This window comes from Lethenteron reissneri, chromosome 12, assembly GCF_015708825.2.
Source record: "Lethenteron reissneri isolate LAM-NWPU_2019-01 chromosome 12, ASM1570882v1, whole genome shotgun sequence".
Classification (NCBI taxonomy): domain Eukaryota; kingdom Metazoa; phylum Chordata; class Hyperoartia; order Petromyzontiformes; family Petromyzontidae; genus Lethenteron; species Lethenteron reissneri.
This window is the reverse complement of record NC_083790.1, coordinates 2,294,075-2,582,432: the sequence shown is the minus strand read 5'-3', so window position 1 is coordinate 2,582,432 and position 288,358 is coordinate 2,294,075. Positions and strand designations below refer to the sequence as shown.

The following is a 288,358-nucleotide window of genomic DNA, read 5'->3' as shown; positions in this document are numbered from 1 at the left end:
TGTATTCTGACAATTGCACGTGTGTGTGTAAGAGTGTGTGTGTGTGTTAGATTGTGTCTGCGTGTGTGTGTGTGAAAGTGGGGGGCGGTAGTGTCGTGGTTAGCGCGCTGCGCTACGAACCCGGCGACCCGAGTTCGATTCCCTCTCACGGCTGATACCAGTGACGATTATCTGAACCGGTCCTGGGCTTTCCTTAAGTCGACTCAGCCTCAAATGAGTACCTGTGTGTAAACATCGCCACTGGGGAGACAAAGGCGACCAGGCGTGGTGCTGGCCACCCACCCCCTCGTGTACTGTGCCGGCCTTAATAGGTGCTCGCTAACAGCACTTGCCCCAAAAGTCTAATAATGCTATGCAGGGGATCTTAGTTTTCTGAGTGTGAGTGCAAAGACAAAGGCAAATCCGGCCAACATTGTAGCACATACTGCACTGGCTGTTCGGGAGAATGGTGTTAGCGAGCACTATTAATATTGGCATTACACGCGAAGCGGTGGTTTAGTCACCGTCATTATCACCATCATCATCGCTCATTGTTGTCATCGGTGTTAAAGTTTACACAGCGCACTAGGGGGTCGTGTGGCCATAACCACACCCCCGGCCGCCTTTGTCTTCCCACTAGTGATGTTTTATAAACCACACCCACCAGGTACTAATTTTACGCTGAGTCGACCGAGGGGGTGTCCTGGCTCCTGGTTCAGATATTCGCCACCGATGTTAGCCGTGAGCTGAGTGAACAACACACATTCCACTGCCTCCATCGTTGTCATTTTCACCATTGTCTTGACTTAAACAGTTTGCACGGTGCGCAAGATACACGCTTATGGTTGAGTCAACCTCCTGGTGGTAATTCCAGTTTACCAGGAAAAGTCTAAGATGCCGGTTGCCAACATTATCTTATCAAGGGTTTGGAATGGAAGCCAGGTTGCCAGCAACGCAATTGTGCCAACCACATCGCCACCTAAACACACACATATGCTCTTCAAATATTTGCACCTTTTAATAATTAAAACAATTTCAACTTGTATTCGCTCGCTCAAAGAGAGAGCTACAGTACTCAGAGACGCGAGCAGTAACCCACAGACAAGCGGCAAGGCAGCAGAGGCAGCAGCCGGTGCCAACAATCCCCCAAGATCTGCGGTCCTCTACATAATAAGATGTCATCGGCCAATTCATGATGAGTGTTTACGCGTGGGAAGGAATCCGGAGAAACCCGGAGCAGACACGCATGTGCGAGGGGGCAACACTCAATCCCGTACGGATGGAGCGCACACTTTTCGCTCTGCCGCCTTCTCCTGACGAGCTAGGGTACAGCTCCGCCTCGACGCCCACGGGAAAGGGAGTTTCAGAGCCCATCTGTGCGGTGACCCACCAACCCTCCGCTGCTGCCTCCACAGTGTTGGGTCACAGGCCGCGTGCAGCAGCGTAGCCACCACCTCCAGGCTCACAAGGCTGGTGTGTTTTTTTGACTCCACACAACCAATCAACCAATCAAGGAGGTACCAATATTTTACGAACTATATTCTTAAGTTTTTTCGGTAAAGACACGTAGGTAAAAAATTAAATTAATAAAAGTAAAATAAAAAAATAAAAAATCACGACGTTTCGGAGGCAACACAAGCTTCCGTCTTCAGGAGGAACAGTCACAGCACGATAGCTGTATCAAGTAAGAGAAATTCCAAGAAAACAGTCCTTGTATATATACTGGTTGAGGGTGGGAGGAGCCAAGGTAGGCCTTAAGACGGAAGCTTGTGTTGCCTCTGAAACGTCGTGATTTTTATTTTATTTTACTTTTATTAATTTTAATTTTAACTTTTTTACCTACGTGACTTTACCGAAAAAAACTAAGAATATGAATCCTTGCAGTCACGAAAGCTTCAAATCTAGAATTTTACGAACTAAGCTAATGTTCGATCTCTCTCTCCTCCCTGGCTCCTCCCACCTCTCTTACCTATATAGCCTCTTGTTACAGCAGCCCTTTTGCCCACTTCAGCAATTGTTTCTTGCTGTGGTTGTCCCACCTGATGACGGAGACTTGTGTTGTGCCCGAAACGTCGTGATTTAATTTATTTTATTTTATACCTAGGTGACTTTACCGAAAGAACCAAAGAGTATTGAGTCTAGATTAAGCTAATGTTATCATGTTTTATTGTAAGGCTTGATTAGCCAGGAAAAACTCACAGAGTCTCGGGACTTCTTTCGGGAAGGTCCTACCAAGTTATTTGCAGTCAGGGGGCGATGTTGCTACCGCTGCTGCTGCTGTGTGATCCCAATTCGAACGCATTTCCACTTGAAATCAGGCAATCGGAGCGGGCCTTCCCACTTTAGTTTGGTCAGTTGCCCTGGTGCAGTTGTTGTTACCTGCTTTTCATGACATGCGCATTGGGATCTTAGGATGGAATGCGCATTATAAATTTGAATTAGTACACTGTGTAACAAACTAAAAATGTGTTCCTGGGTAGTAAGTGTAATTTCCTAATTGTTTATGCCTCAAAAATACTGTAAAGAAAATGGCTATTATTCCCCACAAACTTTGTTTTTGTGACCAGGACAGTGATATTTCGAAATTTACCTTTTTTCAATGAGAAAAGTGTGCATTTGTGTCCTTCGTTGACATAAAGTCCTTGTCACAAAAGCAAAGTGTGTGGGGAATAATAGTCATTTTCTATACTTTCTAGGCGTAAGCAATTAAAAACTAACACTTCGTACCCAGGAACAAAAGGTGTGTTACATAGTGTTGTTATTTACAGGTAATTTGTCAGCATTGGGGTGTTTTATGGCCAATACGAGTTGTGTACATCGGTTTCATTTTCGACCTTTGACAGGAAACCCGAGAAAATGGAGGAAAACCACGTCGAGCCAGTGAGTAGGATCATGCACAATCCACACAGAGTGAGAATTCCGAGCCGGAAATTGAACACGCGACGCAAAATAATCACGAGCGTGGCGCTGGAGAATTACAGTATAACCAAATATATAAGCGATGTCTCTTATGCACATAAACCCAAAAGTGTATTTGTTTACAAAACCATCACGTTCTTCTGGGGGTGCACCAACACAGCAGCATCGATCCAACCGCAAGACGATTCAATCAGAATCTGAATTTGATCTGCATAAATCCGATGAGCTATAAAGATATTTTTATCTTCTTGGTTCTTTCGGCAAAGTCACGTAGAAGGGAAGTAATAAAATAATAAAAATAAAACATAATAAAATTATTCTCACGACGTTTCGGCCACAACGCAAGTAGCCGTCCTCAGGTGAAAACCTGACTTTACCGAAAGAACCAAGAAGATGAATCCCTGCAGTCACGAAAGCTTTAAATCGAAAGATATTTTTAATCGATGTCCATCCAGTAGGGGGCGGGTCAATTCCAATCGCCACTTTGCTTTGTGCGTCGAGACCAGGGAACGAACCTGGTCCGTTGAGACTTCGAGCAATTCAAGACAAAGGTCCCCCGTATAGCCTGCATTGGCAATAGCAAGTGCTGTTCGGGCTGTAAATTAAGATCGGAACGACGCAACGAGGAGGAGTCGGTGTGGCCAGCGCCACGCCCTGCCACCTTTGTCTCCCCAGTGCTACACTGATCGTTGTACACACTGCACCAGTGTGCTTGCATCATATAAGCCTGAGTCAACTTTGGCGAATCCCAGAATCCGGTGGATATATTCGTCACTGGTGTTGGCCTTCAGCGGGAATCAAACTCGGGTGGACACCGGGATCGTACCGCAGTGCGCTAACCACTACACCACGGCTCCCCAGACAGACACACAAGAGACAAAGATCCCCCGATAGCCTTAACAGGCTGTTGGGGCAAGTGCTGTTAGCTAGCACCGATGAAGGCCGACACGGTACAACTAGGGGGGGTGGTGTCGCCAGAACGACGCTCGGCCGCTTTTGTCTCCCCACGTTTACACACCGTGATCAGGTACCACCTTTAAGGCTGAGTCGACTTAGGGGAGGCTCCGGGACCGGTTACAATATTTCCCCGCTTATTGTTTTGTGTGTTTGCGAGCTGGAATTGAACCGAGGCGGGCGGGTTCGTAGCGCAGAGCGCGCCGACCACTGCGCCACCGCTCCCCAGACACACGCTCACACACACACGGACACACACGCACGCACACAGACAGATACACACGCTCACACACATACGCTCACACACACACACACACAGACACACACGCTCACACACACAGACACACACGTTCACACACAGACACACACGCTCACACACACAGACACACACAGACACACACGCTCACACACACAGACACACACACACGCTCACACACACAGACACACACGCTCACACACACAGACACACACGCTCACACACACAGACACACACACACAGACACACACGCTCACACACACAGACACACACACACGCTCACACACACAGACACACACACACAGACACACACGCTCACACACACACACACAGACACACACGCTCACACACACGCTCACACACAAAGACACGCTCACACACACACACAGACACACACGCTCACACACAGACAGACACACACGCACACACACAGACACATACGCTCACACACACACAGACAGAGGCAGGGACGCTTGCTTCAGCCATTTTATATGAGATTCCCCTGAACAGTTCAGGCAATGGTTAATGGTAGACGTTGGGGAGACGTGGGGGATGGGGCAAGGGGAGGATGGAGCAGGAGGGAGGGGATGAGGGGGAGGCTTTGGGGGGGGGAGGGGAGGGGCCGGGGGGCGGGGTGGTGGGGGGGTTCGTTTTGAACAAGAAAATTCGCTAGCACAGACAGCCCCACAGTCTGCAATGAATACAAATTTTTTTTCCTACATTTCTCGTTAATATTGTTGTAATTGTCTGTAATTTCCTATCAACCGATTAATGAATGAATTGCGCGACTTCTCGTGTATTTTTTTAATCGAAATTGTAATTGCGTGCGAGTGTCGTTCACGCACGCACATATTGTCTGACATTGTGTTCGTTATCGCCAGCGTCAGCAGTCATGGCAAATCCACTGCTGGATGAAGGCCATCTAACAACAACAAAATAAACCTGCTGCCACGTTAAATCCACCCGTGCCACCCCTTTGCCTCAGCTGATCGGATTCACCTCTCCGTTACAATTGCAATGCACAAAGAATGCATTGCAATTGCTTAAGCAATAAAATCGAGCAATTGCAACAACAATAATAATAATAATTGGATGTATGTGCAAGTATACATAAATGACCGTTCTAGACGCAATTTTTTTTTCTGTGTGCAAAATGTATGCCACACACTCTGCCCCTGCTGGTCTGGGTATGGCAGCAGCAGCAGCCAAAATTGGCACAATAACAGACACGGCAAACGATGCCAGACTGCGTATCGCAAGCCCTAATGAACAAAGACCTCCATGCACACGGCCCGTACACGCGCCTAGTGCGAATAATGGAAAGCGCCGATCCATCCGAAAGACAAAAGCAAAGGTCCACCCGTGTAGCCGTGGACAGACTTGCGGCAAGTGCTGTTAGCGAGCACCTATGAAGGCCAACAATGACACGGCGAGGGGGTGGGTGGCCAGCACCACGCCCGGCACACACACACACAAACGCTCAAACGAAAAGACAAAGATGCCCCTCCCCTCAACCCCATTGCGTGTAGACATAGAGACTCCTGGGGGAAAGTACGTGCTGTTAGCGAGCACCTATTATAATATCAGTGACGTGGTTGATGTGGCCAGAACATACGTGCATACACATTTGCACGTACACACACACACACGTGCACCTTTAACACGTACACGTCGTTACGCATGTTTTACAATTTGATGGAAGGATGCAGTTATGGGAGAGATGTGAGGTAATTTTTGGGGGGGGGGAGGGGTAGAGTTTTAGCGACCGATGTAACGTGTCGAAAATGCTCAGAAAAATAACAACATCGATATTACACGCATAGTAAAATAAATTAACGACATTATCGTCGTCTTCTTCTTCTTTAGGTCTGTCGGTAAAGTCACGTAGATAGGTTAAAAAAAAAGAACCCAAAAAAAACTACGACGTTTCGATCTTAACGCAAGCGGTCAGGCTGAAAAAAATATTTTATCGTCATCGGCCATGATCACTCCACCGCTGGATGATGGACTTCAAGCCGAAGTCGTCGCCATCTCTCGCTCACCGCCCTGCGAATGCAATCGATTCCTGCCTAGCAAACATCGATACCCCCTCCCCCCCCCCCCCCCTTGCACGCGTGACGATTTCATCGCTCCATTTCCAGCTTGGACGTCCGCTAGCGGGTCCGGACGCGTGACAAATTAACACAAAAAACTAAATGCGATCACGGATCCGCGCGAGTGATATAACGAGTGGGAAAAAAGAAGGGGGAGGGGGGGCAGGGGAGGGGAGGGAATGAAGAATAATAATAAGAATAAGAAGAAGTCACGTTCTGCAGACACGATCGCGTGCCGCCACTTTCACATCCCGTTTGGCTGCGTGGGGGAGCGGTGGGGGTAGTGGTTAGCGCACTGCGCTACAAAGCCGGCGAGTTGCATGGCTTCCCGCACACGGAGGTCAATGACAGCGGTGAATATTTTTTTGCTTTGCCGCCTAGGTCGACTCGTCCTCAAATGAGCACGTGGTGCTGTGTCTGTGTGTAAAACATCAGCACCGGGGAGACAAAGGAGGCCGGGCGTGGTGCTGGCTACCCACTCCCTCGTGTGCCGTGCCGGCCTTCAGTGGTGCTCGCAAACAGCAACTCGCTCCCGACAATGCGTAATGGCTAAAACGGGGGGACCTTCTTTGTCTTTGAGTCAATGCAAAAAAATATTTTTTTTTATTTTCATCCAAATAAAAAAAAACAGGCGACGTTTCGGGCAATGCCCCTTCTTCATTTGTTAGTGCCGACGCAGAACTGCCAACGCAATATTACAAAAAAAATAAAGCCACAAATACATACATACACGCTTGCGCGCGTCTGTGAATGGTTACATGTATGTGGTGTGTGTATGTGGCGCCGGCCGGCTACAGTGCAATGCCGAGACAGCACGGATGCTATGGAAAAGTGTGAAAATCTGCCGACCTGCACGAAAAGCAAGCCAGCCACTAGGGCTAATTTATATTTATTTCGTGACACTGCTGCAATGTGCCGCAGTCATTGACAGCTTGACCAGGAACTCACTCTCTCGCTCTCTGTAAACCGGCCGGGGGCCAGACAATCAATATGGCCAGACACGTACCGTGGCGGGACCGAACACAAAGCTACACAGCTGGGCCAACAGGCTTCGCAGAAAGCCAGACACACGGAGCAGACAATGACACGAATCAGAATTAAATACATTCTAGTCAAACAAAGAGGGGGGGGGGGGGGGCTGTGGGGAGGGGTATACCATGGGGGGAGGGGGCTGGGGAGGAGACATGCCAGTCAATTGTACCAGTAGCGGTTCTTAATCGATGCCGTCCACGTCTATATATAGCGATGTACAAGCGCCGTAAATGCTTGCCGAGATTTGCATAAAACGAGCCTTGCGCAAATATGCTCAGACGTACAGAAGGCCCGAGACAGACAGACAATCGTCTATTAACAAACTCATTATCCTGTCTGAAACGCACAAGCCCGTCTCAACACACACACACACGTACATTGCTTTAGTTCGGTCTGCACTCCCCCCCCCAGCCCCCCCCCCTAACTCCGCTCCACCCAACCCCTACTTCACCCAACCAACCCCACTCCAACCCCCCCCCCCCCCCCACAAAATCCATCGCTCCCCACTTTTCAGGCGAGCGCACCCAATAGCAGCCCCAGCGAGTGTGTGCCGTGGGGGGCCCTCCGAGCGCCATCCAATGGGAGACGGAGCGTCAATGACCCCCCCCCCCCATCTCTCTTTTTTTTTGTTAACTCCGCCAATGGCGAGAGGGTCGAGATTTGTGGGGTCCGCCCTGTCTCCTCGGTTTATCCAGACCAGCAGCCCCACCAACCACCACTGCGATACCGCCGCTGCTTACAAGCAGCATCAGCAGCGGGCTGCAACCCAACCCACTCAAACCCAACCCCACAGCATAGCTCCACCCCAGCACCCAGCCCTGGTTGTTGTAGCCCAACCCAAAGTGTCTCCCCTCTCAGACTCGACACTGCAGCCAGACGGAACAGCAGCAGCAGCTGAAGCAGCTGAAGCAGCGGCAGCAGCAGCAGCGACGGCGGCGGCGACAATAATGGTAGAGAGAGGGGCCGAGGCGTTCGAAGATACGAGACGGGGAGGTAAGAGTGGCGTCAACGCTGGCGAGAAACTTTTTTTTGGTTTAGTCGCTTAGAAAATATGTATGGGAGGGGAGGGGGGTTTGTAAAATAAGAATTTGGCAGCAGAGGGGTGTTGAGAGAGAGGTTGGGGGGACGCGCACACAAAGATTGCAGCCTGAACACACACACACACAACACACACACACCACACACACACCACACACACACACAATCCAAACGAGAGGCGGCGGTTCGCCGGGGGCCGTGACGTCACAAAGAAATCGCCAAAGCCGCTTCTGCTAGAACCGCATTCGAAAGAGAGAAAAGGGGAGGGGGAGAGAGAGAGACAGCCGCTGATTAATTACCGTCGATTTGTTTATCGCGTTCGCCGAGTGACTTCTATGCAGCGGCTCGTCGCTAATTATCGCCACTGTTGTTTTATTTTCTTTCTCCGTTACTTATTTCTTCACCCCCCCCCCCCCCTTCGTCTCTCGCTCTCTTTCTCCCCCTTTGCGTAGAGTCGCAGAGGAGGAGGAGCCGTTTCAACTCTTTTCGCCGGTTTTCCCGTCGCTTGAGCGGCCGGCACACAAAAAAAAATTCAAATCGTCAGGGCGAGGCGACTTTGGGGGGTTGGGGGCAGGAGGTGAGTGAACGAGTGGATTTGTTGCGTTTGTAGCAATCCTCCTTGCACGCTTTTGTGTGGGTCCCGCGATCATTTGCTCCAACAATCACTGCAGGCTATATGGTGGAGAGGAGGGAGGGGGGGATATATTTGTCTTTGTGAGCGAGACACGCACAGAGTTGTACACAAACAACACCACACACACGTACATACTCGCCGCCTACGTTAGCGTTACATAATATTTAAATAATGAATTACCACGCCGCACTCTTGTTATCTCGTACGTAGTAGGTATGTCGTGAGTGTGTGCGTACGTTTCTTTTGTACGCGTGTGTGTCTGCGTTGGTTTGTGATTTTTTTAAAACAAAGGCGGTGATAATGGTGGTGGTGGTGGTCCCAATAAATAATTTAGTGGATAATTCTAAAATGTAAAAAAAAAATCAATCATCATAACGTATGAAGCGATTAGATTATAGGAGACAACTTGTCAGTGCGGAGGTTCGGTTCTGTATATTTATGAACAAAAAAAAACCCGATATTTAATGTTCACAGCAGTAGCCAAACCGATAATAATGCAACAACGAAATATCCTTTCTGCTCCGTGCGACATCCAGGAATTACTTATTACACGTGCGCGTTGTCCTCGTCCCGCACCTCCGATTAAGCGTGGGCCGGCTACGTACGGAGCGAAAGAAGTTCGCCGTAGAAACGCAGTCAGCCAAAACGTAGCGTGAATTTACGTGCGCGAAATGCAACGAAGACGAAGAAGACGACGACTACGTGACGAGCGTCATCGCTCGTTAGCTTCCAATGGGTTCCAATGGGTTCATTTGCCTAATGGGCAGAGGTGTGTCCACAGACACTTTAAGTGCAGTCTTCGATGTTGTTGTTGTTTTGCTTTCGTAAAACAATCGGTCCCGATAAATAATGTAACAAAAAAAATCTACCCCGCCGGAAAGCGTGGGGTTGCGTTCTGGATGGTTTTTTTGTTGTTGTTGTTAGCGATTCGTATTTAACGCTGCAGGGATAATTAATGAACGCGTGTCGCCTTATCGCTTGAAATAACCGGCACCCGCTACTTGCCATCCTGTAAAGGAGACAGAACTACAGTATTGCTTTCCAACAACGACTAAATAATGGTAATGATGGGTGAGCGGCAATTTGTTGTTGTGAATTCACACCTGAATTAATATTCCATCTTCCGCGGAATAAAACGTAATTATATTAATTAATAATTAAAAAAATACTCGATCGGGAGTGCCGCAACAAAGGAATTAAACCGATACGCTCTGGAATAAACTACCGACATTCGATGGAAAATGATATCCAGGAATCGTTTGTGTCTCGGTGACAACAATAACAATACTTTAGTGGACGCTGTTTGATGTTTTTTTTTATGTGTGTGTGTGTCCATTGGGTGAACTGACTCCACCTCTTGTTAAATAAAAGTCAACCCCGTGCTCAAACAAAGAACGGCCGTGCAAAATCACGAGCCGTTTAAATGTGCCCCAGTTATATTTTGCGGGGCCACTATATGCTGTTGAAGGCCTGTCTGGGAGGGAGGGGAAGGGAAGGGAGGGGGTGGGTTGGAGGGTTTGGCAGCATGCGGGCATCATGGAACGCACGCGCTCGTTAACCCAAGTGGGAGATGGAGGTGCATCGCACATCGTATAATTGTAAACGTTTTTTTTCTTCCAATGCGGCGAAGGTTCCGCCGACAACAACAGCGATGTTATGTAAAATTACATAAATTACATAAATTGTGGTGCTGGGGAGTTTTTTTTGTTGGTTAGGAGGAAGGTGCCGGTGTTGTAAGTAAAGCAAGCAAGGTAGCGGACACAAGCTTTCGGGTTTTTTTTTAAACAAAAATATAAATAAGAAAAATAATATAACTATGGCGTGAAATTTGAAATAAAAACATTTTCATTCGTGGGCTGAAAATTTATCAAATTAGTAATTTACGACAAAATAGAGGGGGGGGGGAGGTGGGGTGTTGGTGGGGGGGGCACCCACATCTCAGAATTCTGAGAAATCATAATGACGCTCGGCTCCGTCTGCATCCCTCCGCAAGACACCCATTGGCTGAGCTCGCTAGACAAAGCAATCAAAAAAATGTCTGCAAATCCGCTATATATAATATTTTATTTTTTAAACAATTAACATTGAACAATGAAAAAGAAACAAAGCATCTTCCATGCATACGAAAAATTCTTCCGCTCGAAAAATAATTACGAAAAACGCAGGGCGGCAATATTTTTTGGCCAGGTTATGGATTCGACAGATGCACACCCACCCAAAGAAGCGCCACCTATTCCTGAAGGGTGTGTATGTGGGGGGGGGGGTTGGGGGTTTGTTGTTTTTATCCCCTCGTTGAAGGGCACACAAATGGCTATTGGGAGTGTGTTTGCTGGGCCAGGAAGGGGTTAAGGCCGGGACGTCGTCTGGCTGTCTGGCGAAAAGCGAAACCAGACGGCGGCGGCGGCGCGTTTCTCCGCCTCCCGAATAGCCGCACCGGCGACTGCTAGCGGCGGGAATTCTAGACTCTTGTCTGCAGCAGTCGATTTCCTAATCCCCCCCTCCCCCACCGCTTCCCCCACCCTCCTCTCCCCCCTTTTTTTCTGCCCCCTCCCCCACTGCCCCTCTTCCCTCCCCCCAACCCAACTCCAGCCCCGCACCGCCGCCACCCCCACACCCTTCCACCGCTCCCAAATCCCATCACACCACCCCCTCCCCTCGTCTCCTAGAGCCCCAACACTCCCTCCCCAGCACAGGGCAGACAATGAAAACGGCTTCCGCAGACGACGGACGGAGAGAGAGGGGGGGGGGCATTTTGCACACATACACACACACAAACACACACGTACACGCAACAAAATTACTAGGTTCTGCTCGTTACAAAAAGCTGCAATAATATTTTTTTCTCAGCGCAGTCTTCTTGTACAAAACAAAAAAAATGTGGTCTTTTTGTTAAAATTTTCTCCCCACCCCCCCCCCCCCTCGAAAAAAAATGTTGCAATTCGAACATTGCGCCGGCAAAAATGTGTTGCAGCCAAAACGAATAGGTGCCCAGAATTAGTCGTCTCGTTCCCAGAATTTTTTTTTCCTGGAAATCCGCTCCGTTTTGGTAGTTTTTTTTCTATTTCCCCCCCCCCCTGCCAGCCACCTACCACACCACCACCACTCCCCTCCCCCAGTCACGTAATTAGTTGCTCGTTAACGGCGGGTTTTTAGAGAAAAGAAGCAAAAAAAATTCAACTTAACGAGGGCATTTATTTAATTTTTTCATTTATTTCTTCCACCCCCTTCTCCTTCCGTCCTTCTCAACACACAAAGGGGGGGGGGGGGGGCGTGGGTTTGGGAGAGGATGGAGGGGGAGGCGGTGGCAGGGCTTGGGAGAGGGTTTGAGCTCAGGGCACAAAGACCCGCCCGGCGATTTCATTCGCCGGGAGAGAGCAGGAGGAGCGATACTCCGCGCGGCGGTGACGGGGAATTGGTCACAGATTTTTTTTTTGGGAGGGGGGGGGAGGCGCGGAGGGGATTTTCATTTTATGTGTGTGCACCAAAAAAATAACCACGCGCATTTAAGAAATGCCTCAAACCCCCGTTGTCCCTCTGTCTCTTGCAGATGTCTCCATACGGCGGTCACTGGGTGGGCGAGCTTTCGATCAATGTACGTTGACTTACAAACGCTCTGAATAAACCATACGGTGTGCGTTTCTGATTAATGATATTGCATCGGATGCACGCGTAGTTAGTTCTCCGTTAGTGGTGTATATATATTGTATATATTCCTTTAAAATAAATGTTCTTGCAATATAAATCGACGCAATGTGGTATTAGCCAGCGTCTTAAACGCAGCAGCGTCCCAAAGGCTCCGCGTGGAAACAGCAGGCGTATTTATTTCTGTTTAAGATTGCGAGCCGTGATCACTAAACCGCTAAGCGATGGCACACGTAGTATGCTTTTATTTACATACATATAGTCACTAACAATTCAACAACAAAAAATCCACACATTCGCCAATTACGCTTCCCCCACAGAGGACACAATTATATTATAGGTGACGTTTCGGGAAATGGCCCCTTCTGCAGAAAGATCTGCTAATGAAGAATGTCCATTGCCCAACACGTCACTTCTTGTATATTTATTCCACTGCAGGGCAGCGCAATTGGCAAACGTGTCGAGTTCTTTGTTGTCTGTGCTTGTGCACCGCCGGCCGACGATGCAGCATCACCAAAATAAAATAAAAACGTGTCGCTGACAAACGACAGGTCTCATCACCCCGCGCTGTGAACGTTTTCTCATCTTCGTCATCTCCCCTGCGAAAATCATTTTTTGGGAAGCGTCATTCCCCCCCCACCACCACCACCAACCACACGATTCCGATATTTCACCCACTGTCAAATTTGCAATTAAAAAAAGACAAAGAAAAATCCCACGACCGTACGAACGAGCAACAAAGTGGCGGCGTCCTTTAGGGGATGGCGTTACAACTGAGACGCAGATAAAGCCACGGGCTTGCGACACAGACTAGGCTGCCTATTCCGGCGAAAACACGCAGGCTGCGTAATGTACCGCTCATCGCCACTGAGCCACGCTCCCTGGCTCGGCTGTCGGCTTTTAAAAAAATATCCGGGGGGGAGCGCGGGAGGGGATCCGGGGGGGTCGGGGAGGGCGATGATGGGACGGTGGAAGAGTGCAGACATTTGCTTGTTTAAAAGTCTGCCACCAAAATCTCGCCCTGCACCAGGGTTCAGAGAGAGCGGAGGGGCTCAAGTCTGCATTCCAGGCGACATGCTTTCGGCACAGGTGAGACGTCCAAATATAACCCCTAACCTCTCATGCTCACGGTCTCACAGCACCGTGCATACCTCCTCTCCCCGGCACTCCTGCCGTCCGGTCTGGCCACAACCACGGTAACTGTGCTAATCCCGAAAAGAAACAACAACGCGTTTTCTATTGACCCCACCCCACCTTCGTAACCGCCATCGAATGAGGCTGGATATATTTTAGCAGGGGGATTGTCCTTTCCGCCACAAATGCAATTTGTCTGCGGGATTCGCTGTAGTGGGATCGTCGGTCTGGTTGCGTTTGCGTAATAGCACTCTGTCGAGCGGGCGGGCGGGCGGGCGAGCGAGCGAGAGGGGAGGCCGATGTCTTAAGGTGAGGGCTACCCAGCGAGAACATGAACGCTCGCATTACGGGGTGACCCGCTTTTTGTCAAAAGGTTAATGCGGTTTATTAATAAAAGTGGGAACAACAACATGCTATTTTAGTTATTTATAATGAATTGGACAGTGACAAATGAACGCCGACGTGAAAGAGGGGGAGAAACGTTTGCTTTATAAAAATAAAAATAAAACATTGAAATCTGCAAACAGTGCTCCATGTGACTCGGAGAACAGGGCCGTGGTTTTATTTTAGGCACGGTCCAACCATACGACGTGTTAGAATTTTAAGCGGGCGGTTACATAATTTAAAAAATGAAATTGTAAATGTTTAATCACTAAATGCATAACGGCGATTAAAGCAACATTGTGTGTGTATCGTATATAAATAATGGCGGATGGGCTGGTGGTGCAGGTTGGTTAGCGAGCACGCAGGGCTGCGAACCCAGTGAGTTGGATTCCCTTGACACGGCTAACATCAGTGGCGACTCGTAATCAACACCGTTCCTTGCCATTCCCCCTCCACTACACCATCACCAGCCTGCACTATAACCAGCGTGGTGAAGTATGGTCAAAACAAACCCCTCATGACCGCCTTGGCATTGTGGGGGGGGGGGGGGGCCTTGATCCACTGGAGGATTGAGAATGACTGGATGAGTAACAAAAATTATTGGCCACAAACTGTCTGGAACAGCACAAATCGCAGCAGACTCGAATACCGACTTCACAGACAGTGACTCAACACAGGAGGGGCGTGTGTCATCAACCCACTAGCCACGTGAGTCCTCCTGCCTCACTCCAGCGGCGAGAAGAGTATTGTCCACTTTTTATCTCGCGTTCCTTTGATCGCCGACCGCTTAAAAAAAAGCGTCCAACAGAGCGCTGTCACAACAAAGCCACAAGCACAATCACCCGCTCCTTGCTAAAGAGGTTTATGTTTAGATGAAGACAAATGGAACAACAAAAAAAGAGGAAAGTCGGTGATCGCTATAACATATTTACACATTGTACAATGTTCCTTTATTCGATGTCTCATTTCCTTTGGGAAAGGAGGGGGGTGTGGGTGTCCTGGCAGGATGGCTGTGGATGAATCAGTTTCCACATAAACTGTCCACATCTTAAGTTCGGTCGCTCGCATTGTAAAGCCACTCGCAAGCGTCAACCAGCCAGCTGCGTGCGTCTCGCCACACGCCACATCTGCCTTGGTCGATCATCAGAGCCGCACACTCCCTGACAGTCGATTTAAATTAACTTAAACTAATAAAGTGTGAACTGGGGGGGGGCGGCACATGTGAGTATCGCACCGCCGCCGAGTCGTCCGTGGGGCGCATGCACCTCGACGTTGTTATGCTGACGCACAATCGTCTTCATTGTTTTTCCCAGCTGCGCGTCTAATCGGGGAGAAACACACACGGTGAGTAACCCTGGCAGGGGCTTGCAGCGGCGGTAGGCACCGCGGCACGGGGGGCCCACGCTCGCGCCTCCAGCCATCGCTCCGCCGTCGTCGAGCGAGAGAGCCGAGAGTCCCACGCTGGCGGCCGGTGCCGTCGTGCGCGCAGCTGCTGCTGCTCGCGGACTCCTGTGGGCGCGTGAGTGACTCATGGCCGGCTGGCCGATGATGGAGACTCGTGAAGTCAACCGACACCTTCCCCCCCCCCCCCCAAAAAAAAAAAATACCGAGCGCTACCTTCGCGGTTTTTGTTCGCTATAAAGAAGGGCTTACGAGCCTCGGCGCGAATTCGCACGGCTTTTTAAAAGGGGGGGGGGGTGGAGGGTTTGGAACGGGAACGCAAATGCGAATGGATTTCCTACTAATGCCACGAATTGTTCTTTATCTCATCAGCGTTGGCATTCATGTTACGGCACGTGACGTTTGTGTGTTTGTTTTCTCTCTCTCTCTCTCTGCTAAATTCCACGAACAGCCAGGCTGAGGGTGGGTGGAGGGTAAACGCTTGTTTACAAAGTGTGGAAAATGCCAGCCCAGTGGGGGGAGAGCGGCGGGCAGCGCTGACTAAATTTTCTGTCTCGACAGCAGCCGGGGCGCGGGACAGGTGGAGAGGTTTTTAGGGTTAGGGGTGAGCCCTTTCAGAGCTCGAGGCATCGTCTCGTCCCCCTCCTCCTCCTCCTTTACGAGCCAGGGAGATCCCAGGGGGGGGAATGAGGGACGAAGGGCGGGCGGGTGGACGGTTAGCGTTTTTGAAAAATTCTAAACAGTGGCACAAAACAATCATCCCCCCCCCCACCTACCTACCATTGCCCGCGCTCGCATTTCATCCTTCGGCCCCACGTCTGGATGCCCGTGACGGGGCATGCCATCGGCAAAGAACGATGCGTCGATGCGTCGCTAGAGAAATCGATTGTCACGCCCGCAGCGAGGGTGGTAATTGATCGCGTTTACGATGACATGACAGGTTACTCAAAACTGCACGTGTAGTTGCATTGCTCGCGTTCCGTTTGGGCGCAGCAAACTCGCAAAATGAAAGCGCGCAAAGAGAGTAACTCGAAACAATCCGAGAGTTTAATTATATTTCAATAGATTATTGAATTGCATCGTAATCAATCGTGATTTATGACGAGTCATTTAATTGCTAGCGGGGGGGGGGGGGGCTGACTTGCGACTGGCATTGCTTTCAATCATCAAGCAAGGGTCCACAGCAGCAGCAGCTGATTTCCTGACAGTGTGGCAGTGTTAGCGTTAAACATAAGTAAGCGATTATGCCAGCCTCATTAACATAACGAGGGAAACACCGGGTCTAGGCTGAGCGGTGGATTCTGTAGTGGGGCTTTGAGACTCTGGTCAAGTCCTGGATCAAGACCCCTTCCAGTTTAACACGTAGTAGTAGTAGGCTTTCACGACCCATATTATCCATAATAGAGGTTTTTAGGTTAGATCGTATAATATAAATGTGTCGTTAAACCCGCCACCACCCGACACAGATAATTAATAATGTTTGTCACGTAAACAACGCATGCCAATTCGTTACTAGTACAGCACACCTGTATGTTGGAGAGTAGACCCACATTCTTGAATTGTAAATGTTGTGTTTACGCAATCTAACCCAAAAACCTCTACGATGAATAAAACCCCCTTCAAGTTAAGATTTTTTTCTGCTGCCTACAACCGACAGTCTCCGTGACCTCACTACGTGCTGTGAAGACAGGGCCAATGCAGCACTAACATCACCAAACAATTTGTTCGACATAAAATAAATATCGCGTGGCGTTCCTGCACTACACCTTGGGATGCAGTCGATCACACTTTAGACGCTTTGTAAATACGAGAACCACTGAGGTGTTCAAAAGCAGTGCATTTCAGGGGCGGTCAAACCGACTTTGCCAATTCAGGATTGTAAAGTCAAACTGACTTAAATGTGAGTGTCTAACTCAGCCTGTTGGTGATACTGTTGCACACTAAATAAAGTGCATTGCCGTGAGTGGGAAGTCGTATATTTCTAAAAGTAAAAAAAACGCATACACTCATAACCCTAGAGTAAAATCTTTTTTTTTCTTTACCAACCCCCTATTTATATGTATCTGTGCTACACACAGATACATATTCACACACACATATCACGCACGCTGCTGCGCTTTGAATAATTTAAGTAGTAGCGGGTAAGTGGATGGCAAGAATGTCAGCCAGTATGCGTATTTAACAGCAAAAAAACAAGGCAGACGCACAGTGGCCAATGTCCGTAAGGACCTTTGTTTATTTGCCCATTCAGTAAGATTTATGGAGGGCAACGTCTTATAAACCACTTTTTATTCATGTTCATGATTCATTTTCCTTTATTTAAGACCAGTTGCAGGCCCAATGAGACCAGAATTCTCTTTTTAAGGAGAGATCCTGAGGCCTGTAAATGGATTCCAACAGCGACGAATCCAGTGCGACTGAAACGTGGCATTATTCGCCATGAACAGCAAACAGGTTCCGCAAGAACCAAGTAACCACAGGGTTGAGCGTCTTACCGGTGAGCATCAAAACAGTGGAAGGTGCCAGAGTGCAATACAAGTTAGGCGGCCGAGTATATTATAATTATTTGTGTTAATTTGCTTGTTTAACCCAAGAAAGCTGGCACTGAGTGTCAATACTCTTTTGTTCGATCCCTGCCAGGGTGTCACAGTAATGGGGGGCAAATAACTCACGGTTGGCTACGGACGGTGCGATAGAAGTTCAAACGTGCATATACATACGTCAGAAATACTAAACATCGCCACGGTAATGAAGGGCTTCGACAGCGCGACAGATTTAAAACGCAGGGTCGAAGGAAATGAGAGAAAGAATAGAATGCAAATAAAATGCTAAAAAAACTTTACACCCAAGTTGGCGGGTAACCGTGTAAGCAGCCATTTAAAAACCCATAAAGTAAATCTGAACAAAGGTTAAGCACCACAAATTGCATATTACTTGGCTGCTGGTACTCCCGTTATGATTTTTTATTCTACGGCGTACGATTAATTGGAATAGTTTTCCCGCGCACGCCAGCCCTGTGGTGTGATCTTGCTTAAATGGGGATGGGGAGGGGGTGTATGGTGTGGGGAGGCATACACAAATCCAGGGAGGGGGTGGCAAGATTCATGTTAACCAAACTTTAAACAAATGTTAACCGTCGGACAGAATGAGTAACGATGTGAACGGCATTCGTCTGCCGTGCATTCTGCCCTGGCGTTCTTTATCGAACCAACCCTCCCCCCCCAGTGGGTGCGTGCACAAAGGAATAGAGGCTGAAGAGAAAAACCTCCACCGGTGTTAAATATAATGCACGAGGATTTTTTTCTCGGCGGCTATAGGAAGTTAGAAGGGGGGCGGCTGACCCAGTGAACATAGAACGTTGGGCCAACGTTGGTCCCCAACGCTGCATGTTTACTGGTTACTGGAAGGGAGCCCACCACCACCAAATGCTACGGGGGAGTTGGATCACGCTCGAGCAGGCGGCTCTGTACGTTGAACTTTTTTCGCACCGTACTACGTAGCTAACCGCGCTGGCTAGAAGAGCATCCTTCCTCCCGGCCTCTCGCGTTCATTCTACGTGGCCACCATCGCCGCGGTGATGATGGACAACAGTTCTCTGGAGGGCCTCCCGCGGCCGACAGCTTTGGATTCCCTGCGTTTCCTCAAGAACCGGGCAGAAACAAAACAAAACCGAAACGTCCGTGGTTTTTCTTCTTTTTTTCCAACCATTCCGTCAAAAAAAAAGAAAGAGGAAAAAAATCTTTGTACCCTCAAGGAACGAAAAAAATCGTAAAAACAGTAACACCTCCCCCCCTCACCACCACCACCACCGCCGCCCCCCCCAACCCCTAGTGAAACGTACAAGAGTTAAAAAGTGAGCTTTGCCAAAAGATTTCCTAAACAAAGCAGGCGCCCATGAAAGAAGCGTTATTTGGTTTCATTTTTTTTCTTCCGTACAATAGACAGCGTCGACACTGGCGAAGACACTCGCAGTTTTGGGTCAAGCTGCGTGCGGGCGGGCAGAACTTAGGGCTTTTTGTGACGCGCGGCGACAGCAGCCAGCAAAAAAAAGGAGCAACGGCAACCCCTTCCATAGCCCTTTCCTTGACACTGCCGGCAGAGCCGACGAGATAGACCCGATTCTTATTCTTGAAAAAAAAAATCACCGTGAACTGTACAGTCAAACAGCCCCCTTTGTCTGCGAGAGAGTGAGAGCTCTGTTTTTCTACTCGACTTTCAGATTCCACGCAGAGAGAGAGGGAGAGAGATCTTGCGAGGGGCAACAGGTCCCGTGGTTTGAGGGCGAGAACGGGCTACGAGAGAGAGAGAGCGAGAGAGGAATTGGTCAACTATCCCAAAATGCAAAACTTAGGTCCACGGTGCATTGGGGCAGGCGGGTTCAGGTGGGGGGGGGGCAGGTGGGGGGGCAGGTGAGGGGGGGCGGCCTCCCCCCGACCCCTCTCTCCCCGCCCTTCCTCCAGTCTCCTCCAGGCGGTGTTACCGAAACGACCGTTTGTGAAAGCAGCACGGCCGCATATCTGGCTGCACGTGAATCGTGACTTCCTCGAGACGGCTCGCTGGGGGGCCCTCCCCCCCCCCCCCCCCCCCCCGCTTGGAAGCCGGCCAGCGTCCTCGCCGAGATCCAGGCGCTCCAAAATTCCTGTCCGCTTCCCCGGGCGGCAGGAAACCGCTTTTTTTTTTACAGCGCCTAGCCACGGGACATCGGGCGCGAAAGCGCTGACTCTTCACTTTGGGGAAACGCTGCCCCGGGGGAAGCTGGTGTGACGTGAGAACTTGCCGCGGGCACGTGCCAACATGTGCAGCGAGCTCCGGCTTCAATGCTATACCGAGTTGTGGACATTTCTGCGCGCGCTTAGGTATTAAATTAAAGACACGGAGCGGTGGCGGCAGCGGTGGCAAAACAACGCTTCGTTTGTGAGAGAAAAAAAATGCCGTTCACGTAGCCATTTTATTTGGAAGCCAGGCACTAACCCGCAGTTGAGCCGTGCGTTTTAGAACGACAAAAAAGTGCAACTGCCCGAGAGATGAAATTAGGCACTTGACTTGAGTCTCAGAGCATAAATGCGTCATGTTGAGCCAGCAAAGCCACGGCCGATAAGATGTAATCTGCCGGTAAGGCTTAATCTGGGGGCTGCCACTTGTGGATTCAAAACCGCAGAGAAGTTAACATTGTGCGTTAACAAACGCTTCAACAGACGAAATTCGTTGACGGTCTTATCACCCTGCCGCCTGAACCGTCTTTTTTAGGGCGGCACTGCAGCATTGCCAAAATAAGTAGGTGTGTGAAAATATTTCCTCCACTGGTTACAATGCCTGCTTGCAAATTCAATTCCCCTGCCTCGAGGCATAGAAACCGCTAAAGCCTATCATTTGGCCGGCGCTATCTCACCTGCGTCTTCTTTTTTTTTCTTTTGTTGCGTGACGTTGCTGGCGCTGCGCGCATCTTCGACCTAATTTAGTCCAAATTCGGCATTGGGGTGCGATCATCGTTTATTTATTATTTATATACTACTATTATTATTTTACGCTTCCTAGACTATGAGTGTTGAGCGGTCCCGGAGCTTTTTTAATGGATTTCGGGGTCCCCACTGGGAGCCACTGATGAGGGCCCCATGGCCACCTTTGAACTGCGCTAATGCAGCCCTGAGTGTCATGGAGGGCCTCTCCTGGTCGCGGTGGCCCCCTGCGGCCGCCAAGGCTTTGCTGAGAGACAGGACTTGGGTGGGAGGGGTGCGGTGGAGCGGGGGGGTATGTCCTTGCGCATGACTGCCTCTCTTAGCAGTAATACCTCGTGGTGCATTGCAGAGAGCCGGGTCATGGGGGATGCATGCCCGGAGCCTCATTCATCCAACTTCGCACGAGGGAGGGCACAGGTTTGTGGAAGAGCGCTGTCTGAGCAAGGTGAGTGCAGAGTGTCGCATGACAAAAGGGTAAGTATATAGTTCGATTGTCAGTGTGGGGTATTTTTATCCTTAGCCCAAACAGCCAATGCATTTTGCAGACCAAGGCTATATATTAATAGTTGACAGCCTTTTGTCAAACCACCTTTGTATATGAAAGCCTTGCTACGAACGCTGTGTTGGCCGCGAGGATTGTTTGGCCATATGTCACTGCGCTGGTCAGTGCAAGTCAGTGAAATGGGGGCCAAGGTCCATTTTGGATATTTGATGTTAGCCGTGGCCGAGAATCGAACTCAGGTTTGCCGGGTTTGACAGTGCAGTTAGATAACCACTGAGTCACCTCTTCACCCGAGACCAATTTTATCCAGTTTGTTTAAACAAGGAAATGCTGCCACTGGTTTTAACCACTTGGATCTCATCAGCAGGCTCGGACTTGTTAAACAAATATACTCTACTGCCGGGATACCAGATGTTCTTGGCAAAGCATTCCACCTATAGGATAGGCCTATTTTTATTCCACAATTGCGAACTGGGTTTAACCACACTGGGCTAAAGTAGAATTTCTAAAGTTTATGTTATTCTTTTTTTACTTTACTCCAGCGAATAGAGGATTTTAAAAGGGTTAGGCGTTTTTTTTTTGCTTTCGATTATTTGTAAACACTGGCTACCGACATCCCAATCCTGCTTTTGTTGGCTTGGAGACTCGGCTCAGGCGACGCCCCTACACACGCTTCTGAAACACGACGCTCGAAAAATCGCCAACCTGGCACGGGGAGCGACCCTCAAACACCGCGGCCGTAACTCACAGACGCTGCTCGGCCTTACACGTGGGTACGTGCCCATGGTTAAATTATCGTGCTGTCCTCTCAGTCCAGTAGTGTGGTCAGTGGGTAAAGATATTATAAAGCCAGGCATTGAAAACTGTGGCGGGGATAGGGCGGGGGGGATTATGCAGTTTATCGTCTTCATAATGAGCAGGTAAGTATTGTTCAGGATTAGTTTCCTCTTTTCTGCTTTTTCTTGTGTCGCTAGACAAATCCCACCGATCTCGATTCGCTCATTGTTTGCTCACTGCCGCAGCCCGCGTTGCACATAGCAACACGGGCAGCATTGTTTTCAGAAACAATATTGCAGTTGTTTTGCATCGTCTGAGCTCAGCCTCGGGCATGTCCGAGGACGTGTTTCTTGGGCTACAGAGCTGGCCTCATCGACGAGGCAACTCTGTAAAGCCCACAAATTAATTCTTCATTATAACCCTCCCCGTAATGTTTCACCACCGCCACCTTTGCATTTTCACCTCCATCCACAAACCACCGCTCCTCCCACTCTTTCCCCAGTTGCACGCATCGGAGGTGTCGATGCCGCCTCAATCATTGAACGTGACAGTACAAGTTACTTTGCTCCATGCTTCTTAAGTCTCCACCAGCGCCTCTGTTCCACCCAGCGGTTGATGGTGAAGTGGCGTGCGGTGGGGGTAAAGTGTGGGTACTCTCACCTCTTCCAAGACGTCTGACCAGCGTGGAAGAATAGGCCAAATACCCTCGAGTATTGTAGGGCGCCCTCTAGTTGACGCCCTTCTGCCAGCAGTGGCGTGAGAATGTGAATTGCAGGGCTGCACCTTTACCTTTGTATATCTGCTTGGGGTCAGGGTGGTTGAGAAGGCCGTGTGCAATGTCACGTCTCTGGGTTGTTTCCCGTTTAAATTGTTTGAGTGCACTGCTTGCGTGTATACGTTTGGCCTGCACAGCGTATCGATACACTTCGAGCATTTAGTCTACTTTAATTCTAATGTATCAATATTCATAATGAAGGTCGAAGATTTCTAGTTCATTTGTTAATCACTCTCAAACATTCACACATTGCAAAATGTAGAAAGTACAACGATCGTTATTTTCTTTTATGGATAAATATTTAAAGTCTCAACATGTGAAGCTAACGTTTTTGTTATTATGTTTCTGCAGCTAAAATCAACGCGTGTAAAAAAGAGTTTGTTCCGATATAATTATTTGATCAAGGGAAACACAATAATGCCACCCGCTGCAGCAATAAACGGCATTGCTCCACTGCAAATCACGGCATAGCTTGTAAACGCGCTCTCAATCCATTCCAGGAGGTGCATCGCTTGCGGCCTTGACAATAGCGCTAGCATATGCTGGATTGGCACAGCGCAATCACAAATCCCCCCCCCCCCCCCCGTAATCTGACCCTTTCTCACAGGAGCATGCGAGAGGTCTCATCTGCAAGAACGCTTATTTTTTTTTACGTGACGGGGGTGTTTCTCACACACACGTGGACAAAGGTAACGCAACATGGTGACATCACAGTCTCTCGGCATGGCACAAGTTTATTCAATCCCTGCCCCCCACCCACCCCGCCTCTGTCCACGCAGCCATATCAATGAGTTTGACGACAGTTAAATCGGCATGTCACGTGTGGTGGGATAAAGTGTGGGTACTCCCACCTCCTCCAAGACCTCTGGCCAGCGTCGAAGAGAGGGCCTCAAAATATGTTCTCGGAGGGGTTCAGTTCTCGAGAGGCACTTCTGCCAGCAGTGCCGTGAGCAAGATATTTCAGGGATGCACATTTACCATGTATCCAAAAAACACAATTTTACGGAATGTACAATAATCAGTCGTAACTAACTGACCACTTTGCATTCAACATTGAAACATTACAGAAAACGTGTATAGGAGTCTGTCGGTTATGGATTTATTAATTTTTTGTTGATCAATTATATTTTTTTAATCAAAATCTTCCTTCGAGAGGTAAGTTTTAATTCTTGAAAGGTTGAAAGAAATTCGCATGCTCTTCAAACGATTCTGCCATGCCCGCCTGCAGTAATGCACGTGAAGACAATCCAGATAATGTGCTTAAGGGCCCTATCGAGCGGAAAGGGCTCTTTCGCGATGAATTAACAAATGGCTCTGCTTCAAAAGGCATAGAGATGACATCCCCCCCCCCTTTCCACCTGCCGGGAGCCGGGCCATTGGCCACGACGCGGACCTTTGAAGGCAACTCGAGGCTGTGAAACCTGGGCCTGCGAACGGGTCGGTTCGTCCAATTCACACCAAAAAACGAGAAAAACACGTGCGCAAAATACTTACAGCACAAACCGCGCGAATATCGAACCAACTCGCCACCAGTTCACGCCGGTGTAGGACTTATATATTATTGTTGCCAAACAAAAAAAAAACCCCACTAGTGGTTGTTGTTATAATAATCGGATTGCAGTGAAAGAGAAAGGGGGGGGGGGGGGGCTGGCGATGCAGCTGTGGCCCCCGTGGGTTTTTTTGTGAAGCCACGGCTGCTTGTTATCACGCTTCTCTGCCCTCAAGAGAGAGAGAGAGAGAAAAAAAAAAGAAACCCTCCGGTTCAGTTGCTTCGCACAAACGGGGGTCTCGATGAACATTCAACGCTGTCGGTGAGTTTTGTTCTTCCCGACCTTAAACCATCGACCGTTGACTGTACCTCGCCACCTGCCACACTCCGCCAAGTCTGACCACCCCCCCACCAGCCCCTGCCGTCGTGACAATCCAGTGATGTGAGCCAGGGCCAACGCTTCTTGGAGCTGGCTTCTAAACCTCTCCCACCCATCGTGAAACGTAACTACCCGGTCGCCCCCATAGTGTTTGGCCAACGTCGCAGCGATGACTTACAGTGGACTCTCTGCACTCTCCGTTACCCCCCTCCCCACTACCCCACCCTGCTCAAGGATCCCACCACCAGAAATACCGGAGATTGGGCCGCATCGCCACCACCCGCAGATACATGATTTATGCGTACTGTATTTCTATTGCAACGGCGGTGTTTTCTCCTCCCACCAAACCCCCCTTCGATATAATCCACTCCTGCTGCTGCCTGCTGCATGCACCGTATCTGGATGCTTCGTGTGGCCGGCCCTGGCTAAGTTTCAGCCGCAGCGAGCAAGGGCAGCACAGTTGTGAACTTCATGCGGTGTCGTGCAGTGGGATGTTCACGGTGAATTTGATGCGCAGGAGAAATTCCTCCAGCCCGTGATGATATGCAGTTACCGACACCGCCGAAGCTGTTGTGTGTGGGGTTATCCGCTATTTTTGGCTCTGCTCATCCACGTGGAAAACCTTTATTTTTCAGACATTGCGATGCATTTGCTGCTCTTATCTATATGAAAAACAAAATATAATTGGGGGGTAAAAATAGGGCTGCCAATAGTTTTCGTGGACCCAATGGCTCCTGCTGATAAAAGAACTCGTGGGTAATAGGGGTAACGGGTGAGAGGCGTTTTCGTGCATAATGCAGCATGCAGACGTTCAACGCGGCCACAGAACTTGGTTGCGTTAGGCCAGAAACAGCTTTACAATAACACACGCACGCCTCTGCGTTGCATCACCGTGCCGTCGTGAAGCGGAGGTGGCTAAGAGAGACAGATGCATGCTGAGCAGGGGGATGGAAAAGAGAAGGGAGCAGGACAAGGGTCACGGTGGATTGGGGGAGGGAGTAGGGGAGAGCAAAGATGGAGAGGGGGAGAAGGACACGGCGGAAGGCAGGGTTCAGAGGGCAGACGTATGCACCGATAGCCACAACATGGCAACTGGAACGTCTGCACTCGCAGGCTGGCCAAGGCATTGCATTGCTTTGTAAGTGGCGCGGGTTGCCTCGACAACCCTGATATTGTGGGATGCTTGTCCTTTTAGAAGTGCCTCTACACACATACACACAAAAATTGGATTTGAATTGCTGTAAATCCCCTTGCTGTAATATCGTGCATTTTTTTGTTATGGACTCACAATTGAAATTCTGCTAGCGAAATGAAGCGTTTGGGTATGGATGGGGTACGAAGGCAGCCGATCACTACCCACAACCTACCACTATCATCCACCAACATCGCCAGCACCCTTCACGACCACTACCACCACCCACCACGACCACGATCATCACGAACACCATCACTACAACCACCACCACACACCATCAGCCACCCACCACAACTACCACTATCATGATTACTACTACCACCACCATCACCAACAATATCAACAGCTTGCCATGCACCACTAAGCGGTGGTAACATCACCACAGTGCTTGTGCCAGGCTAGATGCAGCTTGACGCCATATGAGGAAAGCTTTCTGGCAGGAGGTCAAGGAACAGACCCCAGGTGTTACGGGTTAACCGACTTAGGCGACTGACAGATGCACCATCTGTGCTCCCCACTGCGCCAAACTTGCCGCGCTTTAGCCACCCGGCACTCCGCTTGTTGTTGTGGGCATCGCTGTCACCATCACTCAAACCACCACCACTATCATCACCAACACCACAATCACCTCCACCACCACAGACTGTAGAGTGAGCTCCGCAGTCAGAACTATGCATCATCCCCGCCCCCGTAGCATAGCCATTCTTTCGTCCAATAACTCACTCTTGGTTCATGCCGCAGCTCTGCACCTTCAAATTAGTTAAGTCGAAGCTAGTGACTCATCTGGGCTGTGCGAGCTGACCTTCGAAGGCAGCAACTAAAAAAAAACTCTCGGCTAAATCAGTCAAAGGTCCCTAGACGGAGGAATGTTTTTTTCCGATAGGAGTGGTCGCGTGTGTTTTTTTGGGTGGGTGGGTAAAACATTTTTTTTCCTGTGGATGTAGGCAAAAACTGCTGGTTTAGTTAGATGCAAATGAAGAAAATAATAGCAGGGTATGCCTTTACAAATTGTAGCTAAAGTCTACCTTTGTTTACCAGGCACACTTTTGAGTTGGACGGATTTAGTTTAGTTTTGTTGCACTGGTCTTGTGGAAGCACGAAGGGTTACAAATGAAGAATTCCGCCCCTATTGATCCCAACGGTTAGAGGGGACTTCAACTGCTTGTTACTGACTGGCCCCTCGGTTCTTGGAGGCCCTATAGGCACTTCTGTTTCGTAGGCCTGTAGTGATAACTTTACACAGTTGCTGCTGCTGCTGCCCCATATCACTACTACCGCTGTTGTCACTTCGCTTGGTTCACGCGAACTTCGCCCAGCCGCTGGACAGATGTCGTTCCTGACACGTTCATTATGTAGTCTGTGCCCTAATTCGATGCGAGCGCGCTGTGTGCCGCAGATAAGCAGATTTAATTTGAAATACTGTTCCCATCCTTGCCGTATACATATATTTATTTAAGAATATATTTTGGTGAATTTTTTTTCATACAATCGAAAAACTTGTTAATATTTTTTGTCCGTAGGCCCTTTCGTTTTCGTGGGCCCTATGCACAGTACGTGCTTTGCCTGATAGATTATACTGCCCTTGCCTCTCGGCCTGGATAATGGTGCTATTGAACACCACAGATCCGTGTGATCTTGCCATACCCCCGGAATACTGCGTTTCGCTGGCAGGTACACCTCAGCAAAAAATCGCACCTAGCCTGTGAACGAAAATGGGTTGGTTGGTACAACTTGGGGTGGCGAATGCTGCCAGCATCCATCATAGGCAGTGCCATTCCTCGGCAGTACACACCATCGGTTAGAATGCTTAGTGTACATACTGTCTCTAGATTTGAAGCTTTAGTGACTGCAAGGATTCATATTCTTAGGTTGTTTTCGGTAAAGTCACGTAGGTAAAACATCAAAATTAATAAAAATAAAATAAATTAAAGATCACGACGTTTCAGAGGCAACACAAGTCTTCGTCATCAGGTGGGACTGGCTGTGACGGTCCCACCTGATGACGGAGACTTGTGTTGCCTCCGAAACGTCGTGATCTTTATTTTATTTTTATTAATTTTGATGTTGTACCTACGTGACTTTACCGAAAAAACCTAAGAATATACATACTGTCTGTTTTATCGACGCCTTACCTATTTTTATATATTCTTTAGCTTTTTCAACTTACAGTTATTGAAAAAAAAATGTCACCGTCGATCGAGCAAACTATAATACCCTTAAAAATAACAGATCTCGAACAAAAAAACTATCAACGGGACACATTTGCGATCGAGAGATTAAATTCTCCAAAAACAAAAATCACTGTTATCATTCGCCGCCCTGGTTGTTACCGATTTAAAAAAAAACGTCTTAAGAGCCGATGACTCAAGGGCTCTCTCAGTCAGCCCGAGATGTTCCTGCACTTGCAGCACCACATTCGAATGGCACCACGACACAAACGCTCATTCCACGTCGCACGAGCACAACACACGCACCCGCGAGCACTTGTCACGGTTATCGTGGCATATCCCTTGACGTAAATATAGACCGTTTCACCATAACTCCTCAGACGAGCCTGGTAGGTATTTATAGCCAGCTACTTTTGGCAAATTGCAGGCATAAGGATGTGAGGATATATGACCAGTGGCCCAGACAACACGTCATGTGGCGGGGGCTCGAGAGGGAGGCGACGGGGGTTTGGTGTTCATTTGCACAGCAGAGGCAGCAGCAGCAGCAATGATATCAACAACAACTTCAACCCCACGACGCGTGCGAGCCGTCTGACATCCTTCTTAGCAACCCGTGGAGTATTTTCCGGAGTGTGGACCGCAGCGGCCTCGCAAGCAATCGGCAGGATCTCGCTTGACATTCAGTGCTGTCGGTGGGTGTTGCGCGTGCCTGCCTCGAACACATAACCCAGGGAGCACTGAATGCACACCGTGATCTGAGAGAGACTTCCCAGCTTCGTCCAAACGCCAACAACGACCCTCGACTTCAGCGAACGTGGACCAGACATCTGGTGAAAACAAAGGAACCCCCCCCCCCCCCCAATTACCCTGTGGCCAGACGAGATGAATGGCAAAGTCCACTTGAAGTCAATCACCTTGTATTGGCTAGAGCAGGGGCGGTATTTAATCACGGATAATTACACGCAAAGTTCATTGTCGTCAGTGTTGCTGTTTGTGCCATTTTTTTGTGTGTGTCCGCGACATTCGGGTTGCTGGCTTATCAGACGAGTTGCATGTAATTAAGTTGCTCAGCTTAATTACACGTAATGAGTTTGCCTTTAAGGTGATTAATAGTACGCACTTCTTGTTTGCGTTGTTGTGCAGTAAACATGTTTAACTAGCGTGTTGCGTTTGCAAAATGTTGCAAGGTGTGTACCGCGCTATAATATAAAATGGACTGTGCTGATGTAAAATGGAATAATGGACGCAAATAAAATGTTAAAGCCAATCAAATGTAATCCTGCGTAATGTTGTTTCTTATTCATGTATGTAATTTCGCGGCAAACTGGTGAAAAATAGGGCTCAGATTTGGCTGTGATTTAAAATACCACACCTTAAAATCTAGTTAAATTGGTGTTCACGAACATGTATTTTTGTGTAAATATAGCTTTTCCTTTGCAAATACTTCTTTTTAAGTATATGCACTAAAACGTGTTCGATGACTGCAGTGGCAAGATATTTAGCCTTGGATTCACGCCTGTAAGTTTGCTGGTGATCGTTGGTTAATAATAGTTGGAGGGAAGGGGTTGAGATTACTGTTCAAATGCTGCCTTGTTGTAGATTTGAAGTTTTCGTGACTGCAAGGATTCATATTCTTAGGTTTTTTCGGTAAAGTCAAGTAGATAAAAAAAAATATGCTGCCTTGTTAAGAGTTACAAATGAGAGCCCGGGTTATCAAGATCGTGCCCCGTCATATAATCGCCATCTGTCACCCTTAATAACAGACACTGACCTGTTTGGCCCCCAACCACCAAGACCTTCGGAGGGGGGGGGGGGGGGCAACTCGCAACGCACACGAGAGAGACCGAGCCACATTCGCTGCGGTGTATTTATTGAAAAACAACGAGAGCAGCGCTTGTGGCGTTGCTTCGGCGTGTCACCATTCATTTGTGCCCGCTGCAAAAAAAATAGACGAGACTGAAATAAAACACACGTGGAAGACAACAGCAATTATGAACATTTTTAATATGTAGTTTTACCAAGTAAACAGTCGACCTTTGCAAGAAAGAATCCTTCAAAATATAAAATGCATAACGCCAAATAAAAGCCTGCTCATTAAGATAATATATAATTATCCATTAAATAAATGGACACTTTGAATCTCCATTTGTATTTTTATTCCAGATCGCATTTGCACCAAGGATCATGTTTAAATTGGTTCCCACTGGGTTTAAGGACATTCTGAATTTTTTTCACAATCTTATTTTACTCTGTGTGTTTTTAGCGCAGCAGGGGCACGTGTCGCTAGCGATTGCCGTCCTCTCAGAGGGGATGTTTAAAGAGCAACATTTCATTGTGCCTGTCTGCTCAACAATAAATCTCTTGGACAAAGGGATTTTCGAAACGAATGTAGTGGCCATGCTGCCCTCTATTGGCAGAGTGAGAACGTGAAACTTCCAATCCATATACTGGGATTACCTCGAATTTTACGGACGAATTTTCGACTTACGAACTTTCAGAGATACGTATATCCAATTGCCTGTTCAGATCGAGAGTCGTAAGTTCAACCGCCGAGCAATAGATGACGGTGGTAGCATTTACATCTGCAGAACATGAAGAACCAGTGGCATCTATGCCTACAGTAGATTATCTTCTTGGTTCTTTCGGTAAAGTCACGTAGAAGGGAAGTAATACAATAATACAAATAAAATAATACAAATAAAATAATTGTCACGACGTTTCGGCCACAACGCAAGCAGCCGTCCTCAGGTGAAGAACAGGTCTGTCGATAAGACAGAGTCTGAATGACACGTCCTGGGCTTGGATCGTCTATTTAAGCTGGGAGGGAGGAGGAAGAGCGCCTTGACAAAATAATTTGCATATGAGGAGATAAGAGCTAAGCTAGTTCTAGACAGAATTCGTTTAGCATTAGAAGAAGTTACAGCAGCAGATGTTAATGTAAATGCGTTTGGTATTACCTTAGAGTCGCGGCATCTCTTCAGAAAGGTGAGAGACTCGATTAGCTGAGCCTTCTTATCACGGAGCTTGTTGAAGGATCTCAAAGTTATGTGGAATCCCTCCCCGTAGAGGCGGTTAAATTTCGATTTAAAGCTTTCGTGACTGCAGGGATTCATCTTAAAAGTCACTCCCCGTGTTTAGTGTACATGCCGTGCAACATGTTTGGAATCGACGGGAAAAAATTTGGACTTACGAACAAATCGACTTACGAACGGATCTCTGGAACTGTCTCGTTCGTAAGTAGAGTAGTCCCCTCTAACAACTATCGAATGGCAAAACGATCTCAATGTACAATGAAATGAAATATGTCAAGCGTCTCAAACGGGGCGCATGCATTATTGGTTGAAAGACAAGGGTTTCATGGGTACATAAAGGATTTATACAAAGTAAGAAAAAACGCGTTAAAGTTACAAGGACCGTTGATTTCATCACGCGCTCATCATTTTACAGCTAATCCTAATTGCTGCGCCAATTATAAACCTGAGTGCAATAGATGACGAGTTGCAAATTGAAAAGAGAAGCATTGCTTGGTCATCATTTTTTCTGGCACTGTTATTTATTTTAAGTAGCTTTTATTGCCAATTAGTGCCTTTAGTTTTGGTGGCGTTTTTCATGAACATGCAGTAGGTTTATGTCAGTATTTTTCGACACGTGTTAATGTTCTTGTATGAATCAATGTAAGGTTGTTATGCTAATGATAAACATAAAAACATGTTTTGTGTGCAAATAAACAATTATAGTACGTAGTTTAAGTAGACATTCGCGACCACATCAACACACCACAACCAAATCAATTTGGCTTTTGTGTACCAACAGGTACAAAGATAAATATTACATGTAATTATAACAATTACATTTCTGCTCACACACTTAAAACGGATAATTAAATGTTGTAGATGTGGTTTTATTTACATATATACTGGCATGTGATATCTCAACTGGCCCTGGCCATGCATCCCCTCTTCAATAACCCGCACTGATCAGGGTGGTGATTTTTATATATGTCCCTTTGTGCTATGAATAAATGGGTCATTGCCTGAAACATCACCTAAATATATTGTGTATATTTTCATCATCACCACGATCCATGGGCAAATAGCCCTTAGGTGTCCACTGCAAATGTCATTTGTTTGCACTTTCCTCTGTCTTGTGCCAATATGCTCAAGAAGTAGTGCAAATCTTTATGGGAAACAATCTCTTATGTTGCCGTCAAGCTATTATTAGATCTTCTTCTTGTTCCGGTTCTTTCCATTTTTCTAAACAACACGTTTAATGTTCCTGTTGTTGTCCATCCTACATATGTGTCCATCTAGTGCCAGTTTCCTTCTCATCACTGCATCATCAGGTCACTGTGGGTCCAGTTTAGGCGCAGTATCCGTCTGCAGCAATACATTTAGAATGCCAATATCGTATCTTGTTCTCAAGGCTGTGTAATTGACGAATTTTGCCGAGAGTAGTGAAGTATGGTCAAACAGGTGCAACATGGCGTAGGGGAGGCCTTCATCTAGCAGTGGATAGACACGAGTTTCAATTATTTTGGTTACTAAACACCAGACGCAAAATTTAAATATGCATCAGCAGTTGTGCATTTGCATAATGCATCTTGGCAAGTTATAATTTTTTTTGACATATCTACTCCAGAAAGCTCTGACAAGGTTTGCTACCCAAAGGCTATATGGAAAGATCTTACACGTTGTGAAAAGGGTAAAGTTATTCCCGTGGATTGAATAAATGAAGGGCTGTTGCCAATGGACTTGCATGTGTGGACCAGTAAAGCAATGTGAATTCAGAAAAAAATGCCCCAGTAAACTTGCAATATTGGGCCAACGTGCCATGGTTACTGGGAAAAGATGGGCCCAAGTTGGGCACATTTTTTAGACAATTATAGCCAACATTTCCCATTGCCAATACCATGCTTGATCTTATTTCCAATACTAGAATCAACAGAAATACTCATCCACTGCTGGATAAAGACCACTCCAAGCCATCCCCATTCCTCACGATCGGACAATGTAATAAATATAATCCACCAAGGACATGCACAGGGGCCGATTCATAGCTCATGCAAATTCTCATTTATTCCACTAAGTTACGGAGTTTCGCAACAACAACAATTCTCACATTAACCGTTTAAAAAGTTTTGTATATCCCATTAAATGGGTGAAAACTTCCACATCATTTAACTTAAATGAGTGGAGTGAATTATCATCGAATGTTACAATACACTTTCAAATTCTACGGTATCTCTCCAGGGCGGTCCAGATGTCTTGTGACCCCCAATTAATTGATCCCTAAGGTTGTTTCCATTGCATATTCATTTATAATTTAAATAAGCCTTCCTTAAAAAATATTACATTTTAGATCATTTAAGGTCACAAGACATCTGGACCACCCTGTAGATCGTGCAACTTGCATCTGGTACAGTCATCAATAAAGTTTGAATATAGCAAATTTTATTATTAAACGAGGCGATAAAAATGCAGTGTCCCGTTCAGTAAAACACAACGTGCCACATCATCGGTAAATGTGAACAAAAACAACGCTGACGTTACTATATTATGCGCCGCCATCTTGGTAAACACATCCCGCCGCCATCTTGGTACACACATCCCCCGCCGCCATCTTGGTACACACATCCCCGCCGCCATCTTGGTACACACATCCCCGCCGCCATCTTGGTACACACATATCCTCGCCGCCATCTTGGTACACACATCCTGCCGCCATCTTGGTACACACATCCCCGCCACAATCTTGGTACACACATCCCCGCCGCCATATTGGTACACACATCCCCGCCGCCATCTTGGTACACACATCCCCGCCGCCATCTTGGTACACACATCCTGCCGCCATCTTGGTACAGACATATCCCCGCCGCCATCTTGGTACACACATATCCCCGCCGCCATCTTGGTACACACATATCCCCGCCGCCATCTTGGTACACACATCCGCGCCGCCATCTTGGTACACACATCCTGCCGCCATCTTGGTACACACATCCCGCCGCCATCTTGGTACACACATATCCCCGCCGCCATCTTGGTGCCACCAAAGCCCTGCAGGACAATCTTCGGGTAAGGGTGCGAATAATTTTCCAACGCCTTTAAAAAAAAAATTACAAACGATTATCATTACAAATATATAAAAAATACAAAGCGATTACAAACGTTCGTATAAACAAACTATAAACATTTGAATATATACACACGTTAAATGGGCACAAAAAAATAAAAATAATAAAGAACCACCCTCGCATCTAATTAACCCTTGACACGGAAGCGCTCTCGGTGTGACCGTCACCGGGTGCTGTGGCGATGGCGTCCGTGCGAGTGCAAGTGCCGCCCGGCGGAGGCTTCAACTTCGACAACTGCAAGAGGTGAGGATGCCGTCCCTACTCTCACTCAAGCGTGCCCCGCCAGGTTGTTGCAAGGTGGTTATAGATTCCACCACCCAAACCCGCCGCCCTTGGGAGTCAGAAGCCGGAGAGAGAGAGAGGAGATGCGGGGGATGACTGCGCATGATGGATGTTGAGGCCTGGCTGCTTAGGCCGCAGTCGTTTTGTGTGCGTTTGAGTGTCGTTTGCCGAGTTGGTTTCTGTGGCTTTTGTTGAGTTTGGGCGTTGTCGTTATTGAAGCAGTGGTGTATGGGATGTGATTGTGTTAGTTGTGTGTGTTACCGCGCGGGGCTGTCTGCGTGAGTGAATGAATGGGCGATTGTTGTGTGGACGGGAGATGCATTGGGGCACATACAGTAGATTTAATAAATCGTACTTGTCAACCCATACGATTTACCCGTGTTCTTGTACATGGGAATTTAGTTAGTTTTCAGGTCCATACGGCGGACAGCCGTTTAAATATGGACAAATGTGGGGTTTTTTTGGTTGATTTGTTTGTGTTTCTCCCTTGTGATGGGACTTTGTCGGATGAACGTTGAGATTTGTAAGGGCACGGAGTGACCAATAATGTATTAATTGGTCTGTGTAATAAGGTAGGTGGGCACTAATAAGGGGTTGACAGGTATGACACGTTAACATTTTAGATTTACGAGACACGCAAACACGTGAGAGAGACCCAAAGAGAGGCAAACACAAAGAGACACTGATCCATACACGGGTAGACATAGCCATGGTGAAGGCAAGAGACTGCATAGAGAGACAGAATCACAAAATCAGGGACATTTTTGCCAGTATCAAAGTGTGAAAAATAAGAATAGATTTTACTCTTTCTGGCAATAAAACAAGTGTTTAGATTCGATTCGAAGCTTTCGTGACTTTGGTTCTTTCGGTAAAGTCACGTAGAAAATTAAATAATAGAATACGACGTTTCGTTTGTAACACAAGCAACCATCATCAGGTGTGTGTGTCTCTCTGCATGTGTGTCTGCCTATGTTGTTTCCGTGTTTGATCATTCATTCTTACCTGATGATGGTTGCTTGTGTTACAATCGAAACGCCGTATTCTATTATTATTTGATTTTATTTTCTACGTGGCTTTACCGAAAGAACCAAAGAGTAAGTGTTTAGATGTTCAAACACCAATCAGTTTCAAAGACAATGCGAATATTGTCAGAGCATGTTTTTTTGCATGTACTCACCACAAGTACGTGTGGTTAATGCAGACTTGATTCCTTGCAAACGGTCTCCATTTGGTGTTTGAACACATTAACACGTATGTTAAACTGCATTTACGTAGCCAAATGTGACCACATCTGACAAAACCTTAACCCTGTCAACACCTGTGTTACGCTGTTGTTATTCGAGTTAATTTTGCTACACCGTACCTCGCGTTTAAGTTGGATTTAATCTTGCATCCCTTTCATCCAGGAATGCTTTCCTCGAGTTGGAGTTTGCCAAGCAAGGTGTCCCACCGCCAAAGGCGAGAAAGACCGGCACCACCATCGCTGGCATCATCTTTAAGGTAAACGCTGAGAGTACTACGGGGTGATATCTGGCTCATCTTCTCGGGAATTTAAAAGACACGAATTTCAGTTTTTGATAGGACATGCTTTTCGGTTTAATGGTTGACAATTTTAACGATGATGGCAACAATGTACAGTATGTGGTTATGTAAAAATTAAAGATCTCGACCATTATTGGCCTGTAGATAATCGCATTTATTGTAATTTGAATATTGTATTTAACGTAGGATGGGGTTGTTCTCGGAGCTGACACTCGTGCAACAGAAGACACCATTGTTGCCGACAAAAACTGCGAGAAGATCCACTACTTGGCACCAAACATGTAGTAAGTAACACTCGTCTGCAAGTGATCAAATGTAGCTTGTACGTGATCATTTCCACGCTACAAGATTTCCAGCATGGGGCACAGCACCTGATAATCCCACATTTTGGCATCATTTGGGCTGTTGTTTACAAAATGTTCTTACACAACCGACTAGTTTGACGCGCAAATTTCACTAAACTCACGAACTAGACGTGTGCGTTTTTAAATAAAGGCAGGAGTGCAATTTTAAATACCTGCTGTTTGTTACCACCACCACCAGCTGCTGTGGGGCAGGCACCGCTGCTGACACCGAGATGACAACGCAGCTCATCTCGTCCAACCTGGAGCTGCACTCGCTCTCCACGGGGCGGCAGGGACGTGTCGTCACCGCCAACCGCATGCTCAAGCAGATGCTGTTCCGGTGAGCATGGTAGCAAGATGTTAACTACCTCGCCTGCTATGCAGGAGGGGTGGGTTCGATCCCAACCCTGACACCTGTAGATTTGGAGTTTGCGTGTCTCTCTCCCCCTCGTCACGTGGATTTTTCTCCAGGTTCTACGGGTTTTCCTTCCACATTTAGAAACGTGCATTTAGAGTATTTAGCTGCTATAAATCTCCACGTGATAATCTACTTTGTTGAGCTATCATTTGTGGCCAAGTCACTTCTGCAAAAGAGCTACATAGCTCTTGTGGGCCTTACCTGGTAATATACAAAGTTTAGTTTTAGTTTAGAGCCATTGACTTTGAGGGTAGAGTTACCACGATATTGCAACACTACGATAAATACCCACTTCCCAATGGATAATTGGGTTACGTGTTCTGAAAAGGCTTCTGGAGATCCACCCACGTGCAGTGAAATGTCAGACATGCGAAGAGCATGCAGTTACAACTTGATAACACATTGGAGAGCAGGACAACAAAATTACCTATGCAGTTGTATTACCTCAACAATGTCGTATAATATAAGAACTACAATCTGTCATGTTTTGAAAAATATTATTTTTTAGATATCTTGTTTCCTGGCCAAAGATTTAAGTCATGGAAAAAATAATGGAAGTTCTCATATATTTGCCATTAAACACTCAATATAAGCCGTAGACGATTGTAGACGTTTATTTAATTATTTAGGTTCTAGTTGACAGCACGTGCATTATAAGTAAAATATTTGATAAAGTTGCAATCATTCAATGATTTTGTGGAGGGGACTGCAGTTGAATAAGTTTTAAATAATATTTTCATACTGGAAGTAAAGGAAAGCGCAGAACAATATACTCAACATTCAAAATATAATTATAACTTGTAGAAAACTAATATTGCAGTAATGATTACCCTAGCTTTTAGGTTAATTCATTAGCATGTCCTGGTACCAATGTTTGTTGAACTTCTTTTGCACCATACGTAGACAACTACTAATCAGAGGTGCAAAATGGTTCTGATGGTGGGAGGCATGAATCGGTAATTAATTTGTGTGCACAGGTACCAGGGTCATATCGGTGCTTCGCTGGTGCTGGGTGGAGTGGACATCACCGGCCCTCAGCTGTACAGCATCCACCCGCACGGCTCCACAGACAAGCTACCCTACGTGACGATGGGTAAATGCTCGTCGTGTACCACTAAGTCGATTAATATAGTTAGCATTGATCACGATTAATAGTAATAATGTCTGATTTATAACACGCACAAAAGTCGTGCAATGAGTCGCTAACATAAGTCAGGCGCAGATACATTCATTGGATCACTTGTGTTCAAATTTATTTTTTATTCAAACATGCTGCTGCATTTAGGCTAATGGAGCAACTAAACATAAACTAGACGGAACAAATTATGCACACGAGATGGTTAAAATGAGATAAACGGATTCTGGAATCAAATCACATCCTCGACACAGCACCTGATAATCCCACATTTCATTGAATTGCTGCGGGGGTGAAATTTTACATGGCCAGTAAGCACTGCTCCACCCACTTGTACACTTGTGTAATGGGTTCTGGAGACACTTGTAGAGGTAACTTCTTTATTATAATACAACACTCCAACATTCCTGATACTCTGTTACAGCCTAGGTACACAGCCTAGGTACACAGCCTAGATACACTACTCTGGCTACGCTCTGGAGTCCTCCGGTTACAATTACCCTAGGGGAGGCTAATCTGACCCGACCCAGCCAAGGTGCGGGTCTGGACTCTGGCTTCTTCGGAACTCGCCCTTACAAGGACGTAGAGCCGGGAGTCCCAGAGTCCCACCACTGGCCCTCACAGCGTCCCGGCCCTTACAAGGACAAGCGGGACGAGGGGGTCCAGGGTCCTACTGTGGCTGGTCTTGGGTCTTGAGCTACAACTGGCCTCGATCGGCCAGGGAGCTGCCCTTTTATGCCTCGTCCCCAAAGAGGGGTGGGGTTGTGTGCACCCCCAGGTATCCCACAGAGCACACACAGCCCCCCCCCGTTGGTGGCGCCAAGGGGCTTAAGCGTCTGGGTTGCCTGGAATTCTAGCGCCTGGCGCCGAGGCTTATCTGTCTAGAGTCCCAGAGCCCCCAGCAGCCCCTCCCCTCTTATGGCACTACATTTGTATTGTCCACTGCCGTGGTGAAGTGTGTCTGGTGGGTGGAGAGTTCAAGGGACAGACATAGGGACTCCTGGCTGCAGTAGATGTCATTTACTCTGTGGAGTTGTGAATGGGGAAGGAGATGGGGTATTGTCAGGGGACCTCTGTTTGACGTTGGTGGGTTGGATGTTGTGCACTGTCTGATCGTGGATTACAATATTCGTAAGACCGTATACTCGTAGTTAAGGTCTTTATACATTTTTTGACCAAAATGAAATTACATTTTAACGTATTTCTTAACTATAAATGCAAATTTTGTTTTCCTTTCACAGGATCTGGATCCTTGGCTGCTATGGCTGTTTTTGAGGATCGATTCAAGCCCAATATGGAGGTTTGAAATCAAAGCATAAACTACATCATGAAATGTTGGCTCCATGTAAATGTATTTTATTTGAGCTGATCATTGTTATCTATCACAATCTGTTATTATTTATACCACACCTCCCATTCTGTAGACCTGAGCTCCAAAACAAAGGTTAATTTGAGCTCTTTACTGAGAAAGTAACTTCAAACCTATACAATTTTTTTTATATATATAATATACAGAATGAGACTAAACATTTTAGAAGTGCTTGAGACCACACTCTTGTCCACTGCACTTGAGTTACTCATGCACAATCTGAAAATGTCTTTAACTTAGTTTTAAATTAATACACCGGTGCATCAATGTTTTCCTGTTAAACTGTTTCACAACTTTGGTTCCAAAATACTATTTGTCGTGCGGTAATTCTTAATTCTTCCCCACCAGTGTTATAATAAAAGCTCCACTATATAACAAGTGTCGTCCTCCCTACAGGAGGAAGAAGCCAAGAAATTGGTGAGGGATGCCATTGCTGCTGGGATCTTCAATGACTTGGGCTCTGGTAGCAACATTGACCTGTGTGTGATCACAAAGGAGAAGGTGGACTACCTGAGACCCTATGAGGTGGCCAACAAGAAGGGAGTCCGGTGAGCACTGCATTTGCTTGTTGGTAATTTAAGTGCAGGTGCCTCAGGTTGCGTTGTCAGTAGTTTTTTTTTCATCATAATTGCATACAAAATGAACTATTAAATAAACTGATTGGTTTACCAACCCAACGTGAAGTTATGGTAAAAATCCCATCATTGACATGGTGAGGCCTTCATGAAGAGTGGCTTAATAAAGGGCTGTCAAGTGTTTTTATGTATATATTTTATGTAACTATTAGAATGCGTTGTGCGGTTTGAATATTCTCGCATGCCAATCGGTTTGACCGTTAATAACATTAATCTGGATTTGATTACCGATTTCGTGACTTTTGGGATTGACTAATCAATTCTGTGATCGGATCTCAAAAAATATCAATAAACAGCCTTAGTTTTGACTCGACTCTAATTCGTAATGTTGTTCCCGCAGGCAAAACAGTTACCGCTACAAGCGCGGCACAACAGCAGTGATCTCGGAGAAAATCACCCCCATCAAGTTTGATGTGGTGGAGGAAGTGGTTCAGACCATGGATACCTCTTAATGCTCATGCCAGCTGAGAAGATAGCAACAAGAAAGTGTTTTTCCATGTGATTCTGTCCAATTGAGCGTTGTTCATTTTTATGTTTGAGCTCATTACCAAGGGAGAGAACACAATCTAAATTTGGCGGTGACACTACGTAAATCACTGATGTCCTGACTGAAGTAATATTTTCCGTAATCAATGGGGGTGTATGTAAAATGGGCCTACAGTGAGCAACATCACCACCTATGCATGGCTCACGACTGTGCATTACAGCTTACCACACCTTGCAATAGCACTTCATCTGACCATAGCAACTATAACAGTTACACACTGTAGGTTTTTTTTAGTATGGGGCATCCAGTTTGGCTGTTGTAGCTTGGACTACTTGTCTAAAATGTTAGTTTTGAAGCTCAAATAAAAATTACTCAACAGAATTGCATGTGTTGTATTTGCAGGAGTGGGAATGTGCTTCTGGTGAAATTGACTTTTCTTTTGAATGCTATTTCCAGTTAGAATTTAAGCTAGGCTTACGTGTTCCATTACAACGGGGTTACACTTAAATAAAGGTGTCTGTTTTGTAAAGGTCTGTATAGTCGTTTTTGTCACCAATTTAAATTGATTAACACAATTTAACACTTCACAATACATTTCCGAATGGCATTTTTCTATATTTCAAACGACCTTATGTCTTAACTAAAAACGAACACTGAAATGCATGACAACAGTACAGAAATGAGGCATTCACATTTCAGTCTAAATCATAGGCGATGCTGTGAGTGCACCAAGACAAACTCCTCAACAAGATGCTTAGTCAAGCATGCTTTTGTATTAAGTGTAGCCATTGTGGCACCGCAGTTGTCATTAAATTGATGTTGCAGTGTGTAAGGAAAACTTTATTATATAGAACAGTTTAAAACAATGTAAGGCACAAACAGTTGAGGCATGCCAAGCAAGATGCAACATTTAACTTGTATAAACACTTAAAAGCTGAAGTTAATCATCCCAAATGCCACTTAATATTAATTTACATGGGCATTTAAAATAATACTTTTATGTTGTAACTTTTGCAAACAATGTTTTGAGGATGCTGTTAAAACTTAATTGTGTAAATTAAACGAAAAATATTGAGTTTAAATGCTCTTCCCCACCCCGCCCAATTTTGCACCACCTACATTTTTATACGTCCCCAGACTTTATAACCAGGCTTTTTGTTAGTTTAGTAGCTGTATCCAACATTTTTCTTTTATTTGGTGTTTTCAGGAGGCAAATACTCTACTAAACTGTCATAAATTAAAACTGCACAGGGACAACCAACTTGGCAAATTTCATGTGGTAACCAAACCTATGAATTCGGTCTGTATAATATAGTCCATGAGCCAGAGCAGAAATCGGTACCACTCGTGGTCAAAAAAACTTTAGTCGTACTCATGTATGAATATGGCTAATAAGTCATTTGGTAATCCACTAATTTCAGATGGTTATCACAATCCGCTTTTTATTGGCCACAGAAATTGGAACCACAAGTTATGCGCGTGGTTCTGACAAGTGGCCTTATGGATGAATGTATTCAGTCTACTACCAGGTCTGAGGCATGAATGCAGTCGAAGTTGGATATCAGCACACTGCTTGCAGGAGCGAGTCAAATGGACTCATGCAACGTTCTTGTATCAGCTGTTTCCCTAAAATTTCCCACCACAAGTAAAATGCAAGAATGTGTTGCAAATATAGTATGCTTATATCTAAACTTATTAAAATAGCTACCATCCGTCAACATAAAAACAATCCCTACGGTCCTTATTACGTGGCAGAATTGTTTTATATACATTACTTGCTAATAGGGTTACAAATACAAATGATACAGGGTGGACAATTTATCAAGACATTAAAATATTCCATAATACAAAGACTTGTATAGTTAACACAACCATTCTGCACGAAGTGTTGAAAATTTACAAAGTCAAAACGCACTTCACAGGTTAAAACGACCTGAGAATGTAATTATCCTTTTAAAATAATTCTATATCAGACCTGCACGATGAAATAGGAAAACTCCCCACACGTTCGCTTATAACGGATGGCCTTGGCACACGCTGCCTCTGTGCCTGTCGGTGAACGATTTATAAACGGTGAACAAACTTGTTCCCCTGTGTGAGCAGGCACCCTCCGCCAATGATGGGAGTGGCACTGTCGTTCTAGAAAGCTGGGCTCTGCCATCTGATGTTGCTTCCTCGTTCGTGTTGCGCATGCATGCCACGCAAAAAAAATGAAGGTCCTCGTCGAAAGTGCAGATGCTCAAAAGCGGTCTATGCCACGTATCCGTCGTGCGAGCTGCATGTCGCGTGGGAAGAGTGTCACTCGCTTGCCGTGGATGGTGCACAGGTTTGAGTCTTCAAACAGCTTCACGAGGAATGCCTCTGTGGCCTTAATGAGTGGGCAAGGCAGATGTGAAAAGGGAGACAAAATTACTGTGAGCGGCACAGCTCAAATGCGAGGTTTGTAACGTTACTCAGGAAAGCCTCGATGAGCTGAGACTTCTTTTCAGGAGGGTTCCTGCAGGTAAATATATGGTCAATACCATTTCATTATAGAGTACTTGACCTCATGTGGGAGGAAACCAGTACTCAAAGAAAACATACAAGAGAGTGACAGTTGCCATCTGATAATACTGCAACACCGTTCCTACAACACCTGGAAAGCCTTGATAGTCACCTATCCAATTACTAACTAGGCTAAATCCCTCATAACTTGAGATCTTTCGATTTAAAGCTTTCGTGACTGCAGGGATTCATCTTCTTGGTTCTTTTGGTAAAGTCACGTAGAAGGAAAAATATAAAATAATAAAAATAAAACAAAATAATACGACGTTTCGGCCACAACGCAAGCAGCCGTCTTCAGGTGGAGAACAGGTCGGTCAAGTAGTTTTATTTTATTAATTTTATTATTTTCCTTCTACGTGACTTTACCGAAAGAACCAAGAAGATGAACTTGAGATCTAATGGGATCAGCTGCATTTAGGGTGATTTAGCCACAGGCCCCTTTATGGTAGAGGCTGACCGAAACTGAATTTCTGGTTTCGGCCAAAACCGAAACCAGACCGAAAGTAAAAAAATAAACTTTCGGCCGAAACCGAAAGTTTAACTACACTTTTGACCGAAACCGAAAGTAAAAAAATACACTTGCGGCCGAAACCGAAAGTTTAACTACACTTTTGACCGAAACCGAAAGTAAAAAAATACACTTTCGGCCGAAACCGAAAGTTTAACTACACTTTCGACCGAGACAGAAAGGTATATAACCGAAGTTACCGAACACAAGATTTAAGAAATATGTCATGATGCAAGGCTACTTTAATTAAAAATAAATCTACAACTAATCATTCAGAGCCTGCAGTAAGAGTTGCTAAATATCAAATCTTTAGGTGTTACTTAGTAATTATATCCAAACAAACGAATGTTGTAGTAAAGAAACAACAATAATAATAGGTGTCAGTTTTGTTGCCAGATAAAAGGGTAAAACAACAGTTATATTTTGCTACTGGCAAATGAGGTTCGAATGGTGAAAGAAACAGTATTTCCGCATTCAGCCTGACAGGCTGCCGTCTGTTGACCGATCATATATACATTAGCAGACCATGGTTGCGGCTGTAACCTCGCTCCCAAGCTACTGCTGCTGACGTGTGTGTTTGCAGCCTATCGCATAGGATTGCCTCGCGCCGACTGACCGGTCGATAGGCAGTGATAGACGTAGCACTCGCGTTATATTCAAAAAATAGATCTTCGGTTGACGACCCAAAGTCAATATCAGTTTCGGCCGAAACCGAAACCAGACCGAAAGTAAAAAATTGACTTTCGGCCGAAACCGAAAGTATGCCGAAAGAGGCCATTTGCCAACTTTCGGTCGGCCTCTACTTTATGGGTTTTGTATTTTGTTAGATCGTGTGTATTATAAACCTTACAGCAGTGACTGGCAGGAGAGCCCCACTCAAATGTTTGAAAAAGTTCAATGTATCAATATTATGTGTATGTAAGATGATACAGGATAAGTCACTTACCTCCTGCAGAGCCAATAATGCAAACGATTGCCAATTCAACGGATGCACTGTAAGACGACAAGTCAGCTCCCTCACCTGCGCACAATGCACGTAACACAAAGCACAACAGCCAGACAACTCCATAATTTAAATCCAGAATGTAGCTGTAAAGATGTAGCAAAATAGCAGTTAATTTAACGTGAAATCTGCAGCTATAAAAGTTGAGGCCCAACTTGTTCCAGGTCTAGCCCTCCCGTGTTCACAATGCCCACACAATTTGTTTTAAATGCTATTAAGTGGTGTCTTGGTGTAGAGGTTAGCACATTGAGCTATACATCTGGCAAGTTTAGCTCGGTTAATGGCAGCAGTAAATGTCAGTGGCAAGTAATATCTGAAATGCTTCTGCCCCCCAACCAACTTCACTAACCTGCAATGACCAGCGTGGTGGTGTATGGTCAAACAACCTCCATGACTGGCATGGAGATGGGAGGCCTTCATTCAGCAGCCAAATGACAAAGGTATGTAAATTATTACTCAAGTGCTATAAATTACCAACAGTTTATATATTGCTATAGGGCATCCATTCTCCTTGGTTGTGTTGAAAAGAAGACTGGAGCTGGGTTTATAATCCTGGTGAAAGGAAATGGTGCAGGCAAAAGTTTGCTGTCTCAGGTCAAGATTCACGTGCTTTCGGAGGACAGGATTCTGCTTTTGAGGACAAGATACATTACCCATATTGATCCTATTCCATTCGTAGATGTGTAACGAACCAGACGTGAAAATGGAAGCTTGCGGAGGAGCAGATCTGTGGATTTCTGATACTTGCGGATCTCGAGTAGTGCCCTGGAGCCTGGCCGAAAACGATGCTTCCTTTTCGTTGGAGAACGTTCTACACAGCCAAACAATTCAGCCAAACAATTCAACCACATATCTGGAGTCCAATGTGTTCGCACACACCCGCACTGCTTTAAATGCGTCAGACGAGTATACACAGCACAAATCTTGTCAAAGTTGGGATGATTTGAAGCTTTCGTGACTGCAAGGATTCATATTCTTAGGTTTTTTCGGTAAAGTCACGTAGGTAAAAAATGAAAATTAATAAAAGTAAAATAAAATAAAAATCACGACGTTTCGGATTCTTCGGCCGTTGCCGATCATTGCTACAACTCTGTGGGCTCTCATGAAATTGTCTTTTCCGAGACCAAGGTGCTCTGCAAACCTCCTGGCTACCATCAAAGGTTTGTACACGAAGCCATACAAATATACAAACACAGACATAATTTCAACCGTGATGATGGTTACAAACTGAGTAATCATTGGAAAGATGTGATTAACCATGCAAAAAAGATTTAACTACACTTATTTGGACCATCTTATTTGACAGACTACTATTACAGGTTATTGATAGACAGCCAGTTTGTTTTACCAGGTTTATTTTTTTATTTTTTCACACTTTTGTTATGTAGGCTAGTCGTAGTCACAAACCGCACCTCTCCATAACAAAGGCTCAGTCTTTTGTTATGCAGTCTATTCTTAGTCTTAAGCCTCACCTTACCATATTAATAAAAACGTGTGCCGTACTTGGCCCTTCCCCTCTTCAACCATTATATATACGGAGTGGTAGCTCTTGTAATCTCTCATTTACTTGATACAGCTGTCGTGGCTGTGACGGTTCCACCTGAAGACGGAAGCTTGTGTTGCCTCCGAAACGTCGTGATTTTTATTTTATTTACTTTATTAATTTTAATTTTTTACCTACGTGACTTTACCGAAAAAAATCTAAGAATATGATGCACCTAGTTCTTACCTCACTGTACTGGATCGGTTTCAACTTAAAGCAGGCGGGTTGATTTATCCAGCACTCCCTGATTCGGTCCAGCCATTTGCTCACAGGCAGTCAGTCACCTATTCTTCTATCGTTTCGACCATGGTTACAATTCACTCATTACAGTATTTTCTCCACCCATACTGAGGACTCGGTCAACTAAACGGACTGTTTCGTCTCATCCACACTAAGTTCAACTTCCGCAATGCAGGTCAAGATACTTCTCTTTCTGCTTGCATCACACTGCTCCCCACTTTGGAATTCCCTCCCATCATCTATTTTTCCAAATTCTTACAACATTGCTCATTTCAAGAAACACATCAACTCTTTTCTATTAGACATTCCATAGTAATGTTTGTTTACTGACCTGCTTCTTTGAGCCTGTGCTCACCAACTTGTGATTTAAAAAAAAAAACATGTGATGAGTAAAATCACATCTCTCCTTTAAACATAATTAATCTAATAACTGAATGTGGCGGTGGTCACCAGACCCATACATATATTGCACCACAAAGCAGCAAGTCGTCATACACATTCCCCTATCTCCAAAGGAAAACAAGCACATCTTGACCAGACTATTCACCTGGTGATTCCTTATAAGGGATCCTTAGGGTGGCCCAAGTTCCCCCAATGAACAGCCGTGGTCCTCATTTATAATCAGCTAAACACAGTGGTAAAAACATTGTCCTATAAACCTGGTGACCTGAGTTGAATTCCGGGTCGTGAATTAGACCGGCGGTAAAATTTGAGCATAGCGTAAAGTATGGTAAAAAAAATCATCACCGACACAATACGGGGAGACCTTCATCCAGCAGTGGACTGACCACCAATTGTACGTTATTAATATTACGATCTCATCGAGAAACCAGCAGAGCATGTCCCCATTTCAGAGGCAGTTTTCTACTGTGGCCCGTTATCGGTGTCACCGCACCTCGCCAGTACTGTACATCCTTCTTCCGGATCCAGAAGCAAGTGCAGACACCCGACCTCCAATAAATACGATTACTGTATTAATATCAATTCTGCCACTCACGAATATAGCTACCAAATAGACCTATCGCCGTACGCTCTCAACAGTCTCGAGCCTGGCGAGCACTTTGATAGATGACCAAACACGATTTGCCGGGTGCTGTAGACGTCTGCGAGGTAAGTGCTGTCACCCCCTCGAATGCGTAGTGGGTTTCCACCGGCTTCCCCGATTTTCTCATACTAACTTAAAGCCAAACATCTAGCAATGGAATCGGCTAAACCAGGGGTCGGCAACCTACGGCTCCGGAGCCGCATGCGGCTCTTTACGGGCTGCTTCTTGACGATATGTACAGTATGTACTCAGATGCATTGCGGCTCTTGAAAAACTGAATTTTGTACCGAATTGGAAAGAAATGGCTCTTCTTGTTATTTTGGTTGCCGACCCCTGGGCTAAACAATCCATATGTTGCAGGACCAGCCTTAAAAAATCTTAAGGAATAACCATTTTTAATATTGTTAACGTCACCATTATCATCATCGATCGAATGATCGATGGCGTTCCCAATCAAATTACTGTATTTAGCGATGCTGCGTTGGCGGCGGTGCTTGAGTACGATTAACAAACAAAAACACCCTCAACGCATTCGTCAATAATACCGTGGCCTTTAAAGAAAAAATGCATATAGTAGGCGACGTTTCGGGCAATGGCCCTTCTTCATAGCACATCATTTGGCTACCACCGCTGTGTTAACCGTACCCTAGAATCTGCGTTTGAGGACAAGATACATGTATCTGCTGCTGTTGACAACGTAAGCAGCTATTGCTTTGCCCGTGAACCTTGCGCCTTGATATTACCTCCCGCAGGGCGCGGGGCGCTAGCAGTCGAGGTGCTGGCCCGCGCACTCCGCTCGGGGGACTCCGCGACAGACAGCGGCTGCCTCCGCTTTGGCGCCGGAGGTTTCCTCTTGGAGGCGCCGCCGCCGGTCGAGCCACTCTTACGAGGCATTGCGGTTTGTAATTACTCAGCGCAACAAACAAAACAAAAAAAAATACCCCGGTCGTAAAATAAACGTCAAAATGCCCCGAATTGAACACGAGAAAACGATCTACGGAGAAGCTGGTGAATGATAAGGGATGCGTTCTACAACAAAGAAAAACAACCACACACACACTAGTTTGTCGCGAGTTCTATTGCCTATTAGATTGCGGGTTAAAGGGGCGACGCTGCTGTGCGGCGAGTGGGCTGAGGACATCCACGTGGAGCCGCTTCCGCCAAATTCAAATCCCGCGACCGTTGCGGTTGCCCCGGCAACGGACCGGAACCGGAAACACGCAACCGCACAGCTGTTTAATTAATTATTAACGTTGCCTATATTTATCTACTCAATTTATTAATTATTGTTTATCTAACCTATATTTATATGCTATATTTATATAACATATTAATTATTAACGTCGACTATATTTATATGCCATATTAATGATTAATGTCGACTGTATTTTTTATACTATATTAATTATAAAGGTTTCCTATGAATACCAAATTACTTATTAACGTAAACTTTATTTATATACAATGTTACTTAATGATTCACGTTCACTGTATTTATATTACGGATTTATACTGGTTTAACACGTAGACTTTCGCGATTAATATCATCAATAATATAGTTTTTGGGGGGTTAGATCGCGTAAAATATATAAATGTGTCGCTAAACCCGCCACCACCCGACACAGCAAATGCAAATTCGTTACGAGCACAGCACACCGGTGTGTTGGAGAGCAAATCCACAACATTTACAATCTAAGTGATATCGAGAGGATTTATCTATCTGTGTACCCCGCGTGCGAATAGAATGACCACAAGTCTGAACGACTGCTGTATAAAGTTGAACATTGAAGTATCCAATAAACAATTTTTAATAGTTTGGAAGTACAAAGCATTTTGGGAACGTCGGCCCAGTTTTAAACAAGAGTAGCGGTATTCATCTTCTTGGTTATTTCGGTAAAGTCACGTAGAATGGAAATAAAAAAATAATAAAAATAAAACATTAAATAATTCTCACGACGTTTCGGCCACAACGCAAGCAGCCGTCCTCAGGTGAAGAACAGGTCTGTCTGTATTATTATTATTGCAACATCAACAGCCACTGAGTGGCGGTGACGTCACCACGACGCTTGTGCCAGGCTAGGTGCACCCACGCCAAGTCACCGTTCACGTGACCGTCACTCCAAACCGAAGCCCGCTCTGTAACGCTGGCCAACCAGCGTTGACGTGATGACGCCATCACGTAAGGGGCGTGATGCCGTCATCGCGTAATATACGTGATGACGTCATCACGTAATGTACGTAAGCGAGGACACCAAATAACGTGTACGATGACGTCAAGACGCAGACGCGGGGTAAATCTTGTGGGGGGGGGGGAAATGACGTCACCACGCAGATGTGTGCGCGATGACATTGTCACGTGGACGTCGGCACGTGATGACGCGTGAGTGATGACGTTGAAAACTGTCGGGAGGTCAAGGGTTAACGTTTCGATTGCTGTTGAAAGTCTGTTTATTTTAATTGTGCAATTGTAGTTTATGGTAACGTAACGATCGTTATAATTAAGTAAGATTTTTATTACGCAACGACAACTTTCCGGTGCATGTATACGACGATTGTTTTACTGCAGGCGGCGCTTGCATGCTTTGTTTACTAAATGCGTTGTATGTACACTATGTTAAAAGTGTTAATCTCGCGTTCCACGTATCGGAGGTTATCGCCAATTTATTTTTTGTATTGTGATAACGCTTGGCCAGTGGTGTGCAAGCAACCAACGATGGCCCTGTTATCTACTACCTCTCTGTGAAGAAGGGCTATTGCCTGAAACGTCGCCTATTACACGCTCGTTTCTTCTTAAAGTCCCACTGTTATTGACAAATGTGTTGCGTTGGTTGACTTAACGTGGGATGATTCGGGTTAAATGCCTTCACTGTTACCGTATTGTCCGGATTATAAGACGCTCTGGAAAGTAAGTCTCGTCAGGTCTCAATAAATGTCCACAGATCTGGGGGCATATTTGATTTGTTCCAAGGGTGATCCCGTTTAGCCAGCTTTTCGGCTATGTGGTGCATGAGCACAGCAATAACAAAAAGACAAAAACATGAATATTGCAGAGGAGTTAAGGAATTGCAAACGTGGGAGCAAGATGCCCCAGAAACAGAGTTAGGTACAGGTGCTGGTAACCTCTGTGTGTTGGTCTGATAGGGAAGTAAATAAGTGGAGTGAAGGTAGGGAACTAAGCTGTAGATTAGAGGCAAGGGTATTCCAGATCTGGTCTCATGCCGGATCTTAAGACGCACCTCCCAACTTTTCTTTAAAATGCGGAAAAGTGCGTCTTATAACCCGGATAATCGGGTATTTGGGATTCAGTATGGTTCATTTGTGGATTGTTACGGGTTGGAGATGGAGCAATGAAATCAGTTCGTGTGTAGATGCTAGGTGGATTGTCACATCGCAAGATTGAGGAGGCCTTCATTCAGCAGTGGATTGACCGTGGCTGATGAGAGGGTTCACTGTGAGATGCATATTTGTTTTTTACACAGTTGCTGAGTACAAGCCAATTTGCACTAAACGTATATATTGTTCAGCAACAAACAACTCTTTTAATTGTTGCCCCCAATACGGTATATGCATGTTTAAGCTACGTCGTGTGTGGCAACAGAGGGCAGAGCAGCGCAATCAATTGTTGTACTGCATGTAGTTGTATGCTCTCACGTCTTCAACTCGCAATGACCAACGTGAAGTATGATCAAGTAAATTCCACAATCTTAACGGCAAGGGGAGGCATTCTTCCAGCAGCTATAATCTGTTTATGCAAGGTGGTCAGCCCTCCTAACACTATCCAAGCTCAACCCTGCAAAGCTTCTCACATCTGACGAGATCAGATGAAGTGTACATAAACATGTGTTGTAATGCTTATCTCAAAAATTTACTTTGGATTGTTGTGTTTTTGTGTGCACCATTGCTTGCATGCAGTTGACTTAAATGGGGAAGACGAAACAAAAGCGACCGAAGGAGGTGCAGTCGTTAACTATGGAAGCCTTCTGCACTCGCAAACGTAGCAAAGCGGTGCCCTCAGAGGCCCTGGCTCAGGTGGCACCCGCGAAATCGCCAGACCATTCTCAGAACCTCAACAATAAAGACACCGGCGCACCCAGCTCAGAGAACCATGGCCCAGACAGAAAGGCCAACGACCCCAGCAGCAGCGACAGTGGCAGCAGGCGCACCTCAGGGCCATCCAGAAAGCGCTTGGGTGACCGGCGAAAGCATATATGGCGGAAGACACACAGGGAACGAAACCACTCCTCCCGCACGTTCCTTCAGCGCGGTGCTAGCAAGGTGACGGGCATGGTGGCCGGGGAGGAGACCGGCAGTAAACGCTGCCAGGCAACATTGCACAAGCCCAGCAGGAAAGAGATAAATGAGAGAGGAAATCAAGCAGAGCCCATGGTCGTCAATCCAATGCAGAGGACAGTCCTGTGTGACATGCAGAACACGTGCCAGCTGATCACGCAGAACACGTGCCAGCTGATCACGCAGAACCGGCTCACGCAGCGCTTGGGACTTTTCAGCCAGATGGTGGAGTCAAAAGATATCAACAATTTGCAGGCCCAAGCAGCAGTTAAACCGTCCAAGACAAGAGGTGCTAAGAGTGATATGTGCCACAGAAAGATACGGAAAGCGAAGCGGGATGAATCTCTCAGGTCGACTGCGCTTCAGTCCAAGGTTGTATTTACGTATTTATTTTAGTGACTTACTTAACTGTTCTCTATTTTGCACTCCTATCGTTTTTTTGTATTGTTATAACTTGCTGACCGACCCCTGTGAAAAATAGCTTCATAGGTCATCAGCTTCCTCCAGAATAAATACAGATGCTGATTCTATTTAAAGATGATACACGTATCACTTTATTTTGAGTATTACAATGTTTATTCCTTGTAAGAGTGTTGAATGTTGTAATTTGATAATGGGGATTTTTTTTTCATGCGATTACAATAACCGTTAAATTATATTTTTTTACGCAGGTGATCGTTGAATTGATCAAATCTCCTTCAGAATTTTTACAAATGGAGTCTGTGAGCCACAGCACGCCTCTTAGCTCGGCACGAGACAGAGCCTCTTTGTGTTCTTCTCTGCAAGGTTCACAGCTCGCAGCCGGCCATGCGGAACGTGCTCACAGAAATTCCAAAGCTTGCGAGGAGCCTGGCACAGATGAAAGGGCTACAAAGACCCGCTCCACAGCAGAAAGCCTCAGGTCGCACACTGGTGTGGGCAGAAAGAAAAAGAAGAATAAAAGGCACAAACACCAGGAGAAGCCAGAGTTAACCAGAGACAAAGAGAAAATGAGTTGTTGCCCAAAAGAGACAGGCGGGGCTGACAACGAATGCATTGACTCTGGATACTGGGACACAGATACAGGCAAGGATGATGCACAGGACTTTACCGAAAAACCTAAGAGTATAAAAATTATGTTCACTTCGGTGTACAACTGTCAATTTACTGGTGGTTGAGGACCATCTCACAACGTACAAATCATTTGGCCATACTTTGCCACGCTAGTCAGTGCAGGTTGGTGAAGGCCAGGAGCATAGATGTTGGGGCATAGTAGAGTATAAGTGTATTTTACTGCACAGGCCTCTGCTGACAATGTAGTTCCTGGAGCAGGCTATAACACCTGTTTCATATACTGTGGTCACTCATCAAAGCATAAACCTGCTTTGATTTCGGGTTTTAATGAGAAATGGCAAATTACTCGTGGTTTAATAAAAGACACGCTTTTAATGTTTTAAAAATATGTTTGCAATGCAAAGCCTAACGACTGTCTTTGATGTGTTTGGTTCTATGCAGTGAGTTTGATATTTAAAGCTGCAAAAACCGTGCAGCACTTCTTGGAATCTCGCACTTACTTCCCAGGTAACTCACCGCACACTCCAGTTAATAATATAGATACATAATAGTCTTTCATGCTACTGTCATGTTTTTGTTGTATGTACATGTCCATATAAGTCATTTGTCAGTCCTCTGATGGGTAAGGGCCTTCCCACGCTGTTTGGGTAATTTGGCAATAAGTTTAAGAAGTTTGTATGATACAATTAGCTCACTACCATGCATCACAGGTGTTAAATAAAGATTCTGATTATAGCCTATGAATGGCTAATGTCATGTACCAACTTTAAACGACATGTCGAGCAAAACTATCGCACACATACTTAAGCTGTCTTAACGAAGAGGAGGGTGACATGATAATCATCATACGGAGGATCCAATGTGAACGAAACTCTCCTATAAAGTTGTGTTGCTACTGGTGGCTTGCCAAAAATACGAAGACAAAAAAAACAGTGCTGAAAAGCACCCGCCTTGGCACCCCAGCCCTGCCGACCGAGGCTTGCCATCCTTGGTGGAGCCGCTATCCCTGCGCCATTGTCTCATGCACGCCTATTGTGTTTTTATATTTATAGCTCTTCAGATTCCTCCAGTATAAATAAATATTCTGATTCATCGTGACCTGTGGACGCACTGCTTGCTGCACACCTGGCACGAGCGCTCTCATTATAAATATATGAATACTTCCGAGGAACAAAACGCACGTGAAAGGCATTACACTCGAATGGCGAATGCATAATTTTGTTCCGTTGTTTAAATCTATTTTTGATAGTTGAATATTGTCATCAGCGGTCGAATGAAGTCTGTCCACTTTGCATCGCCACTCGTTTTCAGATCGGCGCTTGGCGTTGGAGCACCGGCGCGTCCTCGTTTCATGTATAAAATCATCGCAACATCTTGAAGGTCCAAGCCTTGGACGGATGTCCTTTCCCGGGGTGGCGCCACCACCTACTCAGGTGATAAAGGGACCCGACGCTCCGAATGGTGCACCCCCGCCTATGGTTCAGTCGCAGAGAGGTGAGTTTCCTCTGCACACGAGATTGAAAACTCATTCTCGATTTGAAAACTCACTTCGAGATTGAAAACTCATTTATGTAGAACTTAGCTTGTTGTCATTTCCCGCACCTCCAATTAGCATGGTTGGCTATGTACTGTGCAAACGAAGTTCAATGTAACATAACAGACCCCTGTGGGGGTGTATGCACAACGATGTGTGATTATGTAGAGCAACCGATTGAGATTAAGTCGTAAGCAATTTAGCCATTCACTTACTTTTTCAGCATTGGTGAATTGCAGATTGCCTTCAGGTGTATATTTCGGGTAATAGGAAGTGATATGGTTCACGATTTAGTTCATGACTTAGATACCCAACTTTTAAAATTGTCATACTTAACAGCTGATTTATAGTAATTGACTTTTAAGTTAGGCCGCGTAATGATATGATTAAATGTCATCAAGACCCCCCCCCGACCCCACAGCCAAATAATACACAATGAGATGACAAATATGTTGTTATGAGCTCATAAAGGAAAACTTGGCATTATTTTAAAGTGCAATGGGAAATTAGAGAGAGTGGAGGGTATGAGCATTAATATATTTAAATGGTGTATCCTAGACAAATTATAAGAGGAAGATCTTAATTCTGGACTTCTACAGAGGGATGGGGTCAACCGTGCAGTTGTGGGGTGGGGGAGTTCCAGACTACGAGGAACTGCAACGGAGGAGTGACTTCCCATTGTGTGGAGTGCTGAGCTGCGGAGGGGAAAGAGAGCGCGTGGGGGAGTGTAGAGTGAGATGGTAGTTAGGCTGGGTGGGGTAAGTCCATAGGGGATCTTGAAAACTGTGAGGATCACCTTGAATGTTGATGCGGGAACAGATTGGTTAGCCAACTCTTGTTGCCGAGATTAACCATTATGGTTGTGTAAACAATTGTATTGGACGTGTATCCAAGCGTTTATTCTCTCCTTTGCAGGGTTCTTTGAAAGGGGGCGAGAAACCAGTGCTTGCTACCAAATGTCTGTAAGTGAAGTCAAATGATTGTCTGTTTTATAACTCCCACCATCACTGTTGATTATAGATTGTTCTTTTGAATCCAATGCCATAGCATACAACCCACTTTAAAAACGTCACATTTTTTGGTCAAATGTTTTATATTAGCCTTTTTTCGATTCATGTAAGTGAAAATGTGTAATTAAGATTAAGGGAAAACGTGATGAATGGCAAAGAATTTATATTCACTGTTTTGAGCAGAATATGTGTTTCCAGACCTCGCTTCACAAGCAGGAGCAGGCCAAGTCCTTTCTGCATGACCATGCAGCAGCCCTGTGTCCACTCCCCACAATGTTCCATCCAGCAGCTGTCAGCCACCCCACTGTGATGGCAACCCGTCTCCCGAACTTCCAACCTGCTGATGTTGCCGCTGGAGGTGGCTGTTTTGAAAATGTCTCTCAAATCTGCCAGTTCCTGCCTCCAGCTGGGGTTACTGGCTTCACTCCAAAAGCATGCGACCGACCTACTCTGAAGCCTTACAGGGGCCACCAGTCGGAGGTGGTGAGATGTGAGAATTTTTCACGGCGGTCAAGGGCAGCGGCTCATAGCCCAGAAGATGCGTTTGTGCGTGATCACCAACCCTGCACGAGCAACGGCCACTTCTCTGCCTTTGTAGACAGCTGCCCAGTGCATGTCGCCAGGCAGCCTGACCAGGCTAGGCCACGTGAGCAGTTTCCTTCGAATGGCGAATTTGCCTTTAAACAACACGATATGTGTAAGTTTCATCGCGGTTTGTCGCATCACCTACGTTAGCACGGAGTCGGCCCATAACAAGGAGAGGTTCGACCATCGGGCTAACACTCACCAGAAGTCTTTGTGTCACCCGGAGCCAGCAAAGGTTCCCACACGTCCCCAGCCCTCTTTTTCTGCCTCGGATTACAGTCCGGAGGAGTGGCAGTATCCCCGAATGTGCATGTTTTGAACGGTATTTGACAAGTGCGTAATTGTTGCTAGCCAAACACTGCATATTGGCACACATTCATAACTGGCGGGAAGCAGTTGTTTTGTGATGTGGCTAAGAAGTGTTCGTATTTTGTAAAGTTGTATGAACATTGGATTAATTCACTTTACAGTAATTTGTGAAAAGGTTGTGGATCAATTTATTTAGCCGTATGACCAATTGTAGCAATTGCGTGAAGATGTGTCATTACGATTCCAAATGTGTGCAGCTTATGTAATCTCAAACGTGAAGGGAGTCACATTTTTAAACAAGCATCCATCTTTCAGTGAAGCTTATACTTTATATTTGCCTAAAACTAAGGTATTTATATACATTTTTCGAGGAATTTATAAAAGAACTGATTTAACTCGTACATGAATAAATGGGTTAACAGATTACCCAGGTTGCACCTGATTTAGTTTGATCTTAGAAACTAAGCAGGTTTGAGGCTGGATGTGCTTGGATGGGCAACCACCATGCATAAACCAAAGGCTGTTGTGGGGCTGTATTGCCACCAGAGATAAGTGCAGAAATAGCCATTGTGATAATGTACCATGCTCCACCTTCAAGTTGTTCTGACCAGTGTGATGAAGTTGGGTCAAATATCCCCATGATCCACACAGCATGGGGAAGAGGCCCTCGTTAGCAGTGGTTTGACAAAAGGGCTGCACATGTACATTACAAGAGTACCAATTGAACAAACTGTTGAGATATAAGATATACAATGTAATATATATTGTCTTTTGTTACATTTTACAATCTAATGCATGAAGGTAAACTTGTTCTTATAAGTTACTTTTACTATTCGAAACATTTATGTGGCTGAAACCAATGCAACATCGCTAGCACTATGTAATTTGTTGAATTTGTTTAATGTATATGACAATATTTTTGTCGATTTTTATAATATATTTAAAAGTGGAAGGAAATAACATAAATCTTGAGAGTTTTGCTTATGTTTAAAATTATTTATTTTTGAAACCACATGCTTTGATGTTTTGCGGCTTTTGCCCATGCATTCCTGCCTGATTTGCATTCAACTGTCTTGTTATTTCAGGAAGCAATGCATTGCTTGGCAGTGTGTTTGATTTTAACTTGCTGTACGACCTTGGTGGAATCTGAGTGGAGAATGTACGCTTTGGCCAATCAAAATAGGAAGTCGACGCATGGCCAAGACCAAAAGGCTTCGTTTAACTAGACAGAATCCTCTTCTTGGTTCTTTTGGTAAAGTCACGTAGAAGGGAAATAATAAAATAAAACATAATATAATTCTCACGACGTTTCGGCCACAACGCAAGCAGCCGTCCTCAGGTGAATAACAGGGCTGCTTGCGTTGTGGCCGAAACGTCGTGAGAATTGTATTTTATTATGTTTTATTTTTATTATTTTATTATTTCCCTTCTACGTGACTTTACTGAAAGAACCAAGAAGATGAATCCCTGCAGTCACGAAAGCTTTAAATCGAAATTTAGACAGAATCCTCTTAATCTTTTTTTTTGCATCAGATATCCTTTTTGCGGATATAAAAAAAACTAATTTTGTCACATTAATTGAACTTAATTCACGTGCAAAAATTATGGTTATCCATTCATCATATGTAAAAAAAAATGTGCGTGGTTGTACCGATCAACATCGCGAAAGTGCGTCTGAAATGGGTTTTGACTCGCAAATACCACTTTGTTAATACACCGATTGGTGTATTTTGATGGGTTTAACCAAATTATATTAGCCGAAAATGTAGGTTTTCCTAGCCAACATCATTAACGTAACTGACCTGATATTATTGCGAGGTGGCAGAGGATTGTGCACCCGTTGCCAACATTTAATAACTAAGAGTGGACTAGGTATTTGATTTCGTCGACTAGACTAGAATTCCTGAGATAATCTTTAACAGAAATCCACTGGCTAAGACTTGACTCACGATCTGCAATTTGTTGTGAATTTTCTTAAGACCATGACTAAGAATGCGCACTGTCGCCAGTTTAGAGAGAGATCTGTGGCTCATTTCATTGACGTAGTAAAAAGGAAGTTGGCTATAATTGCATCACGTTCCAAAGTAAAGGTGTCGGAACCACCACACCTCTTCGTCATTACCAAGGCCGGAGGAAATGTTTACTGAGATTTAAGAGTTATGTTCGTTGTGCTAAAACATCATGCATTACAACCCCCTGTCTGTATTACATAACATCGTGGGTAAAATAAAAACAGGGTGATTAAATTCAGGGAATGTATAAGTATGAGCAAGCCAGTATATTTCGAGCCTGTAAATGAGTAAATACACTGCTGCCGTTATGTAATCATTGTGAGTCATGTTTGAGTGGAACGCGTGTCGTGTATTTCATTTGAGATTATTCAACGCAGACTTTGCCGATTCATCGGTTACGGAGAAGTTTAACTTTTACACAATTTTTCCATAAACTTTCACCGTAGTATTGAGATGAATTTCGAAACAGGTTTGAAAGCGAGGTGTGAATTCGTGTCAAAGCATGCAATTATATTCTTTGGATCTTTCGGTAAAGTCACATAGATAGGTTCAAAGAAAATACAAAAACTACGACGTTTCGATCACAACACAAACGGTCTTCAGGAAAAGGGGGGTGGGGGGGGTGAGCTTCCATAGGCAAATCAAGTTTTTATCTATAAGGGTTTGAAATGGGAGTAGCCCAAATGTCAGCAGCCAATGGTTGGTTTTCCACCAAAGGGCTGCCAGGTGAAAATTAGCATGTTCATGAGAGATTAGCATGTTAATTGGGGATTAGCATGTTAATTGGGGATTAGCATGTTCATGGGGAAATCGCAGAGCCGCAACCGAGGGGTAGTCGGCGCGCGAAGTGGCTGTGTGAGTGTGAATCCTGTGAAAGTGCAAGTTTGAAATGGGCGTAAAGCAATTATCATTACATTTTGTTTATGAAGATGGTTCTGTTACGACCCGTACAATTATTTTCATATCGGAAGGTGAAAACTCCTTTTTATCGTAAAAAAACAATAGCAACCGATATTCTCGATATTAACCTGGCTCCCAACGTTTGATTGCCACGCGTGCCTAAAAGCACTGGGGAGTGGACATCTAAACCAGTCAAGTAAGTTCCAAATGCATAATAATTACGTATTTATTCAAGAAAGCCACACTCATTCCAATGACTCTTTTTCAGTAGGGTCCTGCATTGAATTTTTCTTATTTTAAAATAGCCACCACCGCCTCGCTAAATGAAATTTGTTTCACAAAGTCAGACGTAAAGAGACCCGGATGAGTCTCGTTTTGCAAGAGTGACCTGGGTAAGCGAAATTATAAAAGTAAAAACAACAAACAAAAGTAGAGCAATGGAGTATGGAAACAGCAATCAGAACAAAAACATTCACGCGAGGAGTCAAAAAATTGCAAACAGCAATGGTTAACCAAGGCTTAATATTACATTCTCTGCAGGGCAAAGCGGTTAGCAGATTGCCTTTATCAAACAACCCTCCAGCCACATTCACTTGACCAGCGTTATTTATAAAGTACAGAGTATGCTCAAACAACCCCTATTCTTAACACAGCATGGGAGGGTCCTTCATCCAGCAGTGGATTTACAATCGTCTAAATGATGTATTTACTACATATGCCAATTTTTTATTAACACATTCCTGCGGAGACAGCTGGTAGGAACGTTGGGTTGCTCGGTCAATGGCCAGGGTCAACGGCGGCGTGGTGTATTCCGCAAATATGCCCAACTGAGGGCGGGCACAAGCTGGCGTGAGTAGGTTAAACGTTGAGTTTTATAAGGGCACCACGGGGTGACCAGCCCCACCCCACCCAGCCCCTCCCTGCACGACGGACGGACACAATAATCCCCTGTGGGCTGGCGTAACCAGGAGGTTCCTACCAGTATAATCCAGAGAATACGGTGAGTGAATCAGACACATGGGATACGTTACACGGTGAATGGGCGACGGAGCAATACCCCACCTATTGCTTTAAAATACGGTGGATAGGGACGGGGGTGGAAAGTGCTTCTTATAATCCAGTAAATCAGAGACATGGGGATACGTTACACGATGAATGGGCATGGGAAGCAATGCCTCGGAGTAAGCCAGCCCCTGCTGCTCGCTACACCCACGTGCTCACGACTCACGCCCTATGTAAACAGTTACCCACTTGCCGGAAGCCGCGACGCTTTACCCTTATATGGCATTAACCACGCCCCCTCGAGGGAGCACGCCCTCTGATTGGCTCGCGAAAGGAAGGGGGGCGTGACCAACCCCACCGGGCCCATTGACCACGCCTCCCTTATAGCCCTTCCCTCTCCTCGGCCCGACAGCCCTGCCCTTGCCTTGCCCCCTCGGCCCATGCTCAGCACCCCCAGCCCCCTCGCCCATTGACGACGAGCGGCTTTGGCTCTCGGGGAAGAAGCACGAGAAGGAAGTGGCTTGCTCCAGGCACGCACCTCGCAGACTCGAGCCTCCGCCGCACTCTCCTGCACATCCGGTACCTCCTCCCCCCCCTCCTCCTTGCGACCCACGTGGTGGAACCTGCCGCTTCCTCACTCTGCCTCATCAGCAATGTGTCGCACTCTCCGCTGCTCGTCTGGTGCTGCTGCTGCTGCTGGTGGCGTTGGGTGCAGTGGACACTGAGCCCCTCCACCTGCTTTGCTTTCGCCCCTTCGCTCCCTTGCCTTCGCCCGACGTCTGTAGGTTGAGTCCCGACTGTGGGTCACCTCCGCTACAGTCAGAGCCCGGGGGCTGTCTTGCTCACCCCGACTTACTCGCCGCCCTTCCTGCCTTCCGCTTATCTCTCACCTCGTTCCACTTATCCGCCGCACCGCTCCTCCTTATCCACTCAACCGACCTCCTGGCCTGCTGTCCACAACAACAACCACCACCAGCAGCATCAGCATCATGTCTGCTGTCACTGCCTGCGGCCGGGGTTCCCGTGGCTCTGCGCTGACCGCCGCCCGCGCCCTCACCGTGCACACGGGCAACGTGGTGAACCGGGGCGCGCTCAGGAACAAGTACGGCTCTTCCCCCAGCGAGGAGGTGAGTCTGCAACGGGTCTGCACGCATTCGAGTCGCTTTTCTGAGACCGGCAAAGCCCTAGCCATGGAGTCAACATTGGCGGGGGGCAAATCTTCCAGGGGTTTGGGGGTCCCAACCCAGAAAAAAAAAATCTAAATTTGAAAACTCATTTTCTGCCATTTCCTGCCTAAAATATTAAAATATTCACTAACACATGGGATGGACTTTTTATTTATTTATTACAATAATGTCTAATAGTGTATTGTATTACATCGCTATGTTTTTACTTCTTTACCATTTCTTGTTTCATTGTATGGAATGTTTGAGATTAGGGATTAAAAAAGTACACTCATAAAACCACAACCATATGAACATAAATCTATGCATTGATTTATATGAAAAAAGTCCAGATATTTTAGGGGGGACATTTTTTGCATATTTGAATATTGGGGGGGGGGGGTGTGTGTCCCCCCCCCCCCCCCCCCCAATATATATTATAATTACGGCCTTGGTTCTGGGTCTGGTCTCGTCTGGTCTTCATCTAGGTCTGAGTCTAGGTGTGTGGTCTGTGCAAGGTTTGGGTATATGCATTGGTCTGGTTTCGATGTGAGTGATCTAAAGACGGAGTTGGTTTTATCCGTTGGTCTTATTGTGTTTCGAATTAAGAAGTCTACTTTTGGATCTGTGTGAAGTCTGGTGTTTTTCTTGGTTTGGGGTTCGTTTGGTTCTAAGTCTGATTAAGATTGAGTCTAGTTGGGGTGTGAGTCAAGTGTGTCAGGAACATATCAGAGCTCTGGTCTGGGTCTGTCTCAATCTGGTCTGCGTTTATGTTGGCTTATGATCTGCAAACAGTGTCTCAATCCGAAATGCTTATGGAGTACAGGTCGTGTGCTTGGTTATAGTGGCCAGGCGATGTGTGATGGCTCATGCTGACAATCATAGAGAGGACTCCCGGTTCATTTACGGTGAATCTTGGCCATCCATAGTAAAGAGGTAATGGTCTCGTGGGAAGTCTTTCGTGACTGATTGTGCCATGGTCATTTATGGTAATTGATGCTCACTTAATCACACGCAGAGCTTCATTTATTTACGGTGACCCCGGAGTAGGTCACATGGCAAGTAGCCGAAGCCATAGCGTCAGGTATACTGGATGTGGTGTGCTGGGCTCTGACATATGGGTTCCTCACCTGGCAAGACTCGGGTGAATTAAGCCCTCCGAACACGATATTGTTACTCATTGTTTTCCGGCAATGTTATACATTAAAACAAATAGGACACTGAGAAGCATGGGGGAAAAAATGTCATGTTAGCAGCTGCATGTAAGTAACCAAAAAATTATTTTATGGCCATTCGTGACTATAGACAGCCCTGTTGAACCAGTGTTGATCTCCTGCACTGTTAATCAGACTTGTCTGGCCTCATAAGCAGAGCTAGTTATGCCGTCAGTCCGAAATATAATCGGGTTACGCTTTTGAATTTTTCGTTGGATTTCTGACGGTTGACTTCTGCCCTCCAATGTGCCCCGATTTTTGTTGCCTCGCAAGCGATGTTTTGTTACTTATTTAAATACGAAACCACTTGCACTGCATGCGCCTGCATTCGTTGCATCATCCTCCGCATCTGTCAGCTTGGCAAACTGCTTAGTCATGGAAGGCGTAGGTTCACTGAAAGCTACTTGTCATGCTGAGTCACCTCAATGATGCACAATGCAACTTGGTGGGTGGGTCAGGTAGAACGCTTTCGAGGGAAGCCGGACCTGGGGATTTTAATCAACAGTGGCAAGTACGGGCAGCGCTTGCTAAAGGGCGGCGTTTTCAAGCTTGGGAAGCTCAAGATTAATTTCGAATTACTGTACAGTGAATAAAAAAAATACTTTTAACGACCACAGTGATCAATACTCCTCCACATTACTGTGTGTGTGTAATATGCTCGCTTCGCTTGTCTGCATTGAACAGAGAGAAATACATGGCATACACGCTGCTTTTTGTGTTTAGTTTCTTGTCCTTAGCTCCGATTAGTACGGTTGGTTACGTATGGGACGAAAGAAGTTCAACATGCGTAGATATATACACATCTGCCCTACACCCAATGCATACTGATGGTCATGAGTGAAGTGAGTCATTGTCCGTGGATTTTATTCATATGTCACAATAATAACGATAGTAATTTTCAGTCCTTTGTCAAGCCACCGCTGGACAGAGGCCTCCAAACAGCGGTGTCAATCATGGGATTTGTTTGAGCATACTGCACCACGCTGGTCATATACCAGCCGCCACTGATGGTAGCCGTAGCAGGGGATCGAACTCTGACAACCACATTTGCGGCCCATTGTGCTAACCACTAACCACTGCTCCTCACCCATACGACAAAAGGTGTATACGCACCAATTGAACACTTGCCTTTGGGCACATCGGTACGTTCCTTTCGTGGAACAAAAACTGAAATGTGCGTTAAGAAGTAGGGAGAGGTGCTTGCTTGGAATTACACCGAGAGACAAAAAGAGGAAGGCAGGGATCGCAGAACAAATGCAAGTTCTAGACATCATATTGACAGCTGAACAGGTAAAGCCCACGCAGCTCTTTTTCAGAGGCGACCTAGCCACACATGACGGCTCATAGAAGTCACTTATATCGTATGTCGGAATTTATAGTCGTAACCAAATAATCCCAAAATGTGTTTCTAAATATGGAGGTCAAAATTGGAAGACCTGGATTTAAAAAAACACCGTCCGTCGGGAGGGAGAGACATGCAAACTCCAAATATACAGCAGGCATCAGGGTCAGGATCGAACCCATGACTTCCTGTGTACCAGGCGAGGTAGTTAACATCTCACCACCGTGGTGCCCATCTCACAAGCTTTAAGTCAAGATTTTTTATTGAAAGTTAAGAAAAGTGAGTGGGCTTTGGCAGGACACGTCATCGCGAGAAGGGACGATGAGCTGGTGGTCGAGACTAATGACAGAGTGGCAGCCAATGGAGCCAAGACACCCCAGAGGGCATCCGCTGTGGAGACAAAGGGATGAGATGGAGTCGGATGGATTGTCGCACTGCGGAACCATGATAGAGGGGCAATGGCTTGCTGAGACCTTCATCCAGCAGTGGATAGGTCAAGTAAACCCATAGCTTACAACATAAAGGACTTGGAAATTCTCCATTCCCATGCGTGATTCGCTGCATGTGATGTGAGCGTGAAGATCCAATGTAATCGATTAAGTGATGCATCAATGCAACCCTTTGAGCAGCTTGTTAATATCCTGCCCTACCATTACACCATCTTTGTTAAAATGTGAAATTGGCTTCCGATGTCGGAAAACGTAACGGCCCTCAACTTACGTCCAGCTTTCTACCAAACTTACGATAAACTGAATTATCAGACGCACGCCTGGATGCCTTATAGTATTGAATGAATGCAGCTGGTCTCCGCTTGAATAAATGAATGAATGCAAGGGATTGGCTGATTCATAAGGCAAGGATGTATCGGAGTCCCCAAGGCCAGCAATGGAAACCCTTGTTACAAATCCCAGACTCGTGTCCTCCTTTTGTGTAAATGTTTGCGTTAACGATATCCTCCCCCTCTCCTTCTGCAGCTGGTGGACTGTGTGAGGAGCACATTATCCGATTGGGCTTCAAAGCTCGACGGGGGAGAGGTAAGCACCCCAAGACATCCATCACGACACGGTCTCCAGTCTGTAGTTAGTTGTGCTTATTTACTAATTCCAGTGTTTCAGCTGGAATTTACATTCAGACAGAATCCTCTCATTTGCAAGGGTTGCTCAGGGTGTCAGCCGACACATGCTTAGCAAGCACATTAATGGCACGTTTTAAATCTATGACATTTTGTCCATCGTCTCTCGTCAGTTCTCTTGATGCACACCCTGCCCCTATTCCGCTCCATGTTTTGTTTTGCGACCCCCGACGCATGTGCGCGTGTCTCTTTATCCTTTCGCTCGCGATCAGTCGCCTTCGTACCTGGCCCAGGATGTTTGCGTATGCCCGGGCACGGAGAAGATCAGTGCGGAGGATCGTGACGATTTGAAAATAACCGGTACGGCCACGTCGGTGTTAATGGAGGGGTGGGGTCCCTCCTTTGGGGGATATATCAGCCCAGGAATGTCGAGGCGGGGCGGGGGTGGTGCTGAGCCCCCTGCTGCTGAAGGTTCAGCCCCCCCCCCCCCCTTCCTAAATTCATAAAGTGAAGTCATTTTTTTATACAGAGTGCATTTGTTATCATGTACTCTGTTCTAGCTCATCTCCTATTTGGAGTCGTGAGCCAGTGGTGGAAATTACAATTTCCTATTCTGGGAGCGAGTCGATCCATATGACAACCGCTGTTGACCAGCCTCACGTTATAGTACAAATTTTATCGACCCAGAGGGATGATAGACTGAGTCAACCCCTAGCGAGGATTGCAACTCGCAACCTTCCGATTGCTAGCCGCTTGCTGTACCGCTGAGCCACCTGGTCAGACTCATAATTTCCAGGGAATCGTTTAACGTTTTTTAAATATTGTTGTTTTTTTGGCTTAAAGTCACTTGTCAATCCTGGTTTCTAGGCGACTCAGACCACTGAGTAGTTAGCCTCCCGTTTTTAAACCTTCTCATCGGGTGTAATTAATTGGTGTGCTCAGCTCATTTTCCAATTAATTATTGCATGATTCATTTGTTTGATTTTTCAATTAACTTGGCTCAATCCCAGCTCTAAGAATGGTAATATATGGTTATAACTGTTATGCAATAAGCATTTCTCTGTAGCAGAGCGTGTGAAAAATCTGTTCACTACTGTGTGTGAAGAAGGAGAAAAATAGTCGGTCACCGATCATCGAGAATGCATGTTCTGTGATATCTTCTTCAACGGGTTATTCTCCAACACTAGCAGCGGAATAAAAAACAAAGAGGGTTACAATACTAATGTAACGTGGAATTCTTTATTTGCTTTGTTGCTAAGTAGACTAAGGCATTTTTGGACCGGCGAATTGGGTGGGGCATGATAAGCGGAAGGGAATTTTTTTTTCATGCATTCCTGACCTCGTGCGCAAGGTTTGTGTTGGCACCAGGGCAATTTTTCGTCCAGCTGTATTTGGAGGCTGACAAGTGGTAACTTCTAATTCTTTTGGCGAGCACTTAGGTGTCCTGGATTGTCTGAATTAATTTATCTTGGTAAACCTCCAGTTACTCTTGTTTCCGCTGACTCCCCTGTTCATTCTCTCTCTGGCAGCCAAGATATTTTTGCTGGGAGGCGATGCGCAAGTCATTAAGCCGGCCGTGGAGAAAGGTACAGCGGAAAAGCCCTCTCTTCCCATCCATTCAAATTTATGTGCTCTCGTGCAGCTCGCCAGCCACCTGCGGCTGAACAATACAAATGATGTGGGTCATTGCGGAGCCGTGGCGCAGTAGTTGGCACACTGCGCTTTGAATCTGATTCCCAGCCATTGGCTAACATCAGTGGCGAGTGACATCTCAGCCGGTCATGTTCCACCACTTCACCATCCCACACTGACCAGCGTGGTGAAGTATGGTCAAGCAACACCTGCAACTGGCATGGTGAGAGCCCTTTATCCAGGAGTGGATTTACAAAAGGCGTGATCACTATTTGTTTTTCATTATTATAAGCCATGGCTCAAGCCACAGCTTGGCGAAAGCCTCCTTAAGCCACTACCACGGTTTTGGGATTTAATAATCCACCTGGTGCCTGCACATGAAAAATTTAATTGTATGGAAATCAAAGTACATCAGCACAGAAAATCTACACAACCACAGTGATACTTCAATTTTGGTGGCTTAAATCTCAGAGACAGGAGATCAGACGACAGCGTTTTAGGCCATAATTGCCGCTGACCAGGAATTTGACTTATGTTGATATAACCCAGAGGCTTTTCTCACTTATCGGTCAAGATTCCGGGATTAATTGGCTCGTCCATCCTGGTGGAAGACAATGGCATCTGAGGAGTGTCATGGGAGTGGCACAGTCCATTCAACTTTAATTACATCTGTGCCTAGTATTTTTCCATAAGACTAAATTCCATCCTGTGCCTTAGTTCCAGATGCTTTTATTGCTTTAACAGAAAAATCGGTAACAAGTGAGGCATCCAGAGATGTTGGTTAAAACCCATTGATGTGAAAAACACATTTGTTGCTGGTGTATATCCTGGAGCAAACCAGAGGAGCTAATTCCTTCTTCATACTGCAAAGTGAGCTTCCGTGGTATCATCATCATCATCATCGGCCATGGTCAATCCACAGCTGGATTGAGGCCACCACAAAGTTCCCGCCACCTCGTTATCCTGTGGTGTATTAAGCCATCAAGCATCTGGACGTGAGCTTGTTTCTTCACTGCTCCATCACCTTGGTGGACGTGATCTCAGATCCGGAATAGAGGTTTTTGGGGAAGATCACGTAAATGTGTCGTTAAGCCCGCCACCACCCGACACGGCAAATTAGTTGGAATTGTAAATATTGTCGGTTTACTCTCCAACGCGCCGGTGTGCTGAACTAGTAACTAATATTTACGTGATCTAACCCAAAAACCTTTTGTGGATAATATTGGGCGCGACAGCCTACGTGTTAAAGTGTGCTCAGACTCGTTCCATTCGTTGGCCGACACTCCGTCCGTTACACTAGACCACTTGCCAATGTCCCTACTTGTGTCATTATCCTGCCTTACCTTCTCGAATCCACGCATGCCTCTCCCTGTCTCTCGGTGCACTGGCAAGCATGCACGTCCGCTATGCTTCTTTGCACACTTGCGTTTTTAGTTCTATAATTTTCGATACGATCAAAACAACCTTCACGACCTGCACGGCGTGGGGAGGCCCTCACCCAGCAGTGGATTGGACAGACGGTGACGACGATCCGGCGATGACGACGATTGTGATGAGGATGGATGATGTGCGATGGCCCCGCAGCGTGCATGGCTCTGGGCGTGTCGCTGCTGGACGCCGTGGTCCTGGCGCCGCCGCCACTGCCTGAGGAGGAGAAGCTGACGGCGGACCGGCTGTCCCCCTACTGGGCCGAGCTGGAGAGCCTCATCGCCGCACACAAGGTGGCGACCATCGGCACCTCCGACCTGGACAGCCAACTTCTAGAGGAGCTCTACCACTGGGCACAGGTGGGTGGCTGGGTGGATGGATGGGTGGGTGGATGGGTGGGTGGATGGGTGGATGGGTGGATGGGTGGATGGGTGGATGGGTGGATGGGTGGGTGGGTGGATGGGTGGGTGGGTGGCGCTATTGGGCAGTTTGAGGCGGTCAACAACAACAGAGGCCTGGCGAGCGATGCTCACAACAAAAGCCAGAGCAACGGGTGGATAAAACACAGCAAGTTGGCACAGTGGAGCATCTGCTGGTCATCTCAGTCAGTTAACTCATAACACCTGGGCCTGTCCCATGACCTCCTGCTAGTGAGCTTTTGACACCTCACGTGGCCTTCGCGCAGAGCAGCTAGTCCGACATCATTCCCTAATGCTCAACAAGTCTCATCAGCGAAGGACCGTTGCGCCAAACGTGTTACCTCTTGCGGAAGCATTCGCATGAACTGCTCTAGCTGCCATACACCATTGTCTCGAGTAAGTCGTTTGATCTACGGATACGGGGGCGACCACGGGGGTGGCGCCATTCCTTTGAGCGTCTGTTGAAATTATTTAAGTTGGGTGTCCTGCCGTCGCACACGGCTCCGGTAACACGTTTCCTTGGTGCCACCTGCCCTGCGCCGCACGCAGGTGAAGCCGGCTAGCAACCAGGTGAACCTGGCCTCCTGCTGCGTCATGCCGCCCGAGCTGACGGCCTTCGCCAAGGAGTACGACATCCAGCTGCTGACGCACAACGACCCCACAGGTGCCTCGTCGCTCTCTCTCTCGCTGCCGGCGCGCACAAACCGGAGCGGCCGCGTCAGTCCGCTCCGGCGGTGCCAGTGAATGGTCGCGATTCGATTCAGAGTCGTGCATCGATTTGAGGATTTATCGGTTGTACAGATTTGTCGCCTCGATGTAAACTGCGAGGGAGGCGCTGTGTGAGTAATTGATGATGTTGATCATCACTTTGGTGTTTCGTTGCTATTATCCATTGGCGTTGTCTTCTTCAGTTGTGTTTTCTCCATCATGCTAAATGTAAGAGAATGTCTTTTTGTTTTCTACTTTTGTATAAATTGTACAGAATGTATTATCGCCTGCATGTTTTATGTGTGTATTGTGAGGGTGGCAATCAATTTTAATACTATCATTGATGCATCATTATATAAATAAAAATATATATTTATTTATACGTGTGTGTGTGTGTGCGCGTTGAACATATTCCAGAAATTCTACCGACAAAGTCTTTCCAGGACATGGTGGCTACTGTGGCGCCTGAACAGGCAGAGGTGTGGACGCCTCTGTGGGTCCTGCGCTACTCGGTGATAATCAAGTGTCGCGGGGTCCTCAAGTCCAAGGGTTATTTCCTGCAGGCACGGAGGGACGCCTGAGTGAGGAGCAGTGACACCGCAACTCCAACTCTCCGCCAAGCTTCGCCAAAACAGGCGACGGCAAACCTTGCCGTAACGATTCGCTGCTTGGGGTCGTTGCGTACGAAGATTTACGAAAAAAGAAAAACATGCATAAAATGTTCCCCATGCCTGCTTTAGCTGCTGCTGTCACCAGCCCTCTGCAATGAACGATCGCTACTGGAGAAATTAACAAAATGAGTTTCGCATCGTTTTAAACTATACAAATTTTTTTTTCAAATCTTCTTCCCATTATTTACACTTTTTTCTACAAAATAACTTTGTATTGCCTTTTTACCTGCACCCTTTGCTTCCCTCCTGTGATTAAACCATTGTTATTTAATCATGTGAGATTCCAGTGCAAGTCATTATTACTGGTCATCAGTAACCGGAATGATTTTTTTTTATCAATATACATTTCACAGATAATTTTCGGGTTTTGGTTTGTGGATGGGGGGCTGCGACACCTGCGCCAAATTATACATCCGTTTGTGAAAGCTATCACAACGTCTTAAAAAGCCACTTGCTTTGGCAATTGCTGTTGTGAAACCACGTGGATCTACGTCCGCGATAGATCCCTGCCTCTTATTTGGAAAGGTACGCGTGGCATACACATTTTTTCGGAAGGTGACAGGCCGTGGTGGCAATGGCACGCCTGTAATCCAGCACTGGAGGCAGTGCTTGGTAATTGCACAAATGTTGTGAAACGCCTTTTCCCATGAGTGTCGAGGTGCCATAGCCTGGCTTGCCAGGAGAAGGCTGTACAGCATATGTGGACTCCACTTGTACCGTTTAACACGTAGCCTTTGGCGACCAATATGGTGCATAATAAAGGTTATTTGTGTTAGATCGCGTGGATATACATTTGTCGTAAAATCCGCCACCACCTAACAGCCAGTTAGTAAGATTTGTCACGTAAACACAACATGCCAATTAGTTATTCGTTAAGCACACCGGTGTGCTTTGAGAGTGAACCCACGACATTTACGACGTTTCGCTGATGATTAGAACCAGCATCATCAGGCGATAGCAGGACTCACGGCAATATTGTTCTCGACTGAAATCTCTGGTTTCCAGCATTCGTGGAGAGGTCTTGCTCGGTTCGCTCCATAGCACGTGCCCTTTCCCACTGGCGCATCCGAGCCAAGCTAGCATGGTATCCACATGATTACGGTGCATTTTTTTCCACTGGATATTTGCTATGCTGAGCCGGAACCAAACCCTGGTAAGCTGGCCTCGCATGACATCACGATCGGCTACCCGAGTTCAGATCCCGGTCATGACAAACATCAGTGGCGAGTGACATCAGAACGGGTCCGAGGTGGCCCCCTTCATCAACCTGCGCTGACCAGGGTGGTGAAGTATGGTCGCTCACGTTCCATGCCCGGCCACGGCGTGCCGAGACCTTAAGCAGTGGATTGACAGAGGAATGTCCAAATGTAAGCCAGTGAGAGCCATATTGAGACCCGTTCCTTCGCAATTAAGTTTAGCCCATGGACTGTATCAAATTGAATACAGGCTTTAACACGGATATCTTGATATGGACTTTAATTCATGAAAATGCTATTGCTGTACGCCTTTTGGCGTCCTCTGGTCTTACACCGTTTGAGACGAGGCTCAAGAGAAAGCTGTCTCTGGTGTGGCCCAATCAGTTTCAAAGACAAGGCATATATTATCAGTGTGTTTTTTGTTTGAATTTTGACCACAAGTATGGTGGTTAATGCAGATATAATTCCTTGTAAAAGGTTTCAGTTTGGTTTTTAAGAACTTAACACCTGTTTTGTTGTTAGAAGGGGGAAAAACTTATTCTCACGCTATTGCATTCTTGAAATGCTCCTACCACATACTTTTGAGTAGAATAAAATTTACCCGATTTCAAACTATTCATGTGTGCTGTATATATACTGTATAGCACATTGTTCGTTGGAGCATAAATGCATTGTATTGTAATTGATCCAGCAGTGGACAGAGACTGTCCAAATTAGACCATTCAAATGCACGTGCACAGTCCTCTCATTTAACATTGGATGTCTGCATATTATATTCGTGTGTTATTGTTGTGTCACAAGATTTTCGTCTTTTGTCAATCCACTGCTGGATGAGTGCCCTCCCCACGCTGCGCTGGTCATGTAGCCATACTTCGCCACGCCGGTCCAGTGCCGGTTGATTGAAAGGCAAACTTCCATATAGGGCCAGCATATACGCGTGGCAGCTGATCGACAGCAGCGCATTGCATTGCCGCAATGATGTGTGATGGCCAGGGATGCGCGTGCAGAATGACGTGCGGCAGTTAATCAATAAATCAACGATGCAATTAATGGCCGACCAATCACAATGGCACAATCTCCGCAAAGATCCCTCCGCCAGTGTCATCTGGCTGCGGTACTGCGGCAAAAAAAAACATAGTGCCCCCTTGCGCCCAGCAGAAGCAGCCATCTGTACACGTGATGAAACTAATAATGGTTCCGTGGCGCATTTACACCTCTTGGTTTTTACGAATCACAGTCTCATTACTTGTTTTACATTGACCGTGATAACGGGGGGTCGTTAATCAATTAATTCACAGTCAGTAAATCCACTGCTGGATGAAGGACTCTCCACGCAAGTGTCGCTGGTCAGGGAGGTGGTGGTATTTGACCATACTTCACCACGCTGGTCAGTGCGGGTTGGTGAACGGGAGGGTGGTGGTGGTCAGGTCCGGTTCAGATATCGCTCGTCACCGATGGAAGCCGTGGCCGGGATTCGAACTCAGGTCTCCGGGTTCACGTCTTGATGCGCTAACCGCAGCGCCACCTCTCCCTGCACGTTGGTGTTCAGAGAGGGCCAAAGGGGAACACATCTGAGCGTTGGGCAACGTGCCGAGCAGCTTGCTGCTGCTGCATTCGCTGTGAACACCCCAGGGGCAGTGTGAAGTGGGATCACAGCAGGTGGAGGTGGCCAGCATTTAGTTAATCTGCGCAACAGGTACACGTATCGATCTATCGATCGGCTGGTTGGTTCGTCGATTGCCTAATTGCGATGGGGTGTGCTCTCAATGTGGATGACTGGGTCACAGCAAGTGGAGATGGAGGTGCCTGCGTTTGGCCAGGTGAGTGACTAAGGTGAGTGTGGGTGATGGAGGTGAGTTACATAACTGTGTGGGTAATTGATCTTGCGTCATCATCATCAGCTATGATATAATCCGCTGCGATATGAAGACCTCCCCCAAACTTTCGCCATGCCTCCGGACCCTGCGATGTAAATAACGCACCTAGTGTCTGTAATGCCAGCTGATTCCATCGCTCCGTCTCTTCTCGTTCGGCGGGCGACCTCTGGGGCGCTTGGCATCTGCGTAAAAGCCATAGGACTGTCGTCTCAGTGGTAGCTGCAATGCCTCTGTGTGATATAGCTGTACCGGTAAAGGCAAGGGATGGACTGATGTGGTACAGGATGTGAAGCTGATTGGAATTGCCGATGATCAGCGGTGTCAAGATCGGCCTCTCTGGAGGAGGCTCGTGAAGGACGCTACTGGGCAGTTGGAGGCAGTCGCCCTCCAACAACAACAACGGAGGGCAGAGGAGCGACGCTCACAACAACGAGCGGAGCGCCCGGAGGCTAAAACGTAGCAAGCTTGGCACAGATGGTGCATCTGTGAGTCAACTCAAACTGAAAAGTGTGCTTGGGCAGGGTAGGTGACTGGAAGGAACGCTGGCGGATTGCCAAGAATAAATACCGCGTGGTAGCCAAAATACTGAACGTGTCCGTCGAGGAACTGGAAAGATGAAACCATCTCGGGCGAAGGTATTTAGCGGATTATTTACAACGCAGGGTCGCGAGATGCTGGTGACATGGTGAGGGTTTTTTTTTTTTATCCCTGATGATGAGCTGGCGAGTAACTGCTGCTGCTGCTGATGATGATAGTGGTGGTGTTTTATGACGATGTTGATGTTGAGGGTTTTATGATAACGATATAATTTGGTACTAAAGTGAAATATATAATGACTGATTAATAGAATGAATAATGAGGATGAATTAACGGTGGTATTGGTGGGAAGTAACAATGCCGGATTCACGATGACAATACATCTTGGATTCATCAAACGTCGATGTCAATGGAGTGATGATGATGGAGTGATGAGAGTGTTGACATTGGTGCGTGATGATACAAAAACTATTTGGATACTACCTAACGGTGACATTGGAGGACTATGGTAATGACAGATTGTTTTTGATAGTGGTAGCATTGGTCACGGATGACGATTATACAATTTGGATGTATATAATTGTTATGATGATGATAGCATTAGTAAACTTATTTTTTGGGTGGCATGGTGGTGCTGTGGCAACGCTTGTGCCTCAGAGCAGGAGTGTCTTTCCGTGTGTAATTTGAATGTTCTCCCCATTGTATGTTCTGGTCCAATTCAACTTGGGTTTTCTTCCGGGCACTCAGATATCCTCCGAGTTCTCGGTTTTCTTTTCGTAAGCCAAGAAAAAGCCAAATTAACATACAACGTAACTGGAACTATATTGGCAAAACATCCCAATGATAAAATACTGGATCTGCAAATGACTAAATTGGGATTAGACGTGGCACTATAACTGCGAAAACTTAGCAAGACCCTCCTGGGTAAACCAGCTGAGTTAATAATAACTAGGATGGGGGACGATGATTGATTCTAACTCGGGACTAATAACTGCTGCCGACTCCACCAAATATACTTTGGCGCCTCTCGTCCTCAATCTTGCCGCACACAGTCCACTCAAAACCCGCTCACGCTCACCCACTCGTCGATATTTGGGGGATTATTCAAACAGACTAAGCAGCAGATTGACGCGTGTTCTGGCTAATCGCCCGATGAAGCCAGTCGTAATCATCAGCGAAACGTCGTAGCACTCGAATTGTAAATGGCTCGTGGCTTTTACTCTCCGACACACAACCGGTGTGCTGAAGTAAACACTACAAAACGTGCCAATTTGTGTGAACACACGAATTGGCACGTTTTGTTTAAGCGACGAACCTTACTAATTGGATGTGTCGGGTGGTGGCGGGTTTAACGAAACACATTTACGCAATCTAACTCCTCCCCCCAAAAAACCCACATTGATTCATATCATCGACCAAGCAGCAGCAGCAGCATCAGCACGACTCTCCAGACCCCGAGACCACGTGGCGCCGACTATCGGCGTGCGTGCGTTACGGCAACAACCCAGCCGAGAATAACTCTCGGGGCGGGGTGCCCCTTGCCGAACACGTGGGGGCCCTCCTCCTCCCTCCCTCGCCCTCTCTTTCACAGCACGGGAAACATAAAACACCGGTCAGAGTCCACACAAGTGGAACGGAGACGAGACACGAACGCCTGAGCCCTCACCTCGCCACCCGGGGCGTATCACAAACGCAGCGGGCGTCTCGCAGCGCTTGGGGAAGCGCGTTTTGTTTGTTTGGATCGCGAAAGCGTTGAGAATAAAATAATAAAATACAAGCAACGACTCCGGCGGGACTCGAACCCGCAACCTTTGAATGTCTGCCTTCCAAACCTAGAAGTCCAATGCGCTATCCATTGCGCCACGGAGCCGTATGGTCTCACGACCGCGGCCGGTGTCTATTTGTGCTCGGACTGGCGGATTGCGTAATCGCGGGCATTGTGGAGTTAAAGAGTCGATGTAGTAAACAAGACAGGGGGGGGAGGGGGGGCAGCTCAGTGACACTGCGCTAGGGATTGTAAAGTCGAGGCCTCCTGGGGGGACACGTCATCGCCCCCCCCCCCCCTGATTCTTTCACTTCTTCACCCAATAAACGTGGAAGGTTGAGACGCTTTGATGGGATGGGCGGCAATTGTTAGGGGAACGGCGTGGGACGTGGTAGGGGAGAGCACCTCCGCCGAGGAGATGGAGCGATCAAATGAGCGCGTGTTTGTTGGATCGTGCGAGATGGGGAAGGCCTTCATCCAGCAGTGGATTGACAAAGGGCTAGAGAGTTATTGAAGTGCAGTGTACGTCTTCTTGGTTCTTTCGGTAAAGTCACGTAGAAGGGAAGTAATAAAATAATAAAAATAAAACATAATAAAAATAATTCTCACGACGTTTCGGCCACAACGCAAGCAGCCGTCCTCTGGTGAAGACCAGGTCTGCCGGGGAGACAGCGTCTGAATGTGTACGTGTCTAACAAGTAAACCTATACCGCATAAGGTACAACGTGCGAATCGAAATAAGCGATTCGTCCACTGCCGATTGGATGCATGTAACACGGGAATTAAGAATCGATGTATCGATCTATCGATGCACAGCTAAGGAACACGTGGCCACCACGTGAGATGAGCGCGCCGCGGTGACGGGATGTTAGCGACCTCGCCTGGTATGCAGGAGGTCGTGGGTTCAATTCTCTACCCTGACGCCTGCTGCTGTAGATTTGGAGTTTGCGTGTCTCTCTCTCTCTCCCCGTGGTCGCGTGGATTTTTTTCTGCGGGTCCACCGGTTTTCCCCTCCACATTTAGAATCAACATCACGCGTTGAGAGTATTTGGCTGCTATACAGTTCCACATGATGATGATAAGCAACTTCGTTGGGCCATCATTTGTGATAGCTAAGCCCTAGCTTGGTTCAAGTTCATTTATTTGGTATAGCCCTGTGAGTCATTCGGCTCTTGAATTGGATGCAACCGCAACAAACAAAAACATGAACAAGAAAACAATAGTAAAAAAGAAAATTGTAGTCTTTGGTTTAGAGATTGTGATGTCTTTTGTTTCGAGAACGCACGCAAGTTAGAGACACCATCATCAATCACATTGACTCCATAATACAAGAGTTTTTTTTGGGGTTAGATCGCGTAAATACATAAATGTGTCGTTAAACCCGCCACCACCCGACACAGCCAACTAGTGAGGGTTGTCACCTAAACAGAACGTTGCCAATTCGTCACTGGTACAGCACTAGTGTATAGTGTAGTGTATAGTAGTGTATTGTATAGTGTAGTATACTAGTACAGCACTAGTGTGTGGTGTATAGTGTAGTGTATAGTGTAGTATACTAGTACAGCACACCGGTGATTTGTAATGCGGCAATTACAAATCACGGCGCGTGTGTCGCTCTTAAAATAATTACATAAAAATTGTTTGACATTTTTCATGAAGTACCGTAGACGTCTTCACAGAAAATCTGCCTCTTCTTGCTGTTATAGTTGTCGAGCCCTGGTCATCATGGTCGATGGTGGTGGTGGTTATGGACGCGTGTTTGTTTCAGTGCAAGGTGTCAGGTGGTGTCTTCTCGGTCTCGGCGTGTGCCGGCAGGAGGCGCACTGAGCGCGGTGCTCGCCGAAGCGATGGAGAACCCCGTGAGCGAGCCGGCGTCTCGACCACGGTCGTTATTGACGGCAGGTTCTGGATCAAAGTGACGGGACGAACAAGAGGCGAGAACGGGTGGAAGAGCTGACGTTGGTGATGAGAAATCAAAGCTGTCGACCCAGATGGTTTACCCCGTATTCCTGTTGCAGGGAAATTGAGTTTTCAGGTCCATACGTCGCCACAGCCGTTTTAATAGGGCAACAACAACAACAAAATAAGTTACCTGGAGTATGGAAGGCGAGGACATGAAATGAAGGGGTCTACAAACATTACATTGGTGACATACTGAGATAGTAACAGGCACGCGCTTATTGCCCGCGCTTCATCCAGTTACTGAGGGGTTGCGCAATCAGAGGGGAGGCTGAGCTCGTCGCTGCCTCACCTCTCGTCTCTTCCTGTATTTGCAGCGGAGCTTCGCAAATTTGGCGATTTTGACTATAAAAATGATTGGAATCGTACAGAAATGACATTTATAACACAGATCAGTGGGAAAATCTTTATATTTATTTGATTTGATTATTCTTTTTTTTTACTTTTTGTAACAGCTATTTTCATTGGAGTATGACAGATGAGGCTCTGCCTCCCCTGACCTCACGCCCCTGCTTTGTAGGATGAACGTTGGCATTTATAAGGTCTGAATTGGTCTGTAATAAGGTAGGGCACTGATAAGGGGTTGTCAGGTATGTAGTGGTGAGTGTAATAGTGGTGAGTGTAATAGTGGTGAGTGTACTAGTGCTACTCCTGAAAATGGGTTGACAGGGATGAGAAATCAACGTAGCAGCGTGCCTGACGAAGAGCGTTTTTAATCAGAAACATTTCATGATTTAACTTTATAATGTAAATGAGTTTATTTCGTATCACTAAATGAATGTTGAAGGGTGTGTTGTTACTCAACGGTTTACATTAAGTAACTATTCATACGGCAATGTGCAAACTTTGTATTTAATAATTTGATGCAAACGTCACGTATCTAAATTAGTTGCATGAAGTCGACATTGTGTGTGTTGTGTTATTACATCATTGGGCAGTAAATTGCCTTCAACCTGTGTTTACTCTGCACAATTCAAAGTTCACCCACTCCGTGCCGTGCACGCGATGTTTCCCAGGTCACAGAGCGCACCGTCTTCCTCTGCATGTCGCCGCCGTTTCTCCACACACCGTCTTGAGATGTGGTCGCCCTTTATAAATACTACATCGAAATTGCGCCGCGTCTCTTTACTCGGCCATCAGTCATTACTCTGTGCTTCTGTCAGGCAATAAAGTCTTTCTTATGGGCATCACAGTGACTTGTTTTGTCTGTCCAGTCTGTGCCGCCACTTGCCAGTTTCTAATAAATCCCAGGTACTCGCCAAACTGCCAATGCGGCGATGAGGTTCAAAGCATCCGGGGTGATCGGGCTTCTACTAGTGCAGCTCCCAAGCGTCGGAACGCTTTGCCTTTGCTAATAAGACGATCAGAATCGTTAGATCTGTTTGAGATGTCTTGAAAACTGACCTCTTTCAACTGACCCATTTGCCCTGCAGGTTCTGTTTATTTCCTGCTTTCCATACACAGAGGCGCATTGTGATCTACAGATGAAATCCACCACTTTACAGAAGAAAATTATTTGAGCACTGCATGCGTACCCTGGTAGAACCAGTGGACAACTCCACACTGCTACCAGCCCGGGATGCCGTGGAATGGCGTACAACATTAAACGGACAATCGTATCCACGTTGCTTTCTTTGTTCAAACGCCAAACAAAATAAGAACAACACCCCATAACCCTTATTGAAGTCAACGAGACGCCACTTACTTTTACTTTCAAATAAAGTCATCGACACAAGGGCATCATTGTTTGCTGCTAATACTTTTACAGAGCGAGCGGTGGCAGAGTGATCAGGGCATTGCACTATTAACCTGACCTCAAGTGAGTTTCATTCCTGGTCACGGGTAAACACCAGTGATATCTGAACCGGTCCTGAGAATCCACTTCACCAACCAGCAATGGCCAGCGTGGTCTAAGTCTGGTCAAACAGCCTCCATGGTCCATGTGCAACACGGTGTGGCAAGGCCTTCATCCAGCAGTGGGCTCACAAACATTTTAACACTGTACAGTACTCAAAGAATAAAATAACTCATGAGAAAATATGTAATTTTAGTCAATGTTAAAATATGTTTTTCACGCAGTCTTTCAATTTCACATCTATGTGGATTAGTGCTTAATGAACTGTTTGGAAAATGTGAATATAATTGGATGCCCTGTTAATCGCATCGTGCTGAAATGCCAAGTTCCGTTATTAACTTTATACTGCTTGGTTTAATTTCAATTCAGACCCTTTGTCAATCCACTGCTATTCCAGCAGCCTGTTTTTTTATACTATCAACATTTTACCAATACCAGTCACAGGAGCGTCTGTATAAGCAGGCTGCCTCTGGATCGGTTTTAACACTGCTGGGTCTCAGTCGGACTTTGGAAGAAAAAACACGTCCTGCAATAGTGAATTTTCTGCTGAGATTGTTATTAATGAAGTCCCCCTTTGTCAGACACGTGGCAGGGAAGCTCATTGTCCATTAGCACCGGGACATAAGATAAAGGTGTTTGCTTTTTTTGTGCACAGATAATGCAAATTGAGTCTGCCCCACTGCTCCCACGCAAAGTGCGTGCCCTGAAATTCAAGATTATATTCAGGGACTCATCGACTTATCAACGTTAGACTTAGAAACTTTAAGAGATACGAACAAACCTGTCCGTATGTCCAGTTGCCTGTTCGGACCGAGTCATAAGTTCAACTGCCGCGCAATAGATGGCGTTGGTGGCACCTACATCTGCAGAACGTGAAGAACCAGTGACATCTACATCTGGAGGAGTTCATACAACTTTTAAAACCATTCCCCGTGTTTATTGTACATGCCATACAACATGTTTGGAATCGACAGGAGTAAAGTTGGATTTCGAAAAAATCGACTTACGAGCACACCTCTGGGAAGATAACTTGTTCGTAAGTACAGGAGTTCCTGTATATATGTACTTGACCTGTTTTCAATTCCCACGAGTTCCATTAATTCAAACTCGAGTACTTTGTGTAATATATCGGACACACATGTGCATCGTACTCCCCGAAAACCTATCCTGCTTTGAAACAGGATGGAAGTGTTATTCATCGTTTATGTTGCGTCAAAGTCATTTCATTTAGGACACGGAGAATGAGAATTGTGTGTAAATAAGCTACATGTGACACGTTTCATCCAACCACAGTTAGAATCGGCACGGTACTGTAAAAACATTGTGTAAATTGCAGCACACGGTGCACTAAGTGTAAATAAAAAGATAAATCATTCTACTTTGGAAAACGCTTATTTGATGGAATACATATGTAGCCATGTAAGCCGAGTTATCCATCCTGCTTTTCATTGGAACCCTGGTAATATACAATAACTGTGTGCATATCTTACATACCATCACCCGATTTAGTCTTTATCGATTTCCTTCAGATAATGATGCACTATATAATGATATATGATACACTATATACACGATATAATGATACACTATGCCACATGGCCCTTTGTTAATCTGCTGCTGGATGAAGGCCTCCCCATACCACGCAAGGCATGGGGGTTATTTGACCATACTTCACCACGCTTGTCAGGGCAGGTTGGTGAATGCGGGGAACATAGACGGAACATACTACACGTGGAACAACGGATGTTGCAGCACTATCCTCTGCTAGCAACATAGCCTGGCAGCCTATAACACCTATTTTACATGATGGTCACCCATCTGAGCACTATCCAGGCTCAACCCTACCCTGCTTCACACATCTAATGATATTTGATGCAACCCAGGTGCAATATGGTCTATCATCTGCTGCATCGCTGAACCAACCACTGGAACAAGGTCCATGTTAAAGAGGAATCACACAAGAGTTACCTTGCCGTCATCGGCTCATAAACGAGTGACAGTTGGCAAATGACAGGAGCAGTCGCTAGTCTTGATATTGATCTGGAGGTTTGCTTTAGTATTGGATCACGAGGTCTTGTTCGAGCCCAAAGTGGCTGAGTGTTCTGGCCACTAGACCAGAACTAACTCCGAAATAATCGCAGCATGCGTCAATTCCCACGGCTCGCCGGGATAAATTATTTACTCTGCAGATGCGCTGCATGACGTGTCTATGTGCATATAATTCTACTCCCCAGTGAACACAAGACGCTCATATGGAACTTTATAGCATCTGAGTAACACGTGTCCCTGTGCCCCCAAATGCAGATTGCTCACTAAATTCGCGTAACTTATGAATAGTGAGTAGAAGTAATACACTTACTGTGTACATGTATGGCCAAGTCACCATCAACGTGCCCAATGTCCTCGGATCTCGGAGGCTAAGCAACATTGAGCCTGGCAAGTACTTTGCTGGGCAACCACCAAGGCTTGTCAGGTGATGCGTGCCACCTCTCTTGTGTACCTGATGGGGTTTCTCCAGCTTCTCCAGTTTCCTTCCACACAAAGTCAAACATTTTTTTTCTTTTTTCAAAATGACCATTGGACAAACATCTCAATGTATGCGGGACCCTCCTGAGAAAAAAAGGGTCCTGGAGACTCGGCGGGTAATTCCTGGGTTAAATGGGAACTGGGATTTGCATGAGTTGTGTGGTTAAAATGTTGCGACACAAAACTGAAAACCACGAAAATTTTACACATCAGAAGTGTGAGAATGAGAGGGGGGGGGGGAGTAACCCCATGCCGTGAAAAATAAGAAGACCAAATGGGGGATGTCACTGCCGCATGCGGCCACCTGGGCATGCCACACATTTTCATAATTTATTATTGACGCTGCACCTCCTCCTCCCAGAGAGTACGTCTCGAGGTGACTGAGCAAAAGGGGATATTGTTTGAGATACTTCCCGAGTAAGGAAGCCATTGCAGACCCAATAAGTAAGACGTTCAAAAACAATATAGTACTGTGAAGACAATATACACGACACATTGAGAATAGACAAAATTGAAAAGGCTATAATTTTTCTAACTATTTTGCCCTGGGTGCTTCGCATCCGAGGTCCGAGGGCCCCCCTCACATCAGAAAGGTCATCTGGCGCTTTGACCCGGGTTTCCAGAAACTGTGCCTTTTCAGCACGCTTGGAGGTCGCCGGTTCGATTCAATCTCCCGGTGTGGAAAAAAAAAATTGCCAATGTTTTTAATTATCTGTCCACCCAGCAGTATAAAGGGATGCACCACAGACCAGCGGCAGGGTGAGTTGTGTGCTGGGGTCAAGTGTGGGTACTTACACCTCTTTGAAGACGTCCACGAATTGTGTAGGCCAATGTCCTGTACCCTCTAGATCGGGGTTGTCAAACTCAATCTGACAGCGGGCCGGTTTGGATTCAAATTCACCTCCCGTGGGCCACACAGTTAGTCTTATGAAAACGAAAAGCACAATTCGGTCTTAATTTACCGATTCAAAATCCGAAAGCGCGGGAAAAGAGAGTTGATTATTTTTTTTGCGGCAGGGCGTGCCAAATCCCCTCCTCCGTTTCAATGTTCGGTTTAAATGAAGGTTGCATTTCGGTAAAAACTTTAAAAAAAGAACGTAAAAAATTAAACTAAGTCGTACAAAATTATAACATGCGGTGGGTCGGAGGAAAAGGTTGGGTGACCGGGTTTGGCCAGCGGGCCGTGTGTTTGACACCCCCTGCTTTCGAGAGTGGCTCTCTAAGGCTGTCCTTCTATTTACACTCTGCACGAGAATTGCAGGGCGACACTTTAACATTTCTACCTTTGTACCGTGTCCGTCAAAGCTCCCCAGAGGGAACTCCCCCCATTCTCCTCTGCTTATCGATTGCCTCCCGCTATAAGATGAAATGCATCCACTTTATCTGCACAGCAGCTTGAGATGCGGTCACATTTAGAGGCGATGTTAACACAATGCGTATCCTGTGGTGATCCCTGTTAACACGCTGAAACAAAGATGTGCATTTGAAGAGATTCTGGATATAGTACAGGGTAATTGTGCTGACATGAAGTCCCAGTCCATCAAAAACACCCTCTCACGACCGTAACTGCCACAACCAAAAAAAAATAATCTTTAACAGGAAACGTAGCTCAGCCAAGTGTATGTTTCACACTGTATCAACGTGGCGTTTTGGGTTCCTCAAAATCAAAACAAAAATGCCCTCGCTTTGCCGACAAGTGTCCACCGAGCTCTGCGAGTTGGACAAACTTCGCACGGAGCACAAAACGTCACGTGTCCTATTCGCCGGCGCGCGGGGCCTGTGGCACATGCGGATTGTGTGAGCGAGATCGGTGGTGATCGCACAACAGTTGAATGCCGCGCACAAAAGATTGCAACGGGGTGCGTGTTGGTGGTCAATTACTCGGGGCGGATGCGTGATGGTCGTATATGCGACGTTGTACCGTACACAATGTTTACGAGGACTACCCATTGTGTCAGAAAGGAGGCAATTACCAATAGCCGATGGTAACCAGGCAGCTAGCGGGGTGCAAGGTGTTATCCCGCAGTGGTTAGCGCACTGCGCTGGGAACTGGCACGCTGATTTCGATTCTCGTGTCACGGTCAACATCAGTGGCGAGTGCTGTCTGACCCGGTCCTGACCCCCACCCGCCCGCCCCCTCTACACTGCTCTTTCACTAATCTGCACTGAGCATCTGACCATAGCGTGGTGAAGTATGGCCAAACAACGACGTGACCGACATGGCGAGGCCTTCATCCAGCGGCGTATCGACGAAAGGGCTGTAAATTCCTACTTTTATTATTTGCTTGCTGCAGGAAGTCGTGGTTCAGATTTCCTCTGGGCCAAGACTCTAAGGTGGGATAAATCAAGTACACCAGGTTGACAAAGGCGGTGGCCGTGTGTGGGCCTCATCCACACTACCCCATCCTGTGGCAACAGTCTGTCCACGTGAATCTGTGTGCGTGTGTGTGTTAGGGTGGCAGCATTGATCAGGTCACAGCCACACCAATTCCGGTCAATCTAAGTTCGATTTTCGGGATCAGTGTCGCGTACAAGGGCCTGCTCAGAACCTCCCCGAGGTCTAACCCCGTATCAATCGAGCATTTTGCAGGTAAATATCAGTAAAAGGGATGCAAAGGTGGCCGCGGTGGTGGTGCCCACGTGAATAATGTACTGTAGATTCATAAACTAAGCAGGTTTGAGCCTAGATCGTGCTTTTAGACGGGTGACCGCCATGCACACACAGGTTGCTATCGGCTGCGACGTGATAAACAGCAAAGAGAGGCAGTGCACCAACATTGTTGTACGGTATTTGTATGCGCCTATACGTCTGTGTTGCCCCCCGTCGCTTTCTCCAACCCGCGCGCACTCACTGACCAGCGTGGTGAAGTATGGTCAAAGTAGATTATAACCCCCTGGGGCGAGGGAGATGCCCTCATCCAGCAGTGGATTAGCACGAGTGCTGTACATGTGCAATGAATGCGCAAAGGGGAAATAGTGAGTGGTGACTTCCTAGTTGTAACAAACGCCAGATAGAACCCCAGCCACCCACCCGGGCCCCCCAAAGCTCACTTCCCCAATTCACCCGCTCTGTCCCTGGCACCACCCAAAGTGGACACCACAGCGCTACCGGTTACTTCTTTCGGATAATAAAACGTTCTGGAAAATAAGACTCACCTCAAAATGCGTTCCCAACCACACCACACCACCCTCCCCTCCCCATGGTGTCAAAAAGGTTTTGAAACATTTTCCCCATACACACACAGACCGACTCAACGTTTGCTTTTGGTTATAATAAGTTGTGGCGAGTAAGAGACATCTCGCAGCCGTGTGGCCCGGTGTCTCTCAAAGTTCATACGAATTCTTCCCACATACACAAAGACACACACGCGAATCGGATTATTAGAAGCACCAGTCCACCCCCCTCCCCCTCCATATTTTAATTTCAAAATACAGAGGTTGGGGTTGGCAAAACAGTGCGTCTTATAATCTTGCAAATATACAGATTGCTCAGCTAAATCTAGGGCACGTCTTTGGGCTGCCAATGGTGGGGGGGGGGGAGGTTTGTGGGTGGGTGGTGGGTGCGTGGTAGTAGTGGTGGTGGTGGTCAACCCTCGTTATTTATTTAATTGCCTTACTTTGAGGAAGTTGCAATTCACCAACGCGCGTCTTCCTCTTTACATACAGCAGGAGGAGCTGGGAGGGGTGGGGGTCCCACGTTAACACGAGCCATAGTCAGAGAGAGATTAACCCACGTAAACTACTTTATCTCTCTCCCTATACACCACCCTTCTCTCCCCTCTCTCTCCCGCTGCGCCTCCTTTCACGTTGACCTTCGACCGCACCGACGAGCTGAAGCTTTTCTCTTTGGGTCAGAACCTCACGAAGACCGCCCGGATTGTTCATCGAGACGCGTCTCCTCTCCGACTCAACGTTTTGCCGGCCTGGTAACAATTTTTTTGTTTCATTGCCATTGTCGCAAATGTTTCGCACGCGATTGCGTGAACGGTACGTTGTGTAGCATTTATTTGTTCGACGATGCTGCCACTTATTTAGCGCGTCGCGCACCGAGGGGCCATACGTGACTTCGTGTCTTCTCGTTGCTGGTCAGATGTTAAGGTGGCTCGGCTCTCTTCTGTTCATTTTATTATCAGAAGAAACAAAATCTAGCCCCGAACATGATCACAATTGTCATATCTATGTGACTCAATTATCTTGTTAACAATTGCTACTCTATGTTTGCTGTTACGTGCATAATTGTTGTTGTTCTTTTGACGACTGCATACAGTGCGTGTGTTTATCCTGAATACTTCCCGCATTGACCTGCGTGGTGAAGTATGGTCAAATGACCCACCATGGTCCGCACGGTGCAGGGCAGGCCCTCATCCAGCAGTGGATTGTCATCCAGCATTGGATTGTCAAACGGCCTTCGTAGTCTGTGATTGCCCCTATCAAAGACCATCAACACCAACAATGTGTAAAGTGTATGTAACTGCTTGCAAGATTGTCGCACGCATGTTGAACTTCTTTCGCACCGTACGTAGCCAACCGAGCTCATCAGAGATACGGCGGGGGAGTAATTTGACGGAGATAATTTTGATCGCGTGCTATTTAACGTGCGCTCGTAAAGCGGTTGGCGCTGCACTGCGATACGAACTCGACGAACTTCAGTTCTATTTATTCTCGGCCACGGCCAGGATCAGTAGCGAGTGATATCTGAACCGGTTCTACTCCCATCTCCTTAACCCACTGACCAGCCCCCGTCGAACGACCTCTAATTATGACCCACACCGCGTGGTGGAGGAGGGAGCCCTTTAATGTTGATATAGAAAGGGCCGTGGATTGATATTGTTAAGGAGTCGGGCGCATCGCCGTGGTGTGCGCGTGGCATGCTGTTACCAACGTGTGTTAAATAACCAAATAGATGGCCCAATTGTTTGGGCTTGATGTGTCTTCAATCTGCTTTGTTTTATTAATTGAACTGCTGGAACTGCTATTGGTGGCGTCCGAATGTGACAAGATATGATCTCAGACATTCTCCTGATAAGCGTGGGGTTGAATAAAGTATTTTCCAAATGTTAGCTTTCTAGGACTTCTGCCTCATTAGAAAATGCATTGCTTGCTCAATAACAACAGCTTATATGCGTTAGACACCGTACACTACTGTATATTGCATTACTAATATATAAAGTACGTAATAATGTAGCACTATATAATGGTAACGTAATTACCGTAATCTCTGAACATTGCACCTCACTGAGACTCAATAGTATATCTTGATCGGGTACCACGTGGGGATAGATATATGTCCAGTTCCTAGAAGTACTGTACCGAATAGCTTAGCTAGGAGATGGTTTGCCCTCTCTGGCGATGTTATAATGACGGCTTATTGTTGAAAACGTCAGTCAAGTACACATTGCTATCATGCGGAGTTAATGAATAATGAACTGAAGTTCGTCGAGTTCGAGTTGATGAGTTAATGATGACGTCACCCTGCTGCTGCTCTATATAAGAACGGGAGACACAGGAGAGCCTCACCATTCTGGCGAATTGCCCGATGATGCTGATTGCAATTACCAGCGAAACGTCGTACTCAAATTGTAAATGTTGTTGCTTCAACACACCGGTGGGCTAAAGCAGTGAACTATTTGTCTTTGTCAACGTGACACATTTTTACTGATTGGCCGTGTCGGGTGGTGGAGGGTTACGACACATTTATAAATAAACGCGATCTAAACCCAAAAATCGTTGATTATGAATTAATGAATAGTGTTTGTATTGATTGTACTTCTGCTTGCTTATCATTCACAACACATTCCCTATTTTATTTAATCTATTTTATTAGGCTGTGGTTTTTTTTCTAACGTACGTTTAATGTGTACAGTGTTTATGTGTATATTAGCCTTAATTTCTTACTTATGAGGCTCATTAGACCACGTTATTACAAAGCACAGTTGCTGAGCACAGACTCAAAGTCCAAAAGAGCCAAATGGCCAGAAACAAACAGCCCAATTGAAGGTGTCATTTCAAAAGTGACAACAATTTAGCGAGGTTATACGAATACGGGAAACAAGACCATGTGAGGCAGAGCATGGAAAGAAGCAGAGAGATAAGTCAGTTTATTATGAAGCAGAGATAAGTGTTGTGACTTGCCGTGTGGTGGTCGAACACAGTGTGGCCTGGTGGATCGAGTGATCAACATGGGTGGAGGAATCAATAAAGTGGAAAACATAGGAACAGTAAAAAAAAATTATTTTGTTCCTGGATTATTACTTGAATATGGGACACCTGATTTGGAACGGCATCCATGGTATGGGGTAACCGTGGTAGCAGCGCTAAAAGAGTGAAACGGAGATGACAGACCGCCTGTGAGCAAGTGACAGGAGCGAATCAGTGAGCGCTGTAACATCGGTCAAATGTTGAAATCTTATCAAGATGGCACGGGGCGCTCCGTCCCAAATATGACAACTTTGCCCAAATGTACACTCGGTCTAGGAGCCGTCCGAATGTTCAACTCTGCCTAGGAGTCGATGATCGTTCATCGGAGTTAACGAAACCTTGTGGTGGGGGGGACCACTCCTGTCGTATCCTCTCTCCCCACCGGCCGTGCAGAAGCCATGGAGGAAGAGGGCAGGTTGTGGCGGCAGTGTGCCGCGTGGCTGGTGGCCTGCAGGGTTCTACCCCCCAGCCACCGTGCCGTGCAGGATGACTCGCAGGTGTTCGAGCTCGCCCAGGTGCTGCGGGACGGGGTCCTCCTCTGCCAGCTGCTCAACAACGTCGAGCCGGGCAGCCTGCCCCTCAAGGAGATCAACCTCCGTCCGCAGATGTCCCAGGTGAAGGGCGCGACCAGGTCACGTGGCGAAGGGAATCTATAATAGAGGGGAGGGGAGGTTTGGGGGGGTTAGAGCGCGTAAATATATAAATGTGTCGTTAAACCTGCCACCACCCGACACGGCTAATTAGTAAGGTTTGTCACGTGAACAGAACGTGGTAATGAGTTACTAGTACAGCAACACTGGTGTGTTGGAGAGCAACGACACGTTTGTATTTACGCGGAGCTAACCAACAACAAAATGTGATGATAATGGTCGCGAAAGCCTACGTGTTAAACAGAAGGGAATCCGTTCGTAGACTTTCCGTACGGGGGGTGCAGGTTAATCTCAACCACTTTGGGTTGCCACCTTTGAGGTGGTGCATAAACCGGGCACAGGTCGCGAGAAGGAGAGTGTCTCGCGGTAGCAGAAGAGGAGAGAGCTACGCGGTAATGCGTCGGCTAGAGTGGTGTATCATTACGCAACTGTGCAAAAAAACGGGGGACTTTTAATGTCCTGGGAAGGTTTTTCAGATTTCCCACGACAAAGAGGATGATGCTGGGAAAAAGCAGGATAGGTAGCGACTCCGGTGGCTACATGAGGCCTAACTACTTGGAAATGGCCCGCACACGATATTTAATCGTCACTGCAAACATTGTAAGCTGCACTAATCTGGTACTGGAGGTGAATATTGTCAATCTGACAACAAGCCTGAGTTGAAAATGTTCACGTGCTGAGTCACTGCAGTTACGGAAGTGACTGCAGTGTGTGTTGCTGTGTGGTTGCCTGCCAAAGGTAATTGATTGAAAGTCCAATCCGACCCACAGGAAGAAAATGGCTCCACTCATTTTGCATCCTAATTTGGTGGAGCAGCGTGGGGTTGTGGGTGGTTGGTGGCGGTGGTTGATGGTGATTGAGTGGATGCTGTGTGGTGGCGGTGGATGGTGTTGGTGGGTAGTGGTGGTGGATCGGGGTGCCGTGGTGGCGAGATGTCAACTACCTCGCCTGCTATGCAGGAGGTCGTGGGCTCGATCCCGACCCTGACCCCTGCTGTATATTTGGAGTTTGCGTGTCTCTCTCCCCGTGGTCGTGTGGATTTTTATCCGGGTTTCCCCTCCGCATTTAGAAACGTGCGTTTAGAGTGTTTGGTTACTATAAACTTCTACGTGATAAGCAACTTTTTTGAGCTATCATTTGTGGCCAGGTCGTTTCTGAAAAAAAGAGCTACATAGCTCAGTGGGCATTGCCTGGTAAAATTTAATTTAAAAAATTCACATAGTTTAATAGTAGCGCTGGGTGTAGGTTGCGAGTGGGCCGTGGTAGTTGTATCGGGGCAGCGACATGGCCCAGCGGTCGAGCGTTCGCCACTTGCTGGAGAGGTTCGCGGTTCGAACCCGACAGGCCACCCCGGTTACTACGGCGGGTGCGTTGACCGTGAAATACCGCGCGTCGCCCGCTTCACGGAGAATGTTCAAGATCACCTGACATCATTCGAAATGTGGCGCGTGTGCCAGAATCGCGGACCCAAATTTGACAAGTTCGAAGAGTGACCCCACAAATTACCCTCAGCAACTTCGACCGCCCCCCCCCACCACCACCGTGAAACTCCTGCAGACCGCAGTCCGTGAAACGCAGCGCCTTCGCGACAGCCTCGCGCTATTAAATATGGCGCGAATGCACAAGTGTACAAAATAATGATCGCGTTGGTAGCGGTGGTGGTTGGGGAGGGTTGTGGTTGGTTGGTAGCGGCGGTGGGTTGTGCTTGATGCCGGCGAGTGGTGGTGGTCGTGTGGGCTGTTGGCTTCGTGGCCTGGGGGAGGGGGGGGGCCCGCGGGCTTTTTTGGTTCTGTTGCGTTTTCTGGATTTCCCTGGGGCCCTGCTGGTGCTGAGACTCTTTGCTGACTGTTGGCTGAACACGCCGCTGTGTTCCCGCTTTGGTGGTGTTCATCCCACGTTGATACCATTGCTCCCTCTATTCTTCCCCCCTTGATCTCTTCTGAGAGATTATTACAAACACGTGTGTATTCTTGGTTCTTTTGGTAAAGTCACGTAGAAGGGAATAATAAAATAAAAAAATGTTTATATATTTAAATAAAAATATTTATATAACTTTATTGCATTATTTTATTATTTCCCTTCTACGTGACTTTACCGAAAGAACCAAGAATATGAATCCCTGCAGTCACGAAAGCTTTAAATCAAAATGTAACACGTGTGTGTTTAGTTTGTTCAACACGTAGGCTTTCGCGACGAATATTATCCATAGTAGAGGTTTTGTTGGGTTAAATCGCGTAAAAAAACCTCGATTATGGATGTCTTTAGTTTGTTGTCCTTTCCCCCGCAACTCTGATTAGCATGGTTGGCTACGTACGGTGTGAAAGAAGTTCAACATACATACCTATTTATGTGCATGTTTGAATTTCCTGGATATTCTCAAGTCCATTTGAGATGTCGCAGCATTTTAACAACAAATAAGTGCACGCACATCCTCATTCTTGTGACCAAGCGAGCCTGAATATTTTAATTTTTTCAAGGGAGACCTCAGATACAAACAACAACGATGGGAGAAAATATCGATAAACAGTGCAGTACATGGGTATCATGGGTACAAGGCAAATTCAGTGTGGATGAAAAAAAAGCGTTGCATTAAATTTGATTACGGAAGTAATAAGACCTATTTTTTGTATTTAGAACATATGGGCCTTCACATCATACAGGATTTAAAAAGCACTTGCATTAATTTTACCAAAATTATGAATCTCAATGCTTCTTCAGGATTGACGGACACAGTGTAGAGTCTAAGTGTAACAATAATATAATTGATTCTCAAATTGAATGCCTATCCTTAATCATGACAATTCGTTGAGTTCGTGTGCTAGGGTAGGTGAATTGTTAAATGCTTTATATTAAATAAGGATTACTTAAAGTGCTCTGTCAATCCATTGGTGGATGAAGCCTTCTCGACACCGTATCAGTCATAGGGATTTTTAGACGATACGTCGCGATCCTGGTGGGTGTGGGTTAAGTGAGGGGGGCAGAAGGGGGCCGATTTAGACATTGCTCACCACTTATGTTCGCCATGGCAGGGAATTAAACTCTGAACGCCGGGTTCATAGCATCGTGCGCTAACCACGAACCAACACGCCAATGCACCACTCCATATACGGCACGGGGTTTCAAAAGTGGTGAAATGCCCACGACTTGTAATGCGTAAGAGTACTTCAATGTTAAGCATGTCCTTAGCATTCCGTATGCTTTGCGTATCACTGTGCGCGTCCAGTACATTGTATGGATGATTGTGGTTTCAGTGATTGTTGTTGAATTCTAGTGAAACAGCAGTTGCCTTTTTTTACGCTCACAACTCGAAAAGTCCGAAAAAAATTATAAGCAATTTTGAACCCTCATACATTATGGTGTGGCAGTACATTTGGTTCATTCCTCGGGCATGGTTAGCCCCAAGTTTCACATTGTTCTACTCTTTAACGTTGAATGCTTACACATAACGACATCCCCTTCGTCAGTGAACCAAGTAATTCACCCCTCGTGGAGTGTGGTGCTAAAGCCTACCGGGTTTTGCCGAAGTATCAGTGCCAGATTATTTTAGTAGCAAAAGTAGCTACAGATGTAGCTACAGGCTCCGCACTTTAAAATGCCCCGCGCTAAATGCTTTCAAGCTATCAATTCTGGTTCAGTGATTCTGCACTTGCTCTATTACTATAGTACTATACTGCCTTTAAGGTTAGCGATTTTTCGTATTATCTGGCTGTATACGAAATGAAAAAATACAATAACTTTACAATGCAAGTAAAACATCTGTGTTTTAAGTATTTATGTGTTTTTATATAGGGCCCCTTTATAACATATGCTACAGGCCATGCACTAGCTTAGTCCTGGCACTGCGAAGTACTGCATGGCCCACACCACGCAGGCCAACATCCACGTTGTGTTGTTGTTTTATTGTGCTCGTACACCACTGCCAACACTGTATCATCAAATGCACTGAATGTTTATACTGTGCTGGGCATTGACCACACACTTACATAGATCATTTTACTGACACGCACGGTTCGTATAAATACGAAATGTTTACTGATATCAGGTCAGAGTCAAAATGTATCAACCAATGTGTTCTCTTTTTTTACATCACCATTTCACGAGGCAGTCACAAGGAGTGCGTTGTGTGAATCCTTTGTCGCATTGAAGAACAATGAACAAAACACTCAGGCATTGCGATGCATTGTTGCTAATCCAGGCTTAGCACGAAATTAAAGACCCATTAACTTCATACGCACAGAATCCATTGCAGAAATTGCTTCATTTGCTAGGTAGACCCGTGGCTAAGTGTGCGTGTAATTTACGTCTCGGCAGCGGTCATTACATTTTCTGGAAATAACTCGTTAGCACGACGCAGTTAAAACCGATTCTTGTACGAAATGCCTCTGTCGTTTCACTCGCGCGAATCTTCTCAGGGAGATGGATGTTTTGATTTGAGCTGGGAGAACCCAAAGTGCTGTGAAGCTGTCATACCCAAGTCTCCAGCCCCAGCTGTGGGTCGGCAAAAGCGGAAAATAACGGAGGACGTTTGTCTCCACAATGTGCATCTGACAGGCTACTTGAAAGCTTGCTTTTGGCTAATTCACTGTGATAGCTGCCGTGTGGATCAATACACGCCGGGTATTGATCTACGCCCATGTACATCGTCAGCCGTGCTCTATGCACTGCTGGATGAGGGCCTCTCCGAGCCGTCGCCATCTCTCGCGGCCTCACGAATGCAACACGCCGCACGAGTTGATCTTGTCGCTCCAATTGTGCGGGTAAATTGCTGTACTCGTGATACCCGGTGACCTAATGTGAATCCCAGCCACGGCTCACATCAGTGGCGAGTGATGTCCGCGCTGGTTCTGGACACACCGCCCACCTTCACCAACCCAGGCACTGACCAGCGTGGTGAAGTAGGGTCAAACAAACCCCCGTGACTGATGCTGCTGTGCAACAGTGGATTGATACACGGGCTGTAAATGATCATTGTCACTTGTTTTTTGGCTAACCATCAAACAAAGACAGTCGCCACATCGCGCAGTTTCTGGAACGTTCTTCCTTCGGATATTCGGAAGTCACTGGGAGCTAATGCACATTTACATTTAGATTGAAAACTAGTTTCTATAGAACTGCTTTGTGTGTTTAGTTTGTTGTCCTCCCCCGCATGTCCGGTTAGCACGGTTGGCTAAGTACGGTGCAAAAGAAGTTCACCATACATACATTATGACTATAATTGTTCTTATGTTGCATGCACATCACCCTTTGTCGATTCCATTGCTGTGTGAGGGCCTCCCTCTCCGCCGTGTGTTCCTGTCTCTAATTTCGTAGAGGTCATAAGACATTGACATCAATTCACTGACGGCACGACCTTTTTGCCTCGGCAGAAGGGGTCGCGTGTACCGATCAGGATCTTTGGTACATATTTATATTGAACTTTTTTCGCACCGTACGTAGCCAACCGTGCCAACCGGAAGTGCATGTGGAAGGACAAACAAATCCAACGCAAAAAGCAGGATCTGTAAGTGTCGTGCAACACTAAAGGGTCACCAGTGTGCCTGTGTGACGGCTGCAACTCGCAGTGAAAAGAAACGAAGAGGCTTTCTCAGCCCGTAATCTGAATTAAATGAGTCAGAATCGCACTCACGAGCATGTGGGTGGGTGCGTGTGTGTGTGTGTTGGGGAGCAGTGGCACGGTGGTTAGCGCGCTGGTGATTATCTGAACCGGTCCTGGGCCTCCCCTAGGTCGACTCAGCCTCAAATGAGTAACCTGGTGCGATGTGTATAGTGCCGGCCACCCACCCCCTCGTGTGCCGTGCCGGTCTTCATAGGTGCTGCTCGCTGACAGCAGTTGAACGAAAAGCCTGTTCAGGCTATACGGGGGATTTGCATCTTGTGCGAGGGCGTGCGTGTATTTTTCTGTTCGCGGGCACCGATGTGTTTGGTTGTTATGAAGTAACGTGCCAAGTGGGCGACAAGAGAGATAAGGCGGTGAGGTGGTCAAGTTAGCGATGAAAATTCTGCCGGCGGTCCAGGTCGCATGCGGAGAGGGATAGGGTTTGCTATCTGCAGCTAACGTGATCTGCAACAGTGGAAAACATGCCCCCCACCTCATTACTCTCTACACAATGCATCTCTTAACAATGTCTGAATGCATATGTATGTATATCTAATATTATACTGTAACAAAAGTTATCGGTAAAGACAGATCTGAATGTCCTGTAAGTTTTAACTTCCGTATTTTAGTTATAATAAATATTAATTCAAATTTTCTAATAAATAACACGAATTTGATGCCTCCTTGCTGAGCTGCTTTGGAATTCTCTGCACCGAACTGCTACCATCCAATAATTGACAAAGGCATGAGGCCATCGCTACGACCACGGCTATTGCTCCCATTAACGTCACTCATGGATTCTTCCATTCATGTTGAATACTCCGAATATATAGGCATCGTCAGGGTAGTTGTCGGCGAGGGAGATAAACATCTCCTCGCTACCGTGAGATAGTATCTCTGTGTAGATGTTTGAAAGAGTCTGTGTGGATGTATGTATGTGTGGGGAGTGGTCATGTAGTGGTTAGCGGAACTGCGCTACAAACCCTGCAACAGGGGATCAATTCCCACTCACAGCCACCAGTGACGATTATCTGAACTGGGCCTTGGACCTCCCCTAGGTAGACTCAGCCTCAAATGAGAACCTCGTGCGGTGTGTAAACATCGCCACTTTGGAGACAAAGGTGGCCGGGTGTGGGGCCGCAAGTTGCCCCAATAGTCTGCGAAGGCTATACGGGGGATCTTTGGCTTAGTATACGCATGTGCGGGTCGTGGAGGTTATTTCACCATACTCTACCGTACCGGTCAACGCAGGTTGGTGTATACGGGGAACATGCACGGGCTGCAAATGATTATTTTGCACTGCGACCATTTAAGTTAAATATTATTCGTGTATGTGCATTTATATATATGTGTGTGTGTGTGTAATGTACGTAGCAATATTCACGCATTGCGTTTTTATGAACTTGACGTCCGAGCGTGCGGCTGTTCTTCCCCACCATTCTCCCAACCGCTCCTCCCACAGTTCCTGTGCTTGAGGAACATCCGCATGTTCATCAACACCTGCGTCAACAGATTCGGGATGCACCACGCTGAGCTCTTTGACCCGTTCGACCTCTTCGAAGTGCGGGATTTCGCAAAGGTAAGACGAGCACCTTTGGTTGCCGACCCCTGATCATGGTCAATTCACCACCGGATAAAAAAAATCTTACGATGTAGCAGACCACCTGGACACATGGACGCGAGTTGATTTAACCCACCTCTCGGGTGCGATTCCTCTCGTTTGGCTGCCATTCCGTCGTTAGACTCGACCACCGTCGTTCTAGCCATGGATGTGTCCTGCCAAAGGCACGATTCTCTTTAAAAGTCAATGTGATTGATGATGGTGTCTCAAACTTGCGTGCATTCTTTAAACAAAGACCTCAAATATCAATAAAATAAAAATAAAATAAAATTTCTACCAAGTAAGGTCTACTGAGCTCCATAGCTCTTTTTCATAAGTGACCTGGCCGCCACAAGTTATAGCTCAGTGAAGTGGCTTATCTTAATGTGGAAATTTATAGCAGTCAAATACTCTGAACGCATGTTGATTCTAAATTTGAATGGGAAAAAACGGGGGACCCCTTAAACTGGTCCCAGGTTTAATCCTGGTCCCAGCTGCCAGTAGCTGGATGAATTAGTGCCACCCTTTGACATGGCTTCGATAGTGATGCCAGTAATGACTCAAGTTCAGCACCAGTGTATGGGTGCCCACATTCCATGAGTCACAATAGTCTCGAGGGTTGGCCTCAAATTCCATTCTGTGCCCTCCCCTCCCCCATCCATCTCCCCTTCCTCCCCTCTTAAAATATTTTAGAATTAATTTTAATGCAGGCATGGCTCAACGTGGACCATTTAAAACAAACGTCTGTTATATGTATCGCATTACACAGTGTGCTTCTTCTTAACACTAACACGGCTGGAAAGCTGAGCCAAGTGAGGGAAGTCACGTCTGGTAACGCTGCTAAAAGCATGCTGCGCGATTTATTTATGCATTCTAGCCAAATACTGATCTTGCTTGCGATCTCCCATGGGGGACACGGTCTCATTGGTGCAACTGAGCCAGCCCACTTGAATTGAATGTGGAAACTTGTCATTCATGCATGGCCTTTTTGCTTGCACAAAAACACCTGGAAAATCCCTGACATGTGAAGTTGTGATTGCTCAGACAAACTTTTCTTCTTGTTCCATCACCGATAAGACACCACCACTGGGGGTTCTAAAACAGTTACGTCGTCTCTTGCCATTCGGCAGCTGAGACATGTTTGTAATGATAAATGCACTGGCATTTAGGAAGCTAAATTGAGTTGTATGACCGTACTTCACCGTGCTGGGTTGGAGAAATGGGCGAGGGTCCAAGGCCGGTTGAGATGTTACTCGTCGCTGAAGTTAGCCCTGGCTGGGAATTGAACTCAGGTCTCCGGCACCATAGGGCAACGCGCTAACCACTCCACTACCACTTCACCCCTCCACTCGCTGAGACTGTAACACCCTAAATGTAGGAGGAAGAAACGAGACACGCGTGTGCTTGCACACATTCCCCATGTAGCCTTAACAGACTGTTGGGGCACGTGCTGTTGACATACCGCATCAGGTACTCATATGAGGCTGAGTTGACCTAGGGGAGGAGGCCCATGAGTGGGAATCGAACTGGGGTGGCTGGGTTCATAGCGTAGTGTGCTAACCGCTGCACCATCACTCCCCACGTGCTTGCACACAAAGACAAATGTCCCATGTTTAGCCATGCCGACTGTTGTGGCGAGCACCTATTATGGCTGAACAGCCACACAGAGGGGTCATCTGGCCTGCGTTGTGCACAGGCATCATCATTAGTCTCCCCGTTGCTGCTGTTTACACGCAGCACCAAGTTCTATTTTATGGCAAAATCAACCGAGAGGAAGGCCCCGGAAAGTTCAGATACCAATTGCCACTCATGTTATTCGGGTTTTGCGCGAAACACTTCACCACTAACACGCGCGCGCATCACACAATTTGTATGACTCGTGTTATCTCTGAGTTAAATCGGCAACAATTACTTAGAAAATAAAAAAAATATTGGCCCGCATTAAATATCCCTGAATGCACCCAATCTCATCGGATCTTGGAAGCTAAGTAGAATTGAGCCCGATTAGCAAGTTGGAAGGGCACCCAGCAGCGCTTGCCAGGTGTTATAGGCGTGGGGCCGCAAGTTGTGCGTTAGGAGGTGGCAGCGCCGTACGCCACGGTGCTGGGCTGTTCTCTGGGTCATCGGGTTTCCTCCCTCTTGCAAGCGATCGCACTGGGTGAGGTATTCAATTAAAAATAAAATGCAAATTAATAATGTTTCATTTACCAGCCTTTGGGCGTTCAAGATGAAAGCTTCTGAGTAGCATATCGGGTTTAAAAAAATTCAGGCAAGATTAGACTGGTTTTGATTTTATTTACATCATATCAGCAAGGTGTGTCCCATTGAAACCGTTGTCATAGTCCAACCTTATCCTTTCCTGGGAAAATACTCGGTATTTTTGCCAACGTTTAGGCAGCTGAACCATGCAAGATTGTTTAAACACGTCAGCAAAATGCATACGTCTTGTCTTTGCAGGTATTCAATTAGAGGTATAGAAGCTGATGGGTAACTGCCAAGACAAATGCCATTTTGTTCTTTGCTAATTCCGTAGTCTCCTTTGCTCTGGTTTGTGAGTTTAAGTTTTGGGCGGTGCCTTTGATCAGTTTGGCTGGTTTTCTATCGAGTAAGTCCCTAATAGCAACACAACCATATTCTAAAGTTCAGCTCATATTGGGTCAGCTTTACGAGCGTTACCCCCCCACCCATCCCTTTGCAGAAACAGACAGAAGGAGTGATTGCATTGATGCTTTCATCCCTATTTGGAACGTGTGATGAAAGGAATGAAAAATGCCCATCTGCCAGAATTCCAGCTGGAGCGTTTGCATTGGCCCCATACATTTCGCGGCCCACAAACTTCGCCGTAATTCAAGTTTCCCTTATTTTAAATGACTTTCACGAATCAGGAAGCCTGCCGGGCCTTGGCGAGAGACTGATAAGAGAGCAACACAGAAAAAAAAACCCAGGATCAACTTCCGCTGCCGCCTCGCCTCCGCGGGCTCACTGCGGTTTTTAAAGCGGCAGCATACGCACCGCCCTCACGGCTGTTTTTTTTTGTTTCATCGAGTCACAGATCCTTTATTTGCTTCGTACTTAGTCATCGGCTCTTGCCGCTTGCTGCTGAAAAGGCAAATGCAAAAAAATAATTTATATACATCGGGGGAGCGTGGAAACGTAGCCTATTAAACGGTCGCATCCTGCATTGGGAGATTGCATTGAGGACACCCCTAAGGGGACATAAAATAAATAATAGTGCAAGTTGAAGACAATAATTTCGCTGATGATGTGCGTTGCAATCGAAACCCAACTTGTGATGTTCTTAAAATAAAGTATAAGCACAACTCCGCACTATCTCCACATATAGATAACATTCATACATATGCAGTATTATTTCTTAGTCCATTAGCCTACTGGCTTTCCCAACTAATATTATTCAGCAGACTTGTTTTACGAAGCACAATGTGGACCGATTTTGACCTTCTGGTTCTAATCAGGGGAGGTGGCGGGGGGCGAGAGGGGGTGAGAAGAGAGGTCACCCAGCCCATCATCATCATCCCTGCTGCTTGATTAAATTAGTACCACTTTAGGGAAATCAACTATGGCATTGAAAATTAGACACTGGTCCCCACCGGATGGGATGTGAAATTTCCACCGTCGATGCACCGAACTGCCACTACCCAACCCGCGCACGACAGAGCGGGGAGCCGCTGACTCGGCTCTGTCAGGAGTTGCAGCCTTGAGGGAGGCGTTGAGAGGAAATGTCATTGGGCAACTCGACGTCTGCTCCTAACTGGCCCTGCTGGGGGCAAGGAAGGGAAGCTGGTTTCTGGGAAGAGCCTCATTCCTCCAGCTCGCCGCTGCACTAATCATAGATGTGCATGAAACCCGTGACCCATTCTCACATTTACTGCAGGCGCGTGCGTGCGTGTCACAGCTCATGTCCAGCCGCATGTTTTTTTCCACAGATGTATACAGAGAGGAACCAAGCTGGAACTCTTTATTATTTTTATTTATTAAAACCGATTCAAAGAATGTTATTCTTTTCAGCCATTCGTCAATCCACTTTCGAATGAAGTGTTCTCCGCCCCATGTTGGTCACGTGGATTTATTTGACCATACTTCACCCCGCTGGCCAGTGTGACTTGGTGATGGCAAGCGCCATGCGCTTGCATGGCGCGATGCTTCCAATCGCGCGTTGGCGAATTGACCACTTACCGCGCACGCAAATGATATGCAAACGAGATGCTGATTTTACATCCAGTTGAACGGAGCGATGGGAAAAGCTAAATAAGTGGGAAAAAGTGCAATCTGGTCGATAAACATATAATTGCAGCTCCCAAATCACAACAATCCATAGAACCGCTGCGAGTGTGGTGATTGTTCCAGACGGAACAACGGGCGGCTCATTTTTTGTGTGGAACGAGGTGATTGCGCAGCCGGTTAGCGCGCCCTTCGCAACGAACGTGGCAGTTCATTTCCCTCCTCGGCTCGCATCGGTGGCGATTGATATCCGAACCGGTGCATTGGCGCCCCTTCAGCACCGGCCGTGGCACAATCCTCGCGGCCGATGCCGAACGGGAGGAGGCCTTAACTTGGCGGTGCGATCGACAAATGTGGGTCATTTTAGAATGAACAGATAGCTCTGACCGGAGGTCCTCAAATTCCCTTTCCCTTCCAAGCGCCGCCACCACAGCAGAATTGTTTCGAGGTGGATGGGAGAGATGGCGGGCGATGGGGGTAGGGGGGCATTAAATAATACAGAGGGGGGCACGGCACAACGTCAAACCTTGAACGGATGCCGTCTGCTTTTGTCCAACGTGCGTTCTGCTCCGGCTCTCTTCCGCTATGTAGATATTGTACCAGTAAGAATTTAGAACGTGGGGGGGGGGGGGGGGGGACTGACCTGTCAGGAGGCGGGCTCTGCCCTCCCAGCCCCCCCCCCCATGCTATTAGGCTGCCCCTTCCCATACCCCTCAAATGATCTCAAGCTGTATTGAGATAATTTATCACTGAGCAGAAATGAATGTGGACTTTATGATTCAATTGACTAAGTGGGAATTGCTAACTCTGTGTACCCCGTATCTACCCCGTATTTACCCTGTGTGTACACTGCGTGTTCCACGTGTGTTCCACGTGTGTGCTCGTATATGTACCCTGTGCGTACCCCATGTGTGCCCCGTGTGTTGACAGGTGATCAACGCACTCTCCAAGCTCTCGTACTCTGCTGTGGTGCAGAAAAAAGGCATCGGGTAGGAATGGCTATCGCAACCTCGAACCCGAACAGTACCACGAACCCTGACCTGAATCATCAGCATCATCATCATCATAATCGATTTCTCATTTATTAAGTCGGACCGAATGCTGATGCAGCGTTTAGCGAACTGGGCTAAGAACCCAGCAGCCTGAACAATTTTCTCAGCTACAGCTGACATCAGTGGCACATTATATCTCATGAAACAGATTCTGGACAAAGGCGACTTGTTTATAGAAAACCCGTGTGCCACAGCTGTTACAGGCCGTTAATACAAACATTGAGGAACACGTAACAGCTAAACGGAGACGGGCATTAAGAACGCAGTAACGTTATAATTGGACGGTGAGTCGGATGGGAGATGCGCACTCACCGAAGTTATTCGAAGTGACGTTTGGAGACGTCCCCCCCTCCCTCTCACCCCCCTCCCCTCCAAAAAAAATTACCAAAAATGGTATTCAAACGATAAACAACAAACGGAGGAAATATTTCACTATCTCGGATTTACGTTCCGCGACACACGCTACCTCTCTCGCCCCAAATGGGGCAAAAATTGTCACGGGGCGATTGCACAGCTCTGAGAAGCGTCACGGTTGACGATGACCGTGAGAAGCCCGCGTCACCCCCAGCTTTCCCCTGCGTCGTCACGAACGCGTGCGCTCACGCGGCAACCCGCCAGTCTCGGGTCTCTCGTCGTTATTCCGGCGGCACAGGGGACGGGGGTCCGTTGCGCAAAAAAGACCGAGCGGGAAAAAAAGACGCCGCCGCGATTTTGAAATTGTCTCTGTCTCGTCGCCCACGCTCCCTTCCGCAGTGGATTTCCCAGCCAGGACCTGGAAGATGACGAAGACATCTATCACAGCCTGGAGGAGATGGCCGAGTGAGTAATTTGCCACGCTCTCGGCTTCTCAGAACCCGTCCTCCTCTTTCTCGTCCTTCTCACTTCTAAAACTGCAACAGGAGCCTCGTGATCGGGGAGACGTTTGACGTGGTTGTCGCGAGACGTGGACTCCGAGTCATTTCCCCCAACTGTCAGTTGCGGGTTTTTTTTTGCGTGACAACACGCGAGGGCATTCGAGGGACGTGTGCGATGTTTTATTCCTCTTTCATCCGTAATAGATTTTTTTTAAATCACCTATGACCTAATGACCTCTTGCCGAAGCTAAGCAGGTTTGACTCTGGATTGTGCTTGGATGGGCGACCACCGTGCACAAATAGGTTGTTGTAGGCGGATTCCTCTGCGTGGCCCAGCAGAGGTCAGTGCAGCAATATACGTAGTTGTCAAGGCCGTAGCCATGGAGTCAACATTGGGGGGGACCACATTTTCCAGGGGGTCTTGGGGTTCCCCTCCAGAAAAAATATGTAAATTTGAAAACTCATTTCCTGCCATCTTCTGCCTGAAATATTACAAAATTAACTAACACATGGGATGGACTTTTTTTTACAATAATGTCTGATAGTGTATTGTATTACATTGCTCTGTTTTTTTCTTTTTTACCTTTTCTTGTTTCATTGTATGTAATGGCAGAGATTAGGGATTAATAAAGTACAACCATAACCACAATCATATAAACAGAAATCTATTTTATAGCAATATATTGAGGGGGGGACATTTTGAGCATATTTGAATATTATAATTTCGACCTTGGGAGTTGTACTGGACCATGCACCCACGTCTACGCTGACCGGCGTGGTGTGGCCCAATGACCCCCCCCCCCCCCCGGTCGTTACGATTGATGGCAGCGGTAACAACATCACAGCCAGCGCCTATTTGTGGAAACCAAAAAGTGAGTTGAAACACGACGCAGCGTCATGAATCACAGGGACTCTGGAGGGACTTTGTATAAAAGTGAAAATAACAAAGTTCCGAAATAAATTAAATAATGAATCAATGTCATTTCGGAGCGCAATGCTCTACCTGGGCTGCCAAATGTGTCATCTGAGTTCACCATGAGTTTGTCTGACGTTTGTATGTACGTTGAACTTCTTTCACACCATACGTAGACAACCGTGCTTATCGGAGGTGTGGGAGTAGGAAAATAAACTAAACAGTTGTTTAGAAATGTGCTTTCAATCTAGATTTAAAAGTCCACAGCTCAAGTGATTTCCTATTATCGGAAGGAAGAGCTTTCCAGATAGCTGCGGAAGAGCATCTGAAAGAGCTCGATGTACTGACCGTCTTTTTGCTATACCAGCCAAAAGCCGCCGCTGCAAGTATGACCGGAGTTTGCGTGATGGTGGTTTATGTTCCTTTACGAGACCATAATTCCCCACTGTCTCTGTGCAGGGCAACTAAACTGGGTTCATGATCACTAAACGTTCATCTCCACAATCTACAGGTGAACGAGTCCACGGTCAGGCAGGCTCGTCTCACGTTTTACCCCACAGCGGTGATTGGGATGGCCAAGATTTGGGCTCGCGATTCAAGATTCAACAATTTATCTTTTGTCTAGTTTCTAAAGTCTCTTGGTTTTTTAAATTTTCTCCTCGTTCAAATTTCCACCCGTTGTTTGTGGATTTTTTTCTTTGCACCATTTCGCTGTATTTGTCACGTCCGCAAAAATATTGCATGAATGTGAGTGGTAGTGGGAGTGCCGACCAAAGCTGAGTTTAAAAAGAGAATGATGAATAGACTTGACAAGAACCTTTGTGAATGTTTAGGATGAAACCAGTTGTTTCAATGGTGTCCCTTTTCCTTGCACCAACTTGGTTACATTTCGTGCAGTCGTCTGCATGGCCTCTACTTGCCTCATGCGGTCACTTTCCTTCCCAGAGGTTCGGCGATGTTTCTTGTATCTTTAAGGTGTCAAAAGTGCAATTCACCTTATTCAAAAGGGCACTAAATGATCGTTAAACTTATCGTCGAGGTCTGTAAAATTGTTAATGTTTTTTAGGGTCTTTTTTGCATTTGGTACGCGGCATTCTTTTTAAAACTCGATCATCAGATTTAGTTGTCATTCGCTTGGAGAGTTTCTATCTCTAAGATAATTTAAGGAGTTAATTTTTGATGAGTGATATTTTACCATTTTCGTTGTGGTATCTATATTTGTTTATCTGATATTCCATCCCAGTTCTCCCTAAAAAAATAGACACAGTCTCTCTCGCCTCTTTCCATCCCAGATCTCCTTTAAAAAAAATAGAGACGCGGTCTCTCTCACCTCCTATGGTCGTGAATAAGATGCTCGCTTACTAGCTTGTTGCTATACGAAATCCTTTCTGATCACACTGAGCTGACATTTATCGGTGCATTGCATATGTAAAGCCATCAGCTGCGTATGTAAAATGGTCACCGTGGCTTCTCCCAGAAGGGTTAATGCACGTGTCAAGCGTTCTTGCGGTTTGCTTTTTCAATTCTGGCCAGTTTACCCCACGTGTGTGCGTATGCGTGTACACGTGTGTACATGTGGGAGCGGTTAGCGCCACGCTGCGCTACGAACGCGGCAAACCGAGTTCGATTCCCGCTCGCGGCCAAGACCGGTGACAATGATCTAAACCGGCCATGGGCCTCCCCTAGGTCGATTCAGCCTCAAATGAGTACCTGGTGTGGCGTCAAAAAAATCACCACTGGGGAGACAAAGTCGGCCGGGCGTGGTGCTGGCCACCCACCCCATCGTGTGCCGTTCTGGCCTTTATAGGTGCTCGCTAACAGCACTTGCCCCAACAGTCTGTTAAGGCTATACGGGGGATATTTGTCTTTGTACTGTACATGTGTGCGTATGTGGGTGGAGCGGTGGCCGTAGTGGTTAGTGCACCGCGTTACAATCCCGGTGGTCTTGAGTTGCGATTCCCGGCGAATATCTGAACTGGTCCTGGGCCTCCCCTAGACCGACTCAGCCTTAAATGAGTTACCGTGTGTAACACATCAGCGCTGGGAAGAGAAAGGCAGCCGGGCGTAGTGCTCGTCAAGTCAAAGCACCACCTCGTGACTTGCTGTCCTTCATAAGTGCTCGCTAAGCAGCACTTGCCCCGACAGATTATTGGAGGCTAGCGGGGAAGATCAAAGTCGTGGTGTGTGTACGTGTGGTTTTTTTTTCTGCACCTACTCCAGCTTGTAATTATTACTAAGGGGGGGGGGCAGTGTTGGTGACGAGACGAGGACGCTAAGTCCAAAGGTGCAAAGAACTCCCGAGGCAGCTTGGCAAATAAAAAAAACAATCACACGAATAACTCGTGGCGACATCCTCCGTTCATTTCCGAAGGAACGTTTCTGTTCCCATACGATAATCGTACGGAAACGTTGGTTCGTCAAGTCAGTTTGCCTACACACCCAGCAAAAACCTCTTTGACCACATTCAGAATCAGAATATTTATTCATTCTGGAGGAATCCGATTAGCTACGGAGCTCTGTGTCACAGATGTCCAGTCGGGGCACGGCATAAGAACGTTACAGCAACAAACAGTGCACAGACATGTTGGGAGTGCAAAGTATAAGAAAGGCCAACACATCACTCAAACACATTGAAATAAAACTAAACCACCCCCTATCCTACCAGGAAAAGCCCACTGAGGGATTAACCTATTTTTCCAGAAGCGACCTGCCCACAAGTGATAGCCGCTCAACAAAGTTGCCCATCACGTGGACACTTATAGCCCCACAAGAGCGCAAAAAAACCTCAACGCGTGTTTCTAAATGTGGATTTGGAGAGACTCTGGAGATCGTAGTGGGTGACACTTCAAGAATCTGTCCTTTCATCTTGGAGAGTTGTGGTGCCCCCATGCTGTGGCTGAGGATGTTACGGCAACCGATGGCATTGCAACGAATACCACCACTATTTTTTCGCCGCTCGAAACAATTCATTGGCGACGCTGCTAACGCGTGTTGGCAGTGCTTGTACAAGGATGCCTGTCAACCCATACTGTTTAACCGTGTTCTTGTATGGGCAAAACATTATTTGTTTGTCTGTTTGTTGTTTCTCCGTTGTGACGGGACTTTGTAGGTCTGAATTGGTCTGTAATAAGTTAGGCACTGTTAAGGGGTTGTTGACAGGTACGTACAAGCACCAACTAAATAACAACCAAAAAACCATAAACATATTCGTCAGTAACCCTTACAGCTTTAAAGGGAAAAAATATAAAATATGCTCTAAAAAACAAGAAAATATAAACTTTTTTAAAATTTTACCAGGTAAGGCCCACTGAGCGATACAGTTCTTTTTCAGAAGTGACCTGGCCACAAACGATGGCTCAGCGACGTGGCTTATCATTTGTACATTGATAGAAGCAACCAAACATCCTTAAACGCACGTTTCCAAACGTGGAGGGAAAAACCCGGAAGACCCGGAGAAAAATCTAAGCGGCCACAGGGAGACACACGCAAACTCCAAATATACAGCAGGCGTCAAAGTTGGGATCGAACCCACGACCTCCTGCATACCAGGCAAGGGAGTTAACATCTCAGCACCGCGGCGCCCGAATAGCAAGCAGACCATGGGGCCTGATGACATTGATTTTTAACAAATGAAATTCAGCACGTGTATAGTGCACTTGCTTGTTAGTCAATCTAGATTTGAAGCTTTTGTGACTGCAGGAATCCACACTCTTTGGTTCTTTCGGTAAAGTCACGTAGGTAGAAAATAAAATAAATCACGACGTTTCGGGCGCAAACCAAGCGTCCGTCATCAGGTGGGAAAGGTGGGAAAGCATGGTCTGCTGCTGAGGCAGCAGATCTGATGACGGACGCTTGTGTTGCGCCCGAGACGTCGTGATTTGTTAGTCAATGTTACAGCAATCGATGCATTGTTGCACACTGAAGCTCAATAACTACAGATCATCGTCGTCAGCCACGATCAGTACTGCTGGATTGGGCTGTGGAGCTGTGCTGTGTTTGTTGCGTGACATTGTTGAGCGATGTCGTTGTGTTGTTGCGCGCACTGTGCCTCAACGTGTCTTTGTAACCCGCATCTCGGATGGTCATCCCTTGAGTCCGACGTAAGTTTATAGGTCCTGTGTGAGTCTATGGGTCTCTGTGTGAGTCTATGGATCTCTGTGTGAGTCTATGGGTCTCTGTGTGAGTCTATGAGTCCTGTGTGAGTCTATGGGTCTCTGTGTGAGTCTATGGGTCCTGTGTGAGTCTATGAGTCCTGTGTGAGTCTATGGATATCTGTGTGAGTCTATGGGTCTCTGTGTGAGTCTATGGGTCCTGTGTGAGTCTATGAGTCCTGTGTGAGTCTATGGGTCTCTGTGTGAGTCTATGGGTCTCTGTGTGAGTCTATGGGTCTCTGTGTGGGTCTATGGGTCTCTGTGTGAGTCTATGGGTCTCTGTGTGAGTCTATGGGTCTCTGTGTGAGTCTATGGGTCCTGTGTGAGTCGATGGGTCCTGTGTGAGTCTATGGATCTCTGTGTGAGTCTATGGATCTCTGTGTGGGTCTTTGGGTTCTGTGTGAGTCGATGGGTCCTGTGTGAGTCGATGGGTCTCTGTGTAACTCAATGGGTCCTGTGTAAGTCGATGGGTCTTGTGTAAGTCTATGGATCTCTGTGTGAGTCCATGGGTCCTGTGTGAGTCTATGGGTCTCTGTGTGAGTCTATGGATCTCTGTGTGAGTCTATGGATCTCTGTATAAGTCTATGGGTCCTGTGTGAGTCGATGGGTCCCTGTGTGAGTCTATGGGTCCAGTGTGAGTCTATGGGTTCTGTGTGAGTCTATGTGTCTCTGTGTAACTCAATGGGTCCTGTGTGAGTCTATGTGTCTCTGTGTAAGTCAATGGGTTTCTGTGTGAGCCAATGTGTCTCTGTATGAGTCAATGGGTCCTGTGTGATTCTATGGATCTCTGTGTGAGTATATGGGTCTCTGTGTGAGTCTATGGGTCTTGTGTGAGTCTATGGGTCCTGTGTGAGTCTATGGGTCTCTGTGTGAGTCTATGGGTCTCTGTGTGATTCTATGGATCTCTGTGTGAGTATATGGGTCTCTGTGTGAGTCTATGGGTCCTGTGTGAGTCTATGGGTCCTGTGTGAGTCTATGGATCTCTGTGTGAGTATATGGGTCTCTGTGTGAGTCTATGGGTCTCTATGTGAGTCTATGTGTCTCCGTGTGAGTCTACGGGTCTCTGTGTGAGTCTATAGTTCCTATGTAGGTATATGGGCCCTGTGTGAGTGTACGGACGACTCTCTGCCTGCAGTGAGTACGACTTGGATGAAGAAGATGACATTTACGACTTGCCGGGCGACGAGGAGTGCGACGAGCTGTATGAGGACATCATGAAGTCGGAGGTGATGAGGCCGATCCTTCCGGTAAGGGCAGCAGAGTGCTGACTTCTCCTGACATCATCATCGTCATCGCCCCATGTACCATGGCTGAGCACTGTTGGCTTTGTACGGTGCTAAAGAAGTTCAAGGAACATACATATTTGGCAAAGTTTCCCTAATAAATGTGTGGGTTCATGTGTTCGTTTATGGGTCCATTGTAAGACTATGGGGTCTGATGTAAGTCTATGGGCCCAGTGTTTTTATATGGGTCCGATGTAAATATGTGGGTCCAGTTTAAGAACATTCTAAATTGAAAAATAGTTTCTTTAGAACTGATTTTTGTATTTAGTTTGTTGTCCTTCCCCCGCACCTCCGATTAGCATAGCTAGCTACGTACGGTGCAAAGAAAGTTCAATATGCATGCATACTGTACATACTGTGTAAGTCTACGGGTACAATTTTATTCAATGGGTCTACGAGTCATTTTTTGACCTATTGATTCAACGTCTACGAGCCCAACTTTAAACGCTTACGCCACTGACAACGGAGAACGTTTCCGTAAGGCGTTAATTCCAGTCCAGAAAACGAATTAAAAGGAAACGTCTTTGAGACTCAATGAGGCTATCCCAAAGAATAAACAAATCATTGTATGAATGCATGCATAGATGACATTACGGGATTCATATAAATCTCTGTCAACGGAGAGGAAATAGCGCAGCGGGGGGGGGGGGGGGGGGGTGCGGGAATCTCTCGCGTTGACGTTCCCCGCTCGCGCGTGTAGCCAGGCCAGATGAGGGACGAGGACCGGAGGAACTGCTGCCTGAACGAAATCAGCGAGACGGAGCGGCGCTACACGGACACGCTGGAGACCATCGAGAAGGTGAGCGATGGCGTTCGCCCACCGACACCGCACCGTGCGCTCGCCGCATCACGCACGCTCCGCGCTCCATGCCGCGGGGTAGGGGACCGGTTTCCATACTTCTCACTCTACAAGCGGTACTTTATCCCGTGCCTGTGCGTAATTTCACGTAGAGTACAATGGTAAGCGCACGGTGCTACGAACCCGAGTTCAGAATCAGAATCTTAATTTATCCTGGAGGAATCCGATGAGCCTATGAAGCGCTTTTTCACAGGTGTCCAGGAGTTCGATTTCCGATCACGGCCAACATCAGCGACGGTTATCTGAGTCGTTCCTGAGCCTCCCCTAAGCCACCCACCCCGTCGTGTGCCGTGTCGGCCTTCATAGGTGCTACTCACTTACAGCACTTGCCCCTACAGTCTGTTAAGGCTAGGGGGATCTTCGTCTTATGCATTATTTTGTTCGACCGGTGAACACTCGCTCGTGCTCCGGTACCTGCATTCAACGGGTGACTTGTCCCACGGCTCAATCAGCCATCGAGTCTTTACCGCACCTCCGATTAACACGGTCGGCCACGTGCGGTGGGCAAGAAGTTGAACACGCGTACATACGTTACCATGCACTCTCTCCCCGATGCAGCACTTCATGCAGCCGCTGAAGAGATTGCTCACGAGCAAGGATATCGATGCCATCTTCAGCAACATGGAGGTAGGAAGGCATGGTCTCTTTTGCGTGCATTCATTCGGTCACCATTCATTCGTTCGCCGGCAGATGGGGCGTTCCGTGCGCACGAACGCGGCGTTCCCACGACACGTAGGAGATGAGATGCGAGCCGCGCCGGCCTGTTCCTAGGACGGCCCGGCGCCGTTTCGTTCCTCCTCAACGGTCGCGCGGCCCCGTTGGTAACGAGCGGCCGTGGGAACGCGGCATGCGCAAAACCCGTCCCGACGACGGGAAACCGATTGTCTGGCTTTCGGCAGGAGCTGCTGAGGCTGCACCGGTCGTTCTGCACCGAAATTCAGCACAACATCTTGCAGCGCGGAGGACAGAACCTGCACCAGATCTTCATCAACTACAAGGAGAAGTACGTGGGCGGGGAGACATCGGGACACGCGACTCTCAACCCCCACCCACCTACATCCTGTTCCCGTACTTTCGAGATAATTGGAATTTCATTTTTCAATTACATCGAAGGCTGAAGCTGGGGGTGTGTCTCATAGTCCGATTCGTGGCTTGAAACTTGACACCTGACCACGTAGATCAGAGTCTGATCTTCGTGGCCCACACGCCACTCGGTCTACACGCCACTCCACCCACACGCCACTCCACCCACACGTCACTCAACCCACACTCCACCCACACGCCACTCCACCCACACGTCACTCAACCCACACTCCACCCACACGCCACTCCACCCACACGCCACTCCACCCTCACGCCACTCCACCCACACGCCACTCCACCCACACGTTACTCAACCCACACTCCACCCTCACGCCACTCCACCCACACGCCACTCCACCCACACGTTACTCAACCCACACTCCACCCACACGCCACTCCACCCACACGCCACTCCACCCTCACGCCACTCCACCCACACGCCACTCCACCCTCACACCACTCCACCCACACTCCACCCACACGCCACTCCACCCTCACGCCACTCCACCCACACGCCACTCCACCCACGCGCCACTCAACCCACACGCCACTCAACCCACACGCCACTCCACCCACACTCCACCCACACGCCACTCCACCCACACGCCACTCCACCCACACGCCACTCCACCCACACGCCACTCAACCCACACGCCACTCCACCCACACGCCACTCCACCCTCACGCCACTCCACCCACACTCCACCCACACGCCACTCCACCCACGCGTCACTCCACCCACACGCCACTCCACCCACACTCCACCCACACGCCACTCCACCCACACGCCACTCCACCCACACGCCACTCCACCCACACGCCACTCCACCCACGCGCCACTCCACCCACGCGCCACTCCACCCACACTCCACTCCACCCACACGCCACTCCACCCACGCGCCACTCCACCCACACGCCATTCCACCCACACGCCACTCCACCCACACGCCACTCCACCCACGCGTCACTCCACCCACACACCACTCCACCCACACTCCACCCACACGCCACTCCACCCACACGCCACTCCACCCACACGCCACTCCACCCACACGCCACTCCACCCACGCGCCACTCCACCCACACTCCACTCCACCCACACGCCACTCCACCCACGCGCCACTCCACCCACACGCCACTCCACCCACGCGCCACTCCACCCACGCGCCACTCCACCCACACTCCACTCCACCCACACGCCACTCCACCCACACTCCACCCACACTCCACCCACGCGCCACTCCACCCACACGCCACTCCACCCACACGCCACTCCACCCACACGCTACTCCACCCACACGCCACTCCACCCACACTCCACTCCACCCACACGCCACTCCACCCACACTCCACCCACACGCTACTCCACCCACGCGCCACTCCACCCACACGCCACTCAACCCACACGCTACTCCACCCACACTCCACCCACACGCCACTCCACCCACACTCCACCCACACGCCACTCCACCCACGCGCCACTCCACCCACACGCCACACCACCCACACTCCACTCCACCCACACTCCACCCACGCGCCACTCCACCCACACGCCACTCCACCCACACTCCACCCACACGCCACTCCACCCACACGCCACTCGGCCCACGTGCCACAGAGGCGATGTGCTACACAGTCTCCATGCCGGTCGGTCTACGCAGGCTGTCGCAAGCTCATTCCTGAGTCGGGTCTTCAAATTAGTTGCTCGTTCTATAGGCCACTCAGCTTTCGCATCACCGATCTCTGACATCCTTTGCGGCTATCAGAAGAGTCTAACTAATGAACGATGATGACGATGGAGCCAGCTGACCGCCCCGTAACCCCTGTGGTGTGTGGTTCTCGGCGTGCGCGTCGCGTGCCGCTCGCTCCACGCTCCTTCCCCTCCTCCTGTTCCCCCCGCTCCGTCCCAGGTTTGTCCTCTACGGCCTCTACTGCAGCAAGATGACGGACGCATCGGCGTACATAGACACGCTGACTGCCCGGGAGGAATACCGCCAAAAGATAGAGGTAAGATCCGGGGCGAGCCCACAAGTTTCTTCTTTGGCGCATATTGTGCGCAATCGTATGTAACGCGTGCGCACGGAGAGGTGATCGCTAAATGTTTCCGAGTATGCATGTTGTATGTGTCTATGTTGAACTTCTGTTACATTGTACGTAGCCAACTGTGCTCATGGGAGATGGGGGAAGGGGAACCGGGGATGTTACCCGGTGTCACCCGGTGTCACTGGGGGCAGCAAGTCCCCTTGGGTGGACGACTTCTCCACCGCATAACCCTCCTTTAGCTGCCACTCCGTTGTTCGTCTCGACCGCCGGCCATCGTCCCCACTGACAACGTGCATTGCCCAAACCCAGTAGGAAAAACTACGTGAGGCCGAGGGTCACCCTCGATGGAAGGCCTCGCCTAGCCGCTATCCTAAGCCGACGCCAACCACTGTCCCGTGACTTAAGAGCGTTCCTGGCGTCGGATCGAGCGGCTGGGCTCAGAATCAGGGTCCTTCTCGTTCCGCGGTCACGCAAGTCAACGGAGACGTTTGGACGGTGACTTCTCGACCAAACGTCTCCCGGCTCTCCAAACAACCACCCAAGCCCAACTCTACAGGGTGGTTTGGGACGCGAACCTCCTCCGTATTTTATTAACCGCGGAGCAAGCGACCGAGCGCCGGATCGGGGGCGTCACCACGGCCTAGTTTCGAACCATGGACCCTCGCTCCGGTTGCGGGGGTTTTATGCGTACCGACCACAGGGCCGCACGAGCGACCGCTCGGCCCGCGCGTGGCCCGCGTGCGCTCCATTCCGTCGCGAACTATTCTCCCTTTCCTCGTCACGCGTGTCAGGAGTGCAGCCACCGCGCGAACCAAGGCCGCCACTCGCTCCGGGACCTGCTCGTGTTCCCCATGCAGCGTGTGCTCAAGTACCCGCTGCTGCTCAAGGTAGGGATCGTGACGGGGCCCCACGGAAGCCCCTCTGGTCGATCGAAACGCACACGCGGCGTGACAAGCACGTGTATTCACATTCATAATGATAATGCTCGATACGGAATGCGCACAGTTTTAGTTCACTGTCAGAGAGAGAGAGAACTATAAAAGCAAGGGGGAAGGAAGACAGAAACCGGTACCAACTATTGCCCAAGCTCTGTGGTTTTATATTTGGACCTTTTGGCCAACTCCGTGAACGAGTGTGGCATGCACGCGGGATGGAAACAGGAGTGCCTGGAGAAACCCCACGCACGCTACGATGGGTGATGCTCAGCCCCCGTACGGATGGATTACAGATGGTAATTAACCCACTTGCTGTGCTGTCGTACCTTGGCGGGCCAGGGGATGGCGACCGCAACGCGCACGAGTCGGGAGGTAGTTTGACAAAATGTGTGTGTGTGTAATCCACCAATCCTCGCGACCTCCACAGTGCTGGGCTGCAGGCGTGCGCCACCAACACCCGGTACTAGGGGTGGAGCGGAAACGCAATTAGATCGGTCGATTCAAATCCATTCTCAAGATCGCTAATATTTATGCAATTTGTTTGCTAACGTGGTGAATTAGCGGCGTAACGGAGCATCTCTTGATGTAATATCGATTCCTAATCTCACGATACATTCGATGCGAACATCCAATCAGCGTCTCTCCAGTGATCGTCCTCTTACAATATGCAAATGTTAACACATTTAGCAGGATGTAGCGATGCGTCAATGAGTATCAGTTCCTCTGGCTCTACACAGGGGATCTTTGTCGTGTAGATTTAGTCGCCAGTCTCACATGGAGGCTGTGTCCCCGTGTGAGCAAGGCGCGTCACGGTGGCGAGACGTTAACTACCCCGTCCTGGTATACAGAAGGGTCGTGGGTTCGATCCCGACTCTGACGCCTGTATATTTGCACAATCTCCCCGTAGTTGCATGGATTATTCTCCGGGTCCTCCAGTTTGCTCCTCCGCATTTAGACTCAAGAACATGCGTTTAGGGTATTTGGCTACAATATCATTTACACGTGATAAGCCACTTGCTTGAGCTATCATTTGTGTTGGCCAGGTCGCTGGCTCAGTGGGCCTTACCTGGTAAAATAAAAAAAAATATGTGAGACTCTCAGTCACCGTGTGTGAGCTCGGCTCTGCACATCTCACGGTCGCTTTGCTCCGTGCAGGAGCTGCTCACCTTCACGACGAACGCAACGGAACGGGAGAACCTCAAGAGAGCCCTCGATGCCATGAAGGTCAGAATTGCACACAGCGCATCAACATCGACAAACAACAACAAACAACAACAACAAAAGACTATGACCGCAATGTGGGGTCACTCGTGGAAGATTTATTCAGCCTCAAATGAGAGACTCGCTGCGATGTGTAAAATATCGCCACTAGGGAAACAAAAGTGGCCGGGCGTGGTGCTGGCCACCCACCCCTTCGAGTGCCGCGCCGGCCTTCATAGGTGCTACTCGCTAAAAGCGTTTGCCCCAAGATTCTGTTAGAGGCTATACGGGGGATCTTTGTCTTGTTCGAGTGAGCGAGTGAGTTGTTGGGGCGGTGCTTTAACACGGCGTGGATGAGACAAAACAGTCAGCCTGGTGGCCCTTAATCCTGGGCCAAAGACTCAAGAAGTCACACTCTTGTTAATAATTGGAGTTATTATTAATATAATTCTTATTTTTTTTTAAGAGCAGAGGTAAAACACCGCTTGGATGGATCTCTGACCTTTCCTGCTGCCCTTGAGTTGACACGGCCAGTTCGCTGACCGTGCAATCGGTGGTCAGGATGTTGGGGCTTTTTCTGCTAACGTCTAATCAACATAACTGTTGCCCTTCCGACCCCTCCACCATGACCACCGCCACCACTACCACCGCTACTACCACCGCCACCGCTACCTCCACCACCGCTACCACCACCACCACCACCGCCACCACCGCTACTACCACCGCCACCGCTACCTCCACCACCGCTACCACCACCACCACCACCGCCACCACTACCACCGCTACTACCACCGCCACCGCTACTACCACCGCCACCGCTACCTCCACCACCGCTACCACCACCACCACCGCCACCACCGCCACCACTACCACCACGACCACCGCTACCTCCACCACTGCCACCACCACCACCGCCACCAATGCCGCCACCACCACTACCACCACCGCCACCGCCACCACCGCCACCGCCACCACTGCCACCGCCACCACCACCGTGTTCCTGTGCAGGACGTGGGGCAGTATGTGAACGAGGTGAAACGCGACATGGAGACCCTTAAGACCATAACCAAGATGCAGAACTCCATCGAAAATCTGGTAGGAGGCGTCGGCGTTCACCGTTGTGATTCCCGCATTTTTTGAAAACCGTTCGTGAATAACCACAACCCGTCTCAGCCTCACCTTGACTCAAGAAATCATTAAACATTTGTAATCTCTCCATGGCCTTGCGTCCACCTTACCTCGGCTGTCTCATCTCTTTCCATGCCCCCTCCTCTTGTCCTCGTCGTTCCCATTCTTCTCTCTCTCTGTCTCCCTCTCTCCGTTCCTCCTTTTCCCTCCTTGCACCCCTCCACTGGAATCAACTTCCCCTGTACGTTGAGCAACACTGCTCATAGACTCAACATTGCCCATAGAATCAACACTGCCCATAGACTCAACACTGCTCATAAACTCAACACTGCTCATAGACTCAACACTGCCCATAGACTCAACACTGCCCATAACCTCAACATTACCCATAAGGACTCAACACTGCCCTCATAGACTCAACACTGCCCATAGACTCAACACTGCCCATAGACTCAACACTGCCCATAGACTCAACACTGCCCATAGACTCAACATTACCCATAGACTCAACACTGCCCATAGACTCAACACTACCCATAGACTCAACACTGCCCATAGACTCAACACTGCCCATAGACTCAACACTACCATAGACTCAACATACCCATAGACTCAACACTGCCCATAGACTCAACACTGCCCATAGACTCAACACTACCATAGATCAACACTGCCCATAGACTCAACACTGCCCATAGACTCAACACTGCCATAGACTCAACACTACCCATAGACTCAACACTGCCCATAGACTCAACACTACCATAGACTCAACACTGCCCATAGACTCAACACTGCCCATAGACTCAACACTACCATAGACATACCATAGACTCAACACTGCCCATAGACTCAACACTGCCCATAGACTCAACACTGCCCATAGACTCAACACTACCCATAGACTCAACACTGCCCATAGACTCAACACTGCCCATAGACTCAACACTGCCCATAGACTCAACACTGCCCATAGACTCAACACTGCCATAGACTCAACACTGCCCATAGACTCAACACTGCCCATAGACTCAACACTGCCATAGACTCAACATGCCCATAGACTCAACACTGCCCATAGACTCAACATGCCATAGACTCAACACTGCCCATAGACTCAACACTGCCCATAGACTCAACACTGCCCATAGACTAACAACCCATAGACTCAACACTGCCCATAGACTCAACACTGCCCATAGACTCAACATACCCATAGACTCAACACTGCCCATAGACTCAACACTGCCCATAGACTCAACACTGCCCATAGACTCAACACTGCCATAGACTCAACATACCCATAGACTCAACACTGCCCATAGACTCAACAACCATAGACTCAACACTACCCATAGACTCAACACTGCCCATAGACTCAACACTGCCCATAGACTCAACACTGTCATAGACTCAACACTGCCATAGACTCAACACTACCCATAGACTCAACACTACCCATAGACTCAACACTGCCCATAGACTCAACACTGCCCATAGATCAACACTGCCCATAGACTCAACATACCATAGACTCAACACTACCCATAGACTCAACACTGCCCATAGACTCAACACTGCCCATAGACTCAACACTGCCCATAGACTCAACACTACCCATAGACTCAACATACCCATAGACTCAACACTGCCCATAGACTCAACACTGCCCATAGACTCAACACTGCCCATAGACTCAACACTGCCATAGACTCAACATACCCATAGACTCAACACTACCATAGACTCAACACTGCCCATAGACTCAACACTGCCCATAGATCAACACTGCCCATAGACTCAACACCATAGACTCAACACTACCCATAGACTCAACACTGCCCATAGACTCAACACTGCCCATAGACTCAACACTGCCATAGACTCAACTACCCATAGACTCAACACCCATAGACTCAACACTGCCCATAGACTCAACACTGCTCATAGACTCAACATTACCCATAGACTCAACACTGCTCATAGACTCAACATTACCCATAGACTCAACACTGCCCATAGACTCAACACTGCCCATAGACTCAACACTGCTCATAGACTCAACATTACCCATAGACTCAACACTGCTCATAGACTCAACATTACCCATAGACTCAACACTGCCCATAGACTCAACACTGCCCATAGACTCAACACTGCCCATAGACTCAACATTACCCATAGACTCAACACTGCTCATAGACTCAACATTACCCATAGACTCAACACTGCTCATAGACTCAACATTACCCATAGACTCAACACTGCCCATAGACTCAACACTGCCCATAGACTCAACACTGCCCATAGACTCAACACTACCCATAGACTCAACACTGCCCATAGACTCAACACTGCCCATAGACTCAACACTGCCCATAGACTCAACACTACCCATAGACTCAACACTGCCCATAGACTCAACACTGCCCATAGACTCAACACTGCCCATAGACTCAACACTGCCCATAGACTCAACACTGCTCCGTTCCTCTCTCAAAGCCACACTTCTTCATCGCCCATTCCCATCCTCTTCCCTCGCCCCTCCACTCCTTCCCGTCCCTCCCCTGCTGCCCTTTCGTAGCCCCTATGCACCTTCTATCGCGGTCACTCATTCCTCATCCCTGCCATCTTAATCATTCTTTTATCATACTGATTTTTTATTTTTTTACTGCGCTAAGGACCTTGAAGCAAAGGCCTCTCTATATAAAAAAAGATAAAATGTATCAGCTCAGTGTGCTGTTTGTGACGTTCATTTGCTGCCCCGCTGGTGACAAAGGTCCAGGGGCATGAGTGGGCGCCGATCGTTGCCCTCGCCGCGTGCAGCGTCCGCCGAGCTTGCGTGCGACTCTTAGCACCGTGGAGAATTCTGTGAATTGGCGATTGGATTTGTATTTGTATTTTTATTTTTGGTCCGTCACCTGCATTTGGGCCGAGCGTTGCATGTCCGCAGCGGCACGAGCGATTTTTTTGTCACCGGTTGACACGCACGTGGCCGTGTATGGCAACCGTGTTGCTGTACTGCCCCGAGTGTTTAGGGTGGGCTTTTGCCTCCTGACCCGAGGGCAACCCGGCAGCATTTGTCTAACGGGCTATAACCCTGCTGATGAGATCCAGAGAAGTGGAAATCAGTCCGGGTTTGTTTGCCGCGTAAACAAATTCTGCCAGAACACGTTGGTCGAAAAAAGACCAATCGGCTCTTGAGCCTTACAAGTTCGTTCTCTGTTAGTGAAAGAAACCCTTGGCGGACACTGGCGCGTGGAATTGCTATTGGTGGTTGGGTGTTGTGGTGGCAGTGGGTGGTGGTGGTGGCGGTGGATGGTGGTGGTTGGATGGGTTGTGGTGGTGGTGGGGTGTTGGTATTGCGGGTGCTCTGCTAAAGCCATTTGAAATCCACGTTCGGTCCCTCCGTGAGCCAGGCGTCTCCCCACCCGTGCTTCAGTGGGGACACACACGGCTCATCGCCGTGCGTGTGCGTTTGTGTCTCGATGGCAGAACCAGGCACTGTCCATGTACGGGCGACCCAAGATCGACGACGAACTGAAGGTGTTGTCGGTAACGGAGCGTCGGAGCAAGCAAGACCGGTGAGTCTGCGCAACGACAGAAACCTTCGAGCGACGCGATTCTCGCACTTGTCACGGCGCGAGTTCAAATACCAGCCGGAAGTCAACTCAGACCTTCGCTCCTCTGAGATCGATAATAAAACAAGAGTCCAGCTTCGTGAGAGGTCAGCAGCAGTTCTTGTCACTTCTGCCGTGGTAATGTTTGGAATTGGCACCCGATGGCTCGGGGCTTTGGAAAGGTAAACAATCGCCTCTCACCTCCAGCTGGAGGCCTTTGTAGACGAAGGTTTATTTCGATTACAAACTCACGATTATTACATTCCACCGCACTGGTCAGCCCGGGTTGGTCAAAGACCAGCTCGTTGTGACAGGTTCTAACACTTTGATGCATAATGTACAACCCTCTGTCACTGCCCTGCTGGCTGAAGGCCTCCCACATTCCGCCACGGATGGTCGCTTGACCATCTTTCACCAACGCATGTGGATTGATGAAGGGAGAGTACGAGAGCGGTTAAGGATACTGCTCGCAACTCGTGTTGGCCACGACCGGGGAATCAAACTCAGCGCGCCGGGGGGGGGGGGGGGGGGGTGGTTCACATCTCCGTGCCACTAGCCCGCTGCGCCGCCGCTCCCATCCCCGTCGACGACACGTCAATATCTGAGTCGTGAACGGCGTCATCAACGTTGTCGCCATCCCCCCCTCGCCCCTCCCGCGCGCAGCAACATCTTCCTGTTCGATCTCGCCGTCATCATCTGCAAGCGGCGAGGGGACACGTTCGAGATGAAGGAGATCCTGGACCTGAAGGAGTATAAGGTGACGGACGACCCCACTCCCAACAAGGATAACAAAAAGGTAAAACGCGCCCGCCCGCCCGTGCGCGTGCGACGCCACGGGCGGTGACCTCTCGACCTCGGCGTGGGCTGAGCCCCGTAGAGCCAGAATCAGAGTGAGAATGTTCGTTCATACGGCAGGAATCCGATGAGCTATGAAGCTCGTTTTTCACCGATGTCCAGTAAATGAGCCGCCGTGGTCTCCCCCGTGCGCCGGGGGAGCTTCTGCAGGAACGCAATTGAGTTGGTGAGCCATGCTGGCGAGTTGTTAACTACCTCGCCTGGTACACAGGAGGTCGTGGGTTCGATCCGAACCCTGACGCCTGCTGCTGTATATTTGGACGTAAATGTGTCGTTAAACCCGACACCACCTGACACAGCCAATTAGTAAAGATTATCACGTAAACAAAACGTACCAATTAGTTACTACTTTTAGCAAACCGGGGGTCTTGCAACATTTACAATTTAAGTACGATGTTTCGATGGTGATTACAACCAGCTTCATCAGGCGATAGCCATAAGTGTTAAGAAATGTTCCTGTTTCGGCCTTAAATAGGCCATTAAAGGTGATGTCATAACTGTGGGAAGACCAGAGGAGGATGAATGTAGTCACATAAGTTACAATGGATCATGTTAACCTGAGAATATGGCCGAACCTTGTATTGGTTGGGTGATTCCCAGTTAATCAACATGCACAATGTATGTACAACTACGTTGTTCTAAGAGTATGCAGAGAATATGCAGAACCTATTATTGGCTGCTCGGTGACTCGCTGCTACTACCGGGAACCTCACCAGCGCTCCGTTACCCCCTGCCGCACCCCCTCAGTGGTCGTTTGGCTTCTTCCTGGCTCACCTGCATGGCCAGAACGGGTTCCAGTTCCACTGCAAGACCGTGGAGCAGAAGAAGAAGTGGATGGAGCAGTTCGAGATGGCGCAGTGAGTGGCTCGCACGGGGGTGGATGGGGTGGGTGGGTTTGGCTCCCGTGGTTTCACGGTGCCGTCACGTTTCCACTGCGGTCTCGGTGTACATGTCCTGCGAGTCAGAGCTGTAACGTAATACACTTAACTAACTCGCCTGGTATACAGGAGGTCGTGGGCTCGTGGGTTCGATCCCGACCCTCACGCCCGCTGTTGTATATTTGGAGTTTGCGTGTCTCCTCGTGGTCGTGTGGATTTTGCTACAGGGTCCACCGGTTTTTCCCTCCACATTTAGCGATGCGCATTGAGAGTGTTTGTCTGCCGTACATTTACAGAGCCACTCCGTTGAGCTGTCATTTGCGGCCAGGTAAGGTCACTTCTGAATAAGAGTTACATAGCTCAGTGGGCGTTACCTGGTAAATAATACAAATATATATATTTTTTAAAGTACAAATACCCTTTTGGTGTTCATAAAAGCGTTTACGTTTACCCGCGTCTCGAGACGCTGCACAAACGTGGTGACGCACAAATTGAGACGATTCTAATAATCCATTCGAGGTGCCACTGTAATTCGTGATAGCTCAACAACTCAAAAGACATTTAATTCAAGATTCTTGGAGAGGCCTTGAGGAGGCCTGTGGCGAGGCCTCGGTTGGATACCAAGAATGGGTTGACCATGGGGGATGATGATGATGGTGATGATGATGCTGTTAAACTATTGCCATTTGCAAACACGTGCTCAAAAAGCACGCTTCACCTTCTACAATACATTTTTTCGGCAGATCAAACATCAAGCCGGAGAAATGGAATGGGCAGAACCACGAGTTTGAGATGCACACGTTCGACCGCTGCACTGAGTGCCGCTCCTGCCACATGCTGCTGAGGTGGGGGGGGGGCACGTGGGGCCACTGGGGGGAGGGGGACACGGGGGGCAACTGGAGGGGGGCACAGGGGGGCACTGGGGGTAGGGGTACATGGGGGGGGGGCACTGGGGGGTAGGGGGCAATGGGGGTAGGAGGACACGGGGGGCACTGTGTGGGGGGGGGGGGGGCACTGGGTGGGGGGGGATTTTCCCACGATGCATCGTAGCTTTTGGCCATTGTACATTTTGAGTTTGCTCAACCATTCATTCTGTTGATGATGCCATTCGCTGTAATGAAGATGCTCGTGATGATTGGTTGTGGTGATGATGATGATGTACGCCATGCGTGGTGCGACGTGCAGGGGAGTGTTCTTCCAGGGCTACCATTGCCTGCGCTGCGGGGCGAGTGCCCACAAGGAGTGCCTGGGGAACATGGATGCCTGCCGCCAACCGCGGCTCACAGGTGAGACCCCCGTAACTCCAAATCGCAAATCCTATTTAACGCCTTCCAGCCGCGGTTGCGAGCGTCAATGCCTTAGCCGTGTCCCTCCGTCCGCCTGTCCGTCCTCATTTGTGTTGTTTCTCGTGCGTTTTGTCTCACCGTGTGTACGGTTCTGTTCCCTCCCTTCGCCGAAGTGGAACATTGACGGACAACTTGCATGAAACCGTGATTAATAATTTCTCACGAACCCACGCACTCGATCTTTGTGGACGAATCGATGCGTCGTTACGTACCTCGTGGACTTTATATGATGCCAGAAGTCACGAAACCTCTATACGTTCAGCTGTAGGTGAATAATCTCTGTGATTTTTCCTTGCAGATTCACCTCTCAACACAATGGACAAGGTATGTATGAGTTATATTCTGTTCCAGGGATGACTGATATGGTTTACGTACACGATCATCGTCACACTGCAATTTAATTGTATATTTTTTACGCTTGTTTGACACTTGTTCTGATTATAACTCAAGAATCAAATGTAGCACAAGAATGAGACGATTTCACACGAAGGCTTTCGAGACCAATGTTACGATTCATAATACCTTTTTTTAATTCAGTTCGGGTAGGTATAATGTGTGTCGTAAACCCTCCTCCACCCGACAGCCAAACAACAAAGTTGTCAGTTGGACAAATGTGCCAATTGACTACGACTTCAGCATCACCAGTGCAATCCACGCAGTATTTAACCTACTGGGTACAACGTTTTGCTGGTAGTTAAGAGCCGGCGTCATCAGGCGGCTGCCGGAATTGCCCGGCAGTTCCACGACGATCATATAAATCACAAGGATGAGCAATTCACCGAAAGTCTGCCCAAACAAATCCCCTTTCCCGGTGAGAACGACCCTCGCTGCTGAGTTTCGCTGAGAAAGAAGTGATCATCGTCCCATCTTGCCCTCCCGTTTTCAGAATTTCAACGGACCCAGGAGCGCCGCTGCCAGCCCCATCCCAGACTTGGGTGAGCATCAACTTCTAGATTTGAAGCTTTCATGACTGCAAGGATTCATACTCTTAGTTCCTTCGGTAAAGTCACGTAGGTAAAAAATGAATTTAAAATGAATAAAAATAAAACAATAAAATCACGACGTTTCGGAGGCAACACAAGTCTCCGTCATGCAGCAAATCTGGCTGTGACGGTCCCACCTGATGACGGAGACTTGTGTTGCCTCCGAAACGTCGTGATTTTATTGTTTTATTTGTATTAATTTGAATTTAATTTTTTACCTACGTGACTTTACCGAAAAAACTAAGAGTATGAGCATCAACTTCACGCAGAGAAAGAGAGCGGGGGGAGGGAGCTGGGGAAGGTGTTGGCATAGAGGGGTGTCGGCAGAGGGGTTCGGAGGCAGTTATGTCCAGGCCTCCGTTCCGAGTGGTGAATGAGCGGCGAGTGATCCGCGCGTGTGGCCCGCGACGATGCCGTGTGCGCCTGCCAGGTCTGCCCAAGATGTCGGCGATCAGCGGCTACTTTGGGATCCCGTCTCCCCCGGCCGCATATCTTCCCGCACTCACGTTCGAGAAGAACGAAATCATCGAGCTCATGAGAGGAGACCCCAAGTCCAACTGGTGGCAGGTGACGTGGAGAGCACACTGTCCCCAGCCTCGCCGCTCCATCTCCTCCTCGGTGGCGTCAGTGTACCGGAATAACAAATCAAACAAGAGGTTTACATAACCAAGAATATGAATCCCTGCAGTCACGAAATCTTTAAATCGAAATAGGTTTACACTCTTATCTACGTAAGATTACGTTTGGGCCACCCTGGTGTGCATGTCATGCGGGCAAAAATTCGTCCTAATTGGTTAAATATCGTGTGGTTTTTTTCCTTCCACATTTAGAAACATGCATTTAGATTACTTGGCTGCTGTAAATTTCCACACGTGATACGCCACTTCCTTGAGCAATCATTTGTGGCCAGGTCGCTTCGGAAAAAAAGAGTTATATAGTTCAGTGGGCCTTACCTGGTTACATTTAAAATAGTTTCGTTTATAGTTTCTTAGATTGCACTCAAGTGTCTATGAATTTGGTTCCACCCTAAACTCTTCCTCCTTGCCCTTTCCTCACCACTCCTTCACCGCACTGCTCACCCTCCCGACCCGGCGCGCTTCCTCCCATACCTTCCCGCTGTGGTTTCCTCTAACCCGAGCGTCCTCCTGCTCCACCGCAGTCCTCGCCACGTCCGCGTCGATCACGACGGAGACGAAATGCAGTGCTTAGCAAACCCTGGGTGTTGTGTCTCGTGTAGTTTGTGTGAATTTTATTGCGTGTGGCACTTGCCCCAAAAGTTATGTTGAGCCTATACGGGACATCTTTGTCGTTGTGTGTTTACATAAGACAAAGGCTCCCCGTGTAGCCTTAACATACTGTTGGAGCAAGTGCTATGGCGAATATTGGGGAGCGATGGTGTAGCGGTTAGCGCGCTGTGCTACGAACCCGGCAACCAAAGTTCGATTCCCGCTCACGGCCAACATCAGTGATGATTATTTGAAACGGTCCTGGGCCTCTCCTAGGTCGACTTAGCCTCAAATGAGTACCTGGTGCAGTGCATAAAAAAAACATCTCCACTGGGGAGACAAAGGCGGCCAGGCGTGGTGCTGGCCACCCACCCCCTCGTGTGCCGTGCCGGCCTTCATTGGTGCTCGCTGACATCACTTGTCCCAACAGTCTGTTAAGGCTATACGGGGGATCTTTGTCTTTGGTGTGCATGGGTGTGCTCATGTCTGTGTGGGGGTGTGTGTGTGGGTGGGGGGATGTGTGTGTGTGGGGGTGTGTGTGTGGGGGGGATGTGTGTGTGTGGGGGTGTGTGGTGTACGTAGGTGTGTTTCCTAATGTCTGTGTGTGTGTGTTTTCTCTTGGGTTGCTGCAGGGTCGCAGTGTGGTTTCTGGGAAGGTTGGGTATTTCCCTTGCACCTTTGTGGAGCCAGTGCGGGTAAGTGCGCCACGGGTTTCTTTCTTACTTTTTTTGCAATCTTTTCGTATTTTTTGTTTTCACGTCTTTCTGCCACCCGCTATCGTGCCTACGATTAGCTACGCGCCGCGCGAAAGAAGTTCAACATACTTACATAACATCTCTCGCGCCAACCCAAGGCGATGGCCAATGACAACGCTGTCGTACTATTTGTAACATCATTATGGCAATGCACACGTCTGGACGAGAACGTGACAGGCACTTCATTTAGATACGTTCCAGATTTCGGAGTAAAAAAAAAACCCCGTCCTTTTCACCGTCATGCGAGTAACATTGCGGTAAGTTGCGGAGGAATGGGATAGTGCTGCCACCTACTGCAAGAGAAAGGGATTTCAGAGGCAGCTCTGTAATATCCGCTTCCGTGGTCCATTCTCTTAACATGAAGGGATCCGAATGCATACTTTGTCTCATGATGACTTAACACAATGGGGACAAACATATTTTTACCCAAATAAAAAACGCCGCCTTAATAACAGACACGTTTCTAATACGCTGTTGAAGCACCAATTCCTCTTCAGAAAGCAGAAATATCGACACGCATTATCAAACTCGACACTGCGGTGCCTCAGAAAGTCACTGGGCGTTGACCATAGCCCAGCGGTAGCGCATTTGCCGCTTGTTTCAAAGATTCACGGTTCGAATCCATCGGCCTCCCCGGTTATTACTGCGGCGGTGTGTATGAACCTTCGTAGTAGTAGTAATAATACTACAATGCGCCGTCTGCTTCAGAGTGGACGTTCAAAATCCCCTGTTGGCGTTCGGAAAAGGAGGCCGTCATGTGCCAGGGTCAGGGTGCAAATTTGCCAAATTCATTCTTCTCAGCTGGGATTACACGTTGCAAACATCACCCACACCCCCCCCCCCCCCTCCTGACAAATAATTCCACAGGTCTCTTGAGTTCTCACCTGGTTAAACAACATTAAATTCAAACTTTCAAAAAAGTTGACATGAACAGTTTTGATTTGAAATGTGAACACTTTTATTATGTTCACATATTTTTCTCATGCGCCTTAGCAACTTACCGATTGAATATACGTAGATCTGTCCATCATCAAAACGAACAAAAAGACACACACACACGCATATATACACACACACGCATGCACAGGTCAGCTCAGTCCAGAGGAGATCAGATGAGAACCATCGAGTTTATAGCCCAATGGCACGTTGTACATGTTCGTAAACGCCACTTTTCGTCAGGTTTTTGGTCAAAACGGGCCGACGTTTTTATACTAGCAATTGGGGGGGGGGGGGGTGGTCACGAAGGGGATGTTTTAACGGCCATTTTGTCAATAATCCACTCCAAATGGGTGTGGTGCAGCGCCCATCTCCATTAGTGACCCTGAGTTGGTACTTAACATTCCACATACCTATGACAGGGACAAAGTCCAACTTTGCACCACGTGGGCCACGACGATTCCATGCACCGACATGAATAACATTTATCTTTTTTTATAAAGCACGTGGCCATGTTATCGCCTGCTCGGTGAGATTTACAAATGCAAAATCACCGCGGATGTGAGGTTGTGGCTATGGCCGGTGACCTTTGCTCGCTGCCGGCGATGTTGGCCACGGCGGTGGTGGCCAACGTTTTCCGGTCCGGATGCCGAATGTTGGTTCGTCCTCACCCCGTGGCAGAAACGCCGCTGTGGTCGTGGTCCGTAGCGCGGTTCGTTCGATAAAACGTAGCGCAAGGGGAAAAAAAAGCAAGCGCCGTTTACAGAACTTTGGTCAAAACAACGGTAGCAGGGCAATTACACAAATTTGACAACCGCTCCACCCCAGTAAGCATTTCAAAATCACCCGAATAATGCGTGCGCACGCACGGCAACATTTGCCAGCCAGATTTGATGAAGCTGATGAAGCTAGTTGTAATTACTGGCGAAACGTCGTACGCAGATTGCAAATGTTGTGGCTTGGCTCTGCAACACACCGGTGTGCTGTACTAGTAACGAATTGTCCACTTTCTTTTTACTAGTTGGCTGTGTCGGGTGGTGACACATATTCATCGATTTAAAGCTTTCGTGACTGCAGGGATTCATCTTCTTGGTTTTTTCGGTAAAGTCACATAGAAGGGAAATAATAAAATAATAAAAATAAAACATAATAAAATACAATTCTCACGACGTTTCGGCCACGTGGCCGAAACGTGGCCGAAACGTGGCCGATGTGGCCGAAACGTCGTGAGAATTGTATTTTATTATGTTTTATTATTTTATTATTTCCCTTCTACGTGACTTTACCGAAAGAACCAAGAAGACACATATTTACGCGATCGAACCCAAAAAAACTCTATCATGGATGATATTGGTCGCGAAAGCCTGCGAGCTAAACTAAGTATTTGGCTGCTATACATTACCACATGATAAGCCACTTCACTGATCTATCATTTGTGGCCAGGTCGCTTCTGAAAAATTGCTTTATAGCTCAGTGGGCCTTACCTGGTACAAATACAACATAGTTTAGTTTTTAGTTTCCGAGATCTGATGAGGACAAGTGCATCCTGGGTAATTTGGGCAAAGGCTTGGAAGAGAAGCACCACTGAGAATGTGGTGAAGCAAGACCACCTTCAATTGACGTAATATATTATTTCAGGCTGAGCAGCTGAGTAATAGCTAATTGTATGCCTGGTGTATGACACATACAGGTAACTGATCCGTAATATTTGTTGTCTTCTGTCCTTTATTTCCTGTGAAGCCAAAGAAAGTAGAAAACCACGACTATGGCGGATACCCATGGTGAGCAGATGATTATGTTTCCGTTACTTATTTGAAAAGGATGGTGTTGATGACTGTCTAATATATGTTGCTAATGCAGCGATGATGATGATGATGATCAGTGACGATGATAATTATGATAACACCGGCCAGGCGGCATGAGCGGGTGGCGGGCAGTCGGATGGCCGTGACGTAAAATCCTGGTTTGGGGTTGACTCAGCCCATTATCACTTGAGGGTCGATACAATAGGTACCACGGTGTGGGGCAAGTCAACAGTGGTTGTTGCCCCGTGGATACACTCTCCCCCGCCACAGGGAAGTGTAATGTCCAGCTCTAACTCGGGGGCCCGTGAACGGGAGTCGAACACCGCCTCCGCGACGCTCATTCATATGTACGGTGCGAAAGAAGTTCAACGAACACACGTGCACTTGCGCGGGAACTCGCTCTGACTCGACAATGACAACGCTCGGCTCCGGGGGGCAGGTTCGCGGAGGTGCTGGAGAGGAGCGCGGCGGGGGACATCCTCATGAGCTGTCCGCATGGGACCTACCTGGTGCGCGGTCGCGTCAGGGACCAGCGCGAGTACGCCATCAGCATCCGGTACGCTTCTCCCCCCCCGCCCTGCCCCCCACCCCAGTGCCGGCAAAGACGCAGCCACGCCAGACACTTGTGTTCCCAGCACTCGACGGCAGTATCGTCGTCATCATCGCCATTGTCATCATCGTCGTCGTCATTGTCATCATTGTCGTCGTCATTGTCATCATTGTCGTCATCGTCATCATCATTGTCTTCATCATCGTCATCATCGTCATCATCATCCGTGATTTTCGGGTGAGATTGTGTTGCGATCAGGCCAAATTATTGTCATGTAACCGCCCAACACAGCCACACAAATTCAATTGTCGCGCGGTGTATACAAGCATTTAACAACGCGTTAAATACTATAGTTTGAGACCACTCAGCGACGATGATTTGAAGGACAATTCTCAAAACGCAATCAAGCTATTTTTAGATGCAAAATGTTCGCTTGAAACTGCATCAAGCATTCTCTCAGGTCATCTGAGGTTGCTGCCAAGATATATTGGCCGGATCAGTACGTGCCCTAACTGAAATAACTTGCGGTAAAGCCCAAAAACACATCGAGGTGATTTGGTAACTTCTCCTGCTGCTGACAAAAGCGTTCAGCCGCCCTGGGTCTCTTTTCGCCAAATGGGAATTTCCCCGTGCGGAGGTTTCTCCCGCGAGTGAAATTCGCGCTTCGCCTGTGTCTGTGCTTTCCCAGGCACAACGAGGAGGTGAAGCACATCAAGATAGTGGCCAAGGAAGGAAAGTTCCACATTACCGAGACCAAGCGCTTCAAGAGCCTCGTGGTGAGTCTCAGCCCCTGCTGGGAGCCGCCAACCGCGACGTTTGACTTCGACAGGTCGCGACGCTGAACCCCCTCTCACCCCAACCCCGGGACGGTGACGCTCGTTGCAGAGGTTTCGCGGTTCGAATTCCAGCGACCGACCCGGTGTGTGTGTAGCTTAACGGTGCTACGTGCCGTCTGCTTTACATCGCAGCCGATGTTAAATAGCCGTTTGCAAAGGCGGCCATTGTTTGCTGCCGTCACGGTCCAAAATTAGCAAAATGTTCCGCAAATTACTCAATTGGGTTGTGGCAGGACCCTCCTGAAAAAAAGTGTCATGAGACTCGGCGAGGCTTTCCTGGGCAAACAATAATAATGGGAATGATGCAACGGTTTATTTTCCTTTTTTATTATTGCTATTAATGCAACAATTGGGCAATATCCGTCCATCTCTAATGTCGCGCGATCCATAGCATAGTGTGCTAACCACTGTGCCACCGCTCTCCATTTTTACACAAAGACCCATATAGCTTTCATAGACTAATGAGGCAAGTGTTGCACTATGCCATGTACTCGGTGATCTAAGTTCGCCTCCAGCTCACGGCCAACACCAGAAGCGAGTGATATATAGCTGGGGACAACACAGTTAAGTCGATCGGCAGGCCACATATTGTGTGCTAAAACTATTGTACTATAACAAAAAAATATTGAAACAATTTTTATTTTATTTTACCAGGTAAGGGCCACTGAGCAGTATAGCTCTTTTTCAGAAGCGACCTGGCCACAAATGATAGCTCAACGAAGCGGCTTATCACGTGGAAATTTATAGCAGCCAAATACTCTAAACGCATTTGTATTAATGTGGAGGGAAAAACCGGAGGACGTGGAGAAAAATCCACGCGGCCACGAGGAGAGAGACACGCAAACTCCAAATATACAGGCATCAGGGTCGGGATCGAACCCACGAACTCTGTATACCAGGCGAGGTAGTTACCATCTCGTCACCATGGTGCCCCAAGTGTGGGTACCCCACCCCCTACCTCTTCCTAGGATGTCTGGCCAGCGTGGAAGGATAGGCCATCTAGTGGAGGCCCTTCCTGCCAGCAGTGGCACGAGCAGACAAATGCAAGGGCTGCTCCTTCACCTGTACGCGTGCGTGCGTGACTTTCCTCGCGTGCGTTTCGTCTGCTTCTCTCCAGCAACTGGTCGAGTACTACCAGGTGCACTCGCTCAAGGAGGGCTTCAGCGCGCTGGACACGAACCTCAAGTACCCGTACAAGGGCTCCATGCAGTCCGTCTTGCCGCTTCGCCGGATGCGAGGGCCGGCAGACAGTGAGTGATGCCCCTTTACCACCGCGCAACCGAGGCCGTGTCGAGCCAGCCCGGTTGCATTTTTTTTCCTTCCACTGCAGAAGCCGAGCCGTGCCGCTGAGATGTATATTTTCTTTACTCATACAGTCGCTGAATGCAGACCCACAGCGTCGTAAACCAAGTGTGGATGAGATTAAACAGTGTGCACCGAGTCTTCCACAAGGGTGGAGGAATCCATGAGAGAAGTTTGCAAGAACAGTAACCATGGCAGTAACGATAGCAGAGTGATAGCGGGGCAAGTCAGGGTTATAAATTTGGCAGCCGCCTGCGCTTAAACTGCGTATGCTGAGTTCATGGTCTCAGTCCAGTCACCAAAGAATGTTCAAAAACATTATAATTCACAACTGATATATAACCATTTTATTTACATTAAAATATTTTTTCTTTGTATCGTAACAGCTTCTTTATTCAACATAAATCACTCCGTTAGAACAACACGCAAATATATATACGTATATACATGCACACACACAAAAGTTCCAAGTGTCCCATCAGCCCTGGTTTAACAGACCGGACCCCCTCGACGCAGGCAACCACACTCTGTTTCTCCCCTCTGCCTTCGGCGCTCAGAGCCTCAGCCCATCGGCGTCGGCATCGCGCGCTACGACTACGTGGCGCGGGACCGCGCCGAGCTCTCCTTCCGCGAGGGAGACGTCGTCAAGATCTACAGCAAGGGCGTCAACGGCTGGTGGAAGGGAGAGAGCTGCGGACGGGTAGGATGGACACGCGTGCGCACTCGCAACGCGCGCAAGCATTGACGTTACAGAAATATTTATTGTTGTCATTAAAGAACCCAGAATGCAATAGTGGATTTCAAAAAGAGAGAGAGAAAAAAAACCAACGACAGATAACGTGTGTAACAAGCTCGATGTAACGCGCCCTCCACATGAGGGAACGAACGAGGGTGTTTCGGGCTCGCTGCCCTACCACGGCAGGGGTGTCGATCGGGAGCCACGATTGCCAGGCATTAACGACGCATTAAAATGTTTAACGCACATGCACCCAGTGGTTTATTCAGGAGAAAAACCCTCGAAATACGTAGATGTCCCAAAAAAGTGAAAGTGCGTATCACTGAGGACAAAAAACAATTCACATTCTCTGATAATGCCCTAACATCCCTGGCGTTCCATTGCTTCCAAAATGTCCTTGCTTACTCTCCCATCTAAACCAGAATGTGATGCCGAGCTGTCGATTCTGTACGACAACTTTGCTTGCATTGTATTTGGCACACATCCCTGTCCACATACTCGTGCAGGAATCGCCTTGCATCTATTTTGATCTGTCCGTACCTTAGGCTTGCTACGAATTTTATTTTAAAGTAATTCGTCCGAGTCAACGTTCGTCGCTGACAATTAATTTTATTTAAAAAAATTTCGTAACATATTTCTTTTGTCTTCTTGGTTTTTCGGTAAAGTCACGTAGAAGGGAAGTAATAAAATAATAAAAATAAAACATAATAAAATTATTCTCACGACGTTTCGGCCACAACGCAAGCAGCCGTCCTCAGGTGAAAACCAGGTCCGTCGAGGCGACAGAGTCTGAATGAAACAGCACACGAGCTTGGAGCATATATATAAGCTGGGCGCCTTGACAAAGGAATTTGCATATCAAGAGGAATTTAGCATATTTATGGGAAATGCAGGAATGTGATTAGTACTACATATGCATGTGCATTATGCAGGATTAACAGCATCAAAGGGAGCTGCAGTTGCTGCTGCTGCAGTTGCTGCTGCAGTTGCTGCTGCTGCAGTTGCTGCTGCTGCTGCTGCAGTTTCTGCTGCTGCAGCAGTTTCTGCTGCTGCTGCAGTTGCTGCTGCTGCAGTTGCTGCTACTGTTGCAGTTGCTACCTTATCCATTTTAATATAACACTATGTATTATTCTACCCACCCTAATGTGTATCACACTGCTATATATTTACTATACAATTACAACACCATACATTACTCTGCACACTGCACCATGCCAGTGAGTGGAACGCGGTCTGAAAGTCACCGTAAACGTGAACACAATCAGTTAAGATCCGAAATGGTTTATTACGTCCTTCCAATGATTGCTAAGCCAGAATCCATCTTCTCGGTTAAAATTGTCTCTGTGTTTGTATATGTGGATCGCCTCATGAACGAATCTCTCATGATAGCCAGATGGCTTGCAGGGAACCTCTGTCTTGGAGAAGTCAATGTCATGTGAGCCCACTGAATTGTAACAGTGATCTGCCACGGCTGAGGTGTTTGTCCTACCGAGTTTCAGGTCTGCTTTATGTTCACGAATGCGGTCCGAGACATGTCGTTTGGTTTCTCCAATGTAACTGCTACCACAGAGGCAACTTAGTTTGTAGACGCCAGGGTACTGTATGTCTGGAACCACATCTTTTACAGACGGGACCAGATCACGGATTTTATGTACTGTGTTGAATCGGACCTGGATCTTGTGTTTAATCAGGATTTTGGAGATCTTTTTTGTGACCCCAGCAATGTAGGGTAAGGTGATGGTCTTGAAAGGCTCCTCAACAGGATCCTTCTTGATGGTTGGAGTGATGGCCTTGCGGATTGTGTAGTCGGAGTAACCATTAGCCTTAAGAGCTTGGCGTACGTGTTTGAGTTCACTGCCAATGTGTTCCTGGTCGGAAATGCATTGGGCTCTATGGTATAGAGTCTTGATGAGGGAATTCTTCTGGGATGGATGGTGGTGGGAATCCGGTTTTAGGTAAGCATCCGTATGGGTGGCTTTCCTGTAGACAGAGTGGCTCATTGAACCATCAGGTCTCCTTTTAATTAGGACATCCAAAAAGGGTAGCTTGCCATCTTTTTCGACTTCCATGGTGAATCTGATGGCTGTGTGTATGGAATTGATGTGGTCGAGAAATTGGTCTAGAGCAGGCCTGATGGTTCAATGAGCCACTCTGTCTACAGGAAAGCCACCCATACGGATGCTTACCTAAAACCGGATTCCCACCACCATCCATCCCAGAAGAATTCCCTCATCAAGACTCTATACCATAGAGCCCAATGCATTTCCGACCAGGAACACATTGGCAGTGAACTCAAACACGTACGCCAAGCTCTTAAGGATAATGGTTACTCCGACTACACAATCCGCAAGGCCATCACTCCAACCATCAAGAAGGATCCTGTTGAGGAGCCTTTCAAGACCATCACCTTACCCTACATTGCTGGGGTCACAAAAAAGATCTCCAAAATCCTGATTAAACACAAGATCCAGGTCCGATTCAACACAGTACATAAAATCCGTGATCTGGTCCCGTCTGTAAAAGATGTGGTTCCAGACATACAGTACCCTGGCGTCTACAAACTAAGTTTCCTCTGTGGTAGCAGTTACATTGGAGAAACCAAACGACATGTCTCGGACCGCATTCGTGAACATAAAGCAGACCTGAAACTCGGTAGGACAAACACCTCAGCCGTGGCAGATCACTGTTACAATTCAGTGGGCTCACATGACATTGACTTCTCCAAGACAGAGGTTCTCTGCAAGCCATCTGGCTATCATGAGAGATTCGTTCATGAGGCGATCCACATATACAAACACAGAGACAATTTCAACCGAGAAGATGGATTCTGGCTTAGCAATCATTGGAAGGACGTAATAAACCATTTCGGATCTTAACTGATTGTGTTCACGTTTACGGTGACTTTCAGACCGCGTTCCACTCACTGGCATGGTGCAGTGTGCAGAGTAATGTATGGTGTCGTAATTGTATAGTAAATATGTAGGGGTGTTAAAGAGAGGGCCCGTTATGCATGGCAGCCTATGGAAAACAAACACAGTGGGCGGGGCTACGTAAGTGCACGAGCAAGTGCCCTCTACGACGTCCGAGCCAGACACCCTGGGGGGGGGCTGGTTCGAACGTTATGATCCCCCGGGGCCCCACCCCTCAGGGAGGGGTTGGGTATAAAAGGGGATGTTTCAAAGGGCTCGGCAGTTATGTTATGTTTAAGCTAAGGGAAGAAGATTGAAGACGTCTTAGATAGAGCCCTGGACTCCCCTGGTTCGATGTCCTTTTCAGGGCCGGACAGGATTGAGCCAGCGGCGTGGTCCCGAAAGCCAGAGCCGGTGCTCTTGTAAGAGCTGGTCTGGAACTCCGGGTACCGGGCCCGACTTACCAGTGTCGGGCCAGTTAGCCTCCCCTAGCCCATTAGTGGAGGATTCGGGGCTAGGACAGAGTTAGCTAGGGGTGTATCCCGAGTTATACGGGTGAGGGGGCCGATACCCCCTCGAGTGTGTATATGCCCACTGTCATATTGTGAATAAACATACGTGTGCCTCAACCTCGGCGTCAAGCGTCCTCACCGGTACTTCAAATATATAGCAGTGTGATACACATTAGGGTGGGTAGAATAATACATAGTGTTATATTAAAAGGGATAAGGCAGCAACTGCAACAGTAGCAGCAACTGTAGCAGCAACTGCAGCAGCAGCAGAAACTGCTGCAGCAGCAGAAACTGCAGCAGCAGCAGCAGCAACTGCAGCAGCAACTGCAGCAGCAGCAACTGCAGCTCCCTTTGATGCTGTTAATCCTGCATAATGCACATGCATATGTAGTACTAATCACATTCCTGCATTTCCCATAAAAATGCTAAATTCCTTTTGATATGCAAATTCCTTTGTCAATGCGCCCAGCTTATATATATGCTCCAAGCTCGTGTGCTGTTTCATTCAGACTCTGTCGCCTCGACGGACCTGGTTTTCACCTGAGGACGGCTGCTTGCGTTGTGGCCGAAACGTCGTGAGAATAATTTTATCATGTTTTATTTTTATTATTTTATTACTTCCCTTCTACGTGACTTTACCGAAAGAACCAAGAAGATGAATCCCTGCAGTCACGAAAGCTTTAAATCGAAATATTTCTTTTGCTCTAATTTACATGTTTCATTGTTTTACTCCCGATTTTATTTTATTGATTTTGTCACGTTGGTGACCCTGGTCACTCTTGCAAATTGAGACTACCATGGTCTCTTGAGTTTTCATCTGGTTATACTAAAAGTGGAACACTCGTGCAGTGGCGCGCCAGGCAAAATATTTCCGACGCGAATCGTTTCCACCGTGAAAGTCACTAATATTCATTTTTTTAAAAGTTGACTGCTTGTAAATAAGTTTCGCAGAATATAGCCAGTTGGCTCGGAGGTGGAGTGAGAGGCTCGCAATCGTATGGCTGCGAGTTCAAATTCTAGTTGGGGGTTGACTCGGCTCATAGTTTTTTTCGGGAAATGACAAAATGACTTTGTGGGCAGGCAACATTCGTTGTCACGTGGGAAGACTCGCCACTACCATCGGAACGAGGAATTTCCACCACTGGCTCAGGGCTATGAACATAAGATGAACGCTGCCCCCAACGCTCACTTGAGCAAGGAAATAAAATTGGCTTTTGTTTAATGTATCTCAAATTAAATATGCATCGTATGTATAATTTTACATTTATGACCACATCTCAAAAATGTTGTGAGATACTCCCCCCCCCCCCGCCACTGGGGGGCCTCTACACTCAAATTCAGACTAAATGGTCGCTACGCACACTGGACGTTAATCCCTCCGTGTAATAGCGTCATCATAATCATTGTCATCGCCATCATTGGTGTTGTCAAATTTATTTCACACCTGTCACTTGCAAACACATCAAGACCGACACCAGGTAAGGTCTGGTGGGAATATATAGATCAATTGTCGCATATAATTATCCATTAATTAGTTGTAATGCCTAATGTATTTGCACGTCAGTTATACGTTGTCTTTGCTTTACGACATTTTCAGTGGTGTATCTCAAGTAAGCCTATGACCAAATCACCTGTAACGTGCCCGATCTTGCCAGACTTCTAATGCTAAGCAGGCGGGGAGCCGAGCATATTGCTTGGATGGGTTAGCACCATGCACAAGTTATATGGTCAGCAGTAGAGGGCAGTGCAGAAAAATCCATTGCTGTACTGCACTATGCTCAAACGTCTATGCTCCCCACCTTCGCCATCCCGTACTGACCAGCACGGTGAATTATGGTCAAATAGCCCCATGATCTGCCCAGCGCTGGGATATCCCTCATCAAGCAACGGGGCTGTACGTGTATATCTCTGCCGGAATTATTTTAACCTTGTGTTCATTTCCAAGAGGCAGCCCCCCGCACCCCCCCAAGTTGTACTAACATTAAACACTGCCCCCTCTTTTCTTTCAGTTTGGACTTTTTCCCTTCTCCTACGTGGAAGAAGAAATGCTCTGATGTGTGGCGGCCGATTCTGGGAAAGCAAATGTAGCTATCGTGCGGTGTCCCACGAGGCCGCTCCCCTCCAATTTTTTCTACTTTTTCCCCCGTTGATGTCGTCCCCTCGTTACGTTTCAAGACCAGCATTCAACGAGCACCTCCGGCCCGGGTGCGTGGCCGACGTGCCGGTCTCAAGCTAAACGCACTCCGAGATGCTGTTTTTATGTACATTGGTTGTGCACATTGCGCCGCGGCCCTGCGTGGGTGCAGAGGTGCTCATCGGCCAATGAGTATCGCCGCCCGGGGAGTCGGTGGCGAAGATGATCGCCGGCGTCGGAGCGGCGCGCCCTCCGCGGCCACGTACGGCCCGTGTTACTCGGCGGACGCCGAGACGCTCGCGGGGATTGGACGCGCGGCACGGGATCGGAGTCGATCCTTTGCCCCTGACGACCTTCGACAAATCACACAGACGCGTGCGTCGTACGCGAAACATGATCTATATATGAGCGGCGGAAAGGACGAGAACTCTACGTGAAGACTTTTTTTTTCTGCGTGCGTAAATATGTATATGCCCGTTTTGTAAATAGCACGAGGGCGCGAGGGAAAGGTGGCGATGCAAGGGTGGACATTGTGGTCTGGAAAATCTGCTAATTGGAGACATTTTGCCATGATCGGTTCGCGTGATCCCTGAAAACACTCGTGGCCATGACTTTCGATGCAGTGTCAGACACGGAATTTGATTCGACAATTGAATTGCGACTCGGTTCCTTGCATCTCAAGGAGGGGGGGAAATTTAATAATGTCACGAGTGGCTTGTAAGTGACGTTAAGCCATCATGATGGTGACAATTTTGACATGTTAATTGTAAAATTCGCAGGTGAGGTGCGGAGAAAAAAAACATTAATTTACAGAACGGTCACGGATATGAAGATCTACTGGCACTGTAGGTTTAGAAGAAACATTGGCTGTGTCTACACCTGGTTTCATCTCTTAAGGTGTTTCTACAGGCATAAGACTTGTTTGGATTTAATTCAGGTTCACTATTTCTGACACACTGCCTTCGACCGTCACCTGTTTCGAGTGTCTAGACTCTTGGTCTTTACAAACTGCACGTAAGTGCCCATGGAAATGTCTCCCTTGGCAATTTTCTCAATCAGTTTTCCCCTCATCAGAACACCCCATCCGGTTTAGAGCCAACTGCAATCCCATGACATTGTGCACACTGCAGCAAAACATTTCATGTTGTTAACGTCCCTGGTTGTAAAAAAATAAAATAAAATATCCACTAATGGTTTTTGTGTTACTAATAATGCATGAAGCCGAATGTATTAATTTTAACTTTAACTGTTCCTTTTTTAAAATTGCTACCATGAAATTTAAGTATTAAATTATAACACAGACGTTTTGTTTACGTGCGATTTTACGAATGTTGTCCCTTTTGCTTAAAGTGTACATAGTTTCGCGTCTCACAAAGCGACGCTTCTTGTTTTCCTGAATAATGTGAGAAGTGCATTACAGAGAAATAAATGTTAACATAAACGTTTTTTTAATTTATAAATTCTACCATTTTGTTCCGTAATCGTTTAAAGTAACGTGTATAAAGGTATGCCAGTGTGTTGTTTTAAGGGAATTCCTTTAAAATGTCTTGGTTTTTTTTGTTTAAATGACTCCGTTTTTACAAAGCCCTCTGCCAACTCGCAGTTGTTCACGGATGTACAATGGGAACTCCCCCATCGCTGCCTTCTGCTGGCTGACCACAGCATGCATGGGTATAATCAGGGCCCAATTACGTTTGATGGGGGCCTTTGGCTGGTACAGCTTGGAGAGAGGGTGGAGGGCCCTGTTTTTATACTCGGTTCATACCCTCAACTGCTTCACTGCCACCAACGCATGGGGGCAGCACACAAACCTTTGCTATTTATCTCCGTTCTTACGAATTGTAAGGTATAGTTCAATGTTAAAGTGAACAAAACCCTTGGCTTTTGCCCACATAACTGGTAGTAACATAGCCATGCTACTGTGACGGTATTGCATTTCACCCGTTATAAATCTAACTTTGTGCATGGAGGCCCCGAGTCTCAGACCCTGGGTAGCAATCCCTAAAACCCCTGCATTAAACCAGCTCTGGGTATCATGCGAATATGATTTTTTTTAAATTGTCTACTTCATTAATCGCTAACAGCTTTTAGAATCGCTTCACCTGCCTTCGAATGTAACTCATCGGCGTTCAACTGAAGCCCATGTTTGTACTGATGCACATCGAGATGGAATGAACTGTACTTTGTACAAACAAAATTAAAATGTTTTGTTAAAAGCCACCAAGACGTTGAATGTGTGTTCATGTTAGGCAATCTCAGTTACCCTTGTCACACAGTCGGTCTAAATGTTTCTAATACCAGTGTATTGGATTCAATTATCGTGAGTTTTGTTTTCTCAGAATCCTCTCTACGCTATCTCCTACAATCTCCCCTCTCATCTCACTACACCCCTCCACGCACTCTCCTACCTCTCCACTCTCATTTCACTCTACTCCCCTCCACGCACTCTCCTACCTCCCCCCTCTCATCTCACTCTACTCCCCTCCCCCGACTCTCCTACCCCCCATTCTCCTACCACCCCCTCTCACTCCCCCCACTCTCCCACCACTCCCCTCACTCCCCCACTCTCCTATCCCTCCTCTCACCCCTCTCACTCTCCCACCCCTCCCCTCACTCTCCTGTCCCTCCTCTCACTCCACCTACTCTCCTACCCCTCCTCTCACTCCCCCCATTCTCCTACCCCTCCTCTCACCCCCCCCCACTCTCCTACCCCTCCTCTCACTCCCCCCCACTCTCCAACCCCTCCTCTCACTCCCCCCCACTCTCCTACCCCTCCTCTCACTCCCCCCCACTCTCCTACCCCTCCTCTCACTCCCCCCCCACTCTCCTACCCCTCCTCTCACTCCCCCCACTCTCCTACCCCTCCTCTCACTCCCCCCTCCACCCTCCTACCCCTCCTCTCCCCCACTCTCCTACCCCTCCTCTCACTCCCCCCTCCACTCTCCTACCCCTCCTCTCCCCCACTCTCCTACCTCTCCTCTCCCCCACTCTCCTACCCCTCCTCTCCCCCACTCCCCTACCCCTCCTCTCACCCCCCCCCCACTCTCCTACCCCTCCTCTCACCCCCCCCCACTCCCCTACCCCTCCTCTCACTCCCCCCACTCCTCTCACTCCCCCCATTCTCCTACCCCTCCTCTCACCCCCCCCCCCACTCTCCTACCCCTCCTCTCACTCCCCCCTCCACCCTCCTACCCCTCCTCTCCCCCACTCCCCTACCCCTCCTCTCACTCCCCCCACTCTCCTACCCCTCCTCTCACTCCCCCCTCCACCCTCCTACCCCTCCTCTCCCCCACTCTCCTACCCCTCCTCTCACTCCCCCCTCCACTCTCCTACCTCTCCTCTCCCCCACTCTCCTACCCCTCCTCTCCCCCACTCCCCTACCCCTCCTCTCACCCCCCCCCCACTCTCCTACCCCTCCTCTCACCCCCCCCCCCACTCTCCTACCCCTCCTCTCACTCCCCCCACTCTCCTACCCCTCCTCTCACTCCCCCCATTCTCCTACCCCTCCTCTCACCCCCCCCCCACTCTCCTACCCCTCCTCTCACTCCCCCCCACTCCCCTACCCCTCCTCTCACTCCCCCCACTCTCCTACCCCTCCTCTCACTCCCCCCCACTCTCCTACCCCTCCTCTCACTCCCCCCCACTCTCCTACCCCTCCTCTCACTCCCCCCACTCTCCTACCCCTCCTCTCACTCCCCCCTCCACCCTCCTACCCCTCCTCTCCCCCACTCTCCTACCCCTCCTCTCACTCCCCCCTCCACTCTCCTACCCCTCCTCTCCCCCACTCTCCTACCTCTCCTCTCCCCCACTCTCCTACCCCTCCTCTCCCCCACTCCCCTACCCCTCCTCTCACCCCCCCCCACTCTCCTACCCCTCCTCTCACCCTACTTCCCCGCTACAGAGTGGGAGGTCACTCATTCCTCCGTGCTCTTGATTCCCTTGCCCCTATCCAGGGCTCAAGACATTCATCGTTTTTCCTATAGCCCATTGAACGTCTCTCGCCATAAATAAAATGCCCCAAATTGTCAAGCGGCCAGCAACAAACAGCAGTCTCATATTTGTAATATCAAGGCGTCCACACGTTTCTTGAATTGACAAAGGTTTAAAGAGCTTGGGGGGGGGGGAGACAATGGGAGAGGGGTGGATATATAACTGGGGAGCCCTTCATCCAGCAGCGGATCGATCACACGTGATGGTGTGTGTACTGTTATTGTACAGTGCGTAAACCAGTGAACACTACTGTGTGATTCTACGAAGCTGTGCAGGGTGGTCCAGATGTCTTGTGACTCCCCCCCCCCCCCCCCCCCATTTAATTCTCTAAAACTTTATATTTTTTAAGTTAGGTTTATTTAAAACAAGTAAATATGAATAGAGAAAAAAAAGTTGGGTGGGTACAATTTGACTTGACGGTCACAAGACATTTAGACCACCCCTGTAGAATCGAGACTAAATCGATAACTAAACTCGTTGAATCGAACGCGGCTCGAATCGATAATTAATCGATTAACCCACGTGAGCTTACCGACTCCGGCGGGAGGTATCGTCAACGTCACCACCGAGCAGACCCAACGTGGCGTAAATCTGAAAACACCCCTGTAGAATCGAGAGTAATCGATCATTAAACTCGTTGAAACGAACGATAATTAATCGATTACCCCTCGGAAGCTCGTCGATTCGGCGGGAGGGGGGGGGGCATCGTGACGTCACCGCGCGAGACCCAATTAGAGTCGGCGGTCGCCATCTTAGGCATGAGTCAACTCGACACAAATTCGATGTTGTACTTTTATTTCTTATTAATTACGGATTTGTCCGTCGCTCAAAAGCCACCAGGGGACCACTGCTATTAACGCAAAATTTTTAACTGTTTAATCGGGAGAGGATTAAAAACAAACAATAAAAAAATCGATTTATCCGGCCCCATGGCGTTCAGTGCAGCCTCCAACTCTTAAGTGGCACGTGCGACACCGCAAATCGACAAAATTCTCTACAACACGTGGATCCTTCCCCGTCATTCAGCTCAGAAGGATATTTTGTTGCGTTTCATTCAAGGCAATTTTAGCATGAGGGTAAATATGAAACTTTGCCTAGCTTCGTTTTCGAACCGCGTGCCGCCAGTGCCGTCGACGATTGTGTGATCTCGGTTCTTTGTTGTGTTATTTAATTGTGGGTTTTTTTTGTTGGCAACGCGACGAAAGCAAAAACAGTGATGACAAATTAATTGGTACCGAATTTGCCAGGAAAAAAACATATGATAATTGGTTTTTTACCCTTTAATAGAGGTCGCAAATGGGTTTTGATTCCTTACCCGTACCCGGCCGGGTATCGGGTAGGGTACGGGTAGCCGGGTATCGGGTACCCGATTGCGACCTCTGGGATGAAGCCATGTTGCAGGCGCGGGTGGGTTGATTCTAGGAACTTGAATTGTGAGAAGAGACAAGACGTTGGGAAATGAGTGACAATCACGGTGACTCACCAGTGACTCACGGCCTACCCGTACCCGGCCGCACCAGGGTCGCAAACGGGTATGGGGTAGGGTATCGGGTACCCGATTGCGACCTCTGCCCTTTAATCTGGCAACAAAACATTTGAACTCTGGTTTTTTCGGTAAAGTCGCGTAGGTTAAAATAAAGTGAATTAAATCACGACGTTTCGGAGGCAACACAAGCTTCCGTCTTCAGGTGAAACCGTCACAGCAAAACTGCTGTATCGAGTGACTTTGCCGAAAAAAACAAAGAGTATTATGAATCCTTGCAGTCACGAAAGCTTCAAATCTAGAATTATCTCCACTACAGTTATTTTGCTGTGCCTTTTTACACCTGATGAAGGAAGCTTGTGTTGCCTCCGAAACGTCGTGATTTATTATTCTATTTCTATTATTATTTATATTATTTTTATCATTTATTTTTACCTACGTGACTTTACCGAAAAAACCCTAAGAGTCTAGAATGATCATTTGAACTTAAAAAAAGTGCTGCCGCTTGAGATTGTGACGTCATCGGCTCGCCCCTAAGCCAATCGGATCGCTCAGAAGTCTCGGCGGCCTCGCGCGCCAGTCACGTGGTCCCCCCGCTCGGACGAGTCCATTTTGTTCTCGACGCGGGGGGGGGGGGATCCACGCCAGGGCCTCGACCGAGTCGCCTCTCGCGTGGTGTGGGGACGTTTGCCTCTTCTCCTTAACGACGTTTAAATTACAATAACAATGTATTACTGTTATTATTGACGTCTCGCATGCATCTCTGACAGACCTCGGCGATGTCGACGGCGTCGGTGACGGGGTCCGGCTCTTCGTCGGGCCCCGGCTCGAATCGTCAAGCCTCGGCCGGCTCTTCGGCCGGAGCCTCGGGCTCGCCTAGCGGGGCTGCCGGGAGAGGCACGCCTCGAGGCGGCCAACGCAAGCGGCCGCAAGCGCCCATCTACAACGGCCTCGTGAACTCGTACGAAGACAAGAATAACGACTTCGTGTGGTGGGTTTAAAGCACGCGGGCGGCGTGACGTTTGTTAATTTGTAATGCGACATAACCCCTTGGCCAATACACTCCTGGATGAAGGCCTCCAAACTACGCAGTGGCGCTCTCCATGCGAATTTTTGCCCATACTTCACCACGCTGGTCACTGCGTGTTTGGGAAGTACTTAGTGGGTGGAGGGGTGCTGGACAGGACTGGTTCAGGCATCGCTTGCCATCGATGTAAGCCGTCGCCGAGATTCTATCCGAGGTACAGGGAGTCATAGCAACAATTGTAGTTTTATATCGTTTAAGTGCTGCACTGCCATGGATTGATGGGACCGCACGCGCAGTGGTTATGTTGCTGCTGCTCTGTGAGCCCGGTTTTTTCCCCCCGAATTCGATTCCAGACAACGGCTCAACCTCAGTGCCGAGAGAGAGAAAGATTCCTCGAACCGGTTCTGGAACTTGGCTTCTGTACAAAGCCACCAATGAGCTGGGAAGATGATCACACAAACATCGTGGCCGGCAGGCAGGGAGGGTGTGAGTGTGGTGGGGAGGCACTCGGCCACCAGTTGATCATCGGCATGGCTTTTGGTAATTTAAAGGACCCTTGTACGAACTCGGTGAGACACTTTACTTAACAACGATTTACGTTATTGTTTTAATGCAGTATTGACTGCACTTCGTTTTGTTTACGTTCGGTGGGTAAATGACAATAACGACGTTAATTGCTTGTGTTTATCTAGGGATGCTTAATTGAGTTTCAAGGATATGTTTAGATGTTTGGCAAATTTGGCCCGAAACAATGCATGTGCACAAGACGGGACTAACATCGCAATTAGACTCGTTCCGTCACTCCAGTCTACCTTTACAGTGACATTATTCGACAAATTTTGCAAAAGTTATAATGTTAGCGATTGTCCTGCGTTTGCATTGTTTTCAAAATAATTGTTGGCGCTTTACAGGACAGACTGGACTTAGTTTCCAAGGAACATTTCATAGGGTATTACTACACTGGGACATTTGAGCTCTGTAGCGTTCTAAAACATCATTACTATAATCGCTATAGCTGTGTAATTGCTTTAGTGGGTGCTCTATTTGTCCTAAAAGCTAAAGCTGTTTGATGTCTCGGTGTGCTGAAGTTGCCGCAGCTTTGTTCTCGAAGTGGTTCTTAACCTTTACTGCAACCTTACACCACCCCTTCGGTTTTCAATTGTATTTTTATAATGTTAATGAATACATCAGCTTAATTATGTGATTCAACGATTTACCTTTAAAAAAGTCTGGCCACGTCTCGCACCCCCAGAAAGGGCATCTCGCACCCTAGGGGATGCGTGCAAAGCCCAGGTTAAGAACCACTGTTCTAGAGCATGTTCTGTGTAGAGTACTTTATTGGCAAATCATAGCTATAGAATCTTAATTTTCCGACTGTCAGCTGTTTAGTCTGTTCGTAATGTTCTTCATCTGTTAAAGCCTAACTGAGCGACAAGACTACATAGCATATATTATGTCTGTATATACATAAAATATTTTTTTGTATGAAAGAAGGAATCTTGCATGAGGATATTTGACCAAATCCATAATATAGTTTTTTTTTGGGTGAGATTGCATAAATATAAATGTGGTGTTAAACCCACCACCACCCGACAGCCGATTATTACTAAGAGTTGTCACGTAAACAGAACATGCCAATTCGTCACTGGTACAGCACACCGGTGTCTTGGAGAGCCAAGCCACAACATTTACAATTGGAGTACGACGTTTTCCCAGTAATTACAACAATCTTCATTAGGTGAAATGCTCCTGTTTCGTTTGTGTTAAATTTACCAAATCCGTTTTAATAATTATTTGGCGTGTGCCAGGAAATGAGAGTACCTGAAAAAAAAAGCAAAGGTTTTTTTATATCGTGATAAACATGAAAGTGCCTGTGAAATTAGCCCTAACCTCCCCCCTCCCTAAAATCCCTGTTGGCCCACACGCACACACTGCAGTGAGCAGACGGTGATTGCTAGAGGTGACTCACGTATATGACATACTAATGCGTCCGGACAGACTAGAAAAGCACACATGCAGACTAAATGCAGCCACACACAGACCCAGAGACCACACACACATGCAGATTGCATGCAGACACGCAGAGTTTACACAGACGCGTAAAAACAAGATGCAAAACACGTACTTGCAGACTAAATTAGACACGCACACCCATACACAAATACATGTCGACACAATTTGTATGTGCACATGTATTTGTGTATGTGGGTGGGGAGCGGTAGCGTAGCTGTTAGCGCGCTGCGCTACGAACCTGGCGACCCGAGTTCGATTCCCGCTTGCGGCCAACACCAGTGACGATTATTTGAACCAATCCTGGGCCTCCCCTAGGTCGACTCAGCCTTAAATGAGCACCTGGCGCAGTGTGTAAACATCACCACTAGGGATACAAAGGCGGCCGGGCGTGGTGTTGGCCACCCACCCCCTCGTGTGCCGTGCCGGCCTTCATAGGTGCTCGCAAACAGCACTTGCCCAACAGTCTGTACTGGCTGTACAGGGGATATTTGTTCATGTGTATGTGCACACATACACAAAACAAGATGCGTCTCCCACCATAGCCCTTTTTAGTTTGTTGGGGAAAGTGCTGTTTGGGAGCATCTATGAAGGCTGGTTGGGCTGTAAGATTTATATGGATTGGTACCCAAGAGTTGGCCTGGAAAAAACTCAAGTAACTGGATCACCTGAATAAGAAGAGTAGTGCGTTGATATTGAGATATGGTTCCATTATGTTTCATACTAATCCAAACATTTTTTTAAAGCGTTATGGATGAAGGCAGGGAATTACTTTAAATGAATGGCAGCAAACGACATGTAATGATTGATGTTGCCAGATGTGGCGTCAGTTATATCAACAAATGTACATCAGCATTGAGAGCTGAAATTCCCATGACATTGTGATGCAAGGGCTGTGTTAGAAAACTCTTCCTTTGTTGCCAATGTCTGTTTGTCTCGCTTGTGCTGTTGCATTTTCAGCCCCATCTGTTTCGACATGATAGAAGAGGCGTACATTACCAAGTGTGGTCACAGCTTCTGGTATGTGCTTCTGCTCGGAGGAGAATTGCTTGTGTTCACTCGCTCGAGCTGCACGCTCGAGATTAAATCGTATGCGGCAGGCAGCAGTGATTGCTTCAGTGGTCGTACATGTATGTTGATAAATAAAGGATATTGTGTAATGCACCTCGTGGCACTGGATAGTTGTATTTGTAAGAAAAGAAATGGCATCGCGCAATGTTATATTACATTTCGGCACCTCATACATACTTAGTACCCTATGCATTGTCTGTGAAGGGATGCGGTAGTGTAGTGGTTAGCGTACTGGGCTATGAACCTGGCGACCAGAGTTCGATTCACGCTCATGGCTAATGCCCGTGATGAATATCTGAACCAGACTTGGGCCACCCACCCCCTCATGTACAACAGTACCGGCCTTCATATGTGCTTGCTAACAACACTTGCCCCAACAGTCCTTTAAGGCTAAATAGGGAATCTTTGTATTTGTATTCTTAGGACTGTCGAGGATAGTAATGGCTGGGTGGCTCAGGTAGCTAAGGTTGGGTCAGAGTTCTAAGCCATCACTGCTGAGATATCCTGGGTTTGTACCTGGCCATGCATCCATGTTTTTAATGGTCAAATCCTGATTGTCAGTGACAGCACTATATCAATCCTTCATATTAAATTAGTTTTTTAACTAAATTATGCTTAACACGTAGGCTTTCGCGACAAATATCATCCATTGGTTTTTGGGTTAGATCGCGTAAATATATAAATGTGTCGCTAAAACCCACCACCACCCGACACAGCCAACTAGTAAGGGCTGTCGCGTAAACAGAACGTGCCAATTCGTCACTAGTACAGCACACCGGTGTGTTGGAGAGCAAAGCCACAACATTTACAATCTTGAGTACGACGTTTCGCCAGTAATTACAACTAGCTTCATCAGGCGACAGACAGATTTGTGCAGAAGTCCACCTGTTTCGTTCCTTATATAGAGGCGAAGATGTGGTGACCACGCTTTTCCGCTCTTGCACAATGTGGGGGGGGGGGGGGGTTTACTGAGGCAACGTACATTATTATTATGCATGTGCATTATGCAGGCCCTTTGAACTTGTCCTTCCTGTCTATTGTGCTTATTACCAACGGTAATCCCTATTAAAGTACGCTGCCCTTTGTAGGCATGCATTTAAATAATGTATTATTTGATGATTCGCTTCCACGCAGCACTAAGGCGGTAGCTATCCGAACGGTTAAAGTTATTTTGATTTCTTTCAATTTCGATAGATTCTCTAATTAGTCTTGGCCAGTAGTAGCTCGTTTTGCACAAGATTTCAATATTATCAAAATCAATTGAGTGTCCTTGTTGGCATGCGTGTTTTGCTACTGCTGACAGTTGTATTTGGGAGAATTTAATATTTCTCTGATGTTATTTTAGTCTCGTGCTGATCATTCGTCATGTTTGCCCAACATAACATTTACCACGTGCAGTTAATCCTGTACACACTTCTGTTGATAGCTTCGGTAATACATCTTTTTCAATGCTCTTGCTATTGAAACTCCCCAAGTAATTAAAACGATTAAAATACCGTACATTACGGGAGGAACTGTTAAACTAGCCAGATGTTTGGAAAAACAAAACATCCGAGTCAGATTTGGCACGGTGCATAAAATACAGAAATTAATATCTGGTACAGAAGATGTATTGCCGAAGCTATCAACAGAAGGTGTGTACAGGATTAACTGCACGTGTGGTAAATGTTATGTTGGGCAAACAGGACGAATGATCAGCACGAGACTTAAAGAACGTCGGAGAAATATAAAATTCTCCCAAATACAACTGTCAGCAGTAGCAGAACACGCGTGCCAACAAGGACACTCAATTGATTTTGATAATATTGAAATATTGTGCAAAACTAGCTACTACTGGCCAAGACTTATTAGAGAATCTATCGAATTTGAACAGAAATCAAAATAACTTTAACCGGATAGCTACCGCCTTAGTGCTGTGTGGAAGCTAATCATCAAATAATACATTATTTAAATGCAAGCCTACAAAGGGCAGCGTACTTCAATAGGGATTACCGTTGGTACGGCTATTTTAACAAACATAATAGACAGGAAGGACAAGTTCAAAGGGCTCGCATAATGCACATGCATAATGTACGTTGCCTCAGTAATCCCCCCCCACGTTGCGCAAGAGCACAGAAGCGTGGTCACCACATCGTCGCCTCGATATAAGGAACGAAACAGGTGGACTTCTCCACAAATCTGGCTGGCGCCTGATGAAGCTAGTTGTAATTACTGGCGAAACGTCGTACTCAGATTGTAAATGTTGTGGCTTGGCTTTCCAACACACCGGTGTGCTGTACTAGTGACGAATTGGCATGTTATGTTTATGTGACACCCTTACTAGTTGGCTGTGTTGGGTGGTGGCGGGTTTTAACGACACATATATTTACGCGATCTAACCCAAAAACCTCTATTATGGATAAATTCTGCTTATTTCAGCGAAGAGAATTAAAAGCACAAGTTTGATTGACATGTTGCATAAATATGTTGAAGACGATTGCTTGTGTTGCGATCGAAACGTCGTGATATTGTTATTATTTTGATTATTTTTTCTATCTACTTTGCTTTACCTAAAGACCCAAAGAATATGATATAAATATGTTGTGCCCCTAGTATGGATAAAGAGGCTGATTGAAGTGACTTCAGAAGTTATTCCATCTTATCCCCTTTCACTGCCATTTTCTAAACGGAGGTCCAAATTTAATTGTTGTCATCTCATAACATGATGCACCATCTGATATGTATATAAGATGGTGTATTTTACATTGTCATCAACGTAATTTTGAAAAATATAAACCCGAGTGATATAGTCCCCACAGTGAGATTTATTTACGTGGTTCCAAATGTAAGCGTTTGATAGGAAATATTGGATCTTAAGGAGAGGCTGCGTAATAAAGTTGTGCGAAGTGATGTTGCCGACAATTGGCACTGCAAAATAGAGCGCTCACAATTTTCAGTGTGATTAATGATTCATCAAGCCTTGCAAACACTGTTTGTTGTGAGTTGTTTACGAAAATGCAGTGTTATCAGTGCATTCTAAGATGAAGCCAATCGTTCTGTTAATAAGGAACTACCCCAGGTGTTTTATTAGTATGTTTATAGCCAAAGTCTGAGTCCTAAAATGCTTTTAGCTGAAATTGTGCCCATTAACTCTTACTGATAAGCTTTCTTTTCAAAGTACTTCTTGCTGAGCAGTAGTCCACACACACACACATTTTATTTTGAATGGACCCCATAATTTAGATGGAGTGCATTTGCCAATAATATATTGCAACCACAGCAGCATTTGTCTAGAAAGCCCGAACTGCTGATGAGACCTTGAAAGTGTAAACTGGTCCATAGTTGGTTGAACATGCATCTGGAAAGCCAGTGGGCATATGTGTGGAAACAGATATGTGCATAGTTGTTCTCTACATTTCAAGAGGAATGTATAGTGATGTATCATGATTCCTTGGTGTATTGTTATTTAATATTGAACGTTGCTTGGTTTGCTGGCAGGCACCTTTAAACACTTAGCATTCGCGTGATCGTAATAATGGCCACTTTTTTAAATTGTAATTTTGTGTTAATGAATTAACAGCTGTGGCATTCTTGCAGGCTACATCATAGGTAATTGAATACGTAAGCCATACGCATCGAAGCCAGATGTTTTTTTTTACTCCCATTTTTAAAAGAGCCCAGTATTCGGTGACTCCAATGCCCGACGTTGTATTTTTTCCAGTTTTGTCAGAAAGCAGATATGGTTTGCAGGAAACCTATTAAAACTAACGAACTCACAGCCCTTTTCAATTCACTGCTGGATGGAGGCCTCACCATATGTTGTCGGGGTTGAGGGTTGTTTGACTGTCCATTGCCACGCTGGACAGAGTGCTTATTGAAGTGAGTTCTGAGGTCCCAGGACCGGTTTGGATATGGCGTGCCACTGATGTTAGCTGTGGCCAAGAATCGAAGTCGGGCTGCCGGGTTCATCGCATAGTTGCCTAACCACTGCTTCCCACGCTCCTTCCCGTGTTGCCTGGCAACAATTGCGGGTGCGCTGACTTCGAGGGGTGTGGCACGGTTTGTTTTCGCTCATCCGATAATTGTCGGGAAATTTTTTTTTTCAAGCCGAATGAACGCACGCAGCCCTTTAATTTGGCTTTTGTGCCAGAGTCTCGCCCAGTTAGAGCTAACGCAACACGATGCTGAAGTGGTTTGTTATTGTATTCCATTTTTTTCTACCGTCTGATGAATGCGCGACAATATTCGGTGATTGGTAAATTTTCCAATGATGCTAATAACGATGATTGCCAATTACTCGCCGTTGCATTTTGTCTGTTTCAGTTGCAAATGCATCCGTCGGAGTCTGGAGGAGAACAATCGTTGCCCAAAGTGCAATTACGTCATTGAGAATCCAAACCAGATATTTCCCAACTTCCTCTGTGAGTTGTTTTAACTTACTTTCTACCCACCTGCATTTTTTGCATATATTTGTTGCACCACAATGCAACACAGGCCTACAATGATTGATGCTCGCATTATTGTATATTTAACATCTTTTTTCCCATACGCGTTTGTTCGCAGTGAATGAGCTGATCCTGAAGCAGCGTCAGCGGATTGAGGAGAAGAGAATGAAGATGGAACAACCGGTAAGTGTCCCACGTGCCTCGGTTGGAGATGTGCAGGGAAAAACATAACTGGCGCATTTTGTTGCATTATCTTTACTTTAAAATATCCCCAAGTTTTATTCCCATTGTGCAATGGGCAGGATGTCCTTGGACAACTAATCTGATCGGAACATTCACAGAATAAGTGCAACCCTTTGTCCTAGACAGTTATTTTATTGTTGTTGCACTTTCTTATCCATGAAAGCTTGACCGAGTTACACATCTTTTCCAGGAGGGTCCTGATAAGTGGTTTAGTTTGTAGTCGCGGGCTCAGGGTTGCTGTGTGTAGAAGTCGCCTTGTGAATATCCGAATCCCACAGCGAATGATCGACGTGGCAAGCAGTGGTTCGCATACTTTACGAGTATTTGGCTTTTATAAATTTCCACACGAGCCATTTGTGGCCAGATCGCTACTGAAAAACAGGTATATAGCTCAGTGGACCTTACCTGGTAAAATAAAAATAACAGTTTTAAAATAGTTCCTCTACGTGGTCCATGGTTGGAGTTTGCTGACCGAAGACGCACCCGTGTGTCGTCGATAGCTGCACCTGCCTCGACGTGGACACGCAATGAACTTTGCTTAAATAATGAGAAGACTCCCGGCAGTGCTTTTCGCACTTCACAAAGGTGACCGGCCACGTCTCTTGATCCCCGTGTTGTGTGACCCTTCCACCCTTCCACCCTGCCCCACCCCCCACCCCCCCTCTTCCTCACAGAGCGGCCAGCACTGGCATACTATCCAGGAGTTGCTGGCGCTGGACCAAGATGGCTTGGAGCTCGCTGACGTGAACCGCATGCTGGAGCTGCTCACGCAGAAGAAGATGCAGCTGGAAGCGGTGAGTTGGCCCCTGGAGGAATGCGGTGGCGTTTGCACAGGTTTGGCCACCGTCGGCCGCGGGAATGTGGCGCGGTGGCATTTGTGATGGTGGCGTCAGGAGGAATGTGGTGCCGGAGAGGTCGGGTGTTGTCATGTGGTGCGACATCGCTGCGATATTTCGCAGCGATGGGGCGCCGGTATAGTTCTGTTCCGCAGAGGTGTTCGCAAGTGCGGCCACAGCTTCTGCCACGAGCTTCCGCTCACAGGGCAATTTGCTTGTTTTGCATCCCCGTCTTCCGCACGCTGACGTAAGTTGCTTGCGACAAGGAGCAACGGTCCCCCGTGCGCACGTGTAAACGCAGCGTGCGATTGCACGCACCCATATAGCGCCGCTTGACTGTACGCATCAAATAAAAGTCATCGCACACGGTGTTGTAGTGCAAGCAGGCTCCAGTCCCTGCTTAGCACCCGATGTGTACGAAGGGTGATGGAATGTATGGAATTCTCTGACCAATTCTCGGCAGTCATTTAATCCGTGCCTCAAGACATTGTTGGAATCGACTTTACAAAACATTAAACTTGATGTCAGTAATCTTGTGTTGCATTTAGTTGATTTTAGTGTCTCGGTTTGTTGTGTTTTGTATTAACTGTGCATTGCACGTGAATTGTTAAGTGCTTTGCACAATCTTGATCCTGAAATTGCCTTTGAAATCGAATGTTGTTGTAGTTACTTGCTGGGCATATGCATGATTACATAATGGTACAATCCAATTAGGATTATAAAGCACCTGTGTGTGACCACATCTAAAGATGCTCTACACAGTGGTGGGCATGAATGGCTGGAAGATTCCGCAAATCCCCATGATAGAAGGACCCTGTGTTGCAATCTTCACTGTTTAGTCCTGCAATGGATAAATATTTTTTTTATCACATTGCGATAGAGTTGAGCAGCAACCAAAGGTACTGCCTTTGTGCCTGCGAGTGTAATTAAGAGGTCTCCTCTACGCCTAGAGACGCATCATTGTATTTGTACACGTAGTGCGGTGTATTGGTTTACGCACTGCGCTATGAACCCAGCAAGCCTGTGTTTCGTTCCCAGTCAGTTTCAGTTTTTCAGTTTCATTAATTAGGTATAGCCCTGTGAGCCATTCGGCTCTTGAATCGGGTGCAACCGCAACAAACAAAAGATAAAAAAATGAACAAGAAAACATCTTAAGGTGACTGTGTGACTATGCGCAAACAGAAAATCCAGGAAAGCATCAGCGGTGAGTGATATCTGGGCTCATCCCTTCGGCAACCCACACTGACGCAGCATGATGAAAGATGGTCAAACAACCCCCGTGACCGGCACATCGTGGTGAAGCCTTTATTCATTAGTGTATTAACAAAGGACCCTACATTATTTTACAACATCTACGTCTTAAGTGAAGATGCAAAGTATTTTATTTGACCTTGTCACGTGTTGTGTTTTTTTTATTTTTCCAGGAGTCGACAGTGGCACAACACCAGCTGCTGATTGAATTCCTGCAGCAGGCTCACCGCAACAAGCAGGGGGTGCGTTGTCTCTCATCTCGTCACTCGCTGTTCCACATCACAAGCTCCGAACACTGCGTGGCGTATTGGCGTCTCGCACAAACACAGTTAATGGAATGTGTATTTCCTCTGAAGCGTTTTTTTTTTGCGATCCTGGAATGGAATAAAAGCTTAGGAACTGATCGCAGTGGGTTCAATAATTAATTTTTGTACCGACAGCCTTGCAGCACCAAGCCTCTACTGTACACTCCTATCGTGTTCTTTGTTGTAACATTCTCACCCACCCCTACTGGACAGCTGTGAAAAAGAGCTTAATAGCTCATCGGATTCCTCCAGTGTAAACTAATATTCTGATTCTCATATGCATATTTAGCAAGATTCATCCTGCTTAGCTTCTAAGATCTCGATAACATTTGATGCATTAAACATGCTTTGGTCAAAGGCAGTGTTAATAATGGAGGTACATTTTTTTTTTGTGCTGTACTACCAACCGTACTTTTTAAAATGTTTTAGCATTTATAGTTTCGAGACTGTTCCCCCCCCCTCACCTTGTGGTCATCAGAGATGTTCTCATTGACTACCACCATTTACATTTGTAGTGGGTTCAATTGAGGCGCACACTCAACTTGGAGGCAACACTATTAATGCATAACAACCAACGTGAACATTATATACAGGGTGGTGACCACCGTTCCTAACCTCACACACTCGGGGAGTACTACACAGCGTCACCAAGGCAGGTGACGGATTGCCTGGTCACGAACGACGATCAGAGACTCGAGGTTCTGCTGATGACGTCTTCATGCCGGGGTTGAACAGCCCAGCTCTGTTCACGCCCCCCGCTTATAACTCCCGTGGCGTGGCCGGCTCCACCCCAGGCCACACCCCCCTTCTCGACCCTTCAGGAAGGTCCGGGCCCCCAAACACTTGACCCCCAAGCTCCCCCCTGGGGTCCCTATCCCCCCTTTGTCCGGTCACGTGTCCTGTTGGGTTCACGCAGAGTGTCACGGCCTGACATGACCTCCGTGACACCTGCCTACAGCATCCATACTGAGCCAACACAGTAGTGACGTCAAAAGTCCCAACGCTGGTACAGTCCCGACAGTAGTGACGTCGTAGGTCACTCCACATTTATATTGTCCTCTGGTAATCCTTCGGGCTTTTGTTTAACAAGCCTGACTCTGCTGATGAGAGGCAGTTTGTCTTTGAGTGCTTCAACAAATGCTGCTGAATAATATTAGCCTGGAAAGCCAGGCGGCTGGTGGATGAAATAATATTGGTTTGTGGAGGCACAGAATAGAGTCCCGATTATATTTGCATTTCCGTGTTGTATATATTCACTCACTGTATTGTTTTAAAGTTGATCGTGAAATAAATGCGTGATTGGCATCTATTGCAATATAACGGCAACTGCAAATTATTTATCATTGTGTTTTATACACAAATAAAATTGTGGTTACTGGTGCCGACAAGCAAACAGTTTTTGTGTGATGCAGCCTAAGGCCGATTGTTTTTTCTCCCTCTCCGCAGCAACTGGATCAGCTGACGAAGGAGCTGAGCGTCCTGCACGGCGATATGCGGCACGTGGAGGTGCGAGACTGTACCTCGGACGTCGGCGCGCGGTCACCCATTGCAAATAGGCCCTGCGCGCAAGCGGTTCCACGCTCGTGTGTAAATGAGCACGAGAGCCCCAGCCTCGCGATACTAAAGTAAACTATTTATTTTACCAGGTAAGGCCCACTGAGCTATATAGCTCTTTTTCGAAAGCCACCTTGGCCACAAATGATAGCTCAACGAAGTGGGATTCTCTGCATTGGTCTCGACGATTAAGAAGGGTGGGCCGTTGTCCAAAGCATTTGCTTATATATTATTCCTTTCAAGGCAGGGTTTTTAACAGCTATTTAAGAGTTTTTGTGAGATGTGCATTATTTGAGCATTGTGTTAAGTTAATTTATTTTCATTTAACACGTAGGTTTTTGAGGACGGGTGAGAATCTGTTCAGTTTTGGTAAATGTGTAGTGACCATTTTTTTCGTTCAAATTCTTTTTTTTAGCTTTTTATTGCCTTTCTTTCCTCGTGCTACTTTATTAATATTAATGTGCATGTCTGATGTCTTGACTTACGTCATAGCATCGTTCATATTGGATCATCTTCAGGGTGGATTCGAGTGCCTTCCCTGTTACAGGCGGATAGAGCGATTGCATAAATTATTTTCACCTTGGTTTGGAAAGCGTTACAAAGCCGGAGACGTTGCTTGTAAAGTGTTCCAATGATGTCGGTGTGGCTTATATGTAAAATCACATGTATTGGCAAGTTTTTTTTCCCAGGATACTTTGCCCCACAATTTAATCCCCCACCATAATGTGCCATCTAGGAGCTGATGCAGAAACACCACGAAGCCTTGGTGCCCCAAGTGCCCCAGTTGCTGGAGACCCCATCCACCAGGTGAACAACCACCATGGCTTTAGTGAACTGTGGCCCTTGGTGTGTTTTAGAATTGGGAGAATGCGATTTCTTTGGAAAGCCCAAAAGATGGTTTAAAATGCGCCGCTGGAAAATTGGGAAGAGAGTTGTCTTTCGCAGTGTTGGTTCTCGACAACGATATGAAAACACGTCTTCCAGAAGATGATTTATAAACGCGCTGCTTTAAATTGTGCAAATATGTCTTAGGGAAGGTTATCCTGAACAACTGGTTTAACAAATAAATTAAAATCTTCTGAAAGACGGCGCATTCTCCGGATAATAAGACGCACCCGCCCCCATTCCTTTTAAATTACATGGAAAAAAGTGCACCTTATTATCCGGATAATATGGTCATTGCGGAAGGAGGAATAGCCCCACCGTGTGCGTCGCGAGAACCTGAGAGTACGAAACCCCGCGCTGGGAAACAGACGCTGTTTTCTCTTAGTTGATGCAGGCGGACTTCTGACATTGTTGCAACGTTGCTTGCGTGGTTTCTTTCCAGCAGTTTGGTCGACTCGGATTACCCCTTCCCTGCGTTTACGGACAGCGCTCAGGTGAGCCGGCATGCTCGCGTCCCCTACGCATGACATTTACCTGGAACCCGAGCGTCATTGTAACGTCGTAATATGTAATGTACGGCTCTATCGGCTCATTTTGTCATGTTTACGAGCAGTAAAGCCCCCCCTCCCCCCATACGTCGTGGAGGTTTTTTGACCACAGTGCAGGTTGAAGGCAAGGATTGTGGGAGAATAGGCGTACGGCGTAGCGTAGTGGTTAGCGCCCTGCGCTACAAACCCCGCTACCAGAGTTCGATTCCCGCTCACGGCCAACACTATTGGTCCCCTCCCCTAGGTCGACTCGGTCTCAAATTAGTACCTGTTGCGGTGTGTAACCATGGGCACTGGGGAGACACAGGCGGCCGTGCATGGTGCTGGCCACACCCCCCCCCCCCGTGTGGGTGGCCCTGCGCTGTCCTACACGTAGCTCCGTGTCCTATAACACCCGTTATGCATGGCGGTCTCCCATCCAAGAACTATTCTACTTGGCTTCTAAGATCTGACAAGATCGGGAGAATTGCCGGCAATTTTGTTTATCGGCAATTAGAGAATGTAAACCCCCCCCCCCCCACCGCCGATGACAAGCACGTCTTTTCTCTCCATGCTGGCTTGCAGGCAAAGCGGTTACCGTGCCACGGGAACAACTCGATGGCAGCAAGGAGGAAGAAGCTGTCGGCACATTTCGACGACCTGGAGCAGTGCTACTTCACCTGCCGCCTGTCGTCGCCCTCGGGTCGGTACATTCCCTCCGTGGCAGCCGGCCAACGCCGTGCACCCGTAGCGTATATTATGTATGTTGGACTTCTTACGCACCTACGTGGCGTGTTAATCGGAGGTGCGGGGGAAGGACAACAAACGAAACGGTGCTATAGAACAGCAAGTCCTCCTTTAACGCGGTAGATGCGTTCCTTTAAAAAATAAATCCCCGTAAAGAATGTAACGATAAAGTTTGGCGAGATACAATGTACGCACACACAGATGGCGGGACAAATAACTTGCGGTACGCCGCCACGTGTTTGTATTATTTCGCGTACTGTATTGTACCACTCGACCACGCAGCTCGAGAAAGTCGTTCATTGTGAATCTCTCAAAAACTGCGTGATAATGGTGTGCATTCCACGTTATAACGGGCGCGTTCCCCTTTTCAACGGTGTACGTTACGCAAAAAGTCTTCCCTAATGGAATAACTGCATTTAAAGCAAAAACGCGTTTATGTGAACACAGCGCATTAAGCGATGACTTACCGCAGTGCAGAGGTCGCAAACGGGTACCCGATACCCGTACCCTACCCGATACCCGGCTACCCGTACCCGGCCGGGTACGGGTAGCCGTTTGCGACCCTGGTGCGGCCGGGTACGAGTACGGGTAGACCGTGAGGCAGTGGTTGAGTAACCGTTTGTCACTCATTTCGGGTAGGGTACGGGTAGGGAACGGGTACCCTGGTGCGGCGGGGTACGGGTAAGGAATCAAAACCCGTTCGCGACCTCTGCCGCAGTGGGTCTGAACCGTGCCTGGTGTGATATCATCCAGTCACCAGCAGAGGGCTCTGCTCTTGAGCCAGTCTGAAATGACTGTTACCACGGCAGTGCCTGCTGATCAACGCGGTTCGTAAGCCCATTGGGGAACTGCAGACCATGGTGTGAAATGACGCCAGTGAGGCTTAACGTTGCCTTTCGCTAAACTTGCGCGGCTTATTCCGAGAAAGTGGCCGTTTGTGGAGAATACAAAAATGAAGACAAGGATTCGTTTGACCGAGTGAAATAATTTGATTTAGCCCTATAATCTCATTAGCCTTTTGGACCTCAGTGTGGCAGCAGCAGCAGCATCAGTTTAAGCAGGCGGACTCTGGATTTGTCTTGACTTGCGCAGACTGTTTCAGGGCAGTTCTATAATTTCAGATGGACATGTCACAGACTATGTATGCATGTATATAAAATTTCTATTTCACCGTACATAGCCAAACGTTCTAATCGGAGGTGGGTAATCATTGGGGTTAGGCACAATGCAAAAATACATCATGGAGGTCTTACAGCGTGGTCGAGAAGACCCACGCATTCACGTTTGCCGTGCTGGTGGCAGTGATTCACAGGTCTAAGACCCAACACGTCAAGCAACTAGCAACCGACGCACTATCGGAGTTGTAATAGAGTTAACACTTGTCTGGAGTTGAGCAGGAGCTTGGGAAAGAGACGTTTGGAGGGAATTCCAAAGTCGAGCAGTGCGAGGAGAGTAACATAAGATGTGCGAGTTTACCACGTAGGCTTTCGCGACCAATATCGCAATCTAACCCAAAAGTCTCTTATGGGGAAGTTTTGTGACCTGCATTGTGGTGATTGAACACAGTATGGGTGACACAAAACAGTGGTGGACCGAGTCCTCGGCGTGGGCGGAGGAATCAACGAGTGAAGTTCACGTGAACAGTAACTCTAGTCGTAGCAATTGAAGAGTCGCAAGGAGGCAACTGTGAATACCAGCGAGCAAGTGACGAGGGTGAATTGGCGGGGACTGAAGCGTTCAACCCTATTCCGTGTGTGTGTGTGTGCCTGCTTTGCCGTCGGGGCTCAGATGAGAACAAGTGCGGACAGCTGGAGGAGTTCCAGGACTGCCTGGCAAAGTTCACGCGCTACAGCTCTGTGCGCCCGCTCGCCACGCTTTCCTACGCCAGCGACATCTACAATGGCTCCAGCATCGTATCCAGGTGACCTGTCTCCTCGCGTCCCCCGTACTTTTTAATCATAAGAAGGGGAAGAATTACGACATTTTATAAAGTCTCCCCAATTTACATTTACCCTTGGAGAGAGAGAATAATTCAGGGGTGTGGGAAAGCACAGAGAAGGCAGCCTGAATGGGTGGCAACAATTGCCCAAGCTTTGTGATCCTATATTTGGATCATCTCCATGAATGTGGTTCGTAATGATGTCCCTCTGTCTCGCCCCCCCCCCCTGACCGAATGTTTTTTCTTCTCTATATTCAGGAATATCTTAACCTTGTAGTTCAGGACTCTGAAGAGTGCCATTTTGTTGCAATTTGATGTGTAACAGACATATGTAACTCTTAACTACGTGTTAACAAAACGGAACTTGTAATTACGGCAAATTAGTACTGGTGTGTAATGATGCACAGATTTAATGTTGATTCTTGAGCTCGTGATGCATGCATTGAACGACTTGCGTCGGAGCCAGTGGGTTTAGATTTGTGCGTTGTATGTCATGCCGCCCCCAGCCACTAGTGTTTATTGCATTTGACACTTTGTGAAACAAAAAATCTGGTTTTGAATGGCATTGGGATTATTCATCAAATCTGTATGGGGGCAGGGGGGATTAACCATTACACCCCTGATATTCTAAATTTGTCGAGAAATATTAGCAACATAAACTTGTCATTAGTATGTAGACTGATGACATTCAGTGAGACCGTTTAATGTCTTGCTAAATGTTGCATTGATTGCCCTTAAAATCGTCTCTGATGTCTGAAAAGACATTGGTTCAAAGAACTTAATTGAGCTTCTCTCAAACTGGCCTTTGAAGGGCAACTATTATAGACTCGGTTGTAAGTGATTTAGCAATTCAGTTGTTTTGTCTGAGTTGGTGAATTGATGCTGCCACCCGCCGACTTTATGCATACGTTTATTAGGGCCTTGTGAGGTTAAGCGGGTCCATTGTTCGGAGTTTGTAGTCGCGGACGTGCACAGACAGAGGGGGAGACTCTTTTTTTATTTTCCAAAGAGTTAATTTAAATCGACTCGGGCCGTATTCTACGGTCGTATCGCAAAAGCTGTGTCGACAAAGCGATGCTAAGTGCGAGTTTGGGATGAAACCTAATGCACAAGACCTCTGAGATACACAAGCGCAATTGAGAAACGTTTTAACACCTAATTCAGAAGCCTGAAAGTTACGTGAAGGAACAATGGTTGGTTCCAAGTGGCACCTGATGGCGGGGACGCGGCTTCTGTTTTTGCCACGCTCCGTCACGCGTTCATGGCATCCCATTTGTGTTAAAGTCGGCACGTTGACTCGGCCCGACAGGGGAAATGTCAGAGCTGTGGTTCTGCTTCCCAGTTGTCTCCGGAAAGCTCGGCAGTGCAAAGAAGAAGAAATTACTTCTTGTAAATACAGGTAGTCCCCGACTTACGATGGAGATGCGTTACGACGACCCCATCGTAAGTCTAAAATATCGTAAGTCGAAAATGGCCTAGCCTACCCAGGAGTCTTAAAGAATGGTGATAATTTAGCAAAACAGAGCAATTTACAGTAGCGTACTGTATAAACTATATGCGTACAGTACATCCCGGCAGTGTCCCAACGTACAGTATCGTACCTCGTACGCTGCTGCGTTTGCCTGCCGCGTGAAATGTAAAATATTTTACAATTTTGTCATATCGCTATCGCCATCGTAAGATCGAAATATCGTAAGTCGGACCATCGTAAGTCGGGGACTACCTGTATACAAATGCATTTTTGCCCTGACAGTTATCTGTCGGCTTCCATACTGCTAATTGTATATTTGTATTTTGTGTAACTTCTTTTGCACCGTACGTAGAGAACCGTGATAATCGAAGGTGAAGCACATTTACCTCCGAAGGCAAACGTACTTCGGTGTGGCGTTAAATAATCCGTGTGTGCGCACGATTTTTTCCCCCCTAACTTTTAAGTAATAATAATGACGATGCCTTTTATCGCGGCAGTATCGAGTTTGATCGGGACTGCGATTACTTCGCCATCGCTGGAGTGACCAAGAAGATCAAGGTGTTTGAGTACGGCACGGTGATCCGAGATGCGGTGGACATTCACTACCCCGTGATCGAGATGACCTGCAACTCCAAGATCAGGTGCGCTTCCACCACTCCGCAATCCACCGCCAGTCCACCCACGCTGCCTACGCCTTGGCACCGATCTACAGGGGCACTACGATCGGCGGGACTCCATGCTCTCACGGTCGTCATCATCACCAGGGTAGTTCTCGTATAAGCAACGCATGCTGACGTAACACAGTAGAGGGGGAAAGTGGAGGCAACCTTGTATTACAAGCATACTACTTCGGATATTATAATAATTTACATGTAAGGCGCCTTCCGCTAATGTCTCAGGGCACCTAAGCACACACAGCCTTACCCCCAAGGGGTGTGTGCTTGTATCCAGATTAAACTGCCTCTGAAACGGTCCTGGCAAAAAGCGCCCCTTCAAACCCGCATTGACCTGGCGATCGATACGGCATGGAGGAGGACTTCATCCAACAGTGGACTGACAAAACAGCTATATCAACTGATGTACATTTGTGAAAAAATTAACTTGTTGATTATTAATGTATTTCCTTATTTTTTATTAAACATTGCTTCCGTGCCCGGTGCTGCAGCTGCATCAGCTGGAGCAACTACCACAAGGGCATCCTGGCCAGCAGTGACTACGAGGGAACCGTGATCCTCTGGGATGGCTTCACGGGACAGAGGACAAAGGTTTTCCAGGTGTGGAGCGTCGCCCTTTTAAACATTGACAATGGCTTGGGTCAGAGTGCTGGGCTGGCATCGCTGAGATCCTGGGGTTCAAATCCAGGTTTTAACCACCTGTGATTAAAACTGGGCATTCAAGCGTAGCAAGTTGATAGTCTCAACCTGGTCACCAGCGACTGCACACAAAAAAACAGTCACATTAAAGTTGGTCCTGAAACTAATTTGGCAAAATTCCAGCTCTTGAGAAGTCCATATCGGTTTGACTTGCTGCGTGTCGAACATTACTCTCTCGGTGGCAGAGAGGCTTGGGGAAGTGTTGCCCCTTTTTCCTTGTGTGCATTAGAGGTCACCTGAAGGGATTTCAGAGGTAGCTCTGTAACATCCGCTTCCCTGGGCCGTTGTCGAACACGTGGTGGGTTGCATCATTGCCCTGGGACAGATGTGAATGGGCACCTTGTCGCATGACACGGATGCCGTCATGAAAAGAAGAAACATTTCCACGAAAAAAAAACATTGGTGGGGAAATAAAAAAAATCGTGTGCCTTTTGCGGGACACCCAAGAAAAGTTTAATCTGTCGTTAATTTCAGAGTTCCGGGAAGGTAATCTATCGGTCAGTGCCCTTGCCACTAGGTAACTTTACACAGAGTTTGTTTCAAGTCTCACAGTTTGTGATGTTTATGGTAGTAGTAATAATACCGTTATTTATTTATCCAGGAAAACCTCACTTCTGCATTGAGATATTTGCATTTTCCTTTTAAGGAGTGCTGAGCATGTGGAAGGAAACTTGAATGCCCAGAAAAAAAAAAAACAGATATAGCAGCAGGGGATAACAATTGGAAGGTTTGGACAAATGGATTAATGCCCTGAGTTTGATTCCCCAGCTATGGGCATCATCAGTAACATATCTCAACCGGTTCTGGGTCAGCTTTTAATAAATTTGAACATGAGTACCAGAGAGACAAAGGTGGCTGTGCATGGTGCTAGCCACACCACGCCCTCGTGCACAGTTTCGGCCTTCGTAGATGTACTCTCTTATGGTACTTGTCCCAACAGTCTGTATGCCTTTGGAAGGTGGGGGGGGGAGCTTTGTCTTTGTCCATATGCAGTGTTGTTATGATCAGCAATGCGATGATCGCATGGTGAAATTGTATTCTTTTGGAATGTTCACTCCCTTAGGAACACGAGAAGCGATGTTGGAGCGTAGACTTCAACCTGATGGACCCCAAGATCCTAGCGTCTGGGTCCGACGACGCCAAAGGTAAAATGGCAAGGCCACACTCTGTTGGGATGATGTCATCAGGGATGACCAGCGTTCCTTCTGGGCCAAGGGCTCTTTAAAAGTAATTATTTTTCTCAGTATGGTTTCCAGCTGTTCGGACAGACTCTTTCCTTTTGAAGTCGATTGCACAGATTTGGGGTTCCCCCCCCCCGCCCGCTCGCCGTAATTTGATTTGGATAACCAGGCTTGCTCTGGTAGAGATATCGTAGTGCTGATGAGGCTGAACCCCTGTGGCTAAGCCGCTTAGCTTTTGAAATTCCGCAAACCTGGACAATAATTAAGCCAGAGAGAGTTGTGGGCATCTGGAAGCTCTTATCTCTTGCCTCAACCTCTCTTTTCTTCCTGGCAACTGTGTTTTATCTCGTGGTGGTGGTGGCGACAGGGGTGTGCGATGTCATGCTCCTAAATTGACCCCACTTTCCCCGGGGTCTTGCAACTCAATTTTGTGTCCTGTTAATCACACTCCGTGCCAACTTCCCACAACCCCTCAGTGCTTTGTTATTGCTGGCCTGTAACTTCCTGCTCATCGACAAAGGACTCCATTGCTGGTCTTTCTCAGTTGCTGCTCTTTATCTCCATCTCGCCTGCGCCGTCTCTTCCTTCCGCTGTGTTCCTCCACTTCTTTTACGTTCCTTCATCATCAACTCTGCAGTTGGTTTTCACATGACGTGTCCCGCCCATTTCTGCTCAATTCCTTTTGCTTTAACTGCAGCACGTGACCCCTGTCTGTTCCTTATACCTCCATTCCTTAACCTACCCCCCCCCCCCCATCCAGTCAAGCTGTGGTCCACGCACTTGGACAATTCCGTTGCGTGCATCGAAGCAAAGGCCAACGTCTGCTGCGTCAAGTTCAGCCCCACGTCGCGCTACCACCTGGCGTTCGGTTGTGCAGGTAGCCACTCACCTCTGCACCGCACATTTTACCTGTGACTGCTCGCTCGCCGAATCACGCGTTTGTTTTGGGGAGCGGCGATACGGTGGGGGTACGGTGGGGGTATTTTGGGTGGTACAGTTTGGGGGTACGGCGTGGGGGCGGCCCTCACTTGCGGCCCGTGGCGTTGCCGTGCCTGGTGTTGCCCAGTGCCGCCCCCAACAGCAATCGTTGGGAGATCTCTGGCCGGATGTCGCGAGAGATCATGCGGTCCGGCTCGTTCCCCTCCCCACATTTGTAAATCGAAATCGAGTCCCACACCTGCGAAAAATGCATGTGTTAAGAATATATTTGCAATCCATGCACGCCGGGACCTCTTGAACCATTAGGCTAATTGATTTAATGATGTGGAACAAGACAGAACATGAGATAGACGATGCTAATAAGAAAGAAGAGAACATTTTTTTTAATCGAATTGTTGTCCTGAATTGTCTCTGTTCATTGAAGTGTTGCGGTGGGGATGAGGAATGGCGGTGAATCGTTATGTGCCGAGTACTCGCTGCGGTTAAAAATCCATCACCGTAGAGGTTATGCAGACAGATCTCGATGTACACGACTACACGCTTCAAATAAATCGGCGGCAGTTGTGTTTTACAACAAGGAGGGCACTGTAAATCATCAGTGGAGGATTATTTCTTTTTTATTCTTCTTTGGACAAGCATTAATGTGTACTCGCTGAAGAGTGTCGAGCTGTCCTTGCTACCCTCCGTGACATTGTCACGGGCGTAGTAAGCTTTTATACCCTTACATTTAATTGGGGAAAACAAGATTTGGTGAATAAAGAACTAAGACTGTGAGAATGGTAAGCAGATGAACCCGCTGACGACCTCGGGACGGTAATGGACCTCCTTTTGGGGGCATTATTCCACTTCTTTTCTGGCTACCGTTTCACAAAAGCCCTCGTTGGGTGTGATTTTCCACCGCACGGTTGATTGGGCCAGCTTAATCGGAGCGGGTGATTCGTTTGCCAGTCTTTGAAAGGTGGGGAGGGCTCGCGCGAGCGTGAAATGACCCCTCCGATTGCGCTCCGCAGACCACTGCGTCCACTATTACGACCTGCGCAACACCAAGCTGCCCGTCATGGTGTTCAAGGGCCACCGGAAAGCCGTGTCGTACGCCAAGTTCGTGAGCGGCGAGGAGATCGTCTCTGCGTGAGTAGCGCCCATTGAAGCGCCGGGCGTTTAAAGTGGCAGGGGGCCAGATTAACTCAGAATACGCACCCTTCATGCGCAGCTCGCCAGTTATGAAAGTTGTGCTTAAAGAGAAAGTTTTTTATTTCTGTAAAATAAAATCTAAAATGATTCACTAAGAATTTTCTGTTCAAATTAATTTACCTGCAGAGTCAAGAAACCGTAAAGGCCGATGAATTGAGCTTGTGCCGGGCCTTTTGCTGCTTCTGTGTACGCCCCTGCGACACTGGCTCCGTTTCATCGCCGGTGCTAGCATCTACTTACAAAATCAAGGGCTTCATTCATTCACGTTGTTTTGTTTGGGCAGCTCGACAGACAGCCAGCTGAAGCTGTGGAGTGTGAATAAGCCCCACTGCTTGCGCTCCTTCAAAGGCCACATCAACGAAAAGAACTTTGTGGGGCTGGCCACCAACGGAGACTACATTGCTTGCGGTGAGCGCAGCCTCCGCACGCTGCTCCCCCCCACCTCGCCTGCACCCCCACGCCCCGCTTATTGTGTGCACAGACACACACGCGCGTGCGATCATGTTTTAATCGTGACAATCTCCGATTTACCTCCGTTCTTTTTTTGGCCGAGCGGTGGAGGCGCTCGCCGCGGAGGTTGTCGCCGTCGTATCGAAGACGGCGTTTTCCGTCGTTCGTTTCGCATGTCAGCGTCGTCGCACGGTTCCCCCGAAAGTATTCGGGAAAGCAGTAGCTGGGTCACTTGTGCGGTTGAGATGTACCAAATTAGAAAATTGCCCACAAATTGCCAGTTAAATACTTGCGATGACAAATACAGCGTGCTGGAAAGCGTTAGCTAATCGTTGCGTACGGATGATTTTCCGGAATACATTTGGCTCGCGTCTTGTTAGTTGCGCATTGCGTGTGTGGTGGAGGCGGGCGGCGGGGGGGGACGGCATCGCTCGTTTTAAAGCGATCGTACGTCACCGGTCTGTCACGCCCTCCACCAAACCCCCCTTCTGACCGTGCCACTGGTCGCTCCGCTCTCTCCACCTTCTCTCGGCCACAGGAAGTGAGAACAACTCGCTGTACGTCTACTACAAGGGCCTCTCCAAGATGTTGCTCACGTTCAAGTTTGACATGGTGAAGAGCGTGCTGGAGAAGGAGAAGAAGGAGGACGACGGGAGCGAGTTTGTGAGCGCCGTTTGCTGGCGGGTGCTGCCGGACGGGGTGAGCACGCACGCATGCAGCCTGGCCCACAGGCTCGGCCGTTTGCTCGCCACCCTTCACACTCGCTCGCTCACCCGCTCACTCCCTCACATGCAGATGCTCGCTCATCCATTCACTTGCTCGCCCAGAGTTACTCAGCCACAAAATTCCCCTCGCCCTGGCTCACTCACCCACAAAATGTATGTACGTATGTATGTTGAACTTCTTTCGTACCGTACGTAGCCAACCGTGCTAATTGAAGGTGCGGAATCCACTCGCCGAAGGTTACTCGCCCACAAAATCCTCTCAACCAAAGAGCTATATAACTCGGTGGGCCTTACCTGGTAAAATAAAAAATAGTTTTACTTATACTACTCTTTTTTTTTTCTAAGAGTAAGCGTGGAACCCTCACGGCTTCCTATATTCAGTTTCCTCGAGCAACCCGGCGTTATTGCGGGCGCGTGCACAACGGCATCGACCTGTTCGCTCTCGTACGTGGATCCCGCGATGCCAAAATTTCTACGAATGAGAGACACCCGCGGCCTCCTCCAGGAAGGACAGACAGACATTGCCCGGGGCTGTTTACCCATTATCTTCGTATCATCCGGGTCTCGCTTGCGCTGCACGCATCCATCGGGAGTTGGCACGTGACCCGTCGCGATGGTGCGGTTGCGTGCTGACAATCGCCCTCTTTGATTTTTCCATCGCGCCGCTGTTGCTTTCACTCAGGCTTGGGGTGGCAGTGGGGGGAGAGGGTTTGTTGGGGGGGTGGGGGGGGGGCTTTGTTATATAGGCAGTGGGGTTTGGTGGTGATTTAATTTGGGGGGGTACGGTGAGGGTGGGGGGGGTGGCTCTTGCTTTGCGGACTGTGGCGTTGCCGTGCCCGGCGCTGCCCGATGCCCACCCCCCACAGCAATCGCCGGGAGATCTCTGGCCGGGCGTCACGAGAGGTCACGTGGTCTGGCTCGTTCCTCTCCCCACAAGCACCTGGCCGGTGCAAATAAATGTGAAGATCGGGTCCCCCCGGCCCCCTCCTCAGAATGTTTGTTCATACCACTGAACGTATGTCCCCCCACCCCCGCCTATTTGTATGACCTGGCCACATCGATATATTATATTAATTGGCTCGAAGCCTATATAAATTAAGCCGTTAAGGACGAAATGTTTTATATGTTGAACTTCTTTCGCACCGTGCTAATGGGAGGTGCGGGGGAAGGCCAACAAACAAAATGTCTTGTATACGCATGGATTATGTAACGCTTTAAACTTCCACTTGTTTTCAGGAGTATCTAATTAGCGGTAAAATTATCAGCGCTCATGCCAGACGCGCAGCAGCAAGCCGTACGTACGTCCCTAAAGCGCGATGAGACAATGGGAACTCAGCTCGCCATTCTGCCAGCCTTTTATCAATGATTTGGAGACACATTTTGGCCAATCCTTCATCAATTTGGCCAGTTTTCGGTAGAGTAATTGCCTCACAGCCACGTGGCTTTATAATAAAAGTTTTTTCATATCGGATGTTCTTCGCTAAGTGTTATCATATCCCCTTTTTACGGATGGGTAGAGCCTTGCGCAACAAGGCTTTCAACCTCAGTTTTGTGAGGCGGAAAGAACAAATGCGATGTCGTAATTTCCACCCACGGTTATTTTAGAGCTCCATATGTACATTCTAATTGAGTAACGAAGAATGTTTTTTTTCTTTCTTTCATCACCACCTCGGAGAAAGACAACACCTTAACGATTGGGAATATTAATCGTCCTCGCGTAAAAGCCGGCCTCGTGTTTCCGCTGGCGTTGAAATCAGAAAGGTCACGGGCGCTTTTCTCGGGCGACGGAAATCGATGCAAGCGGAGGGGGGTGCCCAATTAACCAAACGTCACGTAGGCGGCACGGTGGGTGGGGTACGTGCCAGCCGCGTGGGCTCCGCGCTCCGCGGTGCTACGAGCGACGTGGGGGCGCGTTGGAGGCGAATCTCGGTCCTGCTGAGAAGGACAGAGAGGGGGCGGGGGGTGGGATTCTCGCGTAATTGAACGTTTAATGTGCCAAGGTGGCATTGACCCACCTGCTGGTTGTGTGTCTCCGAGCTGCCCGCTGCGTTTTGTTGGCTTGCTCCTGGCACGATTTCAGTGCCCACGCGTCTGTCCCCGTGGAGTTAAGATTTAATGACGGTTTATGTTGCTGCTGCTGCGCTGTAAATGAGTAGCTCACCGGTTCCATTGGATCTCCCGGCGTGACCATTTGGAATGTGGCAGCTTTCTTGAATTTCCCCACCACCGCTGTCCACACAACGGTGTGAATGGGTGCGCCAAAGTTGATCTACGATTGGCACGATGGGTGTGGTGGGGAAAAGTGTGGGTATTCCCACCTCTTCGAAGACATCTGGCCAGTGTGGAAGAGTCGGCCCAAATATTGTATCCTCTAGTGGGGGCTGCCTGCAACCTGCTAGTTGCAGCCCCTTGTCAGCAGTGGCACGGCTGGCTACGTACGGAGCGAAATAAGTTCAACATGCATACGTGTGCTAGCAATTGCCAAACTTCACCTTTAAATGTTAATTGTACAGAAAAGAAAATGTTTACGTTGGTTTGCATCAGCCGTTGTGTGGTGGGATTAGTGTGGAAAAAGTTGAATTCGTGATGTTGCTATCGCTTTGCTTAAAGTGAATCTCGCCCCTGCAGGACTCCAATGTACTTGTAGCAGCCAACAGTCAAGGAACCATCAAGGTAAGGGCACTGTGGCACTGACTGTAATTGCTTTTTTGAAGGGAAGGCGATGCACCATGCACCTTTGTAAGATTGGTTGTGTTGGAGTGGTGGAATCATTACTTGGTATAACCGCGGGGAACTTTGTTCATTGCCTATTACTGCTGATGAGATGTGCAGTGACCCGCTGCTGTTTTTTTTTTGCTCAATTGCGATCGCTCGTCCGGGTGTGTGTGTGTATGGGTGGAATGGTGGTGCGGTGATGTGTGCATTGTGCTGTGAGCCCATTGAGGTTCACTTTCCTGCCACGGCTCACGTCATAGACGAGTGATGTGTCAAACGGTAGTGGGCATCCCCTAGGTCAAACTACGCCTTAAATAAGTATGTAGTGTGGTGCGTAAACACCAGCATCGGGGAGACAAAATCTGCCGATCTTTGTGGTGGTCATATTTGCCTTTGATGTGTCTTGTTGGCTTTAATAGGTGCTTGTAAACACTTGCCGCTACAATGACTAAAGGGTGGGATTTTCTTGTGCATGTGGTTACTTGGGTAGCGGTGGTGCAGTTGTGCTCTGAACACCACAGGAGCCCCGGTTCGATTTCCGGCCACGGCTAACATAAGGGACGAGTAACATTGAACCGATTCGCTCACTGGAGCTGAAATGAGTGCCTCTTGCGGTGTGTAAACATCAGCACTGGGAAGACAAAAGCAGGCCAGGGGTGGGGCCCCCGGGCCACGTCGCCACCACTGCGTGGCGTAGCGGTCTCAATAGGCGCTCGCCAATCGCACTTCACTTGTCTGTTGCTTGTTCCCATCATTGCCGTCTTCTTACCCCCCCCCCCCACCCACTCTCTTTGGCCTCAGGTGTTGGAGCTGGTGTGAGGGGCTGCCCACTACAACCGCACTTTGCGCGGGACCAACCTGCGGCACCGCTCTCGTACGACGCACAACCCCCTCCGTGGTCGAGCGGTGGACACTGCCCGACCAGCCCGCTTCGCCCACCGGCACAAACCAAGCCCCCCCCCCTCCCCCCCATCACACGAAGACGTTTCCATGAAACATAGCGGATCTCGCCCTAGACATTGTGACATTGGTTTCTTTGTGTGTGTGTCTACACAGCTGACATTTACAAGGCGTCAAGATGGACATTTTTATTATAAACCAAGGGTAGCGGAAATGCGGATGGCAGCGATGTACCGAGCGCTTTACGCTGCGACGCGGCGAGCCCGTCGGCAGCCGGGATGGGACGATCGCCCGGCAAAGACTACGCAGGCGGCACACCGCGCGTGGCTTTCGGGGCAGAGGATTCGAATGTTTGCCGTCGAGCCGCGACTGGAGTTGTGCGCGACAGTTGGACACGATGGGGGAGGAATGGGAATAATTTTGAGGAGTGGATACACGAGTTTTGCGCGTGAATGCTTTTGTTTGCGACTGCGCGTGCAATGTTTCTCTCTCGTGCGCGCGTGTATGCCTGGGGTGGCCCAAAGCTGTTGCAAGACAGCAGTCTCGTTTTAAAATACAGGAATGCAGAGGCTTATTCAGTGGCTATGTGATAAAAGGCATGGCCTCGTTTCACTTGAATGAAAAGACCTTCTTTGTGCGGCACGGTTTTTGCTCTCATCCTCTGGCCCCCGCTGGGTGTCGGCGGTTTTACTAATTTGAGTTTACAGTATTTAAAGAAGAAGGTTATGCTTGCAGATTCATTAGGAAACAAAAGAACGCTAAAACAACGATGCAGTTGGCGTAAATGGTGTGCGGTGATGAAATGCTACAGAAATGGATTTAGCTTCCTTAAATAGGTTTAAAAAAAACACAAATGTACAGTATTTTGGCACTTTCTTCACAAAAGTCTCAAATATAATTTTCTATTAAAATCTACAAGGGTGTAAGGAAGCATATTAAGAATCTTGGGTTCACTTAATTTTGTATCGTAACGGAAGTAAAAAAAGAAAATGTACGTGTTGGGATTCATCAATCTTGTGATCTTTGTGAAGTCGCAGCACACGGAGAGTAAAGTGTGTTGTCTGCCGTTCGTGCGGCTACAACTGGTGGGTTGGCCATGTCAGTGTGACACGGACGTTTGGTCTGGGCTAATAATTATATTTTTTTCACAATTCCACAAAGGGGGCAATGAAACAGCCAGCAAAAGTCCCTTCCCCTGGTTGATTATTATTTTGTATTATTATTATTGCCATTTAAGATCATAATTCGTGTTGCACTGAAATGAAATGTTCGTTTTCAGTCTTCGGTGTCTTCCGCTTTTGATCCTGCTGTGTTCCTGCGGTGTTCCGATGGATGTTTGTGTTCGTCCCCGTTTTGTTGCTCGCTGTATGCAGACAATGCAAAGTTTCGTTTTTTTGTTTAAAGATGAGAGGCTCCAGGCCTGACTTATGCTCTGCTGGGTAGATGTGATGATTTAATGAATGGGTTCACGTAGTTTGAGGATCGAGGTATTTTTTTCCAAATCCAGGCCATTGCGGGACTCGTCAAGTTTCCTGCTTTTTACGCCAAATAATTAACAATGACTGACAAAGTTAATTGTCAAATTGACTTGCTGTTTGAGAAGTGCTCGTGCACAGAGAGAAGCTTGCCTTTTAGAGCCGCGGTAAGTGTAACGCCACGTAATAAACAAGGAGTATAACCTGATGAAAACATACATTCTCATGGGTTCCGTGATGATGTCCATGGGTGTGTAATCCGGAACTTGTGTTCTCAGAGAATGTTAAGAAATCTTGAATTCGTTTGTGCAAATGCTAGAGATGTTGGTCGTTGCACGAGGAGAGCTTGACACTCAACTTGTCCATCCTCGTCCACCCTTCGTGCTCCTTTGTCCGTACCGAGTGTCCCACTGGTGTTGGCGGCCCTAACACGTGGCGTGTAATCTACACAAGTATCCCGAGTAACATATCACTTGCTAATAACGGGTCTGCACGCGGATGGAATAAGACTTGTCTTCGTGGAAAGGGTGGACCTTGAGGGAAATCAATAGAGGACTGCATTTGAAGATTGCCCTTTGCTGCAACCACACTAATCTGATGGCCACACTGTTTGCTAAGCACGCAACGATTTGTCCTCCGCAATGCGATGAAATAATCCCAAAAAATTACATCAAGGTCACGATTTGATTTTTGGAGATGGGTTTTTTTTACCATTGTGAGATGTAGCAGCCTCCATTGGCTCCAAGGTTCGGGAACCGATTACAGCGTATATGAATAATGACAATTATTTATTTGATATGTCACATGTATAAGATTGGATTTAAATCCAAAAGCCATACATTTTGCTGTGTGCATTAATCCAGAATCACCTGGGTTCACAATTCGTGCGTAAGAATTGTTTATTAATTCGTATATGTTGTATGTCATGGGTTCACTTCACCCCTACGGCCGTGTAAAGGGGCTCCATTATCCCAAATGTCTATTGTCGCCAATAATAGATTCTTACATCAAACGAATCGCGATCCTATATAACGACCATGGGTGAGTGGGTGAACCCTTTCACCCCTAAATTGTAACATGCCTGTTTCTTGCCTTCAGAGCACCAAGGCACCACATTCGGTAAAACCATCAACGGGTGAGGCAGTGTTGTTTCTTTTAATGAAAATTTTCTATGGACGTATTCATGCGTTTTTTTTAATTGTAAGACCCATGATATCAGTGGGCGAAAATCCCGAAGCTTGATGACCACAACCACCCACCCAGAGACCAAAGCGTGACCGACCTTGACGGGGCAAAATTAATTCACTAATTGGCCAACTAATACCACATTCGATAATTAAGAGTGGGTTCAATGTTTTACGGCTTTAGTCTGCTGAGGCTAAGACAATAACTTAAGTGAAATCCACAGACTTGAGAGCCGTTCTATATCTCGGCCACTATGCTCGCCTCGGGGCTTGAGCTTGCTGGCTTGCTGTGTAAGACGCCTGAAGTGGCTCAGCCGTTGCTCGGCTCCGAGCCGGCTCAAGTTAAGCATGGCTCTGAGCTGGCTCACTTGAGGTCGGGCCTAAGCCGCGGCCGTGACTAAGAATACGGGCCTACGACTTGCCTAAAGCTTTTATCATCAACTAAATTAAACCCACGACTAAAATAACGCGTCGACTATTAACACTGCTGGCTAGGCCATATCTGTCGGCCGCTTGGAGTCTTTCGAGATGACCTGACCCTCTACGTTGACTTCCCCCTTGGCCACAAGGGTTTCTGGAAGAGCCGAGTGTGTTCTAGAGTTAAATGTGGGGACCGGCTCGTGTGTATGTGTGCAGTGCGATTGTGGGAGTTGGTACCTTGTGCTCATTTTGTACTTTCTGTCCGTGAAAAATAAAGACAGGGTTTTACACTGCAGTACTTAATGCATTTGTTTATGATTTCCATGCGCTGCGATTATGGGCCATTTTCACGGTAACGGTATTTCCACATTGCACAGAGTTTCAACAGCAGCATTTGCCCCGCAGCAGTTTCTAACAACCTGTTTGTTTGGCTGGCGGTCCAAACGATTCAGGCTAAAAATCTTGCTTTGCGTCGGAGATCTCACGAGATTCGAGTGCATTCCGGATGATTTGGGAATAGGCGAAGTATTGGTATCGCCCTCCCCCTTCCCCCCAAAGAAACCAGCTGGGACAAGATGGAAAAAAAAAACCTTTCGGGGGAAACAAAGATTTGTTTGATTTTTTTTGTGTACCGTAATTGTGCTTATGGAATTCGAATTTGGAAACTTTGCGAATCAGGCTTAATAAGGCTCCTTTTACGGTGAATTAACTGTTTGTGGTGACCTGGGTTCAATTCCTGGCCATGGGAAAACGTCATTTGCAAGTGGTATCTGAAAGTGTCCTGAGTTGGCTCGGTTGTGAAGAGGTATTGTGTGCGGTGTATAAATGAGCACTGAGAAGACGTCTGGAATGGTGACACCCCCCCCCCCCCCATCATATGCAATTCTTGTCTAAATAAGGTACTCTCATGGCACGTCCCAGAAATCTATGCGGCTTCGTCTTTGTGCAGTACACAATGCAATTTAGATGTATGTAGAGTGCATGCAACCGTCTTCTTGGTTCTTTCGGTAAAGTCACGTAGAAGGGAAGTAATACAATAATAAAAATAACACATAAAATAATTCTCACGACGTTTCGGCCACAACGCAAGCAGCCGTCCTCAGGTGGAGAGCAGGTCTGTCGAGAAGACCGTTTGAATGACACACTCCAGGCTTGGAGCGACTATTTAAGCTGGGATGGAGGGGGGAAGGGCGCCTTGACAAAAACAATTGCATATCAAGAGGAATTTAGCATATTTATGCATGCAACCGCCTATGAAGACGTCTGCATATAACGCCTTGCCCAAAATCGAAACGTGTATCCACTTTAATCACGCTCGGGCTCTATCGTATCTCAAATCTTCCTCGTCGATGTAGAACATTAAAACGTATATTTTTAAAATCCATTTTCAAAAGAGTAATAGGCCGGCTATGATTCCTATACTCGATCAATGCTCCCGTTATTAAAGATAGCGACACACTTTGTGATCGATACTCACATTTAAGATAATGACTCAGTGGCAAGATCGATCCGTAGGTAACGTTGATTTTTATTTTTCGCGGAATCTTTTTTTTTGTTGCCCTAATCGTAGGGCCCATCCAAAGGGTGTGAGAACGTGAGAGACATTGATGGCAGCTGCCCCAACCTTGGTAAAGTTGAGATGCAGAACATATGCCGGGGCTGGGGAATCTCGTTCCTACCGAGATCAAATAGAACTTTCAAATATCTTTGGTGGGCCGCACATTAAAGCCCACATTAGAAGTAGATGCAGCGATTGATAGATTTTGTTTTAAAGCTGTCTCGGGAGTGGTAAGGCCTATTTTAACCACAAGGAGCATTACGTTAAATCTCGGGCTGCGTCCGGTCCGCGGGCTCTCAGTTTCCCTCTTTCTACCATGTTCCATGCTTCCTCCATGCCCTTCACGGGCCCATGATAGCCAATGTCGGAGCTCCTGGGACCAACTTTTCCGTGTAAGACCTCGGATCGCAATGGATTGACGTCCCGTTAGATCAGAGACGTTATTGAAACGAGGATGCGATGCAATTGCGGACGACACGGTGGATGGGGTGGGTGCCGACTCAGATTTCGGTCGCCTTGCTTCTCCCCATTCATTTGCTCCCACGATAGGATAGACAATACAATTGTACCCTTTACCATTGACGTTGCCACTAAATGCAACCACGGATCAAGACACTGCACAGAAACAGGTCGGAATATTTATTTTACACCGAGAGAGTGAGGCGAGTCATGGAGCCAACAAAGATTGAAGTTTCTTATGAGCTGAGGCTGGCAGTCGACAGCTCGGATGGCTGGGGGGAGTTCCTAGACAATGCCAGCAACAATGGGAAATAAGCGAACTCCCACTGAGCGGACAATAGAACAAAATCTCCGTTGAACAAGACAGTTGGACACAATCTCAGTTAAACAAGACAGTAGGTCAATATCTCAAATTGAACAAAATAGTCGAACAATATCTCCCCTTGCCTGTTTGAATCCCTCACTTGAGTTGAACATTCTTGAGGTTCCCCACCAACACCTGCACGTTTAGTGGGTTGTTTTTTTTTGCTCGTGAAATTAATTATTATAATTATAATATTTAAACCGAACCGCACACATTCCGCGGCGGAATTACACTGAGCCGTTGAGCAATGCCCGTGCTGTTTTTGGGGGTTGAGGTGACTCACGCAGCCGGGCAGGTGTTAGCGAATCGTTTTGTTAATGCGTCATTAATTACGCAGCAGGACGCGTGGACTTGCTTGTCGCCACGTGAAGTGCTTCACCCGGCGGGCGATGGGGGAGCCCTTAATTGGACCTCGCTGCAGGGGAGATCCGCGCGCGCGCGCGCACGTGTCGCGCGCTTATCGATTTATCCTTTTTGTTAAGTATCTCATTAAAGGACAGAAGCTTCGATTGCGCCTGGGTTCGAGTCCGGTGATGGCACCTCAGTCAGCGATGTGTTGTTGTACGCAGACATTCCATTGTTGCTGTATTACATTTGGTTTTTCGCGTCGGCTTTCGCGACCAAATATATTCATAATAAAGGTTTGTGGGTTAGATCGCGTAAGTATAAATGTGTCGTCACCCTCCACCACCCGACACAGCCAATTAGTATGGGATTTGTCACGTAAACAAAACGCCAATTAGTTTACTACTTCAACCCATCGGTGTGTTGGAGTGTAAATCCACAACATTTACAATCTGAGTAGTACGATATTTCGCTGGTAATTACATCAACCAGCATCATTGGGCGATTTGCCACAATAGTGAAGCCATCCACCTGCTTCCGGTCTTAAATAGAGCAGCATCAGGACGACGACGTCACTGAACCCAATCAGGTGCAGAGATCAGAGGCGGGGGGGGGGGGGCTATTGTAATTATATAACACGACGCATTTATACTTACGCGATCTAAGCCAAAACCCGTTATTATGTATTATATTTGGCTTAAATTTCGATTTAAAGCTTTCGTGACTGCATAATAAAATACAATTCTCACAAGAGAATTGTATTTTAGTTATGTTTTAGTTTTATTATTTTATTATTTCCCTTCTACGTGACTTTACCGAAAGAACCAAGAAGATATATTTGGCTTGTCGCTTAATATGGGGGGAGGGATTGGAGGGGGCATTTCCAGCTCTGCGTTGTCGGTTTGATTGGCATGCGGGAATATGCCCGCCACCACCCTGTCGGTCCATGGGCTAAAATCCGACATTTGTACCACCTCAGGGAGCGCAACTTTCGGAGTACCAATGTATTTACATGGCTGAAGAAGTGAATACATTTATGACCAAACTAACGTCACATGGCGATCGCATAATCCACTGTTATTGGTCACCGAAATTGAGACCACTAAAGTTATGCCACCTTAGGTGGCACCAACAAATGAAAATAATCTGGTCTCCACTCATGGACTAAATGTGGATGCGAGGCAATTTAAAGGCCCTCAGAAGTAGTTATGCGATGCCATCTTCCGCAGGCGGTGTTGTAACATTCGCTGCTTTCTGCCGGAGTTCCAAATGTTACATTCTTGCGCCAAGACTCGACAGTCCAAGTGGAATACAAGCCATGGCCCAGCGGGGTCCTATTATTCGTATTCCCTGTGTTCATGATAATATATAACTACGACTTTAATCGCATTAACGAAAACCAATTAACTAAGAATGCACGCTAGAAAATTAAGAACAATAAACATTTCAGCTTTAGAAGCCCCCTTCCGTCTGCCCTCGCCTTTGCGTGCAACCCTTCGGAGAATTTACGAATTTAAATGTCAGCATCCCTACATTGACAATAAGTAGCTCGTGCGTTGCTTCTCTAGGCAATGCACGAACAATATCTAGTACAACAGGAACAATTAGTATAACCAAATAACCAGTTTGCGTCTGCGTTTTGGGTGACACTGATTTTGGCCAAACGTGTATTTGACGAAGCATCTTTGGCATCCACACAATTACCCTCTAGTCTCTGCATATGCCACGAAGAAGGGCCATTGCCTGAAACGTCGCCCGTTATATACTCTTCCGTTTAAAGCCACAGTGTTGTTTATTGAGGCACGTTTTGAGATCTGACGGGATTGGCCACTTTCTGAGTGGTTGGTCAATTGATGTCAAACTGTAATAATTTCAAATGTAATATCACCTCCACTCGAGGGGGCTATCAAAACATTGGACCATTAAAATAAAATGCAAAGACAATGAAATAATGCTTTCGCTAAAAGCCACGAGGTAAATAGCGAGTCTTGCAACTGCCTCCTAAAAACACACCGAGGCTCGTAGCGTGCCGGATCACCGCCGCCAAGGCGTTCCAGATCCTCCTTGGGGCAACGTTTGAGAAGGCACGACCCCCCCCCCCCATCCAGCGTCGAGAGCAAGAGCCGCCGAGGCTGGGAGAGAAGTCGCAGCTCCTGCTCTGAAGAGCGTCGTTGGGTATCATCAACCCCAGCCGCGTGGCAGCCCAGTCGGGCCCGCAGGCACACTGGTCCAATACCGTGCGTAGCTTAATAGACCAGAATGGCCAACTTATAGTGGATGCGAACGCTGGTTGGAGGGGGGGGTTATTCTCTGTCGTTAAACTGACAACACGACCCTTCTCCCCCCCCACACCCATCGACCTCGGTGGGCGCTAATTGAATTATGCGAGTCGGGGGAGGGAACGAGCAGCACACAATTAACGCGCCGCGACTAATTGCCGTTTGCATTTAAGGGCAAGTGGATGAATGAGTTTAACCTGGGCTGCCCTCTATATATAGCCTAACCTCTTCGTTAGCGCTGCCTTTCGAACGCTGCTGGCCCGTTGTATACACACGGTCGTCCAGATGTCTTATGATCCCCATTTAATTCTGAAAGACCTCATATTTTAAAACTAAGGCTTATTTAAAACATAAATGGGTATGCAAAGGAAAACAATGTTAGGGGTCAATAATTGGAGGGGGGGGGGGGGTCCCTAAGACATCTGGACCACCATGTACAGGTTTCTCCTAGCTCTATGCGGGTTCGGTTTGTGCGATTTTGCCTGGATATGTGGCTAACCTATTTCTACACAAAATTCGCTATTTGCGGTTAGAATTCACTCATATGCGGCTATGCAGTCGTACGCGAGACAACGCTGTTCCTGTCACGTGTACGTTACTCGGCAGCTGTCAACATTTTTTGGAACGCCCTTTAAACTAGGGAAATCTGAAAAAAGCACATAAAGACGCATATCCCCCTGTATAACATTAACGTGTCTGTTGGGGCAAGTGGTTTGAGCGAGCACCACAAGACAAAGATCCCCCGTATAGCTTTGAATAGACTGTTGGGGCAAGTGATGTTAGCGAGCACCTATCAAAGGCCATTACAGCACACAACAACAACAACAACAACCGCCATTCGCCACTAAGTGGCGGTGACGTCACCACGACGCTTGTGCCAGGCCAAGTGCACCTTGAGGCCACGTGAAGTGTCGAACGCCCGCTGGCAGGAGGTCACGGGGCAGACCCAGCAGGTGCCACGGGTCGACTGACCGAGATGACCGAGATGACTGGCTGATGCACCACCTGTGCCCCCTACCAACTCGCTGTGCTTTAGCCACCCGGCGCTCCGCTCGTTGTTGTGAGCGTCGCTCCTCCGCCCTCCGTTGTTGTTGGAGGGCGACTGCCTCCAACTGCCCAGTAGAGTCCTTCACGAGCCTCCTCCACTGAGGCCGATCTTGACACAACTGGTACCAGTCATCGGCAAGTCCACTCAGCTCCACGTCCTCCTGTACCACATCACTCCATCTCTTCTCTAGCCCGTGCCGCGCCCGTTTAGCCCCTTCGATCCGGCCGAACAAAAGCTGTTTAGGCATGCGGTAGCTGAACACACGCACACACACAAATAAGACACGCGTGTACACAGAGCATTTGGAGGGTGGGTTTCGGCGTACTGAGCTGTCCACTTAGACATAATGGGAATTTCACTGCAAGACAGGGATGGCTTTTTAAGCTCACCATTAATTCTATTTGATTTTGTTGTCACCCTCTCGTCGTTACTCACGCCGGGCACGCGGTTGAGAGGCAGGCGAGGAGGGTTGGGGTGGGGGGGTAACCTTGGGCCAGGGCTCGAGATGCTGGGGTCTTTAGGGTATCATGGGTTACGGCTATTGCCGTAGTTGTGGATACTGGTGGGGGAGGGGGGTATTTAGTGTACGATTTTATGTTTTTGGTAGACTACCTATATCTATATCAGGGGATGTTGGCCGTATCAGTCTGCTACGTGATTCGGGGGTAATAGAGGTGTTTATCAGGTGTGCTGTGGTATTTATGAGAAGTGCTGCAATACGAGCCCATGATTATCTCAGCAGCTAGGGCAGCGTTGAGACCTCCACGCACAACGTTGCCATTGGCTGCTGCAGAGCGACACGCTGGGCAGCAGAGGGCAGCGCAGAAACGTCAATTGCTGTACTCCACTTCTATGAGCCCACGTCCATGCTCCCCCCCGCCCCGCCACGCATCCATCCAAGCCGCACTGAGCAGCGTGGTGAAGTATGGTCAAGTAACCCCCACGATCCACATGCCGTGGGGAAAGCCCTCATCCAGCAGTGGCTTGCCTAACGGGCTATGCAGGGGTAAGGTCGAGAGGGTGACTCCGATGTATTGTCGATAGCTGCGGGCGTTATTATGGATTCTGCAGTGTTAATTAGGGGTGCTTGGGGATGCTGTGGTTCTGGGGGGGGGGGGTTAAGAGGGGCTGTGGGGGTCTGTGGTGGGAGGCGGCCGGGTGGGGGGGGGACATTTACGAGTCTTAATTCAGACCCCCACCATGAGATTTAAGAGCCCGTAGTTTCGGGGTCCCTCTACACTGTGTCCTAAGATGACCCCTCCACCCCCACCCCACCCCTTTATCGTGGCACTGATGATGGTCGCTCATGCTTCTATTTCATTCGGCCTCCTGCCCCAAGCTGATGGAGGAAGACGGCTACACGCGGAGAGGAATAATACCATCGCCGTCATCTCGCGCCGTGACACCCACCGACATCGTTGTACTGTACTATACTATCCTCCAAACGCCTATGCTGCCGACCGTCGTCCGCCCGCACAGAGACCAGCGTGGTGAAGTATGGTCAGACATCCCACTAGGGTCCCACACGCCTGCAAAGGCCCTCATCCAGCAGTGGATTGACAAAAGGGGCTGCGAGTGTACAGGTGCACGTTTTAGAAGCTCTGTCAACGTCACATTGTCACACACTAAAAATAACAAACAAAAGAAACCTTCTTCTTGGTTCTTTCGGTAAAGTCACGTAGAAGGGAAGTAATAAAATAATAAAAATAAAACATAATAAAATAATTTTTATTTAAAATAATAAAAATAAAACATAATAAAATAAATTTATTTTTATTATGTTTTATTTTTATTATTTTATTACTTCCCTTCTACGTGACTTTACCGAAAGAACCAAGAATATGAATCCCTGCAGTCACGAAAGCTTTAAATCGAAAAGAAACCTTACCACATCTCTCCTCTTTGCTCTGCAAAAGGGCCAAGACCCTAAACGTCGGTCCCGTATATACAGTAGATGTAAAACTGGTGAAGAATGTTGTGAGCGTTTTCGTTGTGCGCTCGGAGAGCACACGATCCGATGTCGTCTTGGCTAGGTGTAGAATGCAATACCTCTGTTTTGGGATAATTATCTGAAGATTGCCCCCTCCCCCCTCGCTTTATCTCGGAGCACTGAAGCTCGTCCAATTGCCGCTCGGAGTCAGCTGGAATTTATTTTAATTGAATATCGATTTTGTTTGTTGTTGGTTTTATTTTATGAGTTGTACGTTTGAATAGATGCCGACGTCCCTGTGAATTGATTATCGCGCACTCGGCGTGCCCGTCCAGAAGTCGCCAATTCGATCTCAGGGCGCGGCACCGACAGCCGTTTCTTAAATCACTTTGCCTCTGTCCACTCGGCGGTCGGTTAGGAATGGGTCCACCCACGCTCCATTGGCAGGGGGGTCGTGTGTTGGGTGTGCGTGCATGTGCTCAACTTCTATCGCACCGTACGTAGCCATCCGTGCTCCCGCGTGGGGTAAAGCGTGGCTGCTCCCGCCTCTTCCGAGGCCTCGGCGTGGAAGAGTAGGCCAAAACACTGTACCATTTAGAAGTGCTCTCGAAAAGCTCCCTCCCGTGTAGGCCCTTCCGCAAGCGGTGGCGAGAACGAGCAATTGCAGGGCTGTGCCTTTATCACCTTTTTAAATGCATTCGCATTCGATTCGACAAAATGCACCTATCGCATTCAAGGAGCTATCACACGAATCATCGTTTACGACTCCAACGTTGTTTGTGACACGGTGGCGTGGCGGCGGAGATACAAAGGCGGTTGTGTGCTGGCAGCGCGCGTTTTCACAGCTGTCCAAGGGGACACCCCCCCACCCCTTCCACTGCACCCCGACATTTTTCCGAGATTCACTCATTTTCTCGGGAAGGTAAAAGAGGCGAGTCTTTGATGGGTTGTCGCATGCCCTTGAGAGATGACTAAGATGCAACAAGAAGGGGCTTTGGAGATACGAGACCCATAGACTCACGCAAAGACCCATACGTCGTACAGAGATCCATAGACTCACATATAGACTCACAGACTCACACGTTGGCCCATAGACTCACGCAGAGATCCATACTCACACAGAGACCCATAAACTCACACAGAGACCCATAGTCACACAGAAATCCATAGACTAACGCATTGACTCACAGACTCACAGACTCACACGTTGATCCACAGACTCACGCAGAGATCCATACTCACACAGAGACTCATAAACTCACACAGAGACCCATAGTCACACAGAAATCCATAGACTAGCGCATTGACTCACAGACTCACACGTTGATCCACAGACTCACGCAGAGATCCATACTCACACAGAGACCCATAAACTCACACAGAGACCCATAGTCACACAGAAATCCATAGACTAGCGCATTGACTCACAGACTCACACGTTGATCCACAGACTCACGCAGAGATCCATACTCACACAGAGACCCATAAACTCACACAGAGACCCATAGTCACACAGAAATTCATAGACTAGCGCATTGACTCACAGACTCACACGTTGATCCACAGACTCACGCAGAGATCCATACTCACACAGAGACCCATAAACTCACACAGAGACCCATAGTCACACAGAAATCCATAGACTAACGCATTGACTCACAGACTCACACGTTGATCCACAGACTCACGCAGAGATCCGTAGAATCACGCAGAGACCCGCAAACTCAACATAAATCTGGGGAAGGGCTTTGGGTATGCCACCCATGCGGAGCAAAAGAAGGAGGGAGAGGGGAGGATGCGGTGCAAGGAGATACGAGGGCAGTCGCTGTGACGAGAGGAGAGTCAGCGTAGTAACTCAAGGAGAGAAGCAATACTCGACGCGACAGCAGATCTTCTGGCTCAGAAGAGGCTACAGGAGAGCAATTGGTCAAATGTGGGACGGGGTACATTATACAACATAAATCGTGGACATGTGAGAATCAAAGCGCATTCAAAAATAAAATACAAATTACAATAAAACGTCTCCAAGTTAATTTCAAAATGCGCCCTTGGCGTTGTGTCCAATTGCATCTCTCGAAGAGGAATTCCTCACTCGGTGTTTTTGAGAACGACCCGCGGAAAGTGATATCAAAGAACCACTTCCGGCATCCAATAAATGGACCTTGTTATCCACAAATTCACACGTTTCATTCTGGGTCCTCTGGAGTGAGACGGTGCAGTCATCGGTGACCGGTCTGACAACATCTCGTCGCTCCACTTGAGAATCCGTTTTTTTTGGTGTAAATTATTTTTATTGATCCAACCACGTGGGGGTGGAGGGGGGAAAATGTTTAACTTCCGCGACAGGTGAGTGGTGCATAGCGGGATAGGCGGCTCGGACAGACAACGGACGCGCACGTGGAGGACGGTGGCGTGGTACGGTACGTGGTGCGTCTCGTCGGGGAAGGAAGGGGGGAAGAAGAGGGGGGGAGGGGGGAAAGAAGGGGGGAGGGGGGGGAGATGGGGGGAGGGGGGGAAAGAGGGAGGGAGAGGGGGAGAGGGGGGGAAAGAGGGGGGGAAAGAGGGGGGGAAAGAGGGGGGGGAGGGGGGAAAGAGGGGGGGGGAAGGGGGGGAAAGAGGGGGGGGGAGGGGGGAAAGAGGGGGGGAGGGGGGAAAGAGGGGGGGAAGGGGGGAAAGAGGGGGGAGGGGGGGAAAGAGGGGGGGAAAGAGGGGGGGAAAGAGGGGGGGGAAAGAGGGGGGGAAAGAGGGGGGGAAAGAGGGGGGGAAAGAGGGGGGGAAAGAGGGGGGGAAAGAGGGGGGGAAAGAGGGGGGGAAAGAGGGGGGGAAAGAGGGGGGGAAAGAGGGGGGGAAAGAGGGGGGGAAAGAGGGGGGGGAGGGGGGAAAGAGGGGGGGGGAAGGGGGGGAAAGAGGGGGGGGGAAGGGGGGGAAAGAGGGGGGGAGGGGGGAAAGAGGGGGGGAAGGGGGGGAAAGAGGGGGGAGGGGGGGAAAGAGGGGGGGAAAGAGGGGGGGGAAAGAGGGGGGGGAAAGAGGGGGGGAAAGAGGGGGGGAAAGAGGGGGGGAAAGAGGGGGGGAAAGAGGGGGGGAAAGAGGGGGGGAAAGAGGGGGGGAAAGAGGGGGGGAAAGAGGGGGGGAAAGAGGGGGGGAAAGAGGGGGGGAGAGGGGGAAGGGAGGGGGAGAAAGAGGGGGGAGGGGGGACGAGGGGGGGAAAAGAGGGGGGGAAAGAGGGGGGGAGGGGAGGAAAGAGGGGGGGAGGGGGGGAAAAAAAGGGGGGGGGGAGGGGAACAGGGGGGGGTGTGGGGAGATTCGGGGTGGGTGGGTAGCTGAGCGGTAGGGTGAGTAGGATAATGAGTGAGTGGGTAGAAGGGTGAGCAGGAGGATGAGTGGGTGGGAGGGTTGAATTGGTGTGATGGTGAGCGGGCGTGTGGGTGGTGAGCGGGTGTCAGGCCACGCGAGGGAGTGCGAGGCGGGGTGAGCGTTGAGGGAGGAGCCCGCAGTGCTGGATATCGAGTCGGACTCGCTGACCCAACTGCATCGTCTGCTGCTGCTGCACGGAGCTGGTAGCAGCAACATAAGTGGGGAGAGAGAGAGAGCGAGGGAGAGGGAGATAGCGAGAGGGAGGGAAAGAGCTTGAACGGAGGAGGGAGAGGGCGGGAGAAGCGGCAGCAGCAGCAGGCGGGAGATCACTCATCGCCTCGTCGCCGCGTGAGCCGCTCATTACAAGACCGCGCAGGTGTAAAGGTGAGACTCACTCGCTCACTCACCTGTCTCCTTGACTCACCTGGGTGCCATTTGATTAAGCGGATTAAGTGCAAAGTTTTGCTGGCGAGTATTGCAGATGTGTGCGTGTGTGTGTGCTCGCTGACAGAGCACTTGGACTCAAAAGTCTGCCAAGGCTATACAGGGGATCTTTGTTTTTGCCTTGTGTGCAGTGGTTTGCGCACTGCGCTACGGATCCGGAGAGCCCAGTTCGATTCCCAATCAGGGACAAGATCAGGGGGTTATTTTCACCTGTCCTCAGACGCTTTCCCTCGGCTAACCCAGCCTTAAAAGTAATACTTATAATCACAATAACCGTGTAATTTAGGGATCCCCAAAAAAGCGTCCCTGAATTTCGGTACGTAGTTTCAGGAAGGGTGCATTATCGAGATGGACGTAAATTTTATTTAAGATCGGCACCTTTGTGTGTGGGAAGAAACAAACACTACCCCAAGTGAACCCATGGACAGAACGCGCACAGGGCCGCACAGATGGGGTCGACGATGACCCAGTGCGGTGTGCGAGCATCAGGGAGACAAAGGCGGCCCTGCGTGGCGCAGTGCTGGCCAGGCCAGCCCCTGATATGCCGCACTTGCCTTATCATTGCTGTTCGCGAACAGTCCTTGCCCCTGCAGTCTGTTCGCGAACAGCAATGATAAAGCAAGTGCGGCATAGCAGGGGCTGTGGGATAGCGTGTATGTAATGCTGTGTGTCTCGATGCCATTAGCGTGTTATTACAATACATCACATCGGTCGTGATTAATCCACTGCTGGAAGACGTCGAGTTACGTGACGATCGTGCGTAAATACGAGGTGAAGTTTTGTTTAGACCGGGTGTGCACGTGTGTGTGTGTGTGTATCTGTGTGTCCCAGTGTGTGTGTGTAAGTGTGTCTGTGTGTGGGGAGCGGTAGTGTAGCGGTTAGCGCGCTGCGCTAAGAACCTGGCGACCCGGGTTTGATTCCCGCTCACGGTCAACGTCAGGACGATTATCTGAACCGGTCCTGGGCCTCCCCTAGGTCGACTCAGCTTCAAATAAATACTTGGTGCGATGTGTAAACATCGCCACCGGGGAGACAAAGGCGGCCGGGCGTGGTGTTGGCCACCCACCCCCTCGTGTGCCGTGCCGGCCTTTATAGGTGCTCGCTAACAGCACTTACCCCTACAGTTTGTTAAGGCTATACGGGGGATCTTTGCTTTTTGAAGCGGTAGTGCAGTGGTTAGCGCACTGCGCTACAAAACCGGCGACCCGAGTTCGATTCCCGCCACACGGCCAGCAAGCATCGCTGGCAAATACATCTGAACCGATCCTTGTCCATCTATTTCGAGGTGGACTCAGAAGCACGGGGGGATACAAAGGTGGACGGCCGGGGGGTTAACCACACCACTTTCAAAGGTGCTCACTAACAGCCCTTGCTCCAGCAGTCCGTATGGTTAAACGGGGATCTTCTATTTTGTGTTACTGTGTGTATGCATGCGTGTGTGTGTGTACGTCTGTCTGAGTGGCGGGTTAGTGGTTAGCGCACCACGAGGGAGACAAAGGCGGCCGGGCGTGGTTCTGGCCAAACCCTCACTCTTCGTGTACCTTGCCGGCCTGCATAGGTGCTGCTCGCTAACAGCACTTGTCCCCAAACAGTCCCCAAACAGTCTGTTAGGGCGACACGGAGGGCGGGGGAGGGGGATTTCTTTTCAATCTTTGTATGTACACGTGGTGGTGGTGAGCTCATTACTCGATCTGCGCACGGTAATAAGGAGACGATAAATAAATGAGCGGAGGGATTACAGAGGAAGGAGGAACGCTAACTGATGGAGACCCGCACGAAGCATGGGGCGAGCCAAGCGCGTGGGTGGGTGGGAGGCACTAAGCGCATTGTGCATTGAAACCGAGGCACCCCACTCACCAAATAATTGCCTTGCGCGACAAATTAAAGTCCCATTTGCATCGTTCTACCCCGCCCCGTGTTTTCTTTTTTCTCGCCGAAGGCCCCATTCATCGTGCCCTCAGGTAAAGTGCCAATTCATTGGTCGGTGTCGCGAATAAAAGGGAAAAGCTTTGGTAGAGGCGCAAGTCCTGCCGATTGCAAATTGCTCACGGCCGTAGCTCCTCCAATAGACGGAGCTCCATGGAGCACCCCTCCCCCCTCCTCCTTTGGTCTACTCTTCCACGCTGGAAGAGGTGGGGAGAGTGCTCCATTTATTTTGCTGGGTAGACAAGAGGGGGGGGGGGGGTTTCTCGCTCCGTCATTTCACTGCCTCTCCGGGGAGGTTGAAACCACCACCGGGACTCGACATTGCAAGTCTGCTGTGCGGTGACGACTCGTCCCGATCGTGACGAGTACTCACGGAGCGATGGAGCAGCAGGCGACAGCGCGTCCGTGATTGGTCGCGACGGCGTCTGTCTGCAACGCTGTCATCTCTGGTGCGTGCAATGGCGCTCTGAACGAGCAGATGGATGTTAAAGAAAGACAACACAAGGACAATGATTAGGTGTGCTAGTGCGTGGATTGTGTAACGCTTGGGGAGAGTTTAATTAGCGCTCGGAATTCTCCGTGAGTGGCTCGCTGCGAATGCTTTTGTCGCTAAGATTTGTGTTTGCGAGTTTTGGGCCACCCTATGTGTTTTTTTTTTAAGTTGGAAAGAAATAAAAAAAAATTAAGTCTGTCTGTCTGCATTAACAAATGTAATTTTGAATAGTCCATCGGCCTACTGGCCTTCCAGACCAGTGTTTCATCGCAGAATTTGTTTGTTGAAAAGAAGACAATTCTGGGGCTGGTTTCGACATTTTGAGTCTCATCAGGAGTCAGTCCTGATAAAAGAAAACGCTGTTACGTTACGGAGCCAAACCAAGTTAGGCTCACAGCTGGCACGTCAGCGATGCTGATCTCTTGAAATAGTCGTAAAACGTAACCTTAAAAAAAGCTGTTTGAAAATGCTTTTCCATTCTCGTCACGATAACCACCACCTTATTACTGAATATATAATTTTGAAAATAAATCTACCTTTTGGACAATGGATGTCCTGCAGGGACAAGAAGAAACAAAAAGTGAGGCAGAGAATTTTGGCAATTACAGTCCGAGGTGGCATTTGAAGAGCTATGAATTGTGGGTAGTTTATATTGAGGACTGCCAGAAATTGACAACTGCCAGCTCTTGGCAATCTAAATCAAACATTTGCCACGGCTGTTTCTTTGTCCAACTAAAAAAAAAGGATAAATCCCCCGCCAGATTTTGTGGAAATTCGTCGGAAAATAATTACACGCGCAAAAAATAAAAAACAAGCCTGATGTTATTTAATTTGTTTGAGCGAAATATCCCTTAAATCCCTCCCTTTGTGTGCGCGGCCTCTGTGAAATGAAAGTAAATACCGCAGATGAACGGGGCGAATAAAATAAAATAGAAAGAGGAAAGAGAAACCGACAGAGGGAGAGAGAGAGAGAAAAAAAACCCCGCCCAGCCAGGATAAGCCGAGCGAAGGCTTCTTCTCATCACGGCAATGGGAGATAAATGGAGCTTTTGAGACCGCGGCAAGCGCGGTGGCTTTGTGATGGAGATTCCATGGCGCGGCCCGCGAGCTCCGCTGAGCCGCGCCTGGCGTTTGGAGTGAGAATTGGCACCAACGTGAGGTCGACTTCCCCCCCTGCCCTCCCTGCCCCCCACCCCACGGCCACCACCCCCTCCTCATCCCCACCCTCAACGGAACTGAAATAAGGTCAAACGTCTTCGCCCTTTGACGTCGTTTCGCAAATACGTCGTCGCTTTAGTAACACCGCTACCCGATGTGGCGTCGCTTCAACCCCACACTTACGTCGCTGGCAGCAGCAGCCGCATCATCATCCGTCCTTTCTCGTTATCCGTCGCCTTTCAGCCCCCACCTACTGCCCTGTAAATCGCTTCGACTTACGTCGTTTCTGACATTCGTCGTCGGACATTTCAAAAACGCATCCCCGACGTTAACCGGGGTATTGCTGTAGAAATTATTCATGGAGCATCGGTGCAAACTCTGGACAGTTGTGAGTCTCTTCGGTAGAGTCATGCTTCGATTTAAAGCTTTCGTGACTGCAGGGATTCATCTTCTTGGTTCTTTCGGTAAAGTCACGTAAAATGAAAATAATAAAATAATAAAATAAAACATAATAAAATAATTCTCACGACGTTTCGGCCACAAAGCAAGCAGCCGTCCTCAGATGGAGAACAGGTCTGTCGAGGAGACAGCGTCTGTCTCGTGAGAATTATTTTATTATGTTTCATTTTTATTATTTTATTATTTCCATTCTTCGTGACTTTACCGAAAGAACCAAGAAGGAGAGTCATGCTTGTTCAACGAATGCATCGCCAGACCGATGAAGACATCTCCTTCATGAATGGGAAATTAAAGACAACGCCACAAGCAGTGAGATTGTGGTCATGCAACCAAAACTGTGGACCGTATCGTGAACCACTGCAAAGGGTGGTCCAGATGTCTTGTGACCCCCTCATTTAATTTGCACAAACATAAATATAATTTTCAAAGTGAGGTTTATTTAAAACTAAAATGAATATACAAAGGAAACAAAAACTGTTCGGGGTCAATGAATTGGGGGGGGGGGGGGGGTCACAAGACATTTGGAGCATTCTGTAGCTTCGCTCCTGTCACGGACAAAAAACGAAACCACAATGAACTCTCTCTTGAAGCCCTCTCTCGGCGAGCAGACCTCGACACTGGCATCAGCTCCCGAACCACACCGCCATCACACGCAACAACAGAACAAATGCTGCTGGATTGTCAGATGATGTTGGCAGGAGCACCCCATTGAAACCACAGGGCAGCGTTCAATGCAACAAAAAAAATCGTACTCGTCAGTAGCAAGGATAAAAAAAACAAATCCAGAACCGATTCTCTGTATGTACGTTGAACTTGATAATTGTTTTTTTTTATCCTTCTATCTGGCAACAAAACTGACACCTTTTTTTACAAGGAGTCATGTTTCCATAGACCACAATACCTGCAGTCATAATGCAAACAAAAAACATAACTCTGATAATGTATGCACTGTCCTTGAAGTTGGTCCACACCCGAGACAGCTTTCCTTAGAGCCTAGTCTCACATGGGTTGGACCAGATGACGCCAAAAGGTGTCAGTTTTGTTGCCAGATAGAAGGGTAAAAAAAAACAATTATCATATTTTTTACTGGCAAATGAGGTTCCAATGGTGTAAATACATTGAACTTCTTTCGCGCCGTACGTAGCCAACCGTCCCTAGATGTTAAAGTGCATAGCTCCGGTGGTTTCTTAATATCGGAAGGAAGCGCGTTCCCGACGGCCACAGAAGCGCATCTGAAAGCGCGCGATGCGGCGGCCGTCTTTGTTCGATGGCTTAGCCAAAAGCCGCTACTGCGAGGATTACCGGAGTTCACGTGATGATGATTTATGCACCTTGACGAGATCAGCGAGGTATTGTGGTTCATTTGTGGCGAGCACTTTGTGTGTAATGAGTGGTGGTGGTGGTGGCGGCGGCGGCGGCGGCGGCGGGGGGGGTGATGACGATCGCTGACCATGTTCTAGCAAATTGAAGAGTGTAGAGAATTAAGCGCTAACAACAGCGCGGCCACGCACCACAGCAGCAAGGCGTCAATCGCTGCACTCTCCCCTTTCCTGCCCCACGGGAGGCGATGGATGTTGGTGACGCATCCTTTGGAACAACATTGAGCGAGTTCCTTGAGACGCACTCGCCCAGCTGCAAGATTGACCACGAATCTCCCATTTGGTAACGCTCACAAGTGCCAATGCCTGCGGGAGTGGAATTCACAGAACTTGTTTCACATTTCCCTTCAAGCAACCTCGTATCCACACCGCGGCGTAGCATTTTCCCACCCATCCCCGCTCCAGAGAGAGAGAGGAGTATTTGTCAAACCGATGCATTTCATTCTCTCAAAGCTGGAATTTGCAATGCCAAATCCCATCTTCGTTGTGATTGATAATTTTTCGCGCAGTCATTTGTGACCAAGCTGAGACCGTCAGTTCCGCCACACGTGAGAATCCGGTTTAGTCACAGGAGGCTGAAACCCGGATTTGAACCCAGGACCTCTGCAATGACCCCTGACCCATCCGACTTCATTGACTTCCCGACAGAGGGCGACGACTTCGATCCCTGGTGATTGGGCGAGCGGCAATCCTCTGCATCCCCCCCCCCCCCCGCTTCTGTGTGGCCCTAAGGTCACCTGAATGAAGGGATCTCAGGAGTAGTTCTGTGGTATCAACTTCTGCGGGTCGTTCTGCATTGACGAGGACTGCAGCTGCTCTGCGAGAGATCCGTACGGATTCTGCATCTCGTGATGTCACACCAATCGGGATAGAATTGGTGAAATGTTTGTTTCTATTATTATCCCGGCATGAATAAAATATAATCAATCAAGCAGGCAGTGCATTATGCGTAAGTAAAATGACAGATTACTAAACAAATCATTCGGTGATACTGCGTGGGCAGTAATGCACAAGCACGGATTAGAAACCCACTCAACGCATTTGTCAACACCACTCTGAAGTCATATGTGTGCTATGAAGAAGGTCCATTGTCCGAAACGTCTTAGGGCCACAGTGTTAATGACGACTGTGTCAAAAGGGCCACCCTGTTTTCTTTGCGTGACGCGGTGCACTAAGCACACAAAGCGAGCTCCGCCCTCCTCCGTCAAGCTCACAAAAGACTTCTTCTTGAACGACGAGGAGGAGGAGGATCAGAAGGAGGCCCGTGCACCACCTCCCAGTAGCAACCACAAACCTCCCTCTTGTGCCACGGCCCCACAGAGAGATGGGGGCGCGCCAGATGGTTTGGGGGGGTTAGGGGGGAGGCCACGGAACGGAGATCCCATCATGTCCTCGCAGCACCTTGACCGTTTTGAAGCCAGAAGCCACCAAAGCTACCGCCACCCCCGCTGGCGCCCTCCCAGAAGCTGTCACGGTGTGTGGCAGTGGAAAGGATTATGGGATGGTCAAGATGAGGTGCGGAATTACAAGTGAGTTCATATAAAACAAAAATTGCAAAATAAATACGGTGCGTGAATTAGACTGAGTGAGCGAACCCGAACAGAAGACGCGGCCTCGTTTTGCCCACGGGTGCCTAGGCAGAGGGACGTTGCCTTGCAGTGAGTCGATATTTCTGCGCAAGGCAAGCCAGCGGTTTAATAGTCCACACGCTGCTGATGAGAATGGCAACGTTGAAACCCGTCCAGGGCGTGAGTGCCTGCAACAAGCCCTGCTGGAAAAGGTTGCTTCGGAAAGCTTAGAGGCTGATGGGAGCAATGTGTTTTTTTGTGTGTGAAACGGGCTATTGTCTGTGAATGCTATGAGCCGGTCAGCTGAGTTTGATTCCCGGACACGGCCACCATCAGTGACGAGTGACATCTCAATATCTTCCAAGGCCCCCGTCTTTGCCAACTGGCACTCACCGGCGTAGTGAAGTATGGTCAAACAACTCTCACAACCGCCACAGAATGTGAAGGCTGGGAGCATAGACACGGGAGTAATAGTACAACACAACAAATGCATTTGGATCAACTATCCTGTAACACCCACAAAGTCGTTCCGCAGCAGCCTATAGCACCTTGGTATGCACGGTGCCCCCCCCCCCCCCATTCCAAGCAATATCCAGGCTCAACGCTGCTTCGCTTCTGAGATTTCAACGAAATTGGGGCGCACTGCGGGTGATCTGGTGACATATATGCCGCGAACGATTACGTAAATAAACATGATTTCACGCCTGATAGTAATGGTTATTTGCGATCCTCATTCCGCAGTCACGCTCCCCTGCTTGGCGAGAAGACGCCTCGTGAAGCGGGCAGCATCACTGGCGTGTTATATAACCAGATCTAATTAAACCCTTCCTACGTTCGCCTAGCACCAGCAACATTTATTTAATTTCTTTGCTCATGCAACATTGGGTGGCAAAGCGGATGCTAGTTTAAATGAAGGGTACCCTCGCTCTGTACGGCGGCGGTGGTGGTGGTAGTAGATGCGTCCCAACAAAAAGGGCGCACACAGTACACACAGAGTACACACAGTACACACACACAGTACACACATAGTACACACAGTACACACAGTACACACACACAGTATATACACACAGTACACACACAATACACAGACACACACGCAGTACACACACAGTACACACAGTACACACACACACACCGTACACACACAATACACACACAGTACACACACATAGTACTCACACAGTACACACACACAGTACTCACACAGTACACACACACACAATACACACACACACCGTATACACACAGTACACACACATAGTACACACACACACAGTACACACAATGTTGTCTCACGTCGGACCGCATATGAGTGAATTTCAAGCCCCATAATATTGCTATTTTTGGGTAGAAACAGGTTAGCCGCATATACAGCGTGACATAGCACAAACCGAAACCGCGTAAAACGAGGCAAACCCGTACATTAATGATAATTATCAATAATATATATTTTTTTCATTTGAATCCTGCCACACCGCCCTCTCGAATCGCACCGCGTTGTTATTTGTGGGTCATCTTGGCGGTGACCTTTCTAACCGACAGCCGCTGTCGGAGGTGCAATGTGGTGCAGGAGCAGGTATCATCGGCCGGGCCAGGCAAAAGAAAAAAACAGCCTCATCCGCGCTCGCAAATTCATTCATTCAACTCCGCTTCTTTAATTGTTAATTACTCACGTGGTGGCGATGTGATTACAGCTGCTGCGACCGCGAGATTTTATTGACTTTCTCACAAACCGCGGGACGCCGCTGTATCTTCATTATCACAGCGCTGCGGTCGGTGCTGTGATAAAGAAATAATTGGACCACGCTCATGCTGACTGGGCTGTCGTCTCTTCTCAAATTGCGCCGGTAGAAATAACGAAGCGGGAGTTTTTTGTTTGTTTGTTGTTGGAAATGAACATATCTACAGGGTGTTTAAAACATATTTTTTTTAACACTTCTGAAAATTTGCAACAACACCACTCGAAATGTGCCCACTGGCTCTGGAGACCACCTGGAGAAGATTCCAGGCAATGCGTTGACAACGCTGGCGAACAAGTGGAGACTATTAACATTACATTAGTTATCACGTTACAGTCTATATATTATCTTATTCTTAGTTTTTTTCGGTAAAGTCACGTAGGTAAAACATCAAGTGAGGCCTCACTTGATGCAGCTAATCCGGCTGTGACGGTCCCACCTGATGACGGACACTTGTGTTGCCTCCGAAACGTCGTGATTTTTGTTTTGTTTTATTTATTTTTATTAATTGTGATGTTTTACCTACGTGACTTTACCGAAAAAAACCTAAGAACATGAATCATTGCAGTCACGAAAGCTTCAAATCTAGAAATATATATTATCTGTTATTTTTCCATTAAAAAACGGTAGTCCCATGTAAGTGTTAACATTTTTTTGAAGCACCCTGTATTTATATCTCGAGTGGAGGAGGAGGTTCCACTTAATGCCACGCGCAAACCCGCCGCCCCCAATCCCCACGCGAACAAAAAACCAAATTCCACACTGAGGCAGCTCGCGAGCACCGCTTCAAGTCCGGCACGACGCAGCGGTGTCGCCAACACCACGCCCAGCCACCTTTGTCTCCCCGCTGGGGGATTCTCACACACCGCGCCTGGTATAATACACGCTGATCGAGCGGAAGGCTCGATTACTGCAGATATCGCTCACCGTTCGTGATCGCGGTGGCCGGGATCTAACGCGGTTCGCTTGATTCTCAACTTGATGCCGCTAATGACTGTGGCAAGTGCTGTTTGCGAGCATCTTTGAATGCGTGGACGGTACACGAGGGGCTGGGTGGCCAACATCACACGCCCGGCCGCCTTTGTCTCCCTGCACCACTAATACACATTTAAGGCCGAGTATACCAATGTTATTGGTCATGATCGGGAATCGAACTCGGGTCTGCGGGTTCGTAGTGCGCAGCGCACTTACAGTACCGCTCCCCACAATGTCACGGCACACACACCACACACGCGACGTCCAACAGAGTTCACATTTTCTCTGTCAATGACATCAGCCAGTAGCTACGTGCTTCTGACCCCCCCCCCCCCACCTTGCCCCCCCCCCAAACCATTCATCCCGCCCCTCCCCCCCAGCCATTGGGGTGCGTGCCCTGTGCACGGTCCGGAGCATTCTGCGCCTGTGTGTGACGATGCCTAAGCTGACCGGGTCGAGGCTTGGGTCGAGCATGAAGGTGTTTGAATCATCACCGCTCCGCCGAATATTTCGCCCCGGACGGACTTTGCGACAGGCTCTAGCGCCAACCCACAATGCGCTCTACACACACACACAGCGGTCGCCCTAGAGCGGGCTCCACGCTTTAGCACCTGCGTGACCCGGGCCTTCCCCTAGGTCGACTTGGCATTAATTAGTGGCTGGTGCGATGTGTAAACATCGGCACTGGGCTGGGGGTGCGGTTATTCGGGCATGGTTCTGGCCACGTTCACCCATCTTGCGCTGCGCCAGCCTTAATAGGTGCTTGCTAACAAGACCTACTCCAACCGTCTGTACGGTACTTTATCTTTCGTCGTGGCTTAACGTGTGCGTTTTAATTGGTGCCTTGCGACAGTTTGGTCGAGATATATTACCACTATAAGCACAGTAATGGGATTATTACCATCGCTGGCTTTCTGATTGGAAATAAGCGAAATGTCTCCTCTTTTACTGGTATAAATTACGTGCAATTGTCTCATTTACTAGACGATGAATTATTCAATATTGTTTTGTCATTCAGAAAATGTACGTGTCCTGGTTTGGAGTGGGATAAATGCGTCAGGGGATGTTGATAAAGGCGCAGCCCTCCAAGGGCTTACTTGCATCACAGCTGGCGGACTACATGAAATATTTAATTGGAATACAAAAGGCGATTGTTTGAATTTGTTTTAGCTATTTGGAAACCGTATGAGTGACGCATAAGGGGCGCTGCTACGGTATCTAATTACCGTGAAGCACGCGAGCGATGGAGCCTGAGAGAATCTACGGTCTCCGATTCGTCTATGTTGCATGTGATTGGTTCGGGCCTTTTCGATTTAAAGCTTTCGTGACTGCAGGGATTCATCTTCTTGGTTCTTTCGGTAAAGTCACGTAGAAGGGAAATAATAAAATAATATTAATATACTTTTTTAATTATCACGACGTTTCGATTTTTTAAAATATTTATTTTACCAGGTAAGGCCCACTGAGCTACTATATAGCTCTTTTTCAGAAGCGACTCGGCCACAAATGATAGCTCAACGAAGTGGCTTATCACTTTGAAATGTATAGCAGCCACATACTCTAAACGTACGTTTCAAAATGAAGTGGGGAAAACGGGAGGACCCGGAGAAAAATCCACGGGACCACGGAGAGACACATGCAAACTCCAAATATACAGGCGTCGGGATCTGGATCAAACCCATGACCTCCTGTATACCGGGCGAGACAGTTAACATCTCGCCATCGTGGCATCATCATCATGATCATCAGCAATCACAAGTTTCACCATTTTCTTCATCACCACCATCATCAAACCGCAGTCGCGTCAGTCCCCAAGTGGGTCCACGAGAGCGTGTTGCATAATTATTCGCATCAACATCATTATTCATTCGCATGCGCTCTGCTCCGCGTCGCGTTAATCTCAAACTTTCATCTCCGGCTCACCACCGAGCCTTCACACAGGGCCTCTGAATACGCACCACCGTGCTTGACCCGGGTCGTGAGCGTCATGCACCACAGAGCGGTGCATGACTACAACTCGTCCTGTTGGCAGCGGCACTCCGCGATCCGGAGAACTATGTCCCATACCTGTCAACCCCTTATCAGTGCCTATCTTATGACAGACCAAGTCAGAACTTATTGGTCACCTCGTGCCCTTACAAATCTCAGCGTTCATCCTACAAAGTCCCATCGCAAGGGAGGAGAAACACATCCTCTCCTTTGTGAAACGGCTGTACGCCGTATGGACCTGAAAACACAATTTCCCAGTACAAGAATACGGGTAAACCGTACGGGTTGACAGCTATGGACTGTCCATGTATCAATTCACGAGCGAATTCACCACGAAGCCCGCCACGGTTGGCGTGCCAAAGTATGGAATAACATTCAGGGTTCGCTCGCTTTATGTGGTAGTCGTAGATGCGTTCCAAGAAGAGGTCGCAAAAAGCGAAACCGCACGAGGAGACGGCTGCTTGCCGAGAAGCCCACACAGTACGCACATAGTACACACGCAGTACACACACAGTACACACACAGTGCACACACACAGTACACACACACAGCACACACGTAGTACACACACAATACGCACATAGTACACACACAGTACGCACATAGTACACACACAGTACACACACAGCACACACGCAGTACACACACAGTACGCACATAGTACACACACAGTACGCACATAGTACACACGCAGTACACACACAGTACACACACACAGTACACAGTACACACACACAGCACACACGTAGTACACACACAGTACGCACATAGTACACAGTACGCACATAGTACACACACAGTACACACACAGTACACACAGTACACAGTACACACACAGTACACACACACAGCACACACGCAGTACACACACAGTACGCACATAGTACACACACAGTACGCACACAGTACACACACACAGTACGCACACAGTACACACACACAGTACACACAGTACACACACACAGCACACACGCAGTACACACACAGTACGCACATAGTACACGTACGATGTTGTCCCACGTCCGAGCGCGTAGCCGCATCTGAGTGAATTCAAACCGCATAGTCTCGCGAATTTTGGGCATAAATATGTTAGCCGCATTGAAATCGACAAATCGCACCGACCGAACCCGCATAAAGCGAGGGAAACCTGTATAGCGACATAATGGCAGTGGCAGCCAAGGGAGGGAACGCGGCAGAGAGGACGTCTGCTGCACAGATGGAGCAATGATGAGAGCGCTCGTGCAGTGACAATAATTAATACCTCCTTTTCGCAGCTCTATTACAATTTCGAGATGATCACCATGACCATGAGCCATGGTCTATCCGCTGCTCGATGAAGGGCTCACCATACCGCCACCATCCCTCACTGTCCCTATGATGCCCCAATCCGTGCACTTCCATCGCTAGAGTAGTCGCCCTCTCGCCGTTCCATCACCAGACTCGTCCACCGGCCATCGTGCCTCATAGGGATTCATTTTTAGCCGGGGTCTGTCAGGGTTGGCGACCCAGAACGTATATCCACTCCCGGCACATCCACATCCGGTATACATATCGCAACAGGCTCCAATTACAAATAACTGCTCCAGTCCACTGGTTACCCGCGCAATATTCATTGCGAAAATCAAACTAAACTATCTATTTTGTTTTACCAGGTAAGGCCCACTGAGCTATATAGGGTTTTTTTTTCTTTAAGAAGCGAGCTGGCCACAAACGATGGGGAAATGTACAGCAGCGAAATACTCTAAACGCACGCTTTTAAATGCGGAGAGAAAATAACCAGAGGACGAACCCAGAGAAAAATCCACGCGACCAAGGGGAGAGAGAGAGACACGCAAACTCCGAATATACAGAACAGGCGTCAGGGTCGGGGATTGAACCCACGGCCCCTGTACCCCAGCCGAGGTGGTTATTAAAGCCCTGGTCCTGCCCGAGTCCAAAACAGAACGCGATGCCTTCTGATCTAAATTGGTTCCCTGATTCACGCGCGCTCCTCGTTTTTATTACACCGAGAGCCGTTCGCGTCACTGAGCAGGACGGCCCCTCGTCGTGACGGTACGATGGACAACATGCTCATGAATATATATACACATTTACATAAAGTGTGTGTGTATATATCCGATCAGATGGCTCAGTGGTAGAATGAGCGGCTCACAATCGGAAGATTTTGAGTTCAAATCCTGGCTTTGGGGTGGACTCAGCCCATCATTCTTCCGGAGTTGATAAAGTGAGTACCACTTTGATGGAAAAGCCAGCAGCGGTTGTCTCATAGGTTGGCTCGCCCCATTCATAGGAATGTGGCATTTCCACCACTGTCTCAGGGCTCTAAACCAGAGGTGAGTGCCAACTCAATGCTCGTCGGAGCAAGAAATGACTCTGACTTATTTTTTTTTTATATCTCACATTTTATTGTCACTGCAGGGAAAAAAATATCTTGATGTATCTGTCGGCTGACTGGCTTTCTTCAGCAAAAAGATTGAGATTTATAGCAGATTATGCTTAAACATCCATTTGTATAACATGACTTATTCAAAGTCCTGAAAGTTCGAACGTTGATACATTCTGTGAAGACCTCATCTTCAGAGAAAGTGTCAGTTTCATTGATTGTCGTTTTTTTTTATTACAGATCTGTGCCTTGGCTTTTGATTACGCATTTCCTGAAGCATATGTCACAGGTTCCCAAATAGTGGGCTAAATCAGGTGGCAAGGTTGCATAGCGGTAACACTCGTGCCTCGCAGCTAGAACAGTCTGGGTTTGGTTCCTGACCCGGGTGCCTTTCTGTGTGGAGTTTTGTATGTCCCCCCCCCCCCCCCCCCTGTTGTGCAATCGATTTCCTCAGGAGTTTTCTGGACTCCTCTCAAAGCTCGATCCGGCCGTTTACCCTACAGGTTCTGTTTTATTCTGCTTTATATACACGGGGCACATCGTCGGGATCTACGGATGAAATGCACCTTGCAGACGTTCATTATTATCATTGCAATGGCACTGAGAGGCAGAGGAACGCGTGGGATATGCATTACTCCGAGGTGAATGCCATCATTGGAACTGTTAAGAAATGTTGACAGGGCTTGGGCAGCACGCGTCTCGAGAACGCACCATGGCTGACTGACGAGAGCACTGGTACGTACGTGTGATTGTTGAACTTCTTTCGCACCGTACGTAGCCAACCGCGCTAATCGGAGGTGCGTCGAAGGAGTGCCAGCCAAGGAATGAAAAGTGTCCGAGAGGAAGACATATCGAGGAGATGGAGCGATTAAATCAGCCTGTGCGCAGGCTCTTGGTGGATTGTCGCATAATGGAATCGCGGGGGGCAGGCGAGGGGGGCGCAGGGCAGTCTTCATCGAGCAGTGGATGGACCATGGCTAAGAGGAGGATGAATGCTGTGGACACGTCCACGTGTACCCGTGGATGAATTCGTGGTCGGCTACCACGGCGCATTTCACTCCAAATTGCCCTATTTCAGTTTTCTACACTGAAAAAACTTCTCATTTTGCACAAAAAAAATGTAAATGGAATATTTCTCCCGTCACAGCCTGCTCGCATCGTTAGTCTGTGATTTATGTTTAACTATTTTTTTTTCCATAGCAGCCTTCTGATTGCAGACGTCTGTGTTTCGGGTGAAATTGATCAAACGCAGCCGACTTTGCCCTGCGTCTCATTGGCCACATCCTAAACGCATTTATTAAACTAACATACGATGAATTAAAATCTACTTCTTTTATTCGTATCGTTTGTCATCATTGTCACGGGTAAGACAACGTTGTTCTCGCAAAGGACGCACACATTTATATCCATGTTATGAAATCGCAACAACAACAAAAAACAAATCGTACCTAAATAAATGAGCACTTATTAAAAAATAAATCTAAATGAATGTAATCGTAAACCCGCTATGTGACGTCGGGTGATCACACCCCGTGACCCCCGTCACCTCCATGGTCCCGGGTCCCTGCTGATCAGTCACGCTCCACGCTCTGATGCTACCCCCCCCCCCTTCACACGCTCCCCCTCCCCTACCCCCCCCCCCCCTCCTCTGCTGAGGAATTGCTCCTAGGCCTTTGGCCGCCACTGTCATCAATCGGCCAATCACTGCGTGGGAGACCAATGCGACGTTTCTACGGCGCACTCGAAGGCACACGGTGGCAGCTTGGCCCGGCAAGGCTCCCTTGGGGGATGTTGTCGAGGCCCAACTTTCCTGGTGCGCGGACCGGGAACGTGGCAGAACGCAGCGAGCTGGCTTATTCATGACCCACCCACTCTCGTGCCACGTTAAATTACAGGCCCGCCTGCTTGACGAATCGTTTACTGGGTGGTTTTTGCATACTCTTTGGTTCTTGCATGTTTGAGCAAAATCGTGGTACTTGAAGTGCTTGTATGAAATGCACTCAAGAAATCCATATGGATCGGTCGGCACCCCCACGTTTTATTATCGCATCCTGATCACCTCGCCTCCCCGGAGGTTCGAAGCCTCATGCATATCCTACACCACCACTGTCCTCCCTGCCTCTCTGCCTTGCGTGATCTTCGTCGCTCCCTCCAGACCCGCTCGATCAGAGCACCGCAAACATCTGGCCTTGCTCAGAACAATGCTCACGTGTGATGATTCAAACGTCTGCCGGGCAGCGAGGTGGTCTGTTGATGGCAGTACAGCAAGTAGGTGTTGTTGCGAACCCATCTTCGTCGAGCTTTGTGGGGTATATCACATACCTGTCAACCCACACGGTTTACCCCGTATTCTTGTACAGGGAAATTGAGTTTTCAGGTCCAGATGGCATACAGCCATTTCAATACGGGCAATAAGTCGCGAGAACTGCACGACATTACGCTTGACTTAACCCACTCAGGGATGCCGTTCATAAAACACACCGGCACAAATATGCGTGGCCTGTCGTCAGCCATCCTCTCTCTAAATTTCGCTTAAATTTAAACGAGGGAGGCAGCGGGTGGGTAACATGGAATTCAACCGAACGGAGAAACATTTAGCGGTGGAATGAGACGCGAACCTTCATCCACCCGCCGGTCTCATCGTGCACTCCCCCCTCCCAGCACTCCCCTCCCCTGGCAGCCCCGAAAGCAGTCAAGACATTCTCATTTGCATTTTAATCAAATTAACATGCGTCTGCAATTGATCCGGGCTCTCGTACACTGACAGGCCCGTCGCTCGTTCGCTGGGTGGCTCAGCGCTGAGTTTACAAACAGATTAAGCCCGGGTTGGAACCCTCGTGTCAGAAATAAAGCTGCGGATCAATGTTGGTCTTACACGACAGTTTAGTGGTTTTCGCAGCTTCGCTGTCCAGATCTCCCCGATGTCTCTTCGGGTTGTACCGCGTGTTGTACAGCAATTGCGATGATGATGATCAATGGCGGAGCCAGGATTTTCAGGTAGGGGGGGGGGCAATCCCTCCAGCAATGAGAAATGATAGAGGAGTTGTTAGTAAGTAAGGACTTGTCCCTTGCTTTTTATTCGACGCGTGTGCGGCGATGGCGCAGCCATCGATCGAGGGTCGAATTCGAACCGCGTCGTGTGATCGGCATCGCGCTCGCTGGAGGTGTTGATGCCTTCAGGAAAGTTGTGTGCTGTAGACACAACTGCGCACAATTCTGAGTCACTTATAACCGCTTTGCCGTTACTTATTGCCAATTATGGACTCAGACTATTGTCCCATCATCTCATACAGTCCCTGACACGTAATAATATGATACACAGTGGCAGTCGCAAAATGCCGATTTATTACTGACAAACCCCAATGATCTGATCGAAATTAGAGATTTCGATTGGATCATTGGGGGGGCACGTGCCACCCCACCACCCCACTGACTCCGCCAGTGATGATGATGATTAGAATAATTTGTATGAATTTATGGCGCCACAGGAAGCGAAACGCGCTCGCACAATGGCATTGCTGTGGTTGGTGGATCACGCAGGTTTTGTGAAGCTCTCTGAACCTGCTGGCAGCGAGACGATGGTGGTGGTGGTGGCCAGGTGGTGGTGGTGATGATGGCTAGGTAGTGGTGGTGGTGGCCAGGTGGTGGTGGCGAGGTGGTGGTGGTGGCCAGATGATGGTGGTGGCGAGGTGGTGGTGGTGGTGGCGAGGTGGTGGTGGTGGCCAGGTGATGGTGGTGGCGAGGTGGTGGTGGTGGTGGCCTGGTGGTAGTGGTGGCAAGGTGGTGGCTGCCAGGTGGTGGTGGTGGTGGCGAGGTGGTGGTGGTGGCCAGGTGGTGGTGGTAGCCAGGTGGTGACCATACGGCAAGTTGGCCCAGGGCCGCCTCTGTGGCCACCTTCGAGTGCTGCGTTACTCTGCGCCCAGTGGGGCTTCCTCTGTGTTCCACGTGAAACCAAACACTCATAAAAAAAAAACACGTGCGTATGTATGTTGAACTTCTTTCGCATCGTACGTTGCAAACCATGTTAATCGGAAATGCGGGGGAAGGGCAACAAACATACATATGCAGGGGCCTTCTTGAAAACGAGTCATGCTAATGTCATGGATAAATCAATGACATTTGCATTATGATTAGTTGCCTATCTATCCCAGTGATGTATTAATGTCCTTATATGTCTGCTGGAAAATTCGCTGCAGAAACGTTAAGCAGCATGGAGACGTTTTCCGCCATGTCGGCACCTATTGTATCCCACAGGGTACGTGATTTATAGAAGGCATGCGATCTCACTCCGACTAAAATATTAATCAACGAGATGTTTTTTTTTCCTGCCACATTTTTTAAAAAAGAAACACGATAATCAGCGCTAATTACTCCCGCTCGCGTGTGACCTTTAACGGACTGCTGGCGGCCAAGCGCTGTTGGCGAGCGCCTATTACGGCTGGCTAAAGGTGCACGAGTTGGTTGGTGGTGAGGCCCAGAAGCCCCACGCCGGACCGAATTTATCTTCCCCCCCCCCCCCCCCCACATATTCCTCCTCCCAACCCGAGCAATCAGTCGCACAAGCAAATTCGCTGTCGAAATTGCACAACATCAAAACAAAAAGTTGAAGTTGATGGGATCTCCTTCTCAAATGATCCAGTGAGGCATCAGTGCTCATATCCAGTTTACAGCCCTGAGCCAGTGGTGGTAATTTCGCAGTCCTACGGCGGGCCGAGTCTTATCTGCAGGACCACCACCACCATCGTCGAATTTGCCACAGAGCGGTACTTATTTTATCGACCCACCCAAGCCCGGTATTTGAACTCGCGATCTTTCCAATCGTGAGCAGCTCGTTCTACCGCGAGGCTGGTGGCTGCCTTCTCCAAATCGTGCAACTTAATCAGCCTGCTAATGTCGCGGACATCTTCCGGTCGCGCAGATGTCCACGTTTAAGCGATTCCGTTGCGTGCAACTGAATTGCCTGCGCGTGGACCCACCGCTTTTAGACGTAGTCCAAAGCGTCGGCATTTGGCGGACGCGTGCTGGCTTCAATTATTGGATTTTTTCACCTTCCGGTGGCGCTCCTTGAGCGTTGTTGATGGAGGGCACGTGACGATACATTTCAAGTTGCCCCCCAACCCCCCACCCTTCTCGTTAACAAAGTCCGAGCACGTGCTCAAAACATCAGGCGGTCAGCAACAAACGGCACCGTCGAAGTTGCGATGGGTACGCGTCGACGCTTTGCTTGGCATGTGGCTACAAGATAAGAGCCGGGACATTTTTGGGGGGAGGGGGGCGGGGTGAGTGGGTGAGGGGGGGGGTTTCTGCGTCTCACTTGAGCCGCGTCGCCCGAGAGGCACGGGGTGGGGATCGATGGAGCGGGAGAGCGTCGCAGCCGCATCAAGGGCAGTTCTCGCAAGGCCCATTGTGACGTCACGAGACAACGACCCACGTGGTCAGCGCTAAGCCGTCGTTGTCGATACCGTTGGCGATGGGAAATTAACGCAGAGACAAACACACATGTGAAGTTTGTGTATGATGGGAGTCGTTATTTGGGTAAATGGCCCTTCTACGACACGGCGTGGGGGGAGACATTCATCCAGTAGTGGACACGCGCGCGTTTTGTTTGTTTGAAGGCGTTTGAGTGTTGAGTTAATTTCGATTTGAAAACGGAATGGAACGCACGCGGATCGGAAACAGTCGCACACCTGACGTGAGAGTCAAAAGGCGCCCGGGAAAAAAACGCGTTAGGTACAAGGTGCAAGTAAGTTTCACACGCGGTGGGCTTTCGCGGCCAATATTATTTACGATACGAAGGCGTTTGGGTTAGAATATAAATGCGTCGTTAAACCCGCCACTACCCGACACAGCCAATTAGTAAAGGGGTTCATCACGTTAACAGAACGTGCCAATTCGTCAATCGTACAGCACACCGCGGTTGTGTGTTGGGCAGTAAACCCACTGCAACATTTTGTTACATTTTGTTTACGTGACAAATTCTTACTAATTGGCTGTGTCGGGTGGTCGCGGGATTAACGACACGTTTATATATACGCGATCGAACCCAAAAACGTCTATTGTGAATGTCAAAGTAGGCTACGAGTTTTGCCTTAATGGAGAGTAAGGGAGGGTGGCGGGAGAGGTGGATTACTTTAAATCTCATAAAGACGATCCAAGCTTTGGTGAAGTATGGATAAACAACTCCCACGGCCAACAAACCACGTGCAGCGCCGAGGCCCCCCGTCCCTGTAGAGGGTGGACGAAGGGCTGTAAATAATGATTAATTATCACGATACACAACCAACGAGGGGTGCCCAGGGTACATGGCATTGCGATTGTCATTAAAATCTCGCCGTCAAAAACTCACTGACCCAAATTAGCCTCATCAGACGTCGTCCTCGGACTTTCATTGCAGAGAGGCAAATGTAGGTCGCACCGTGGTAATTAATAATTCACAATTATAATTATTTTTCTCAAAATTAGAAAACATAATCAATGATGAAGGGCGGGGGGGAGGGGATAGTGGCACAGTTTGTCTGAGCAGTGGACGGTGGATTTGTGACTTTTTTCCGGTACAAATTCGTAAAGCGTTCGCTCGCTAGCCCTGTGCACATTCTGTTCGGAGAGAATAACGTTTCGGCTGAGAAGCCTTCACATGTGTGCAGCGGTGGTGAAATCGCACCACTGCGGACCTGGGTTCGACACCGGGTTTTGGACTGGTTCTCAGGTGTATCGAGTTCATCTGTGTCTTCCTGTTTATTATTTTTTCTTATTGTGAGTTAATCTTTGGGTCTTTCTGTCTGCCATCTCTCGTCACGTCACCGTGTCTCGTTGTGGTCGTCAGTAGCGATCCTTTTGCCTTCTAAGCATCTGTATCTGTGTTTCTGTCTCTCTATGGCTCTCTCTAGTTTCCCCTCTTCCCTTGTATAGTCAGTCCCCATGTGTCCCTTGCTCTCTCCATGTGTCTCTCTCCAAGTCTGCGGCACACTTACCGCGTCCTGCACGTACCTCACCCAATACTGAGACAGCTCTGCTAATTCATACGAAGCTCCGGGGAGTTCGCAACGGTCCTTTAATCTTGGGTTCGTCTTCAGGTTTTTATGGACCCATGATTTACACCAGGAGCTCAACGTGTAGCGAGTTGGTGGTCAGAGCCCAGTCCCTATTGACTGCGGAAAAATCCATCAAATTAATTGGGTTTTTCCAATTAATTAATCCTGTCGCATCGTCGAGTGCTTTGTGTCGGGTGATTGATGTGCGGCAAGCCGCTGGTTATGGAGCGTGAAACTCTGCTTATTCTACTTTCAAAAGTATAACAACTCGGAGCGTTCGGGTTAATAATGAAATGTATGCATTAACAAACGGCAGATGGAAGCTGGGCTAGAGTTTGGCTGTTTAAGCAAGTGCCGTTATGAATCGCTCGCGCTGACTGGATTGTGTGTTGTTACTCTTAAAAGTAGTCCCATCGTGTCATCTGCAGGACCCTACTGTCCAATGTGCCGCAGCCAGACTGCCCGTCAAGCAGTGCAGTCATCGGTAAGCTGGCTCGGGAGAGAGAGAGTAACACAAAGACAAAGATCCCCCGTCTAGCCTTAACATACTGTTGGGGCAAGTGCTGTTCGCGAGCACCTATGAAGGCCGGCACGGCACACAAGCGGGTGGGGTGGCCAGCACTACGCCCAGCTGCCTTTGTCTCCCTAGTGGCGATGTTTATACATCACACCAGATACTCATTTAAGACTGAGTCAACCTAGGGGAGGCTCAGGACCGGTTTAAATCGTCACTGGTGGTGGCCTTGAACGGGATTCGAACTTGGCTGGCCGGGTGTCACTCTGTGTGTGTGACACACACACACAGAGTGACACAAAGACAGAGTGACACAAAGACAAAAATCCCCCATATAGCCTTAACTGACTGTAGGGGTAAGTGCTGTTAGCGAGCACCTATGAAGGCCGCAACGGCACACGAGGGGGTGGGTGGCCAGCACCACGCCCGACCACCTTTGTCTCTCAAGTGGCGATGTTTACACACCGCTCCAGGTACTCATTTGAGGCTGAGTCGACCTAGGGGAGGCCCAGGACCAGTTCAGATAATCGTCCCTGGTGTTGGCCGTGAGCGGGAATCGAACCCAGATCGCCGGGTTCATAGCGCAGCGTAGCGCTAACCGCTACACTGCGTCTCCCCCTGTGTGTCACACACAGAGTGACACACACACACAGTGACACACACACAAAATTCTGGGAGTTATGTAAAAAGTTGCGGGGGGCCCTGCTTGTGCATGCGCACTGTTTTATGGCGCGATCATCATCGAGCCACAGTGGGTTATAATAGTGCCCCCCAAAAAAATCTTCAGCGTCTCGCATAGAACTGCAGGCAAGAGGCTGATGCGGCTTTGCGCAGGCGACTTTACCCTCGACGCTGGAGCCCTCTGCCTTTGCGACGTTCGGTGCGTAGCGCTCGAATCCGTGGTGGTTACGCACTGCGACGGCGCGTCCACGTTTGGCCAGACCTCGTCTTCACGAAGGCGCCTCCCGCCGCTCTCCCACAGAGGGCTGGCGCCCGATTCCAAGGTTTGATTAATTACATTTTTACTGAAGGGGGAAAACAACAACAACAAGAAATCGACAGGCTCTGCGTGGCTCCGGCGCAAGGGGTTAATCGCGGGGCTTCTGCCACGTGGCAGCCCCCTGACGCTTGTGGCCTTTGGAGGTCGCAATGGCTCGTGATCGACGAGACGCTGATCGTTGGCATGTGCACCGGGAGGCCGACTGCGGTAGCGGATTAACATTTCCCCAGGCAAGGCCGTGCGTGCGTGTGCGTCTTGTTTCAGGACGGTCAAGGTAGCACTTTGGGGTTATTTGGGCACTCGCTAAATGTATTAATTTATTAATTTATTTAGTTCCGTCCCGGAAAAGTGCTGAATCGCCCCCTCTCGCCGAGAAGAGCGCGATATCGATTTTTGTATTATTATTTTTGTCCCTTTCCCCTGTTGAGTGCACAATCTGAAACATTCGCATCACACGGTTCACTCTGCGTCCAATGCATCTTCCGATAGCGTCAAAGCGTTCTGCGCGTGTTACGCTCCCTGGATTGTGCGGTCTGTCTCAGCGATAAAATATAATAGAATATCGCACGCTTAGAGAAAAATAAAACAAATACACAATCCCACTAAGGCGCAGAAAGATGAAGGCGTGGATCCGAACACAAATGCAAATGGGAAAGATTTAACCCTTTGACTGTTTTAAACACAATGAGCGGTTCTGAGCGCCACGGCCAACGGAGGGAATGAGGGCAGGAGGACGGCGAACGTGGAGACGGAGCGACGAGTTCGGCTCGCGTGCGTGGAGTGAGAAGAGGTGGATCGCGATGGAGGACCGTGAGGGACTGGGGTAGTGTGGATTAGGCATTCATCCAGCAGTAGATAGACACCTGGGTGATGTTGATGATGATGGTTTTAGTAGTGATTGTTGCACGTCTGTGGCTGTCTTAGAGACACGTGTTATCGGAATTTGCACAATGCACACTTTCCACGTGTGTCTGTACTTCTGCGGCTGCAGAATAAATAGCATTAGGGTTATTTGATATTTCAGGAACAAGAGAAATGCAGCGACACAACACTGAGTTCGAGTGCACAAAGGCAGCTGAAAAGGTTAATAAGGCATTGCTCTTGCCGTATATGTATGTATGTATTAGAACTTCTTTCGTACCGTACGTAGCCAACGGTGCTAATTGGAGGTGCGGGAGAAGGGCAACAAACTAAACACAAAAAGAAGTTTTAAAAAATGCGTTTTTTATTTAGATGTAAAAGTGCATAGCTCCGGTAACTTCCTAACATCGGAAGGAAGAGCGTTCCAGACGGCCGCAGAAGCGCATCTCAAAGCGTGCGATGCTGCATTGTTAACTGCCCACACCGAAGTGGTGGTAGCACCGGTGCCACTCACACTCACCTCTCCAGCCCTTGTGTTCACACACTGCACGTTGGTGTAATAACTATCATACTTTTAATGCATATAAAGCGCCCTTAAACAATCGTTCTCAGGGCGCTATGCACGGAAAGGTGAAAAATTGTTAAACATCGTCAACCAAGGAAAGATGGAGCGAGAAAGACGTTTGAAAGAAACTAAACAGAGAGAGAGAGAGAGAAAGCCATCATAAACAGGTACGTTTTTAGTTGAGATTTGAAGATTTATAAGTGTCTTGGAAGTCCCCTGACCTCGAAGCTCCAGAGTTTTAGGTACCGCAATTGCAAATGCACCGATCAGCCCCAAGTGTGAAACCCAAACCGTGGGATATGGTTCAATGCACAAGTCCATCATGCTCATGCTGAGTCAACCTTTGACTGCTTCCAATATCACTCTCCAATGATGTTAGCTATGGCAAGGGTTTGAACTCAGGCTGCAGGGCTCATAGCATAGTTGGCCCGAACACATGGTTAACCATGGTCGATCTACTGCTGGATGAAGGCCTCCCCACGTCGTCCCCATCCCTCTTTGGCCTTGTGATGCCACAATCAATTGTTGCTCTCGCACGTGCACTTATCGAATCGCTCCTCTCCCAGCCTCTCAGAGTAATTCCAAGAATGCCTCTCTCCGATACATGTTCTTAATGTTTCCGAAAATAACAATAATAAACAATGCCTTTTAGTTATAAAGGAAAGCCTCACTTAGTCTCCAGACTCAGAAAGCTGATGCATCGTGAAGTTTGGTCATTTATATTCACGAATGAGTGCGGGGTGGCAGCCTCAATAGGCGCTCTATAAATGTAAAAATCGAGAAAAAATAATATTTAGTAGGAAGCCGCCAAAAAACACACAGATGGGGTGACTCTCAAACCTCCACACAGATAGCTTGAAGAATCCAGTGCATGTACTATCATCTCATGGCCACCTTGCAGCCCAATCTTACAACACTCGCTAGCTATGCTCATCCAAGTACCTAACCAGGCTCAACCTCCTGCTTTGCTGCTCAAGTCTGATGAGGGCCTTGCCACCCACCGAACAGTCGGAACCCGCAGCATGGCCCATCTCGCACTCTGCGTTCCACGGATTCCGACCGTCTCTGCAATGGCGAGGATGATGGTGATGGTGGTGATGGGGGAGACCTCGCTCCGTCACCACCATCACGGCTCCCCACACACACACAGACACACACAGACACACATGCGGCTGGCTTTTCATTAGCGAGTGGCAAATATAACATATCTGAGCTAAGATTGCCCTATTCATTATTCATACACGTTGTCTAACTTCTCATCTTGCCGAATGGAATTGTTTGATGTTTTCCGAGAAGCTCGCCTGCGCGAGGTGCTGTGGATTTCTGTGCCGGATTTGTCGCCGTAAGCTGCTTCGGGCTCCGAGACATCTGCGATTGGACGGAATTCATTACTTGGCGACTCATATTTGTTCCTTCGCTTTTTTTGTCGTTCGCTGGCGTCGTGAAAAATGAATTTCGTTCGACAAATAATTGAACACGTCGAGGACACGCGCGTCTTTCATTCCGTTCTTGCGCAAGGGTTTGTTTCGTGGCAGGGCGAATGCATTGTAGCGTACATTGTCACAAAAATAAACAAACTATAATACATGCATTCATAATAAATCATCAACCGGACCAACCCGTATACGCTCAATCTCGCCAGATCGTTGAACGCGAAGCAAAGCTGAGCCTGGTTAGTACAGTACTTGAGTGGGTGATCGCCCAGGCTTGCCAGGTGTTGTAGGTTTTGACGGCGAGTTGTGGGCCAGGAGGTGGCGGTGCTGAGTCTCTCTCCCTGGCATGCCTGGTGGTTTGGGGGGTTCCTCCGGGTTCTCTGCTTTCCTCCCCCACGCGAAGCCAGACGCTCACTGCCAGCCACGCGTCTGTGTGCTAACATCAGCAGCGAGTGGTGTCAGAACGTGTCCCGTGCCTCCCTTAGGTCGACTCGGCCTCACACGACGAGTGCGCGGTTCGTTGTATAAACGTCGCCACTGGGGGGGAGGAGGATGGGGATGGTGCTGATGGCCTCACCACGTTCTTGTGCCGGGTGGCAGCCTCAATAGGCGCTCGCTAACTAGCACTCGCCGCGACAGGCGACATGGCTATGGGTGTGGTGGAGGGTGATGTCTTTGTTGGACGTAGCGAGCACGATGTGCCTGCGTCGTGGATATAAATGTAGTTTTTGTTGTTGTTGTCATATATAAAGTCGTATAAACCCACGTGAGTGCGTGCGTGCTCGTCAATGCGAAGAGTGGCTGGAACGAGGCAGGCAACTGCTTCGGCAGAGGTGAGGCTTCGAGTCAATCTACGCCGAGATTCTCACTCTCGCTCGTCCGCTGTCGCTCATCAAACGACTCACGCGCGGCGCGCGGCCACGCAGACGAGGCGCGGTGGGTCCCGCGGATTGGTGGACACCCTCCTCGTCCTCCTCCTGCCGAAGCCACGAGGCTGCACGGTAGGCCAGCAGATGACAGCGCAACGAGTGGATTGATCTATCCATACCCAGCTTGCTTCACAAGCCCCTTCACCACCACCCACTCGCTGGTATGCGCGCGCGCGTGGGTGTAAGCACTGGCAACCCAGACTCTAACCCATCTCAGCAGTTTCAGTTTCCAGTTTCATTTATTTGGAATAACCCTGTGAGCCATTCGGCTCTTGATTCGGGTGCAACCAAACAATACAATTACAAGATACATTTAAAATTTACTGTACGCAAATTGAAACATCCCCTAGAAAAACAATTAAATATTCCAAAAAAGCACCATTTGTTTATGCATGCGTACAAAAATCCCGTTTTGATATTAGACCACAATAACAATCATAATACAATATAGATTAAAATTTTAAGTATAACTCTATACTACATCAAAAAATCGGACTAACTCTAAGCCTTTCTAGAAATTACTAAAATAATGCTATAAAACAATGTAACAGTGATCATAAGAAATGTGATTGAAAGTTTACAATAGCGACATACACAACATATATTACTAAACCTAGCATCCTTCGCTGGCTGCATGAGTCAATCCACAATAGCAGGAGTATCAACAGTAGTAGCAGCACACTATAATCAAAATACATGATAATTTTCATATTCTTAGGTTTTTTCGGTAAAGTCACGTAGGTAAAAAATTTAAATTAATAAAAGTAAAATAAAAATAAAATAAAAATCACGACGTTTCGGAGGCAACACAAGCTTCCGTCCATCACAGCACGATAGCTGTATCAAGTGAGATACAGCTATCGTGCTGTGACGGTCCCACCTGAAGACGGAAGCTTGTGTTGCCTCCGAAACGTCGTGATTTTTATTTTATTTTTATTTTACTTATATTTATTTTAATTTTTACCTACGTGACTTTACCAAAAAAACCTAAGAATATGAATCCTTGCAGTCACGAAAGCTTCAAATCTAGAACATGATAATTTCTCGCACTGGTCATCTATAGCTATTTATTAGATTTCAGGCCACTGGATAGCAGGGGTAGCTGGGACCTCCTCGCCACGTGACCACATCGGCTTCCAAACCGTACGCATCGCCTTCTGGGGGACACCCGCATCTGTTGGCGACACGTGAACAGTCACGCTCAGAGTCACGATCGCCAGCCGCCCCACTCGCACTGACCCTGTGCTCTCTCACAGCCGTAGCCAGAACCGCGGCACGAGCACTTCTTATTCTCGCCGGGCCTTGCCGTATCCTCCTACCCCTTTGTGGAAGTACGCTGAACTTTCCTTCGCACCGTACGTAGCCAGTTTCGTGCAAATCGGAGTGTGCCGGGGGGGTGGGGAAGGACAACAAACTACGGATGCAATTTGCTAAAGATATATACGATGTTGCAAGATCTTAAAGCGAGGCACAGCAACGTCACGTCTCCTCCTCCTTATAGAGAGGGCTTCAAGACTGTGTGCCCACTTGGGGGGGGGGGTGGATTGCTCTCTGTAAATTGAAACACGTTCAACGAAACGAGATGCAGAGGGCCCCATCGGACTTCCCATTTGTCTGATTACTCGTGTGGCCACTGTAGGTTATTTATGGTGGGGGAAATCGAATCGGGATTTGCGGGCGAATGAAGCAAAATCAACACTAAACATGGGACAGGCCCCTTTTTGTGCATTTGCGCTCTGTATATATATTTGAAAAAAGGGCCGATTTTGTAGCTCCTACTCCTCCACTGACATCATCCCATAGGGGCGCGTGTAGAGAGTGGGTTTGGCATGTTACTAGCTGATGTCACGTATCAACAAATTGGGTGAACACACAAAGGACGCTGGTATGAATTAAGGAAAGTTTCCGACATCACGCTGTTAATTAAACAAATCTGAATCGTTTTTCCTCCTCCCTTCTCCTCCTCCTCCCTCTCTCTCTTTCTTGTTGCTGTTGGATGAGAGTGAGCCGGTTGGTCACGAGCGCAAATCAGAAGGAAGCGAGTTCCACCTCCCTCTCCCTGCCTGCGAATTTGTTCATCGCGTGTGCGTACGTGCGCTCTCTCTCTCCTTCTCGACGCAACGGAGAGCGAGAGAGGCGACTGTGATCCCTCGCGAAATGATGAATCCGCCCGTCGCCCTGAAGATTCATCACGTCCGTAGCGTAGGGGGCGGCGAGACGCGGGCACGGTCATTCATCGGTGTGTGCGGCTGGTGCTTGCCAGATATATATACACCGCATTTAATTACAAAAAATATATATGAAGTTAAATATAGCAAAAAATATGTTTTCACCCATAACACTGCAAGCAGTGTGCATGCGGATCAATGCGTGGATTAACGCCGTGCCTTCAAGACGTCTGATTTACAGGCTGAGTTGAGCCCGAGACACGGAGCAGTAGAGGGAGGGGCAGAGTTTGTGGCGGGACGTGAAAAAAAATCTACATTTAGCAAATATAAATAAAAACCTCGAGGCTTGACACACACACGCTACTGTCACTTCAATGCCGGACAAAGACAAAGGTCCCCCGTATAGTCCACACATACTTGTGGGGCAAGTGCTTTTAGCGAGCACCTGTGAAGGCCGGCACGGCTTGCCACCATCGCATCAACTGCTACGCCGGGGGATGGAATCGAATCGGCGGCGGCTTCAGGGTGCCAATTCCAGCGGGCAAACCACGGCACCATCGCGGCAGCATCCCTACGACGTTCGAATCGGTAACCATTTACCGTCTTGTCTTGCGGTCACCGGTAGTGCAAAACCAAAAACCCAATTTTACTACGACATCGGCACCACGGCTCCCTCCACACTTACAAGCAAGCGAACGCGTGCTTGTAAGTCGGGCGTTGGCGCCAATGTAGATATGGTGGGGGGGGGGAGGTTGGGGGGGAGATTGGGGGTGTAAGAAATTACCCGTGTCCTTGGCTGCAGCCGAAGTGCACCAAACCCGTTGCGATCAGCAGCCATATGAATTTTATAGCTTCCGCCTGTGCAGCGTTTTCATTTAGCCTCCAAGGAGAGTTACTCGAATATTCCTGCAGTTCATAAATAGCTCTGTGTGTGTGTGTGCGAGCCGGCAGGTATCTTAAATGTGGTGGGAGCCGTGGTGCCGTGGTTAGCGCACCGTGCTACCGAACCAGTGACTTCACTCGACGATACCTGCACGGTGGCCAATGTCCGTGACGCATTTTCTAAATGTATCTTTGATGCGTGTTATTAAACGTCGTCACTGGGGAGACAAATGTAGCCGGGAGTGGTGCTGACCACAACACCCACCTCTCACCCCCACCCACTGCACCGTGCGTGACTTCACTGGTGCTCGCTCGCGACACTTCCCCCACAGCAGTCGATGACCCCAGCAAGAGGGCGAGGGTGCCCACACTTGACCCCACCACTCGAGATATGCAAATCGACCAAACGTGGTTGAACCCTACTAATAGGGGTTTTCCCATTTTTTCTGGCAACAAAACTGACACCTTTTGCAAGGAATCATGCTTACATTAACCACAATACTTGCAGTCAAATGCAAACAAAAAACAATACTCTGATAATTTATGCATTGTCTTTGAAACTGATTGGTCCACACCAGAGACAGCTTTCTTTAGAGCCTAGTCTCATATGGTGTTCGACCAGATGACGCCAAAAGGCGCACAGTTCAAAGACAACGCACTACCAGAGTAATGAAAGCTCGGGGTGAGCAGCTCCAAAGGAGGTCCCATGATGTGGTTGAACCCATTTACGCTGCTGGGTGTGTGTATGTTGAACTTCTTGCGTACCGTACGTAGCGAACCGTGTTGATTGGAGGTACGGGGAAGGACGACGCAGTGGACAGAGACGGGGTGGGGCGGGCGTGCGTGATGGATTTAAGAAACGCGCCGCGCTGTGTTCCACTGCCGCGCCGCGAGATCGAATCCAACCGCCGGCGACGTCTCGATCGCTCCGGGGCTCGTGCATCATCCTCCTCCTCCTCCTTGTGAGTCTGAACGGGTCCCGCCGCCGCGTGAATTACGGCCACGCGTGCTGCTGAGGCTGCATCTGCACCCTCGCCCCCCTCCTCCTCCTCCCCCGCCCTCCTTCATACAAATCCCAACCCCGCCAACCCCCTCTCAGCCCCCACCGCTTCTCACCCAGAGACTACAAAGGGCCCGCTGTGCTTACGGGGGCATCAGCGATGGGTCTCGTGCATGCACAGCAGTTGGCGGGCTTTCACCCGCCCCGATACACCCACATTATTGATGTTAATAGCAGAAGCCATCACTTGCCGGGTTTTAATTTAGGGGCGTAAGATAATATTTCTGGCAAGAGGGGTAGCTTGGTGAGAGTTGTACATAGAGCAATATATCGTTGTTGTGCGAATCACCTTCACGTGTTTTATTTCGTGCACGTGAAGCAGGAGGCCTCTATAACAACGATACTTTTGACTCTTTGTCATCAGTGAAGCAACCGCTCCACAACAGTGACAATTTTATCTGGAGGGGCCGGGGGGAGATATGCCCCCCCCCCCTCCAATTCAGAGGCAGATCTTCAGAGTGGATCTTGAGGTTCTCAAGTTCAAGAGGTCATCGCAGCTGGGCGGTGCCACCGATGATTTGAGACCGCGCGGACAATGACGCTCGACTATGAGGGATTCCACCACACGCAGGGGCTGCTGGGAACGCACGCGTGTCCTAAACGAAGCACGCCTCTAGCACTCGTCTTAGCACAGAGAACACACAGAGAACACTCGTGTGAACACAGAGAACACTCGTGTTAGCACAACACTCGTGTTAGCACAACACTCGTGTTAGCACAGAGGACACTCGTGTTAGCACAGAGAACACACAGAGAACACTCGTCTTAGCACAGAGAACACACAGAGAACACTCGTGTGAACACAGAGAACACTCGTGTTAGCACAGCACTCGTGTTAGCACAGAGAACACTCGTGTTAGCACAGAGAACACACAGAGAACACTCGTGTTAGCACAGAGAACACACAGAGAACACTCGTGTTAGCACAGAGAACACACAGAGAACACTCGTGTTAGCACAGAGAACACACAGAGAACACTCGTGTTAGCACAACACTCGTGTTAGCACAGAGAACACACAGAGAACACTCGTGTGAACACAACACTCGTGTTAACACAGAGAACACTCGTGTTAGCACAACACTCGTGTTAGCACAGAGAACGTGTTAGCGCAGCGAATAAGAACGTTGAGCGAGGCCATAGGATCTTGCTGCTAATGAGACGAGACGAGGGGAGGCGGCTACAAGCGGAGTCGTGCGAGCAAAGCAAGAGGAGCGGCAGGAGGAGGAGGAGGTGGAGGAGGAGTTGGAGGAGGTGGTGGAGGAGGTGGAGGAGGAGGAGTTGGAGGAGGTGGAGGAGGTGGAGGAGGAGGAGGAGGAGGAGGTGGAGGAGGAGGAGGTGGAGGAGGAGGAGGTGGAGGAGGAGGTAGAGGAGGAGGTAGAGGAGGAGGTGGAGGAGGTAGAGGAGGAGGTGGAGGAGGTGGAGGAGGAGGAGGTGGAGGAGGAGGAGGAGGAGGTGGAGGAGGAGGTGGAGGAGGAGGTGGAGGAGGAGGAGGTGGAGGAGGAGGTGGAGGAGGAGGTGGAGGAGGAGGAGGTGGAGGAGGAGGTAGAGGAGGAGGTGGAGGAGGTGGAGGAGGAGGAGGTGGAGGAGGAGGAGGTGGGGAAGGAGGAGGAGGTGGCGATGTCAGAGGAAGGCAGCTCAACGCCTTCCTCGAGTCGCCACCGACGCGCGGCCTGGCGCGGCTGGCGTGGGCCCTCGCCCCCCTCACGCTGACCGGGCGTGCATGGTGCCAGCTCGCTCCGGGTCAAAGGGCGCACTCATCCGCCACCCCCTCCCCCTGGCTGGGGTCCGTTCTCGCCCAACCATGCGTGTGCGCGCGCGTGTCTGCGTGTCTTTGTGTGGGGAGGGTGTGTGTGTGTGTGTGACAAAATCTGAACCGGTCCTGAGCCTCCCCTAGGTCGACTCAGCCTCAAATGAGTACCTGGTGCAGTGTGTAAACATTGTCACTAGGGAGACAAAGGCGGCCGGGCTTGGTTTGGCCACCCACCCCCTTCGTGCGCAGTGCCGTCCTTCAAAGGTGCTCGCTAACAGCACTTTCCTCGACAGTCTGTCCAAGGCTATACGGGGGATCTTTGTCTTTGTCTGTGTCGAGTTTCATGCCAGCCTCAGTCGGTGCTCGCTAACCGCGCTTGCCCAAACAAATCCACTGCTGCGCGAAGGCCTTCCCAAGCCGTCGTCAGTCACGGCGGTTGTTTGACCATACTTCACCACAATGGTCAGTGCAGGTTGGCGAAGGGGATGGGGTGAGGTGAGAGCCAAAGTCTGGTTCAGATATCGCTCGACACTGCTGTATGTACGTTGAACGTCTTTCGCACCGTGCATAGTCAACCGTGATAATCGGCGGTGCGAGCAGCCATGACCGGGATCTAACTCAGGTGGCCGGGCTCAAAGCGCGATTAGCTAACCACTTACAACATCAACAACTGAACAAAACCGGAACGGAACCTGATACGTGCCCAATCAAATCGTGGAGCGGGGAATGCCTGGAAATACATTGAGAGACGGAAGAGGAACGCGTGGGTCACAGGGGACATCCTATCGACGGCTAGAACACGCGGCGGGCAGGTAGATGATCGCCGGTGGCCCAGACGAACGATGGAACGGCAGCGAAAGACGTGACCGCTCCCGAGATGGAGCGACGAGATCGGCCTCGCGTGCCAAGTGCCGGTTGAATCGCGCGTTGTGACCTTCGGATGAAATTGGCCTTACGAATATTAATTATTCTTTTTATCGTAATCGTCGTGGCCATCGCAAGACCGCAAGAAACGGCTGACGGCTTGGGGAGGCTTTCATGCAGCGGCGGGTTGACCGTGGCTGATGACTACTTTGCTCACAGACACCTGAGCGCTCTGTCTACGCGTGGCGTGCACGTGTGCGCGGCGCTCGTGCGTGCGATCCGCTCATGTGCGTGGCGGAGTTCCCGTGCCAGGACGTCGGTGGCGGTCGGGAACCGGGGCCGCTGGCGCTTAAATCCCCGCCTTGAGATGCGTTGACAGCTGTGATTCAATCGCCGTCTAATTAAATTGGCACGGCCATGGGCTTCTTCACGGCACTCCTCCCCTCCACCCGCAAGCCTCCCTGCCGCTCCCACCTCTCGGTCCACGCGGAGTGGCGATGCCTCGATTCTTGCCGAGCCGCCGCGTGCCGCACGTTCAGGTTCGAATCCACCGCCCCCCCCCCGCCACCTCTGCTCGGCTTTACTGAAGCGCGCTGCTCGCTGCTGGGTGGACCTTGAAGATCGCGCGTGGTGCCCACGTTGACAGAGGCGTGATGGCAATTGGCACCGTTCAAGAAGAGTGGAGACTGATATGTCCATGGCAGGATATGGTGTGGGAGGGGAGTGGGGGCGGGGGTGTCGGGGAGAGGAGCTGAGTTGACGCTTGCGGTGCTAAGTTGGTCAAAGTCATCACCCAATGCGAGGAGCTGTAGCCAAGGAGCCGAGGGGATTGGGACAAACAAATACGAGGTGGTTTAGTACAACTCCGTGGAGGAGCTGTGGTTGACGAGGGGATAGGGGCATTGGGATCTAGCGATGAAATGCGCCTTACAAATGGAAATGATGACGAGCTAAAGTATTTTGTGAACCGCCCGCTAAGCAGCCAGCCAAGTCAAAGGGCAACAGTCGCCGCTGCTGGCACCATCGTGGGCCCCACCTCGAGATGACACCCTGGCTGGCCCAGACGCGACCTGTCACCTAATTGACAATCACAGGTCCCTGCAACAACACTGGCAAGGTTGACCTCGCGAGAACTTCTGCTTCTTCCTTCATCTTCTTATTCTTAGTCTTCTTATTCTTCCTCTTCTTGTTGTTATTCTTGTCTAAGTCGCCCGGTTTAACCTCGCGTGCCCTGGGGGGGGGGGGACATTTCACACCGATCATGATGATGACGACGACGGCTCCAACAATCTCCCCTTGCTGTGGCCTCAGTGTCTCACTCGATACGCGAGAAAGGGCTCGGCCTGCTTGTCCCCCCACACTTCGTTGTCACGAGTAATCAACGCAAGCTGCGCGTTTTTTGACATCGCAACGGTTTTAAACAAAAACAATGGGATGACTGTGCGATGTTGCGACTTGGAGGGGGGGTGGTGGTGTGGGGGGCGGGCGACAAGAAAGGTGAAAATCAGCAGGGGTCAAGCACCCAGACGTCGCTCCCGTGAGCATCTCGATGCTGACGAACTGTGACGCGGCGAAGCCGTGAGCCCATGAAGTCCGCTATGGCGCGTAGTTGTTGTTGTTGTCGTCGTTGTTGTCGTTGTTGTTGTTGTTGTTTTACACACACGTACATTCTGCGCTACCAACCCGGACACCGCGGTTCGATTCCCCGTCGCGGCTAACGTCAGTGACGCCTGAGCCGGTCCCGAGCGCTCCTCCCTCCTCCTTCACCAAGCTGCACTGACCGCTGTTGTGATGTCCGGATAGCCCAGAGGTGAAGATGACGTCAGCATAGCCCAGAGGTGAAGATGAAGACACAAGCGTTCTTCATCCGCCTGATGAAGGCCGCTTGTTTTGCGATCGAAACGTCGTGGGTTTTTTGCTTTTATTTTTTTCAATTGATTTAAAAAAACAAATTCTATTTACGTGACTTTACCGAAAGAACCAAGAATATGCAGTACTATACTTCTAAGCTCCTACGTCTATGCTCACCGCTTTCACAAAACTCCATTGGCCACCGTGGTGCAGTATGGTCAACCAGCAGTCACGGCCGGCAATGACGTGGGGGCAGACATTCATCCAGCAGTGGATGAAAAACAGGGGCCCCAATTTATTTTCTATTACGTTGGGATAGAGTTTCGTGCGAACAGGCACGGCGTCTGCGGAATCTGATTGCACGTTTTGAATAAGCCTATCCATCCAGGGCCCTGTCAAGGAACTAAGAAACACATGGCAGCAAAGCGTTGTTCTAGCCAGGGCGGGCGCTGCGCTCGTTAGGGTCAGAGAGTAAAATAGTGAAAATAATTTGGCCAGCGCGATGACGTACATGGAATTTGTAATCATTACTAATCAGCGGGCTGGAGAGAGAAAAATAGAGAGAGAGAGAGAAAACACCCCAGAAACGCGGCAGGAAATCTTTATGGAAATTGAGCACCAATTTACTGGCGCAGTGAGAATTCCAGACACAGCAATTGAGCGACAGTCACCACCTCCCGTTCGCATGAGCTCACGTAGACCGAACGTCGCTGGATATCGTCACGGCTTCTGTGCGGATTGAAATGAACGATTAAAGCACGCTGCCTTCTGAGTCTGCGATCTCCGCGATACGCCGGTCGAATTACCATGGCTAATCATCCGTAATGTTTTCGTTGTTTTCGTTGTTGTTGTTGTTGGTAACGCATTCCATTCCCTTTGCTCGACCAAACACTGGGGGGTTCTCGCAAACCCTCGTGCTCGTTTTATCGACCCCCCCCAGAGGGATGATGGGCTAAGCCGACCCACGTGACCCAGGATTTGAACTTAGAGCCCTAACACTTGGCCGCTTGTGCTCATCTTCAATCCACCCGTTGTGTGTTTGCTGTTCTAGGGCAACGATTGTGTCGATTAAAACAGTAAGAGGGCAATTTAATGAAGTGAATCGGGACTTTATTACATCATCAGATCTCAGAAGCTCAGCAAGACTTCAAGCCCGCACAGTGCTTTGGCAGGTGACCATCATGCATAACAAGTGTCCATTAGTTAGGTTTGTTGTGTGAAGTTAGATCGCGTAAATGTGTCGTTAACTCGCCACCACCCGACACAGCCAAATAGACACATTTAAATTTACCCGATCTAACCCCCCCCCCCAAAAAATCGTTATTACAGCTGATATTGCTCGTGAAAGCGTACGACGCGTTATAACAAATGTCGCAGGCTGTTGTGGTGCTGCCTTGTCAGCAGATGGCAATGCAGATACGTCAACGTCTAAGCTTCATGAACCTCCGACCAGCGCGGTGAAGTATGGTCAAACAACCTCAACGATGCCCCACACAGGGCGTGGGGAGATCCCCATACAGCAGTGGATTGACAAAGGGGGCTGTCCAGTGCTTGCTGTATGCAACTTTTGTTCGCCTGACCCCTCGAACCCCAATGGAGGCCACTAGTGGGTCACCTCGATGTTGATAACGCAACAGGAATCTATTCTTGAACAGGAACCGTCACCTTGAATCGCTGGGACAGAGGCCAACCGCTGCCCCACTCCCTGGTAGGCGTGCTGACATCATCACGAGATGCGACCGGCCCCAGAGGGGGTGCGTGACCGCGAGGCATCTCGACTCCAGCTGTAGACGTCGCGGTGGCTAGGAGATGTTAACTCCCTCCCCTGGTATGCAGGAGGTCGTGGGTGCGATCCAGATTCCGAGCCCTGACGCCTGTATATTTGGAGTCTGCGTGTCTCTCTCTCTCTCCCAGTGGTCGCGTGGCTTTTTCTCCGGGTCCTTCGGATTTTCCCTTTTCATTTAGAATCAACATCACGCGTTTGGAGTATTCGGCTGATGTACAGTTCTACGTGATGAGCCACTTCGTTGAGCTGTCATTTGCTATAGCCAAGTCGCTTCTGGGGAAAAAAGAGCTACACAGCTCAGTGGACCTTACCTGCTAAAATAGAAAAAAAATAGTTTGAGTTTAGACTGAGCATGCATGGCTGATTGCGACGATCATTATGAGTTAAGCATTAATGACTTGTTTCGCTGCTTTGATTGATGCGTTATGGAAGGAGCTCCTCACGTGCAATTTGGGGGTGAATATTCCGGGGTTCTGCGAGCGGGGAAGGAGTGGGGGAGGGCTCCCCTACGGAGGAAAATCTTGATTTTGTTTCCCGTTATTGATTCTGGCTGTGCGTGAGAGCATGAATGAGCTCTGCTGGGAGGGAGGGGAGGGGTGGAGGGAAGGTGGGAAAGGGGAGGGGGGAGGCAGGAGGGGGTTAGTCGGCTATGGGCTGGGCTGCTTAGGGCAAGAGTGAGTTTTTCCAAGGACACGAGAGAGTCAAACAGTTGTGAGAAGTGTATTTACATGTACAGCCCTTGATCATTCATCGCATCACTCGGGAGGTGAATCATTACGTAGCCTATTGTATTATGGGAAAGACTGGTCCCTGCCATGGGAATGTGGAATTTCCACCACTGGCTTATGGATGTCAAGGTAGACAAGCGCTACGCGATCCTGGTGCAATGTGTCTGTGGTTAGCACCACCCTGCTAGAAAGCTGGCAACCGCGAGTTCGCGTCCCAGTCACGGCTGATATCCGCGCAGCGTGATCTCAGAGCCGGTCCCGGCCCTCCCCTGGGTGGACTCAGCCTTAAATGTATACCTGCTTCTGTGCGTCTACACGCAACCAACACTCGAGGGGGGTGGGGAGGGGGGGATAAAGGGACCCAGCCGCGCATTGTCCTGACACACCATTGTCCTGACCACACCATTGTTATGACCACACCATTGTTCTGACCACACCATTGTTATAACCACACCATTGTCCTGACCACACCATTGTCCTGACCACACCATTGACCTGACCACACCATTGTTCTGACCACACCATTGTGCTGACCACACCATTGTTCTGACCACACCATTGTTCTGACCACACCATTGTCCTGACCACACCATTGTCCTGACCACACCATTGTTCTGACCACACCATTGTTCTGACCACACCATTGTCCTGACCACACCATTGTTCTGACCACACCATTGTCCTGACCACACCATTGTCCTGACCACACCATTGTCCTGACCACACCATTGTGCTGACCACACCATTGTTCTGACCACACCATTGTTCTGACCACACCATTGTCCTGACCACACCATTGTTCTGACCACACCATTGTCCTGACCACACCATTGTTCTGACCACACCATTGTTCTGACCACACCATTATCGCCTTGTGCGCCGTACCGGCCCTTATATAATTATATAGCCACTCGCGACAAAAACTTTGCCCCAGGGCTCTATGCGAGATCTTGGGGGGGGGGGGTGTTTTGTGTCTGTGATTAGCATCTGTGTTGGCTACCGATATTGTTCGTTCGTGAACATCATTACCCGGAGACCCCCCACCCCTCCTCCAATCCCCCCGCCCACCATCCTCGCCCCTCCCCCCCCCCACTCCCCACCCACCCTGCTAGCCCTCCAAGGGCCACAGTGGCCCAAGCAATATTTTTGGTGGAAGTTGAGAGAATGCTTATTCATCATGAGAGTTTACGGCACACACGCCAATCGAATTAGCGGGCAGTCCCCATAGATTTCTGCCAACATGCTACCCGGTTTTAAAATAACAACACACACACACACCACTTTGGCTGAGAAGTCATGAGGTTATCCTAACGTCTATATACTCCCGCGTCTATAAAAGGCTCTCGTTTCACCAGCAGCACTCATTTGTTTGCCGAGATTAACGCGAACATTAGTTGACAGCTCTTAAGCGGGGCGAAATGAGCTCATGCGCAGGTGGGTTCTTAAATTCTATTGGGGAGCGGTGGCGCCGCGGTTAGCGCTAAGCTGCGCTACGAACCCGGGAGACTCGATCTCGATTCCCGCTTACGGCCACCAATACCGGTGACGATTATCTGAACCGGTCCCAGGCCTCCCCTAGGTCGACTCAGCCTCAAATTAGTATCTGGTGCGCTGTGTAAGCATCGCCACAGGGGAGACAAAGGCGACCGGGCGTGGTGCTGACCACCTACCCCTTCGTGCGCCGTTGCCGGCCTTCTTAGGTGCTACTTCGCGAACAGCACTTGCCCCAAAAAGTCTGTGAAGGCTATACAGGGAGTGGGGGATCTTTGTCTTTGTTCTATTTCACCAATGGACGATCGAGAGAGAAACTCGCAGTGCGACTTTGTGGTCACCGCGGAGTAGCGCCACTGCCAAGGCCGCCTATAGGGGGGGTGGGGCCCGGGGCAACCCCCACTGTGCGTGGGGTGCCCTCTGACGCCTTATCACTAAAGCGGAAGTATTACATCGGACACCGTGACGTTGAAGCGCCCCCCCCCCCCCCAGGGCGCGGGGCCCGGGGCAGTCGCCCCCGATTCGCCGTAGCCCAGGGACGGCTCTGGCCACTGCCTGCCCCACTTCGATCGTTCGCCAGCAGCGTTTCAGATTCATCCGTTTTTTTTTCTCATGGGGGTTGGGGGTGGGGGTTAGTCGTGTCGGTGTTGTGTCAGTATCGCCCTCTACCATCCGACAGAGCCAATCAAGTCAAGTTGTCACGTCAAGTGAGAAAATGTCCCATTTGCTTTGATTTTTCAGTGAAGCGGAGGAGGAGTGTTGAAAAGTTAGGTAAACGTTTTTTTCTTACAAAATTATACGAAGTTTCGCTGGAGATTACATCCAGAATCACGAGGTGTTAACAGAAGCTCAGCTCTCTGGCGTGAAACAGAGCTTCCCGGTCAGGGCCCTGAAGGCATGAACGAATTACGACTCGTAGTAGTGTCCGTGAAAGCCCTCGCATGAAACGAGCACTGACAATATTCGACATGAGGCTATTCCGGAGGCCGTCGGCTGGCTCTCGCTCACCAACCTGGACACGAAGTTGTCACCCTTGCCGATTGACACCCTACCGCACTGGGAGAACGAAAATTGTATATGTTACCACGTCAAAAGGCCCACTGAGCGATTTAGCCACTTTTTCAGAAGCGACCTGGCCACAAACGATAGCTCAACCAAGTGGCGTATCACGTGGAAATGTATAGCAGCCAAATACTCTAAACGCGTGATGTTGATTTTAAATGTGGAGGGAAAACCCGGAGAAGAAACCACGGGACCATGGGGAGAGACATGCAACGTGCTTTGGTAAACATTGCAAGCGCATGTGAGATGGCGAATGCTTAGGGAGGTCTCAATGCATTAGTGGATTGAGCATAGCTGTTGCTGCTGCTGCTGATGAAGAAGGAGACTTTTACATTCGTGGTAAAGGCGCATCCCTGCAAACGCCCACTCACGCGCCTGCTGCTAGAACGGCCCCAACTCGAGGCAGGTCTCCAGAGCCCCCGTAGTGGCGGAATACCCACACTTTACCCCACCACACGCAACCTGCCGTCAGCTAACTGCGGAGTACACATTTATTATGATGCTGAGGAGGAGGAGGAGGGTGGTGGTGTATTTAATACAATCGTCCAATGTTTCAGTCGAATTAATTCTCTTTCGTCTGCACACGTTGAGTCGCTTCGGTTTGTCTGAGAATGTGGGCCACATTTCGGGAGCCGCTTCCAAATTTCCGCGTCCGCTGTGATGCCCTGGGTTAGTTGTCAGTGTGTGCGTGACCTCCTCGTATGCCGACTTTATATTCCCTAAACACAAGGCGCACTCGGAACGCGCAAGTGCGCCGTGCAAGACGTCCGCGCAGTTGGCCCGCTTTGCCAATTTAGGAAAGGGAAGAGAGAGAGAGAGAGAGAAAAAACCCCGGTAGAATATTAAAATCCTTGCCAGAGACGAGTTGTAAGGCAGAACACGCATTCCTGTCGTCATTCAAGGACTTGTCTCGCCCGGGTCGGTGGCGGCTGCCAGAAGGTGCCCCGCCAACGTTAGGTAGCGATGATGTTGCCGGCATCTTCCCCCACGGTGACCTCTAACCAAAAATGACCCCCGAACGCAGACCTCGCTAAAGCTGAGCGGCCTCCGAGCCTGCTTTTGCGGTAGCGGGTGTCGTGATCTGGGAAGGCTCCGAGATCCATCGTTGTTGTTGTTGTGTTCTGCACTTTTGCTCAAACCTGATGTGCTCCCCGTACCCACACTCATCAGCGTGGTGTAAAGTTTGGATTGGGGTTAACGTGACGGCTCCCATCAGACCTCGGGGGGTGTGTGGGGGGGGGGGGCTACGCACGGTTCAGCCTGGGTAGTGCATTGGGTGGTCGACCACGGATGTGGGCAGTGGAGCGCGCAGTGCCGTAACCAACCCGCACCGACCTGCGTGGTGAAGTATGGTTAAATAACCCCTCGCTGTCTCCACGGCGTGGGGGGGGGGGGCTCATCCCGCAATGGGGGGGGGGGGGGGGGGGAGTTACACGCGCTCGGTATACACGACACGCACGCGCGGATTAATCGTGGTCTCGGCTGCAGTGAACGTGCCCTGGAAACCGTTCGCTACTCTCGTTAGAATTGGGATGCGTGCGATGCGATGCGCGCGCTTCGGGGTGTCCCCGAACAAACGCTCTTGCCAGAAACTCCCCCCTCCCCACCACTCCACCACCCCAGCGCCCTCCCCCCACCTTCGCCGTCTCCAACACCAACGCTCTGTGTCTCTCCCGACGGACAGACGGGGCAAAAAAAAAAAGAATCCGGTCTCAAGGACCTCAGTTGACCTTGGTTTTGATGACCGAAAAGCACGCGTGTTTTGCAAAAGCATGAATGACTTCAGTTTTACCTGAATGAGAATGCGCGGGCAGAGTGGAGTCAATGATTAAAAATGGGCTTCGGCATCACAAAGAAGAGCTCAACGAAGTGGCTTATCATCACGTGGGGAGTTTAAAGCAGCGGCCAGACACTTCTTCGCACGCTTCTCCTACTTTCCGCGCTGCCTCTGGTGGTGGTGGTGGTAGTTACAGCTCGCTCGCTCGCATGGCGATCATGAGAGGGAAGACACAGTCTAAGCAAGGTTCCCTCTTTAACACGAGTGGGTGGGTGGTGCTTAGGTCAGTTTTACAGCCCCGGGCAATTGGTGGATATTCCACATTCCTATGGCGGGGATGAGTATACAACAACGAAGGCAGAACATGTGTTTAATTGCGTGGATTTTTGTCCAGGTTCTCAGGGTTTTTTTCTCCACATTTAGAATCAACACGCGTTTAGAGTATTTGGCTGCAATACATTTCCACGTGATAAGCCACTTCGTTGAGCTGTCATTTGTGGCCAGGTTAATGCCGAAACATATCTGTATAGCTCAGTGGGCTTTGAGTTTATTATGTAAATACGTACGTAAATGAATAATATTTTTTGCTTCGACCAAAGGTTTTCAGTTTTAATATATTTTTTATTAGAGATATATGCGCTGAATATATATGGGATTAAATACAGAGATTTGACATTCAAGTTATTACTTTATATTTGAAACACACAGTGAGTAAATGTAAAATTGTAAAGATGATCCAGACGAATATGATCGAGAAGGGCTAGAAAGGTAAGATTCGGATCATTACAACAACATAAATCCAAAAACCCACGTTTTCGAATTTGCATGGTTTCACTCACGTAGGCTCCGGTCAGCCGAAAGCTCTAAATGCCCTCGGTTTCGCGCTAACACTTATAAATATTAAATTCCCATCATCACTGAGCCAAGTTCATCACCTCCCGTGAAGTGTGACGCCAAGGCTGTTATAAAAGGAATATTGGTGATGATCTTTGTTTATAGCACGCCTCGTACCACGGCGTTCCAGACCACTTCAAACACGCTCAGATAAAACACAAACACTTACAAAGATACATGCTGTTTTGTGAAAACACTCGTAAAATATTAAACACGCATAGACAGAAGGAAAAACAATAATACGTCAGTAAAATTATCATATAATGCCAGGATAAAAACAAAATGATAAATTATAGAAATAGGCCCATTACAGATGACTAATATGGTATATTGCACTGTTGTCGTATATTAACAATAATATTCACTTTCCGAACATCTAACGCCAGATCGTGTATAAGATGTAACGCTGGAAGTAGGGGGTGTAATTTGTCTAACAGCTGAGAGATCTAGCAGAGGGAAAGAAGCGATGGCGGTGTGCGTGGTGGCGATTAACAGCATAGTGGCGTGGTGACCTCTCGCCGTTGGCTCAGTAGTTTGTGACAAGACTGAACACTCTGTTTGAACACAATATCTGGAATATGAATGCGTCTCAAGACTCGCAATCGGTTCAAAGACCCTCCTGAATGGATTCCTTCCCGCCTGTCTTCCACGTCGGTGGCCGCATCAGTGGACTTCCCACTGGTGGAAGTTCGTGGATCCGGGTTGAGAAGGCTACATAGTCCGTCATATACAGCGTGGAATGTGTGCAGGTGTACTATTTGAACCTTGTAATACAATGGCTTTGCACGTGGTGAGCGAGTGGCATCACCACGTGTCATCTCAACAGGTGTGTAAGGGCAGCCCCAGTGGTAGCTGTTCCTTTGCAGCACAATGTGGCTCGGCACGTGACCTGAAACCTGGCCAGTCACGTGACTGTGCGGAATCCCGGATGAGTAATGTGCAGCTCTTCCGTTTGAAAATGGCAAATTTGAACCATGACGCGGGCACAGGACGACCTGCACTATATTTTCAAATGACACCAGCTGCAGCTGTAACGTCCGCTGTTCGTAGCCGGGGCGGCGCGTGATCTCACGATGAAGACGCCCACGTGCTCAACCGGAGCGGCCCCGTCGGATTTCGAGCCGCGTTACATCTCTGCAACGGGCGGCTGCCGCTGGGCCGCGTTCACCGCCGACCCCGAATCGAAGCCCTCGTCTCGAGCAGCGCTGTCAGAACAATGTTTTGCGCCATTCGCCGACGAGCGCCAATTCGCTGTGGATGTCCCCGGGGTGGAGGGGGGGGGGCCCTCGTCGGCTCAGGGAGGTCCGAATGCGCCTCCAGAAAACTTCGCCACTGCACGTGCGCGGAGCGAACTAAAATAATAAAGGGTAAAATAAATAACAATTAAATTAAAACAGCGGAGAATAAGAACACCCCCCCAACCACCCACCCCTTCCTCCTCCTACTCCCCCCCCCCCCCATCAACTTTGCCACGAGGCCCCTGGGTTTGAGCAAAAATCGGCGTAGGTCATGTTTCCCCGCCGCCAAGGATATGATTTCATCGGGAGCAGAATTCGGACAACACAAAAATGGGGGCGAGGACTTTAGGAGAATGGCGCACACGTGCTTGTGGTTAGCGTGACGTCGGGAATTAGGAGCTTTCGTCCAACACGTTGTCTTTGTGGGATAGCGGCTAAGAAAATAAACCGCGATCCCTAGGTCTCGGCGTTTAACCTTTGAGGCTAAGCAATGAACGCCGCTAATGGTGTTGCGTACGGAACAAAAATGTGATTGCACGAGTATATTCAAATCCCTGCATCCACCACCGAAATCGCCCTGGCGTAATGGTTAACACACTGCCGGACTACGGAATCCAGGGGTCTCTGGTTCCATTGCATCTCCTGGCAGTTGAAATGTCTGTGCGGGTTTTTTAAACCCACACCACCGCCTCTGTCCACCCAGCAGTACAAACGGGCTTACACCAAAGTGAGTCGATCGGCAGGTTTACGTGCGGTGGGCTAAAGCGCGAGTACTCCCAGCTCTTCCCAGACGCATCTGGCCATCGCGAAAGAGCGCGGGGTACATGCACCGTAGGGTGGCTCACCAGAGCTCCGTCTCGTGGAGGCCCTCTCGACCGCAGAACCGTGAGCAAGCACATGCAGGGGCTGCATCTTCGCCACGGTGGCTAGGAGATGTTAACTACCTCGTCTGGTCTACAGGAGGCCGTGGGTTCGATCCAGACCCTGACGCCTGCTGCTGTATATCTGTAGTTTGCGTGTCTCTCTATCCCCGTGGTCGCGTGGATTTTTCGCTGGGTCCTCCGGTTATTCTCTCCACATTTAGAAACGTGCGTTTAGAACTTTTGGCTGCTATTTATTTCCACATGGTAAGCCACTTGGTTGAGCTATCATTTGTGTCCAGGTCGATTCTGAAAAAGAGCTACATCGCTCAGCGGGGCCTTACCTGGTCAAATAAAAAAAATAGTAAAAAAATATTTAGAAAGCAAACTGAACAACCAAGCACGTAAGCGAGCCTCTTTTTTAACATTACGGATTGATACTCTTAGGTTTTTTCGGTAAAGTCACGTAGGTAAAAAAAAAAATTTATAAAAGTAAAATAAAACAAATTAAATTTTTTTAAAAATTCACGACGTTTCAGAGGCAACACAAGCCTCCGTCTTCAGGTGGAACCGTCACAGCCACGACAGCTTACTTGATACAGCTGTGGAACCGTCACAGCCACGACAGCTTACTTGATACAACTGTCGTGGCTGTGACGGTTCCACCTGAAGACGGAGGCTTGTGTTGCCTCCGAAACGTCGTGAATTTATAAAAAAAGAAATTAATTTGTTTTATTTTACTTTTATTAATTTAAAAAATTTACCTATGTGACTTTACCGAAAAAACCTAAGAGTATGAATCTTTGCAGTCATGAAAGCTTCAAATCTAGAATTACGGATTGAATTGCCCTCTCGTGCGATATAAAGTGTCCGCGTGTCGATGACGCGAGGACTGGCTTTTTGAGAATTTCTGTTCTGCCCATTCCGTTTCGTTTCACGATCCTTTGGCAACGCACCATGAGTGGCACCAGCACCACGACCACCACCGCTGCCATGTCCGGCTGATTGGCATTGGCACAGCATCCACACATTGGCTCAGCACCCATCACGTAAACAAGAGACCCACAGCAGATATTTCACTTGGCGGGGACACGTCGTGGGGCTGGCATTAACTTTATCGGTTCTAATGACGTGGCCAGTAAATGTGGAATAAGTTATAACGTTGTCAAATAAGTTAGTTAGCACATTATTCACTCTCATTGACCGTATTTGGAAATCAGTACTACTAAAGTTATACTGCCATGAGCGATAACCGGTTAACGGTCTACACGGTCCTTGGACTGTAGGGGTCGTGTTTAGGCCAATTCGACTTAGGCGAGGGATACAGCAGCGGTGCTGTGGTTAACACACTTCGCAGTGAGGAGTTGAACTCCTATCCACGGCTAACTATACACCAAACGACACACCTCGTAGCGCTGATGATGTGGATGCAGAGCATCCACATCATCAGCGCTTCACATTCAGGCGATCAAGCCCAGACAACGGCGCTCAGGAGCAGCGGGAGTAGCAACAACAACCACAACCACAACAAGAAACCAACAACGGTTGGGTCATGTCCAGCGCCCTTGCCTCACCCGTCTCTACCTGCCCGAAGGGACGCGGGGCTCCGCGTTGCGATGAGCGATGACTCTTTGTGGGCGGCTTAGCCGGGAGTCGGGGGGGAGAGAGATTTGCGTGCCTCCATGAATCTTTCAGCGCGCGCCCGTCAATCTTCCTCCCCGTGCCAAGCACGCACCTCGTATCGCGTGTCCTTGCATCCCTGCCCGCTTACCTGCGCTTGAGTTACAGGTGGCCGGGGAGGGTTAGTGGGGATGCTGTGTGTGCGTGTGTTTAATAAATGATGGAAAGGAGGGAGGGATGGGGAGAGGGGAAGGCAGGGAGGGAGGGAGGATGAAGGCGGCGATCGAGGAGGAGCAGGGAACGTGACGAGAGGTAGGCGAGGTGTATGCGCTGCGTTTGTATTGCGTCCGCTGCGTAAGTTTACATTACGTTGTACGTATGTATATTGAATTTCTTTCGCACCGTACGTAGCCAACCGCGATAATCAGAGGTGCGGGGCGAAGGACAACGAACTGGCGCACAGAAAGCTGTTCAATCCAGATGACGATTATCTAAAAGCGCATCGCTCCAGTGGCTTACTAACATCGGAAGGAAGAGCGTTCGAAACGTCGGCCAGAAGCGCGTCTGAAAGCGCCGCGCGACGGTGGTGCGGTGATCGCCGTCGTCTTTGCTCGATGGCCCGAGCCGGACGCTGCCGCTGCAGCGTAAAATGGTGAGCGGAGTTGGACCGTCAGGACGCCAGTTGAAGGAACGGGCAAGTTGATTAAATCCTGCAGAAAGTGGGGTTTGTGAACGCGGATATATATAAAGCAAAGCTTTGAGCGTCATTTCATCGCTTGCGTGGTGGGTCTTTAACGGGGTACTCTGGTTTCTTCTCTAAATGGAATCGGCCAAACGTGTCCATGCGGGACCCTCTTTGAAATGTGTCTTGAGACTCGGCGAGTCCTCGCTGCATTATCACAACCGTGACCATAATCTCTTGGCTTGCCAGACAATGAATACCGGTTTGTTGTAAATCAGCAATGCTTGTCTTGTGCGTATCCAATTTCTGATATGGGAATGTGGAATTTTGACAAATGAATTCCTCCCGATGTCTTGTTAGCGAGCAACAACCCTACCTACCTACAGCTCTCACCCTGAGCGTCAATCATCGTAAATGGAGGTCTCATAATAGATTTGGGTCAGATCGCGTAAATAAAGTGCGTGTCGTAAACCCTCCTCCACCCGACACAGCCGATTAGTCGAGTGGTCTCGTCAAGAAACGTGGCAATGTTTCAGCAGCACCACCGGTGCGTTGTTTTTGTTGTTGTCGGAGAACGATCCACTCAACATTTAACAATTGGGTGCGGACGTTTCGCTGATAGTTCCAAACAACATCATCAGGCAATTACCAAAAAAACATCGATTACGGATGATAAATATGGGTCTCGAAAGCCAGCGTGTAAAATTTAGTCAATTAAGATCTTTGTTCTAATTACATATACGGGCGAAACACGATACCATGCTTGTTTGTTTTTACATATTTTGTACAAGGTAGCGACTGGAGTATTGACTCTCACCTGTACTGGAATGGCAAAACACGGCTCCGCTTTCTGGCTCAGGGCCGCTGTGTTTCCCGCGGTGATGTGCGCGAGTGTGTGTGTGTGTGCGTGTGTGTGCGTGTGTGTGTGCGTGTGCGCGCATGTGTGTACGTGTGTGTGCGCGCATGTGTGTGTGTGCGCGTGTGTGCGCGCGTGTGTGCGCGCGTGTGTGCGCGCGCTTGTGTGCGCGCGCGTGTGCGCGCGCGCGTGCGCGCGCACGTGTGCGCGTGTGTGTATGCGCGTGTGTGTATGCGCGTGTGTGTATGCGCGTGTGTGTGTGCGTGTGTGTGTGCGTGTGTGTGTGCGTGTGTGTGTGTGTGCGTGTGTGCTTCTTTGTAACAGTCTCGGCCAGGTGACATTCCCAGTGTTTGATCGGACCGGGCTGGGGATGCACAGGGGAGTGAGCGTAGGCACGCTATTAATTATTGGAGTGTAGGTGGTAGGGTAGGTAGACTCACGGGGGATGGGAAGGGGGCTGGGGGAGAGTTTGGGGGGAGATGGGGGCAGAGAAGCATGGGTGTATATATATATATGTTTTGTTGTAACAATCTAAATTGATTCCCAGTCACGGCTCGCATCAGTGGCGAGCGATATCTGAACCGGTCCTGGACCCAATCCTTAATCAACCCGCACCGGCCAGCGCCGTGAGGTATGGCCAGACAACCACAACATCCGAGACGGTGTCGCGAGGCCTCATCCGGCAGTGAATTGACAAAGGGGCTGGAAATGTGCAGCGTGTTGGTGGAAAGTGCGAGATGGAGACATTCGACAGAGAAGGGGCGGGGGGGAGATACACCCACGTGCAAGACGGGGAGAGAGCGTGTTTGTCTTCATCGTCTCCACGACTCCGCGAGTGGCTGTCTGAGGTCTCGCGTGGCTCCATTCGACACGCACACACAGGCTCCCTGGTGTCTCGCTTCACCACCCACGCCACGACGCTTCCCCAACGTTCTGTAACCAACACACCCAGCACATCCCGGACCCCATACACCCCCCGCACACCCTCAACGCCCTACACCCCCCGCTACACGGGATGCACACCTCATAGATCCTGCACTCCCTACACACCCGACTCGTGTCCAGCTAATTCAGTGCCCATTGCTTGGCCATGTTAGATGCACGAGACATCACGTGGTTGCTCGGTTGAATAAGGAAGGGGGGGGGGGAGTTGGGGGTGGGGTAATTTGAAAAGATCTTTCCGTAATTAAGGTTTAATTTTACACTGATGTAATTGGATTGCTTATTGTTTAGTGGTTTTCACATTGGTCTCTATAGCAACCGGCTGTACAATAATGTAATTTGTTTGTCCAGGAATCTCACGACCCATTTTCAAGAGGGTCCTTATACATTTGGGATGTTTGGCCGATCCCATTAATGTGGATGGGGCATCACCGCAGTAGCCCGGAGCAAACCCCCCACCGCTTGCGTACAAAGGGCTGACACTCCAAGCTCCGTACAGATGGATTTAATCCTCTGTCTATACTATCACATTCTGGCCACCTCAATCATCGTCATCAGCAGCAGGAAAGCTTCACTGAGGGCCGCATTCTCCTTAGTACCGCATTCTCCTTAGCACGCGGGTCTCTTATAGGGTCGAGTTGGTGGCATTGCGTGACAGCCTCTGCGTGTCTGCGTGTGCGCGCGCCCCGTGCCAGACTCAACGAGTGTGACTCTGTGTGTGACTCTGTGCGTGTGTCTCTGTGTGTGTGATTCTGTGCGTGTCTCTTTGCGTGCGTGTGTGGGGTGCGGTTGTGCGATGGTGTAGCGGTTAGCGCGCTGCGCTACTAACCTGGCGACCCGGGGTTCGATTCCCGTTCACGGCCAACACCAGTGACGATTATCTGAACCGGTCCGGGGCCTCCCCTAGGTCGACTCAGCCTCAAATGAGTACCTGGTGCGATGTGTAAACATCACCACGAGGGAGACAAAGGCGGCCGAGCGTGCTGTTGGCCACCCAACCCCTCGTGTGCCGTGCCGGCCTTTATAGATGCTCGCTAACAGCACTTGCCCCTGCAGTCTGTTAAGGCTATACGGGGGATCTTTGTCTTTGTGGGGAGCGGTGGTGCTGGCGGTTAGCGAGCTCCGCTACGAATCCGGCGGACAGAGTTCGATTTTCGCTCACTGCCACCAATACCACCAGTGACGATTATATGAACCGATCCTGGGCATCCTCAAATGAGTACCTGGTGTGGTGTGGAAGCATCGCTACTGGGGAGACAAAGGCGGCCGGGCGTGGTACTGGCCATCTACCCCCTCGAATGTCGTGCCGGCTTTCACAGCAGTACTTTCCCCAAAAGTATATTTAAGCGTATACGGGGGGGGCGGGGGGGGGTCTATGTCTTGTGTGTGGGTGTGCTTTATGTGGCTGTGTTTTCTGTGTCACCAAGCCATCACTGTAGGGTAAGGCAAGGTGAATTCCAGAATCAGAATATGTATCTACACTGGAGGAATCCGATAAGCTATGAAGCTCTTTTTCACAGATATCTAGGAGGCACCGGTCAAATGGTTACAACACAAAACACGATAGGAGTGCAAAGTATAGGAATGATGAGCAAAGCACTAAACACATAACAAATAAACTATTTAATTTTCCCAAGTAAGGCCCACTGAGCTTATTAGTTTCCTTTTCAGAAAGCGACCTGGCAGTCACAAATGATTGCTCAATGAAGTGGCTTTTCACGTGGAAATTTCTATCAGTCAAAATCACCCAAATAATCTCAACGCATGTTTCTAGAATTATCTTATCGCCCAAGAACGCGAGCGTGGAGCGCGGTGTTGGGAAGCGAAGAGGGGGAATATTGGATTGAACGGCACTTGAGCCACGGACCTGTTTTTCGTTATAATTGATGAAACACGAGGGACTGTGAATTGAACGAGAAATGCGTTGCATGCATTCGCCGCCGCGTTAAGCAGCGGGTCGGAAAGCTCTCGTGACGCGCGACTAGAAAGCCGGAAAAATGTGACCGCAAGCCTTCGAGTGAATCCACGGTGAGGGGTTAAGGAATTTCAGGGGAATGCCTCAAGTTGAGTCGATCGTGGCTCTTAGCGCCACCCACGCCAAAGTAGTGATGTCAGGGCGGTGTGTGAGACCCGGGGGGGGGGGGGCGCCTTGGGTAGGGAGTGGACCTGCGGCTGTCTCTCAGAGCCGTCGTGCGACGGAGCTGGAGTGGGGAGGCCGCTAGGAAGTTGCATCGTTGGGGGAGAGAGGAAACAAAAACGCGGGGCACGCGCTCACGTCCTGGACACGGGGACACCGCTTTAACAAAAAAGCCCTTTGCGATTGCGGGAGGAGACTTGCACTGCCTGGAGGTACGACCAAGCACGGAGCTCCATCGCAAAGTAAGTGCAGAGCTCCGTCAGAGGGCATAACACCACGCTCCACCACAAAGTGTCTACTTAGCATCCACCGCAGAGTAAATTGACGGGCTCCATCACAGCCCATGCATGGAGGAGCTTCTTCGCGGATGAGGCATGGGGATACATTATAGAGCATCCACGGAGCTCCATCTCCAGCACAGAGCGTGGACGGAGCTCCGTGAGCTGCAGGAATTCAGAATACCCGCAAGTATTGTCCACCCGACGGTAAATTCTGTGATTCTGATGCCGTGGAACTCTTTTCTGTAATACATCTGCACAGAACGGCGCGTGTTTAAGAGTCACGCATCGCGTGCTTGTGCGTTGCAGCTACTGCTGCTGCTGCTACCGCGGAAATTAGGTCAGTGTACCTTAGTTTGGCTCTATGAGCCCCGGGCGCGTTCATCCATATGCATTGAAGGCTGCTGTACGTTGCGAGCGCATTTTGTGTGCGTATCGCGTGAGCGTGTGCATTGTGTGTGTGTATGTTTGTATGAGCGAATGCGAGTGTGTATTGTGTGGTCTGTGTAAGCATTGTGGGCTCTTTGTCTTTGCATTGTGTGGGTGTCGTACATTGTATGAGAGTGTATGAATGTGGGGAGCGATAGTGTCGTGGTTAGTTAACGTGGTGCGCTACGAAGCCTCCAGTTCGATTCCCGGCCATGGCGAACATCATTGGCGTACATCTGAAACGGCACTGTGCCTCCCCTAGGTCGACTCAGTCTCAAATGAGTACTTGGTGCGGTGTGTAAACATCAGCACTGGGGGGAAGACAAAGGCGGGCGGGCGGGCGTGGTGTTGGCCAAAACCTTGCGATTTTGTGCCGTGCCGGCCTTCATAGGTGCTCCTTTAAAAACACTTGTCTCTGAAGGCTATACGGGGGGTATTTGTCTCTGTGTGTATTGCGTGTGCGTGTGCATAACACGAGTGGTCGCGCGCGTGTCCCCTGCGTTGTGTACACTCATCCAGATGGTTAAAGAACGTGGGCGTATGAATGATTAATGCGGAAAAGTGGAGATAATTGCTGGATAATTTCCCTAACCTTGCAAGCCGCCACTGTGTAATGTATCTCTCTATTTGATTCGGGTTCAACACAGGCCAAGTCAATGCATTTGTTTTGAGACTCAGAGTGCAGTACGTATCGAGAGTAATGTTGATGTGATTGAGGCTTACAAAGGTGTACAGTCTATACGCAGTGCTTCAATACCGCTCTTTGGTCAATCCGCTGCTGGATGAGGGCCTCCCCAAGCCGTGCAAGTTCGTGGGGTGAAGGATTATGTGGCCATACTTCACCAAGGTGGTTTCAGCGGATCGATAGATGAAGGTTGGGAGCGTGGACATACGACGATGCATCAGTTGAATTCACTGCACTGACCACCACGTGCGACCCATCGCCTGTAACACCTGCAATGCAGGGTGGCCGCTCATCCAAGCACTAGCCAGGCTCAACACCTGCTTAGCTTCCAAGATCTGACGAGACCCGGTCGCATTGCGGATGATTTGCTCACGATAATTTGTATTACAGTATTTGTTAAACTATCCAAACACATTTCGATGTAAAGCTTTCGTGACTGCAGGGATTCATATTCTTGGTTCTTTCGGTAAAGTCACGTAGAAGGGAAATACTAAAATAAAAAAATAAAAAAATTCTCACGTTTCGATTGCAACACAAGCAATCATCATCAGGTGTGAAAACCAAGAATATCCAAACACAGTCATTAATCCATTGGTTAATTAGCAGGTTAGCAATATGCAAAGTGTTATTGTCATTGGGTTGAGTGTAAATAGTTGCTCTTAACGGGTGACCGCCATGCACGCCAGGTGCTATAGGATGCTGTGGCCCTACATTGTGGACAGCGCTGCAGCAAAATGCATTGTCGTACGGTACCTCTATGTTCCCGTGTCTATGCACCTTGCCTTCGCCCCACCCGCACTGACCGGCGCGGTGAAGTATGGTCAAACAGCCACCAGCGACCTGCGTGGCATTTGGATGCCATCATCCATCGCACGGATTGAACCGATGGGGCTGTGCTTTAACATGATCATTACTTACACATGATGGTAATGGCGATAGGCTGGTAGGGATGCCAACTGTCCCCACTGTGAACCAAAGCCGCGCATGCTTCCGAACTGAGCACCGGGTCTGTGATCAACATTGTCCAGGTCACAGTAATAAAGTTCAACACAGCAACACCGGTGTCAAATCTCGGTACAAATGAATTCCTGCCAACACGAACACAGACGCCAATTCCCAGAATGTCCCGGTCAAACCCGGGCGGGTGGCAACCCTTAATAATGATGACTGTGGTGGTGGTGATGGCGATGGTGATGTCGACGTTTGATGTCCATTGCCTCTGCACAGAATCACTGAAGTGAGCCAGAGCAGCTCAAACACCCAGAGACCTCGAACCTCAAGCGTGGAGGAGCCAGCCGCTGACCAAGGAGGTGCACGAGGCGATCCGGAGCGAGGGAGAGGTGGCCCAGTGGGTTGGGAGTGGGAGGGAGGACGCGGGTGGCGGGGGGGGTGAAGGAGAGCGAAAGGAAGAGTGCGGGATGGGAAGCAGGGAGCGTGTGGCGATGGCTGTGGTGGTGGCGACCGTAGTCACGATGGCGGCAGTGCTTGCCCAGCTGCTACCGACTGCGGCGGGAGCAACTCTGGAGGTGCCCACCGCTCACCACCTGACCACCGCTCACCACGTGGCCACCGCTCACCACGTGGCCACCGCTCACCACGTGGCCACCGCTCACCACGTGGCCACCTGTGTCTGTGTGCAAATGTGTGCACCGTTGACGGCCTTAACATGCGCCTCAAATTGTTTGTTGAAGCTATACGCAGGATCTTTGTGTGTACGCAGGTCTCGACAGGTGTTTGTGTGTGTGTGTGAAGGTTATCACAGCTGCATGCACGTGTGATTGTGTTGCGTACAGGTGTACGGGTGCGTGCGTGAGTGTAGGTGCACGATTAAAGGCGAGTGCAGGCGTGTGCACGTGTGCACGTGTGCAGGCGTGTGCACGTGTGTACGTGTGCAGGCGTGTGCGCGTGTGAACTTGTGGGGGGGGGGCGGTAGTGTAGTGGTTAGCGCGCTGTGCACGGATCCCGGGGTCCCGGGTTCGATTCCCGCTCACGGCTATCACCAGTGGCAATTATTTGAACCGGTTCTGGGCCTCGCCTATGTCGACTCAGCCTCAAATGAGTGCCTAGTGCAGTGTGTAAACATCGCAACTGGGGAGACAAAGGCGGTCGGGCGTGGTGCTGGCCACCCACCCCCTCCTGTGCCATGCCGACCTCCATCAGTGCTCGCTCAGAGCACTTACCCCAACTGTCTGTTACAGGCTATACGGGGAATCTTTGTCCTTGTTAAATAGGTGTGTGTGTGGTGCTTCCCGGGAGGGCTGGTGATGAGACCCCGAAAAGTGATGTTTTTGAAAAAAAATATTTATTAGAGAAAATAAGTTGAAATATTTTCTACTAATATATGGCCACAGCATTGGTGTCCGCATGTTTGTGTAGGTGTGTACCTGTGCGTTTGCATATACAGGTGCATGATGGAGCGCGTTTACAAGCAGGTAATGGGTGCGCTGTCATCTCCTTGACCGCAGCTTTGCCCGCGGCAGTCAACCGCAATCCAACTTCTCTGCGGTCAATTCTTTACTCTGGGGATTTACGCTAAGCGGGTAGCAGGGGTATTTCCCGTGCAGAACACTGCCCAATTAGGTCAATCTCCAATTGTCCAGGTGATGTACACACTTTCGCTCACCCTGCCTAGCGGTTCCCACCTTCATTGTTCATTCCCCTCCTTTCAAAACGTGCACAGACACGTGCAGCGTTCTCGCCATCGGAAATTCCGCGTGTGCAGGTGGCTTTGCCCGTGTGAGCGCGGCTCTCGGTTACATCCTGGAGAGAGAGAGAGAGAACACGGGCAGGCGGCCTCTGCTGCTCATCCTGTATAGCGGCAAAGCCACCGCATACCCGCAACCTTCCATTACGGGATCAACAAGACCCCTTCTGAGCCAAAGAGGCATCCCCATCAAATAAAAAAACTAACAAAAACCCAGAAACTTAAGTTTTTTTTTCTCCCATTCAATTTGGTTTCAACCACCCGCGAACGCCTGACATCACATCAGGCCGATGCCACTCAAGATGCTCAATCTCGTTGGACGGTCGAGGTAGGCTCCAAGCAGGAGCTGAGCCCCGGAATAGCCCAGCCCCCCCCCCCCTCAGGCACCACGGGTTGTTGTTGTTGTTGAGAGGCCGCTCACGGGGCGACGTGGCGGGCAGCAGAGGGCGGTGCGGCGTAGCGGGCGCCGTGGACTCCACTCGGGACTTGTGCCGCTCCCCGCCACGGCTCTGGTCGCGTCGCCTTCACCGACCCGCCTCAATGGAAGCCCTCATCTAGCAGTGGAGTGAAAATACGGCTGCGCGTGCACGCAGCACGTGTGCCCCGGGTTTGAGGCATCATTAAGCAGAAGAAGAAACATATTCCTGAATTATAGTCGACCACCACACCATTACGTCCATCTGTGAGTCAGTCTGTCAGTCACGGTGATAGCGAGAGTCGCTCTCGCCGGCCCGGCACCATTCGAGGGACATTGCGGAACCTGTAGATGAGCATGGTTGTCATTAATCCGTGGATTAGCACGGTTGGCTACGTACAGTGCGAAAGACGTTCAGTATATGTACACACATATACACACACACGTGCATCCACGCACTATGCTTGGCTCATGTCATCTCACGAGCCTGGGTGCTTTCCGCGCGTGAGTTGCTCAGTCACGTGTGAAGGAGGTGCTTTCTGTTTATATTCTCGTTCAGAAAGCTTCGAATGGAGCGGCGGGGGGGCAGCCACGGGGGGGGGGGGGCAGCCATGGGGCGGGGGGCAGCCCGGGTGGGGGGCAGCCACGGGGGGGGGGCGGGCAGCCCAGGGCCACGCGTCCCGCGCGTGCCTCCGAGGCGCACGTTGTGTCCAGTTTGTTGTCCCTCCCGCCCGCCACCTCCACTAAGCACGGTTGGCTACTTGCGGCGCACGTCGAACCAAGCGCGAGCCCGTTGTGTTATTGCCGCGTCCTCCACCACCTCCTCCACCTCCTCGTCGTCTTGACGCCGCAGGTGCTCACCGAACGGCTGCGGCGCGACGTGGACTCGAGCGTCGAGACCAGCCTCGAACTCGGGAACGACGACGACAACAATAACGGCGGCGGCGGTGGTGGTGGTGGCACCATCAGCAGCAGCAGCAGCGGCGGCGGCGGTGGCGGTGGCTCCCAGCCAGTGCACGCGGGAGGCGGGCGTCACCCCCACGTCTACAACCACGTGTACACCATCAACATGCCGGCCAGCGCGCTCTGCGGAGCGGCGCCCCAGGATGGAGACGCCGCTGACGCCGGTGCCGCCGGTGCCGCCGGAGGCAGTGCAGGTGCCGGGTCGGCGCCGATCGACGCGGGAGGTGCAGCGGGTGAGCCTCGGGGAGATGGGTGGTGGGGCACAGGGGGCTACGTGCATCGTGTTCTCGTGTGTGTGTGTCTGCATGTCTTTGTATTTACGTTGTGGGCGACCGGTAGTGCAGTGGTTAGCGCACCGCGCTATTAACCTGTGGTCCATTCCCGCTCACCGCCCACACCAGTAACGATTGTCTGAACTGGTCCTGGGCCTCCCCGAGGTCAACTCAGCCTTAAATGAGCACCTGCTGCGGTGCTTAAACGTCAGCACAGTGACGAGGTGCTGGCCACACCACCCCATCGTGTGCCAACGAGGGCCTCAATACGTGCTCACGAACGGTACTTTCCCTAACAGTCAGCATGGCTATAGGGGACACCTTTGTCTTTGTGCTCGTTTCCGTGCGTGCGCGTGCGTAAATGTGTGTTCGTGAGAGGGAGGAGAAGAATGAAATTCATACAAGTAATAAAATGTGGGCGGGTGAAGTGAGAGCAGTGAGGTCAGGGTGAGAGGTACGGGACTGGATAGTGTTACTGGATGGCTGTCTAGTGAGCTTCAACAAATGGGTGGAGTGGTGGCGCAGTGGTTTGCGCATTGCGCATTGAACCTCTTTAGATATAGCTCGCTGACGGCAGTGGCGAGTGATGCCTGCGCTGAGTACCTGCCTGGTTCTGGTTCCAGTTCGTTGGGGAAACTGTGAAAGGATTGACATTGCATCGGCAGTGCCATTGCCCATGGGGGTGGAGCAGCACAGGCAAGCAGTGGCGTGTTAGTCTTATCCACATTGACCACCAATGGTAGTATTGCTGCCCTCAAACAAAAAAAAAACGATCCTCCGATGAGTGAATTGGTGGGTGAGAAATTGCGTGGGTGGGTGAATAGGTGGGTGGGTGAGTGGGTGAGTGATTGGGTTAGAGATGGTGTGGGTGGCAGGGTAAGTGGGTGGGTGAGGTAGTGAGTGGGTGGGTGGCTTAATGGGTGTGTGAGTGGGTGGGTGAATTGGTGAGTGGATGGGTGCATGGTTGAGTGGGTGGGTGAATAGTTGAGTGGGTAGGTGAATAGTTGAGTGGGTGGGTGAATAGTTGAGTGGGTGGGTGAATAGGTGAGTGGGTGGGTGAATAGGTGAGTGGGTGGGTGAATAGTTGAGTGGGTGGGTGAATAGTTGAGTGAGTGAATAATCCTCCGCTAATGTTGCACTGTGTGGCAGCGACTCGCTGGTTAGCGCACTGCCCTACGAACCTGGTGACCTGAGTTCCATTCCTAGCCACGGCTGACATCGGTAGCGAGTGATATCTAAACCGGTGCCGGGCGCTCCCCCCCCCCCCCACCTGCCGGAACCGCGTGTCACCATCCCACATGGTGAAGTATGACAAAACAACCCCGGGGTTGAAGCAGGTGGTCAGTCAAGGGCGATAGGGGGGTGGGGGGAGGGGGGCAGAGGAGAGTGAGTACGTGGCAGTCGGTTAGGAGCATTCCTCATAGTTCTCACTTGCACGCTGCACAGCCCTCGTTAGCTGGGTGATGGGAAGCAGCCTCCTCGTACCCCCCCCCCTATCCCCGTGGGGTCCGTGGCGTAGCGGCTGTTGTCCCCCCCCCCCCAGCCCTGCTCGCTACGCCTCGATGCACCACTGCTCACCTGACCGCACCGCAGGGACACGGCCCCGGGCTTGCCATTAAAATGACATTGGGTCATATTTTCCATCGTGGCTGTGTACATATATATATATATATACACACACACGGTATACAAAGACAACGATCCCCCGTATAGCCTTTAACAGACTGGTGGGGCAAGTGCTGTTAGCACACGAGCGGAGCTCACCGGAGCGTTCCCTCCTCCGCTTGCCACTCCCTCCTTGCTCCTCGACCTCTGGCCGTCATCACGACTCGTGATGGGTGCTTTGCCTGCGCGCTTGATCGAGTAATCAATTGCTTCCTGCACCGGTGCCTTTTGCCAAATGCCTTCGCGCTGAGCAGAGTGGAAATCAATTGGGGGATGATGCGGCACGAGACGATACATTGGCAGCGTCCACAAATCGATCTGGCTGTTGTTGTTGTTATTGTTGTTATTGTTGTTGTTGCGAACGTTTGTCGCCGTCTTTGGCGTGGTCCGCATCGCAGCCAAAAGTTTTCCATCGGGGGGGGGGGGGGGAGGGGGTGAGGAAGGAGCCTGACGGACTCCGACGAGGCTTCGGTCGCAGCGGCCAAACGGGTCGAGAAAACGTGAAGGGCCAAGTGCGTAACGGGAACACCGTAGCAGCAAAGTGCCAAGAACGGGGCCGCTCAAGAATGATGAATTCAGGTCAAGAGCGACTGGGGGCCGGCATGAGAACAGTTGCACGCAAATCCCAGAGACACAAAGAGCGATCCAAAACGGGGGGGGGGGGGGGGTGGACCGTCATGGGCCAGAAATTCGCGCTCAAAGTTTTTTCGACGAATGGATCCAGCTGACCTGCGGATGAACGTTGGAAAAGCAAACAGATGTCGGACGTTGAGCGGGACGCAAAGGTTACTTCCAGTTTTGCAAATCGACGCGCGCAAGATGCAGAACTCTCCCAACTGTGGTCACGTGGGTCGCCCGGTGCCTAGGGAGTCCCGTCAGGACGGAACTTTGAAGGTCGCCGCGTCTACTGCGCGTCGGCTCTGGCGGTCTGGGAGCGTGGGTAGACGGCGAGGTGTGGTTATTGCTGTGACTCTCTGATCTGGTGAAAAATTAAGTGTTGAACTCCATCTCAGAAATATGAGTGCTGAACCATGTATATATACACACACGTAATAATAACGAATACATGCCCATTATTTCTCGAGCAAAGCCTTGCTGGGTCAGAAATACGGAGTCTACAATTCAGGAGGGCCCTGCACTTGGATGTTTGGCCTTGTCGGTGAATGGATGATCCATCATTCATAATGATGATGATTATTATCATCATCAGCCTCTTCATTGGAGATGATGGTGATAGGATTATGAATATCATCATTCCATCATCATTTTCAGCAGTTATTCTCTCGTCGTCAGCAGTAGCATCATAAAAAATGAATAACCAGGATGACATTACTAAGATAACACGATTCTCATGGAAAGCCAAGACTCAAAGTGATTGTCTGCCCAAAGTAAAACGAAGGCAGTGATCATCACCCATTTACAGCCCTGAGCCAGGGGTGGAAATTCCACATTCTTATGACGGGGGACGAGTGTACCCATCAGACAATCACTGCTGACTTCGCCGCAAAAGTGGTGTAAGTTTTATCGACCCCAAAACGATGGGCTGGGTCAACCCCCAACCAAGATATGGCCTCACAACTCAAGGATTGCGAGCCGCTCGCTCTACCGCCGAGTCACTGTTACTGTGGCGCAATCCCTCGATCGCTCCTCACTTCGCCCCCCCCCCCTCACACTCCCCGCCTCCGCCCCCCCCACCCCCCGTGCCGCGCAGGCTCGGCGATGTTCGTGGAGCAGACGGAGGACTCGGACAGCCAGATCGTGTTCACGCACCGCATCAGCATCCCGCGCAAGGCGTGCGGCTGCCACGGCGACCACGACGACCACGACCACGACTCGCCGCTGCTGCGCCAGCTGCTGAGCCGCATCGAGCTGCTCGAGCACCAGGTGTCCGCGCTGCGCCAGCAGTGCACGGCCAACGGCAACAGCAACGGCTACGGCTGCTGCGGGGGCGGCGCAGGCGGTGCCGGAGCCTCGGCGGCCTCCGCAGGTAGCGAGCGGCGGGAGAGGACGGGGAACAATTTCGATCGGGGGGAGGCCCGCTTCGTAAAAACCCGGCGCGACGCATCCAGTACACCTCTCGCCGCGGCTGAGATTTGTCGCTGGTTGCGGATCGTGTGCCACTTGCTCCAGGCCTACCGGCGGCGCCGGGAAAGATGTTCAGTGAGAAACTGAGCCCTTTAGATAGAAGGTGGATGGATGCTCTGGCACGCTAGATCTACGGTCTCTTAAGTCCAGGGGATGAATACCTTCCGATAGCTCTCCCTTGTCGTCTCACTCTGCTGCCCACCACACTCTCTCATATCTCTCAACTCTCATCTATAGGTGTCAGACTAGGTACCGTACAGGCTGACGTAGACCATGCCCCATCGACGCTGCCATTGTCTCTTACCGGTGCTAATGATTTGAACTTGTACCAGGTATTAACTCGAGGCCAGGATGTGATATTGATAACACGGGAAGACATATAGCCAGGATCGTATTGCCATGAGCTACTTGCTCATACAGATGTATCTAAGTTGAGTCACTACGCATACGCACAAAGCCAACGTTCCCCCATATAGCCTCAACACACTGTTGGGGCAAGTGCTGTTAGCGAACACTTATGAAGGCCGGTACGGTACACGAGGGGGTGGGTAGCCAGCACCATGCCCAGCATCCCCAGTGGCGATGTTTACACACCACATCAGGTACTCATTTGAGGCTGAGTCGACCTAAGAGAGGCCCAGAACTGATTCAGATAATCGTCACAGGTGTTGGAGCAGAAATCAAACTCGGGTCGCCTGGTTCGTATCGCAGCATGCTCACCATTGCACCACCGCTCCCCACATAGATACACACACACACGCACACACACACATACAGACGCACACACAGACACACACACAGGCGCGCGCACACACACAAATACAGATGCACACACACGCACACACACACAAATACAGATGCACACACGGACTCACACACACAGGCGCGCACACACACACACTCACTCACACACACAGACTCACACACACACTCACGCACAAACACACACGCACACAGACTCACACACTCACACACACACACGCACACAAATACGGATGCACACACGGACTCACACACACAGGCGCGCACACACACACACAGGCGCACACACACACACAGACTCACACACACACACACTCACGCACACACACACACGCACACACACACACGCATGTATTGAGGAGTATAAACACCGGGCACCCACAGTGACCTGGCGAGGGCTTCCTCTGGAGAGGAGGGGACTGATGCTCTGCCAGGCGTCCCTCTCGGGTTGCATTCCCTCGGCGAAACGCAGCAGCTCCGGGGTGACGGACATGGGCGACGCACTCCAGATCTCCGCTTTTGATTTCGCACCGGTCGCGCGCGAGAGGGGGCCGATGACAGCGCCCGCAGGAATGCAACTCCTGGGTCCCGTTGTGCCCGCGTGATCCGCGTGCGTCGTTCCAATGCAAGTCCGCTCCGGTGGTGTTCGGGGGCAGTCTGAGCACAAGTCATGGCTCAGCTTTAGGTGCGTGTGTGTGTGTGTATGGTGGTGGTTATTGGAGCGGGTATAGTAGTAGTTGGTGGTGGTTATTGGAGGGGGTTATAGTAGTAGTTGTCACCAGAATGCTCTATTCACTTTGCAGGTCATGACTCAACTTGTGCGTACGTGTGTATGTTTGATGAGCATCAGTCAGTCAACCTATGGAACCTGGGTCTGCCCTGTGACCTCCTTCCAGCGGGCGTTCGACACTTCACGTGGTCTTAAAGTGCACATAGACTGGCACAAGCGTCGTGGTGAAGTGACCGCCACTTAGTGGCGAATGGCAGTGTGATCAGCGGTATCGTGGTGGTTACTGGAGCGGGTATAGGAGTAGTTAGCGTATTGCGCTACAAACCCGGCGACCCGAGTACTAGTCCCATTCACGACCAATAACAGTGGCGGACATTTGAGACCTAGAAAGCAATATTATTTTATTGGTATTTACCAGAGAAAATACATTGAATGATTAATATCGGGCCATATTAAAAATAAATAAATTTTTGAACTGCCCCTCCCCCTGGGAAGTTTCTAGATCTGCCTCTGTCAGCAACCACTGATTAAACAAAATTAACCCCAACAACAACACCAACAACACCGACAACACCACCACCAATAACAACACTTAAACCTGTGGTTCTCCCCACCGTCCCACCTTCCACCGACCGTCGCCGCCGCAGGCAACGTGGACTACCTCCCTCCGTGCAGCGGCCACGGCAACTTCAGCCTGGAGGCGTGCGGCTGCTCGTGCGACGACGGCTGGGGCGGCGCCAACTGCTCCGAGCCGCTGTGCCTCCCGGCCTCCTGCGGCGACCGCGGCCGCTGCGTGGACGGCGAGTGCCTCTGCCCCGACGGTTACGAGGGCGACGCGTGCCGCCTCGCCGGCGCCCGCTGCCCCGACGACTGCAGCGACCAGGGCCGCTGCGTGGGCGGCGAGTGCCGCTGCTTCGAGGGCTTCGAGGGCGACGCGTGCCAGCTCGCCGCTTGCCCCGACGGCTGCAACGATCAGGGCCGCTGCGTCGGAGGGGAGTGCCGCTGCTACGAGGGCTTCTCGGGCGAGCGGTGCGACGTGGCCGACGGCCGGGAGGAGCCGGAGGAAGAGGAGAGGGAGAGGAGGAAGAAGAAGACGGAGGAGGAGGAGGAGGATGAGAAAAAAGAGGAGGAGGAGGAGGAAGAAGAGGAGGTCGTGGTGCGAGAGACGGATCGGCAGATCTTGGGAAGCGTGCTGTGCGCCAGAAATTGCAGCGGCCTGGGCGCGTGCGTCGACGGCGCGTGCGTCTGCAACGAGGGCATCCTCGGGGAGGATTGCTCCGAAGGTGAGAGCCACGGTGGGAGAGGTGCACGGGTTTGGGAGTTCGGGAGCTTGGTCGATTCTGTGGGGGCGGGAGAGGGGGTAAAGAATGTGTGGCATAGCTGATGCAGGGACTTTTTTCAGTGATCTTTCATCACGGTTGTTATTATTATCATTATTATATTCTTGGGTCTTTCGGTAAAGTCACGTAGATAGGTTCAACTAAAATAACCAAAAACTACGACGTTTCGATCGCAACACAAGCAATCGTCATCAGGAGAAAAAATAGCGGGGAAGCTGCTGAGGCAGGCTGTTTTAAAGGTTTGAAATGGGTGTAGGCCAAGGGTCATAAGCGAAGTGGGCGGTGCTAGTGATGTTAGAGTGAAAGAAATTAGCATGTCAATGTAAGATCGGAGAGCCACCCCCACATTGAGGAAAACGAGCAATGGTGGCTGGATGGAAACATCACAGCCAGTTATGACTTGAACTGGTTGATAACGTCCTTCCAACGATTGGTCAGTTTGTACCCATCTTCTGGGTTGAAATTGTGTCTATTATCATCATTATCATCAACGGGCTTGATCTGTCTGTCTCTACAAGCTGTCGCCATTCCCATTCCTATGGCAGGGGTGAGTGTGTCCATTGAGTGGTTGCTTATTTTATCGACCCCAAAAGGTATGCTGGGATGAGTGAAATCCAAACCAAGACTTGAACTCGCAAACATTTCGATAGTGAGCTGCTCATCTGAACATCTTATCATTGAACATCTAAACAATGAACATCTAAACAATGAACATCTTATCACTGAACATCTGACCACTGAACATCTGATCACTGAACATTGTATCACTGAACATGTTATCCCACCAGGCCAGCTCGTTTAGGGCCTCGTGAAGAAGGCGTACGACACCAAAAATTGATTCACTCAGTCACCGGCAACCAGCGTAGCTCGCAGCGAACGGTGAAGAAGCAAAGGCACGCCGTGGCGAGGGGGAGTGCGTCACAAGAGTGCTGGAGATTGGGGGAACATTGTTGTAAACGCGCATCACCCTTTCGTGTCGCTGATCGAGAGTGACGGTAATTCTCGACCGAGACTCCTTGGAACCACAGTGAGGCATTCGCTCAGTTTAACACGTAGGCTTTCGCGACCAATATGATTCATAATAAACGTTTTTGGGTTAGATCCCGTTATTAAAAAATGTGTCGTAACCCTCCACCACCCGACACGGCCAATCAGCAAAAAAGTGTCACGCTGACAAAAGACAAATAGTTCACTGCTTTAGCCCACCGGTGTGTTGAAGAGTGAAACCACAACATTTACAATGTTTGAGTAGCACGACGTTTCGCTGGTAATTGCATCCAGCATCGTCGGGTAATTCGCCAGAATGGTGAGGCTCTGCTCTGTCTCCCGGTCTTAAATAGAGCAGCAGCAGCATGGTGACGTCATCATTGAACTCATCAGGTGCAACGATTCGAGGCGGAGGGGGGGGTGGTATTGTAATTATATACTAGATTGGTAATCAGTCAATTGTTACGATGTGAGTTGTAGATTAGTAATCGATTATAATGTGTGTCATTGTAATTATATGCTACGTTAGTAATCAGTTATTTAGTATTTGTTTCCCCTATAAGGCATTCGCTCGCTAAACATTCTCAAACGCAAAACCGCGCAATCTGTCGGCAGGTCGCAAAAAACCCGCTGCTCCGTCACGCAACGTACGGCAGGAGTTTGATTAGTAGCAAGTCCCATTATGCATTTACGATTCTAGTGGGTTTTTTTATGTTATCGTTGCAGCCACCTGGAATGAGCGGCGGTGGCTTTGATTGCCGAACGCGGCGACGGGGGTTTATCGTCTAACGATGACGATTTCCACCCCCCCCTTGCCCCCCCTCCTTGCTCCCCACATACCCCCCCCCCCCATCTCGCGCTGTGTGCTTGCAATTTTGCGAGCCAAGCGTGAGATGAAAGCCGTCTTGTACTTCCGCCAATATATATTTTTTTACAGCTAAATAATCGCTTGTCCCCGAGGTAGACTGCTGAAGGGGCAGTCTGTGGGTTTCGGCAGCATTCCGCTATTGTGAGCCGACCTCCCTCTCACTTTGTTTTGTCTGTTACGATGGGGGTGGTGGGTGGGGGTGTGTTGGGGGTTTTTTTTGTCCTGCTGCTTCTAATCCTTGAAGGATATTCTTTTTTTAAATGTGCACAATCGGGACAATTTACTGTTATAGAACACTGGGCCATAATGTGCCCCATTGATGGGTCCGGCCAGCGATTACGTAGTGGCACCCACCACCCCCCCCCCCCCAAAAAGAACTATATCTGGCAGAGTTACTCGAACAGCAAGGAGCCACGCCGCCGGCCTCACACACCACCAGTAGAATCATAATCAGAATGTAGACTGGAGGAGGAATCCGATGAGCCGTGAAGCTCTTTTTCACAGAAGTCCGGTATGGGCCACGGGGTCACTAGAGCCCTACGAGCGAGATGATCTCAAGTGCGGACACGACGTTCACTCCTCCTCCTCCTCCTTCCGGGGTCGCTCCTGTTGGTGTGTAAATGGTCAGCGAGCTGGAGGTCAGCGGTCCGATTCGACCTCCCCCTATCCACCGCCTCCGCCAAATGGGTTCCACCGCAGTTGGCCGACCCAAGGTCACGCGCCGAGGGTCAAGCGTGGGTGTTTGCCACCTCTTCCGAGATGTATTCCCGCCTCCTCCGAGCGTGGAAGAGTAGGCCAAATATCCCTCTCGGGGAGGGGGGGGGGGCTCTCTCTCCCGCCAAAAGTCGCCACCGCGGGTGCTCCTGTTCGCGATAGTCGCACTCCACCCGTCGTCGTCGTAGGAAGCGCGACTCCTCGGGCAGGACGCGCGCGATTGGCCGGCGGGTTGGCCGGGAGCGGTGCGTGCCGGTCCGCCAATAATGTTCTAAGGTCGCCATCTACCGCCACCCCCCCCGCCCCCCCCCGGGGAAACTGAGCAGGTCTAATTAAAGGCACGCGTCTCGCTGGGGATGCGGGACACGTCGGGATTTCTCGACCCATCGCCTTAATTGCGAGTCGCGTCGCGGCGCCCGATCCGCCGGCGATGACCGATGGGGCCGGTGCACGCGCGGCACGGCGCGCAATTATAATTTTTTCTTTTTGCGGAAAACCTGCGTAGTGTTCGTGCGACGGGCCCGGCCCGGCCCGGCGGACCGGACGCGGTGGTGGGGGTGGTTGTGGGGGGGAAGTTGCGACCTCTCAAACGGCACGCAGTCTCGTGCGCAGCCAGGGAACGTTCCGCTTGTGCCCCCCGTGCCCCTCTGGTAATGGCACCACCTGCACCGCTCGCCGAGCCGGCAGTTTGGCGGGGGACTCCACGCTGCTGAGTTGCGCTGCCTCTGCCGAGGAGGGGGAGGGTGGGGGGGTTCGATCCTCGGCCCAGGAGGTCGTAGCCCCAGGCGCGTTCCGTTGTCAGACTTTGCCGATGTTCAATTTGGTGGCGGTGGTGGCGGCCCCTTCATATCAGAACGAGGAGTACGGTGAGAAGTGTGGTATGGGTACGGCCACTTAGTCTGAATGCCCGAACCCGCTATTATGGGTTTCATCGCCATGCAACCAACACTTTTGAAGGGAAATTATACCGACAGCACAGCTGGAATCTAAGTGGGGGACATACACAACTAATAATGTCAATAAACAAATGCACACACACACAGTCCCTGTTTCGCTTGTTCTCCTGGATTCAGACTCATCTTACAACAGAAAGAGTCCTGACCACTGTTTCCTTTCCTAGCTGAGAAGTGCACAAAGAAGCATTGAGGAGAGAGGCGTGAGCTGATCTAGCAATGAGAGAGATCGAGAGATGATATGTCGATGAGAGAGGAGGGATTCAGGGCAGGGGGTGGCCACACAGATTTCCAGGAGGAGGCTACGGCAGATGTAGATGTCTCCTATGTATGTATGTTGAACGTATTTCGCACCAAACAAAACACAAAAAGCAATTCCCAAGAAACGAGTCTTCAATCTAGATTTAAAAGTGCAGAGCTGCAGTGGCTTCCTAATATCGGAAGGAAGAGCGTTCCAGACGGCCGCAGAAGTGCGTATCGACGACGATGGCGATGACGACGACGATGATAATTGTGACGACGATGATGACGACGATGACGACAACCTCGCTCTCTCCTGGCGTGCCACCGCAGTGCCCCCGCCGTGGAACGTGACGGTGACGGGCGTGACGGACCGCACGGTGGACCTGGCGTGGGCCCACGACCTCGTGGTGACCGAGTACGTGCTGCGCTACTCGCCCGTCGCCCCCGGCGGCCTCGTGCTGGAGGTTCGCGCGACGGGCGACAGCAGCAACGCGACGCTGCGCCAGCTGGAGCCCGGCGTCGAGTACCTGGTGACCGTGCAGGCCGTACTCAACGGCCTGCTCAGTGTGCCCGTGTCGGCGCGCGTGCACACGCGTAAGTGAACTCCACGAAAACAACCGAACCTTTCTTTTATTTTGTAAGGGCCCAATAAGCTACATAGCTCTTTTTTCATGGGCGACCCGGCTGCCACAAATGATGGCTCAACGAAGTGGCTCGTCATCATGTAGATTAATAGCAGCCAAATACGTTGAAGGAAAAAAACGGGAAACCCGGAGAAAACTCCACGCGACCAAGGGGAGAGAGACACGCAAAACTCCAAATACACAGCAGGCGTCAGGGTCGGGTTTCGAACCCACGGCCTCCTGCATATGATTGGGAGACAACTGCGACCTCATCGTCCATTCTCATTCCCAATGTGTTTTGCGTGCGTGTTCGTCTGCACCCTTTGTATTTTCTACGATCGTCACACGCAACAACAACAAACAACAACAAAATCCATTCTTAAAAACTCCCCCCCACCCCACTTTATCTCTCTCGCCGCTGTAACAGACGCAGCCGTTTTCGCGCTGCGAAGTGCGTAGGGCGATGATCGATGCTAACCAGCTTGGAAACGGTGCAAGGGGTTTTGTTTTTGTTGTGGAGGGGCGCACGTGGTGTGTGTGGGGGAGTAGGGTGGGTGGGGTGTGTAGGGGGGGGGTTAAAATTCGGGAAGCGAATGTCGTTAACCGCGCTTGTCCAAAGCCTCGCTTGAGTAACCAGCGACGTGCGGGGGGAATCGTGACCCCTCGAACTCCGGAGTGTTTCATTACGATCCCGCCCGCCGTTTAAGAAAAGTGTCACAAGTAGAGCCATATGCCTGCGGGTCGCGGGGTCGCGTCGCGTTGGGAGTCGGTGGGTGGGGTGGGTGGGGGGCGTTTGTTCTCGTTAAGAAACGAAGGGAAGGAAAATTGTTCTCTTGAGTCCTGCGCTGAGGCCTTGCAGGCTTTTTCTGTTGAGGAAGCACCGGGCGGCTTAGGGCCCCGATTGTGAGGGCAATGTAACAACACTGGCCATCGCAGGGCTCGGCGGAGGCCGATCTAGAAACCTCCCAAGGGGCAATGGGTTGGGGGGGGGGGGGGGGCAGTGGTCTCGAAATGTCAGGCATTCTAAATGGGGCCCTACATTAATGCAAACACATTCAATGTTTTATTTAATATATTTTTAAGGCCACGAATGTGTTTCTCTGCTCGTGCGCCACTGCTCGACGCAGCGCCACCAAACAATTTGTTTTCTCAGAGTCTATCGGCTTAGTTCGGGCTTTTCTGGGTAACGCAAAGACAAAGACATTATTATCCTTTATGTGGTATTAGCGTCCTCATGTGACTGCAGTGCAGGCTGGGAGTGATAATCCTGGGCTTTACAGACTCTGTCTCCAGTGAGCAGTGGGACAAAGCTTACATTACAATGTTCATACAATTGGATTTAGAAAGTGCCTAAACTCGCCCACGGGAGGAGCAGTGGCACGGTCGTAGTTCGTGCACCGCAACTGCTGTGACATGAGTTTGCTTGATGTGATGTCTGAACCCTGTCCTGGCCACCCCCTTCACCAGCGTTCCGTGACCAATGTGGTGAAGTATGGTTAAAGCACCCTCCATGACCAGGGGTCGGCAAACTGCGGCTCCGGAACTTCGCGACATTATTTATCCCAGGATCACCGTCTCGTATTCACCACAGTGCTTTGCGGCTCTTTAAAAAAAATTAGGGGTTTTTTTCTTTCAAATTCTAACAAAAAGGTTCTCCTTGTTATTTTCGTTGCCGGCCCCTGCCCATGACCGACACGGTGCGGTGAGGCCCTCATCCGTCAGCGGATTGACAAAGTGGCTGTAAACACGCAGCCGTATCATCGCACGACGCTGCACAAACAATCGGCGTCATACGCAAAGACAAAGGTTCCCCGTGTAGCCTACATGGGCTCTTGGGGCAAGTGCTGTTAGCGAGCACCACCGCGCTAGTCGACCTAGGGGAGGTCCAGGACCTGGTTCAGATAATCACCACTCTTATTTGGCCACGAGCGGGAATCGAACTCAGGATGGCCGGGTTTGTTGTGCATCCCGCTACTCGCTGAAGTAACACTCTCTACAGCAACACAGCATCATCACAGCATCATCGTACACACGAGGATAAAGACTCCACATTTTTTTTGGAGAGGTGGTCTCATCAGCAGTGTGAGCCTTATTTTGAAAGGTTCTTTCGAGATAAATAGTTCCCAGACAGAGCCTGGAGATACGATTGTTAACTTAATATAAGAGTTTTGATTTAAAGCTTTCGTGACTGCAGACATGAATTTTCTTGGTTCTTTCGGTAAAGTCACGTAGAAGGGAAATAATAAAATAATAAAAATAAAACATAATAAAATAATTCTCACGACGTTTCGGCCACAACGCAAGCAGCCGTCCTCAGGTGAAGACCAGGTCTGTCGGGGAGACAGCGTCTGAATGACGGTGTCTCCCCGACGCTGTCTCCCCGACAGACCTGGTCTTCACCTGAGGACGGCTGCTTGCGTTGTGGCGGAAACGTCGTGAGAATTATTTTATTATGTTTAATTTTTATTATTTTATTATTTCCCTTCTACGTGACTTTACCGAAAGAACCAAGAAGATTAATGTAAGAGGTTAAAACAAATACATATATTTTTTTTTGCGGATGGTACAACGGACCACATAGCTGCACCGTTACGCGCGGCATGAATTTATACGCTGTGGAATCCCGGCGGTCGTGGCTTCTTGGAGGTTTTGACCCAGGCGGGGAAAAAATACACGAAACTAATCCGACACGGGCATCGTGCGTGGACCCCCCCCCCCCACCACCAATCGGTCTCGTAAAAAATATCCCCTTCCTACAGTCATCAAAGGCAAGTCTAGCTTATTATGCCTCGATGAAAAAATATAATCGGAGGTTAAAATTAATCGCGTAAGGCTGCTGCTTTTTCTCTCTCTCTCTCCGGATTTGGACGCAGAGAGGTCTGAGACGTGTAGGTTTAACCATCGGATGCAGATCTCAAATTTCCCACCAATTCCCCACCCTCGGCCCCCCACAAAAGACCCTTTCAGCCGTGACTACACACGCATGCGCACACACGGGGGCTTAAGATGGACTGCGGCGGCTCGCGGTGTTACATGTTTGAAGTGGACAAAGTGGTGAAAATATCCATCAGCGAATTGTGTTTTTTCACGGTATCAACGTTGACAATGAGGGGATGGAAATCACCAAATCGTGACGAGGACTGCGACCACCGTTCACCAAAACGCGACGGCGCGACGGATCTTGACGACACGAAGCCAACGAGTGAAGACGGAGGTCGAGAACGGCTTAGTAGCGTCACTAGGAGCCGCGGTGCCCTGCGGAACACACTCGTGGCAATTGGACGTATAAGTCGATAGAGAGTAGAGTCTAGAGAATTGATGACGTTGCTGATATCCTGACCCGATAGTTAATGATGGGGGGGGGATTGAAAAAGCTCCTCGCATTTACATTTGTACGTACGTACGTTGAACTTCTTTCGCACCATACGTAGACAGCCACGCTCATCGGAGGTGCGGGTGTAAGGACAACAAACTAAAGGACAAGAAGCAGCTCTAAAGAAGCGTAGCTGCTAAGTGGGGCTATATTTTGACCGCTTTAGTCAACTAGGCTTGAGAGAGTGACGAAATGAAATCCACAGAGTTCGACTTAAAAAGTTCTGCTGTTGTCCTCGACTGGACCTCACAGTAGGTCTCGCTCGCTCGCCAAGCCCACTGGGGTCGTCTGGGAGTTTTTGGGTCTCTGCGCTGCAATCATTAATGGGGGGGCGGGGGGGGGGGCGCAGCGTTGTTGGCATGGGTACAAGCTAGACATTAATTTCGACGTTGAATCAGAATGATAAGTTAAAGAAAGCGAAATGTGTGCCCGTTACATAACAACTAATGAGAAGCAAGTGAATTGCTCCCTCTGGGCCTTGTCCCTGTTGTCCCGCGGAGCTGGCTCCTGCCCGTTCGCTGCTCGACGTTTGTGGCCAGGTGGCCTGGAGGTTCGAGAGCCGAGCTGGCGTCCGAGAGAGCCTCGGTTCGAATCGCAGGCATCTGCCTGCGATTAAGCCGCGCTTCTCAAGCCGAGCGAGTTTACGGCTTCAGCCTGGTCACCAATGGCTGCACGATAAACAAATCGCAATTAAACGTGGTTATAGGCATAATTTGGCTAAACGTCAGCTATCAGAATGAAATAAAAATTACGGGGGGGGGGGGGGGGAGTTGGGTTGGGTTGGCTGTCACGTGACAAACATTTACTCTGAAGCAGCAGCGTGGGGCGGGACGTGCCGACCTTTACCGTGTGGATCAGAGGTCACGCAAAGTGACCTCGGGAAACGGTTCTTAGAGATCCGCTTCTGCGGGCCGCTGCACTGCTACGCGAGAGTTCTGAAAGGATTCTTCATCTTGCACAATGACACTGGCAGCACAAAGAGGATAATATTTCGGGGGTGGTGGGGGGAAGACAACAGAGAAAATGTACACACAGGGAACACGATTTGAACGAAACTCTTTTTTATTTTACCAGGTAAGGCCCACTGAGCTATATAGCTCTTTTTTCAGAAGCGACCTGGCCACGACTGATAGCTCAGTAAAGGGGCTTATCGTGTGGAAATGTAAAGCGGCAAAATACTTTAAATCAAGGCCATAATTATAAAATATATTGGGGGGGACACATCTCCCCCCAATATTCAAATATGCTCAAAATGTCTCCCCCAACATATTGCTATAAAAAAGAATAAAACAACAATTTGCTAAACCTTGGCCACAATATCTGGACTTGTCTTCATATAAATCAATGCATAGATTTATTTTTATATGATTGCTGTTATGGTTGTACTTTATGAATCCATAATTTCTGCCATTATATACAATGAAACAAGAAATGGTAAAAAAGTAAAAACAGAGCAATGTAATACAATACACTATTAGACAGGAAGTGAGTTTTCAAATTGATATATTTTTATGGGTTGAGACCCCCAGACACCCTGGAAGATTTGGTCCCCCCCAATGTTGACTCCATGGCTACGGCCTTGCTCTAAATGCATGTTTTTAAATGTGGAGGGCAAAAACAGAGGACCCGGAGAAGGTGGTTGCATTCGTATATAATGGTCCTTTAGAACCTGATAAAACTCAAAACTTTTGCCAGTTCATTACGGTGGCCCGACTCAAATCAAACACGATTCGTAACGTTCGCCTGTGTGAACCCAGCCGTTAAAGTAAGACCCGTTAGACTTTCGTCGAGCACGTGTCCACACGGTGCCTGCGTGAGACTCAAAGCAAATGGTCGTGCATCGCAGGGGAGTACCACAGCCGCATGGAGAGAGCGGGAGAGAGAGAGAGAGCGGGAGAGAGAGAGAGAGCGGGAGAGAGAGAGAGCGGGAGAGAGATCAACCCCATCACGTCGCTTCCCCTCCCCACGTGACGTGACCTCTCGCTGTGCCCTCCCCACCCCACCCTCCCCATGTGCGCCGCCGCAGATCTGTCGAAGCCCGAGGGGCTGAGGTTCAAGTCCATCGCGGAGACGGAGGTGGAGGTCGTGTGGGAACCCTTCTCCGTCCCGCTTGACGGCTGGCAGATTACGTTCCACCACGGGGTAACCGCAGCCGCCGGTCACTGCGCGTGACCCCTCGTACACGTTCCACCTGCCACGCAAATGCACAACCGGCCCTCCGCATTCCACGTGAAGCTCGATGCGTTTCAAAATATCGATTGCGTACGGTGTAAAAATATACATATCATGGGCCCGTCATCGATAATAATTATAGAGATCCTCACGTGTAGAAATGAAAGAGAAATTATCTCGGGTTTTATCAGACCGCACCTTTGCATTAAAATTTCGCAAGGGACGGAAGAGTGACCGTGAACGAAAACCAACGTTCGTGCGACCGTGCGGGCGTCTCTCGTCTCTCGTCTCTCTCTCTCTCGTTCCCGCGCGGGCTCGCAGGCGGCGGACGTGGTGACGGACCTGCACGGTGACGCGACGTCGCACGTGCAGAGCGGCCTGCTGCCCGGCGAGGAGTACGAGGTGCGGCTGGTGGGCGTGCTGGATGGCGCGCACGGTCCTCCCGCCGCCGCCACCCTCGCCACGCGTGAGTGCTGCCGCCCCCCCCTTCCCCCCCCTGCCATCCTCGCCGCCCACTCACGGTCACGTTCGCAAAACGATCACACGGAAAATGTTGGGGGGTTTCGCTGAAATTCTGACACCCCGCACGACGATCCGCTTCGGGCGGCAGCGCGTGATGCGCGGTGGGTTGGAGGCGTCGCGGTCCGCACTCATCATCATCGCGCGCACAAACTTGATGGGAACATTTACATGTTTTGCCTCCAAGGCAAAGCCACAAGCCGTTGCGCTCCCGCGCACGTATTTGGTCGTAGCGCCCGTGTGTGTGTGTGAGACTGTCTGTGCGTGCACCAGTGAATCTGTCCGGGGCCTCCCCTAGCTTGACTCAACATCAAACAAGTACCTGGGTACGGTGTGTAAACATCGCGACGAGGGAAGACAAAATGCGGCCGGGCGTGGTACCGGCAACCCACGTGGGGCGGCCTCGTAGGTGTTGCTACTCGCTGACAGCACTTGCCCCAATACTCTACAAGGCTACAAGGGGGGATCTTTGTTTTGTTGTGCAGCACCGGCCGCGCGCGTTCCGGCGCACGGACTCACCGCTGCAGGTGCTCGTGCCGCAAAACTTAGTCCAGGAAACTCCACGCTACGGGCCAGCCCCCCATTATTATATAACCCACGCACGTGTACGTGTGTGTGGGGAGCGGTGGCGCAGTGGTCAGCACACCGCGCTACGAACCCAGGAACCCGAGTTTTCGATTCCCACTCGTCATCAACATCGGTGGGGGAATATCCGAAGCGGTTCTGGGGCCTCGGCCTTATGTACCTGGTGTGGTGTGAAGTAGACATCAACAATGGGGAAACAAAGGCGGTCGGGCGTGGTGCTGGCCACCCCCCTCGGTGTCGATAGGTGCTCGCTAACAGCACTTGCCCCAACGGCCTATTAGAGGCCACGTGAGGATCATTGTCTCCATGCGCGTGCGAGCTCCCTGCACACGCACGGAGTAGAGTCGCGCGTAACGTATGCGCTGTGCCTGCACCGTCAGAATGTACCCCCCTCTCTCTGCCCAAAAGCGTCAGCCCACCTGATATTTTCCTGTTACTGACGGAAGTTTATTTAATTTTATTTTCGTGAACAACTATTAAGCTGCGATGACGCCACCGCGGCGCTTGTGCCAGGCTCGGTGCACTTTGAGGCCACATGAAGTGTCGAAGGCTTGCTGACAGGCGGTCACGGAACAGACCCAGGGTGCCATGGGTTGACTGACTGAGATGACCGGCGGATGCACCACCTGTGCTCTCCATTGCGCCAACTTGCTGCGTTTTAGCCGCCCGGCTATCCCCTTGCTGTTGTCAGCGTCGCTTCTCCGCCCTCTGTCGTTGCTGAAGGGCGACCGCCTCCAACTGCCCAGTGCCGATCTGGATACTGCCGGTATCAGTCATCGGCAAGTCCAATCAGCTCTGAATCCTTCCCTTTCGCATCAGAACCATTTCCTCCTTTTCCCGTGCCGCAGTCATTTATCCCATTCTTTCCAGCCACACAAAGGACAAAGATCCCCCTATAGCCTTAACAGACTGTAGGGGCAAGTACTGATAGCGAGCACCTATGAAGGCCGGAACGATCCACAAGAGGGTGGGTGGCCAACACCCTGCTTGACCACCCTTGTCTCCCCAGTGGAAATGTTTACACACCGCACCGGGTACTCATTTGAGACTGAGTCGACCTAGAGGAGGCCCAGGGCCTGTTCAGATAATCGTCACTGGTGTTGGCCCTGAGCGGGAGTCGAACTCGGCCCGCCGGGTTTATAGCGCGGCACGCTAACCACCACACTGCCGCTTCCCTGTCTTTGTCCGGCCGCAAACGCGCGCACACGCGTGGCAAAAGCTGCCACGCGTGTGATCGCCCATCCAGGTGCTGACCAGGTTCAAACTCCGCTTAGCTTCCGAGATCTGTCGGGGTCGGCCGCATTCCGGGCGATGATTATCCCGTGGGTGAGGGCACCTTAAATGGGCGCATTTGAGAGCTGCCCTCTCCGGCTGCGTTGTAAAAACAAAGTTTGCCATCAAAGCTCGTTTTTTTGGATTTGCTACAAATCGCCAAATTACAAGATTGCCCCCTCGTTAGCCGCTGCAACAGGCACGGACGCCGCCGTGTTCGGCTGCTGCGTACGTATGTATATTTGTATGTATGTTTGTACGTATGTTGTATGTATGTTTGTACGTATGCTGTATGTATGTTTGTACGTATGTTGTATGTGTGTTTGTACGTATGTTGTACGTATGTTTGTGCGTACGTTGCACTTCATTCACACCGTACGTAGCCAACCGCGCTAATCGGATGTGCAGGGGGAAGGACGACAAATTAGTTTTCAGCATCTAGATTTATAATTGCACAGCTCCAGCGGCTTCCTAAACACCGGACATTCGCATTACCAATATTGTAGATAAAGTTCATGACGTCGTCACGGCCAAAGCTGCTGACGCCACCGCCCCTCATTGCCAACTCTTTATACCCTCCGCCAGACCCCGCACCTGCAGCACCGTGGCGACGTGACCTCCAACATTTGCCCGAACAGTGTCCAACCAACATCTGTCCTCAAGCCCCCCTATTCTTCCCGTTGGTCCGCCACTCTCGCTGAGGCCGCTCCTTTTCACCCGACTCGGCAGTAAACCGCCGCCGCTGCTACGCACGCGTTTCCCCGAACCCGGCGCTAGACAGCACGCATACCCAGCCCCGTGTTCACGACCGTACTTCTGCGTCGCTTCTTGCGTCTCGCCACGGGAAAGGCGATACAACTCCAGCCGGCTCCCGACGCAGTTGTCTGGCTCGACCGCCCAGATCGCACACTGCAGCGAGCTGTCGCTCGGCGTCGACATCGGCGGTGCGAAAGAAGAAGACGTGAAATTCCCAGCATCCGTCTCGGGCGCCCGTGCTCAAATGCCGTTGACTTCCATTGTAGCTGCATATACTTCGGGTCCGGCCCTGGTTCGTACAGTGACACGGGTGGCACTCCCGCCTCGAACGCCCCTGTTTATTTACCCTCAGACTTTACCTCTCGTCTCTCCCCCTTACAGAGGGGTTTCCGGAGCCCTTTTTTGCGGTCACAGGGAGGCCCCTTTGATCCGAGCGGCCGAGAGCGTCGTCACGACGACACGGGCTTCAAGCCTTGGGCACGTTGTGGTTTGCCAAAGTTGAAATTAGCGTGCCGCGCGACCAGCGCTCCCTTATTTGTCAAGGGTAATCGCGGGCCGACGTCATTGGCGGCTGAATTTTCCACTTAGCTTTGTTTTGTATTTTTATTTCGAAAAACGAGGGTCGGGGGTTGCGCGTAGTGCGGCTGTGGGTGGGTGGGTGGGGACAAAGTGGGGAGTGGGGTGGAGTGGATCAAGTGCCTGTGCCCTCCGAGACTCCCTACCCCAACTGCCCACGTCAATCCCACTTCTCTCACGTTCACTTCGCAAACTGGCGGTGGCCCCGGAGGAAATGCGAGTGGAAGGGAGGAGGCAGAGGTCGCTCCTGCGTACAGCGGAGATCAGTGAAACGGGGCAACGGGGGACCGACTCTTCCACCTTGGCCAGATGAGTGGCAGGAGCTGGGGGGGGGGGGGGGCCTGACTCCAAACGTTGAGGAGGCCACAAATTCAGCCTCGACTTTTTTCAGTCTTAGATTGCACGTGCGGTTGGATTCGTAGATCGAAGCAAGGCGAAGGCAAGGTTGTGGTGGGTTACCACCAGAGCAGTTCTTTCAGGAAGCTGCATGGATTGTGTGCTCTCCCTTGCGGAAGCGACTGCTGCCTTAATGAGCTCTCAACCGACTAAAGTAAAGTTGCAGATGTCTGTATGTATGTATTATGCATACGCATGTATGTATGTATATGTGTGGGAATGCGCACACTCATACATACATACATAGGGAGCAGTGGCACAGTGGTTAGCACACTGCGCTACAAACCCCATGACCTGAATTGGATTTCTCCTCACGACCAATAACAGTGGACTGGTCCTGGCCTCCTATAGGAGTACCTGGTGTGGTGTGTAAACATCAGAAATGGGGAGACAAAGGCGTCCGGGAAAGGTCGCTGGCCACCCACCCCCTTTGTGTCCCGTGCCGGCCTTCATAGGTGCTCGTTTAACAGCACTTGGCCCAACAGTCTGTTGGGGGTTATACGGGGGATCTTTATCTTTGGCTTTGTTTCCATGTGCCGCACTGGTGGAGAAAGCACCGATGATGGAGCACCTGCCATTGCACGCCAGTTGTTGTTTTTCCAATCGGTCTCCGTGACCGCATTTATCTCTATGGTGACTGTGTGTGAGAGTATGTGGGCCTCCGTGCGAGTCTCCGGGTCTCAATGTGAGAGAGGACACTGCCAGCACTTTCCAGTTTCTCACACGGATCCACCTGCGTGACTGCAAAACCGCGTAGACCCCCCAAACGAAGGCAGCAATCAGCCACTGGCGGCTACCCACGCAACTACCCACATTTACCCTCGCCGCAAGCGAACCGGCCAGTGAACTGACCGAAGCTTCACACCCATCTTGCGGCGGTGTTGAGAGAGGCGATGTCAGACGTCACGTAAATCATCTTTCCCTCTGGTTTTCCATCTCTTTGATAGATAAATCAGGAATCTAGCCCGGCAACCGGAGGGCGAGGGAGGGAGGGAGGGGGAAGAGGTCATAGAAGTACAATAAACTAGAAAAAAACAAAGATGACCTCGATTCACCACCACCGGCTTTCATCTTCCGCCTAAACACGAGACGAGGGGTCCCTTGAAGCGCAAGGCGGCGTTCACCTCCGCTCGCTCGCTCGCACCTGCGCGACCTGGAATGCGATCGCGATACGAGCCGTTGATGTCTTTTTTTCCCCCTCAACCGACCCCGGCCCGCCCGCGAACTTTTCCGTCTCTCATCAACTTTTCGGCAGCGCTTGCGTGCCGTGCAACGAGCCTTCTTCAGTCACAATAACAACGGTGCCGTGACAGCGATGGGACTTTGTCAGAATTCAAAGACTTTTTCCACCCACTCCCTCCAGCTTAAGAGGCGATTCAGAAGAAAAAACGACCTTGCGATGAGTGCAAAGCTGAAAACGAATTATAATGCGCACAAAGATGTGTCCTTCAAAAGAAACAATGTCATGAATCCCAGCATGCCTTGCACGTCTAGACGACTTCACCATTCCTGTGCATGTTCCACGCACATCCCTCGGACCGTCCACCAGCTCGTAAGAACAAACTGTGACGCTTTTTTCGTTGTTGTTTTAAATCCCAGCATGCTTTGCACGCCTCAATGCCGCCACCATTCTTGCGCACGTTCTGAACACAGCTTAGTGGTGGTCGCCATCCCAAAATAAAAACCAACGCCGGTGTCCGCCCTCGCGAGCGGTTGGCCATCACTCGGCTGCAAATGACACCCGAGATTCCGACCATGTCCTAGCTGCCGAAGTCAACTTTTTTTTAGTTCGCGTACGTGCTATCACAGTCGGCTTGAGCTGTTTGTTCTACTGCTTTGTCAATGACTTGTAATGTATACTGCTCATGATACGTATGCATCTATACCAGTCTGTGCTAACAAAAAAAAAGGAAATATAACTAACGGCCGTGAATTCTCTCTGTGTTCAAACTCCCGCTCTTACCTGCAAACCTGAATCCCCATTACCTGCCCTCCGTTGTTCCCACTCACACCTCCACCTGTTCCGTGTCTTGCATCGACTCCCTTGCCCCATGCTCCCCGCGCTCGTGTTCGCTTTGCCGCTACCTGCCTGGAAAATGATCGCGACCCCCCTCGCTCCGCCCCATGCTTGGCACAAATTACACCGGTAAACAACAAACTCCACCGGTAAATAAACTCAATTGGTAAACAAATTCCATCGGTAAACGAACTTCGCCACCGGTAAACAAACCCCACTGTGGCACGCTCCCTGCCGGTCCTGTTTCCCGTAATCTCCTCCGTGCTGCTGCCTCATTCCGCGTCCATCCCAAGCGACGTTCCCCGCACACCTGTAATCATCGCGTCAAAACCCCTTTCCGTTGTCTCTGCGAGCCCTTTCATTTCCTCTCACCACATTCCACACCTGACAATCGCCGTCCATTTGAAACCCTGCCCAATTCCACGGCACCCTCTTTGCTGCGTCGATCCTCTGAATCCCACCTCCATCCTCAAAAACCGTCGTGTGTCTCTCCTTCAGAGCCAAAAATCCCACGCCGAACATCCCACCCTTACACATCCATCATTCATTTCCCCTTCCGATCCCAGCCGTTCCTCAATCCCCTCTCTGAAACAAAAATCCCCAAAACATTGATCCTTTTCCCACCCCAAAAATTCCACCCTTATCCAAATCTCTCCCACCGCTGGCCTCCTCCCCATTTCTAATCCTGATCCTCATCCCGATCCCGGTCCTGATCCTCACCCCCCCCCGATCCCAAATCCCGATCCTGATTTACCCCCGCCGCTGCCTCGACGCACGGACGCGTCAGCGATCGACGGCCCTCGCGCCTTCGAGGTGCGCGAGGTGACCGACTCGTACGCGCACCTGTCGTGGGAGCGGAGCCGCGCGCGCGTCACCAGCCTGCGCCTCTCGTATCGCACGACGGGCGACGCGCGGCCCACCGAGCTGGGCCTGCCGCCCACGGCCACCGAGTACACGCTGCAGGGCCTGCGGCCCGGCCGCCTCTACCACGCGACGCTGCGCGCAGAGCGTGGCCTCGCGCATAGCGGCGCCTTGCACGCCAGCTTCACCACAGGTCGGTGCGCGCGGACCACGGACGGACAGACACCGACGGATGGATACGGATGGACAGACTGATGGATAGACGGACAAATGGACGGTCAGATGGGTCAACTGATGGATTGATGAACGACCGGACAGACAGATCAACCGATGGCGGATGGAAGGACTGACCGACGCATGGACCGACGGATAGATAGACTGATGTGGCATGTTGCCGAGCATTCCATTTTTCACAAATATTTTGTGGGGAAATAAAACGTGAGAAACAATGAGCCCCCTCTAGTTGACGGTTAGTGCCGCTACTATGCTGACAGTCGTAGGCCTCACGTGGCCACGAAATGCAAAAGAACGAAGTCGCGGGGCGAATTAAATGATGAGCGCGGTCTGCTACGTACGGCGCGAATGAAGTTCAACATGCATGGACACATATACAAGTCGCGGGGCGAATTACACGGAGTTGCAGCTCGCTTCTGGCTCGCGCGCCGTAGGTTCCCTGCCCCGTGCTCCCGGAAATTACTTGTGACGGCACCCCCCCCCCCCCCCCCCGCCTCCCCCCCCCCGCTCTGTCCCCAGCGCTGGACGCGCCGCGGAACCTGAGGGCGAGCCACCAGGGCGAGAGCGGCGGCGGCCTGCTGCTCGAGTGGGAGAACAGCCGCGCCCAGGTGGACGGCTACCGGGTGGTGTTCGCCCCCATCGCCGGCGGCCCCCACGGAAGCATTAACGTCACCCACCAGGGGCCCGACCTCACCTCCGCCGTCACCATTACCGGTGCGCGCCGATGCCCCGACCCGCTCGTCCTAGCGGGAGGGGCCTTCGTTGGCGATGCCTGCGGCGTCCGCAGCGTCGAACATTTCAGAATCGACATTTGGGTCGGGGCCCCCCGTGACGATCTGGCCCAGGAATCAGCACCCGGCGGCTCCGAAGCCGCGTGCGGGCGGCTCTTTGGCTGCCCCCCTTGCGGGCAACCGTTTAAAAAAAAATGATTGAACGTAAACAGAATTTATTAAACATGGCAGGGAATGGGCAACTATAGAATGTCTCGGTGACGACAAAATGTAACAAGTGAAACAGCATCGTCAACTAGCATTGTGTAACAGTGAGTGTAACTCCTGTGACTCTGAGTTAAATGCCGAGCTTCACGACTGGGTGTCACTGCTGTGAATGTGAACGAGCGTACAGACCTGATGCCCGGGACAGAGTACGGCGTCGGGGTGACTGCATACAGGGGCGACATTCAGAGCAAACCCTCGACCATCAACACCCGCACAGGTAAGGGGGGGGCACCCGCACCACCATCCTCCCATGACCCCCCCCCCCCCACCGTGGTCACTCAGGAGGGCCCACCAACCCCCCCCCCCCCCCTCTGATTAGAGTTTCCTTGGGATGTAATCCAGCACCATCCATGGAGGCGAGGGTTGTGTGGGTCGGACAAACTCCTGAAACTCTTCCCGAGGGCATCGATGTCGCCATCACCTGGCTTGCCCGGGTGCGGCAGTGGAGCAAGGTGGAACCCGTTCCATTTTGTATGGAGATGGAGCGTTGTCTCCCTCGCCCACGTGGATTTTCTCCAGGCACTCCGGTTTCCTACCACGTATGCAATGCGCCCGTCATTGATCGCCCTTGCAAAAGAGGCACGTGTGTATGTTGAACTTCTTTCGCAAAGTACGTAGCCAACAACAACAAACTAAACACAAAAAAATCGGTTCTGAAGAAAGGAGTTTTCAGATGCTGTTTCATCTCCTGGTTAAATAATGGGCATGATAATGGATTCGTCATTGATTTTCTGGGTTAGGCCACTCAATGCCTTTTGTTCAAAAATCTATTTTCAAATCGTAATAATTGGCTGTGAAAAGGTAACTGTTAAGTTAATTCTTTTTGGAGGTGGCCCAGCAACTCAGCGGTGGGAGGAACCTCAGGCAAAGCTGCCAGGCCATGAGCCGGCCCCAACAGTTGCCCAAGATGTTTTCAGCCAATTAATGAGTGTCTAGATATACGTGCGGGAGGAAACCGGACCACACGGGCCACACCCACGCGTGCAAGGGGGCAACGCTCTATCCCATACCGGCGAGCCAGAGAAGTACGGCACCTTGATGCCCACTGGATGGGTTTTCCGCAAGAATTCCTAGAGGTCATCCGCCAACCTGCCGCTGCCGCCTCCACAGCGCGTAGCCACCGCCGCCCGGCTGACCCTCGACCTTTGCGCGCGTCGTTGCAGAGATGGACAGCCCGCTGAACCTTCAAGTGACTAACGCGTGGGACACGGGCCTCACCGTGCGCTGGGACCCATGCCGGGCGCGCGTCGACCGCTACGCCATCATGCACATCTCGGGCACGGGCGCCATCGGCGAGCTGGCCGTGCCCGGCTCCGAGACGTCGGCCAACCTGACGGGCCTCCGCCCGGCGACCGAGTACACCGTGGTGCTGCAGGCCGAGAGCGGCCTCGAGAAGAGCCGGCCCGCGACGCTGTCGGCGAACACAGGTGATGGCGAGTCGCGCGGAACGATGCGGAACAGAGTAGCGGAGCAGTTTTCCGTGAAGACAGTGGTCGCCCGCTCAGCCTTGAGGGCCGGCGGTCGGTTGGGAACAATATCTCTCGTGCCGTTGTTCCCCTTAGTGTGCGACGTAGGTCAGTGATGAATCGTGGAGGGAATACTCTCGTCAAAGAATTGTTTGCAATCGATCACAGCGCTTGACTTGTACGTACGTGCGTATGTACATTGATCTTCTGTTCCCACCGTGCGTAGCTAACCGCGCTGATCGGAGGTGCGGGGGAAGGAACTTGTCACGTGATCTTATCAAGAGCAGAGCCCCGGACTGCCCTGGGATGAAAATTAGGCCCTGCTAAAAGGCCTTGGTCAGGGTCGTAGAGAGTGCGTGGCAGGTGGGACAATTTGCCTCGGGTCCAGAGACACCCAACAGTTTCCTGATAGTTTTTTCAGGAAACTGTTTGCCTGCACTGCCTCCTAGAGACACCGTCTTGTAACAGCAACCTCTCATCCACTCGATGGGTTTGCAATTGAAATTCGGAGCAGTGAATTGCCTTGACACGGTAAATGCGTCATGACGTTATTTAGCTTATTTTCTCATGAAGGGGTACATATTTGTCCTAATCCTGAGTGAGATAAAAAAAAAATTCCATTTAATTAAAGTCCTTTAAGTTTTTTTTTTTACTAAATTAGACAGCCACTTATTCAAGCAAAACAGTCCCGCCGCAGCTCAGGAGAAGCCCCGGTCGTTTTTTCCACTGCAGAAGCCGAGCCGTGCTGCTAACAACGCACGCAACGAACACGTCGGGACAGGTGTAAGCGACTCACACTGTAACCGCTTGATGTCAAACGAGTGAACTTCGTTGTTAGGCCTGGCCCTGCTTGGCCCCCGAGCCAGATTCAGATGTCTCATGAGGCCAGCGAACCACGGTTTGATCCCGGCTCGTTACGGCAAATGTCCAGTTGGAAAAGAACAAACCTCGTACCGCTATGGCCCCCGCGCTGGCTCGGCTCAGATGTTACTGGTGGCACAGAGGTGCGGCGAGGCGGTTACTGATCAAGCGTGGCTCGTGCCCTTGTCGCGCCGCGCCAGGCTTCCGCCCCGTGCAGACGCTGCACTTTTCCGACGTGAGCTCTAGCGGCTTCCGCGTGGCCTGGGACCCGCCCACCGTGCCGGTCGACGCCTTCGTGCTGCGGGTGTCGGAGTCGGCGCCGGGCCCCGGGGAGGGCCCCGGGGAGGGCCCCGGGGAGGGCCCGCGGGTGGTCACCATCGACGGCGGGCAGAGCGACGCGCTCGTCTCAGGCCTGCTGCCCGAGCGGCGCTACGACGTGTCGCTGGTGGCCGTGAAGGGCATGACCACGGGAGAGGCCGTGCTGGGAGATGTGGCCACAGGTACCCGGCGGGGGCCCACCTGTGCCGGAGCGCGGTTCTCTTTGAAGCGCGCGGGGGTCCCAGCGGACGCCAGAAGCGAAAAGCGAAAGGAGGGTGGAAGGGGACTCGTCGTAGAGAAGGAGCCGGAGATGGGGTTAGCGGTACGGTCAGGGTCATGGAAGGTTAGTGCTCGTGGTGTGGGTTGGCGAAGTTGGTTTAGGCGAGGAATAGTGGGAGGGAGTATTAGTGGTCGGTAGGATAATTGGTTATAGTCAAGATTAGAGGTATGGATAATACTAGTTGGTTGGGTGGAGAGTGTTAGTAGTCCTGTCTGGATGGTCAGTTAGGGTCAGAGTTAGTAGTATAGCTAGTAGTCGTGGCTGGTTGGTAAGTTAGGGTCAGGGTTAGCAGTATAGCTAATAGTAGTGCCTGGTTAGCTATTATTCTGGGTTGGGAGTAGGGCCAGCCTTTGGTTGGATAGTTCGCTCCGCCCAGCCAAAGCTGTTGTCCCCTCCAACTCCACCTCCTTCCCATCGACAACAAATGTCCCTTCCAGTCTTTGGCCACTTTCGACTCCTGGTGTTCACAGCGTCCCACCGTCGTGTTTGAAGGAAGACGCAACCCAAAACCCGACAGCCCTTGATTCTGATGTCACTGCATCCGTTCACAACGCCAGGGACGGGGTGGGGGTGGGGGGAATCCTTAAGAGAGCCACCCAGAGCCACGTCCACCGTGACTGTGGCGGCGCTTGTGAAAGTCAGACCCCCGATAAATGTTTTTCTTTCACTCCCAAAACTTCCTAGCTCGCGTAAGACAAACCGGGGGCACGCGGCCAGAGAGTCGTCAGCACATGGGCCCTCTGGGTTTTATTTGGGTTGCGTCTCCCGTCAGCGTGGACACCGACTCGCATGCGGCAAATGTCAGGTTGGTTGTGGATTGTGATCTTGGTCAGTGTTTCTCAACTCCAAACTCCACCCCCACCCCACTACGTAACACGGTACAACCTTCCGTGATTGCCGCCCTTCAACTGCGTGCAGTGCGCAGTGGCTTAACTTGTACGTGAAAGTCCGGTCCGTGGAGCGGGCTTCGTCGGAGCTGGAGTCGAGAAGCGCTCACATAATTGAACGGTTCTTTGCATGCACAGCGCTTACAATGTGCGTGCACGTGCGCGGACAACGGCACGTGCGCATGGAGAATGTGCATCCATCGTTCAGTAAGGCAAGAAGAAACATACAAAAACAACCTCCGTAACATCCATTGCATGGAGGATAACCGCAGCACCCTCCCGGCGCGCGGGGGGTACGAGCTACCTGCGATGGGACCGTCGTGACGCGCGGGCTTTCTCGACCAAATGTCGTCGCCAGGTTGCGTCGGGAAACATTGCGTGTCGTACACCCTCCACCACCTGACGCCAGCCTGTTAATCAGCTTGCCACGTGGTGAGCAAACGGGTGGAGGTGGGAGGTCGAGACTTTTTACATTTACGCGAGCAAAAAAAACAATAACGTTATCATGAATCACATTGGTCGCGAAAGCCTCCGTGTTCAATCTATATATGTAGTGTGTGATGCATGTTCAACTTCTTTCGTACCGTGCGTAGCCAATCGTGCTAGGTTCAGCCATAGTAGGTGTCAATGTTTATTACCCACATTAGTTCTCATTTAATATGTCTACGGATGGCTTGGCGTGCGAAGGTCGCGAGTTCAAAGACTCGGCGGGAGTCGATCCCAGCCCCTTAATCTCGCTGTGGTTGATCAAAAAAACTGAGCGGTCGCTTAAAAGCGGCGATGGGCTCTGTGGCACCGAGCCCGGGCGAACGCGACGGGCTGAACCTCCCACGATCGTCGGCCTCTGCCGCTCTTTTCCCCCCGTGCAGTTTCGGACTGCGCTGCAGGGGACATTGCAGGCCTATGACGTAACGTCCGACAGCCTTAAGATAACGTGGCCAGCCCAGGAACCGAGGCCCGACAATTACCACATCAAGTACCGGCCCATCGGCGGTGGCGGCAGAGGAGGAGGAGGAGGAAGAGGACCCTCCAAGGACATCCCCGGCAAGTCGTGGAGCCTCCTGGCACCGGCCTCGGCGACCCGCGCCAAGCTGACAGGCCTGCAGCCCGGCACGCGATACGAGATAGCGTTACACGGCGTGCGTGGCTCACAGCTCACGAAGCCCCTCGAGGTTGTGGCTCGGACTTCAGGTAACCGCGCCGACGTGGAGCGCATGCCCAAGTCCGACCGCGAAATCGCCCGCCCACCCTCCTGCCCAACCCGCCTGCCTGCCCGCCCGCCTGCTGCCTGCTGCCTGCCAGTCAACCGGCCCCATCAGCTGAGAACGCCTGTTTCTCTTCGTCTCTCTCTGCATCGCGTGCTTTTCTTTCGTTCTTCCATCCCGGGCTCGGACCGGTGCATCGGCAGGGCGGGGGCTTGCGTAGTGCGCTGTGCGTGAGTGGCTGCGCGACATCTTTCAGCTAAAGCTGCCATTCATCGACGACATCACCGTCGTCGTCGTCGCCACCATCATCATCAGCGACGATGAATTCTAACGCATTGGGACGATTCCGAGGTGGGGGGTGGACTAGGGTTGCCACCTCTAAGGTACAATAACAACTGGGAGACATCATCCCCGGAAGAAGAAGGATATCTCGCAATGCAGGACGAGTGGAGAACTGCGTGTGAACGGTGGTGCAGGATTATGATGATTATGATGATTATTCCACAGCTGACAAAAACAACGACGATTTTTAACGTCCTTTAGGAAGACTCCGATATTTTCAAGGGCAACTGCCACCTTAAAGAGGAGGACGGTCCTGTGAAAAACGGGACAGGTGGCAACTCTAGTTGTGACATGACTGAAATCTGTGGTCTCTTGAGAATGGCTTGGGTTCGTCTGTTTTAATTATTCTCTGTTTTTCTTTTCTGTTCTCAGCATGGTTTTCATTGCCTGACTGGGAACGCGTCTGGGTTTTTATTTTGATTCACTTTGCTCACCAACCAACCACCGCCGCTGCCTTGTTCATCACATCGCAAATGCCGCACTAATTTTCATATTTTTCTTGCATGCAGTGTGTGGTTACCCGAGCGTGCACACTCGGGTTTTGCGCCCCGAGATTTGTCTTGAGGTTTTTATCTTTATACAAAACGAATAAAAGAAAGAAACCATTGGTTGCAGTCGGGTGGGGGTGGGAGGGGGGCTTCATTTGCCGCGGGATATTTCCCAGCTTGTTGGTAGGCTGTAGGCGAGGGAATGGGCCACGACTTGTAGCCACGGCCCGAGCGAGAGGTACGGTGGATGTGGAGACATCTCAGCGTGATGATGTGTGCTCGGGGTGGTAAAGGAGCAGAGAGCGCACGGCTCAAAATCTGCCGCGTTCACAAGTTCTATTCCTGGTTGGGGGTTGGCGCAGCCCATCATTCTTACATGATCGGTCAAAGAAGTACCACTTTTGTTGGCAAATCAGCAGTCGCCATAGAAATGTGAGCATTCCACCACTGACTTTCATTTCGGCATTACCAGTTGCACATTACTTACTGAATTATTTGGATAGAAAGGAATATGCTTGTTCGACTTAGACAGAGGGACACGTGTACATATGCATGGTGGACTGTCCCATATGACAGCTACTGCCTGTATATACAATCTGCTAAACAATGCTTATTTGACTCTATCCATTCCAATCCTGTTCACCGTCCCCTTCCCTCTCCTGCTGTCAAATGCCCCGTCATCTCCTCCCCTCCCGTAGCCCTGAACCCGCCGACGAAGCTCTCCTTCTCGAACGTGACCCAGACGAGCGTCACGGTGAGCTGGGCTGCCAGGGAGCCCACCCCCAGCTCCTACCAGCTGTCCTACGAGCTCACGGGCGGAGGTGAGTCGGCCAACGCCGGCAGGTGAACGGCGCAGTTGGTGCAACCCTCGCTACTGCTGCCTCCATGGCGCTGGAATACAAGCAGCCACGTGCAGCGGCGAAGCCACCACCGTCATCACCGCCGCCACCACCACCACCACCACCCCTGCCACCACCTGCCACTGCCACCACCGCAACAACTACCACCACGACCGCCTGCCGCCACCACCGATACCACCACTGCCACTACCGTCACCACCACCGGCGTCGCCACTGCCACCACCGCCACCACCACTGCTACCACTGCCACCCCTGGCACCACCGCCACCACCACTGCCACCACCACCGCCATCACTGCCACCACCACCACCGCCGCCATCACCGCGACCACCGCCATCCCTGCCACCACTGCCACCCCCACCACCACCACCGCTGCCACCGCCGCCACCACTGGCATACAGCAAGACAATTCCTTGTAACAGCATTCTGGATTCTTCCGGCTGAGACTACGACGCTCTGACAACGACGATGATGGGGCCACGGCGAGCCTGCTCATTGCGTCGCGTCCGCCGCCCCCGTCCCCCGTAGATGGGGATCGTGAGACGGTGTCGCTGGCGGGCGGCGTGACGGAGTACACGCTGCAGGACCTCGCACCGGGCACGGAGTACACGGTGGGGCTCGCCTACCTCCCCGACCCCGACAACAACGACGCCTCCACGGGGAGCGTCACCACCGGTAGCGGCGCAAAACGGAGCACCGGGTCTCCCCTCACCCCTCCCCCCCACGGCCGTGTAAGCGTCGCGATGGCCGGAGAGGGCTGAGCCCCACCAGCCCACGCTGCTTGAGGGAGGTGGCGGTGGACGATTGAATGAATAACGAACGAATGAATCTGACATTTCAGAGTTTTTGCTGTCTGCTTGGTTTGTGCTTTCCCCCTCCTTTCCGCCCCCCCCCCCCCGTGCCAACTCACCCACGCTCCACCCACTCCATCCTCTCTCTCTCTCACGCCGCCACCGCCGCCGCCGCCGCCACCCGAGTGCTGGACGGCCCCGTGGCGCTGCTGGCCGTGAACGTGGTGGCCTCCGAGGCGCTGCTGGTGTGGCGTCCGGGACGGGCGCCCGTCGACTCTTACATCGTCACCTACTCCACGAGCGGCCACCGTGAGCTCGGGCGTTGAGTGCGACTGGCATGGGGAAGTTGGGGGGTGTTGGGGGGCTGGGTCAGGTTTGGTTGGGGGGTCACACCAATGTCGTCTGGGGGGGGGGTGGGGGACTTTACCAGATGCGCCGCATTGCCCACAATGGAAAATAAGTAGAATATTGTACCGCATCGTAATCCCGCTTCATAATTCAATGAGAGTCCTGCAACGGTTGCAAGCTGTTAACTACCTCGCCTCGTATACAGGAGGCCAGTGGAGTTCGATCCCGATCCTGATGCCTGTATATTTTAAATGATCATATTCTCCCTGTGGTTGTGTGAATTTTCTTCGGATCCTCCGTTTTCTTCTGGTTTTCCCCCTCCAGATTTAGAATCGACATGTTTTCAGAGTATTTACCTGCTAGGAAATTTCACATGACAAGCCACTTATTTGATCTATCTCTGTAGCTCAGTGTGCGTTACCTGGAAAAAAAAATTCGTTTCGTTTATAGTTTACGTAGCAATCTGTGGTTGTGCTGTACCGTATACAGGGCCACCACCGGTCCCAATGGAGACTAAACCCAGAGACATTTCTCAGTCAGCACCAGGTCTTTATGAACAATTGGAAAATCCTACTCCGAACGTTATCGCCTTCTCTCCCCCCCCAAGTAAGTTAAGTGCTCAAGCACGTCGCTCTCGTCGCCAGATAGCCACGGCGAGGGATCAAACTCGCTCGTCAGCCCGCCGCGCCTTAACCGCGTCGCCACCACCAACGTCATGACCACGGTTCGCGTGTTCTGTTCCGGCAGCGGGCGGAGAGGAGGAGGAAACTCTCAACGTTCCGGCCCCCAGCCTCGAGCAGCAGCTGACGGGGCTGCGCCCGGCGAGCACGTACCACGCGACGGTGCGCGCCGTCAAGGGGGCCCTGGAGAGCCCGTCCCGGGCCACCACCTTCACCACGGGTGAGGAGCGCGAGGCCCCCCGGCTATCGGAGCCACGGTGCTGCGGCCGATCGCTCAGCCTCTCACCCTCACCCCCCTCCACCCCCACCGCCCGCCGCTCCACCCCCACCCACCCCTCTACTCCCCCCAACCCCTCCCCGCCGATCCCCCCATGTATGGTTATGCCATATCCGGCCCAGCAGTAGAGCGAATGGCTGCAAGTCGTAAGGTCGCGAGGTCAATCCCTGGTTGGGTGGGTTGACTCAGCCCATCATCTTTCCAGGGTCGATGAAATGAGTACCACCATGGGGAGAAGTTAACAGTGCTTGCGCTACAGGATGGACTCGCCGACAGGCCATAGGAATGCAGAATTTCCACCGCTGGCTCAGCAGGGCTGTAAGCGGGAGATGAGCACCAAATGCCGTGACGCTAAATTCGATCGGCCAGAGGGCTTTGCTCTGACTTTCTCCTGATGTCTTGATCGTCACTGTCATCCGTGCATGGGCGATGGGCGAAAACACCCTTTGGGAGTACTTGAAGTAACTGTTCGTGTACGGGTAAAATATTTGTTTTACTAGTGTATAAAATGACACTTAAAATAAAATACAAAAATTTGTTTGAAAATCAATGTCCAAGGGCAAAGGTTGCCACCTGTATGTATGCACGTTGAACTTCTTTCGCACCGTACGTAGCCAACCGTGCTAATCAGAGGTGCACGGGGTGGGGGGGGGGGCGCTAATTGGAGGTGCAATAGAAGCGCTGTCAATGCCGTGTGACCGCCCTCTCGTACAGCCTCGGGCTCCCCGCTGGCGGTGACCTTTGGCTCCGTGACGGAGAGCACGGTGGAGGTGAAGTGGCTGAGCCCGACCCCCGCGCCCGACTGGTTCATCGTCTCCTACGTGCCCACTGACGGGGGTGAGAGGGCCGTCGTCTCTTTGCCCCCTCCCCCCCCCACGGCACGTCACGTTGACCCCTTGTTGACCCTGCGTCATGCAGCGTTGACCCCTTGATGACCCCGCGTCATGCCGCATTGACACCTTGTTGACCCCGCGTCATGCAGCGTTGACCCCTTGATGACCCCGCGTCATGTAGCGTTGACCCCTTGTTGACCCCGCGTCATGCCGCATTGACCCCTTGTTGACCCCGCGTCATGGCGCGTTGACCCCTTGTTGACCCCGTGTCATGTCGCGTTGACCCCTTGTTGACCCCGCGCCATGCCGCGTTGACCCCCCCGTCCGATCCGCGCTGACCCCGGCGCCGCGCTGTGCCGTCGTTGCCGCCGTGCCAGGCGAGGTGGAGAGCGTGACAGTGGCGGGCGCGCTGGTGAGCCACACGCTCACCGGGCTCTCCCCGGGCACCGAGTACGAGGTGAGCGTCGCGTCACTGAGCGGCGCCGTCGAGAGCGAGCCCATCTCCTCCTCAGTCACTACCGGTACGTGCGTGTGTGTGCATGTGTGTGCGCGTGTGCGCACGTGCGTGTGTGCGTGGGCGTACGCTCGGGTGTGTACATAAGTCAGCGCACGTGTGTACAGTGTGGCTTGTGCGGCCAAAGCTTCTGAATTCGAAAAACGACCCGCAAATTACTAAATTTGGATGATGCATTGCAACCACCGCTCCCCTACTGGCAGACCACAGTAATGCCCCTTATTGCAAGCCAGGTGCTGAGTCAGGGACAGCTGCCGCTGGGGATGCCCTTTCAATTGTGTTGAGATGAGACAAAGTCACTCTGAGCGGTAACGTTGCCCAGTCTTCTTCATCGGTCGTCCATTCACTAAGGAAGTGACCGCATCTGCTGTACTCCGGCAATAGTGTTTCTCGCCGTTAGGCCTCCATCGGAGAGCCGTACAGCATGACAGCGAAAAACCGCCACGTTCCTAGCTCACCCATCCTTGTGTTCACTTTTACTAACGTAGCACTAGCCCAATCTGTTATTCCACGGCACCTCCGATTATCACGGTTGGCTACGTACGGTGCAAAAGAAGTTCAACATACATACAGACACATAAATACGACCCCGTTCAGATCATCGTCACTGGTGTTGGCCGCAGCTCGTTAACCGTTGCACTGCCATTCCCCCTCCCCCCCCCAACACACGCACACACATGCACACACACGCACACCCCCACACACACACACACGCACACACGAACCTCCTCGCCGTCCCCTCCGCGTATCTGCTCCCCGGTATCCGCTGCCCGCCTCCTGCAGCGATCGACGCTCCGCGCGACCTGGCGGCCGTGGAGGTGGCCGGGCAGAGCGCGCTGCTCACGTGGCGCCCGCCGCTCGCCAACATCACGGGATACACGCTGAGGGTGCAGGGCCCCGACGGCGACACCACGGTGAGCGACAACGCGCCTTCTCCTGCGCCGCACGCTCGGCTCGCCGGAATAAAATAAAAGGCCCACTGAGCTACGTAGCGCTTTTTCAGAAGCGACCACTCTGGCTATCACAAATGATAGCTCAACGAAGTGGCTTATCGTCACGTGGGAATTTATAGCAGCCATATACGCGAAATGCCTGATGTTCATTCTAAATGTGGAGGGACACACCGGAGGACCTGGAGAAAAAGCCACGTGACCACGGGGAGAGAGAGACACGCAAACTCCCAAGTATACAGCAGCAGGCGTCAGGGTCGGGATCGAACCCACGACCTCCTTTATACCAGGCTAGGTAGTTAACATCCCCTAGCCACCACGGAATCCTTGAACCGTCAGGCATCGGATCAGTCCACCTAACGTGACGCGTGGCTCTCATCCATTCACTTACAACTTGCCCCGTCGATCGGCTTTCTCTCGTCGCGTCCGAGACGGGCGCCACCGGCGCGTTGACACGTCCCAGCGGGATCACCTCTGCCGATCGTACCAGAGGGTCACGGTCCACGGTGTGGGCTACACGGGGGACCTTCGTATCGTTTCCGTGCAGGAGCTGCAGGTGGACGCGGGGGCCTCGTCGCGGCATCTCGATGGCCTGACGAGGAGCACGCCCTACAGCGCCGGCCTGTACGCCCTGCGCGGGGACGAGCGCAGCGCCGCCGCCCTCGCCGACTTCACCACCGGTACCGGGCGCGGCCAGCTCGCACGCACGCACACACACATGCGCGCACGCACACGTGTGTGTGCCTGTGTGTGCATGTGCTTGGTGCTGGCCACCCACCCACCCCCTCGGGTGCCGTACGAGCCTTCATAGGAGCTCGCTAGCAGCACTTGCCCTAACAGTCTGCTAATGCTACACGGGGGATCTTTGTCTTTGTGTGTAGGTGTGTGCGGGGATCGGTAGCGTAGCGGTTAGCTCGCTTGTCTTAACCGTTCCTGGGCCTCCCCGAGGTCGACTTGGTCTCAGATGAATACCTGGTGTGGTGTGTAAACTCCGCTACCGGGGAGACAAAGGTGGCCGGGTGTGGTGTGTGCCGTGCCAGCACTTACCCCAAAAGAGTGTCAAAGGCAATGCGGGGGAGCTTTGTTGTGTCTGTATGTCTTGGCGTGCGTGCGTCCCACCACAGACGGGCGTCTGATCCAGAACCCCCAGGACTGCGCGGAGCAGTCGCTCAACGGCGAGACGGAGAGCCGCGTGTACACGGTGTACGTGCGCAACAACGAGTCGCAGCCGCTGCTCGTCTTCTGTGACATGAGCACGGACGGGGGCGGCTGGATTGTGAGTAATGTGTGTCCACGTGTATACACACGCGTATGTGTCCTATACATGTCGGCCCTAGTTAAGATTCGTAGCGCAAATTAACCAACAACATTTTTGGGTGGGGAATTTTTTTAATCAAAATGTTCCTTTTGTTATTATAGATGTGGAGTATGGATGTGTAGTATAGTTGTGTAACTCCATTATTGCGCACGATGGTAGTGGCAATGTGCTTAGGAGCCAGATGCCAATGTCGAGGTCTGCTGGCCACGATGAGAGGGCTTCGGCAGAGAGAGAGAGTTCGTGTCATTTTGCTGTTCCTCATCCTCCGTTGAAGCAGCGGAGACTACGGTGGGTTTTTTGTGCCGGCCATAGTTTGGCTTGTGTGGCCACTCAAGAGACCAGGATAAGTCTCATTTTGCCAGAGTGACGTGATTCACAAAATCGACAAAAGCAAAAACAAATAAATTCGAGGTACAGAAATGAAGCGAATAGAAATCGGAGCGAAAAGCAACTGCGTCACATGGGAAACTCACAAAATATTGCACGGACTTGCATCGACGTCAATCAACGTTCACTAACGGGGTGGCGTTGACGCCCCCCCCCCCGCCATGCCCGTCGCTATAGGTGTTCCAGCGGCGGCAGAACGGACGCACCGAGTTCTTCCGCGATTGGAAGTCGTATGCGCGGGGATTCGGCGACCTCCGCGATGAGTTCTGGCTCGGTCGGTTCAAGCACAGCCACCGCGGGTCACCGGCATGACCACCGCTCCAACCGCGACAACAACAACAACAGCAGCAACAGCCATCAACAACCACCAAACGCGCACGCACGCACGCATGCACGCTCACGCACACAACCACTACAAAATTCACACACGCAAATACCGGAACTCCACGGTCACCGTATGCTATTGCTGTAGCAGGTTGCTCGTCATAAATAAAAGTGTTGCTGGCGACAATGGCCAGTGACGATCGCCATGAAGTTGAGAGTTGCCACACGGTGCATCAACCGTGTGGACAGCGTATAATTCATCTGGGTCTCCCCCGCGCTGTTTTGCCTCTTTTAGACAGTGCCCGTGAATCGACGCCATTCGTCGCAGGCAGCTGTTTGCCAGGATATCTCGTACTTTGTTAAAGTCAGGGGTGGTGGCTTGACGTTAAACTAACCCCAAGATCACTCCGTTTGCACATTTTCATTACCCTCATCGCCACCACCACCACCACCGTCCTCACCACTACCGCCACTCCATTTCCCCATCAGCGCAAGCCCCGACCCCACTGACGAGAACACTGAACGTCGAAACCGGCCCAGAATTTGCTTGTCTTGAGTCAATGCTGCTGAAACGACGCACTCTCAGAAGGAAGGCCGTGCGGACGAAGGGTTCTGTGCGACGTTCTGACGGCCGCTGGCGATCGCCGCTCCCCAGGTCTGGACAACCTCCACCGGCTGACGCAGCAGGGCCGCTACGACCTGCGCGTGGACCTGCACGACGGCCCCGAGGAGGCCTTCGCCTTCTACGACCGCTTCGCCGTGGCCGACGCCGTCGCGCTGTACCGCCTGCGGATCGGGGCCTACAACGGCACGGCCGGTAGGGGGTTGGCCCGGCACACGCACGCACCGCACGGCACCGCGGGCACGGCCGGACCCACAGACCCAGACGAGGCAGAGAAGTTGATCAAGGTTTTTGTCATGGGCAAAGCTGCTAATGCCACCGCACCTCGCCAATATAAGCCGGGCACTGCTGGATTGAGGTAACTCTGACCCTAGGATACCGGAGGAGACGAGAACGCCTCTTGGCGCACGGTGGAGAGCGTTACAGAAATCCGTGCGATGCGTGGCTTTAGATTGTTTGAGCGCGCGTTCAACGTGCATCTGTTTGTGACCCTCACCCTGCCCCCCCCCCCTGCACTCCCTGCCCCCTCACCTCCCACCGACCCTTGACCCCGGATGATCCCCGGCGGGCCGTGCCGCGCCACGCAGGCGACTCGCTGTCCTACCACCAGGGCCGGCCGTTCTCGGCGCCGGACCGCGACAACGACGTGGCGGTGACGAACTGCGCCATCTCCTACAAGGGCGCGTGGTGGTACAAGAACTGCCACCGCGTCAACCTCAACGGGAAGTACGGCGAGGCCAGCCACAGCCAGGTGCTCGCGCCGACGCAGCCCGCACAGCGCGTGCGGGGAAACGCCCCTTGTGTGCCGCGTATGATGTTGAGCTTCTCTCGCGCCGTACGTGGCCAGCCGTGCTAATCGCAGGTGCGGCGGGGGGGAAGGGCAACAAACTGAAGACAAAAAGCAGTTCTAAAGAAATTAATTTTCAATCTATCCGCAGCACCTTATATCCCCCCATAATATCCGCCAATTCTGCTATACCGTGGATGCCAGTCGCGGGTAAGAAGAGTCACCCGGAATGGGCTGCGGATTCTTCCCGTCTTCCCGTTATGTGTCCATGTGCGGTTACCCGCACATGGACACGGTTAGCTGTGCAGGTATCCGTGGACACGGCGCGCATTATAAGATACGCCAATAGCGCCCTCCGTATCAACGCGGAGAAGGGTAGATTCGCTATAATAATTATTTGTTCCACGCTTCGTACTTTGCACGGCGTCCTACGTTAAACAATCCAAATTCGTTGCTTCGGCAATGCAACGGAGTTGCGCATTCCTTAGCCGTCGTGCCCCAGACAAAGGTCTATAACTTGGGAGTGTCTGACTCTCCGCCCTCAGAAGTTGCTCTGCGTCGCCGAACCGCATGCATCCTTCTTTCCCAGGTGTCGCGGCCGCCTTTGGCGGAATGGAGAAACACGGTCCGCAAATGTCGCTTTGGTCGTGTGAATGACGTAACCATGCTCGGCCCGGCCGTGCGCGCGATCGCATTGCTGCATGCGCGGAATGCGACACCGTTGAGCCCCGGCGTGAGAGCTCGTGTGAGCGCCGTGGTGACGCCGTGTCCGTGTGCGTGTGCGTGTGCGTGCCGCTGGGCAGGGCATCAACTGGTACCACTGGAAGGGCCACGAGCACTCCATCCCCTTCGTCGAGATGAAGATGCGTCCACACGGATACGTGCACCCGCCCGGGGAGCAGCGCTAAACGCTCACCTCCTTCCTTCCCATCTCGACCCCCCAGCGGAGCCCCCTCCCCTCACACCCCCTCCCCTCCCCTCCCCCTCCTCCCACTCACCCCACACTGGCCAGAGCACGAACCCATTCACCCAAAGGCAGATGCACACCTGAGCGATGGGTTTTATTTTGTATTTTTGTTTAGCCATGGTGAGCACTCGGGAGACCAGGCTGGAGTCTCATTCGCCGAGCGTGACCTGGGACATCAGTCTGCCGGGTCGGGTTGTCTGACGACTGCCACCGTGCGTCATCCCAATTGAGTAGCGTGCGGTGTCATTATCCGATTGAGAAAAATTTGGACCCTGACGCCGGCACTCGCGATGGCCTTGCTCTCTTGGGAAAACGACGTCGCGGGATCTTTAAAGTCCCACTGCGAGCGAAGCGAGACGGCGGCGTTGCGATCGTTACGGTCGGCGCACACCGCCGCAGCGTTAACCAGGGCGGCCCGCCGGATTCGAACCGCGAACCTCCACGGCGAACGCGACGCCCGCCCGCCCGGTCACCCGCCCACTACCAAAGTCGCGTAACTTGCGCGCCTCTGCAACCAGTTGCGAACACTTGCACGCAACCGGGTTTCCTCACAGTCGAGACCGACTGGGTTTCTGCTCGGCGAACAGGGCAGCGAGAGAGAGAGCGAGAGAGAACGTACGGGGCGAACGATGCAAACGGAGACGGTGAAAAGACGCAACGAAAACTGTCGAACGCGTTGCATGGGGATTGTGATGATCCGTAAGTAATCGTGACTTGTGGAAGGGATAAACGGCCTAGGGTTTATTTGTGACTGCTCCCATATTTAAGTGGCATGCTGTGATTAAAACATTGTGGGTGTTTTTTTTTTATTTGCGAATGTTACATCGTTGGGGAACTCTATTATTAATCAGATAGTTTGACGGTTTATTCAATAAATGAGTGGTCATGCATCTTTCACGACAGGTTTAGAAACACTTCGTCTATGGCATTATACAAATCCCATGTTGTCTGTGAGTGTGTGTGTATATATAATATACAATCACAGAGCACTGCTGCCACTCGCCTATAGATAAAAAAAAAATCCACTCTCCATTGTCATTTGAATTCGAAACCAAAACAGGTTTCCAGTATGTCTCTTGAGCCAATGATGCCAATAACCCCTTATCGGTACTACCTAGGCTGGCAAATGCTACCAGTGATTTATTTGCAGCGTGCTATCTCTAGATCACAACCATGTATGATAGCAAGGTCGACGTGGTAGCTTTTTTTTTAGAAACGTGTTGTTAGCAAACGGTACCGTAGTACATTTGAGAACCCCAAAAAAACGAATGTGATGGTAATCATCCACGGAAGACGAAAATAAACAGGAAATGCATCTGCAAATGAAACTGGATCACGGTGGACACTGCCCATGGTGGACACTGGTAGCGTTTGTCTTCCCAGGTGGTACCGATCAACCCCCATTGGCTCGTGGTCTAACGTCGCAGCCTCTGCGATTGAGGTCGACTTGGAGGTGGGGCGCACGCTGCACGGTATCACGTTGCTGATGTCGCCACGCGCGCTCGTCGCTTCGTATCGTCACACGCGGTGAAAGAGGATTTTCAACGGCGCAACAACGTATTAGAAGTGACGACACCGATGATGATGATGACGATGATGACGCCATCGGCATCGTGCACGACAATGTCCACTCGGAGACTCGCGGTAACTTGTCCCGCACCAAAGACGGGTGAGCGGTCATCGTTAAGTTGAAACCTGCACGCGTTGATTGTCCTGGAAAGTGGATTTGTTGGTTAGCGGTAAGGCGCATCGTTAGTTTATGGTTGAGGTGTATCTGTGAAGACTTTGTGTGTGCCCCAGCAAGCACGTGCGTGTGTGTGTGTTTGTAGCTTTTGCACGCGGTCGCTACTTAAAGCTTGGTTAGAGCCGGTGTTTGGATTTTGAGCGAGGTGTCCGAATCATTCTTCGGATTATTCTGTTACCGAATGTCGGCTGTAGAGCGGGGCGTTATTTGTTAGAGGGCCCACCGTGGCGCAGCAGATACCTCGTTGCGATGGGTTGGCCAACAAGGTGGCTTGATTGGACCTGGGTTTCGCCTGATTTTTTTCCCCCCAGAACTCAAGTTGGAGGGCAAAGTAAACCGCTGCCCTATGAACAGCAAAAGAGGAAAGCTGCCCTCAGACTCCGTGAAATAGCTGTGGACATCATCAAAGAAGCAGGAACCAGTAGGTGGAACAACATTTTAAGGACTTTAAAATATTTACACAAGAAACAAAAGCAGTGATTCTTTGATTTTACAAGTCAATCAAGTTCCTTGCGAGTCAAATATCAAGACCTTGTTACTGATGAATATGAAATCTATTCGTCTCTGCCTGGATTCTGACAGAAGAAATTCAGGCTTAGCCGCGAATTGAAATGTCCCATGATATTTTGGGATATCGTCCAATATTCAAACTCGAGTTGACAAACATTCTAGAGACACATGCCGCTGTGACGGAAACTTGAGCTTCAAACTCGTGTTATGTTGTTAATGTAAACTAGGCACTGGGTTAGATTCCCCTTCTTCTGGCCGTGACATAGTCAGGGCCAGGCCGAGATTGATTGGTACCTACCGCCAGTATTCTTAGGTTTTCTTTTTTTCCGGTAAAGTCACGTTGATACAGCTATCGTGCTGCGACGGTTCCACCTGAAGACAGAAGCTTGTGTTGCCTCCGAAACGTCGTGATTTTTCTTTTTTTTCTTTTTTTTTACCGACGTGACTTTACCGAAAAAACCTAAGAATATGAATCTTTGCAGTCACGAAAGCTTCAAATCTAGAACCTACCGCCAACCCAATATTTTACTATCTTAATGATGCAGATTTGTCAAGTCTCGTCAAGTTTCCCAATGAGCTCGAACGAGCGTTCGGCCGTGGGCATCTGCTGTTGTCGGCAGTGCCGAGACAGTTGTGGAAATTCCAAATTACTATGGCAGGGCCTTATTCTCTCCCTAATTATAAACAACTACCAGACGATACACCGTTGCGAGGATGGGCAGCTTTCCTCTGTCCTCACATCCGAGGGGATATCTTTACCCCAGGTCTCCAAAAACCTTTTTGCTGCCCTGCCCAAAGAGAAGACTGTCCGAGTTTGACACAGACAGAGATTACAATTTGAATCCCTAAGTCCTGGCGACATTGATAATGTGACATGGAGTATTATCTGGGCCAGAGACAGTTTGGGAAAACGTTTTTCTTGTGATGTGCATCGGCTACATCTCTGTCCTTTGAACTGATTCCTGCTTTAACTTGTCCGCGTGAACAATGAAACGTCTAAAGCCTGTTATAATCTCGTAACACGGCACACGGTTTTTATTTTATTTTACTAGGGCAATGTTTTTATTTCGGTGACGTGCGTTTCGTTGTTTCCCCCTCAATCCCAGTTTGGACGCTTTAATTTTGACCGTCATCAGCGCGGACTGCGCTTCATGTGTGCCGGGCCCGTGTATGAAATGTATATACCGTACTCGATAGATTCTATCAATGCTCCTGCATCCTCACAAAATACAGCTACGAGGATCTTTCTGTTATTTTTATTATTACTACTAGACTTAACTTTTTAAGTGCTTAGAGTTTATCACAGTTGCACATGTATGCGGTAGAGTAGAAACCCCAGGGCATTCTTGGTCATAGCGTATTATATTTAGACCACGTAACACACACAGGTGTTGCTATGGCAAATGTGGTTGTCGGCCCTCGGAGGGAGTGCAGCAGGGGGGGGGGAAGGGAGATCCGTAGGAGGCTTAGGTCTGCGCCCCGGAACGTCTGATTATATTTCACAACTCGCCTGGGCAGTGAAAACTCGCGCAAATGGTCGTGATTTTGCCTTTAATTTTTTACCATAACAGCCTCACATGAGTCGGACCGGTGTAATTCACCAGCGCCGCGTATGTGTTTCGATGTCTCTAAGTCAAAGTTTAAACAACAACAACTCTGCTCTGACGTACAATGGGGGCTGCCCCTTGAGCCATTGGTGACAATTACACATTTCCATGGACGGTGCCAGTCCATCCGAAACACGAACCGACTTTTCACTTCTCACAAAGTGGTACTATGCTTTGCAATTTCACCGGAGGTTGTGATGGGCTTCAGTTAGATAATACATGGGATGTTTGTGTTGTCGAGTTAAACAGAAATGCCTCCCAACGCCCCCCTCCCATCTCCCCCCTGCCCCCCCCCCCCCCCATGACCCTGCCGACAAGACAATTCGCCAAATGACGACGCGTCTCTGTGAACAATAAAACGGATGAACGAACCAACTCACTCGACGACGCTCTTCCTTCTTTCCGCCGCCACCGCTGTGGTGGTCGCGTTCGTCGTCGTGAGCCCGCGGTTTATCCACGGACAGGGCGATTCGCTGCGGTTCTCTAATCCTTCTCCTGCCGTTCCTTCACCAGTCTCGACCGTCGGTCATCCATCGGTCATCCATCGGTCATCGTCATCCCTTCTCGCCACGATGTGCACCGGCTCACAGCCCCAATAACACTTTTGCCGAAAAATCGATATGATGTCTATGCACTTTGATGGCATGAAACTGCAATGAGTTGTTATTTTACAGCACGTACATACATACAAAGACAAAGATCCCCCGTATATAGCCTTGACAGACCGCAGGGGCAAGTGCTGTTAAGGCCAGAGCAGTACACGAGGGGGTGAATGGCCAACCCCCCTAGTGGCGATGTGTACACATTGCACCAAGTAGTCATAGAGGCTGAGTCGACCTAGGGGAGGCCCAGAACCGGTTCAGATAATCGTCACTGGTGTTGGCAGTGAGCGGGAATCGAACTCGGGTCGCCAGGTTCGTAGCGCAGTGCTAACCACTACAACTACCGCTCCCCACTACACATGCACAGGTACAAAGACAAAGATCCCCCGTATAGCCTTAACAGACTGTAGGGGCAAGTGCTGTTAGCGAGCACCTATGCACAGATACACACACATGCACACACACACACTACACACAAACACACTACACACGTGTACATCTGGTATGTGGCGTTCTCAGTTTCACTTGCTCACAGTGTGCTTTCCCCCTTCAAGAGTCAGCATGCAGATAATTATCTTTCACACATATACACACACAACACACACAAACTATCGTTCAATTACCCTAAATGTCAGGCTCGTTTGTTAAACGTCTTCAGTGTCCACCGTCGTCGCCACGGCTGCGTGTTGATTAGTTAAGAGCGTTAACTGCACACGTACACACTCACTTCACCTAATGGGTGCTGGCCAAATTGTCTCTCTAATAAGTCCAGCGACCATTCCAGGCGGAAGCGCACTTGTAAAGACAAAGATCCCCCGCATAGCCCTAACTGACTGTTGGGGCAAGTGCTGTTCGCGAGCAGCGCCTATGAAGGCCGGCACGGCACACGCACGGCCGCTTTTGTCTCCCCAGTGGCGATGTTTTTTTACACACTACTCCAGCTACTTATTTGAGGCTGAGTCGACCTGGGGGAGGCCCAGGACCGGTTCAGATAATCGTCACCGGTGTTGGCCGTGAGCGAGAATCGAACCCGAGTCGCCAGGTTCGTAGCGCAGTGCGCTAACCGCTCCACTACCGCTCCCCACAAGTACACACACAACCCAGTGACACACAAACACAGTGACACACAAACACAGTGACACACACACATTAACACAGTGACACACATACACAAACACAGTGGAACACACATACACATAAACACAGTGACACACACACACGACCCAGTGACTCACACACAAACACAACCCTAGTGATGATCCCAGTAACTTCCCATTAAGATTCTTGCGAACCCAACGACCAGAGATTGTGGTCACGAATCGCATTGAAGCGGACATATCCGTTGGGCTACTTGTCCAATTCTGACTTGTGCTCGTTATCGTCATCATTATTGTCGTGTAGTGTGTACTCAACATTTAGCAGCACATTTGCAGTAATAATAAAACAGCACTTTCCATAGTTGAGTTGTGAGTAACATTGCACGTCCGTAATATTGTAATTGCACCCTCATCAACCTCGCAGATCAAAGTTCATATCTGTGCACACCAAGGCCGTAATTATAATATATATTTGGGGGGACACATCCCCCCCAATATTAAAGTATGCTCAAAATGTCCCCCCTCCCAATATATTACTATAAAAGTAGATTTCTATTTATATGATTGTGGTTATGGTTGTACTTTAGAAATCCCTAATCTCTACCATTACATACAATGAAACAAGAAATGGTAAAAAAGAAAAAAACAGCCATGTAAAACAATACACTATTCGACATTATTGTAAAAAATAAATATAAAGTCCATCTTATGTCTTAGTGTATTTTTTAATATTTTAGACAGGAAATTAGTTTTCAAATTTAGATTTTTTTTCTGGGAGGAGACCCCCAGATCCCCTGGAACATTTGGTCCCCCCCAATGTTGACTCCATCGCTACGGCCTTGGTGGACACAACCTCCAACCCAACCATCCACGAGCTACGATTAGCACAGTTGGTTACGTACGGTACGAAAGAAGTTCACCATAGACACGCCACGCGATGGCGACCTCTATGGCATTAGAATTTGGGGCGAGCGCCCCACTCTCCCACTCCTCCTCCCGCGG

General features: G+C 49.6%; 7 protein-coding genes and 1 non-coding gene across 22 annotated transcripts; 6 read left to right on the top strand and 2 right to left on the bottom strand.

The window, feature by feature from the left end:
* Positions 1-34,422: 34,422 nt before the first annotated feature.
* On the top strand, positions 34,423-40,936 carry LOC133341750 (proteasome subunit beta type-7-like). Its single transcript, XM_061550431.1, has 8 exons — positions 34,423-34,586; positions 36,032-36,125; positions 36,354-36,451; positions 36,711-36,851; positions 37,907-38,022; positions 39,306-39,364; positions 39,830-39,981; positions 40,409-40,936. The coding sequence occupies exons 1-8, from the start codon at positions 34,525-34,527 to the stop codon at positions 40,518-40,520; spliced, it is 834 nt and encodes a 277-aa protein (XP_061406415.1). The 5' UTR covers positions 34,423-34,524; the 3' UTR covers positions 40,521-40,936.
* A 271-nt stretch (positions 40,937-41,207) lies between these two features.
* Positions 41,208-49,514, bottom strand: LOC133341751 (histone H3-like centromeric protein A). 2 transcript variants are annotated; one of them, XM_061550433.1, is made up of 5 exons: positions 49,393-49,514; positions 48,182-48,347; positions 45,303-45,421; positions 44,554-44,628; positions 41,208-42,923 (listed from the first exon to the last, which is right to left on the bottom strand). In XM_061550433.1, exons 2-5 carry the CDS (start codon positions 48,330-48,332, stop codon positions 42,795-42,797), a joined length of 474 nt encoding a protein of 157 aa, XP_061406417.1. In that variant the 5' UTR covers positions 48,333-48,347; positions 49,393-49,514; the 3' UTR covers positions 41,208-42,794. The 2 variants fall into 2 exon arrangements, with proteins under 2 accessions (XP_061406417.1, XP_061406416.1); XM_061550432.1 differs by lacking the exon at positions 49,393-49,514 and having other exon boundaries at positions 48,182-49,379.
* Positions 49,515-49,786: 272 nt separating this feature from the next.
* LOC133341749 (uncharacterized) lies at positions 49,787-58,539 on the top strand. Of its 8 annotated transcripts, none has more exons than XM_061550424.1 (8): positions 49,870-49,940; positions 50,814-50,889; positions 51,351-52,100; positions 52,400-52,793; positions 53,223-53,288; positions 54,093-54,275; positions 55,231-55,277; positions 55,509-58,539. In XM_061550424.1, the coding sequence occupies exons 3-8, from the start codon at positions 51,360-51,362 to the stop codon at positions 56,058-56,060; spliced, it is 1,983 nt and encodes a 660-aa protein (XP_061406408.1). In that variant the 5' UTR covers positions 49,870-49,940; positions 50,814-50,889; positions 51,351-51,359; the 3' UTR covers positions 56,061-58,539. The 8 variants fall into 8 exon arrangements, with proteins under 8 accessions (XP_061406411.1, XP_061406409.1, XP_061406410.1 ...); XM_061550423.1 differs by having other exon boundaries at positions 49,892-49,940; positions 50,807-50,889; XM_061550427.1 differs by lacking the exons at positions 49,870-49,940; positions 50,814-50,889 and adding an exon at positions 49,787-49,818.
* A 2,008-nt stretch (positions 58,540-60,547) lies between these two features.
* GCLM (glutamate-cysteine ligase modifier subunit) lies at positions 60,548-70,056 on the top strand. The gene is made up of 8 exons (XM_061550422.1): positions 60,548-60,712; positions 60,919-61,260; positions 64,827-64,886; positions 65,197-65,284; positions 66,454-66,510; positions 68,141-68,343; positions 68,953-69,067; positions 69,529-70,056. The coding sequence occupies exons 2-8, from the start codon at positions 61,123-61,125 to the stop codon at positions 69,690-69,692; spliced, it is 825 nt and encodes a 274-aa protein (XP_061406406.1). The 5' UTR covers positions 60,548-60,712; positions 60,919-61,122; the 3' UTR covers positions 69,693-70,056.
* Positions 70,057-75,173: 5,117 nt separating this feature from the next.
* TRNAR-UCU (transfer RNA arginine (anticodon UCU)) lies at positions 75,174-75,262 on the bottom strand. The gene is given in 2 exon segments: positions 75,174-75,209; positions 75,226-75,262. It is a non-coding gene; the product is annotated as a tRNA-Arg (tRNA).
* A 9,923-nt stretch (positions 75,263-85,185) lies between these two features.
* Positions 85,186-138,884, top strand: LOC133341747 (guanine nucleotide exchange factor VAV3-like). The gene is made up of 28 exons (XM_061550421.1): positions 85,186-85,423; positions 88,089-88,309; positions 95,404-95,520; positions 100,711-100,769; positions 101,586-101,651; positions 107,886-107,997; positions 108,734-108,832; positions 109,451-109,519; positions 109,792-109,895; positions 111,886-111,982; positions 112,810-112,905; positions 114,109-114,177; positions 115,162-115,248; positions 118,777-118,865; positions 119,565-119,697; positions 120,504-120,613; positions 121,378-121,479; positions 121,820-121,920; positions 122,279-122,304; positions 122,867-122,915; positions 123,394-123,530; positions 124,822-124,884; positions 127,621-127,661; positions 128,125-128,241; positions 128,924-129,011; positions 130,189-130,321; positions 130,931-131,073; positions 136,540-138,884. Exons 2-28 carry the CDS (start codon positions 88,094-88,096, stop codon positions 136,582-136,584), a joined length of 2,568 nt encoding a protein of 855 aa, XP_061406405.1. The 5' UTR covers positions 85,186-85,423; positions 88,089-88,093; the 3' UTR covers positions 136,585-138,884.
* Positions 138,885-142,760: 3,876 nt separating this feature from the next.
* COP1 (COP1 E3 ubiquitin ligase) lies at positions 142,761-173,275 on the top strand. 3 transcript variants are annotated; one of them, XM_061550419.1, is made up of 21 exons: positions 142,767-142,812; positions 142,908-143,128; positions 146,135-146,194; positions 150,548-150,645; positions 150,788-150,852; positions 151,587-151,706; positions 153,173-153,241; positions 154,751-154,810; positions 155,595-155,665; positions 156,186-156,237; positions 156,856-156,973; positions 158,806-158,938; positions 160,925-161,068; positions 161,593-161,701; positions 162,864-162,945; positions 163,742-163,858; positions 164,931-165,048; positions 165,395-165,519; positions 166,100-166,260; positions 168,915-168,959; positions 169,803-173,275. In XM_061550419.1, the coding sequence occupies exons 2-21, from the start codon at positions 142,917-142,919 to the stop codon at positions 169,818-169,820; spliced, it is 1,977 nt and encodes a 658-aa protein (XP_061406403.1). In that variant the 5' UTR covers positions 142,767-142,812; positions 142,908-142,916; the 3' UTR covers positions 169,821-173,275. The 3 variants fall into 3 exon arrangements, with proteins under 3 accessions (XP_061406404.1, XP_061406401.1, XP_061406403.1); XM_061550420.1 differs by having other exon boundaries at positions 142,761-143,128; positions 156,189-156,237; XM_061550417.1 differs by having other exon boundaries at positions 142,761-143,128.
* An 11,307-nt stretch (positions 173,276-184,582) lies between these two features.
* On the top strand, positions 184,583-286,032 carry LOC133341744 (tenascin-R-like). 5 transcript variants are annotated; one of them, XM_061550413.1, is made up of 26 exons: positions 184,583-184,701; positions 238,436-238,734; positions 241,181-241,523; positions 244,939-245,214; positions 247,452-248,087; positions 252,240-252,503; positions 257,932-258,047; positions 258,399-258,543; positions 264,986-265,252; positions 265,813-266,007; positions 266,419-266,508; positions 267,455-267,718; positions 268,819-269,118; positions 272,837-272,959; positions 273,527-273,673; positions 273,976-274,098; positions 274,885-275,037; positions 275,809-275,931; positions 276,305-276,448; positions 277,225-277,355; positions 277,939-278,071; positions 278,516-278,667; positions 279,274-279,370; positions 280,076-280,237; positions 280,630-280,793; positions 281,633-286,032. In XM_061550413.1, the coding sequence occupies exons 2-26, from the start codon at positions 238,627-238,629 to the stop codon at positions 281,735-281,737; spliced, it is 4,761 nt and encodes a 1,586-aa protein (XP_061406397.1). In that variant the 5' UTR covers positions 184,583-184,701; positions 238,436-238,626; the 3' UTR covers positions 281,738-286,032. The 5 variants fall into 5 exon arrangements, with proteins under 5 accessions (XP_061406397.1, XP_061406398.1, XP_061406396.1 ...); XM_061550414.1 differs by lacking the exon at positions 184,583-184,701 and adding an exon at positions 231,706-231,851; XM_061550412.1 differs by lacking the exon at positions 184,583-184,701 and adding an exon at positions 235,879-236,058.
* The last annotated feature ends 2,326 nt before the right edge of the window (positions 286,033-288,358 follow it).

Bases quoted from the DNA above. Each gene is read 5' to 3' on its own strand.
- COP1 (XM_061550417.1), top strand. From the start codon at position 142,917: ATGTCGACGGCGTCGGTGACGGGGTCCGGCTCTTCGTCGGGCCCCGGC. The intron at 150,646-150,787 runs GTGAGTTGTTTT...GTTTGTTCGCAG, and splicing joins GATATTTCCCAACTTCCTCT to TGAATGAGCTGATCCTGAAG. The intron at 154,811-155,594 runs GTGCGAGACTGT...TGTGCCATCTAG, and splicing joins GCGATATGCGGCACGTGGAG to GAGCTGATGCAGAAACACCA.
- GCLM (XM_061550422.1), top strand. From the start codon at position 61,123: ATGTCTGCTGTCACTGCCTGCGGCCGGGGTTCCCGTGGCTCTGCGCTG. The intron at 65,285-66,453 runs GTACGGCCACGT...TCTCTCTGGCAG, and splicing joins TGACGATTTGAAAATAACCG to CCAAGATATTTTTGCTGGGA. The intron at 68,344-68,952 runs GTGGGTGGCTGG...CGCCGCACGCAG, and splicing joins AGCTCTACCACTGGGCACAG to GTGAAGCCGGCTAGCAACCA.
- LOC133341751 (XM_061550433.1), bottom strand. From the start codon at position 48,332: ATGCCTCGTAAGAGTGGCTCGACCGGCGGCGGCGCCTCCAAGAGGAAA. The intron at 44,629-45,302 runs GTTCGTTACACA...CATTGTGCGCAG, and splicing joins AGCTTCCATTTTCACGTCTG to GTGAGGGAGCTGACTTGTCG. The intron at 42,924-44,553 runs GTAAGTGACTTA...CCACTCATTAAG, and splicing joins CATTATTGGCTCTGCAGGAG to GCCACAGAGGCATTCCTCGT.
- LOC133341747 (XM_061550421.1), top strand. From the start codon at position 88,094: ATGGAGGAAGAGGGCAGGTTGTGGCGGCAGTGTGCCGCGTGGCTGGTG. The intron at 101,652-107,885 runs GTGAGTAATTTG...CTCTGCCTGCAG, and splicing joins AGCCTGGAGGAGATGGCCGA to TGAGTACGACTTGGATGAAG. The intron at 129,012-130,188 runs GTGAGTCTCAGC...GCTTCTCTCCAG, and splicing joins AGCGCTTCAAGAGCCTCGTG to CAACTGGTCGAGTACTACCA.
- LOC133341749 (XM_061550427.1), top strand. From the start codon at position 51,360: ATGGGGAAGACGAAACAAAAGCGACCGAAGGAGGTGCAGTCGTTAACT. The intron at 54,276-55,230 runs GTGAGTTTCCTC...TCTCCTTTGCAG, and splicing joins TATGGTTCAGTCGCAGAGAG to GGTTCTTTGAAAGGGGGCGA. The intron at 55,278-55,508 runs GTAAGTGAAGTC...TGTTTTGAGCAG, and splicing joins GTGCTTGCTACCAAATGTCT to AATATGTGTTTCCAGACCTC.
- LOC133341750 (XM_061550431.1), top strand. From the start codon at position 34,525: ATGGCGTCCGTGCGAGTGCAAGTGCCGCCCGGCGGAGGCTTCAACTTC. The intron at 34,587-36,031 runs GTGAGGATGCCG...CCTTTCATCCAG, and splicing joins AACTTCGACAACTGCAAGAG to GAATGCTTTCCTCGAGTTGG. The intron at 36,126-36,353 runs GTAAACGCTGAG...TATTTAACGTAG, and splicing joins TCGCTGGCATCATCTTTAAG to GATGGGGTTGTTCTCGGAGC.
- LOC133341744 (XM_061550413.1), top strand. From the start codon at position 238,627: ATGGGAAGCAGGGAGCGTGTGGCGATGGCTGTGGTGGTGGCGACCGTA. The intron at 266,509-267,454 runs GTAAGGGGGGGG...GCGTCGTTGCAG, and splicing joins GACCATCAACACCCGCACAG to AGATGGACAGCCCGCTGAAC. The intron at 276,449-277,224 runs GTACGTGCGTGT...CGCCTCCTGCAG, and splicing joins CTCCTCCTCAGTCACTACCG to CGATCGACGCTCCGCGCGAC.